The sequence below is a fragment of the Sceloporus occidentalis genome, unplaced genomic scaffold (genome assembly GCF_023333645.1).
Source record: "Sceloporus occidentalis isolate IW3139 unplaced genomic scaffold, rSceOcc1.0.p SCAF_3, whole genome shotgun sequence".
Taxonomy (NCBI): domain Eukaryota; kingdom Metazoa; phylum Chordata; class Lepidosauria; order Squamata; family Phrynosomatidae; genus Sceloporus; species Sceloporus occidentalis.
In genome coordinates this window covers 211,783,111-212,012,175 of record NW_028316983.1, presented here as the reverse complement: position 1 = coordinate 212,012,175, position 229,065 = coordinate 211,783,111, and the positions used below count along the sequence as shown (strand labels likewise).

The 229,065-nt window shown below is 41.3% G+C and overlaps 1 protein-coding gene across 3 annotated transcripts; it reads left to right on the top strand.

Annotated features, from left to right (window-relative positions):
• Positions 1 to 62,130: 62,130 nt before the first annotated feature.
• TPD52 (tumor protein D52) lies at positions 62,131 to 174,941 on the top strand. Of its 3 annotated transcripts, XM_089517517.1 has the most exons (8): positions 95,729 to 96,336; positions 99,412 to 99,527; positions 100,563 to 100,711; positions 101,816 to 101,917; positions 106,933 to 106,974; positions 107,623 to 107,671; positions 126,631 to 126,812; positions 171,308 to 174,941. In XM_089517517.1, exons 1-8 carry the CDS (start codon positions 96,177 to 96,179, stop codon positions 171,456 to 171,458), a joined length of 951 nt encoding a protein of 316 aa, XP_089373643.1. In that variant the 5' UTR covers positions 95,729 to 96,176; the 3' UTR covers positions 171,459 to 174,941. The 3 variants fall into 3 exon arrangements, with proteins under 3 accessions (XP_089373642.1, XP_089373643.1, XP_089373641.1); XM_089517516.1 differs by lacking the exons at positions 95,729 to 96,336; positions 126,631 to 126,812; positions 171,308 to 174,941 and adding exons at positions 62,131 to 62,335; positions 109,032 to 110,953; XM_089517515.1 differs by lacking the exons at positions 126,631 to 126,812; positions 171,308 to 174,941 and adding an exon at positions 109,032 to 110,953 and having other exon boundaries at positions 95,763 to 96,336.
• Positions 174,942 to 229,065: the final 54,124 nt, after the last annotated feature.

Below are 229,065 nucleotides of genomic sequence, written 5' to 3'. Positions count from 1 at the left end.
AGGTACAATGCACCTTAACACATGTAAACATATGTGTTCTTCCTCCTGGGGCAAAACATTTGGGACCAGTTCTAGGAGCCTAGGTCAGGAATCCTGCCCCCATTTTGCTATTTGCTACCCAAGGCACTGTTTACTGCACACAGTGTCTTCAAGGAGAAATACTAAACAGCCAGGAAGGGATGATTTTTAACAGGAAACTGGGTTGGGATTGTTCACCCAGTGGGTTTCGTGGCTGAGCTGGGAATTTGACCCTGGTCTCCAGAGTTGTAGTGTAGTCTAACACTCAAACCACTATGCCATACTACCTATCACATTTGTTGTTTGTTGTTAACCACCCTCAAGTTGATCTCAACCCATGGCAACCCCATCTCCAAGACTCCCTGTCCTCCACTGCTCTCCTTAGTTCCTGCAAACCTATAGCTGCGACCTCTCTAATAGAGTCCACCATCTAGCATGCGGCCATCATCTATTACTACTTCCCTCCACCTTTCCTAGCATAATTGTTTTTTCCAATGAGTCATGCTTTCTCGTTATGTGTCCAAAAAACAATAGCCTAAGTTTTGTCATCTTAGCTTCCAGGGAGATTTCTGGCTTGTTTTGCTCTAAGATCCTCAGCATTCCTCTCCAGCATCAAAATCTAATGAATGGATTTTCTTCCTGTCTTGTTTCTCGTATACATACAATAGGGAATGCAAAGTCTTGTATGATTCTAACTTTTGTGCTCACTTGTATACCTTTGCATTTTAGGATCTTTTCTTGTTCTTTCATAGCCACCCTTCCCATTCTTAATCTTCTGAATTCCTGGCTGCAGTCCCCATTCCTATTATGAAAATCCCAGATATGAGAATTCTTTTATTATTTCTATTTCCTCATTGCCTAGGTTGAATTTATGTAGATTCTCCGTGGTCATTATTTTTGTTTTCTTTATGTTCAACAGTAAGCCTGCCTTTGCACTTTCTTCCTTGATCTTCCTTAGTAGTTGTTTCAAGTCTGGGAGGTTTTCTGCTAATATTATGGTGTCGTCTGCATATCTTAAATTATTGACATTCCTTCCTCCTATTTTCACGCCTCCTCCTTCTGTGTCAAAACTTGCTTTTCTTACAATATGTTCTGCATATAAGTTGAACAGATAGGGTGACAAGTTGCAGACTTGTCTGGCCCCTTTGCCAACTGGGAACCATTCTGTTTCTCCATGTTCTGCTTTGACACTGGCATCTTATCAGTGGCTCTCACATATAATCTTGCACATTGGCTTGGGGGCCCTGATGGGTTGAATGGTGATAAAGACATGCCCTAATTAAAATAAACAAATATTTCTAAGAAATAATTTTTAAAATACTGATTTCAAGTACAGTGCACCCATGCCATGCGTGGACGCATTTTATGTGGCTTCCAGCTTATGTGGAAGCCGCTTGGGGAAGAAAACAATGGTGTGCCGCTCTGCCACACCGCCACATGCGCATGTTCCACACCGCTCCACCACATGCACATGTTCCATTATTTCCAATGGGTCTTGAGCATAGGTAGATTTTCCCTTACGTGGGGGGATCCAGAACAGATCCCCCACATAAGGAGAGAGCCCATTGTATTTGTTTGGAGGAACTATTTCTATGGTTTAATGTGTTATGACATTTTTTCATGCAGAAAAATTCTTTATCAGATGGAGAGAGGCTGCAGGTCAGTGGGTAAGCACCTCCTTTGCATGCAGAAGTGTCCAGATTCTAACTTACCCATCTTCAGATATGGCTAAGAAAGAAACCTGACTAACACTCTGACAAGCACTTGCCAGTCAGAATTGACAGTACTCAGGGGTTTACCTATGTGGGGGACAAAATGAAAGCAATGCCTACCCCAAAATAATAATTAGGCATCCCAGATGAAATTTTCCTTCAGTCCCCAAATTCCTAGCAACTTAAAACTGCAGGAGTTTTTTTTCCCAATTAAAAATGTCAGTTTATTTAGCTACTGGCTAGGGTGAGAGGCTCTGAGCATCCAGAAAAAAAGGGGCTGGCAAAGTTACCAAAGGAATAAATAAAAACAAATAAAACAACAAATTAAAAAAAAAAGCTCTAGTTGTGGACATTTTTCTTTTGTGTGCACAACTAGAAATTTGGGGACTAACAGAAATTTTCATTTGAGGGAGCAGAATTCTTATTTGGAGGGGTTACATTCTCATTTTCCGCCCCCCAACTCTACCCCTTACAATACTAAGTTAGCTACACCAATGGTCTGACTCAGCATAATATTCATGTAGTTATAAAACTAATTATCCATTTTAGTCATTACTTACTGTGCATAACAGGAAAGTTCTTATTGGTGCTGATGCTGCATAATGCCAAAAAGATCCTCATTTGGTGTAGCCCTTGGAGCATGTAGTGTTTGCCTGCCAATGCTGTTATGTCCTTGATGGCAATGGCATTGGCATGCAAGTGTAGCTTGTGCTGGGCTGCACATCTGATAAGGAGCTTTTACACATTATGCTCTTCCACTAGCTGCACATGGATTAAGTAATTTTTAAATTGGCTCTTACAGCCTGAGCCTTTTCATGCTTGCTTGCAATTAAGTCCTTCTAAACTCATTGGGGGTTATGCCCAATTAATGTTCACAGGATCACAACCTTAGTCTTTTGGGTGCAATTAATGCTTCTTTTTCCCTAGTCTAGGAGCTGTTGTTTAACCCTGTATTTTCTAAAAACAATAACGCATCTTGGGATCTGTTATGTATATTGACACATCCACTAAAGTAAAAAATGACTCCCATTTATCACAGGTTGTAATATTTAGAAATATGGCCACAATCTAGTCCACTACAGAGCAAAGCTGTGATTATTTATTTGGACTATAACTCCCAGAATTTTCCAGCCACGTGTATGCAAAAAATAACTTTCCCAGGTTCTGCCACAGATGGAGAACCTACTTGTAGAGTATTTGCATTTGGTCCCTTGCTTATAGATACTGACAAAAGCAGCACAACAAGAGATTATGGATGTGGCCTTCTTGCACCTCTCATACCCCATTCCATCCTCCTTCCCTTTCAGCTCTAAGCAAGTTACCCAGGCTTCAGCATATGAATACTCAGGCTTCAGCAAACAATGAAAAGATCTGGATGGGAAGTACCAGTGTATCATTCCTTCTACTGTCTCATAGCTGAGGGAGAAAAACTGGGCTCTAGAAAGCTATTGAGAATCCACAAGCATTACAAAATCAGATTAACAGAATAACAGAATCATGGAGTAGGATGGGTCCATGAGGGTCCAACTCTCTTCCAGGCAATGATACACAACTAAAGCATCCCAAAAGGTAGCCATCCAACCTTCAATCTTAAAAGAAGATTTCATTACCCTCCAAGGTACTCTGTTTCCATGTCAAACAATCAAAAAGTTCTTCCTAATGTTTGGTGGAATCTCTTTTCTTGTAATTCAAATACATGAGTCATGTTCTAGTCTCTAGAGCAGCAGAAAACAAGCTTGCTCCATTTACATGACATCCTTTCAAGTATTTAAATATGATTATCATACCATCTTTCAGTATTCTCTTCTCTGAGCTAAACCTATCCATCTCCCCAAGCTGTTCTTCATAAGGCTTGGTTTCCAGACCATTTGCCATATTGGTCATTCTCCAAATATGTTCCATCTTATCAATATCCTTCCAGAAGTGTAGTGCCCAGAACTGAAAACAGTATTCTGGGTGAGGACTGAGCAAAGTAGAATAGAGTGACACTATTACTTTCCGCCGTGGACGCTATACTCCTCCTGATGCAGGGTAGAATTGTGTGATTTTTATTTTATTTTGAGCATGTATGGTGGTTTTAAGTCATTTTGGAGTTGGAGGAAATGCTCCTTCCCCAAATAGGATGGTATTAGGTTTTTAGAGGGCTTTCAATGCTGCACATTGAAGGCTACACTTTCCTCAGCCCTAAGGTACTTTAATTAATTTCAGCTCAATTTATGCATTTCCTAAATCCCCATGCTCGGTTTCTAAGAAGAGAGATCAGCTGAAGTTCAAATATACTGAAATTCCATTCTGTTCCTACCAAAGCTTTCTTTTAACAGTACATATCTAGTTGTTAGCTAAGGCCCTGTACAGATGGGCCCTTTGCGGCGTGTCCATGATGTGCTAGGGTTGCCTTGGGGTGGCGTGTGCACACGTCCCCCAACCCTAGCACATCATGGACGTGCCACCGTTACGCAGCGCCTTACAGACAGCGTGCGTAACGATGACGTCGCAGCTGCGCCGCCTCCAAATGGCACTGCACAGCTGTGACGTAACCGCACCATCTCTGGCGCTTTGTGGCGCAACGAAAAGGAGCTGCTTTTTGGAGCCCCTTTTTTCCTGCGCAGCAGTGCCGCACAATTTGTATGCTGTGGTGCTTCTGTGCAGCAAAGAGAGGCGCCTCTTTTTGGTGGTCTGTACCCTGCCTTAGAGCTCTTAGCAGAGATGATGGAATGGCATTCAGCACATGTTGAGAAATACTGGCTTATATTTGTTCTACCAAAGCTGTGCACTGAGAACCTATTTCTGTCTGACCTAATGAGCCTTGGCATATCTTGATGCCAGAATTGGGAAATATGACTGTTTGGGATTATAACTCCCAGAATCGCCCATGCAGCATGGGAAGTTCTGTGAGTTGTCACTCTTCCAAAATAAGCTCTACCTACCCTCTGCCAATTGCTTAAGAAATTCCACAGAGCTCTTCTTGAATTTTAAGGAGTCCCTCTCCTCTCTGTGTGTATATACACACAGTTTAACTGAACAACACAACTATGGTCTTCATCTTGTTTTCTAACACATCAGTCTTAATTTCTCACATCCTACTGTCATAGTTTATATACTTTCACCTAGTACATCAATTGCCTGTTATTATCTTCCCAGGAGATTTTTCTTTTCCTAATTGGTATTCATTTACATTTCTAAGACCATTAACCTTGTTCTATCAGGTAACAAAAGCATTGTAAGCTAATCACTATCTTACTTTGGAAAGAGAATAATATGCATTATATTGGCAGGGCCCTCTCCCTCTCAACTGATACATAAAGGACTGCTTTTGTCTTATACTAAAAGTCACATGTACTATCCGCAGGCAAGGTTCATGAGTGTTTATGATCATATATAGTATATACCATAGTATATAGTATATCATATATAGTAATATCCTATCCAAGTACCTATTTTTATATAGACAACTTCCATCTATGAGCCCCGGTGGTGCAATGATTAAAAGTCTGTACTGCAGCCACTCACTCACAAACCACAAGGTTGTGAGTTCAGTACCGGCCGGGGCTCTGGCTCAACTCAGCCTGTCATCCTTCCATAGGTTGCTAAAAAGTGTACTCACCTTGTTGGAGGCAATTAGCTTACACTTTGTAAAATGCTTAGTATATCAGTAAGTGGTATAGAAATGTACTTGCTATTGCTATTGCTACATATACATGGAGAGTTTACCACATCTAATAATTTATTAGTCATGCTGTAAAAAGCCATTATGGGGTTGAAGAGAAACAGAGAAAGAATTTAGAGTTTCAGTTGCAGATAGAAAGATATTGACTTGGAGGTCTTTCCAGCCATACCAGGTCAATTTACTTTGTTTTATTGTATTTATTAATGTTGTGTATTTATTTATTTATTTATTTATTTATTTATTTATATGATTTCCCTCAAAACTGTAACTTGAGGCATCTTTAACCTTTTAAAAAAGAACAACACAAAATCATCTTTGGCAACAAATTATTTAGAAATGCAATTATAAAAATAAATACAGCTCAGGGGAAGACATTTTAATTTGAATAAAATTGGGCAAGCTAATAAAACAGCGGTGCTTGGGGTTTGTAACTTTGCTGAAAAAATTGATATAAAAAGGGGGAAACAGTTGCAGGTCTTGGGTTTCTGGTGGGAGGGGTTGGATCTAAATAACTGTGAGTAGAAAGATAAAATGTATTTATGCTGCTTTGTGAATTCTTGGCTTGTCCCATAAACCTTTGTTTTTCTCCTGCTTTTTGCCCACTGAAGTAACCTGACATGGATGCCACCAAGTTTGGCCAGAGCTGACAAGATAAGGACAAACCATGGATAGGGAAGGGGGAAAAACCCAAAGTAAAGAGGTAAATGCCCATTCTCTCTGAAAAACTAGTCATCTAGTGATAGATGAATCCCCATTCTGTGGTTTTGCTTGATGTGCAATTAAATGCCCAAGACAGTTTGCTGAGGCAATGCATCAAATGGTATCCACCACCACCAGAGTCAACCTAAGACAAGTTATTTTGCCACTTGAGTTGGGGGGTGTGGGTCTCACAAGCACTTCTTTCTGTTCCTGACAGCAAAATTATAATCCTAATACACTTTCATGTGTATCAACAGGCCTTCAAACTGCCTATTGACTTATGGCAACCCCATGAATTTCACAGGGTTTTCTTAGACAAGAAATACACAGTGGTGGTTTTGCCAGTTTCTTCCTCTGAAATATACCTACAGCACCTGGTGTTTGTTCACTGTCTCCCATCCAAGTACTAACCAGGGCTGACCCTGCTTAGCTTTCAGGATCAGACAGGATCTGGGACCTTTACAGTATTTAGGCAGCTGCACTTGACATATCCCAAATTTGCTGCCTGAGGAGGTTGGCTAACTCTGGCTAATGGTGCGACCAGCCTGGTTTCTAAAAAAGAAGGATCTGATCCCTAGAGGAATCCTTGAGACAGAAAGAGAAACAGAGATCTACCTACAAATCAACACCCACCTTCATTATCAGTTTAATGGAAATGCTTTGCTCAAGTACTCTTCAAAGCTTCTGTTCTTTGATATTCTTTATGATTTTTCCTAGAAAATAAGTATGATTTTTTTGTTTAAAAAATCAGATAATATCCTGACACTCTCTGTTCCAGTGAGCACATCTCTGTACAATATAACCTTACTGACATAACAAAGGGATCTCATATTAATAAACAAATAACATGAAGTTCTATGTCAGCCATGTTAAGCTTCTGAGACTTGCTTTTGTTACCAGCTCTGGAAGCTTTATATTTTGCTCACCAGCCAAGTATCTCAGTGTACAAGATAGAGATCGGAGGCTAATGATTGATGATGTCTTCACCCTCTTGCAGCTAAGGATGTAAAACACTAGGAAAGCAAACTGGTGACCTGGAAAACAAGCTCAGATTAAGAAATGTCAGGTCAGTAGGCAATAGCAAAGGATCACATATAGGTATAACAAAGATCCTTTTGTCACACTGGATTACTATGCTATGGGAGAAGAAAAGATAACTTTCAGCCCATTCTTTACTATGATTAAGGCGGGATACATACCGCCATATAGTACGTCTTCTATACGTACTAGGGTTAGGAAGGGGCGGTGCTTCCGCACCCCCCTAACCCTAGTACGTATAGAATACGTACAAGATGGCGGCGCCCCTTCCACATGGGCGCCGCCATCTTTGCGTATCGGACGCTGAGCGTCCGTACGCGTCGCGCCGCTTGTGATGTAGCGAGCGCGCCCCTGGCGCCTTGCTACGTCGCAAACGCGACGAAAAAAGAAGCTCCATTTTGCACAGGTTTTATTGTACCTCAGTATGTACCTAAGCACTTGGCAGCATATAGTTATGCTAGCAAAACAACACTGAATCTACTAGCTCTCCATAGGAGCCTGGCTGTTTTAATGAATCAATGGACTGTGTTTAAGTATTTGGACACTATGCTTCACAAGGTGAAATCACTGCACTGTTTATAGTCCGAACAAAACATCAAACAGTCCTCTGGAGGAAACAGAAAACTGGGAGAAAGAGAATTAGGCAAAATGTATTGACAAGAAACTGAAACTCTGTGTGTGTGTGTGTGTGTGTGTGTGTGCAAAATCTATCATGGGGTTTTCTAGGCAAGATCTGTTCAGAGGTTGTTTGTCATCGCCTTCCCCTGAGGCTGAGGGAATGTGACTTGCCCAAGGTCACCCAATGGATTGCACGGCGAGTTGCGAATTGAATCCTGGTCTCCAGAGTTGTAATCCAACATTCAAACGACTACACCACCTTGGCTCTCAAACAATAATTAGGAAATATAATTATTCTACAGAACTGTGAAATTGATCCCCCCCCCCAGCTGAATTTTAGTATTTCTAGGCAAAAAGGAGAAAACTCTGAAAATCCTTTACATTAAAAGGGATCACATTTTATAATCAATATGTAATGGTCAGTAATAAATAATTACATAATACCTGCATTTTAATATACAGAGTCATTCATCAATATACTTCTTCAAGGGAAGTGTTTAGCTAAATAAATAAATTTGCTTATAATCTCCCCATCTGCCCCTTCTCATATTTTGCATTGTGTGCTTCTACCTTGGAAACCCTGAAACTGGATTCAATCAATGTATAGCATTTATGGTAGATTACTGACCAGAGAGGGAGTGGGCAGCTGTAGAGGGGACAGGGACCAATTTACCTCCCTGGGCTGCCTTGCAGCAGACTACACCTTTGGGCTAATCTTCACGTTTAAAATGCTCCTCATTCCAGTCGAATAGAAAGTGCTCCACCACATGCAATTCACAGGAGTTCAGTTTTTTGTGCGCCCTCCCCCAAAAAAGACCTTTTAAAAGGCTTTGCAGTTTTTACTGGAGTGTCTTTTGAAATCCGCAGAAATGCACATTATGACATCATCACATGTTTGGCCATCCGTCTGTTTCCCATGTACAGTCAGCCTTTTGTATCCATGAATTCCTTATCCACAGATTCAACCATCCATGTGTGTGTGTGTGTGTGTGTGTGTGTATCAAAAGAAAAACCTTGATTTTGCCATTTTATATAAGGGACACCATTTTACTATGCCACTGTATATATATAACGGGACGTGAACATCCATGATTTTTGGTATCTACTGGAACCAAACCCCAGCGGATACTAAGGACCCACTATATTTGCATGGCTGCACATTTTCAGCAGAAGGAAGGTGAATACATACAATTAACCATCAATGTGAATGTGCAAAAATGTGCATCAATTTGCATAGTACATTTATGTGTAGACTAGCCCTTTATCACACAAAATCAGCTGAAAATGGGACTTAGAATGTGATCTGCAGTCACATCCTGCTTTTAAAAGTATTTTGTTTTAACTGCTCTGTTTTAATGTATACTGTAAACTGCTTTGAATCCCATTTGGAAGAAGAGAAGGATATCAATAATAAATAAATCATCTTTAGAATGTAAAGCAATGAATGGAGATTTTAAGGGAAGAGAATGTTTTGGAGTTTTGAAGTCTGTTTCTAAGAACAACAACAAAAACCCTTATGGCTGGGAAGCTGTAAAAAAGGAGGGTGGACTGTGAGTTGCAAATTCCCTTTCCCACCATATAGCAGACCAAATGGGTAGTCTTTTTTACCCCAAGGGCTGCATTTGGTTTTAGGGAAGTTCTGAGGTGCAGCTGCATTTCAGTGGTGGGTAGGGCCAATGGCAAAAGGGTGGGATGAAAATGTTTGCATAACATAGTTGAAAGGTCTTAGTGCAAGTAATTAAGCCTTTGGGGAGGCATTTCACCATTTTATAACTGGAACAAAAAGCGTATACAAAATCTGGGAACCCAACAAATAATAATAATAATAATTTGTTTTATTTATATACCGCTATTCCAAGGGTCATAGCGGTGAACAGCAAGTAAGCTAATTAGCAAGTAAATGATGGTAAATATAGCCATCTAAGAAGTTCAAGGACCCTACTAGGATCTCAAGAGGGATGGATGTCGCCAAGGGGACTAATGTTCCAAGATCATTATCATTATTACAAACCCTCCAGCATTTCACAGATGAAAACTGGAACATGTGTGGCCAAGCAACATCAAAGTGTGATCAAGATGGCAAAAAGTTATTAATGAGAAAGAATATACCAGCTAGAAAAAGCTGCAACAGTTTGCTTTTGCATGGGCTTCCTGAGAAAGGCAAGATTCTGCCTCCTCCTCTCCTCTTCTACTGCTGAGTTAAATGAGTGCAAACTACTTTTGTACTTTGAACTCAGTTTACACCAGTGGAAGTAAACTGAGGATGAGGGAGGAAAGAGGGAGAAGGAGAAACAAGCATATTAAAAGGAGCTGAAAAGTCAGAGAACAGAAGATTAATCAGGACTGTCCCTGCCAAACTTTATTACACACCTCCCCCCCACCCATTATGGAAACTGGAAGCAGACTCTCGGGGGCTGCACGCAACCTGCAAAAAACAGATTTTATCACACAGCGAATCATCCTCAAAAGGGCCCAGTTCCATCTCCCAGCGCCAAGCCATCCCCGTTCAGTGCTGAGGGTGTTAACGCCCCTCAAAACTGAACAGGGACGGCTTGGCACCACGGAATGTGGTCCTTTTGAGGACGATTCGCTGTGCAATAAAATCCATTTTTTGCAGGTTGCGAGCAGCCCTGAAGAGTCCCCTTCCAGTTCCCATAACAGGTGGGGGGGAAGGTGTACGATAAAGTTCTGGGACAGTTAGGGGGTATGTTGTGTTGTTGTTATTACTATTATTAATGTTGTTGCATACCTTCAAGTTGTTTCTGACTTATGGCGATCCTAAGACAAACCTATGATGGGGTTTTCTTGGCAAGATTTGTGAAGAGGAGGTTTGCCTTTGTGTTCCTCTGAGGCTGAGAGAGTGTGACTTGCCCAAGATCACCTAGTGGGTTTTATGGCTGAGCAGGAATTCCCTCAAAATCTACATTCTATTAGACTATAATGCTCAAACCACTACACCATACAGTCTATCACTATTATTACTATCTTGCCCTGCAGATGCAGCTAAACATGTCGCATCATGCAAACATGTCCCATCAGCAACAGAACTGAAAGCATGGCCATTACAAAGAAAACAACAAATAAGAGCTGCTGCACATTCTGAAAGCTGAGCAATTAGCCTTCAAAAGCCTGCAGAAAGGAAAAGCCTGTAGCTGCCTACAAAATGATAGGAATTACGGGCCTCATACAGACAGGCCAAAATAAAGCTGCTTCGACTCACTTTGGAGGTATGCTGTTTAAATGATGCATGCATACTAAGAGTCTGGAAGCTGCTCCAAAGCTGCACTCCAGTTCTTGGGCTTTGGCGTGGCTTCTGGACTCTGAGTGCGCATGCATTATTTAAACAGCATACCTCCAAGATGAGTCGAAGCAGTTTTATTTTGGCCTGTCTGTATGGGGCCACAATGTCTGCAACATGTAGCTGACATTTAATTATTTATATAAAATAACTTTTACATCTGAGAAGCTGTATGGACTGCCCCCAAATGGAGAAAAGTATTTTAAAAATTGTTTTGATAAAATGGATAGTTTTAATGTTAAACAATGCAGGGTCGTAAATTCCCCCCTCCCATCTTTGGGCCAGAAGTAGGGGAGTCTGGAGAGGTCAAAGGATGTAAAAACATCTGGGGAAGGGCACTAGAAGTATGTGGCCAAGAATCAGAGCTTTAAAAATTAAAGGTTTGGACATTAGCTCACAGAATGAACATGCTGGCTGTAGGATTCTGGGATCTGTAGTTCAAAAGGCTACTTTCCCAAGTTCTGGCCAAGAAAAACAATTACATGTTTTATCCAGGTTTCAATCATTGCTCATTATTTGTAGGAGACAAGTTCTGAGATGTAGGAGGAACAAATGCAAGATAGGAGATTGGAGTATAAAAAAAGAAGAGATGCCTTCTTTTTGCTGCTTCTGTCATTTAAGCTTTAGGCATTTAAGAGTTACAATCCAGCACTAAAAGAGCCTTCAGAAAGTTCTGTATGATTTCAGGGCCTCAGCTGAAATCCTAAGTAGCAGAACAGGTTTTAGAAAGGCATTTAAAGCTAAAAGACTAAGCTGATTTTTCTGGCTGTGCAATTGTTAACTCTTTGGCAATGTTTCACCTGACCTTCTGGCTCTGATAGACATCAAAGGGCTGTACTGGTGTTTTATAAAAGTAACAGCATTGCTAAGTAGCACTTCCAAATATTATCTTATTCTGATATGGCTCAAATTTATTCTAAGCATTTCAGATGGCTATATAAACACTTAACAGACTTCACAGCAAGGCAGTCTCCTTTGGATATAACATGACAGCTTTGAGTACATGTAATGGTAAACGAAGGCACAAAGATGGCATAAAATCAAACCCAGGTAATTCTGCAGGAGGAACTGTAGCCAGATATTACAGCCAGTATTTGGGATTCACAGGTATTTTCACAGTCCTTATTGTGCACCTAAAGAATGTGTTAGAAGTACCACTGATTTTCAGCATCGCAGCAGGAAGAAATTAACAGCATTTTTGTTTGTAAATAAACTACAGAACTACATTCGCTGGGGTTAGGGGTGAAGAAGTCCCATGAATGCTGAAAAAAAAACAAAAACAAAACCACACCCACTATTCTTTTTATCTGAGAAAACATCTCTCTAAGAATCTCCAAGTCCTCCAGTGCAACTCTGTGGTCAACATATGCCAGAGGTTGATAACAGAGTAATGCTGGGGGACTTACAGATGCATAGCGAAGTGTTATCTCTATTAATTTCTAGGTTCTTCAGCGCAAGTCTGTGGTCAACTTCTGGCAGATTTGCCCTGGAGGACCTAGAGATACTAAAGACAACATATTAATCAAAGCCACAAATAATCAAATCTTCAAAAGCCAAAGCAGCAAAAGTGGAGGGCTGACTGTAGAGTATTCCATTAGATACCAACCTAGCTGTGATTTGTTTACATTTTAGTTAGTGTGATACATACTAGGATGGCTTCAAATGATGGCTTCTGATCCACTTGTTGACAAACTAGAATTTAAACCAAGCATGCACAACACAGGTCCTCAAATCAGAGCACATCAGGAAACTGGCTTGTTGAAAATCCTCCACTCTCCTTTTTAAGCATATATCTCAAGAGCAGAGAGAGGTATCTGGGAAGCACCCAAAATGGAAGCTTGCAGCAGCTTGTTTATACAGGGACAGTCCAGTTTAAAAGATGGCTTCCCTTTATATCTAAACTGTCCCTGCATTGCTATTTCAGATGCATCAGAACAGTGCACAAATGACGTGCACAGATAGCCTTCATCTTAAAGATAAAGCAAAGGGGTGGGGTAAAAGAGACCCCCTAAGCCCAACATGTTTGCATCATGCACACAGGTAGGAAAGCAAATACCTCCTAGAACTCAGAGGAGTGGGCTGTCTCCCAAACAAAAAATTGGGCAGTAGGATCAGTTAAAGATTCTCTCCTTCCCCTCCCTCCTCTTTGTTCTAAATTCCCACATGTTAAAATCATGCTTCCATTTTAGCATTGGGATTCAGATATAATCATTTGGTCTTGTGGAACTCCAATGTAACTGCATACTGTTACCAAGTTTGGATTTATATAAATTTTGGGTGCCAAGCGATCAAAAATCATGACCCCTGACTGACCCCATCGCAGCCGCCATTACCCTAAAGGCGAGCTGACCACGTAGCCAGGCAGCCTTGCAAGGCATGGCTATAGCAAAAGGTAGATTTAAACCTTAAAGAAACCAGTTCTGGGAGTTGCTACAAGTTTTGCAGGCAACCTGAAAGAATGAGGACAAAGGAAGTTTACCTCTCCTATTGATGGCATTAAGTACTCAGCCATCTAGATAGTGGTCCTCTCCCAAAGAAGTGGCAGACTCCTCTTTGTGTATCCATTGTTTAACTTTAGACTTAGACAAAAGATAGCCATCAAGACCTTTGTTCATCAGATAGCTATAGCCTGAGGACACATTTTGCAGTATAAATAGGTCTGAGATTTCTGTCTTCTTTGGGCTTGTTGAGCTGAAGTTCCAAACCTCAAAACCTTGCTTGTCAAAGCTGCTGCTCCAGGCTTGAGTTCTCTGAGCCTTGGGCTCTGCTGAAATCACTTGAGCTAAGCCAATGCTCACTGTCTTTCACACACCTCTAAGTTAGCTTTGCCCGCCGGAACTCAGCTCCTAGCCACCGCGGTCGCCGCTTGCTTTCCCCATTCCCCGCGGCCGTGTTCACCATCCACCATCTCTCACATCTGTCACTTTGGAGAAGACTCCTAAGGTAATTATTTCAGCGGTGCCTCTATCCTTTCTCCTCTACTCCCAAACTCTCTCCCTCCCTTGCTTTAGCATCGAATGTGTGTGTGCATGTGTAATCCCTTTGTTGTGAGGCTTTTATAAATGTTTATATTTTAATTGCAACTCATTGGCATTGGAGTCTCTGTTTCTTGGGGTTGGACTAGATGACCTCTGGTATACACATAGGGACCCTATCTGCTGTGTGCGTTGTTAGGACACACCTCTCATAAATTTGAGCTAATTAAATTCTGTACCCTAAGTGTTGTTGTTGTTGCTATTCAAGACCATCTACAACATATTTAAAAACAATACAGAAACGTCAATAAAAGTATAAATATAAAAGTTATTTGAATGACAAAACAATTTATACAATTAAAAACATTACAATTAAAAGACCATACAACACATAAAACAGCACAACACATCATTAAAAGCCCATTCCATGGCACATCTACTCTGTAGAAATAATGCACTTTGACACCACTTTAAGTGCTGTAGCGCCATCCTATGGAATCCTGGGGTTTGTAGTTTTACACAATCTATGGCTTTATCTGCCAAAGAGTGCTGGTGCCTCACAAAACTACAAATCCCAGGCTTCTGTAGGATGGAGCCAAGGCAGTTAAAAAGGTATCAAACTGCATTATTTTTACAGCGTAGATGCACCCTAGTCAGTTCCTAAAAGCCTGGTGGTACAAGAAAAATTTCTGATCACTTTTCAAAAGCAGTACCACATAGAATGGATTACAGCAGGGGTCGGCAACCCCTGGCCCAGATCTGGCCCTGCGAGGCCTTGGGACCGGCCCGAGCCTGGTCCTGCTGCCGATTGCCGCTGGCGCGGGGCCAAAGGCCACTCGCGCAAGAGGCCAAAGGCCCCATGCCAGCGGCAATTGGCGGCAGGACTGGGCCTCTCGCGCGAGAGGTCAAAGGCCACTCGCGCGGGGCCTTTAGCCTCTCGCGTGAGCGGCCCTCAGCCGGCAGACAGGCAGGGCCAAGGAGCCTCACTTCAGCGAGGCTCCGCCCTGCCTGGTCCCCTCCAGGCAGGGAAGGAAGGGGGTGGGGGTCACCCTCCTCCTCCTTCCCTCCCTTCTCTCCTTGCGGCTGCCTGGCAGCCGCGAGGAGGGAAGGGAGGGCGGGGGTCGTCCTCCTCCTTCCCATCCTTCCCTACCCGCTGCTGCCAGACAGCCGCGAGGAGGGAAGGAAGGGGGTGGGGGAAGAGGAGGAGGAGGGAGGAAGGAAGGGAGGGGGAGGAGGGAGGGAGGAAGGAGCAGGAGGGAGGGAGGGAGGGAGGAGGAGGAAGAAGGACGAGGAGGAGGAAGAAGAAGACTCTTTCTGAAGGTGAGACAGCGTGACTTTCCAAAGTGCATTTCTGTGTATTTTCGGTGCATTTAATGCTAAAAGGTCTGATTTAACAATGATAGTGATGATGATGATGGTGATGGTGATATTGATATCAGCCAGCTTCTGAGGCCCAAATGTCCTCCATTTTGATCATGACTAAGAAACATGCATTTATATTTATATTTTTTAAAAAATCCTCAATTTTTTTCACATGTCCTCCATTTTTTTAAATGTGTCCTACATTCGAAAATGTTGTCCTATTTATTTATTTATTTATTTATTTATTTATTTATTTATTTATTGGCTTCGGCCCCCCAGTTGTCTGAGGGACAGCAACCCGGCCCCCTGCTCAAAAAGGTTGCCTGCCCCTGGATTACAGTAATCTGAATGGGATGTAACCACTTTCCCCCTCACACTACATTGTTATAGCATTATATTCAGTTTTAACTGCCATGGCAACCTTGTATGGAATCCTGGGATTTGCAAGTTGGCTGTCAATTTATGAATTGATATGAACTCAATGAATTTCATAGGGTTTACTTAAGAATACTCAGTGGTGGTTTTGGCAGTTCCTTCCTCTGAAACATAGCCGGCAGCACCTGGTATTTATTGGTAAGCTCCCATGCAAGTACTAATCAGGGCTGACCCTGCTTAGCTTCCAAGATCAGCTGAGATCTGGTGCCTTTAGGGTATTTAGGCTTGACATTTGCAGGTTTAGGAGAATTTAGAATTCTCAGCTAGGGAGCTTTTAGATCAGTGGTTCCCAAACCTTGGTGTTATGGATGTTTTGGACTTCATTGCCCAGAATTCCTGACTGTTGGCCAAGCTTGATAGGGCTTCTGGGAGTTGAAGTCCAAAACATCAAGAGAACCAAAGTTTGGGAATCACTGTTTTAGATCTTTGTTGTTTGCCTTCAGGTCATTTCAGGTCATTTCTGATTTATGAGACTCTAAGGTGAAGCTATCATGGGGCAAGATTTGTTCAGAGGAGGTTTGCCATTGTCTTCTTTTAAGGCTGAGAGAGTGTGACTTCCTCAAGGTCACCCAGTGGTTTTTATGGCCAAGCTGGGAATCAAACTCTGGCCTACAGAGTCGTAATCCAATACTCAAACCACTACCAATCTACAAACCCCAGGATTCCACAGAATGTTGCCATGGCAGTTAAAATGCAATATAGCACTAAAACAGGGGTAATGTGGGCTCCAAGGCATGTGTGACCAGATCTGACAACTCCAGGAATGGGTGCAGTTGATATACTAGCTTTCAATGTTCAAACACAGTCCTGGTCACCACCAAAACCTGGGCTTTCAGGTTCAGAGCTGAATTAAGGAGTGACTCCCAAACTGTGAACCTGTGTTTTTACGAGGACTGTATCTCCATTTAACACTGGTTATTCTCAGATCTGTCTTTCAACTGGTCAGGAGCACCTCTGTCTTCTCTGGATTAAGCTTTAATTCATTCACCCTTATCCACTTCATTACAGCTGACTGGCAGCAGTATGGCACAGAAACAGCTTCCTTGGAATAGGGTAAAAAGGAATGATGGAGTTGGGTACTATCAGCATTTCTCTCTTTCTCTCTCTCTCTGTGTTTTGTGCGCCCTCAATTTCTGTGTGCCCTGAATTTCTGACTCATGATAACCCTAAGGCTAACCTATCATGGGGTTTTCACGGCAAGATTTGTTGAGAAAAGGTTTGCCATTGTCTTTCCCTGGGGCTAAGGAAGTGTGACTTGCCAAAGGTCACCCAGTCAGATTCATGGCTGAGCTGGTCTCCAGAGTTGTAATCCAACACTCAGACCACTACGTCATGCTGGCACAAAATATATGAAGCAAGCTTTCAAAACTCCAGTGGCTTCTTTATCAGGCAAAGGTGTTTTAAAAAATTATAAAGAAGAAAAAATATATAAAATGGTGATGTTAGTCACATGCCTGCCTTTTCTAAAGGTGTTGTGTTGTTCTGTGGAGAGATATCTAGCCAAGCATGTCCCTCTTCCTTCTGGCCATGTGGCACTGAGAACAATGCTTTCCAAAGTCCAAGAGATAAAATTTGAATTCCATGAGCAATACAAAAAGTTTCTGCTTCTAACATTAAAGAGGTCTCCATCCTTTGTGAGGTCATAGCCCCTTTAAAAGGCAGAGAACATTAAATCTCTCAAAAGAAGCCTCCATACTTTTGCATTAGGAAAATATTAGGTGTTGCTTTGGTAAAACATGCCAAATGTAGTAGATGGCACCATTTTTGTGCCGTATTGTTATTTTATTTGCTTTCTTTCCTGGAAATGTGACATTAATTGGCCGCTAATTGTTTATGGATCAGCACTCCTCCATAGTCCACCTTTTAAAGTACCGTTGGCCTTCCACATTTGCTGCTTTCAATTTGGCTGATTTGATTATCGGCAGTTTTAATTAATATGTTATCTCTAGGAATCGGTAGGTCCTCCAGTATAACTCTATTGGAAGTTGACCATAGAGTTGTTCTGGAGAACTTAGAAGTTCCTAGATAAAACACTTCTCTAGGCATTTGCAGGTTATCCAGCACGCTTCTATGATTGAATTCTGGCATATGTTGACCACAGAGTTGCACTTGAGGACCTGGAGATTCCTAGAGAGATGTTCTCTAAGGTAAAAAGATTAGTGTTTTTTTAATTTGTGATTCTTCCACATTCACAGGGGGAGGGGGTCATCCATCCCTAACCCCAGCAAATGTGGAAGGACCACTATAACTATGGGTTGGACAAGCTTGGAAGTATCTTTTTGCTATAAGATTAGGATTGCATTCCCTTACTCAGTTATGTGACTAGGAATTAACAAGGCAAAAGAGGAAATAGGTACTATCATCTCACCCCTTTTCAAGCTATGTGCTTGCAATGGGTAGCCTTTTGTGGCCATGATGGTGACTGTCCTCCCCAGATCCCAAATGGAAGAAAGAAACAAGAGCAGTAGGGTGACAGCACCTCTAAAAATAACACTTAGGAATATACAGTCTGCTACAACCTTTCCTTTTGCTTTCATTCATTTCACATGCAAAAACCTAGCAGATGTCTCCATTTAAATCTAAGCAGTGTATAAAGATATAATTAGGGACAGAATCAAGGGCAAAAAAACATTTTTAGATTAAACACCTGTCTTGTTAAGGCATGATGTTCAAAGGCTTCTTTCTTAATATGCAATGAGTACAGACGGAAATAAAACATTCTGTAATCTCAGCAACAGGAGGGCCTCAGATAACAAAATGGATATCATTTTTAACAAAAAAAAGGTAAAAGGATAATAATTGGTTTTTTTTTTTTCAAAAAAGGGAGAGATAAAAAGGGAAGTCTTGCCTTGGTATCCTTTCATATGCCTTGCTTTCTGTAGTTTTTTTTTTTAACATGTTGAGGTCAAGACCTTTCCTTTTGCAAAAAGCTTCTGAATGAAATGTCCCATTTAACTGTTGTTGTAGTTATAGTTAGTTGGTTGATGTACCTGTCAAAACTATTGGCTGTGCTATAAGCAGAACTTGAAAAGGAGCCTTTAAAAACAAACAAACAAACTGCAGCTCACAGATCTGGACCTGCTAGCCGAGGGATTCTGGGAGTCATGGTCCAAATATTAATTTTCTCAAGTACTGTGTATGTATGTGCTACTTTGGCAAAAATCACTTACCTGCTTTTTTTTCCTCCCTAGTCTAAATGTCAGAACAAAAAGGGCCACCCATTCTTATGTCATGTACAGCAAGAACAAAATAGATGCGTTACATACACCACCATAAAAATTCTACCCCCCAAATGAAACTTTTCCTCCAGACACCAAATTTCTAGCACTGCAGAGTGTGAGACAATGAAAAATTTTCACACCGAGAACTTTGTTCTCTTTCCCTTGGTAATGTTGCCTGCTCCCTTATTTTGGATGCCTAAACTGTATTTCTAAAAGCTCAACTTTCTCTAAAAGCTCAGCTGTTTTAGGTTTCTGCAGTGCTAAGAATTTGGGAACTGAAATAATATTTAATTTGGAGAGCATAATTATTGTTTGAAGGGGGCTAACATCCTCTGTGGGTGATGGAGAGCAGGAGTGTTAGAAAAGCATCTGGCTATGTCCCTATAACAAAGTGACAAAGCTATCCTCAGGACCTACTAGGAACCTCCATACGTTAGAGCAGTGGTTCCCAGCCTTCCTAATGCTGCGACCCTTTAATACAGTTCCTCATGTTGTGGTGACCCCCAACCATGAAATTATTTCCGTTGCTACTTCATAACTGTAATTAAATAGGTGTTTTCTGATTGTCTTAGGCAACCCCTGTGAAAGGGTCATTCAACCCCCAAAGGGGTCCCGACTCACAGGTTAGGAACCACTGTGTTAGAGGATGATGTTCTGCTTCTCCAATACCATGTATTCTCCACCAGACATTAGGTGGCCACAGAGAGTGGCCTTCAAGGAAGAAAGGTGAGTCCTGACAGGCAGGGAGGCAAGATATGGGGCAAATACAACAACCTCCCAACACATTTGCCCCATGTAGAGCAGCCTTCTCAATACTTTTTGTAACACGCATATTTATCAAAATGTATATCTAAAGCAGCCTCTTTCTCCCCGTATCCATGGGTCAATGTGAGTACTGTACTTTAACTCTTATTAAAACAAAAGGAATCATCCCCTGGTGAAAGGCAAGAGCACAATCTGTCCTGGAAGCACTGATCCTCCTCTATTTTCTCATTCACCTTTAGGGTGAGCAAAGTTATGCCTGCAGGAATTTTGTGAGTTCTTTGGCATCGTTTTTCATTACCTCATTCTTTACAGCCTTTGTTACATGCCCCTAAGTTTTACTCTTGACTTATCCATGGGTCATATCAAAATCCATAATTTTTGTCTCAAAACATGCCCTCGATTGATACATGAAGTTGACTTATAGTTGAGTACACAAATGTTTTATTAAAACATTAATTTTAAAAATTAAGCATTTATTTAGAACAGTTAAAAATATATTTAAAGCACAGTAAGAAATAAAACAAACCCTATTAAAATTATTTCTGCCCCAAGCAGTTAAAAGCTGAGGGTCTATTTAAAGAAAAGTGTCTTTGGCGGGGATACAGATCACCCATTTGGGGCGGCCTGCACCCACCCCTTTCCCCTCCAGATCGGGGCCTGGGCATCCGCAGCAGCAGCCCCAGATGCCCCAATCCGCCGCTTCTCCAGGCCTTGGGGAAGCAGCAAAATGCTGCTTCCCCGACAGCTGCAGGGAAAGGGAGAAAGGGGCCACTTGGCCCCTTTCTCTTCTGCATCGCTGACGCGTAAAGGCTGCCGTGTAAAGGCTGCGCCAGCGATGTCTGCAGCAGAAAGGAGCTCTGCTTTGGAGCTCCTTCCTGCGACGCTGAAAGGGCGCCCCAAGTGCACTGCAGCATCGTGGGGACGTCATGCCCGCACCGTGCCATTTGGCTGCAGTGCAGCTGTGACATCATCATGGCGGCACCCGTGTATACAGGGAACCGCCAGCATCATGCTGCAGTTACGTGCTAGGGTTCTGGGGCGTCTGTAAAGGATGCCTCGAGGCAACCCTAGCATGTATCCAGGCTGGCACAAAGCGCCGGTCTGGAAAGCGCCTTTGTAACCTGAGGCCAGGAGCGGCGGAAAGGAACAATCAAGCCTCCTTTGAGAAGAAGTTCCATAGCTCAGGAGCAGCCACCAAGAAGGCTGTCTCCTGCAAACTCACCAGATGAGCCTCTGGGGATGTTGGGACTGAAAGAAAGCCCTCCCCTGAAGATCATCATATTCAGGAAAGCTCATATGGGGAGAAAGAGGCCTTCAAATAATCATAGTACATATTTGCTTTGGATATACATTTTGATAAATATGCAGATTACAAAAAGTACGGGATTCCTATTGAGAAGGCTGCTCTACATGGGGCAAGTGTGTTGGGAGGTTGTTGTATTTGCTGCTATTGCTTTGGATGTACATTTTGTTTGGGGTTTGGGGTTTATTTATTTTTTTTAAAAAAATCTAAATAACATTTCTGTTTATCTTGGACTATTTTCTGAGAATTCCCAGCACCAGCTGCAACATATTATTCCTAATGGAGTAATTTTCATTTTAATAACAATACATATTACAACAGTGTGTTTTCTCTTCTCTTCGCTGGCCTGCCTTTCTTCAAATTATAGTATCAGTGCATAGGTGAAATGGCATTTTGTACTCTAAATCAATTTTTAAAAAAAAACAGAGAAGAGAAAATTTGCCCTACAAGCCACAGGACTACCTCAGCATACCATTTCACATTAAACAACAACAATAACAACCACCTTTGGAAAAGTCCTAACGCAGATCTGAAATTTCCTTCTTAATTAGAAGAAGCTAGGAAATACTACAAACAGCTCCCCAATACAAGAGAGTGTGGATGCTGGATGCGGAAGTGACAACAACCAGGAAACCCAACAAAACACAAGAAGCTATATCATGAAAATTCACAGCTCTTTAGACAGTCTGAAAGAACCTTGCTACATGAATGCATACCTTTAAAAGGATTATATGTAGTCTAACTTGTAATAGGCACATTCCTGTTACACAGGGACTACCCCACCCACTTAATCTATATTTTATAATTTTCTGCCTAGTTTGAAGAAGCTAGTCATACTCATATCTTGCTACACATTTCCTCGCCCCATGAGAGTAACTGTCTTCAGCGGAACAAACCTTCCTGGGAGGCTCTTGGAAGCTGAGTGCCAGATGAGTACTAATAATTCCCGAGAGGGAACTGGATAGTGTTTCAGAAATAACAACAAAAACTGTCCTGTAGCATCTCATAGACTGACAAAATTCAAAGCCAGAAGGAGGAATATTACTATAGAGAGAGCCCAGGGCACCATATAATGCTCCTTTTCACTTGTTGTGTATTTAAAAAGTAACTTGTCATGATTATTTATTCAAATGATGGAATAATCATTAATCACATTACTTCTGGCACTACTTGTTACTTTTCTGTTATTTTCTGTTACTTTAGGGAAATAAAAGGAATAGCATAACGTCTGAAAAATTCCTGTCAAAATACTTTTAAAATACTGTCAAAAGAAACTTTTGAAAGAAACCAGAAACTATTACTCACTAAAGTACACCCACAAAGTAACCTTACTCATCTTATTCATCATCATACTGTACTTTTGAAATGTAATTTCATTCTGTCCTTGCTAACTGAAAAGCTACTACGTAGTTGCAACTTATTTGTGACAGGTTACTTCTCAGCTCCATTCCTTCCGGGTAAGTGGACTGTAGACCAAAGCCATTCATGCTCACATTGAGATGTGCACCTTCTCCAAATGGTCTACTATTGTTTCTATAAAATAGGCTGTGAGCAACTGTGGTATAATGGTTTGAATGGAGGACTACAACTCTGGTGACCTTGGGTAAGTCACATTTTCTCAGCACCAAAAGGCAAACTCAAACATCCCTTTGAACAAATCTTGCCAAGAAAATGTCATGATATGTTCACTTTTGTTGTTGTGTGTCTTTCAGTTGTTTCTTACTTATGTAAACCCTAAGGTGGTATTCTTGATGTTCAGAGGGGCTTTGCCATCCTCTGAGGCTGAGTGAGTGTGCCTTGTCCAAAGTCACCCAGTGAGTTTCATGGCCAAGTAGGGATTTGAACCCTGGCCTCCACAAAGCCAGTGTGGTGTCATGCTTTGAGTGTTGGACTACAACTCTGGAGGCCACAGTTCGAATCCCTGCTCAGCCATGAAACCCATTGGGTGACCTTGAGCAAGTCACACTCAGTCAGTTTCAGAAAACCCCATAATAGGGTCACTATAAGTTTGAAACTATTTGAAGGCACACAACAACAACAGATTAGCCTGCCTCACCAGCTACTCTGATAGATGAACTTGGGCAAGTCATACACTCTCAACCAGCTTCAAAAAAACTCTTTCAGCTTCAGAGAACGGCAATGGCAAACCCCCTCTGTGGAAACCTGCCAAGAAAATCCTATGACTGGTTTGCCTTAGGGTCGGAAACAACTTGAAGGCACACAACAACAACAACTCCAGAGTTGGGTATGCTTTGATTGAGATTTTCTGCATGACTGGGGGCTGGACTGGATGGCCCTTGTGGTCTCTTCCAACTCTATGATTCTGTGATTCTAGGGTGACCACATGTCCTAACTGCAAAAGAGCACAAGGCACTGCAAAATGTAAGACATTCAAGTAAAATGTAGGATGTGACCAAATGAAAGCTAAAAACACTCATATAAATATAAATTAATGCTTCTTAGTCATGCTCAAAGTGGAGAAAATTTTGGAATTACCCTTGGAATGAAAGCTGAAATGTCCTGGAAAAGAAGGATGTGTAGTCAACCTGTCCAGAGTCCTAGTCCAACACCCAAACCAGGACACCACACCGGCTCTCTATGGCTACTTCCCCACAGGAGAAATAATGTGATTTAATATCACTTTAATTACCATGGCACATTTAAAACATTCTGTAAATAAAGCGAAAAAGGTGAGTAATTGCACAAATGGTTATCACATGCAGTTGTGCAAATATTGGAAATACATTGTCACTGAAACCTCGAGAGTAAAAATATGTGTGTTAATTCTTCTTTGTGACCATTTTAATGGTGGATTTTGTGCGGCGGCGTGTTAAATCATTTTGCATTATTATGTGATCTTTCTAGGATATTTATAGGATAAATTGCTGATTTCCTTCCTGTGATAAACTTCTAAGTCAGAATGGACTTGAAAGAGCACAACAACAACAACAACAACAAAAAACCAGGCTGTCATAACAGGAGTCCAGCAGAGGGCGCCAAAGAGAACATTCTTTAGGATTAAAGAGCTTTAAGCAAACCTCTGTAGTTTAGGAAGTTGCTGGTTCTATGCTGCAGGGTTTTCTGTCCTGTTCTTTTAAGTGTTACCTTGTGTGTATGTATGTAGAAAGATGTTTGAGACTAACGGAAAGAAAGAAGTTGGCAGCATAAGCTTTCATAGACTTAAGTCTACTTCCTCAGATGCTTAAGTCTGCGAAAATTACCAACTTCTTTCTTTCAGTTAGGAAATTATCGAACTAGTGTTCATAACGATCAAATCACGTCCCAGAAACGCTCTGTAAAGTAACAATATGGGAACGTATGTTATTTCATTTGACTCATAATAGCACGATGTTAACGTGATGATGACAAATAGTGTCGCACAGCCTTTGCTGTTTTAGTGGTAATGGTGCTTAGGTCGTTCGTAACACATCCCTTTTTTGTACATGTGTACCATTGCTGTGATGTTTCTAGTGCTGCAAAAAAACAACAACAATCCCATGTTGGTATTTGAAGAAATGCCAACAAAATGTATTGGCTGTGAGAATGCATTGTTTTTTCTTGTTAACATAGTGCGATAAAAGGTAAACGTAAAGGTAGTCTCTTGGCATGAATGTCTAGTCGTAACCAACTGTAGCGGCAGTGCTCATCTCCATTTCTAAGCCGAAGAGCCAGCATTGTCTGGGGACTGCTCTGGCGGTCATGTGGCCAGCATGACTCCACCAAATGCTGTTACCTTCCCACTGAGAAGTGGTACTTATATGTCTACTTGCATTTGCATGCTTTCAAACTGCTAGGTTGGCAGAAGTTGGGACTACTGACAGGAACTCACCCCATCATGCAGCACCCAGGTCTCAAACTGCCAGCCTGCCAATCTTGCAATCAACAGAGTCAGTGTCTTAACCACTTGAGCCATTGCATCCCTTAACATAGCACGATAACGGCTATAATTTTTTAAAAAAATTAAAATAATGGGGAAAAAATAAAATTACTCATGTCACTCTCCTTGTGTTACCATCGGAAGAAGAGTAGAATTTGGGGATGTTCTAGGATGGGAGAGGAAGAGGTAGTCCCAACCAATCAGAACACAAGAATGGATTGAGTCTGGTAGGATTACCACACACACATCATCTGGAAATGGTATAAAAGTGATCATGTCAGCTATGAATGGAATTTTCCCATTTTTGACCAGGAATGGGAGAAGACCAAATTGGGTGTGGGATGAGTATTGAATGAGAATTGGGATGTGTGATAACATTCATTCCATTCAGGTTACAGCTTGTACCCTGCCCATTAGGAAAGCTCTGTACGATAATCTCCTTAGTCCCAAAGGGGCTATAAGATCTCTCTATAGATGGATTCTACAGACTAAGATGGCTATATCTTTGAAGATTATCGCACTGCGTTCTGAGACCGTTCTCATCACGTGATGAGAACGGAACACATTTGAGTATACCGCATGTATGTGTTCCAATCGGGTTCTCAGAACGTTTAAATGTGTTCCACATGTGTTCCAGGAGGGTACAGATTTGAATGTGTTCCCAGAGAGCTGAAACGTGATGAGAACGTTCCAACAGAGGTGTGTGCGGTATTCTTATCCGTTCTCAAATCCGTTCTCTCATTCCTCCGTCTCCTGATTGGCTGAAAGAATGACAGGCAGGGAGGCAGGCAGGCGAGCGACTGCAGTGAGGGAAGGGGTGTGTGTGTGTGTGTGTGTGTGTGTGTGTGTGTGTGAGGGGGGAAAGAAGGAGGGAGGGAAGGGAGGGAGGAAAGTTGGGACAAGTGAGAGAAGAGGAAAGGAGGGAAAGAGAGAGAAAGAGAGAGGGAAACGGGGGGGCCAGAGCAGAGAGCAAGAGGGAGAGAGTCTGGCTGCTTCTGCGGGGGGGGGGGGGTTCTGGTGTCATGTCCAGCGGGGCTCCTGTGCTGGCAGCCTGCAGGAAACAGGGATGGTAGGGATGCCCAGGACCTTCTCCTCCTTCCCTCCAGGAAGGAACCCACAAAAGCTCCTCTGTTTGGAGCAACACACAAAAGCAAGCAAACAACTCCCAGAATTCCATAGCAAAGAGCCAGACAAGAATTAAAGCGGGGAGGGAAGCTCACAGGCCCCACCTGGAATATTGTGTCCAGTTCTGGGCACCACAATTCAAAAAGGACATTGAGAAACTGGAGCGTGTCCAAAGGAGGGCGACTAAAATGGTGAAAGGTCTGGAAACCTTGCCCTATAAGGAACGACTCAGGGAGCTGGGGATGTTTAGCCTGGAGAAAAGAAGATTAAGAGGTGATATGACAGCCCTGTTTAAATATTTGAAGGGATGTCACATTGATGAGGGAGCAAGCTTGTTTTCTGCTGCTCCAGAGACTAGGACCCGGACCAATGGATGCAAGCTCCAGGAAAAGAGATCCCACTTCAATATTAGGAGGAACTTCCTGAGAGTAAGGGCTGTTCGACAGTGGAACACACTCTTTCCTCAGAGTGTAGTGGAGTCTCCTTCCTTAGAGGTCTTTAAGCAGAGGCCGGATGGCCATCTGTCGGGGATGCTTTGATTGTGATTTCCTGCATGGCAGAATGGGGTTGGATTGCATGGCCCTTGTGGTCTCTTCCAACTCTATGATTCTATGATTCTATGAAGGCACACATTACATGCGCACACACACAGGAGGCAAAAGGGTGACAAGCAGCCAAAATGGGGAATTGGGATGACAGCAGAGGACTCTTCTTTTCTAACCGGTTTAAAGAGCTGCTATGGCTGCCAGGGCTCTGCCATTGGCCCAGTCCCTCCCTGGCAACTTGCTTTCCTTCGGCTTGAAGAGACCTGCATGGAGCTCCTCCTTCTTCCCAGCCTTGCAAAGGAGGTTTGGGATGTAACTTGCAAGGCTCATCTCTCCCCATTTCTCTTTCTCCCTGCCTTCCTCCTGATCCCTCCTTCTTCCCTCCCTTCCCTCCCTCCTTCTTTCCCCCCTCTCTCTCTCACACACACCCCTTCCCTCACTGCAGTCGCTCGCCTGCCTGCTTCCCTGCCTGTCATTCTTTCAGCCAATCAGGAGACGGAGGCGGCCTTGGTGGAATATGTTCTCGGAACGGTTTCAGGAATCGCTGTGCGGTAAAATGCCATTCTGATCACGTTCTGATCACGTTCTAGTTTGCTAATGCAGTAATATCCGTTCCAGGAACGTTCTCATCACGTGATGATATGGAACGTTCTCAGAACGCAGTGCGATAATCTCCTTTGAATTCTACCACCTCTCTCTCTCTCTTTCTCTCTCTGTGACTTCAATTCACCTGCTGACTTATGGTTACCTCATGAATTTCATAGCCAAGGAATACTCAGAGGTGGTTTTTCCAGTTCCTTCCTCTGAAAACATTGCCTACAGTGCCTATCTAAATAAATTAGATTTCAGAGAGATTATTTTCTTGGCTCCAGCTATGCACTTTGGAGCTACTTCACTTCTTTCTTCCTCCTCAGTAACTGTGGCTGCAATTGCACTGCAAAAATAATGCAGGTTGCCACCACTTTAACTGCAATGGCTCAGTGCTATGGAACCCTGGAAATTGTAGCCTTTTAAAAGACATTTAGCCTTCTCTGTCAGAGAGCTCGGGGCCAAAACAAACTTTAATTCCCATAATTCCATATCATTGAGCCATGGTAGTTAAAGTGATGTCAAACTGCATTATTTCTGCAGTGCAGATGCAGCCTGTATTTCAAAATGTACAAGTACTGTATATACAGTTTGTGCTGGATCTGCAGAATAGTTAATGGGAGTTCCTTCATTAATATTTTATCCTGTGGATCAGGGACGTAGCTAGGATTTTAGGAAGGGGGGGTCCATACTAAGTGCCACCATTATAATGGGGCTTAGGTGCAGCTGCGCAGCAGCACACACCATTCATTTTTCAAATGGAAGGGGGGGGGTCTGGACCTAGGGTTGCCATCCCCGAGGACCTCCAAACCGGGACAAATGTAGGACAATGTTTTAAAATGTAGGACCTTTTTTTAAAAAAAAAATTCCTTGCCAGGAAATTAAAAAAAAAAGGTCCTACATTGTAAAACATTGTCCAATGCCTCGCTGGGGCCTGGGAGACAGCGTCTCACAGTCCCCAGCGAGGCCTTGGAGGACTCTGCAATTGCGGAGCCGCTTGAAGGCTTCGCCGGGGCCTTGGGAGACAGTGTCTCCCAAGCCCCCGGCGAAGCCTTCAAGCGGCTCCGCGATCGCCGGCCCAGGCTTCCTCCCAGGCCAGGAAGGAGGCGGGGGCCGGCTCCCATCACGGCGATCGCCGCGATGAGAGTGGTCTCTGCTTCCTCCCCGGCTTAGGAGGAAGCTTGGGCCTGGCTCCCAGGCCGGGAAGGAGGCAGAGGCCGCCCCTCATCGCGGCGATCGCCGCGGTGGGAAGCGGCCTCCTCCTCCTCCCGGCCTGGGAAGAAGCCTCGGTCGGCTCCCAGGCCGGGAAGGAGGCGGCGGCCGCCCCTCATCGTGGCAATCGCCGCGGTGGGAAGCGGCCTCCTCCTCCTCCTGGCCTGGGAAGAAGCCTCGGCCGGCTCCCAGGCCGGGAAGGAGGCGGCGGCCGCCCCTCATCGCGGCAATCGCCGCAGTGGGAAGCGGCCTCCTCCTCCTCCCGGCCTGGGAAAAGCCTCGGCCGGCTCCCAGGCTGGGAAGGAGGCGGCGGCCGCCCCTCATCGCGGCGATCGCCGCGAGGGGAAGCGGCCTCCTCCTCCTCCCGGCCTGGGAAGAAGCCTCGGCCGGCTCCCAGGCTGGGAAGGAGGCGGTGGCCGCCCCTCATCGCGGCGATTGCCACGAGGGGAAGCGGCCTCCTCCTCCTCCCTGGCCTCGCGGAGGCCTTGGAGGACCCCGCGGTTGGAGCTCCAACTGCGGAGAGCCTTCCCAGGCCTCAGCAAGGCCTTGGAGCTGCCGCGGGGGCTGAGGTGGCCGCGGTGGGCGGGGCCGTCCCGGTTTGGGCACCAAACCGGACCGGGACCGGGATGGCACCGCCCAAACCAGGTTTGTCCCGCCCCCCGGCGGGATATGGCAACCGTATCCGGACCCAAAGACACCACCACCACCACCCCCCCCCGGCTATGTCCCTGTGTGGATAAATGGAGATGTCAGACTACCAGGCATTTTATGTGTGTGCAGATCCACTGTTAAGGCTAATAAAGTTAAGGAGAAATCCTTTAGAAGGCATTGGCAAAATGAACTGTTAATACACTGGACCTGATCACTGTAGAATTAAATAAGGACCATAAGTACCTGGGCAGCCTAAAATGGAAAAGTTTGGGAAATAGTCTTGCTCTTTATTGGTTTCAGTAGTGTCATTGTTCTGTTTTGGTCCAAATACCCTAAACACACTAGATCCCATCTGATCTTGGAAACTGAGCCCAGGCAGCCCTGGTTAGTATGTAAATAGGAAACACCCAGCCAATATCAGGCACTGTAGACTATATTTCAGAGGAAGGAATTGACAAAACCACCTCAGAGCATTTCTTGAAAGGAATTGGCAAAACCACTTCAGAGTATTCTTTGCATAAAAAACCCTATTAAATTCATGGGGTCTCCATAAGTCAACAGGCAACTTGAAGGCACATACTGGCACATTGCTCTATATTTGTTTTCAGTGATGATTTTAATGGTTGTATTTTTAATTTGTTTTTAGTGGTGTTATCACTCGCCTTAAGTACTTTTTTTAAAGGGGGGAGGGTGTACAAAAATGCAATAGATAGACAGACAGACAGACAGACAGACAGACAGATAGATGTTCATATTTAGTTGCAGGATTATTACTAAGACGAAACCCAGTCAGATTAGGACTGGAAAAGCCTGGGCTCAAATATTCACTCACCCAGCAAAGTCAGTGGAATACTTTTAGGCCTATCACTCTTTCTCAGCCTAAGCATTGATGTTTTGTGTATTAGTGGATGCCCATATAGATGTTTCTTGTCATCAGAAAAATGATCAATCTCCCATCATCTGAATTAATAGGATCATAATAAATATGGATCAAGCTGACATGTTTCACATGGTTTGGAAAAGGGAGACAGCATGAGAATAGGTTTATGAAAAAGTAAAACTCCCATTATAAATTTGTCTGAGGGTTGCCATAAGTCAGAAACTAATTGAAAGCACACAACAACAGTCTATATAAGACTGTAAAACCATATATGATGTTTGGGTATAACTTAATCTGATATGAATAATTGAAGGAATAATGAGGAAAATGTGTATGTTAGTAATAAAATGTAACAATGTTAAAATATTTAAAATTTGATAAATTTATTATAGTATAGAAATTTATATTTATTATCAATCACTTAATTTTATTTATGGTCTTCAACCAAAATATTATATGTATTATAATTCTATATGAGGCATGGTTTATACACAGCAAGATAAAATGACTGTACTGCTGGTTTTCCCCAACTGCAAATTGAATATATCTGTATAAACTGAAAATGTATGTGCTGCATTTTCTCTTCTCATATGTTGATGCGTATTAGATTCAAAAGACTATAAGCTCAGGTGTGGCAGTAAAAACAAATTCTGGATATGTTTGCTAATTTTAAGTGTTTATAAAATCCTGTTCAGAGCCACTACAGTTGGCTGAACTCAGGGTTTTAAGTAAATAAAGCAACAAATCTGAAGGGGGCCTATCTGTGCTGCTAGGTATCGCACTCAGATAACTAGCTATGGTAAAATCTGTTGTTGTCATTGTGTGCCTACAAGTTGTTTGTGATTTATGGAAACCCCAAGGGGTTTTCTTGGCAAGATTTGTTCAGAGGAGAGTTGCCATTGCCTTCCCCTGAGGCTGAGAGCATGTGACTTGCCCAAGGTCACCCAGTAGGTTTCATGGCTGAGTTGGCAACTGAACCCTGGTCCCCAGAGTCATAGTCCAAATGCTCAAACCATTACACCACACTGGCTGCATAGCTGTATTTATTAAATAACTATTATTTAGGGAACAAAGACCTTTTTTTCTCAGTCAAGGTTTTTTAAGATTGCTGAGGAAAAGATTTTCAGTAAGTGGGTGCTGGACACCTTCTTTTAGTTCCAGTATTTAGATAGTATAGTCTGTTCTATTGTAATTTAATCTTGTCTTTTATAAAGACAGTCTTTCTGTGATCTACCCTGTGTCCCAGAGCTGGAAGAAATGTGGGATACAAATTGATGCATACACAGGAGACACGGGAATAAATCCCACGTCCAATTAAGCTGCTTAAACTTCATCAAAATAATTGAGAATGTAGAACTCAAGGCAAAATTTACAGCATCTCTGCACATTTTCAGTTGTGTGTGGAATAATTTAATATTTGTTTGGTACTGCAAGAGAACATGCTGTTTTTGGCTGAAGCCTATATTATAGCATGTTTCCCTTTTAAAACACATTAACTAACACCAGGTAGCCAGGAAACCATCTCGCATCTGGTTGCTGAGATAATGAGGGCCGGAGTGATCTTAAAGCAAATAAGAACAGATAGGCATCACTGCAGGAAGCAACCCAGATGTTACCTACAGTGTCTGAACTGCTTAGCAGAGAAAGAGGACATTCAAATTGATATTTGTCACTTGCAGATTATGATCTGATTTGTTCAGCCAAAATATATTTGTGTGTGTGTGTGTGTGTGAAGAAGCATGGTGGGCCTTAGGATATTAGGACTGTTTTGTCTGTTTGTTGGGGATGATGGGGGGAGACGAAGGAGAGGTTCAAAATGTAGTCTAATATCTTACATATCCTCCCAACATTATAACATTTATCACCATAAGATAAACTAATTGTCCATGGTCACAAATATGAGCTGCTTCCTACAGTTCATTTCCCCAGTCAAATTATTATTATTATTAATCATTATTTGTAATCCACTCTTTACCCAGAATTGGGACTCAAATCCAGAGTGTCTGTAGGGAGGAAACCATGGCAAGTCTTAAAGCAGGTTTAAGGTTGGCCATTATATTGGGTCCAATAACAGGAAGGGGTTAAAATCAGGACATGGCTAGTCAATGGGGATGATGCTAGTGACCAGAAGGAATTAGCCCATTAGACTCACTGCAGGGAGAAATCAGGGTGTTTGTGTCAGCCATGAGAAGACTAAGGAAAGTGAGCACTCAAATTAGGGGATTCTGCTTTTGCTTTTCTCTGTTGTTCTGGGTTGGGGAGTCTTAAAATGCTTGTGCTTGGTTCTGCCTAACTGAAAAGGCTTGCACTTGACATTTAGCTACTGACAGAATCAGTTTAACTTGATTTTGCCTCAGCTAAGCCCCAGGGAACAGCCCTGTGGATATATAATATGCACAACTTGTTTCGGAGACTGTGATGTTGCTAATGTTTAATATCCTTTTCTTAAAACAACAACAACAACAACCCAGCCTCTATTCACAGCCAGTTTATTCACAGACCATTTACTTCCCAGTTGAGAAGGCAAGAAACACAATTCCTGTCTCCTAGTGGATGGGGAACAGATACCTACAGTGGGAGCATTTACAGCCTGTTGGATATGAGAAGTTGAAGCACAGAGTAATGGCAACCTATCCTGGATAAGAGAGTTCTTTTTCTTTCACTGGAGATGGGAACTGATGACTGAAACGTCACATGATGCTTTGAAATGTGTCATTGGAACAGGGATGGGAAAATGTGCAGCCTTCAGGTGTTTTGGGACTTTAAGATTGGGTTAGGTTGGAACTAAGTCCCAGCAGCTCTATTCAGTAGTGGTAAGGAGTTCTGGGACATCTAGTTCAACAGTATCCCAGAGGCTGCATGATTTTCACTCCCCTGCATGAAATGTTGTTTTGGGAGACATCATTTGTGTGCTCCTCTTAAAATGTGAAGTTCTTCTGTTATTGTTTCCTTGCCCTGCTTTTAGAACAAAAGATTAATTTCAGATTAATGATACTGCTTTTAAAAATATCTGAAAAACTGGGCCATCAATATGTAAGTACAGAACCATAATTAATATCTTGGATATTTTCTACTTAATAAGTTCATTCTGATTTCACAGAATGCAAATTATCTTAGCAAACTGATGTCTTCCATCTGGTGATTCAGAGCACAGAAATGTCATTTTTGTAGACTTGAGATGCTAGAATCTCCCAGCACCAAGCTGGCAGCAGCGTATCAGGAATTGCAGTCAAACAAGTACCCTTTTCACACCCCGATAGGACTGGAATGCAGACTAGTAAAGTCAAAGGCATTACTGAATTTCACGCACCACATGACCTTCTTTGGGGTCCCCTTTCTTGGGCCTACACATTTAAGACCAATGTATAAACAACTGAATTGTTTGAGATGAAAAGCTGTTCTCACAGCAAATATCCTTTTTTATTAACAACAAGATGAGCTGCCTTTTCTGTATGTGTCTTCAGGTCATCTGCTGATGTATGGCTACCACATGAATTTCATAGGATTTTCTTAGGCAAGGTATTCTCAGAGGTGTTTTTGCCCGTTCCTGTCTCTGCAATATAGCCTGAAGCACTTAAATAAATAAATAAATAAAAATTTTATTTGTATACCGCCCTTCCAATGATCAGGGCAGTGAACAACAGGTTGATAATACAGTATAATACAATACATATTAAAATACAATACACTACACAACACTACTTAAAAACAGTATTAAACCCCATCAGCCAGCAACCCTTGCTGTCGGAGGGGGGAGGGCTAGCTGGAACTTGATTCAGGGAATGCTAATTGAAATAGGAAGGTTTTTAGCTCCTTCCTAAACTTGATATTCATTGGCAGTCTCCTATCCAACTACTAACCAGGGCTGATCCTGCTTAGCTTTGCAGATCAGATGGGATCTGATGCCTTTAGTATTTCAAAGAATCTTAGAATTGGAAAAGGCCACAAGGGCCATCCAGTCCAACCCTTTGCCATGTACAAATACACAGTCAAAGCACCCCCAACAGATGGTCATCCAGCCTCTGTTTAAAAACACCCAAGGAAAGAGACTCCACCACTTTCCGAGGGAGTGTGTTTCACTGTTGAACAGCTCTCACTATCAGGAAGTTCTTCCTAATGTTGAAGTGGAATCTCTTGCCCTGTAGTTAGGGTTGCCATAACCCGGCTGCACCTGTGAATTTCCCGGTTTTGGGGGCCCCGGGCCCCTCCTGGCACGGGTGCAGCCCAAAAACCGGGACCCCCCCCCCCCCCAGTTGCAGCTGAGTTGCTGCGGCCTGCAGGGCCTCGCTGCCCTCCTCCTCCTCCTCGGGGAGGCAGGGAGGAAGAGGAGGACAGCGAGGCCTGCCTGGGGCAGAGGAGGCGCCTCCCCGCGCGCCCGCACCACCCTCCTCCTCCACCCCCTCGCCCCCAGGCTTCGCGCCCACCCGCATAGAGGAGGCGAAGACGAACGGAGCCAGCGCCTCTTGCGCGCGGGCGCGCGGGGAGGAGGAGAAGAGGGGGCGGAGGAGGCAGGGGAAGGTGGCGCGGCCCCGCGGGGAGGCAGGGAGGGTGGTGCGCCCACGCGCAAGAGGGGCTGGCTCCGTCCGCATTTGCCTCTCCGCGCGGCCGCGCCACTCACCTCCTCCTCCTCTGCCCCCTCTTCCCCAGGGCGCGCGGCCGCGTGGAGGAGGCGAAGCTGGAGGCGGTTTGCCTCCTGCGCGCAGCCACGCGCCACCCTCCCCGCCTTGCACGCAACCACTTGCCACCCTCCTCCTCCGCCCCGTTGTAGCCAAGGGTCCGTTTAGGGGAATTTTATTATGTTGTTATTAGTCCAAATATTGCAAGAGGGGCTGGCTACAAGAGCCCACCGAGATCGCCCTCCCGATATTTATACGGAGTAGATCAGGGGATCCCAATAAATAAAGCTGAGATGGATATTAATAACTAGATGTCTAATTTATTAAAATAGGGGAAAAACACATGCGTTGCTCATACACTCACACACACACTCAGGACTCAGGAAAATTAGGGTTGGAAAATAGGAACAGATTTCAGGCGTTACTAATGGAGATGCTTACCAGAATGTAGATTCCCTCCGGGAAGCGAATGGGGTGGTGGACAGTGAGACAAGCCTGCTCCGCAACCTGGGTTTGAGCAGAAATGCCAGCTACCAAAACAGAGGTCTGACTGACGTGGAGTAAGTAGACCTTGCAAATGGCGCCCTGAGCAGCCAAAGTGGGGACTTTTTATAGGCCAAATCTGGCCTGAGGCAAAGAGGCTGGCTTGGCCGAAACAAAGGTGTTCTAAAGATTTTCTTTTCACCTGGATGTCTGCTTTAGATAGTATAAAGGGCTTATGCCTCTTGGACAATAGGTTTGAGGAGGAGGTTGATAGCTTCAGGGAAGGCAGTCCTTTTACTCTTCCCAGCCTTGAGATAATCCCTTCATGCGACTTCCCTGGACCCTCTGAGATGTTAATATGGGAACTCCCTTAGGGGAGGTGTACATGTCCTCTCGCTTTGCCAGTAATGGAGGACAGGCTTGGAGTCTGGCCAGGGGTCATCCAAGGGTTATCATTGATTCCAAAATTTATATAAAACAGCCTAGGTAACATTCTCCCCCCCCCCTCGGAAATTACACAGACTCTCAGGCGAGTGGATGGGTATTTTCCGAATTACTCTTTGCAATATAAATTTTGGGGTGTGAATGTTGGGGAGGGCGTCCTATTAGGGGAAGCATCTCGGTTGTAAGGCCTGTCTCAATGGCAGGAACTATTTGGGGCTCACACACACACATATCAATAAGCATATAAAGTCAATAACAAATGGGGAAGCATAATCAACAGGAGAAAGCCTTCAATAGGCAGAAAGCAAAGCAATAAGCAATCAATATGCACATGAAAAATCTGTAGTCACAAAGCTGTGAGTGTGACATAAGTCTCTATGGTTGGTGGTTTGTATATGGAAAGACAGAGTCCATGTTAGGTTTTGTCCAGCGGGAGCCAGATGGCTCAGTATGGGTATGAGAATGCAGGCATAAAGCATAGCTGTCCTGTAAGAAACAGTTTATTTGCAGTCAATGTCCATATGGTGAAGGATGAGCCATAGATCCTGTATGCAGGCATTTGTCATAGTGAAGTGGGCTAATGTCCATGAGACGGCAGTTTAAGTCCAGTGGCGAGTAGGTCCACATGTGGAACACTTGAATGCAGGCAATGAGCTTTTGGAAAACAGTGATGAAAGCTAACAGCGATAGGTCTGTGGAGCTTGGCATCTGGACAGACAGCAATAAGAAAGGCATCTGGATGTAGGTAGGGCCATGGAGGACCATCTGGAACAGGAGCAGGAGTGTGAGGACACCGGTTGTGTCTTGAATGAGCCTTTGGAGGATGTCCATGGCAGCAGGGGATGGAGGACATCACAGGAAGGATGCAGGCAAAAGAGTCTCAACCCTGGAGCGGGGAACATCAGGAAGACTGGAAAACAGCTTGGAGAGTCCTGTATCATGGCATCGACGGGATGACATCTGTGGGGTCTGGTCCGGCTTTTGGGAATGAATGTAGGAGGCTTACCTTCCCCATGAAGATATAGAAGAACAGAGCAAGGACAGGATAGAATTTTACATGCAGTGGGGGTGAAGGAAGATAGACTCACCCCCCCTTGCTCCCGACGGAGCGGGTCAGCTTTAAAATAGGAGTGGAAAAGAGATATGGTTTTTACTTGCCTTGGAGGATGAAGAGGACAGTCTCTTCTCCCCCCCCCCCCCCCCCCGGCCTCTCGCAGAGACCAGGCTGGCTTTGCTATAGGAGTTTTGTAAGAAAACGATAGGACCTCCAAATTATATCTATGTGCCATGGGAATTACTGAAAAAGATAGGAATTTTCCCTGGCTCCCCACTGGAGCCAATCCGAGGTGAAGAATGCGGGAGAGGTCAACATTTAAAGCAGTGGCAGAGAAGTTCAGTGAGGCCACTGTCCGGCACTTAAATAGGCAGACAGATAGTACATAGAGGCCAAGGATAGGACTGGCATACACATGCAGAGTATAGAAACACTCAACATTAATAACAGAAAACCAAATGGTTTGTAAGGCAATGCACTGAGGGCACTGCATTGTTTGGTTGTGGTCAATTTCCAGACTTGACCAAGGCTGCTGTGAGGATGTGGAAATTTAGTCCAACTTTTAGCAAAAACCACCTCCAAAATAGCCAAATTATTCATTTGCTGGATCCCAGTGCCTGGGTATACTTGCACCATTTGAACAGAGTAGTCCAGCCATGGGTGTATTTTAGAAGCATTCCTAAAAAAATGAAAATAAACTGGAGCAGCCGTGGAGGAAGTTTTAACTTTGGCAAAAATTTAACCATTGGGCTTGCTGACCAGCAAAAATGAAAAAGGCAAAAGAAAAGCAAAAACAACAACAACTGTATCATTGGAAAGTACTTTGACTGGAAAATAACTCAAAACGAAAACAAAGTCACACAGTCAGGCGATTTGACCACTAGGCCTGCTGTTACCAAAATATTGTATGGGAAGCAGCATTAAAAGACCAATCCAAAGAACAAAACTCTGCTAGCCAAAAATGTGGAATCCAAAACAAAAGTGTTGCAGTAAATGCATAGGGCTAACAACAAAAATAGAACAAAACAATAACAAAAATGAGAAGGCACAGCTAATTTTGGGCTGAGAGAGTGTGACTTTCACTCAGTCTCAAAGTCGCAGAACAAAATGAAAACAAAACAGCACACATAAAAATACGTCACAGCCTTGTATAAGAAATCGCTCAGTTCTCTGAGCATAGGCAGAGCAAAACTGGGTATATGTGCAGCATGATCCTAGTCTCTGATCATGTGCAGAGAGCAAAGTAAAACCTTTAGGAGGTGCTGTGTGGCATCATTGGCAACACTCACAGCAAAGAACAAAGAACAGAGTAACTATGAGGAAATCTATCTTTCCCAATTCCTAGGAGAAAAGAAGAGGATTCCTGAGCATGCTTAGAGTGCATAGTCTCTGAGCATGTAAAGAGAAAAGCAGAAGCAACACCGTCCGCCCCAGCCCCCAGGCGAATGGAGGAGGGGGAGGAGGAGGGGGAGGAAAAGGAGGAGGGGAAGGAGGTGGTGAGTGAGTGGCCAGAGAGGCCTCAAGGTGGGTTTTTTTTTTTTGGGGGGGGGTGCTTTTAATGCTAACAAGTCTCCCTTACTTTGACAGTGATAGTGTGGTGGTGATGATGATGATGATGAAGATATGAGTGGGTCAGCTTGAGAGGCATGCATGCACCGTTTCAGAAGCCGAGAGAGTGTGTCTTTCCAAAGTGCCTTTTCTGTGTGGTTTTGGTTCTGAGGCAAGGCCAATGTAAATTGCTGTTATTTTTACAAACTCATGCGCAGTGAAGAAAAACCAAAGCCCCTTGACACACACTTCTGAGAAGTACACTTGGTGCAAGAACAGTGAAACCATCTTGACATGTTCAATATGCATAGCTGTGTTAAACCATGCTAAGTGTTAAACCCAAGGGGTTTGGTTATGGAATAAGCCTCTGATGCAAGAGGCCATGTTCAGTAAAGCCATGTGAAATGCCCAAATGTGCTGTTGTGTGTGTTTTGGAATGGAGGTCGGGGGTGTTTTGCCAGAAAGGGAAGTCCATTTCTGCCATCTGTCTAGAAATAATGCCCAAATGTCCTCCATTTTGATCATGCCTAAGAAACAGGCAGTTAGATTAAAATTTTAAAAAAAAAAAATCAATTTTTTCGCGTGTCCTCCATTTTAACAAAATGTGTCCTACATTTGAAAATTTTTCCCTATATTTGTCCTACATTTGTCCCGGTTTGGAGGTCCTGACTTATGGCAACCCTACCTGTAGTTTGAATCCATTGTTCTGTGCCCTATTCTCTGGAGCAGCCTAAAACAAACTTGCTCCATCCTCAGTATGATAGCCCTTAAGATATGTAAGCAGGGCTATCATATTTAGGCCCCATTAAATAAGTACTTCTCATATGGTGGCAATGCATTGGTGATATCTTTATAGTTTGTACTAAGGAAAAAGAATGCGTACAAAAAGTTTATATTAAACGATAACACTGTAGCTATCCTACAGTCTACAGCACCTGACATTTATTGGCAGTCTATCATTCAGTTTCTAACCAAAGCTGATCCTGCTTAGCTTCCAAGATCAGACAGCTCTGGTGCCTTTTTTGGATGCATTAGCTTAAATGGATGAAAATAATCTCTCTGTGTGTGAGAGAGTGTGTGTATTTGTTTGCATGTGCACATATTGACAGTAGATATATGGTGACTCTATACGGTTTTCTTAGGCAAGGAATACTTAGTGGTCTTGCCAGTCCCTTCTACTGAAATATAGCTTACAGCACTTGGTATTTCTTTGCTGTATCCCATGCAAGTCCTATCCAGAGCTGACCCTGCTTAGCTTCCAAGGTCAAACGGGATAAGGTGCCTTTAGGGTATTTGGACTTCTAGGATGGGAGATACCATCATAGAAAAAGATACACCTTTCTAGGAGCTGTATTATTTTTTAAAAAAAAAACTTTCAAGACTTTTGTATTAGCTAATGCTCTGTTTAGTTACATATTTAAATTGTTTTAATTCTCATGTTTTTCCTGTTAAGGAACCCTAGGAATCATAGTACCAGAAAACTGCTGAAGATGCTTGAAAGACTATTTTCAGCAGTGTTACAGAGTTTCACATAAGGTCTGCATGAACAAACATACTAAAAACACTGCAAGGCTTAAAATTTACCTAGATCAGGGTATGTTGTGACTAGCCAGATGGCAGTCCTGTTTGGAACCAGAGTGAAATTTTGCCTGCGTAAGAAGGCCAGGAAGGAAGCCCAGCTGGGAGCAACACCTTAATAATTAATTGCATAGCAAAGCGTTCTTCTTCCCTGCATCTCTGAGAAGATCAGACTTGAAGAAATGATGAGATTAAAAGTGGCAGCTTTATTCTGTACAACAGTTTTAGTGGCTGCATGGAAAACTGTGGTCTAACACCCCCCCCCCCATTCAAAGAATCCTAGGATTTACAAAATATTCAGAACACCTGTATTTTAGGCTCCTTAAAACAATCCCACCCCAGTTACCTTCTAGACAACTATATCCATCATCAGCACAGCATCTGAATTAGTCAGGCAGCAGCAGGAAGATTCTCGCTGTGAGGTGAAGACACAGCTGGTGTCATGCCACCATGCAGAAGCAGCCTGCAGTTCTTTTATCTCCATCTATCCCTTCCTCAATGCTTTATCACTGCCTTGGCTATTCAGGATCCAGCTCAATGTATACATCATCTTTGGACTCTACATGCTGCATGTCTTCTTTTCAGGGTCACTCAAGTTACTGCTTTCACTTGCCAGGATAATCTTTTGTGGTCACAGCTATTTCACCTAAATCACTTTTGTCCAGCTTTATATTGTAACCCATAGCACACTTAAAAGGAAATAAGTTTCAATGCAATTAATTGGATTTTCTTCTTAGCAAACCTGCTTACTACTAGGCTGTTACAGCCTGATCTTATGTTTACTTAGATTTGTTCCTTTGCGTTCACTGGGACTTATTACATGAAACTGCAGTCTCAAAGACGAATGCGTAATGTTGGCTACAACTAGCAGAGATTCAAGCCATTAGAGGTAAAACAAAAAGTTCAATAAAAAGGATAGTAATGTTTATTTCTTCTGCGTATTCCCTCAGATTGCTGTCAGAGTTTTCAACTTTTTTTTCCATATTTGCTTTTTTCCACATTTGCTTTGGATGCTTCTCCTGTTCTTTCTATAGGCTTTGCTCTGCTATACTGGCAATTATTCCCCATTTAACCCCTTAATTGTCTTTAATTCAAACTTTCAGGTTGCTATTTTCGTAGCCTTGTTTGTGAGTTTTAAAGCAGAGTCCATTCTTGTATGATTACTTGAAACTGGAGTTCTATTGTGCTTAGATTGGCATAAATTGGTGTAAAAGATCTTAGCAAAAGTTGCCCACCTCTTAGAAGTCTCTATTGAGCTAATTAATTCAGCAACATTTTGAAGGAGACACCAGCATTTCTAAGCCCCCCCCCCCTTTTTGGGTAACACCTTTCACTTTGCTGATCATTATTGTCTTTCCCATTGAGTCATGTCATCTCAAGGTATGTCCAAAGTACAATAGCCTCAGTTCAGTGATCTTGGCTTGTAGGGGGAGTGCAGCCTTGATTTGCTCTAGGATCTATTTATTGGTCTTTTTGGTATCCATAGAACTTTCCTCCAGCATTACATTTCTAGTAGAGCTTACTGTAATGTAAGTGCAACTAAATAGGATTTACAGCATCCAGAAGATTACAACATAAATGACCAGAGACATTTCTTTGTCATAGGGGTGGGGTATGCATGGCTCCCCATATGTTGCTGGATGCCTGCTCAGTCCTAGCCTGCGTGGCCAATTGTCAGGCACGTTGGTGGCTGCAGTTCCTCGACATCTGGAAAGCCATTGCTTCTCCATCCCAGCTTTGTAAGATTAAAATCAATGGATTGAGAGGTCCTGGGAGATCAAGGTCAGTGAAACTCTTTGTATGATAATTTGATATTGATCGTTATTAAACCTAACATTAAAAGAAAAAAAATTGAAGCTATTGATAGACCAGAGAATTTAGTAACAAATATTAAAGTTAATACAATCACTTGCTGTGAAACAATGACCTTCCTAGCACATTATTCCTTAGTTCTATAACCAGTTATCAGTTCTGTTGATCCAACTGTGATCACTGCATTTTAAAACACACACACACATACACATATTGTTATTGTGTGCCTTCAAGTAGTTTCTGACTTATGTGGCCCTGTTATGGGATTTTCTTGGCAAGTTTCTTCAGAGGAAATTTGCCATTGACATCTTCTGGGGCTGAGGGAGTGTGACTTGCCCAAGGTCACTTGGTTGGTTTACATGGCCAAGCTGGGATTTGAACCCTATTTTCCAGAGTCATAATCCAACACTCAAACAATTACACCATGCTGACTCTCCACACACACACACACACACACATGTAATCTTAAGGAATATGGTGTCTTCTTATTTATTGCATTTGATGAAGCTGACAGTTTTAGATAAACCAATAATACAAGATGACGAATTATGAAAATCAAGATTAACACCGTGTTATTGGTTGGTGCCACACATAGCCACAAAGCTGAACAATACCAGCTACCAGTGCCCCTTTCATTCTCTTCATTTCTTCCTCCTGCCTTACCTAGGCTTAAAGAAATAAAATTCAGTCTGTAAAATTATCTTTATTAGCACCACTAATACAACACAAAAATGGTGAAAAATTTCAGAGCCAGAGGATGGGAAGGAGTCTAATAAATCTGATCAGATGTAGTTGTTATTGGGCAATTTCAGATGAGGCTTTTATCATAGCCATTCTGCTGTGGAGGCTGGTTTTTCATGCAACCTTCAGAAATTGTTGTGTTTGGCTCCTGTACAGACTGCCATTAAGTTGATTTCATTGTGTGATTTCCTTTAAAAAGAAAGGCTGTAGTTATTTTATCCTTTTAAAGTAGCCATGAATTAAAGGGTTAGAAAAAAATGCAATACCTTTGATGCACTTTGGCAGAAAAGCTTCCACATGATTTACTATTTGTGAGGGGCATGATTTTGGCCATGCTCTCTCCCCTCCCCTGTTTCTCATGGAGAGGGTGAAGGGCACAGAGGTATCAGTAGCAAGCCTTGTGTTTGTTTTACAACAAGGTAGAAAAGGGAATGGGCTGTTTATAAATCACAGTGATCAGATGTAAGCAAGTATAAAGCCTTAGTTGAAAACCCTGACCAGTGCAAGCTAAAATGAAGGGGGGAGGTAAATGCTGTAGCCCCCATCCCTGCTTTTCCAGATATATTATTTTCTTCTTTGAAATAAAACTCAAAAGTTTAGTAGAGGAGAGGAGAAAGAGGAGAGAGAATTGTGCTTTACACACACAGTAAGCATAATCTCATCCTATTCCACTGAAAGGAACAGAATATGGCGATGTATATACTAAAAGAACCAACGTGTAAAAAATCTATAATTCTCCCTGAAATTGGAAAGCCAGGATTTGATAGGTAGATCTTCACCTGAAAGAGGCCAAGGGGCAGTGCTTTGGCTAAGTGGAGGGATGTTCAAGGAAACATCCTGGCAACACTGTGTGGGAGAAGTGTGAAAGCAGCAGAGCACTTCTACTGCAATGAGTGCAACCATGTGGAATGCAAATAGGAAATGTGCTTGGATTTAGAAGTTGGCACACTGACAAATCGACAAGCGGAAAAGCTCCATTTGCAATGGGTCCAGAGCTCCCCATTGATCCTGGAGGTCTGGAGGCATGCTAACTTCCAAAATAGAGATTGCAGAAACAATGCTCTCCAACATTTCATGGTTGAAAATCAAGACACATGCACCCAAACAACATTAGTGTGATCACAATGGCAAAAGTTATTGTTTAGGAAGAACAAAACTAGGAGAGGCTGTAGCAGTTTGCTTCTGCTTTAGTTACCTAGGAAAATTCTGACCCTCTTCCCCTGCAGAGTTGAGTGCACTTTTATGGTTGTACTTTTAACTTAGTTTACAGCAAGTGAAGAAAAGTGAGGACAAGGAGGGCAAAGTGGGAGAAAGAGAGGGAAATTGGGACATTTTAAAAGTAGCTGAAAAAGTGGGACAACAGGATAAATCAGGACTGTCCCAGCCTAATGGGGATAGTTGAAGGATGTGAGAGAGGCCCACTGGAGAAAAAAGAATGTTATTAATATCATTCTATGTATTCTTCCTTGTTATTGTTTTTTTTAAAGGATTAGCTATAACTTAGCATATGTTCCTTTCTTTCTCAAGCACACTGAAATCTGAATTGGTATAGAGCAGTACCAGTAATAAGACTGGTACTGCTCTATACATAAGCAAAACTGGGGGTTAAATCAATTGAACTCAAATTGATAGTGTTACCTACTTGTTAGAAAGAAACTGACACTTCACTGAAATGTAGATTCTATTAGCCAGTGGAAACTATTCTTCTTTTGGAGACAAATGAAATCATGGTATTTCTACTAGCGAATAAGAAGCAAACATGATTGCATTTCTCCAGTGAAATATAGGGGGTATTCTCCTAAACTGAAATAGTGGTGATAAGCATCTATTAATATGTGTTTTGGTATTAATTTGTCAGCTCTGAATTAAACAGTAGCAGTGAAATCTGTCTCGTAAACTCAGACTGAGGAAGTGGCGTGTTAAGTAAGAGACAATGACTTCAAACACAAGTTGGCAACACCCTGGAAAAAGGCATTGTGGGCTGATTATTTGATAACATTAGCTTTGCTGAGCTTCAGCACACAAAGACATTAACCAATGCCTTGCACCTGACAAAGTGAATTCTAGTTCATGAAAACTTATGGGTTTTTAAGGTGCCAATAAAACTACAAAAGTGCAGTTTTTTTTGACTACAAGAGAAACCAACAGTTACTCCTTCTAGAAACTTTCCTGGGTTTATGTCTGCAGACCAATTAAGATTTTTTTTTCCTTCTGATGTAGGCCTTAACAAGCTCTGTATCTTTGGTGACTCTGTGTTCTGGCCGTTTTAAAATAACCATCTTTTATAACATCTAAAGCCTAATCAGATGAAGACATGATCTCTCACTCTGTTCCTGGACCAACAACATTGGAATCAAGATCTGTGCAGGTGGAATATTACCATTAGAGAAGCCCCCTCTGTTTCAATGTAACTTCTTTGAGCTCCATAGTTCTTGTGTGCAGGTGTGTTTGTTTGTGTGTGTTTGCATGTTGATTTCTCCCTTCAAATAAAACTCATTACATTTGGAAACTTGCCTCTGGATTTCTCCACATTTTGGGACCTCATAAAGCTGAGATAGCTCCCAAGACCAGTTGCCCTGGTCACTTTAAATCTACTTATTTGAGCTAAATGTTACATTTCCCTAAATTCAGATTAGTCATAGAGCATCCCCTGGGCATGCTAGCACTGAGGATAACACTTGCTGAGAGTGAGTGGGATAGAGGCTGTTCTTTTTCAGCCCTTCCCTTCTCTTTTGTGTAAAATGGGGAAGAGGACAGATTTATGGTTTACAAATAAACCACACTAACCAAAACACAGTTGCTGTCAGTCTCTGGACCACAAAACAGTCCACAGAGGTGCCAAAACAAAACACAAAGTTGGTTCCCTGAAAGTAAATTCTGTCCCATTTCTTAGCCTCAACATAGGTCTTTGGGGGTTACCATTTCTGAATACTAGAAATTGTCCAAGAAGCTATTTATAACCTGCCCCTTCTTAATCCATTAATTGGGTCCCTGTAATAAAAGTGAGATGTTACTGGTGTCCATAATTAAATTGTATAGGCTAATTGTTGAATTACTTAAGAAGCTAAAAGCTTTTAATCCATGCTAAGAAGATGTAACACATTCCCTTCAGGTGTATTTCCATTGAAGGGCATAAGGAGGAATACACTTCTTCAGATCACTGAAAAGGACTCTAATTTTCACTTTAACCTCGGCCTCCCAGAGATACTATTTGGGCAGCTTTGTGGGCAGCTTTATAAGCAACTGTTATTGCTTTTCTTTCTGTAACCCAAATGACATTTCACTATTACATGCTTTCCCACCCAAGTACATTCCCTTCATTTTCTGTTTTTCACCTCAATAAAATTGTTTTTTTAAAGCCGTAAAGTTTTCCAGGTGCTGTTTAGCTAGTGTGATGTGTAAGATGTGTATTCAAATTTTTTTTACCCATCCCACTTTTGCCTTTATTTTCAACCATGTCCACATTCCTCCCAGTCTTCTTTTGTTTCACCACCAATGTCTCCTTTCAAAGTATTTTGAATTTCTATGTATGAGGTAGGAATGCAAATGTTCCCTTATTTCATTTCCACAAGTAATGATGATGATGATGGTAATAATATTAATATTGTTAGCCATTTCTTCCTGGCCCTATAAAAATGAGAATTTCTGAAGAATTTTCAAGAACTATTTATGTCAAGACTTGGTTGGGGGGAATATATACAAAAATGAAAATATAAATACACAATATTTCTTGTGCAGCAGTGTTTTGTGATAAAAAGCATGTTTTCTGTTCAAGGAGCAATTTTTTTTTTGTGCACAGTTAAAATCCCTTATCCAGTATGTCCAGTGTCTGTTCTGGGAGTTGTACTGCCTACTCAGAAATGCTTTTAGATCAGGAGTGGCTAAAGTGCACCCTGTGGGCCATATGTGACCCTTGGGATTTCAAAATGCAGCACCTGAAGCCCACAGACACTTCCCAAAGCCCCCAGCACCTCCCTTTAAAAATCATGCTGGTTTTTCAGGTAACTTTTCACCTGAAAAATGTTCAAAAGCACAGTTGTCATCACACACTCCCTGAATGACTCAGACTAAGAAGAGGAGGAGGCAGCTTGCCAGGAATGTACTGCTCCTGATAATGAAGATCTCTCTGAGTCCCAGGAGCTGGAAGCAGAGTCCCCTGCTGCTGAGCAGCAGGTGGCATAGGTTGAAGATGTAGATGACACACCCATATCCTTTGATGAGTGCTGAAGAGAAAAACACCAATCCAGTGGCTGTTAAATGGGAGATGCTGATTAATTAGACTCCTGGTGTTGTTGAGGGAGCTGCCCATAAATCTCCCAGTAGCCCCCAGTGTCTTCTTTGTACATAACTATTTTTTTCTGGGTGATTGACTGTATTCTGGCATTTATGTTTCCTTGACCTTAGATTGACTTTGCTTTTATGGTTTTGTTTACTCCTTGCTGGAAGTAAGGAATCTGGACTGATGACTTGTTATAATGATTCCTGGACCAGCTGAAGCCCACACTTTTGTTTTGTCAGCGCAACTGCTGGGGTCCAACAACCACTATCAGCAACTCAAACGAGTCCTGGGGTTAAATCAGACCCTTGGAGCAGAGCTGGCAAATTTCCAGAAGCAGTGGCTCCAAAGTCCAATTTGGGATGACAGCAACTGGATGTCTTCCAGGAACTGCAGCAATGCAGGAACCTCCGGGGACACACAGCAAACCGATGCTATAGCTTCTTCTGATAAACCACCAGAGAAACTAAGTCTCCCAAAGTGCTCTTTATTCACAGTGCTATTATACAAAACTAGATCTCTAAAACTCCAAAACATACCAATCCAACTCCTTCTACTAACCCACACCACACCCTTGCAACCCCTGGGCTTATATAGTCTCCAGACCATGTGGTCTCCCAAACCCAGTGAGTTCAGGTGTGTAACCATGTCATGTGTCTTCTGTGCAATCTAGACACATGGTTTCATCATCCATGGCTACGTGCACTTGGGCATTGAAGTGTCCTTGAGCCAATGAGCTTCAGCTGTGCTGATCAACCTTGCCACTCTGCTGAACGCTCATGGCCAAACACACACACATCAAGCATTTCCCTGTGTGCTGTGTTTTAACCCTTCAAATCCCTGACATGTTTCACCCTCCATCTTGTTGGATAATCTGTGACTGACCTGGGCTAAATTGACTGCTTGACTGTTCTTGCATGATAACTCCTTGCTTCCCTGAACACCTGCTGACTAGAGCACAGAACACCAGTCATAAATGTGTTAGCCAGTGGCATCACTAGGGTTGGTGTGGTAAACTGATGTTGTCACCCCCGGGGAGGCAGCCACTCCAAGGGAGACAACATGGGGAAAGAACAGGAGGGGAGGAGGTGGTGGAAGGACAAGTGGCAGCAGCCAGGGAGGGATACTCACCATCCAGCCTCCTGTTTGAGCTTCTCCAAGGCTCTCTTTCCTGAGAGCTTAAGGCTGCAGAGAGGAATGGGTGGATGGTAGCAGCTGTGGTGAGCTTGCAACTAGCTCATCATGCCTCTTGTCTGGGGTTCTCTGTGGCTTTGGACTCTCTTGGCTGAGGTCAAGAGAACACAAGGCAGCAGAGAAGAAGAGACAGGAGATGTGGCAATCTGATGTTGTGGCTGCCCAGCTGCCAGTAGGCATGAAAGGTAGGTGATGGCAGGTGCAAGGGGAGGAGTCTGTGATGCCATGGTTTACATTGGCACCTGTTTCCTGGCCAGCCAACAGCCCTGCCAGACCTGGAAGGGGCTGTTGGGTGGCAGCATCACTGCACCCACAGCAGGTGGAGGGCTAGACTTGGTGTGATTCCCCCTCTGAGGAGTCACCTGATGTGGCCTGTAACCCCTACACCCCTCCAGTGATTCCCCTGGTATTAGCTTACGTTTTCTAGCACCAGAGATCCATCCCCTGCAAAAAAATAAAGGAAAAAAAACTGGGCTGAAAATCAGTCAAAATGGCAGGTGAAAGTGACATTACATAACAGTGCATCCCAATGGAAGATGTGTGCTTATATGAAAAATTTTTTATAGCATGGAGGACATAGGAAGAGGCACTAGCCACTGCCCACTCCACAGTTGCCCTCCTCTATTTTAGCTAATAATTAAAATAATTTCAGGCGTGGTCTACCTACTTTACTATATAACATACTGAAGTTACAAGCTAACTGAACTCTTCTTAAAGTCAATCACAAAAATTGGAGTACAAGTTTCATGAGATGAGGTTAGCATGTTCCTTCAGCAATCTTTATGGGTTCTGACAGATTCATGATGTTGACAGACAATGTTATCAAATCTAGCTTGTAAAAGAGTCTGCTGAAGATGTAGGATTATTGATCAATTGCTTCCTCACAGTCAACAAAATGAGAAAGCTATGATAAAGCATGGATACAAATCCTAATGCATAAATTGCACCTTGGTGGTTTTGATGCATTTACTTTTGTAATATAAAATCCTATGGATTCTCTAAACAAATAACTAAGTAACAAATACTGCATTTTCAAATCCTCAGAATTTTATTTTCAAACAGAGATATACAATACTTTGTTATAAATGTGATATTGAATGAACGACCAGCTACAACAGTCTAGAATATGAAAAAGCCATAATATAATATATCCTTTAGTGGCTGGAACAGCAATATTCATTTCATGCAAAATGTCACCATGTCCAACCTGCTACCTCCCCCCCCCCGCCCCCGCAGATATACATCAGAGTCTGACAATTTCCCTCTTCCTTGGCTATATTCTGCTTAAGTGAATTTCTGTCCTCTCTGGCTTTGGTGGTGGCTGTTATTAAAGTCATTTCAAGCCCAAACAACATAAAACTTGTCACAATGTTCTTTCCAAGCATCTTTTGGCATCCATCTTGACAGACAGAGGATGCTACAGGGGATGACAATGAAGAGGTCCTAAAACAAGTCCAGCTGCTTTTGTAGTTCACTCAGTGCAGATATTAAGACAGAGAAACACTTCCTTGCTTCATGGTTTCTTTGGTCCCCCCTCCCCCCCAAATTGTGCCATACTTGTGAAATACATAAGGTTACCATATGTTGTCAGGTAACTTGGAGGCACATTCACACATACACAATGCTTCCTCATACCTTGTTTTTAGTTCCAGTTTAATAAACTTATCTTAACTGGATTATTGGGCTGGATCTAGTAACGCTGAACCAGCATTAATAAATTTAAAAGTGAAGTTCTATTTCTTTTCTTTGTATTTAGAAAAGAGATACATCACCATACAAAGCATGGGGAAGGGAGAGTGGATCATTTCATGTAAAAGAACAGAAGAGCTGAAGCTAAAATGTAATCTAGCAAAGAAGAACCAAATAACACCTTCTATTCTGCAAGACCCCCAATTCCCCCCCCCCAATTCTCTAATTGTTTTTGTCTTTTTCCTCATAACTACTGTATACAGTGTGGCAGACTGTTAATATATTGCATGCCAGGAGGTGGCAGGAAGATCATTACATCATTTTTCTTTATTGTGCAGAAACAGCATCCCTTTGTCTTGGGACAAGAAATGTGATCCGAGTGTCTTATCTCCATACATTCAGCATAGAGACATTGAAAGAATCCAACTCTGTCACTTCTCTGTACTGGTATGCTGTCTTATAGCTTGGCCAAGGCCTCATTACTACATTTATCTGCATTTCCCCTTATTCCTAAATCCAGAAGTCCTAACTGAGAAAAATATGTGGCTGCACTCCCATCTGGAGAAAATCATGCTGTTTGTGAATCAAACCAAAGAGGTTTTCCGTTTCACAGGTAAAAAAAATGGTAAGGTACAATGACCATTATCCTGTCCCCCTTACAGTTAACCATTACTGTTTTTATAAAATTACTAAAGATCTTTTGGGCAGCCACAGCAAAGGTGGTAACTTTAAGAGTAGTAAGTAGAGTTGCCTGCCAGCAGATTCCTAATAATGGCATGCTGCAATCAGCTTGTTCTTTCTTTCAAAAGCTCACCCAGGACATGTCCCCTAGAATCCTCTCTATGATCTAAAATATAATGGGCTAGATCTTCCACCTTTCCCTAGCCACAGATGCAAAGCCGCTGTGTGAGCGGGATCCCTTTATGCCTTCCATCCAGGTAGGCTCCGATATTTGTGTTCCTTCCAGTTCATAGGAACAGGTCCAGATGGATCCCTCGTGAATTGGAGGGGACACTATTACTGGAAGTATTGTTCCCCTTTGAACTGGCTATACCAAGGAGAAAACGCTTGCTGTTTGCTACTGAACACATTATTGTAGAAGTCAAACTTGATTTTTTTCTCTCTGATTCTCTAGGTCAGTAAGGTTTGTAGTGCTCCTTACACAGGCATGCAAATGTTTGCTTATTTTGTTCTCACATGTTTGCTTCTTTTCATCTTGCATGCAAGAACAACAACAAAAAATCCAGACATTTCTTCCCCACTGGGTGAGACTGCATTAAATTTTGTGTGTGTGTGTGTGTGTTTGATTTTTCACATTTCAGGTTGGTCCACACTGCAGAAATATTCCAGTTTGAGATTGCTTCAACTGCCCCGGCTCAATGTTAGGGATTTCTGGGAAATGTAGTGTTGTGATACATTTGGCCTTTTCTGTGAGAGATCTCTGGTGCCACAATAAACTACAATTCTCAGGACTCCCTTGCACTGAGCCAAGGCAGTTAAAGCAGTGTGTTAGCATATTCTGCTTCCAATAATCTCAAACTGGATTATTTCTGCAGTGTATTTTGGACTATTGTGAAAGGTGTTTTTCAATATATTTATTTGTGCACTAACATTAGCTTGTGCCCAAAAAACACTTTCTTCTTTTTTGGCATAAAACCCATAGGAAGTGGGAAGGAGAGTTCAGGTCTTTTAGCTCTCATACAAGGGTGAAAAAAGGGGTCTGACAGTTTTTTTCCAATTTTCTCTTGCCTCCCTAACATACCTCTCAGGGCTGTTTTGATAAAGGAGAAGGGGAGGAAGAATTATCTCTGCTGTCCTTAGCTCTTTTGGGGAAATACAAACTATAAATATGACAATAATACAAAAACATTCCCAAAGAATCCTTCACAATTGATCCAAAACAAACAATATAAGATTATGGGATCAGAAAAACAGAAATAAGAAATAATCCTGACTGTTATCAAAGAGATTTGTGCCGGATATGCCATCACGCAACGGTGGCACCAATGATCTGACTAATTTGCCTCTCATTGCCTACACTCCCCTTTGAAAAGATGCCATGATCATCTATCAAAATCTATCTACCGTACTTTTTTCTTCCTCTAAGCTACAATTAAAACAAATTCTCCCTCTCTCTCATGCACACACATAAAATGCAAATGCTTGAAAACAAGGTAAAGTGAGTTTTAACTGAACATTTTCTCAGAAGTGTGAATACAATTAGTTTGTAGCTAACCAAACACAACAAAACAAAACCTCTTATAAGCCTATTTATTGGATGTAGAATATGCTAACTCACTTAGAATTGCAATCCTACTATCAGATAAGAATAAATTAGCTGCTGATAGTGACTGATTCACCTTAAGGACCTATTCATGTATTCTCTCTCATACTTTGTTTTGGTATATCAGACACATGTAGATTTTTAAAAAACAGGTGGGAGTCCCTTTAGGATAAGCATGGGGTACATTGCTCTGGAGGCGGCATGGATGTCCCCAGGGTTTTGTGAGCTATGTCCAAATTTCTTAACAGAATTCTTAAGACTTTTGGATTTAATTATCTCCATTGCTACAAAAGCAACAATGTGGAATGGGATCACCAGATACATATTGTATAATTGTATTAGAATCAGTAAGAACATCTTAGAACTAAGTCCGGTGAAATTTTCAGATTTATTCCTTTACAATGTGTCCTTTATGTTAAAGACAATTGCAAAGTGATGTGGTTGTAGCTATGGCAACGTATTTCCTGAATAGCCAATCAAATTAGACATACAAAGCATGAGTCTCAACCATGTGTATGTAATATTGTTTTGCATACTCTGCTAAAGATTTTAATTTCTTGAATATATTAGTGGTTAAAGTGCATAAAGCAAGAGAAATCTGGGGTTCTTGTTCACACTGAAATAGTCTGATGGATAACATATCTGATCTGATATCAAATAACCTGTTACAGACACTCACAGTCTCTCATCTTTTTACAGACACTCATCTAGAAAAAAAATGGCCATCATTTCCTGGCCTTATTTATTATTTATCTTTTACCGTTAGCTTCCACTCTCCAGGGCATAGCTATAACAAACGCTGCTTTGCTGAAGCTAAAAACTGTAGAAAATCTTTATAAAACATTATCCTCTATTGTACAGCTTTCACAGATTAGTTTATATAAATGTACTTGAAGCCACACAACAACAACAAAAATATAAAAATATTTACTGACCTAAACATGACTACACATTACACAGCAACTTCAAAAGTGCATTGATTATTTAGATCCCTAAAATAGGCTACTTATTCTATTAACCAGAACAGCTTAATGCCTTAACCTCTTATTCCTTTTAATTCTTACATAGTTTTGATACTGATGAGTAAGTATGTGTGCGTGTATGTGCCTTCAGTTTGCCTTTTGGCTTATGAAGATGCCATGAATTTCATACAGTTTTCTTAGACAAGGAATACTCAGAGGTCCTTTGTCAGTTCCTACCTCTGAAATATAGCCTACTGCACATTGATGGTCTGCCATCCAACTACTAACCAGGGCTGACCCTACTTAGCTTCCAAGACCAGATGGCATTGTATATTTAGGCCCCTATTAAGTACCTCTCATGATATCTTTATGGTATGTACTAAGGGAAAGGAATGCTTAGAAAAGTTTATATGATACATCAACATTAGCAATCCTACAATCAAGTTTACATCTAGTAACACAACTGAACATCCACATATTCCTTTCCTCACCTTTGAAAATCACGAGATTGTCACTGATCTCCACAATAAATTCACTGATACTCAGATTGTCACTGATCTCCACAATAAATTCATTGATACTCAGATTATGTATAGCCACCCCAAGTACATAAAAAATATTATCTACAGTTTGACTAACAATCAAATGTGTCTTTACACTGAAGACAATTTCTGTGAAAGAACCAACAAACTCAAGCAATGTCTTCTTCAATGTCTTCTTCCTTCTCATATAATTAATGGTAACATCAGGGGAGCAACCATCATTTTGAGAGAAAATCTTCTCCACAAAAGACAAGAGTCAAGTAACAACCAACAACGTATTCCATTTGTGGTAGATTTCCATCCAGCATCTCCTAACTGTAAGTTAGAGAAAGCTATTACTTACTAAAAGAACTCCATCTGTCATCCACTGACACTTTCTTTTTGGTTGCATATAGTGTCTTTTTGTATTCCTCCTTGACAATGTCCCTGGCTTCAGTCCAGAGTTCTTCTGGCTCCTGGTCAGTTAGGCAAATCTATATTTAAATTATCTTTAAATTCAACAGGTGTGTTCTTCAGGTGGTATTTTGGCATGACAGTTGGTTTAGTGATCTACTTTAGCTTTACTTTAATTTTTGATATTAGCAGATCATGGTCGCCACAAGCTGCTCCTGGTCTTGTTCTTGCAGAATGAACAGGGCTTCTCCAACTTCTGCTGCCTGTTATGTAGCAGATGTAGTCTGATTTCTGCATTGGTCATCAAGTGATGTCCATGTAGACATTTTCATCTCTCTTTGTTTGAAGAATGTCTTTGTGATGAACAAACTGTTGTCTTCACAAAATTCAAACAGATTCTCTCCTGCTTTATTTTTTGATCCTAGGGCAAATTTTCCTACAATCTTTGAGTCTGTTGTGAAGTCGAAGGCTTTCATGGCTGACATCTATAGTTTTTTGTGGCCATGTTCTAGAAGAGTTTCTTCCTGATGTTTCGCCAGCATCTGTGGCTGGCATCTTCAGAGAATGCTTGCCGGGAAAGGAGTTTGAGTCTGCTGTTTCCTACTTTTGCATTCCAATTGACTGTGATTAACAAGAAGTTCTGGTTTGGTGTGTGGTCAGTTTCCTCCTGGATAGAATCCTTCAATTTCTTATTTTTTTGCCATATAAATTTGGACTATGGCTATACTGACATGTTTTCCCTGAAGTTTTACTGATATTATTTGGTCAGACTTTGTGTTATATCCTTTGAGTGCTTTTGCTACATCTCTCCTCACTATTAATGCTTCTCTTGAGATATGTAACCTTAATAGCTTTCTTTCAGGTGCGGTAAAGAAGGTATATACTATACTATTTACATTACAGCTATTCCAACAAAATAATTTCCACATAAAACTATGAATGTTTTTAAATATAATATTTAAATAAAATGTGCCAAATCAGATATTAGAATACTGGCAAATTTCTAGAAAACCTACACCACTAATAACTATATTATATCATTGTTCCTAGTAACTTAATCTAATGCAGAGATTTCAGTTCCTTTTAAAATTTATTGTTAATTATTTCTGTTCTGCAGGCACTTGTTATTGAGTCATATGTTGATCTGCAGTACTGCATTTCAAAAGCCTGAAGTCACAAAAAAGTAGGACAAAACTTTCAAATGTGCACCAGACAATATTAACTGCATGGCACATCCGTAATTCACTATGCAGGAGAAACAAATTAAGTTGAAATGTGGATAAAGCATTTTTCAGGTTGCTGAATTACAGAGTTAATCCTTGGCTGGAGGCTGAGGCTTCGAAGGCAGAAAGAAACATTTGACAGGATATAGAAATCTATTACTCTGTCAAGAGGTGGGAGATGAATCTCTCTTCAGAGAGAAATAAGACCTAGAGAACATGACCTAAAGAAATAGTTTCAGAAAACAGGATTAAGAATTAAAATGATATGCAATTTTATATTCCTGGGCATGACCCAGAGAAGTTATTTGAGGTGGGGAAGCAGAATGGATTAAGGCTCAACGCTCTTAACTCATGTTACGCAAAGAAAAAGTTGTAGCTATGTTGTAGGTCCTCCTTGAGAATGTTTATATAAAGCAGTAGTTCCAAACCTTTTTTATGTCCCATATTTGGTTAATGACTCATGACTTGTCTCTCAAGGACATTAGCCATTCTTTGTTGCACCCCTGAAATTCCATCTTGCACCCCTTGGGGCATGGGCACCCCAGGTTGGGAACTTGTGATATTAACTTATTTCCTTGCACCTTTATCAGTACAAGGGGATCTGGTAATGCTCCAATGGTCATGTGTTTTCAGAAATAATAGGTTCCAGAATTCCTGTTAGCATTCACTAATCATAGATAGGAGTTAGAACGTGGACCTCAAGGTCCCAATGAAAGTGGTAGGACTCATAAGATCCCAGTAAGTGGACATTAGTACTGCTGCTATGACCCAAAACATAGGTGTGCAAGGTCTCTGTCCTCCACGATACAGAAACTTGTACCAGATTCCAGGAACAGAACAGAACCTAATACTATATTACTGCAAACACTTATTGGCGAGTTATACCCTACTGAATTCAGTGACACTTATCTCTGAGTATACACATAGGACTGTATGGTTTGTTGTAGTGGCTATAAATGCACACTAGGGAGGCAGAAATATAAGAGGTTTAAAAATAAAATTACCTAAAAAAGGACACTAATAACCAATTCTTCTGTTTTTCAGACTTTTGTTAGGGTGCGTCCTACATAAGGAGGAGATCCTGTTGCTTTGATAACATTGAGGTTCACAAGGACAGTGACCATATTTTGGAATAAAAATAAACCAGGATTGAGAATTTTGGTTTACCATTCAAGAAGACTGTGCTAGTGTACAATGCCTGATTTCCCCCACTTGATTTCTCCAGTAGGAATGGCTAAGTTATCAGAAACTAACATAGAAGCAGAATCATTATACTGTATCTGGTTTGTCGCTCTCCTAATAAACAAGTCTGAAAACTGAGGTTTAAAATTGTTTTACTGTTCCTGGTTTGTTTGAGGAACAACCAGTCAGGTTCTGGGTAAAGAAACAAGGAGAAACCTTTGCTTCCTTGTAACTTTCCGGTTAGCTTCATCACTCCCATCATTGGCATTGGTGAGATGACTTACTTTGAGTGAGGTTTTAAAGCAAAAATCTGAATAGTGAAGAATCTGGAAATGATACCCTGTACTACCTCAAGTTACCACTTTGATGTTGACCATATATCATCATTCTGTCTAAGTGGTGCCAGATTCAGACAATGATTTTCATTGCTGGTCATACTAGTTACCTTTTTTTACTGCATGCTACTGTGTGTCTGCCTACTCAGACAGTCTGCATATAACCATCTATATATAACAAGAAGTGAAGAGAGTGTATGCTTTGACTGTGACAGATTCTACAAAACTGAAACTTGGTGTGCGTACTCAGGTGAGAATAGGGCTAAAGACCTGGGTGGTAGCTAATATCAATTTTAATAATTTTAATAAATCTAAATATATCAATGTACTTGAACTTTATAATATTGTCTTCCATCATTACATGACAGACTTCTCAAACTACTGCATAGGTTTGTAGTCAATAGAGCCAGTAGTTCAAGGAAAAGAGCTCAAAGATATAGCCATGTTAGTCTGTAGAATCAGTATATAGATAGATCTTGTAGCACCTTTGAGACTAACTGAAAAAAATTGGCAGCATGAGCTTTTGTAGACTTCAGTCTACTTCCTCAGATGCATTTGAAATGCATCTAAGGAAGTTGACTGTCTACAAAAGCTTATGCCGATAATATCTTTCTTTCAGTTACTCTCAAGGGTGCTACAAGAGCTCTTTAAGGAAAAGAGCTATAGAACTTGGGAGAGCTACAGATGTGCAACCATTGCAGGGAGCATGCCCAGGTGTGCCAATGTCTATGACCTCACTCAGATGTGTGTGGCTCTGACAGCTGCATAACTTTGCTTTCATATTTTTTTGCATCAACCCATGTGAAGCCAGGTACTTTTACAAGAAATTAATATAAAACTGAATATGGGATGGGAAAAATAGAAAGGTTACCCTTAGGTTTGGAAGAAGCACATGTAAGAATTGAGTTTACAGACTATAATCAAGATACACAGATATGCAAAAGAGATGAGGCCTGATCCTATGAATGCTCACTCAGGAAGGTCAGCTGAGCTCAATGGGACATAATCCTAAGTAATTACTTGGGCTGCAGCCCCAAAATGCCCCAGGCTCTGCCTTGAGATAAGTACTTTTGCTTGCACAACCCAGTCTTTGGTCCTGATCTTTTAATTAAGCTACATAATGAGATATGTGATTAATTCTACAAGCTCTGTAGCAAAACTCTCAACAATTCTGGGAAAGATGGACCAGTGTTCTTTTTTTATTTTTTATTTATATACCGCTATTCCAAAGATCATAGCAGTGAACAGCAAGTAAGCTAATTAACAATAGCCTTTTACTAGTCCACAGACCATTAGGCAACACATTAAATACATAAACATATTAAAATACCTCTATAAAACATATGATTTAAATGTATATAACACAATTTATAAACAGATTGTTAAAAATAGCATGATAAATATTTGTATGAGTTCCCTCTCTGTCTCTAAAAGCCCATCTTTGTTATTATCACATGAATCAAAATCATGCATAATATGAAATTTAAAATATTAATTGGCCTCTATAAAAACAGGCAGGTTGTTAAAAGTTAGTATTCTGTCTTAATATTCTGATTTAGTATCAAGTGGCTTTTTATTCCTCTTTTCTTTCTTATGAAGTTTTAATTTGAAAAAAAATTAATAATTGGTTGGGGATGTTGCTCAATCCTTTTTGGACAACAGAAACCCAGCATACCTCTTTAACACTTTAGAAGATAACTCTCAATAATAAATGACGCTGACAAAGAAAAAGGAAGATGAACAAAGACATTGTAAATGCAGGGCTATAGGTCTATATACACAGTCACTGCCATGGATTAAAATTCCTATTTATCGTATTTGGGTAAAGTCTATATTTTTACTTAGCTTTGAAAATTATAACTCAGAAGATGACTGCAAGTGGGTATCCTCATGTCAGCTGTCCATATTCTATCAAGATTATATGACTCTTGCTGTTACCATGAATGTAAAATGATAAAAAATGGATTCTTTAATTTGAAGATAGTGTCCAGCGGGTACATTCCTGGAGTGGAGTCAGTTAGTCTTAGCAATAGCAAACATCTGTTGTGTGGTCTTAAATACATGACTAGATAGATATGTTGCCAAAGTCAGCTTTTGGGTTTGCCACCACACCATATGTAAATACATATTTATTCTAAATAATGCCCTATTCATTATGTGCCAGTATGTTTATATAACAGTTTATCAGATACCTATATTGATTTGTTGCAGCAAACACAAGAGAACCTTCTGCTGTTTTTTAAAGCACAATTTTTATGGCCTAAGCTCATGGACTAGAGCTCATTTCATCAACTTCACATGAGAACTTATGTCTATGAAAGCCTATGCTCCAGTAAAAAAATGTTAGGCCTCAAGGTGCCATTGAACTCTTCATTGTAATCTTGTTTACGGTTATCTCAATTATCTTGTACTACCAGGAGACAGGATAACATTGCATGAGGAAATGCACATCAGAAGCGATCCATATTAAGTTGCCTTTGGACACATAGGAACATAGGAAGTATTTTCCGTTGACACAGAAATCAGCTTGAGATGATAAACACAGTAAGACTGCAAAACAAGGTCTATGCTTAAGCATATTACATCAAAACAAAAATACTGTGAAATAAGAAAAAAATACATCATATGCAGCGTATAGCAGATTTGCTGACTGCTGCTAGTTTTTTTGGCCCAAAATTAATGCCTACAGGATTAATTTAAACTAGTATTTAGTTGGCAATTTCTAGGGAAACAAATACTGGATTTCAGAGCTATTTTAGAACATTCTCCCCTAATTCCACTCTCCTATAATCCCCAATACATGGATTCGGATTATTACTTAGCACTGAAAGCACTCTGCACATACTTCAGAGTATTTTGATTTCATTTGCTTATTTATTTTATATCCAACCTTTCTCACAGTATGGGAACTAGTATGATATTGTTGTCTTCATTTTTTAAACTGTTCAATGCCTGAGTCCCAAATTGCATTTTCCCCCTGATAGGATCAAAGATGAAGAACGAGGAGTTTTCAAGGGGACAACTAGCAGTTTCAAAACAAACCTTTGTTGCTTCCCCTGTTTCCAGAAAGCTTAGAGGCCATTTAGAGTAAAACTTACTGTTTACTTAACACTATCTCAAAGTCTGTTATCCCTTTCTCTTAAAGGGAAAAACAAACAAAAAACATGACTTTAAAATCAATTGACTCCCTCTTCCACTCTTTGTAACATCTTTGCCCAACTAAAGTTCCTCAAGGTCTTGAAACCGTTCACATATTTTATGCCTTTCTTGTTGGCCTAATAAAGGTATGATAGATGACTACAATATGGCTATTGTACAATAACATCCAAAAATTCACAAAACAGTGATACCTTTATGGGACCAACCAAAATGCACAAAATACATGTTGTAAGCTTGCAAAGTTCCACTGTCTTCTTCGTCAGGCAAAGGTTTTTAAAGAAATCATACAAGAAGAAAGGAATTTATGACAAAGTTAGTCACAAGTCTGCATTTTTCAAGACGTAGCTGTTCTCAGTTCAGATGTCGTTGGAACGACATTCATGCAGGCAGGCCCCTCTTTCTTCTGACCATGCGAGTACTCCAGGAAATCAAATTTTAAGTTCCATTAGCATTAGCAAGTCAAAAAGAGATGCTCCTTTTCAGATCCAAGTTGCATTTGTCCTTTGTGATATTGGGAATAGGACCAGTGGTGTCACTAGGGTTGGTGTCACCTGGTATGGTACCTCATGCATGGTGTCACCACCACCATTGACCTCCTCCCATTACCACACCATACAGAAGCCTTAGTAATGTTTTTCGTACTAATGTTACTATAAATCATAATTCCCATATATCACTGAATCTAATGGTAATAGTTGTGCCATAAACAACTAGCAAAATTGAAATTATACTTTTAAGTTACAATATCATACGCACAGCCTAAATATATTTATGTATGCATACCTTCATGTAGTTAAAGTGGCAAATTATTTCTTTCTTTCTTTTAATAATACATTTTAATGATGTATTAACACAAACATGTTTGAAAAAGCACAAGACACCACAACACACAACCCCAAACGTTCTCCTATACAGTTGCCCCCTCCTAACTTGTGGATCTCAGATCCGCGCCTTTGAATACCTGTGGCGGGGTGGCCTCTGCTATTTTCTATGGTGCGCGCACCCTGGCCGTGCACTTCATTCAAGCCTATGGGGCTTGAATGTGCACAAGTCTCCGTTTTCACATGGGGGTCTGGAATGGATCCCCTGTGAAAATGGAGGGCCAACTGTGTACATATATCCCCCTCTCAAAAAGAAAACACTAAACAAAACAGTAAATAAATAAAAAGATAACAAATATTGACTTCCCATTTGCCATGACAAACAGTGTATCCCTTAATCCTTTCCCCCATTCCCTTCATAGAATTTGGCAAATTTTAAAGAATTTTAATTTTTAAAAAAGAATAAAAAAATTAATTAAAAATTAAAATGTAAAAACATGTAATTTTTAAAAAACATCTGGGGCCTCTCCTTTCTCCTTTCACTCACACCATCCCTTACAGCATTTTTAACGGGAACATGCAAATCCCACTGCCTCTTTCTGTCAAAATGCAGATATCTGAGGATCAGAGGTGTTACTCGCCCCTTTGGGTGCACCCCTCCACATCCCCCTTAGTGATGCCATTGGGCAGGACTGTGTTCTGCCTGCAGAGAAGCAAAAATAAACCCATAGGAGCCCACTGACCAGCCTTGCCATTTGTCCCAGAAACCTGGGAAAATCCTGGATTGAAGGGTCTGAAAAATGTTCTGGATGGCTGGGCTGTTTGAAGCAGCAGATCCTGGGTTCCTGGAATGAGAAGATTCTTGAGTGAGAGACTCATCATCATCTGCTCTTGGTAGTACTATGCACTTGTGCCAGACTCACAGCCCAAAGACAGGAAGGGAAAGGAAAGGAGGCAAGTAGAGACTCCATGCAAAGCCAAGCTTGTGTTGTGTCCTACAAAGTGTGTGGCAACACTGTTTGAGGTGTCGTTGGGCAAGTCATGTACTCTCCCAGCCTCAGAAGGGGGTCATGGCAAAATTTCTCTCTGATGAAACTTGCCAAGAAAACTGCATGATAGGTTCTCCTTAGGGTCATGGAAGCACACTGGGTGACCTTGAGCAAGTCACAGTCTCTCAGCCTCAGAGGCCATGGCAACCCACCTCTGAAGACACATGCCAAGAAAATCCCGCGATAGGGTCACCATAAGTGGAAAATAACTTGAAGGCACCCAGCAACAACAAACAAGGACGGCAAACCAACCATTGCCAGGGGGACATACTAAACTAATGATGGTACTTGCCCATAGGGATACCATATTTGCCCATAGGGAAACACTGGGGAGTAGTTGCCCATAGGGAAACCATACCTGCCCATAGGGAAATATATGTTTCGCCGTGGACAAGTGTTCTCCTATCTTTCCCTGTGGGCAAGTATTCCCTAATGGGACAAGTATTTTCCCAAAGGCTTCCCTGATGGCCAAGTGCTGCCATTTGTTTTGGGGCGTCCCATTGCCACACTGCCAGCCAGGGACCTGCTGCCTTTCCTCTGGGCTTCTTCCCCTCCACAAGGGCACCTCAGAAGAAGAAGAAGAACAAGAAGAGGAGCCTCCCCTGCCCTTGGTGCCATCATGGCCTCCTGCCCTGGGCGCCTGAGGGAGGGAGGGAGGGAGGAAGGGGGCGCCTGAGGCGGCATGGCTGCTGCTGCTGCTGCTGCTGCTGCTGCTGCTGCTGGCGGCGGTGGTCAGGTGGCTCCCTGGGCGGCTGACGTGGAGGAGGAGGCGGAGGCCAAGGGGAAGCCGCCCTTTTGTGAGGCAGAGGAGGAGTGTGTTGTGGGGAAGAAGAAGAAGAAGAAGAAGGAGAAGGAGAAGGAGAAGGAGCCTTCCTCCCTCAGGTTTCCCGTTCCTCCGCCCGCCTGGAGCCCCCCAGAAAGCAGATGGCTGCAGAAATGGACCCATCTGGCTGCCAACAAGGTAAGGACTGGGAAACACACTGAGGGCTGTGTGGGGTTAAGTTTAGGGTGGCCACAGGCACAGGGGGTCCTCTAAACGCCGTGGAGGACAAGGGACTCCAAAATGGAGGACCTCTCCTGGAAGAAAAAGGCAGGAGGACCCAGGAAAGCCACAGAAAGAGTCCCAGGGATGTGGACATTTGAGCCAGGTTCAAAATGGAGGACGCTTTTTGGGGAAATTCCTCCTGGACACAGAAGGAGGTGGAAATGGAAATGGAGGACAGGTCCTGGAAAAGGAGGACTGGTCTGGTCACCCTGGAATGAGCCAATAAAAGCTTTAAAAACCCACTCCTAGGAATATGAATTCGTGTTTCTGTAGCCAGGCTCAAAATGGAGGACCTTTTGGAAATTCCTGCTGGACAGAAGGAGGGGAAATGGAGGACGGGTCCTGGAAAAGGAGGAGGTTGGTCTCCCTGTTTTCACCGCCAAGGAGGACAAGGCAATGCAAGATGGAGGACATTCCGGGAAAATGGAGGATGTGACCCAAGAAAAGCTAAAAGCACTCGCTTCTTAGTCAGGTTCACAATGGAGGACGCTGTGGAAATTCCTCCTGGACACAAGGAGGTTGGGATGTAGGACAGGTCCTGGAAAAGGAAGGGTGGTCTGGTCACTCTGGATATGAACCAATGCAAGCTAAAAACACTCCTAGAAATATACATTTGTGCTCAAAATGGAGGAACTTTTGGAATGCTTCCTCTACACAACGTTGAAACGTAGGACAGGTCCTAGAAAAAGAGGACTTCTGGTCAACCTGGCCTCACAGCAAAGGAGGACAAAGCACCTCAAAATGGAGGGCATTCCAAAAGAAAAGCTAAAAGCACTCGTAGAAAGATAATTTTGTGGTTCTTAGTCAGGCTCAAAATGGAGGACATTTTGGAAATTCCTCCTGGACCGAAGGAGGGGGAAATGGAGGACAGGTCCTGGACAATGAGGAGGTCACCCTGGACAACGAGAGTAAAGCATTTTTGGGGAGACTGTATTTCTTTTTTTATAATCAATGTTTTTCCTTCATGCAAACCTCCCCCTGGTTTCCCTTCCAGAGAGCGAGGAGGGAAAGGCTGCCCTTTCTTTCTTTTCCTTCTTCAAAACCTTTTTCCATTGCAACAGATTTGGGGGAAAGCCAGGAGGATGAGCAACCTGAGAAAGGCTCCCAAAAAGTGGACTTGGAAAAGGAGAGGAAGGAAGGCTGGAAGGAGAGGGAGGCGTGGCGGCACTGCTTCTTCTCCATGGCTGCGTCCACACAACAGAAATGATCTGGTTTGACGCCACGTGAACTGTCACGGCTGCAGGGTCCAAAACAGACTGCAGAAATAATCCAGTTCGAGACCGCTTTAGTTGCCCTAGGGAATTCTGTACATTTTGTGAGATACTTAAACTTTATCAGAGAGCTCTGGTTAGTACAATTCCCAGGATCTCCCAGCACTGAGCCAGGGCAGTTAAAGCCACCAAAACTGGATTATTTGTCCATTGTGTTTTGGACCCGTGGTCATGGTAATTTGCCTTGCAGGTGATGGACTGCAAGTCCTGTCATCCATTGGCTATAGAAGCTGGAGATCATGGGGCCCACTGACATCTGGGGGGCCACAAATTGGGCAGCCCTGCTCTAAAATGACCAAACTACACTGAAAAGCAAATCTCAGGCCTTTCTGCTGTTATTCCTCTTCCACTTCATGCCTGGAAACCATGCCTTATGAGGGGAGACTTAGGGAGCTGGGTATGCTGGCCCGGAGAAGAGACAGTTAAGAGGTGATATGATAGTTCTGTTTAAATATTTGAAATGGTCTCATATTCAGGATGGAGCAAGCTTGTTTGCTGCTGCTCCGGAGAATAGGACCCAGAGCAGTGGATTCAAACTACAGGAAAAGAGATTCCACTCAAACATTAGGAGGAGCTTCCTAACAATAAGAGCTGTTTGACAATGGGACTCACTCCCTCACCCCCCTAACCCTAGTACGTATACAATACGTACAAGATGGCGGCGCCCCTTCCACATGGGCGCCGCCATCTTTACGTACTGGACGCATAGCGTCCAGACGTGTCGCGGCGCCTATGACGTCGCAAATGCGCCAGCGGCGCTTCGCGACGTCATCGGTGCGCCGCAAGAAGAAGCTCCGAAATGGAGCTTCTTTTTTGCTCCGCGCGGGAGCCGCGCGGTTTGGCTGCTGCAGCTCCCGCGCAGAGCAAATGGCGCCGGCGGGGAAGCGCCGCAAAGCGGCGGTTTGTATCCCGCCCTAGATCCCTTTCACATGCTGTCTCCTTAAGCCAGGTGTCCCCCATCCTATATCTGTGCATTTCATTTTTCTGCCCTAAGTGAAGTACCTTACATTTCTCCCTCTTGAAGTTCATTTTGTTAGCTCTGGCCCAGCTTTCTAGTCTATTCAGGTCATTTTGAATTTTGATCCTGTCATCTGGAGTATTAGCTATTCCTCCTAATTTGGTGTCATCTGCAAATTTGATAAGTATTCCCCCAATTTTTTCCTCCAAGTCATTGAAAAAGATGTTGAACAGTACTGGGCCCAGGACAGAGCCCTGTGGGACCCCACTGGTCACTTCTCTCCAGGATGAAAAGGTGCCATTGTTGAGCACCCTTTGGGTTCAGCCGGTCAACCAGTTACAAATCCACGTAACAGTTGCCTTGTCTAGCCCACATTTTACAAGCTTGTTTGCAAGAATGTCATGTCAAAGGCCTTACTGAAATCAAGATATACTATATCCACAGCATTCCCTTCATCTACCAAGCTAGTAATTTTATCAAAGAAAGAGATCAGATTTGTCTGGCATGATTTGTTTCTCTGAAACCCATGTTGACTTTTTGTGATTATGGAATTGCTTTCTAGATGTTCACAGACTCTCTGTTTAATTATCTGCTCTAGAATCTTTCCTAGTACTGATGTCAGACTAACTGGACGATAATTGTTGGGATCCTCTTTTTTCCCCTTTTTGAAGATGGGGACAACGTTTGCCCTCCTCCAGTCTGCTTGGACTTCTCCTGTTCTCCAGGAGTTTTCAAAGATTGTTGCCAATGGCTCTGATATTACATCTGCCAGTTCTTTTAAAACCCTTGGATGTAGTTCATCTGGTCCTGGAGACTTAAATTCATTTAGATTAACAAGGAATTCCTGTACTATCTCTTTACTTATTTTGTGCTGAAATTCCCCTATTCTGTCCTCTGCTCCTTTATCCTCATTTCTTGCTATTTATTGCCTGTTTATTTCCGGAATAATGGCTCTTTAATCATGATGTGTGTGAAAACATTAATCGCGATTGCAAATTTTCATGCAATTTTCACTGTTTAAACCCCCATTTTTCCCCATGTGATAAAGTCCTAAGATTCTGTTGTATGATTCCAGACCTTTTCCTAACCTGCTTCTAGTTTGTTTGTTTGCTTTTATTTATTATTTTATTTATTTCATTTGTATGCCACTTTTCTCCCAGAGTGGGACTCTGGACTGCTACCAGACAGTCACTTAAAAAACCTTAGGAATAAAACACTTAATTTTAACACTCATCGCACTTCCTTTTTAACTAGTGTTGAGTATTTCTTCATTTTCAGATGTGGTAACCTAGTCATGCTGTGTTTGGGACATGTGTTTTGTGTATGAGCACTTGTTTTTTTCCTACTGACTGGGCTCCTGGCCTTCTGCTCCAGAGTCTTGTATTGAGCGGATCACTTGTATGTGTTTTCTCCTGCCTATATGTGGCCAAGAGCCCTCAATACATAATTTATGGTGTATTCTGCACCATAAGGATACTGAAGCCTTATTGTGTGTGTATGCAAGACTGAATAACGGGGAGAAATTAGAGGAGGTTTTAGTAGAACTGGATTGGGGAACATATGGCCCTACAGATGCTGAAATGCACTCCCATCAGGCTTAGTTGGCATAGACAGGGGTGATGGTAGTTACAGGATCCCATGTTCTCTTGGAATAGAATAGGGTTTGGAAAACAAAACAAAATGAATTGCAAAACAATTCAAAAACTGTCCCTTTACTCAGCTATGATCAGATCAACTAGATCATACCAACTGTAGCCTTTGCTATGATTCCAGTACAACTCCTGTGTTATATTCTAAAAATGCCCTTACTCTTGCTTCATTTCTGGTTTCGTAATTTCCAAACGCCTATGGCTAGACTACTGGTTACCAAACTTTGGCCCTCCAGATGCCACAGGCTTCTGGATGGTGAAGTCCAAAACACCTGAAGGACCAAAGTTTGGGCTGGAGGGTGTGACTAGAAAAGAGACAAAAGCCTGAAAGAGGCTTCTTCGGACCTTAAATTGTTTCAGGTGCCTTGAATAGGGAACATGGATGACGCTAAAGCATATGAAATGTTTATAGCAGTTGTCAGATGTTGGCTACACACACAAACACACATGCATGTACGTATATGTCTCCATGTAACCAGTAGCAGCCTCAGATATTTTGGTGACCATGTATTTTATTTGCCTAACATAAAAGAATAATTCTCAGTGAATTTTCAGACATTAGAGAAGCAGGCAGAGTTTCAGGTATGGGAGAGAGACTTTGCCCCTTTCATTTCTCTGGCTCATGCAGAGAACTTGGAGAAGGATGTATTTGTCACTTCATGACAGTCTTTATAAGGATTCTCAGAAAGATTCTTGCTGGTCGTTACAACAAAAACAGGAGTGTAGTAACTCCATAAAGACTAGCAAATTTATTGTAGCATGAGCCTTTTTGAGGTGTAGTCCATGAAAGCTCATGCTGTTTAAAAAAAGTTTGCTTTTATCAAGTTGCAGGTCTTTGGAGTTTATCAAACAGGAGGAATTTCTCTTAAATTTGAATGAAAAGAAAGTGGGGCCGGAACGCATTCACTTAAAGTCGCTAGTTTTGCGCAATTATGCGAATACGCATTGCATTCGAACTGGCTCCCCATCGCCAGAAAATAGCATGCCATTGCCTGAAATTGTGTGTGACAGTCTATCACACAGTAACGTTAGACCCCATGATTGCGTTCAGATTGCCATCGGATTATACTTCCAATTCCCCTTGTCTGATAAACTCCTTTGTTTTTTTTGCCACTGCTTCAAGGGCATATCTGAAATGCTGTCCGAAGCTAGACTGACCTGTTTCCTTCTTTGATAACTATGAGAGGTACCCCATATTTGAGGACCTCCTCTCTTTCTAATGGCTTCATTCAGTGAGACTACACTACAGCTGTTGTTCACAATCTTACAGGCCTCTTCCCTGCTTCATTGGTTTTAGTAAGGGCATGTCAGATGCTTTTACAATTTGCTTTGAGATGATTAGTAGCCTGTGTTTTGTGTGAAGGCCACCTTATCCCAAAATATGACACCCCAACACCATAAGTTGCTCCTGTTTTATATTACCTATTGTTGTGTGCCTTCAAGTTTTTTCAGACATATGGCAACCCTATCATGGGGTTTTCCTCTGCAGGATTTGTTCAGAGGGGGGTTGCTATTGCCTTCCCCTGAGACTGAGAGAGTGTGACTTGCCCAAGGTCACCCAGTGGGTTTCCATGACTTGAGTGGGGAATTGAACCCTGGTCTTCAGAGATGTAGTTCAAAAGCCCAACACTACACCATGGTGGCTCATTAATGTCAAGCTGCCCTGATATTTTTAGGAAGATGTTTAGAAATAAATAATACATTAAATTATTCAGGCTGTAGCTTTTCTCTTAATGAGTTTGGTGGCAAAACTCCCATTTTGTAAGGATCAGGATGTCTTTCTTTGGTTTTTCAGTGAATCTTGCTAAGCATTGATTGCACATCTCTTTTATGTGGGTTGCATTTGGCAAAGCTGAGCAATTAGACACCAAGGATAATATTAAAAGCATCGATGAAGTGGCCATGTGTCTCTAGGCTGCTTGCCTTTACCTTTCCAAACAGAAATGGTTGTGTTTGTCCTAAATAGCCTTTATGGCCTGTCTGGGGACATAGTCCATCAAAGTGGGCAGTCATGACTGTGGCAAACTGTTCTCACAGCTGTCCCATACTTCTGTGCACTTCAAAACAAACATATTAAGAACTGTTCCACATTTATTTTCCATTATAGGATGAATATTAATGGCATGACTAAAATGTCTGCTTCCCTATTTTATAGAAAACTATGTTTTAAAAGAGAATTCTGTATTTATGATCTCCCTCCTCCCCCTCCCCAAAATTAGTAGTGGCTGGAGGCAGGCAGGGCAAAATTGGATTGGCTCCATGGCATAAGTAAATGTTCTGTCTTTAGTATTTTCCTGATGGCAATCCTCTACCCCTCCCCACTATTTGCCTATTCAGGCAAAATCTGCAGTTATTATAGAGTGTTGGGTTGTTTTATTTTTGTCTTTTGCCTTGTGCAAGAATAATTTTGGGGAATCACTTTAAACTGAGGAGAATGAGAAAGGAAGAGTTTCACTCTGTCTCCTCCATTGTCATCATCCCAGTACAAGATACCCCAGAATATACTATTTGTCCTATATGACATTGCAAAATTTTCAGGATATCCTAATCTCCACCCTGCATCTTGTTGGGTTGCATTTCAGTTGAGTGCTTCATTATGCCATTAAAGTAAACTTTTTGCTAGAAACTGTTGTGTTTTTATAAAATGGAACTATTCCCCTCAAATATGGGGTAAGTGGCTAAGCAGCAGTATGAATACACAGCAGGTGTCAGCAGTGTTCCTCTGCCCTTTTGATGCTATTTCTGAGTATTTCTGAGTATCCTGTGCCAGCTGAACTGGTTATTGCTTCTGTCTCACTTCTGTAGACTAGCAGGAGGGAGTACAGGTTTTGTTTTCTCTTCAGCTAGGATTCTGGCAGAACAGTTGGTAAGAGAATCGGGTAGTAAAATAAACAAACCGAAGTGCATGGGAATGTTGTATACCAGAGACAAAGTGCTTTGTTGACCAGTGATGTGTGGTGAAGAACCTTCCATGGAACAATAGAGCAATGGAAAGATTTCCATTTCAGAAAGCTTTTCCACTAATGTATTTTGTGGGGTAGTGGGGAAAATATTTATCCCCATAAAATGAGTTAAACAAGGAGTGGAGAAAGTATTATCTATTGGTTGCAGGTGCCCTCAATCCTCCTTTTCTGTCTTCCAATCCCTCTCAAACACCCAGATATTGTGGCTTCTTTATTTTCTTTAGTTTTTTAAAAAAATTCAGAACCTGGAAAGGGTCAGTTACTGTTCCTTTAGGCCACCAGAAGTGCCATATTTGTTAACTCTTTCCTCCCAAACACAGCAACAAACCCAGAAGTGACTTCTGTTGGTGCTTTTCAGTCAAAAATATGGTAGTGAGGTACTGTGGTTGTGCAGAGTGATAATTGGTTTCTTCCCACTCTGATTTAAACTGTACTGAGTGTGCTCTTTTGATTTTCTTTCTCTTTTTTTCCTGGATTATATTTCAATAAAAATACTTTTGGACATTATTATTATTATTATTATTATTATTATTTTAATTTATTTCCATTATTATATTTATTTCTATCCCACTTTTTCCATAATTTGGGGCTCAAGGCGGCTTTCAAAAGTTAAAGCAAACTTAGATAAATTTCACAGCATACAAAAGTTAAAAAGCAATTAAGCTATCATAAAATTAAAACCACAAAACAAATTAAAAACAACACCAAATAAAAAGTCAAGCACGTTATACAAGCCTGTTTCTTTGATAAATCAATTCTCAGAGGCCTGCCAGAATAAAAAGCTTTTTATTTGCTGGTGGAAAGATAGTGTGCCAGTTTAACCTCTTTGAAAAAGTAATTCCACAGCCTGGGGACAGCCACTCAGTTTCCCCTGTTTCCAACAAATGTAACTGAGAATGATGGGACAGAGCACTGCAAAAATCTTTTGAGATATTTACGCAGCATATCAAATGGCATGCTCTACAGGGAAATATATATGAGGTAAAATTTCATGCTATATTGTAGTAGAAATTGTGGCACACGAGGACAGTTCTTCCACACCCTAAAACAATTCTGCAAAGAGTTAAGGACTCTTCACTCTATTAAAATTGTTAGTGACCAATTTAAGTGTATTTGCTATTGCTTTATATTATGGCCATCTAAAGTTAAGGGTGCCATAATATATACAGGCTTTTAATAACAAGGCATGAAAATGTTGATTAACAGTGCCAGGCCATTAGCTGGTATGCTACTGATATTCAGTAAGTTCCAGGCTGATGACATGTCCCTAAAACCAATAAACATCATACCATCCTGGCTGGTGTATTTTGATTGCAAGATATTGCCTCCTAGTTTCCGTAGTGATTAACTTAAAAGCATATCTAAAGCCATACTGCAAAATATTTTCCTAGCACTGAGCAGCATACCTTAAGGCAGCGGTGGGCAGAATGCTGTCCTTCGGACTCCTCAGCATAACTTTAGAAGCTGTCGAAAACTCTCAAACCACCTCAAATCTTTTAAAATATTTTCAGGCTAATTTTCAGCAGGGTTCCCCCCTCCCCCCCCAAAAAAACCTGTCCCAAAGCCACCAAAATTGTTTGAAAATGTGGTTTGCTTCTAACCACCCAGATCACCCTGAGACGAAAATAAAACACAGCTAAAATCAGCCAAATGGTGATGAGAAGTGAGGTTGCATCACTTTGGGCACAATGAAATGCACTGGTGTGTGGGGGAGAAATGCTCACCATCCCCTGCACAGTTGTCATCCCTGTCTTAAGGGCATGTTAATGCAGATGACTTTTAGTTGTAAAGTATTTGTGTACACTGTTCAGTAATATCTAAAATATCCCAAAAAAGAAAGGCACAGCTGTATAGTAAGTCAGGCAACCTAGTCCTATGTATGTGGTTTAGTCCTTTCATATACATAGCATTGCACCCCAGTCTGTTTTTATTTTAATGCTATGAAAGGATAATGCAGTGCTGTTTTCTCAGTGTTGCTGTTTTTTGGCAGTGGTATAACTATCCTGCTAAATGGACTTTTGCTGTATAAGCATCCTTTTTCTGTATTAGCCTGAACTTGAATAACTTTCTGAATGCATGCAGAAAACAAAAGAAGTTCCTAATTTTAATTTACAATTTAAAATAAAACTGTTATCTTCTTGATTGCTTATACATTCAGTGAGTGGGTTTACCCATTTGATTGGGTCTCTTCCCTTTGAGTAAGCAACTAGCTTGGGAATATCTGTTAAATTTTTTTTGGATTCCAGGCTTAGTGTGATTTTCTGAGTGTGTAAGCATTTGTATAGTATTGTTAATGAATTAGGCCTATTCATACTAATCAAGACAGCCTATCACTATGGTTTCGCTGAAAAGTGCTGATTGTTCAAGGGTCAATAGCTTGTCAAAAGAATCTTATTGTTCTTTACTGGCTCAGGTCTGGGGAATTTATATCAGAAACTTGGGGGAAGTTCTGAGTGGTGGAAGCAATTTAGTGTTGGCTTGAGACAAAGTTTGGGGATAGCAGGAGATAAAGCACCTTGAGGTAAGAGAAGCTTGCTGACTATTTCATTCATGGTTGGCACGTCTGGTGCCTACTCTTCAGAATCTGATCCTAGTAGGCTATAACTGCAGTTGTTTTCAAATGTTAAGACACTAAAGACTTATTGAGAAATCCTCCTCTACCCATTGAGTGTAAATGCATGGAAGAGGGTGGGGAGTGTGATTCTTAGGTCCCTCTTCAAACCTGATGTCCACTGCATTGGGGATTTATTTGTACACTGCTGAATGCTTATAGGTGGCCCACCTGATTTATCATGGGGTATGCTTGGGGGTCCCAGTTGTTGGTTGCACACACTCACATTCAGCTGAAGGTCTGTATGTGGTCTTTTACAAGCTTCCATTTTCAAAGATGGTCATCACGAGGTTAGGGCAGATGGTATAGTCCCAGCACTGTGTACATGTTTATCCATAGGAGTGGTGGATCTCTAAATGAGGTTTAAATCTCTAGTTCCTTAGCCAAATGAAAAATCCAACCCTACAGCGTTATCCCTTAGACTTGGGCTTTATTTGAAGTAGCAAATATGTAACAGATTACTTTGGCCACTGCAAAATACACTGTTACTTCTTTTTCTAAAATAAATGCATCTAATATTTACATTAAGAGGAGGACAGTAGCTTTCTCTATAATATGCTGCTGCTACTGATTCTTAAAAAACAAAAACAGTAGAACAAGGTTCCCTCTTGTAGTAACAAATCCAAAGAAAACTTGTGAACTTGTCTCTTGTATTTGCATTTGTATTTACTTTCATCGGTATGGAACAATATTGAATGTTCTAACCACCTTATTTTCTGACGTATAAGATGACATGATGTATAAGACGACCCCCAACTTTTTAACTTAAAATATAGTTTGGGATATACTCACTATATAAGACTACCTCTTTCTTCCATGATAAGTCAGAAAGGAGCTGAAGGCACACAACAATAACAACATCAGTAGCAGCAGCAGAGGAGGAAGAGGGGGGAGGAGAAAAAAGGAAAAGGAGAAAGAAGAGAAGGAGGAGAAAGAAGAATAAGAATAGGAAAATGAAGATAAAAAGAAGAGGAGGAGGAGGAAGAGGGGAAGAAGAAGCAGAGGAGAAAGAAGAAGAGGAGGAGGAGGGGGAAAAAGAGGAGAAGGAGGAGAAAGAAGAAAAGTAAAAGAGGAGAAGAGGAAAAAGGAAAGGGGAAGAAAAGGAGGAGAAAGAAGAAGGGCCCAGCTAACCAGCTGCCTTTTCCAGAGGCAGAGGAGCCGCGCGCCGCGGCCTCTGCCTCTGGAGAAGGCCTTGCCGCCGCGGCCTCTCTCCTCAGGGTCCAGCTAGCTGGCAAGGCCTTCTCCGAGGTGGAGGGCGCACTGTGCAGCTCCTCCCTCTCTGAAGAAGGCCTTGCCAGCCAGTTGGGCCCTAAAGAGAGAGGCTGCGGCGGCAAGGCCTTCTCCAGAGGCGGAGGAGGTGCTGCGCGGCTCCTCTGCCTCGGGAGAAGGCCTTGCCCCCACAGCCTCTTCTTGGTGCCCAACTGCCTGGCAAGGCCTTTTTTCCTCGCCGTATAAGACAACCCCCGACTTTGGAGAAGATTTTCCTGGGTTAAAAAGTCGTCATACACCAGAAAATACGGTAGTTTGAAAAAGTAAAGATTTTTCCTAAATTAGATTCTGATTCTGATTTGGTGCACATAGACCGAAAGGAAAACAGTCATGTTTAAAAGCACAAAAATATAAAACTGCACTATAGATATTTTGCAGTTCCCATCAGGCCTAGCCAGCACAGCCAGAGGTGTGGGTTGCTGGGAGCTGCAGTCCAACAACATGTGGAGAGGTGGAGCACACATTTCCCTTCTCTAGCATAAAGTGTTGGTAGGATTATAATTACAGTAAAAGCTCAACAGGGCTTAGGGTTCCAACATGTTCTCTCATCTGGCACAGGCTGCAATTCTGGTATGTATAATCCTTGCTAGATTCCTTGTGTTGGTCAGCTAATTTAAAGAGGATAAGTACCAAAAATACAATAAAATTAGCAGATGTGATAAATTAATTTATAAAATAGTAAACTTGTAAAATACAGTAAAACAACTGTGACAAAAATGCACCTGGGAAATAAAACTGAGGTTTCATACTAGAATTAGAACAGATCTCATTGCTTTAGATGGTAAACATATTTATCCAGAAGAGGATCTATTCCCAAGAAACGTCTGAAGAAATTCTGTTGGAGAAATGAGTATTTAGACCCACCTTCCCCAACCTGCTATCCTCCATATGCTTTGGAGTAAAGTTTTTATAATGCCCGACAATGGGTTTTAATGGTTTATGTGATTTTTTAACTCAGAACATCTGGATAACATCTAGTTGAGGAAGACAAATTTAAATTTTGCTGCTTTTTTTGGGGGGGGGGCTGCTTTTTTCCATTCCAGATTGTGGTGACCATGAGGTCAGCCTACCATGGGGGTTTTGCTGTCACCTTCCTCTGAGGCTGAGTGAGTGTGCATTACCCAAGTTCACCCAGTAGGTTTCTTTGGCTGAGTGGGGATTGCAACCCTGGTCTCCAGAATCTTTAGTCCACCATTAAACCACTACACCCTAATGTTATTTGGACTTGCTTTATTGTAAAAGCCAATATAGTGTAGTCATAAGAGGGAGAAGACTTCAGAGATTCAGGGTCAGCCACCACTGAACTACAAAAGTCACTAGGTGACTTTGGAACAATCTCACAGGACTGTGAGGATAATGCGGGAATGAAGAGAACCATAGTGCTTAAAGCTCATTGGAAGAAAGGCAGGATGTAAATGTTGACAAGTAATCATTATATTAGTGTTACACTTCTGCATAATTATGTCACTGGAAAAATGAGTTAATGCATCTGCAAACCCCCATCTCCCACAGAGACAGCCACTCATTCAAAACAGTGCAGTGAATCATCAGACTTGGGGCCCACTGAGACTGTACAATAATCATTCTATGATTTCATTTTAACTGACTTAGTTCAATGCTGTTGAATCCTGGGATTTGTTGTTTGGTGAGGCATTGGAGAATGTTCTAGCTGAGAACTCTAAATGCCCCCCTCTCTACATTCCTATGTAGCATAGTGGTTTGAGTGTTGGACTATGACTCTGGAGACCAGGGTTTCATTCACCACTGAATGACTTTGTGCAAGTCACATTCTCAGCTTCAGGAGAAGGCAATGACAAACCTCCTCTGAACAAATATTGCCAAGAAAATCCCATGATAGGTTCCGCCTTAGAGTCAACATAATTTGGAGATGATTTGAAGGCACACAACAACAACAACAACAACAACAACCATATCAACCATATCAACCTTAGGTATCCATAACCTGAAACCATGACAGTTGAAGTGGAGTCATAGTGACATAACTGTATAGTGTGAATAGATTTCCTTACAATGAATCATTGATAAATTGCCAGCTAGGATGTAGAGGTCTAGGTTTGCCTTAGGGTCACCATAAGCTGGAAATGACTTGAAGGCAAACAACAACAACAACAACAAATCTTGAACTCTTTTTAACAAGCATAAGTGAGTGGACAGGGCCATGTTAACCTTTCTGTATAGTACTCAGTGACTCAGATGAATATGCTTATATGATGTGATGAATTATATAATTCAAATATGACAGAATACCTAGCATCAGAGCATGCTGAAAGTATACTTTCCTTCCTAAGGAAGATAAGCACAGAGTTTTCTCAATATAGTAAAGATCCCAGTAAAATACTTTCTCATCTAGCAAAGTAGGTAGGAGCTAGCATCTGCATGTGCTATCACAGTGTGACATACAGTCTCTCATGGAATGATTCAAGCAGGAATGAGTCACATAGCAACTGAAAAATGTTGTCAAATGGTGGTATACCACACCTGTATGATGGGGGAACAACAGGGTTCCCACCCCCATTGTGCCAACCTCTGGCACCATACTTGTGCTTGCTGATTAGAACCATTTCTTTTTTCCTGAAAATTTGCTGTGACCAACACCAGTCCAGAGACCACCAATTTAAGTAGCACTGATGTATAAAATGACTTTGGGGGCGGGGGGATTGCACCTTTAATGTATTCTTTATAAAAGCTTTGCTTTCTTGTCACAATATCAAATAATTTGTTACTGCATATTTCCAGTTTACACTCATCTATTTTGTACTGGTAGTAGGCAGAACAGGAAGCCACAAAATCTGTTCTACTTTCCTTTTTGTGTGTGTATGAGGAGAGGGAGATGGATCACACAACACCCTTGCTGCAACAGCTCCACCGGCTGCTGTTCTGTTTAAAAGGGTTTGGTTGTGGCCTATAAAGCCCTACATGTCTCAGATCCAGGTTAGCTAAAGGATCTGAACCTGCAGTCTTCTGGGGATGCCCTTCTCTATGTCCCACCAACTTCACAGGTACATGTGGCGGCAGCACAGGAGAGCTTTTTCAGTGGCTGCTCCCAGGGTCCAAAACTTCCTTCCTAGAGGGGTTAGATTGGTGCCTTCTTTTCTGTCCTTTCATAAAAGTTACTTATCCTGCTATTAATCAATAAAAACTGCTCAGATTAATAATAACAAAATAATCTCTGATCTCAGATTTACAGTCTAAAAGACACAACAACAAAAAAAGGAAAACAATGGAGAGGGAAAAAGGGAGAAGAAGCAAACTTGGGCACCAGTTGTAAGTTGTGTTGTGTGCCTTCAAGTTGTTTATGGCAACCCTAAGGCAAATCTTTTACAGGGCATGTTTCTTCAGAGGGGCTTTGCCTTTGCCTTTCTCTTAGGTGAGAGAATGTGACTTGTCCGAGGTCACCCAGTGGGTTTCTGTGGCCGAGGGGATTTGAAGGCTGCTGTGCAGAGTCATAGTCCAACACTCAAACCACTACACCATTCTCCATACACACATGTGTATACAAAGTTCTTGTATAACCAGCAGGAATGGAGATTGGTTCCAAGGAGAGGAGAAGCAAGTGGTTGCTGAAGTCTCAGATAAGCTGATGAAATGCCCCTGATTGTCTTCTGTTTCTCCCTTTACTGTAGCTTCATGGTATGGCTGCTATTGCTGTTATATGACAACCTGTAAAGGGAGGCGGTTGGCTGTGCAGCAGACCTGTTGCTGGCCATGTGTCCCCTTTCTTCATTCTTTCTTTTAACTTGATTTCATTCTAGTTGCAGGAAGCTTCTGTTCAGACAACTCATATTTCGTATAGATGTTTAGGCAACTAATTATGAATTAATACACTTCAGGCAATGATTGAAACTTAGCCTGGGGGGTGGGTGGGACTGAACTGTAGCAGCACAGAGACACTGCTTGTACTGAGATTTTCCAGTGTTTAACAGAAATTCAGGCTTGAAGATAACTGCTTTATTAGGAGTCCTGGTTTTGATGTCTTCCATTGCCAAGCAAAGCAAGCTGGTGAAAGAGGGACAGATTGTTCTCTTCCCTCATTTGTCAGGCTGCTCACTTGCCTGGAAAGATTCTGCATGGAATTCCTGGCTTTTCAGTGGTGGTTAAATTTAAGATTGTATTACCATATATACTTGACTATATGCCGAGGACAGGTTTTGTGCCCAGAATTATGGATTTTGATATAACCTGTGGAAGTAAAACTTAAGGGCATTTAAGAAAGGATGTAAAGGTTGAAACAAAGGAAAACAAAGAACCTACACAATTCTGGCAAGTATAACTGTTTGTGCTCACCCTAAAGGCTGGATGAAGAGGAACTACCACTGCTGTTTTCCCATTCAGGCATTCAGAAAGGCCAGAAGCAGCATCATAGTGGAGAGCAAAGGGGTTGCTTTTAGTTTCTCCTGGGATGGACTAACCTCTCACCTTTTATCACTTGACTCAGAGAAGATGGTTCCTTTTTAAATAAGAGTTAAAGTACAGTACTTATATTGACTCATAGATGAGTTGACTCAGGCTTTTTTACTAAAATTTCTAGACATAGACATGAATATATACAGTAGCTATTTTCGTTATCTGTGGCTGAATGGAAGACAACAATGTTGTTTTTCAAAACAAGATGCATCCACGGAAGGCTCTTAAGTATCTTCTTTCATAGCCTTAGTTGTGAATACTGCATATAGTCATGTATAGGTCTAGAAATTTAGGTCAAAAATTGACCCCAAAAGCCTGAGTCGACTTGTCCATTGGTCAATGTAGGTACTGTACTTTAACTCTCATTTTAAAAAAGGGAACCATCACCTGGTGAAAAGCAAGAGTGTAATTTATCTTGGAAGCACTGAACCCCTCTATTCTCTCATCCATCCAGCCTTTAAAGTGAGCACAAAGTTATGTCTTCTGGAATTTGGAAAGTTCTTTGGCATTGTTTCCCTTTGCTTCATCATATAGATCCGTACTTACTTGCCCTGAAGTTTTACTCTTCACTTACTCATGGGTCATATAAAAATCCATAATTTTGGTTGCAAAACTTGCCCTTGACTTATACATGAAATCGACTTACAGTCGAGTACATATAGTATATGGTCATGTGTTAATTTGTCTTGCAAACTTATTTAAGGCTGACAATAGTAACATGCAATTTTATCTGGATAAAAGCACCAAAACAAGCATAACATGCATAACATAACATATCAAAGTGCCATGAATTACCACCATTAGTACACCTTGAGGACACTATTTGCAAGCATAACATGCAAATAGTGTCCTCAAGGTGCATAAATAGTGGTAATTCATGGCACGGATATAAATTAGGGGCAAAAAAAGACCGCCCCAAAGGAATGGCTTTGTGCTGCCCCTTCAGCGCTTGATTGGAGCCACGGCAACTGCACGCTGTGGCCCCTATCTAACGTTTTGCTGGCTCTAAAAGAAATGGCAATATGCGGCTCCTTTTAGAGCCGGCAAAAAGGTGCCCTTGCCATAGCGGCTGCACTTTTCGGCGCTCTTTTTGGTGTGTGTTGTATAAACAATGTGCTGTGATGTCGCCTGCTGGGTGGTCGGTTGGGCAGCATGGGGATGGTGTCAGGGTGTGTGTCGTCCAAACATCACGCCCCCATGCTGCCCGCACACCAGTGCTTCAAGCTGGTGTGTACAGCCCCAAAGTGAGGAGAGTTGATCTGTTTCCTTTTGGTATACAAGAGAATAAACTGTCATCACTAGGTACCAAAAGGATATTTGCATTGCAGGGTTCACAAGGCAGTTAGTGATTCTAAGACCTGTGATGATTCTGGGAATCTAGAATTGTTTATTTGGCAGTAACATCAAAAGCCTCAGTCTCTGGAGTAGTTGGGAACTATTGCCTCTGTGATTCAATGGTACTTGTATCTGCCACGATGGTGCAATTTCATAGTGCTCACCTTCCAACTTTCTAGAGTCAACGTGGCAAAGGTAGAGTTGTCCAGTACAGATCTGACATCTTTAAACATGTTTTAAAAGGCTTACTATAAAGTCAAAATAATTTTGGATGTCTTCCCAGCACTAATGCTTCCTCTAAAACAAGCAAAATCAAGGCCCTTATAGGTGCTCTCATAGCTCTTACAAAAGTGAATCAATATTATATGCAGCAACTTCCTCTTGTGGTTTCGGTTACCTAACATCTACCCTTCACTGTAGGTGAAGTGAAGCAGAACCATGAAAAAATGTTCATAGTTGGCTAACCAGCAGGGCTGCTAGTTTGAGACTGCTTTAACTGCCCTGGCTCAATGCTAGAGAATTCTTGGAACTGTAGTTTTGTGACACACTTATCCTTCTCTGTCAGAGAGCTGTGGTGCCACAATAAACTACAATTCATAGTATTCCCTATTATTGAGCCAGGGCACTTAAAGTGGTCTCAAACTGGATTATTTCTGCAGTGTATTTTGGACCAAAGATAGTCTTCGTTATTGTTAACCACCCTTGAGTTGATCTTGACTCATGGTGACTCTGTGGATGAGACATCTCCAAGGGGCTGTGCAGACAGCTCCGAAAGGGCGGCCTCCAGCCACCCCTTTTACAGCCAGATCAAGGCTGCGGCCCCGATTTGGCCATTCCGCAGCACAAAAAGGAGCAACAAAAAGGGGCTCCTTTTTACACCCTGGAAAGGGCGTGATAGCTGCAGCACCATGGCTTTATGGCACTCCTTCGGTGCTGCATCATGTGGACACAGTGCAGGGGAACGCTGTGACACTGCACATCATGCGGTGCGGCGTATAGCATCATGCCACCCTGGGGGCAGAGCCGGGGCATGCGTCATATGGATGCTATGCCCTGACCCCACCCCCAAACTGGCCTTTAAGGGCGGTCTGCACAGGGCGCAAGACTTCCTATCCTCCAGTATTCTTCTAAGTTCTTGCAGATTCCTGTGACCTCCTTAACTGAGTCGATCCATCTAGCATGTGATCTTCTTTTGTTTCTACTTCCCTCCACCTTTCCTAACATTATTGTCTTTTCTAATGATTTATACATTCTAATGATGTGGCCCAAGTATGACAGCCTCAGTTTAGTCATCTTTGGTGGGTTACACACCGCCAAAATGTATGTGCTCGGCACGTACTAGGGTTAGGAAGGGGCGTCCTTTCCGGACGCCCTGTAAGGATATTTGCTCAAATTTTGAGGAATATTAATTAGCTAACACACCAAAATGGGGCTCCTTACAAATACCCTTTTCAGATTGAATCCCAGCAGTGTTTACCAAGGGACCAGAACTTCCAGGAACTGACGCAAAGGCAAAGTCTTTGAATTTTAATCTAGTTTATTGATGCACAGGGGGACACACTCACACCCATACATTCACTCATGCACTCACTCAAGGCTAATATAAAAAAAGGGAGGAAAAATGGAGAGAGAACACAAGGCCTGCTAATGGAAATACTTGCCTGAGATGGTTTCCCTAGGAATCAAGGTAGATGCAGCAACACTGAAGGAAAATGAGGAAAGGGGTGCGTGGAACCACGCCAGGAGAAGCAGACTGACAGAGTGCCTGCCTGTCACCAACATGGAACATTGAACAAAGGAGAAACTGGACTTTAAATAGGTTCCTAGTCACGTACTCAGTGGAGGCTGTTGTCCTACATCAAAGCAAAACCAAATTTACACATCACTTGATCCATAGGCATCCTCTGCCATGGGAAAACGATTGAAACTCCTAACTAAGGCTGGCTGCCTACGTGGTCTCTCCGCTTTCAGATCATGGCAGCCAAGGGGGCAGCTCCCATAATGCCTTTCCATTAGGGTCATAAGGAGACATACTTCACCCTATAGATGCAGGACTTGCTTAGAGGCCTCTATGATCAAGTGATGCAAGGAAGAGGGGCCACCTGATTACCTCCACAGATGCATTTTGGGATAGGGATTTTGAGGGTATTTTTATAAAATTCCAAACTTGATAACAGCCCCTAACCCTAGTATGTGCTGAGCACGTACAAAATGACGGCACCCATTCTATATGGGCGCCGCCATTTTGACGTAGTGGACGCTTAGCATCCGCATGTCATGGCGCGGAAATGACGCCGCAAGTGCACCATTGGCACCTTGTGGCGTCATTTCCATGCCGCAAAAAGAACCTGCTTTTTGCAGAGCTGGGGAACTGCGCAGTTTGTCCGCTGCAGTTCCCTGGCGCAGCAAACACGGGCGCTAGCAGAGCGCCCTTTTTGGGGGCTCTGTAAAGCGCCTTTGCCTTCAGGAAGATTTCAGGCTTAATCTGTTCTAGCACCCATTTATTTGTTATTTTTGCTTTCTACAGTATCCTCAGCACTCTTCTCCTACACCACATCTCAAATGACTTTATTCTCTTTTTATCCAACTCTCGCATTCAGACATGGTAATTTGGAATTCAATTGCTTGTACGATTCTAATGTTTGTGCTTAGATGTATATCTTTGCTCCTTAGGAGCTTTTCTAATTGTTTCATAGCTGCTCTCCCCATTCTTAGTCTTCTTCTGGTTTCTTGATTGCAGTCCCTGCTCTGATCAATGTTTGATCCAAGGTATAGGAACTCTTTTACTATTTTTATATCCTCATTGTCTAGGTTGAACTTGTGAAGATCTTCCATGGTCATTATTTTTATTTTCGTTGTGTTCAACAGTATTCCTGCCTTTTCACATTCTTCCTCAGTAGTTACTCTAGGTCTTCAATGTTTTCTTCTAATAGTATGGTGTCATCTGCATATCTTAGATCCTTCCTCCTATTTTCATTCCTCCTGCTTCTGCATCCAGGCCTGCTTTTCTTCTTATATTTTTTTGTGTACAAGTTGAAAAGATAGGGTGAAAGTATGCAGCCTTGTCTGACCCCTTTGCCAATTGGGAGCCATTTGCTTTCTCCGTGTTCTGTTCTAACAGTAGCTTCTTGTCCTAGGTATAGATTCCTCATCAGCACGATCAGATGTGTTGGCAGTGGCACTCCCATGTCTTTAAGGGCGTTCCATAACCTTTCATGATCTATGCAGTTAAAAGCTATACTGTAGTCTATAAAGGACATGCTGATTTTCTTTTGGAATTCCTTGGTGTGGGCTCCATTAACCATCATACATTTGAAGTGTAGAGACAGACTAATCCTCCTTAAATACTTGCCAAATTGCTGCTAAGTGGCAGTCTCATTTGCCAATGGATATAGCCCTATAAATAGTTTGGGATCCACAATCCCACAGTCAAATGGGACGTTAATAATTTGTAGACCCAAGCATATAAAAGAGGAACAACTTTCCTCATTTTAGTCCATTTTGTTTATTTGACTGCTATAGTTTGTAGTTCATTGCTAACTTTATATGCAGCCTTATTGATACAAGTCAGATAAATATTTTTAAAAAAAAAATTGGATAAATGGTAATGGGAGCATAGACACTAGAGATGACTAGTAGGCAAAGGACCTTAAATGATTTTACAGCACTGTATATTTTGAAATTCTAGAACAAATTGCTTCATAAAGTTCTAATTCACTTTAGTCTTTAACTTTAGACTTGTGACAGCTGTTCAGTGAAACAAAACAAGCTTTTAGTAGCATTGATTAATATCTTATGACTGCCTTGCTTGATTTCACTGAGCAGTCTTATTTTGCATTAAGGATATTTGTTTTCAGAATATAAATGGCAAGATGGAGAACATTGGTACTTTCAGCCAGGATTAAATTGTTTTGGTTTAGGCCATATTACATCTTGTAATATTCTATTCATGACCAGAGAATAACTTTATATCTACTAGACTATAAATAGAGGTCCCTTTCTTTGGGAAGCTGGCGTTTCAGTGGTATTCTGTTGTTTTTATGTGCCTTCAAGTTGATTCCAACTTTTGACTCCAACTTGCAGTGACCCTGTCATACGGTTTTCTAGGCAAGTCTTATTTGCAGGAGGCTTGCTTTTGATCCTTCTTAGACTGAATAAATTCATGTTACATGGGGTCTCACTGAATTTCTAAATCACCTTTTCTGATCAAGACCACCCAACTTAGTTAATAAAATGAAAATACAAAAATCAAATAATAACCTCTAAAATTTATAGTACAGAAAGCCAACAATACATGAAATAGAATTCAGCTAGAATAAAAGACCCATGTAATCACTTCACAGACACTGTGTGTGTGTGTGTGTGTGTGTGTGTGTAAAGTTAGTTATTCCCGCTTACTGTGCATGCTGCCTGAGAAGCCATCATGATCCTGGATAATGAGGAATAAGAAGTCAGAGACATAGCTGTGGTGGTCTGGATCAGTACACAAAGGGATCTTGTAGCACCTTTGAGGCTAACTGAGAGAAAGAAATTGGTAACATGAGTTTTCACAGATTAAGATCTACTTCATCAGATGGTAAACTAAGAAGTAGACTTAGAGGCCATTCAGACTACCTTTTGTACTGAATTGTAACCCGGATTAAAAATCGGAGGTTCCCATTGGCACCAGTTTAAACACATCAGAATTAGGGTCTTTCACACCCAATCCAGGGCAAATCCCCCATAGAGCGGTTTTTCCAAAAGTGGATTACGTATTTCCCGTGTCTTTTAGGAAAACCCATTTCTTCCCTGCTGCCGGCAAATCCAGGGGAGGGATTTAGGTCAGAGGGAAGGCAGAGCGCAGAACATGCCTCCCCTTTCGCAGGCAGCTTTTTCTCTCTCTCCTTTTTTTGTAATTTTATTTTTGACAGATTATGCGAATGCTTGTTCTACAGGTTGATACATATTGATAGAATGTGTCTGCTTGTGCTACATTTCCCTTTTGTTTGCTTGCTGACGGCACAGCACCTCACTTTGCAAGTGGCATATTTTAAAAAAAATGTGTGTGTGTGTGTGTGAGACAATATGTGAATGATTGTGTTTCCTTTTAAATTTGGCAAATTGATACAATGTGTGAATGCTTTTGCTACATATGTGTATGTATATGTAAGGCATTCTGGGGTGGTAATCGGAAGGAAAGCAAAGAAAGAGGATGCAGAGATGGCATTCTGAGGTAGGTATGATTATTATTATTATTGTGACAGATTATGCACATGCTTTGGGCTGGAAGGGAAGGGAAGAGGCTGGCATGGGGGGGATGCAAGGGCTTTGGAAGTGGCATTGGGCTTGAAGGGAAGGGAAGGGAAGAGGTTCCAAAGAGGAGGAAATGGTGGGCTGGAAGCGAAGGGGAAGCTAGAGGCTGGCATTCAGAGGGAAGTCTGTGGAAACCCATGACTTTGGGGGAGTCACACTCTCTCAGCCTCAGGGGAAAGGCAATGACAAATCTCCTCGGAACCAATCTTGCCAAGAAAACCCCAGGATGGGATCGTTTTAGGGTAATACACAAAACACACACGTGGAGGTTTTTTATTTTGACAAGTTGACAGAATATGTGCACACTGCTGCTAGTTTTTTTTTTTTTTAAAGGAGGGGGGAAGAACCAATTCCATTGGCCAATGATTGTAGGATATGTCACCTTTGATGAAAGCGGAAGTGATTTTGATTGACAACAAAGGAGGCTCTATTTTAAAGCGGTACTGCAGATGTGAACTTCAGAGGGGCAAATTGCATCGATCGAGGTAAAGGGCCTTTACCCAGGCAGATTCGGTATGTGGGCAACCGGATCTGCCCAGTTCTGTCCAGAGCAAATGGGCTAGTGAGAATGGGGCCATAAGATGTATCTTGAGTCCCAATTCTGGGCAAAGAGTGGGATACAAATAAATAAAAGATAAAGCAATTTGACATCAGTTTAACCACTATGAATCTATCCTACAGAATGCTGGGATTTGTAGTTTGGTGCAGCACCAGAGTTCTGACAGACCAAGCTGAATACCTGACCAAACTATGAATCATAGGATTCCACATGATAGAGCCATGACAGTTAAAGTGGTGATTTATTTCTGCAGTGTGGAAGAGCTATTTGTCTACAAAAGCTTATATAGTCTACCAACTTCTTTCTCCCAGTTAAAGGTGCAGTGTGATCCAACTGCATAATGAGGAGTAATGTTACGGTAGTTATTTCATTTCTAGAGAATAGAAATTCTTCAACTTTGCCTGTGTTAACAAAGGCAAAAACTAAATGTGACACAATTAAGTGCCTCTTTCCATAATGCTGTTTTTTCTTTATATTGAAAGCCAGCTTTGAAGGTTACCATTTTGAGAAATCTATCCACCTGTTCCTATATAGCTTTTTGTCCCTGTTCAAAATTATAACCTACTTTCCTCCTTCAGGTTCTCGTAAACATAGTAAATACCACATCTGTATTTAGTGTGAGCCAGACTTATGTTGATCACACGTTATTCCTAAAAACAAAATACAGTGGGCCCTTGGTATACGCGGGGATCTGTTCCGGACCCCCCCCCCGTGTATGCCAAAATCCGTGTATGCTCAAATCCCTTTTGTCCCCAATGGCGGCGCGTGTGCACGCACACCGCCATTGGGGACAAAAGTCCCTCCCTCCCTCCCTCCTACCTATCTATCTACCTACCTTCCCTCCCTCCCTCCCCCTCCCTGCTTACCTGCTCCTTCGCTGTGCTGCCACCTCCTCGTCGCCGCCGCCTCCTCCGTTGCCGCGGGAAAGGCCGGGTGCTGCTCATGGAAGTCAAGAGGCCTCCAGGCTGGCCCCGGCCCTTCTTCCGCAGCGGGGCGAGGAGGACGAGGCCTGGCTTCGTCCTCCTTGCTCCCGCCGCTGGTCTTAAAGGGCCAGGGGCAACTTGGGGGCCAGGAGGCCTCCAGGCTGCCCCTGACCCTTCTTCCGAGGCGGCGGTGGCGAGGAGGACGAGGGAAAGCTTCGTCCTCTTCGCCACCGCCATGGAAGAAGGGCCGGGGGCAGCCTGGAGGCCTCTTGGCCTCCATGAGCAGCACCCGGCCTTTCCCGTGGCGACAGAGGAGGCGGCGGCGAGGAGGAGGCGGCGTGGCGATGGAGCAGGTAAGCAGGGAGGGGAAGGTGGAGGGAGGGAGGGAAGGTAGGTAGATAGATAGGTAGGTAGATAGGTAGGAGGGAGGGAGGGAGGGAGGGAGGGAGGGAGGGACTTTTGTCCCCAATGGCGGCACGGATACACGCGTGCCACCATTGGGGACAATTTCCCCAGATTTGCCATGCACGTATGCTCAAATCCGCACATGGCAAATCTGCGTATAAGGAGGGCCGACTGTATTTGTGCTTGCCCATACCCCCATTTGTTTTTATTTCCATCTTGAAGAATGCTGAAAATTAGTATTTGGGAGCAAAAGAATTATCTCAAGCCATGACTGTGCCATAGTGGCCCAAGGTGCATAAATCTGGTGAATATGCTGTAGCGATCCAAGCAAAACTGGAATGCATTTCACATTAAGAATGCAAAAGCAGGAACTCATCTTGCACGTACTGCTTGAAATCTCTTTAATGTGTTAAAACTTTTAAATTAGGGTGTGTGGGCACATCTAAAGTCTGTGTGCTGCATAAATTGATGGGCACTGTATTTGCTATATCTGCTGTGTAGTTTGCAGGATGACTCACAAGGAGCACAGTTGTATTTAATTTTTTTCTTTGAACTTTATCTTTCAGTCTTATCATTTCAAAATAAATGAATGTGCTGAAAATGATGCCTCTGGCTTTATATTTAAAAATGCAGATGTTTATGAATCAGAAAGTACCGTATATACTTGTGTATAACTTAACTCATGTATAAGTCGTGGGCAGGTTTTGGGGCCAAAATTATGAATTTTGCTATGATTTGTGGATAAGTGACAGTAAAATTTAGGGAAATGTAATAAATCTTTTCCTCTGCTTTAAAAATTGCATAGAGGGAACATACTTAGGAAGAGCTAAAGAGATGGAGAAGAAGTGTTTATTTAAGGGGTTACAGATTGGAGGTATAAATGGCATTGGTAATCTTAAAATGTTTACAGATAGGGAAAGGAATCTAAATGAGGAAAAAAAATAAGAATGTGGCTTGAAAAAAATGTGGGGAAAAAACAAACTGCCTCTATTAGGGACCCAGCACAAAGGCAGAGGCAAGAGGCAGAGGCAAGACACTCTTGGCATGGAAGCAGCCCTCAGTCTTTCCTCACCTACTTTTTTGGCCCGAGCAGTGTTCAGCAACAAAATGGGGGAACATGAAGAGATATGGCAGCAGCCACTTTTAATAGGGACATAGTATATAAGCCTGTCTGCAGAGCGACTGCAATGGCCATTTTTAATTGAGGCATAGTGTGTAAGCCTCTCATCAGAGATTGCCAAGCCTCATGAGGCTTATATAGTATGCCCCTATTAAAAGTGATCACCACAGTCTCTCTTTTGGTTTCTCAAGTCCAAAATGTAGGTGAGGAAGGAGGGAAGGCGGCTTTTCTTTCTCCAATTTGGGCAAGGGAGGGGTAATAGGATGAGATTGCTGCTTCTACCCCAAGAGAGTCTTCTTGCCTCTCCCTCTTGTCACTGACTTTGTGCTAGGTCCTTATTCCAGCACTGACCCATGCATACATTGACCCAGGTTTTTTGGATGGATTTTTATTTTGTCAACATTTTTTCAACTTGTATATGGTATGCTGCTGAATGCCATTCCGAAGGCAGAAGACAGCTGCTCTTTTAATACCCTGTTTGAGGGCATCTGGTATGCATCATGATGGCCACTATAGGAAGTATCTTGGCTAGACTGAACCAAACTGTCATAGATAGGGTCACTTTGAATCATTCTTCATTTCATAGACATGCCCTGATATGCACATTACATTGTGAACCAATGCTAAATAGTCCAGGTATGGAAAACAAATCTTGCATGCATTTGATGGACTGTAGTCCACAAAGGCTTATGTGAAACAAAATATTTAAAGTGCCAGAAGCAGTGGTTATGTCTGTTCAAGTGGCTTGTTGCATTATGGTGACCTCATGAATTTGATAGGGTTTTCTTAGGCAAGGAGTACCATTTCCTTCCTCTGAAGTATAGTTTACAGCACCTGGATTCATTGGCAGACTCCTAGCCAAATACTTACCAGGACTGACTCTGCTTGGCTTCCAAGATCAGATGGAATCTGGTGACTTTAGGTATTTAGGCCTCAAGAATTGGGTACTAAGAATTATAAACATCATGAAGAAAGCCAGAAGTCAGTGTAAATATTTGCTTCTTTGTTTATTTTCCTTTCTCCATTTTCTTTACCTTTTGTTCTTTCCATTCTTTTTTGTTCTATTTCTTGGTGTTAATGGTTTTGTTTGTTTGTTTTTAATGTAGTTAAACTTCTTTAATAAAAAGTATTTAAAAAGTATTTAAAATACAAACAAACAAGGCAGTTACCGTGAAGTAATTTTGCTTCATTCATAGAATTTGGCAGTGGGGTCCAAAGAATGTTATTTACAGCTTGTAATCAGCTGGTGCTTTCCCAGCACTATCACTGTCTCTGTCTTTGGTCCAAAACACACTGCAGAAATAATTCAGTTTGAGACCGCTTTAACTGCCCTGGTTCAGTGCTAGAGGATTCTGGGAACTGTAGTTTTGTGAGACATTTGGCCTTCTCTGTCAAAGAGCTCTGGTGCCACAACAAATTCCTAGGATTCTCTAGCACTGAGCGAGGGCAGTTAAAGCGGTCTCAAACTGGATTATTTCTGCACTGTGTTTTGGACCTTTGTCTCTGTCTCATCACCCAAAGCTTTTTTGTTTTGTTTTTTGAACTGTTTACCAAAAACAAAGCAAACTGCATACCACTGAAGAGGTAGGGAGAAACTGAAGGGGATTTGTTGTTCAGTGTCTCTTGACTCACAGTGCTGGCAGTCCTCTATATTGAAACATTCTTCGCCTTAAATCTGCACTTCAGAAATAATAGTTTGATCCCTCTTCAGCTCCCATGGCTCAATGCTGTGGAATTCTGGCAACTCTAGTTTTGTGAGACATTTAGCCTTCTCTGTCAGAGTTCTGGCACCACAACAAACTACAATTCCCAGTGTTCTCCTAACACTGCGCCAGGACAGTTAAAGTGGTTTCAGACTGAATTATTTCTGCAGTGCAGATGCAGCCTTATTCTCAAGTGGAATAGACCTATTTAATTAATTGATCTCTCATAAGCATTTACTTACTACATTCTTATGATTGGAGGGGGGTTTCTGGTCTTCTAAATATTTTTAGACTGCAACTCCCATTATTTCTCACTACCATGTATGCAAGCTGATTTACTTCAGCAGTATCAGGAGGGCTTTTTGTTGCCCCAGATTTAGGCTGTTGAAATCAGTGTAGCTTTGCACATGTCACTGAGCTCTGGTCCCTAGCTTCTTGCATGCTTTTATGTTGTCCCTATAAACATCACCTAAACTTTGTCTTTCCTTTCCTTTTTTTTAGCAAACAGGCACAAAGGAACATAGAATGAAGGCAACCCAGTAGGGGGAGCTCTGTTACTTTTATTTATACCCTGCATAGTGTAGGCATGTGTCTGTGTGACATTTAAAGACTTTCTAGGTCCAATCCATATGAGTACCTTCTAGTGAAATGGGGATCTTCATAAATATTTGAACTGATTGTTTATTTCTTGCCCTGTCTGGTGGGTAAGACAGCTCAGTAGGTCTGCTTGTTTGGAAAGGTAATTGATTCTTATGTCTTGTTCTAGAGTTTCTCTGATGGACCGTGAAAGGGAGACTTGGCTGTATTGTAGGAGAAACTATAAAACATGGAATAATCTGCAGGAATTCTGCAGATCTTATATTTCTTCTTCCCTGAATAAAAGTGCTCTGTGGCTTAGACAATTTGCGCATTTCCCCCCTTCTTTTGGTATGCATAATGGTTGCAAGCCTTGTTTGCGATCAGGTGAAATTTTAGTAGTTTATTTTCATGCCTATATGTGGAGAACTGACAAGTGTTTACACTGTTGTGTGCAAATTATTCATGGTGTAACCAGAGGTGGGACTTCCCTCAAGGGCTGTTAAAAGCACATGGAGGCTTACACAACAGGATGGTCAGGTGGGTGTTTCCTTGTTTCATCAACAAATGTCTCCTCTCTCTGTGGCTTTCCTTTGTGAACGAAGATTCAGGAAGGGCCCATCCCGCACTTTCTACAAGTGCGTTGATAAAAAGACCAATCCGAAATAAACAAGTCTGGTTGCAGAAAGCACAGCAGAAAGTCTCCTTGGGTGATGTTTCCGGGTTGTGGTTCTTTCTGCGTTGTCATTTCTCTTCGAGACTCGTTCGGCGTGAGTTTTCAAAAAAGGCTGCAGCATCGTGGATAGTGCATCTCCATGCCTCCCGATGCAAGGCCAGAGTGGACCATTGTTGGTGATCAGTTTGGCCGAGCCTGAGATGTTGTTTCAGGGAGTCCTTGTATCTCTTCTTTGGAGCACCCCTCTTACGCTGACCCGTGGCGAGTTCACCGTAGAATTATATTTTTGTGGAGCGATGGTCCTTCATCCTAGAAACGTGAAATGTCTGCTAATAGCATGTTTTATGCTTATGTGCAAGCACAGACATTTAACCAGGTAAGAGATCCTTCTCTTCCCCACCCCCAAAAGTTATTTTCCGTTTTGGGAGTGACTAAGGCTGCATCCACACTACAGAAATAATCTATCTTGACACTGCTTTAACTGCTGGGGTCCATCCTGTAGAATCCTGGGATTTGTAGTTTGTTGTGGCACCAGAGCTCTCTTGATAGAGAAGGCTAAATAACTCATAAACTACAAATCCCAGAATTCCATAGCATGGGTCCAGGGCAGTTAAAAAAGTGTCAAACTGGATTATTTTTGCAAAACGGATGCAACCTAAATTAGTAAGGATGCAAATATATAGGATGACCCATTGGAGCATAGAATAATGTTACTGTATTTCCCCCCCAGATTACACTTTGCTTCAGTTATTCATGCAATGTATAGCAGCCACAATATTAGTGCAACTGTTTTTGGACAGGAGGCTATGGTGGAAGATGAAAGGATAGCCTTAAATCTTCACGTAGTTCTGAGAGAGACTCTGGCCTTGAAATTTTTGAGAGCTGTCACCAGTTAGATTAGACTAGTGCTAGGAACCTTTTTAAGCCCACAGACCAACTGTGAGAAAGGTATTGGGCTACACATTGTGATCCCACTCAAAATCAGTTTAAGTTTCTCTTAAAACATAATTTGGTGTGTGTTTACTCAGAGCAATTCCTTTTGTCTATGTTTTACTCAGAAAATCATTTTCTCAAAGTATACAGTCTTCAACTATTTGAAAGCAACATTGCAAAATCAAACTTGGTAGCTTGTTTTAGCAGAAAATCCTCTACTAGATAAAATCCTCTTAAATTTTTATCTAAATATATCCTATTGTATAGGCCACTATCCCAGCTCTGCTGCTCTCTCACTTCTTCAGTCTGAAATTGGAACAGAGACGCCAGTGGTATAAAGTTTATATAAGGTTGCTCATAGATTAATGACTGGCTGCCAGATGAACACTCAGGGCTTTCCTGGGGGCACAAAATACTTTTTATTTCTCTGAGCTACAGGCTAAATGTTTATACTTCTGCCTCTTTGAATGGCAGTCCTACAGAATGCAGAAATCTTCAACATGTAACAGTCCTCATAGCACACCTTCCAAAAGTTGTTGACCAGTTCAGCTATGTCACACCTTGATTTTGACCTGCATTATTGCTGTATGCTATGGAAGTATCATCATAAACTTCCTAAAGGTAGAGAATGTGAGAGATTGGGAGAGTGAAAATGAATTTGTAACTCTCTAGATGTGGTTGGATCCCCTATAGCCAATGCTGAAGGAAGATAGAATTGAAGTTCAGCAACATCTGAAGACCCATCTCATTGCATTGAATGTGGGCTCTCCAAGGCTGAGTGTTGCATTTCAAATGAGAGGAGGTGCCCAAGCCCCTGCTCAAAATTGATTGGAATGTCAGTTTAACACAAGGAAGTCCTAAAAATGAATATTTTTATCAGTCCCAAGTGGGAAATGCCAATAACAGAACTCCTTTATAATATTGCATAAAGTTGCTTCTCCTCCTTTCTCTTGAGAAATATCTACACTTTTTCCCCCTTGTGGCTAGAAATCTCTAAAGATAGACATAAAAGCCATTTCCAGACAGAAATATGACTCCTTCTTGTCCAGTGATAGTGATTGTGGTGACGAAAGTCCCCCACTGTTTTTACTTCATTGCTTTAGCATAGTTGAAAACAACACCTATGAGTCTAGAAGCTAGTGAGAACTTCAAAACTAAAATAACATTTCAGATATTTAAGACTGTTGTTATAGTTAATATTTAAATACAACTTAAATAGAACTCTATAGAGATGAGGATTGTACTAGTGGTGGAAGTCAAAAGGAAATGGGCTGTTGGTAGAGATTTTTTTTTTACTGATTGTCTTTCATACTATTTTGGGCAATCATCTTAAAATAATATTGAATTAAAGATACTTACATGAATTTCTCACATTTGCATTCTTTTTAGTATAACATTCATCACAACTGATGAGAAAAGATAAGCCTTTGTTTTGTTAATACCAGAATCTAGCTTATTAACTGTGTCATTGACTTGTATCTGTTGTTTGCACTTAACTTGGGTTTGGATCTCACAATAGACTATAGCTAATCTAAAAAAAAAAATTCTGAGTTCCTTGTGGCTGCTGAAGGAGGGATTCTGCAGATCTCATTACAATCATCTGCAGCTGAACTTCATCATACAGCTTGCATACAAAAAAACAGTGAAAAGGAAAATAAACAAAGTATTGAAGAGAAATGAAGATGGCATACTTTGGTGCCGAAAACAAAAACAGTTTAATAGGACAGTAACTCTGCAAACCTCAAGAAGGATGTTGACAAGCTGGAGCATATCCAGAGGAGGGCAACCAAAATGGTGAAAGGTCTGGAAACCATGCCTTCTGAGGAATGACTTAGGGAGCTGGGCATGTCTAACCTGGAGAAGAGAAGGTTAAGGGGTAACATAATAGCCCTGTTTAAATATTTGAAGGGATGTCATATTGAGGATGGGAGCAAGCTTTTTCTGCTGCTCCAGAGACTAGGAGCAATCTATTCAAGCTGCAGAAAAAGAGATTCCATCTAAACATTAGGAAGAGCTTCCTGGCACTAAGAGCTGTTAGACAGTGGAATGCATTGCCTCAGGGAGTTGTTGAGTCAGTGCAGACACATCTTCTGAAACTTTCTGAGATTGCCATGTTTCGCTCTTGACACTAGTTTCTCAGCTTTTGCATGGATTATAAATGGTAGAAATGTCTCTCCTAAAGCTTACTTAGTGACATCAAGAGTTTTATCCTAAAATATTTTGATATTTTTCAACTTTCACTACACTTATCAATAGAACAGGGCCATTGAAATTTTCTCTGAAACTGAATATGTTTCTCAGGTTGAAAAAGGCTCTTTGGCTTAGCAAGCTGGTTGGAGGATGGATGTACTTTTTAGAAGTAATTGTGTGATAGCCTGTTTTCAACAGCATTTATTTATTGCACGTATACCCCACCTTTCTCCCAAAATGGGATCCAAGGTAGCTTTTGGAAGTTTATTCCAATGTAGCCATTTTGGAAATATACTTTGGAAATATTTGCTATATCAATGTTGTTGCAAGTGATGTAGCAACCATTCCCATATAGAGGGTTCTACTCAGCTGGATTCTACTAAGCATTATGTTCATTGATCCTGTCCTGGACGGGTTCGCAGCCTGTGCTCCATGGAGCCCTTAGGGCTCTGCAAGTCAAAAAGCTTGGGAACCTAATTATTAGCACATGCAACAGTCTAGGTGACTAGTTGGTATTTGTCCCTCGACAACTACTACAGGATTATTAACAATGCAACCATGTTCCAGCAGATAAAATTACAATCCAATTACTTGACAATGGCAAGGAAGAAGCTTGATAATGCTTGGCTGAGCCTGAACAAGCCACTTTACATTGCAACTCACTCAGGTTAACTCCACTATAATTGGCTCAAGTGCCTTGGTCACAAGCAATCCACTTTGCTGTCTAATCAACACCTTTGTAATAAAATTAAAGCTTCTGGTGTGATATTAAGGAAATGTGATGGATTCACTGGCAGTACTACTGTAAGCTTGTAAAAAGTGGTAAAATGTGCCTGTTTTGAATGTTCTCTTTACCTTCTAAACATATACTTGGATCTAGAGAAGAGGGAACACAAGAATCAGTTGGGTGGAACTCAATATTGAAGAGGTGAATACAGAATCTTCCTACTGCCTCCTGTGCAGCTTTTACATTTTTGTCCTGGCCAGGAAGGAGAGGAGAGTGTATTTGTAGAAGAAGAATCTACAAGTGTAGAGGAACACAGTATTGTCCTATCTTGCCTAGTCTTGTTATTTCAGAACTGTGGAATCTTGACCTTCCACTTCCTGTCACCAGCCTAGTCAGTGATGGGACATCATAGAAGTAGTAGGCTTGAAGGTTCTCTTCCTATACTTTCTTGTTGGTTTGGGAATGCATTTTCCAATACAGATTCTAGGAAAGGAAGATGCTATTTGCAAAATCTGAGGAAATACCAGATGGTGAGCTGCGTATGATATTCCATTTCTGTTGTCACACGAGGCTGCTGAAACTCACTCTGCTTTCAGAGATGATTGAAGTGTGTTTGTTTATTTGAAGTCTTGCTCTGGGCCCCTGGAGAGATGAATATATTATTATTATTGTGCTTTATTTATATAGCGCTGTAGATTTGCATATATTTATGGAAAATGTGGCGAGTGCAGGTACATTATTGTAAGTGAGCTTAGTCTTCTTCTCCTTCATCACGAACATACTGTCACCACAATCACAGCTTTGTTATCAACTAAACAAGGCAATGTCTTGCTTTAGAATTCTCCACTGTCATTCTGTTCAAATCTGCTTAGTTCAGCTACTGTCTGCCCGCGATTCTCTACTCACATGATTCCTGACCCTTTCCCTTCCAATGTCTCTTAATTGTGGCAGTCTAAACACTTGCTTAGGTTCTTCTCTAAGCATCACTGCTTGCCTTCCCATTTCCTTCTTGCTGACCTATTTCTGGAATGAACTGTAATTCCTTTATGTTTGTGGCTTTTCCACTTCCCTGACTAATAAGGAGCCACATGTTCTCTAGCCTTCACTGTAGCAGAACCAGACAAGGATATAGTACTTGTGTAAGCTACTTCATGTGAACTAAAGTTCTGTTTTTAAAATTTTATTTGATGGTTTAGCAGGCACACAGCTTCTTGTTAGTTAGTTGCAGGAGTGCCAACTGTGTAAATAAGAAAAAGAAAGGGATTGTTGTAGTCTGACTCAACTAAATTTCAACACACTGTAAGTTGCAACAACATAATGTGACAGCAACACATACAGTTTCTCCCATGTTTTTATGCAGATACTAGGAAAAGTTATACTGAAAATTTCCTAAACTCACAAACCACAAGGTTGTGAGTTCAACATCAGCCAAGGGCTCAAGCTTGATTTAGGCTTGCATCCTTCCAAGGTTGCTAAAATGAGTACCCAGCTTGTTGGGGGCATTTAGCTTACACATTGTAAATTGCTTAGGGAGTGCTTAAGTGCACTGATAAGCGGTATAGAAATGTACTTGCTATTGTTACCACGCAGTAGTAAACACATGTTGCCACTACACATGTAACTGCGCTGAGAAACAAACAGGGATGGAAACTACATTTTGGAGAAGAAAAATCTATTCCATTAATCAGGCATAAAGTCCTACACAGATGGCTTATAGGATAGATTATAGCTAGTAATCCTTTTGTGTCCTAGAAGATTAAGAATATCCTGGTGCAACTGCTGTCAGATGACACTTTAAAAAATGACAGGGAACTCTTGGTATAATCCTGCACAGGGCAATGCTTTCCAGAATGCTAGGCATTCAGTGTACTATGTATGGGTTTTTTTTTAATGCAGAGAGGTCTCTTGTTATATGGAGAAGATATGGACTTGACTATGCATTGCATGAAGAACTGCAGTTAAGAAATACTTAGCAGCCATTTTATTACATGGGTTTCCTTGAAATCCTAACGTTTACATTACATACAATCACAGAAACTTGTGGTATTCTTGAGTGGAAATAATGGCACAATGTGAGAGTCTAGCATTTGAAGCCTGATGGTTTGGAATTTAGCAAAGTGTTCTGTGGAAAGGATGGATGCTTTGTCAGGCGCAGGACAGCAATGAGCGGTCATGCATTCTGAGATCTCTGTGGCAGACTGGCTAGAAACGGACCTGTATGAAGATTATAAATCTCCTTTCAATTTTGATACTGGAGTTAATAGGAACTATCTCTACCTATCACCCAGCATGACTTTCTCCCCACCTGATTCTCCAATACTAAAGAATTCAGGTAATGCTCTTAATGTGTTTTTATATCTACAGCTTGTTTTCTGTAAGCTAGTTCTTAATGTGTTTTCATATGTACAGTACTCTTTAAGAAAAATAGTAGTGTCAGGATAGATCATAGTTCACCTTGCTTTATGGAAACTAGCTTCTGATGTGTAGTAATGTGCACTGAGATGAGCCATTGTAACTGGAACAGTCAAAATGAGGCATTTGAAGAATAGAAACATCTTCTATACTAATGGTTGAGAAAAGAGGGAAACTACTGTTACCAAAGAAGCAGCTGAAACTTAGTTTATAATATTAAATGGTACTCATATTTATATTTGTATTTGATTTGTTATAGAATGTGTATATACACACTCCTGGGGACAGTGCTGTTCAATTGTTTTATTGAACTTGCACACACTCATATACTGACAAACACACACACGGAGTTAAATAAAGCAAGTTAATAGCACTGATTTTAAGTAGAACTGGGAACCTGGAAGGTTACCTACCATAGCATTGACAAAATACAGGTTAATATACCTTATCCTTAATTCTGTAATCTAAAATACTCCGAAATTGTCCATACGAGTGGCAGAGATAGTGACACTGCTTTCTACAGTACACAGATTTTGCTTCATGGACAAAATTATTAAAAAATGTTATGTATATAATTACTTTAAGGCTATGTGTATATGGTGTATATGAAACATAAATGAATTTCATATTTAGGCTTTGGTCCCATGTCCAAACTATATCATTATTGTTTATGCAAACATTCCAAAAATCCTAAACACTTCTGGTCTCAAGCATTTGGGATAAGGGAGACTCAACCCATATGTAATATAATCAGCACAGGTGGCTATATAAATACCATCAGATGTTTTGGTGTCCTCTTTGTTGATGTCAATTGGAATGAGTGATTCCTGGTCTGCTGGCTTTTACAGAATTTGAAGCATCTAAATCAGTGATTCCCAAAATCTGGTCCTCTAGATATTTTGGACTTCTGTTCCCTGAATTCCTGATTGTTGTTTAGGTTGGCAGAGGCTTCTTTTACTTGAAATTGAAAACACCTGGGGCATCAAAGTTTGGGAACCGCAACTGATCTAAATAATGGAAGTTAAGGGATGGTGATTCAGGCAAAAATGCTGTTGTCCTCTAAATTAGGGTGCTATTTTATCAAGTAATTGAGCATGTAGATCCAGATGTTCTCTCTTTTTTTCTAACATATCAGATCATGAAGCTTCTGTGCTGAAAATATGGCCCTGTTGGAAGGGCTTTTTCTGTCCAAAATTAAAATGTGTGAAGATTGATGGTGGTTCCCCCCACCAACATATTTCATGTTGTACTTGGAGTACTGACATTTAGTCTCATATATAACACTGGAGGAATTGCAGGTTATGGTTTGTTTACTGTAATACTGGTAGGTTTTTACCAGTGCTTCTGCTTTTAAGTATAAAGAAGGGTGTGTGGGTCTGGCTAGTGACAGAAACAGGTAGAGGTGCCATCTTGAATCTTACATTTTTTTTAGACTAATAGGTAGTATTCTGAATATACAAGATCTTTTGGTTCTTAAAAGAAAAATGAAAAACAAAATGAAACATGGCAGGTTGTGTTGGAGACATGTGTTCAGAAAATTTGAATAGTTTTGTATAGTTCTACCGAATCTTGATCCAAAGCTTGCTTAAACTTGTTTTCAATTTCTCATGCCCAGATTTAAGGTGAAATATTTTCCCCAAAGTGTTCACAGATTTTTCATGTGACCTAACTGATTTCTGCTTTGGTCGTGGAATCCTGGTGGCCAAACATGTCTAGAGCTGGTATTATGCAGTGGCTAAGATTAAGCTGTGAACTTGATTGTTTCAGGTTTTACTTTCACTTTTGGCATGATCTGAGTAGCTAACCTTGGATAGCCTTCCCTTCCTAGTCTGCAACATGGGAGCCATAATGGGAATTTAATGACTGCAAAAAGATAATGTGAATTGTGCTTTGGGCACACTATAGACATTGAGATAGTGGATAACTTTATTTGGTATAGGTTGAGTCCCCCTTATCCAAAATGCTTGGGATAATAAGTGTTTTTGGCAACACTTTAACTGCCATGGCTCAGTGCTGTGGAATTCTGGGATTGGTAGTTTAGTGGGGCACCAGAGCTCTCTGACAGAGAAGGTTGAATATATCATAAAACTACATATACCAAGATTCCATAGCATTGAGCAAAGGCAGTTAAAGTCGTGTCAGACTGCATTATTTCTGCAGTGCAGATCCAGTCTTAGAGATGGTACTCAATTCTAAACATTAAATTCATTTATATTTTGTACTGTGGTGTAGTGTTTTGAGCATTGGTCTATGACTCTGCCATGTACACTCACTAGACGACCCTGGGCAAGTCACACTGCCTCAGCCTCAGAGGATGGCAGTGGCAAATCCCCTCTGAAACAACTTGCCAAGAAAAGCCCATTATAGGTTTGCCTTAGGGTCACCATAAATCAGAAATGACTTGAAGACACAACAACAAATTAATTGCATTTTCTGGAAAATGTATGGATCAGAGTACAGTCATGCACAGTTTGTTTCTCCCGTTCATGTTTTGTGATGGGCGTTATTACCCAATGATGTGTCCATTACTGTTTACGTACAGGACATGAATGGGAGAAGGCTGTAGGGGTGTGATGATCTTCCCCCAGATTGCGCTATTAACACAATTTAATTATGATTTAATGACACTTGCCTCCTCTGGGTGAAAGAGCCCCCTGACTGTGGAATTCCCTGCCAAAGAACATTAGGCTAGTTCCACTTCTTTGGAGCTGCTGGTAAGTAGATCTGGAGGTACTCTTCCACATGGCTTTTGGCCCTTGAAATTTCTCTGGCTGTTTTCTCTCCCAAGTCTTAAAATATTTTTTAAGAAGTATTTTCATTTATGAATTGTAATTTTTTAATGTTCATATCCATTGTACAATGGCCTGAGTGGGCTGAAAAGCAACACATAAATGCCTTAAATAAAACCTAGGATTTTCCTTATTGAAGGCTAATACTGTTACAGAGTTGCCTTAAATAATTCAGTTTACTTACAACTTAGAGTTACTTTTCAAAGGTTTGCTGAAAAATGAAGCTATTCCAGAAGTTGGAGAAGATGCTGCTGCTACAGTGAATGTTACAGATGCTCTATCAGAAGAAGAACAGGATGAGCTAAGAAGAGAGCTTGCTAAGGTGAACTTTAATTTGAAACAGGAAAGTTTTCTGTGTGCTTCACGGGGCTTCTTCTGTTGTGGTCCCACATCATAAGTACATATTCTGGTTGCAATAGATGTTGACTTCAGTTGTATATCTGTGCAGACAACTAGCTGTCCCTCAGAACCCCAAATACCTCTGGTTTGCTCTGCAGCCACTCTCTTCTAGTCACTACAGTCAGCCCTCCATATCCACAGACTCGTTATCCACAGATTTAACCTTCCACTGCTTGAAAATAGTCAGAAAAATAAAAATTACCAAAAGCCAACCTTGATTTTGTCATTTGATATAAGGGACATCATTTTACTACCCCATTGTATTTAATGGGATTTGAGCATCCACAGGGGCTTCTGGAACCAAACCCCAGCAGATACCAGATGTCCACTGTATTTTGGGGAGGGAGTGCAGAGGAAAATGGAGGCATTTGGGCTTGCTGTGTTTGAGGAGTGCATCATGGAAGAACTGGCTTCTCAGGCCAAGTTCCTATTTCTCTACACTGTATTTATGCACAAGATGGAGGAGGAGGTAGTGGCAAGGAAATGAAAATAGCTGCCAGCAACAGGAAAAAGCTGTCTTTGAGCTGCCTATTTTGTGCCTGCCAAGGGTCCAGTGTCTTTGGAGTCAAAATACTCTCAAAGTTTCTCGAAATAGCCTGTACTGCTTTGATGCTGCATCTGTAAGTGTGAACAGTATCACCCTACATGTATAACAAACCCTTCAATTAGCCATTTGTTACTGTATGATCACAGCATCAATATCTTAGGTCCAAAACACACTGCAGAAATAATCCATCTTGAGACCGCTTTAATTGCCCTGGCTCAGTGCAAGGGAATATTTGGAATTGTAGTTTATTGTGGCACCAGAGCTCTCTGACAGAGAGGGCTAAATGTCTTGCAAAACTACAGTTCTCAGAATTCCCTAGCATTGAGCCAGGTCCCAAACTGGATTATTTCTGCAGTGTGTTTTGGGCCATAGATTTCTTTAATTGTTTTCTTCATGTGTTCTGTCTTGTAGGTAGAAGAAGAAATTCAAACTTTGTCACAGGTGCTAGCTGCTAAAGAGAAGCATCTAGCAGAAATAAAGAGGAAATTGGGAATCAGTTCATTGCAGGAGCTGAAGCAGAACCTATCCAAAGGGTGGCAAGATGTAACATCAACAAATGCGTATGTTTTTTTTAACTTCTTCATAGCACCAAATTGCATGTGGCAAAGGCTAGTGGGATACATCTCACCCCTTGTGACCCTTAGCTCTGCTCATTATCACTACCTCAACAACAAAAAATTCCAAAAAGGTTTTTTCTTTTTTTTTATTTGGTTTTTGTGTATGTGTATGTTTTTTGTCACCAAAATGTTCCCCAACACTTCAGAAGGCTTGGTGGATAATTTAACTCCAAGCTGGTTTTGGTCCAGGAGAGGGTTTATTTTTTGGTGTTTTTTTTTTAGCAAAAAGTCAGTGTAAGCTTGATTTCCAGATTAATTCCTGTTAGGATAAAGAGGCCTTTCCTGAATGTAAAAAAGCATTTGCCCTTAAGCCCCCCTCCCCCCTTCCCATGAAATTGCCCCCATGTCTCCTAGAGGGCATTTGGGGACATTTTAATGCTGAAATGATTTTCCAAAATACTGTTTTCAAAAAATCGGCAGGGGGCACTGTGAGGACGTAGGGCCTACAATGTCTTAGTGGGGGGATATATGCACCCTAGGTCCACACTTTCCCTACTCTTGATTTACAGTGAGATGAGTTTCTTGGATATTCTTCAGGGAAGCTTACCTTTGGGGATTAAAGAAGGATGTTTGAATGGAATATCTTTGTGCAGATGGTTGCGTAAAATTAGCATAAATTTGATTTGCATAGAAAACAGCTTTCTCTGCATGGAAAATAATATTTCAACACAGATCTGATCTATTACATTCTATTTTACTTCCACAACTGTGCAATAATGCCTTATAACATTATCACTATACTGCAGCTGAAGAAGTGGGTTGATAGCCACAAAAGCTCATGCTAAAATAAAAACCATGTAGTCTTAAAAGTGGTGCCACATTCCTTTCTTTCTCTCCCACCTTTCATACTTTTTATGCTGCAAGAGACTAACATGGGTGCTTCTTTAAAAATTAATCACATTCACTAGTTACTTTAGAAAAATAGTTGATGAGTTTCTGTTAATGTATTTAACTTAGAATGCATCTTTACTTTCAAGGGAACTGGAAGTAAAATAAAAGTCTGATTTGTATCACAGTAACTGATGTTTTCCCTCCCCTAAAACATAGGTATAAGAAGACATCGGAAACATTGTCTCAGGCTGGGCAGAAAGCTTCTGCTGCTTTCTCAACCGTTGGTTCTGTAATAACAAAGAAACTGGAAGATGTGAAGTATGACTTTAATTTTTCCCTACTTCTTTGCACTAACTGTGAAACATAAAATAATTAACACATCACTATGTAAAGTCATTGTGGATTATTGCTAGGATTTACATGTTGATTTATTAAAAAGGAACTTCTTTTGAGTACTATCATCTCTGGCCATCAGGTTCTTGGCACTGATATATGAAATATAGATAGTGGGAGGTAAATGGGCATGTAAATTATGTCTAGCCTGTAAGAAGTCCTTTTAATCAGAATTTTACCTCACGAAGAGGTTGTACAAGGTGAATGGTTTCTGTTAATAACACTTTCTTCGGGGTGGGCTGTGTCATTTACTCCAAGTTAGACCCCAGTCTACTGTCTGGACTAGCAATGATCATGATGAGATTTGCATCATTCTGATGTGACTTGAAAACAGTATGCATACTCTGATTCACTGCACTTAAAGACACTTACGTGCCTGAAGCAAAAAATACAAATGGCACCTCTTTTCGGGTTAATTGTTTTTGTCTATCTTTTTAACTGTCTATATATTGATCTTTCTCTTGCTCTCTAAAAGCAAAACATCACTTCATTCTCCCTCATAATCAGCAGGGATTGCTTTAAATTGACTTCCAGAAGAGCATATTAATCTGAAAACACCTGCATAATGTAATCAGGGAGTAAGAAATACTTTCCCCATAAGTTTTGCCATAACAACCCACATGTACATGAACTCTTGCTTCTTGTTCAAAGAGAAACTATCTAATACTGTGAGCTGTATGAATTCCTAGACTTAGAGAAGTGAGGAAATCTTTGAGCACCTACATTTTGTGAAAATTGGCTCCCTTTTAGGAATGTTTCTTGAGTAGCTTGAAAACAGATGATTGGACTAGTATAGAATTAGGATCTTCCCAAGCTCTTGTGGTGATTATATTGCTAGTGATGCTTTTCTGCGGGGGAAATAAACCCCAACAATTATGTGAGCATCTTGGCTAGTGATGCCCCTATGCATATGAGTTGTCTGTTCTTACTACACCTTGGTGTTTCTACTGGAACTTTATTTTTATTTTAAAATGCTTACTTGGTATCCTACAGGGTGCAGGCCTTTACACATTCCTTTAGGTAAGACAGTTAAAAGTTGGTGTGGAGCATGCAAGTAGTGTTTCTCTCTTAACTGATAGATCCTAACCAACCATAACATGTATTTGTCTTTTAGAAAGCTAAACTGGCCCTTTCATTTTTGCTCTGGGCACCTAAATGGTTCAGTTAAAATGTATTTTTTGCTTCAACAATATTAGATAGAGAGATGTTGTGAGTAGGCTGTGATCTGAAAGTTCTACACTCCTGCCTATGTAATTTTTTTACTAGTGACTTGACAGAATAGTGGCTTTTTACTTTATTATCTCTACAGTAACAATTCAGTAATGTTAGTGCTGTGGCACTTGACCCTGAAATTCAGTAAGTTTCATAACTGGGTAGACAGAACTGACAAATTCATTTTGTTCATTTGCCTGCCCTGTGAGTATCTTGAGATAATGTGATAAGCTGGAGTAATTAGTTAAACCTTTAACAAGGCTCCCTCTGGATTGAGTAATTAAACTGACTTAATAGGCTATTTCTAGGGAATTTCAGCTGTAATCAAGTAATAGACTTTGAGGTAAACATGGAGGTCATCTAATCAAACCCTTTGTCTATACAAGAAATCCAGTACCACAGTCTCCGATGGGTTACACGGGAATATTAAGATCCTGCAGTTCTTTTCATTGGCTTTTCAGCATCATTTTTATGACCTTTCAACATATTTTCTGCATACAAGTTGAACAAGAAGGTAATAGGATGCAGCCTAGCCTGATCCCCTCTTCTAATTGGGAATCATTCTGTTCCAGCAGTTGCCTTTTATTCTAAGTATATATTTCTCATCAGAGCTATCAAAGTAGTACCCCCATGTCTTTAAGAGCGCTCCATAGCTTTTTGTGATCAATGCAGTCAAAGGCCATAAGTTACAAGTTAATAAAATATTTTGTTGGTTAAATAGTCATACCAAAGTTACATTTCAAAAAGTTTATGGAACAGTACTATGGGGGGGGGGGGGGGGCTATAATGATTAATGTTTTCTACTTGGCATAAAAGTTATTTTTAAGAGACTTTTTGAGCAGAATTTTTCAGTTTTTTGCCATGTTTTATGTATTCTAAGTTTCTTCTATATCTCCGAAAAAAAAGATTAAAAAGTAATGAGTAAGGTCACCAAAATTCTTCCATAATATTAACAATAACATATTAGTTTTGGAGTTTTTGTATGGTGCTACACATCTAGTTACTTTTTAACTCTTTCCAGCCTCTAGTTGCAGAGCTTGGTTCAGTTTGTAACCTAGCCTTCCTGGCATTCCAGATTGGCGTGTTCTTTTCCAAGCTCTGTAGCTAATGTGTACAGAAGCACGGTAAACATTGAAGAACCATAGCTTATCTGTAAAAGTGTTAATACAAATCCCAGTTCAATACAGGTGGAAAATGTTTAACATTCTGTCTGATCTTGCTGCCACTGTCTTGAAGTATGTTTATGCATTGCTTTTGAAACGAATTGGCTCAGTAGCAGTATAAATTAAGGGAATGCCGAGATTGCAGGAGATCTAGGTTTGCTACTTTACTGCTCTGAGATTGTGTTGTCACCAAAGAGCAGAGTAACTGGTAAGCTTTAAGGAGTAAATTGAAAAAACTTACATGTTTGTACAAGGAATGGCTAAAAAGAAACGGCAAGAAATACCAAATTGGGGGAGGGGGAAGCTGAAGTCAATTGACTGAACTAATTATGCAAAACAAACAAACAAACAAACAAAAAACCCAATGCAAAACCCCCAAAACAATTCAAAAAACACTTTTTCTTTGATGTGGAAAGCTTTTATAAGAATGACAGTTTTCCCTTACAATGAGTGGATAGCTTAAGAAAAGAAAGCTTGCTGGTCATACCTGGAACAATATCTGATTGGTTAATAATTATCTCACTAGATCTGCATCAGATCTGAGCAGCATCTATTAGCACATAAAATCCACAGCCCATTAACATAGCATGGTGCTTAGTGAACTCTATTGCATCAGCTACTTTCTGTTATTGAGAACATGCATTAATATCTTGGAAATCTGTGTGATTCCAGTTTACAGCTTGACACTGCATGTCTACTTCTCCCGAGGGCATCTTTCTCTCCCACCCTGCTTTTATACTTAACATAGCAAATAAGTGATGTGCCAGCCAGGAGTGTCATGAGGGGTGGGTGTGCGGGGAATGTGGGTTGTGCCAGGTGACACCCTAAGGGACGAATACCACTTCTTCCCAGACACCTGCCTTTTGGAAGAAATGAGTTGTGGCATTCACTTGCGCATCATTATAATGTTGAGGAGATGGTGTGAGTAGGGCAAAGCTTAGTAGGAGGAGAAAGGAAAGGTCCCAGGGTTTTTTTAATTCTAATTTTTAATTTTAAAAATTAAATTTTAAAAATGTTTAAATTTTTTTTACTATTTTTCATTCTTTTTACTTAAAAAAAAAACACATCTAACCAAGTTTCCACTTTAACCACATGAAACTATATGTACATGTAAATTTAGGCTGTGCATATGATACTGTAATTTAAAGGTATACATTTAATTTTGATAGTTGTTTATGTCACAACTATTACCATTATATTCATTTATATACAGGATTTATGATTTATGAGTAACCTTAGTACAAAAAAAAATTATTAAGGATTCTGTATGGTGTACTAGAGAAGGAGGTCAATGGTGGGGTGGCCCCATATTAGGTGACACTAACTGACGCCCCTGGTACCTGTCAAGATACTTGAGAGCATTACCATACAGAATCTGTATTGTATTGGTGTATTGATCTAAAAGAAGAGGAGCACGTGATGTAGAGATGTGGAGGTCTGGGGAAAAAAACCTGGAAGAATTCCAGTCTTCCCCACCTCTGCTTGGCTGCCTCCTCCTCTTCCTCCTCCTCCTTCTTCTATGAGGTCTTTTTTCCAGGAAAAATTGGGTAAAATAGTGTATGGATTTTTTTATGATGAATGAAATGTTTTTAATACAAAATATTCATATATTTACTCACCCAAAATTATTTCTAAAAGCTACATAACAGAAAGACTTTTATGTAAGACAATATTATAAGATCACTGCAATTCCTGGTTTTGGTTTCCTTTTCATAGTTCTTATTGTGGGGTTTTCAAAATGTTCATGGTTCCTTCTGTTTTTGTTTTTTTGCCTGATCTTAATATATTGGCAAAACCAAAGAGTTAAAAGTTACAAGACCAATTGTTCCATCTGTAATTTTCAAAAGCAAATTCAATTTATAATTATAGTCTGAATAAATTGTTCTTTTAATATACCAAAATAATAATTTCATGCCAAACAAAACTTACATAGATTAAATTAAAGATTAAAGGTACCTTTAATCTGTAAGGCTTGCTAATGTCACATTTTTTTCATTTTTTCCCCAAAAATTTCAACCCCCACTTTCTCCTCCCCCCCAAAAAAGTCTGAAAAAACATTTTTCCCACTAGCAATTTTACATCTCTGATATGAAACAAGCTCATGATTGACCAGCACACTGGTCCATATATTACTTGAAGATGGGAGTGGGCAAAGTGCAGCCATTTAGATGTTGTTGGACTGCAGCTCCCAACATCCTTTGTCACTGGTGGTTTTACTGGCTAGTACTGATGGGAGTTGCAGACCAAAATTTGATGGATCACATGTTGTCTGCCCCTTCTGTAGCTGGAAGTTGTAAATGTGGATGTATATATTCATTTTGTTTAAATAATGCATAACCTGTGCCATTAAATCTGATCTGTTGAACAGAAACTGCAGACTGTGATTCTTAAAACTACCCAGATATACTGTTGTTACTCTCCTTTTGGTTGCATGATGATTAATGCACATGATGCCTTGCATGCATTGGAAAAGTGTTCTGATGTGTTGGTGTACAGACTTAGCAGGGACATGTTCTCCACTGTTTTATAATCTGATTCTCCTTTCTTTTAATGCTGCCATTTTAGTATACGTTGTCTACAGCATTCAATTAGCATGCCTGCTATGAGGTAATGTATGTATAGTTTACTAGTACACCAAAATTATCCTGATGTAAACAAGACTGGATAATTGTCATTGGTGCGATTACACCAGGTTTAAAACAGATAAGGATGTATAAGATTTACCTGAACTGATCAGGTCATTCAACTTCAGTTTTCTGTGTTTGAGACAACTACATACCCTGAATGTGTCATCACTGATCCAGTGAAAGGGATCAGCCTGGAGTGTGGAGGGACTTTATCTACAATGGTAGAACTTTGGAGGATTAGTACTTGGATACAGTGGGTTGTATCCAATGACAGGATAACAGAAAACTTACAATAAGCGCTGGTGCTCCACTGCAGAATATGTAAATGCTATTAGAACAGCTACCACAAACATCCCCTAGGCTAATGAAGTCATAATGAGCTGTAAATATCATATGCAGGTAAAATCTTGATTTGACACTTGGCTGAGAATGAAAGTAAAAGCTTTACTGAGATGACACAATTGAATACAAACCAGTAGCACTATGTATAATTAAGATATTTAGGATGTGGTACTAAAGTTTTGGAGGATCATAAGGTAGTATTTTATAAAGTACTTTTCTTTCTTTAATTGTTCTGTTGTTACAAATACATTTCTAACTTGAAAACTATTATCTCTTTCTCCACTAGAAATTCACCAACATTTAAGTCATTTGAAGAAAAAGTTGAAAACTTAAAGGTAAAGCTTAATTACAAAATTTCTTTCTTAAAAAAACACCTCAAGGAGGCTAGCTGAAAATTCCTAAAACACTTTAATTCCTGTTGTATTCATGGGCAATATCATAAACAGGGGCAACACAATGTAACTTATGTTTAGCCATGTTGATTTGCTAAGGAAAACAGTTCTAAGGGAGAGACAAATGAAACTGGTTCAATAGAAGAGGCCAGAGAAATGCATTGGTAATAGGATGGTGCCTTCATTCCAGTTTCTGAAGATGTGTGTTACTTAGCACTGTTTGGATTGTTTCGTACATAATGTCTTAAGTATTCATGAGATTATGTGCTGCTTCCCTTGATTTCCTCTTGCCCAAAAATGGAAATTTGAACCCTGGTCACCAGAGTCGAAGTGCAGTACTCAAACCACTATACCATGCTGACATGTTTTAGCTACCTATTAAGGCTCTAAGATACGTTCTAATGTAGTAATTGCTGCCTTAAGTGCTACAGCCCCCAATTTCTTTTCTACTTTGTAATACAAAGTATTATTTTCTGTTGTATCAGTTAAACATAATTCTAAAATGTATTCTAAGATGCTCAAGGATGTATCTCATTTAGTGTTATCAATTTGCTTACCAAAGGCTGAGCCTTCCAAGCTGTTTATATTCCTGTGAGAATTACCAATTGTAACTAAGGACCTAAAATGTATGGATAATGGCCAGGAGAGGAAATGTTATAGTTCTCTCCCATTAAGGCTTATAGTTTGGGAGAAAGAGGTTCCATATTTGTGAGGAGGTTAAGACTGTGGTGGCGAACCTATTTTCAGGGCACATGGAGGGCGGGGAAGAGAAAGAGCAGGTGTACACCTGTTCCTCCTCTTCCTGGCTGTCCTGGGCCTTCAAGTGCCTCCAGAGAGACAACTGAAGGCAAGAGAGGGTGTGGGGGGAGGAAGAGGAACAGGCACACATCTGCTCCTCCTCTTCCCAGCCGTTCCGGGCCTTCAGCTGTTTCTCCTCTTTCCCCCTTGCCCCCCTGGTCCTTCAGCTGTCTTGCCGAAAGCCTGTGAGGGCGGGGGGAAGAAGTCCTGCCCCAGAAGATGGAAGTCCCACCCCAGAAGTCTCCCCCCCCCCCCCTTTGCTGAAAGCCTGTGAGGGCGGGGGGAAGAAATCCTGCCCTCGGTGCCAGAAAGCCTTTTAGTTTTGGCACTTGGTCCCTAAAACGTTTGCCATCACTGGGCTAAGATAATTTTTTCTATAATCTTTTGTTTCCTGAATTAGTTACATAGTCAATATGATATGAGACAAAAATTCTTAGGTTACAATAAAATATTTGCAGTTTAACTTTTTCTGAGGCTAATTTGAAGTTTCTGAACTTCTCTTTAGTATAAGGTTGGGGGAAACAAGCCTGCTGGAGGTGACTTTGGAGAAGTCTTGAACTCTGCTGCCAATGCCAGTGCCACAGAAGCTACTACAAAGCAGATGGAAGAGGAGACTCAATGATTCTCCTGCCTTCTTTGTGCTACCCACTGCCAGATGCTACAGGCAAATGCTGAAGCACAACACCTCTGCTGTTGACTCTTCCAAGATGCCCTTCTACTTAGCACTTAGCTTTATGAGCTAATTAATAGAATATGTTTCTGTAGGTTCAGAATATTTTTTGAATCCACTCTTGCCTATGTTCTCTGTGGGGTGGGAATTTTTATGTATTTTGAGTATTTATAAGATTTATTTCTGGTATGAAAGTAATCACTAAGGTGTTGCATTGGAAATGTTTCAGTGACAGGTTGAACACTATACATGTTGGATGCTTCGATAAATAGTAATTGCTTTGTGTTGTGTCTTTCCTTCCTACTTACTTCTCTGTCAAAACTTCATTCAATCATTAACAGCTGTAGTTGACCTTCTTGAAAGAAAGTTCACTGGCAGAATAAGTTGGCCTTGATTAAAATATGAACACATGTGTATTGTGGTATGTAGACACTGAAATCTTCATTTTCATAAACAGTCATTGTTATTTTATTGAAGTTCCCCAGAAAGTTTCCTCCTGACAGAAGTGTCTCTTAGTTCCAACTACAAAGAAATGCAGTTTTCTCTTGCATATTATGACAGGGATTTTTGTATTGTGTATTGGATTTTGCAGGAATAAAATGGTACATCAAGATATGAAGCAGCTAATTAATATAAGATATTTGGCTAAAAGTGTTAATACAGCAAATAGGAGATTAGAAACATCACACGGATTTAAAAAATTGATCAAATCTTTGAATCCCCCTCTTTTCTGGTGATGAAAGGAGTAGTCATAGACCATGCCATTTCAATAGCATGATCCCCTTTAAAATAATTTGAAGTACATGGTATTAACAATGCTGCTGCTTTTGTGCAAAACAGTAAGATCCCTTTAAGATGCTAACCGCACACTGAAGCCTGAAAAGTCACCTACATATTTTGTTCATAGGTCAGCTTTCTATTTCAGAATGTTTTTTAAATTAAAACCTGTTGCTAATCCTGTAAAAAAGACTTGATTTTCTAGAAGCTGAATGCACTCTTCCTTTATGTGCCGGCATTAAATAACTTCCTGGCACATTCAAATAATATATTTAGCAGACATTTATGCCATTTTAGTTACCAAAATGGAATTAATTAATTTCATTCTTAAAATGTAACTTACGCTTCATTTTTCTAGCTGCACCAAAATTGCCACAAATAATGTCTGTGAAGCAATGTATGCTGTATTTGACAGCTATCTATAGCATTTCAGATTTAGTCTAAATACTTGATAACATAAAAATAAAAGCATTGTATTCTCAAATATAAATGTCCAGTTGGAGTTGTATGTTCAAACATGGTTAATATTCAAACAAAGGTCACAGGTTTTTTTAATGCAGCTATGTCTTAAATATTTTTGGTTGAGAAATCAGTGGATCTAGGTAAGTGGGCATGACTTTGACCTTAACATTTGTTGGTCTTTGGATTTTGTTTGAATTGGAGTTAATATGACTACTGTAGAAACAGAAGTAGTCTTTCTTTATTGTTGCCACAGATACAGTGCCTGTCCATGGATCCCTAAAAATATTCATAACTGAACAAAGCATGTGTATTGTACACTAAAGTGAAATAATCGAATAGTTACTGTGAAATGTTTAGGAACACTGTAAAGAACTGAATTGCCACAAAGTTCACCTATTGCTCCAAAGCAATAGTTAGCTCATCTTGCAACTGGTGAGAAAAGGGTACTTCTTGATGACCAAAGTGTTGGATCAGCTTCTTCATACTTTAAGAATTAAATAAAAATTCAGTCTGAACTATATCCAGTTTGAAGCCTCTGTTATATAACTTTATAATGGTCAGTGGGCAAAGCTCAGAAGCTACACTTTGAGAGAAGTGAGTCTGAGAGAGAGTAACTGTCTCAAGGTCACCCACTGAATTTCATGTCTCAGTGGAGTAGAACCTGGATTTCACAAGTTCATAGTTACATCACACTGACTCTTGTAGCCAAACATCTGAAGGGTGATACACTTCCCATCTCTGCGCTCTGAAATCTTTTGATAACATTATCCTGCATCTTCTTCAGTTTCTCTTTTGCTGTCTTTGCTGGCACTGTTATCCTATTACTCAGCTCAAAGAGTGAGGTGTGATACTAAGAATTTCTGTCATTTCTCTAACTGCTATTTCTGGATCCTCTATAAATTACACAGTTGTGTAGAAAGCTCAAGGGCTGGGGAGAGGTGTGCGTCTGCTAAGGAATGCAGTTCGGTTCCAAAGGAACCTTTCAAATCTCTGCAGGGTACTGACCTATAACATGCCAAAAGAGAAAGGCAAGGTTATCCTCCGGCTCAGAAACATGTCAGCACTTTGGAGTTCTTCATCAGAAATAGGAGGGGAACAGGAGAGATTACTTTGCCAATATTGTCAAAGGAATTTACTCCCTGTCCAAAAACACAGTAGAATCTTTTCAGACCCCTGAAGGTGTTCTAGTTTGAAGAACAAAATATCTGAGGAAAAAGATCCCTTGGAATGAACTAAGGGAAGGAAAGGAATGCATGGTCTTGCTGATGTTGGAATGCAACACACATCCATTTTAGCTACTATATCCAGTGATGCAGGATGCAGGGGAAAGATTGTTAATTCAGGCCAAAGTAACAGAAGAACAGCATTAGCTCCATTGAGGGGGAATTCCAATTTGATTGAAGAGAATCCAAAACTAGTAAAGCTGAGATTAAAAGTGCTCTGTCTTCTGGTTTTTACAGATCCTCAGTGACCAGGTAAGTGACAGCTTGGCAGATGATTCACTTCCTGTAGAAAAACTCCCTCTGGTCATATGTAGAAATGGCTTTTATTCTATTTATAAATTTTAAGGAGCTATTGTGCACTCTGTAGTGCCTTGCACAAGTGAAATGAATTTAATTGGCATTATTATAGCTTTTTATCACGTGTGGTACTACTGTTAAGGTATCGTATTATTTTTGTGGCAGAAAAAATAAGATTTTTTTTTTTAAAAAACTGGCAATTGTTGATACAAGGCATTGTAATTATGAGTTAGGAATTGTGACAGAATACAGTATTTTCACACACTTCAGATGATGGTTTTTCCTGGCATTTGTTCTTCAGTATTATAAAGACAGGCATCATAATATCTAGTTATGCATCTGAAAGAATTTTTTTTTTTTTTTTTTGGTACAGATGGAGCAGAATGATGGTATCTTGAAATCTTGATGTTGTGTTGGATGAAGAAGTACTAAAAAGCTTGAAGGCTTTCACAGCTGGCATCCATAATTTTTTGTGGGTTTTTCGGGCTATGAGGCTGTGTTGTAGAAGAGTTTATTCCTGACATTTCACCAGCAGTTATGGCTGGCATCTTCAGAATTCTCTGAAGATGCCAGTCACAGCTGCTGGTGAAATGTCAGGAATAAACTCTTCTACAACACAGCCTCAGCCCGAAAAACCCACAAAAAACTACTAAAAAGTTGATGGTTGTTATTATTATTATTTAGAAAATCCTACTTGTATAGGAAGCCATATTTTGCGTTCAGGAGCCCAGCATGGTAAAATAATACTTAGAGTCAAATAATCATACAGTTGGAAGAGACCACATGGGCATCCAGTACAACTCCCTGCCATGCAGGAATCAAAACACTCCTGATAGATGGCCAACCAGTCTGTTTAAAATCCTCCAGAGAAGGAGACTTCACCACACTCTGAGGCAGCTTGTTCCGTTGTTGGAACAGCTCTTACCATCAGGAAGTTCTTCCTAATCTTTAGGTGGTTTTTCTCTCTCTGTGTAGTTGGAATCCATTGCTCCGCATCCTAGACTCTGGAGCAGAGGAAAACAAGATTGCTCCATTCCCAATATGACTATGTTAATCCAAAACCTGATTTAGAAATTAAAAGAGAGAAAATGGAGTGTTCATTAGTTTTGTAAATTTCTGGCTGTTGTTGAATACCAGTACTGATGGGCCCCATATCCCAAGAACAAATAACTTACTCAATCACTTGTGAAACTTGACTCATATCTAAATCAGCTAGCTCACCACAGCCGCTAGGTGGAAGCAGTTGAATAGGCAATTCTAAATTACGATTTGGAGCACACTCTATATATTTATAACAGCAGACGGCGTTTATTTTTTAAACCTTTGTAAAGATCCACATTGTATTAGAAAAAATTACATTTGGTCACTGAAACAAAGTGTCTCCTTAGTATTCTGAGCAGACAAAAGTGACATATGTCCCACATTTGCTGTTTTAACTTCTCATTTTGACCCTCCATAAAACCTAACTTAGAACTATATTTCCATTTGCTAACACCACTTGGTCTCACTTCCCTTGCAATTTATCATGGTCAGTAGCAAAGATCCATGCAGTTTGGCAATAGATAAGTCATGTGTGTGCATGTAGGCACGCATGCTCTTTCAATATAATCTTTTCAATTCCATGATGATGTGGAATTCGAGTCTTCAAGGAATAAAACAGGCCTCAACAATTTAAAAAGATTTCCAAGCTGCTAAAAGGATGAAATAATTCACCTGCCCATAATTCCAGTTTTGCTAATCTAATTATCAAAAATTACAAAAGCAGGGTTATAATTGTTGTGTCTTTCTGACTTATGACAACCCAAAGGGGAACCTATAATGGGGTTTACTTGTCAAGATTTGTTCAAAGGAGGTTTGCCATTGCCTTTCCTTGAGGCTGAGAGCTTACGACTTGCCTAAGGTCATCCAAGGCTGAGCTGGGAATTGTACATCAGAGTACAAGGTCAAAATATAGACAAAGATAATAAAGGCCTTCTGGATGACTAGTGTCATGTCTCTCCTTCACCTTCACTTGCTACAACTGCATGGAAATGCATAAAAAACGGTGGTAGAACATTTTAGTCTCCCTGGGCATTCTGTCTCAGACCTCAGAACAGCAGTCATTGAACAAAAGAACTACAAAGGGAGATTGGAAAGAGAAACAACAGAATTGGAATTCATCCATAAACTACGGTCCCTCTGCAATGGATTGAGCAGGGATAATGGCTTCCTTACTCACTACACACATCTCAGCACTATCTGACCCCATCCTCAGGGGGGCATCTTACTCTCATCTGTTCTCTTCACCACAAGCCAGTTCCAATGCCCAAACTGTTCTTGCCACTTCATTTCCACACACAGTTGGTATTATCCCTTATTGATCATCCCGATTCCACTGATATAATAATAATAATAATAATAATAATAATAATAATGTTTATTTATATACCACTTTTCCAAATTAGATCAAAGCGCTGTACAACAAGAAGTACAATACAAAGTCAAAATAAAACATAACAGGCATCTCTCCCCCTCAAGATGGTGGTCGGAAGGAGGGCTTTTTCTTCTTTCAGGCAGGCAGTTGGAGCTAGCCTGCCTCTCTCCCCCCAAGATGGTGGCTGAAGGGAGGGCTTTTCTTCTTAGATTGTCCTATAACTGCCCCAGGATGTCTCGCACAATTATGTCTTTGAAAAATAATTTTAGTCTGTATTTTATAATGTTGTTGTTTAGTTTTAAGGTGGGGGGACGGAATAAGGGGATTATGGAATTTTATTATGTATGTACTTTTTGAGTTCAAATTGACATTATCCCACACATAGGGCATATATAGGTCTATCTGTCCCTGGTTTTTGTTGTTAACTGACTTCGAGTCAATCTCAATTCATGGCAATCCTATGGATGAGACATCTCCAAGACCCTCTGTCCTCCACGGCTCTGCTTAATACCTGTAACCCCATAAAACCCGTGACCTCCTTAATAGAGTCCATCCATCTGGCATGTCACCTTCCTCTCTTCCCTCCACCTTTCCCAACATTATTGTCTTTTCCAATGAGTCCTTCCTTCTCATGATGTACGAAGTACAACAGCCTCCGTTTGGTCATCTTGGGCGCGTTACAGACCGCCCCTTTGGGGCAGCCTGTAGGCGCACCTTTCCCCGCCGGATCGGGGCCTCAGCGGCCAGAACGGCAGCCGCTGAAGCCCCGATCCGCCGCTTTCTGGGCAAAAGGCTGCTTCCCCGCAGCCTGGAAAGGGGTGTCCTTGGGGCTTGGCCCCTTTCTCCTTTGGTCCGCTGGGCGCAGCCGTCTGAAGGCTGTGCCCAGTGGACCAAACCAGGAAGCTCCTTCCGGGGTCGTGGAAAGGGCGCCCTAGGCGCCCTGCCGCGACCCCAATATGTCACAACCGCGCCGCCTCATTGACGAGGGTTAGGGGGGTGCGGAAGCACCACCCCGTCCTAACCCTAGTATGCGCTCTGCGCGTACTTTTTAGCCCATCTGTAATGGGCCATGGTTTCCAGAGAGGTTTCCGGCTTGATCTGCTCTGGGACCGATTTGTTTGTCCTTTTGGCTGTCCATGGGATCCTCAGCACTCTTCTTCAGCCCCGCATCTCAAATGAATGCATATCCTCCCTATCTTCTTTCTTCACTGTCCAGCTCTCACATCCATACATGGTAACAGGGAATACAATAGTTTGTATGATTCTAACTTTTGCACTCAGTTGTATATCTTTGCATTTTAGAATCTTTACTAGTTCTTTCAGAGCCGCCCTCCCCATCCTTAATCTTAATCTGATTTTCTGACTGCAGTCCCCATTTCTATCAGTGTTGGATCCCAGGTATGGGAATTCTTTTCTATTTCTTCTATTTCAATTTCTTCATTGTCTGGGTTGAATATATGTAGATTCTCCATGATCATTATTTCTTTATGTTCAACATTAATCCTGCCTTTGCACTTTCTTGTTTGGTCTTCCAAGTCTGGGAGGTTTTTGGCTAGTACTATGGTGTCATGTGTATCTTAGATTGTTGACATTCCTTCCTCCTGTTTTTGCTCCTCCTCCTCCTCCTCCTCCTCCTGTGTCTAAGCCTGCTTTTCATACAATATGCTCTGCATACAGGTTGAACAAGTAGGATGAAAAGATGCAGCCTTGTCTGACCCCTTTGCCAATTGGGAACCATTCTGTTTCTCTTTGTTCTGTTCTGACAGTAGTCTCTTGTCCTGAGTACAGATTCCTCATCAGGACTATCAGAAGTGTTGGCAGTCCCATGTCTTTAAGGGCATTCCATAGCCCTTCATGATCTATGCTGGGCTTCCTCTTTCTCACCTCCGTCCTTTAATTTCTGTCCAGCATTCAGCTGCACGCATTATCACATCTGACCACTGCTCTGACCACATCTCTCCTGTGTTGGCATCCCTTCACTGGCTCCCCCTCCCTTTCTGTATTCAGTACAAGCTCCTGCTGTCGACATTTAAAGCCCTCCATGGGCTGGCCCCTCCTTACTTATCAGACCGTCTTTCTCCTCACCTTCCCACTCAGACCCTCCACTCCGGTAGTCAAGGTCTGCTATCCCAGCCCATGATTTTCTCTGCCCCATCTCAGATTTTCCCCTTTTCACTTGCTGCCCCTCACTCCTGGAACCTTCTTCCCCCACCAGCAAAGGCCATTACTTCTTTAACCAGCTTCAAAACAGAGTTGAAGACCATCCTGTTCAAAGAAGCGTTCCCAGGCATTGCATGATTATCATTTGCTATTTGATGTTCTTTTTTGTTGCCTGTTTTATTGAACCATTTCCTGTATTGCTATGTATTTTATGTGTATTATCCTGTTATTTCTTAGATTGTATGCCATAGGCAGGTTTACTCTTACATATTTATTGTTTTTATGTACAGCTCTGTGCAAATCTACAGCGATATATAAATGAATAATAATAATATGCAGTCTCAGATTCATCTGAGGAATTAGACTTAAGTCTACAGAAGCTCATGCTGCCAACTCCTTTCTTTCAGTGAGTCTCAAAGGTGCCACAAGATCTCTCTGCATCTCTGATTCTACAGACTCACACAGCCATATATACATCTTTGATTCAAGCGGAACGAAAGTGAAGCGAGCCCTGTTCCGCCCGAGCCTTCTAAACTGCAACACCCGGACTTCATACCATAGAGAGGAGACGCTCTCTCTCCTCCAAGGCCTAGAAAGCCCATAGCGCTGCGTTGTGTCTCTATGGTCTTTGTGGGCGGGCGCCAAAGGCCACCATTTCCGGTGTAGGCGGAATTGCTAGAGCGGCCTCTTGTCATGGCAGCGGCTGCTCTCTCAGCGGCGGCGCGTTGTTCGCTCCGGAGTTTCTCCTCGGGAGGGAAGCGCGCCCTGTGCGAGGCCCCCCGGACGACGCTCGCTTGGCACCGGCGGCGGGGCTCTTCCGGACAAGGCGAGGGAGGCGACGGCGGAAGCGAGGTGCGGCGGCGGCGGCGGTGCATCCCTTCTTCCCCTCCCCTCCGCTTCCTTCCAGAGCTTTGCTTCTCGGTGGGATGCCGCTCCTTTCTGGTGGACCACAACTCCCAGAATCCCCTCGACCTGCCTGGCTAGGAACGCTGGGAGTTGTAGTCCTAGGAAAGCAGGCCTTTCCAAGCTGGGATTTTGTTTCTATGTATACATATACATATGTCATTATTAAACTGTGGTCGTTGTGTCCCTTCAAGCCATTTCTGGTTTGTGCAGAATCTATCACAAGATTTGTTATTATCCTATTATTATTATTCGTTATTATCCTGTTATTTCTTGCGTCCCTTTAAGCCATTTCTGACTTACGGCAAACCTGTCACGGGGTTTTCTTGGCAGAGGAGGCTTGCCATTGTCATCTTCTTGAGGCTGAGAGAGTGTGACTTCCCTGGTGGGTTTAAACGGCCAAGCTGGGATTCAAACCCAGGTCTCCAGAGTCATAGCCCAATGCTCAAACCACTAGGCCACGTTGGCAGGTATGAAAAGCTGGGAGAGAGAAAACAGAAATGAGAAAGGTGTGTGTGTGTGTGTGTGTGTGTGTGTGTATACACACATATACACACACATCCCACCGACACACACACACAGAGGCCTCATTTTTCAGTTCTCTTTCTCATATATATATATTTATATAATCCCCCTCTGCATTTACAAACAGAAATACACACACATATATAAACATGCACACAAAAGTAATAATAACGCAGACATATATGTTGTTGTGTGCCTTCAAGTCATTTCCAAATTAAGGTACCCCTCTCCTGGGGTTTTCTTGGCATGATTTCTTCAGAGGGGCTTTTGCCTTTACTGAGGCTGAGAGAGTATGACTTGTCCCAGGTCATCCAGTGGGTTTTGTGGCAGACCTGAGAATCAAACCTTGGTCTACAATACACAAAACACACACACACAAGTTCTGCCTTTTCCAGCTTTCTGCTTGCTTTTGACCTTCACAACTCAGCCATGGAAACCCACTGGGAGATCTTGGGCAAGTCACACACTCTCAGGCAATAACACCCCCCCCTAAAGAAACTTGCCAAGAATACCCCATGAAAGGCTCGGGGTTACAATGACAACAGAGAATGTTGACAAATTCAACCTAGATACGGTAGAAAAAGAAGTGGCAAAAGAGTTCTCATACCTGGGATCAAACATTGATAGAAATGGGGACTGCAGTCAGGGAATCAGAAGATTAAGAATGGGGAGGATGGCTGCAAAAGAACTGGAAAAGATTCTAAAATGCAAAGATATACAACTAAACACAAAAGTGAGAATCGCACGAGCCACTGCATTCCCTACTACCATGTATGGATGTGAGAGTTGGACAGTTAAGAAAGAAGATAGAAAGAAAATCAATCCATTTGAGATGTGGTGCTGGAGAAGAGTGCTGAGGATCCCATGGACAGCCAAAAAGATAAACAAATCGTTCCTGGAGCAGATTAAGCCAGAAACCTCATTGGAAGCCAAGATGACCAAACTGAGGCTGTTATACTTCGGACACATCATGAGAAGGAAGGACTCATTGGAAAAGACAAAGCTGCTGGGAAAGGTTGATAGGAAGAGAGGAAGGACTCTGTTAAGGAGGTCATGGGTTTTATGGGGCTGCAGGAATTAAGCAGAGCAGTGGAGGACAGGGAGAGTTGGAGATGTCTCATCCACAGGGTTGCCATGGGTCAAGATGGCAGTTAAGAACAATAACAACAACAAAAGGGTCTCCATAAATCAGAAATGACTTGAAGGCACACAACAACAGCAACATAAGTTAATACAGTAATCACATTTTTTTATTTTTAATAGTAATTAATATTTGTGATGTTATAGGGCTGAGTATCAAGACATTTTGTTTTTAAATGGACAGCCTGATCCAGTGCATATTTTCTTGGAAGTTAGTCCCACAGAATTCAAAGTGGCAGTGATTACTTCTGAGAGATGATCGCAACATTGCAGCCTCAGCTCGCTTCTTGGCATCAGCAGGTCTTATTTTCCCAGGATGATAGTCTCGAAACTATGCGTGTTTATTTGGAAATACATCACATAATGTAGGGTGTTTTCTCCCCTTAGTAAACATATGCAAAATTATAGCTTTAGCTGGTAATATTATTCCCATTTGACTAGGGCAAGATTCTTTTGTCTTGACTTATCTGTGGGATTCAGAGAGAATTTTCCACTCTTCCATTACATTTAGGGTTTAGTTCTTGAAACTGGGGTTACAAACAATAGGCTGAATGTCATCACATTGGTTGTGGGTTCCATCATTGGTGCAAAATGCTTTGGTCATTGAGAGAGTAATATTTTTGGTAAACATGCATAACATGTCTTTGCTGTTGCTAAAGGGATCCTTAGCCACAAGCAATTTTCTTGAAAAAAAGTCATTGTCAGCAATTCCATGGCAGTGCTATGCAAGATGCTTCCATTCTCACCGTCTCATAAGAGGGAGAACTCTCCCAGTTATCTGGAAAGATGCAGTACTACATCTGCTTTCCAGAGATTTCTGTTATGTTTATAAACAGTTTCTTACAAGAAAATTGACCCTTTTTTATTTTTAACCACCCTCGTCTAGGTCTCGACCCATTCTGATCCTGCTGATGAGACATCTCCAAGATCTCCTGTCCTCCACTGCTCTGTCCAGCTCCTGCAAACTCATAGTCGTGATCTCTTTAATACAGTCCATCCATCTCACATGCTGCCATCCTTTCTTTCTGCTTCCCTCTACCTTTCCTAGCTTTATTGTTTTTTCCATTAAGTCATGCCTTTTTATGATGTGGCCAAAGTACAACAACCTCATGCTTGTCGTCTTGGCTTCCAGGGAGGTTTCTGGCTTGATCTGCTCTAGGACCCATTTTTGGCTGTCCATGGGATCCTCAGCATTCTTCTCCAGCACCATTTCTCAAATGAGTTGATTTTCTTCCTATCTTACTTCTTAACTGTCCAGCTCTCACATCCATACATGGTAATAGGGAATACTGTGTCTTGTATGATTCTTACTTTTGTGCTGAGCTGTGTATCTTTACATTTTAGAATCTTTTCTGGTTCTTTCATAGCTGCGCTCCCCATACTTAATCTTCTGATTTCCTGGCTGCAGTCCTTGTTCCTATCATCCCTTGTTCCTATTTGATCCCAGGCATGAGAATTCTTTTTTTATTTCTATTTCTTCATTATCTGGGTTGAATTTGTGTGGATTTCCGTAGTCATTATTTTTGTTTTCTTTATGTTCAACAGTAAGCCTGCCTTTGTGTTTTTTTCCCTTTATCTTCTTTAGTAGTAGTTCCAGGTCTGGGAGGTTTTATGCTAGTAGTGTATTATGGTGTCACCTGTGTATCTTAGATTGTTGATAGTCCTTCCTCCTGTTTTCACTCATTCTATGCCCATGCCTGCTTTTCTTACAATACATTCTTCCTAGGCTGATCATTTACTCCCTTCCTGCCTTGGCCAGCACAAGCTAATGTAGGGCAGGTGAATGTGTGACCCTTCAGATGTTGCTGGACTTGTGTTCTCTGTACCAAAAGCTATACTGATTACTGTTTATTTATTTATAGATGGGATTTATACCCCTCTCTTCAGCCTCAAAGGCTCCCAGATCAGGCTATAGATTGTTAATTTGACAGTTCCCTGACTTCAGCCTTATAATCTAAATAGACATGATACAAATGGAGAAGGGGATCAAGTCCAACAGATACTGGTGGTACTTCTCTCCTTCCAAGAATTTCAGAGAAACTATCAGTGCAGTAATAATGTGATACAAATATGGTACTTGTCCCTGGTACATTGTGGGGAAGGGAGAGGACGTGCTGGTCTCGCATATCAAATAGCTTGAGAAGCACTGATTTAGGCCAAATTTGTTCTACAAAACACAGGGTAATGTAGTCCAAAAAAGTAAAGAATAAACTTCAAAGGCTAATCGTAGTTTCCAGGTGGGTTTATATAAATGTAGACTGCAGTACTTATATTTCACCCAGAAACTGGTACAGAATATGGCAGTTAAGGTGCAGAGTTGAGTGTTAACCTATGCACATATTACATTGATGCTGAAGCAATTGTGCTGGTTACCTGCTATCTGATGGCCAGATTCAAGTCATACTGTTGCCATAAATTTGTAAACTTACATAAATCTATAAACTCTATTAGCTTACAGTTGTAAACCGCTTGTATATTGCTAGTTCAGTATGAAGTGGTATATAAATGAAGCTGGTTTTTTTATCTGATGTGTTCCAGATCAGTTTCATTGATATGTATGTGTGTGTGTGTGTGTGTTCATGCTCACCTTTAAGTCACCTTTCATAGGGTTTACGTAGGCAAAGAATACTCAGGTTGTTTTGCTACTTCCTGCCTCTGTAATAGACTTGAAATTTGTTGCTGGTCTCTCTTCCAGGTACTGACCAGGGCTGACCCTGTTTAGCTTCCAAGATCAGATAAGATGTGGTGCCTTAGATTATAGCTAACTAAGGTCAATGGAGAAGACCTGGCTGGTTGCTTCATAACCTGCAGGTAGCAGCCAATAAGTTGTCCTCCTCCATTTCTGTACCACTTTTCAGTGAACTAGCACTCCCTAAGCAGTTTACAATGTGTAAGCCAATTGCCCCTAATAAGCTGCTTACTCATTTTACTGACCTACGAAAGAATGGAAGGCTGAGTAGACCTTGGAGCTCTCCTCTAGGATCGAACTTACAACGTTGTGGCTGCAGTACCAGCATTTAACCACTATGCCACCTTGAATGCCTGTTAACACCCTGTCTCTTGACCCATGTCTTTCTGTACTGTTTATGCTTCCCAGTGTGATTAACTCTGATTTTAAATACTTTGATTTTTGAATAATTTAACTGGTAATGGTTTTAATTGGTTTTTTGATCCATGTTTGCTTTCCAATATGTTTTTAATGTTAATTTGTAATGATTTTATTTCTATCTTACTTTATTTCTAGTTCGTTAGAACATGAGCTGGAATGTGCACCATTGATTTTTGTCCTTTTTTGGGGTCACAGGGCTTAATAACATTACTTTTTTAGAAAGAGCACAAGAACTGGTAATGTCATTACATTTTAGTGTAATGTATACCGTTTGTTACTTTTGATTTTGGAGGGCAGTCAGTTACAAAAGATATTTTTGGAAAAAAAATAAACAGAAAGATAACACATTATACATTTACTAACGATACTCTTAAAGTAACTAGTTATGGCTAACATGTTGCTTCAAGAAATAAATAACATGTCCTTCTCAATATCTTACATTTTAAAATTGACTTTTCAAGTGCTCTTTACGTGAATAGTTCATAATATAGGCAAGAATAGCTAGAGGGTAGGTGAATTATTGGCCGGAAACAGTTTATCAACCTATATGGCTTTTGTTTATTTTTCTGTCAGCATTTCTAAGTGTTGAGGACACTATTTCTTAAACAATCCTAACAAGGATTAAGAGTGGTTTTGGGTTGTGCTGTATTTTTTGTCTAGTGTTTCAGCAACAGGTTTCACGCTTCAACAGATGCTCAGAGTGTTTTGTATTTGTTCTCCAAAAGCCAGGATGTATTTGTATTCTCATTACCTCCTGTTCTCACCTTATTAACTTTGTTTGCTCTCCTTAAATACATATATTTGTGCACTCTCATATCTTCAGAGATAAACCAACTAGTTTCTAGGATAAAAACCAATTTCTGCTTTTGGTCATGAGTTAACTTGAGGTGTTTCCAATCCTAGTTCACTGACCATGCTTATGTTTAAGATGAAAGAGATTATATGTTCATTAATATGAAGCAGGATGGTGTTGATACTTGTTTTCTCTTGACTTGTTGCTTGTCCTTGTAATTTAAATTTTGGTCACTTTAAATGTATATATTCATTAATCCTGGGTATACTACTGTGTGAACAACTGTGTGTACTATTTAACATGCTGACTAGATATTTGTTCCAATTATGTATATATTCTTATGCAAGGTGCTAGGACGTGTCACCATTAGAAAAAAAAATCCTGAACTATGTAATAAGTGTACTCCATTGTACCTTTTCTTGTGGACTTCTTTGGTGTCTGACCTGTGGCATTTTAACCTGGGAAATAATCACTCAGAAGCAGTTACTTGGCTCCTCTTTGTTGTTGTTGACTGTTGTTGTGTGCCTTAAGGTCACTTATGAGTTATGGTAACTCTAAGATGAACTTATCACAGGGTTTCTTGGCAAGATTTGTTCAGAGCAGGTTTACTCTTTCCTTCCTCTGAGGCTGAGAGCATGTGACTTGCCCAAGTTCATTGAGTAGCTTCTCATGGCCAAGGAGGGATTCGAACCCTAGTCTCCTAGTGTCCTTTTCCATGCTCAAACCATTACATATACTGGGATTCTCCTTTTGTTAGCCCCAGTGAATCCATGGCACTGAAAAATCTTTCTACAGAATTGTGATTCCTTTCTTTTCTTCCAACGGCCTTGTTGACTACAAAGATATTTCAGAATGGGGTCTTTTAGGGCACTGCCTCTATTATGCCCCTTTTTGCTAACATTGCTTTACAAGAATCGTTGTGTGCTCTCTCCCATTGCGTTAGTGGCACAGTAAATACCACTGCTGATATATCAGCACTTACTAGGAGCTGTTTGCTTGAAGATAGCTGCTGATGAAAAACTATGTATTGCATGAAGTCAACTGACCATCTTTAGTTGGAAGGGCATGATATTTAAGAACAAGAGGAATGCAAAAGAGGAAGGCGAGCTGATACTTTCCTGGTCTGGAATATAAACTTAATTTCCTAGCTTAAATATTGCATGATAAAACATGTCATTTAAACTCCCTCTTTTTGCTGCTAGTTTCCTGTGGATCAAATGATTAGTGAAGCAGCTGTGTTATCTGAAAAACAGAAATAAATCAACATACTCCCTTAACAGTGAGTGAAAATTGAATGTCCCAGGCATGCATATTTTCCTTGCTCCATGTATATCTTTCACACCACTTGGTTCCTTCTGGTTCTCTCTTGGGAGAAAATTTTCCTTTTACCCTCCTCTCAGATTCCTTTCCTGAAGCTGTTTACCCAAGAATTTGGAGCAAAAATGTTCTGGAAATCCCATCAGCATATATTCACCTAAAGCTTATCATGTAGAATTTTTCAGTATGGTAAAGAATATATTTACAGATTTTGTGTACTTAAAATGATCAGCGTCATTATCTGACTGCCAGAGAGAGCCTCCTCTTATAACTATCATTTGTTTTAAGTCCAGCTGTCCTGTCTATTGTGCATTAAATATAACATGTTAGACTGTACAACATTTATTCTCCTGTGTTACTTAAAAATATTCTGAATTGAAACTTTATTCCTGAATCTGAAGTTGAAGGAGAGATTCACATAACTAATTCTTTCATTATGAAGTGCCTTTGGCAGTAATGGCAGCTGCTTTTATATTTTGACCTTGTTGAAATTCTCTCATCTCAGAGTTTGAACCTTTCCATATCTGGGTTGATGTTTGATCTAAACAGGTTAGATCTTTAACAAGACTGATAGGTATTTGAATTTTGCTCATAAATATTCTTTAAGAAACCATTTCTCATCGAAAAAGCCAACAGAGGGAATTCATCCTTCATGTTTGCTAGAAATATTTTTGTTGGTTCTTCTGTTGTAGGTTATTCATAGACCAAGTTTAATTTCCAGAACCTCCCAGTTGATGTCTTTACTTCACATGTGAGCTGGGAGTTTCTGGGAGGTGCAGTAAAAACAGTAATGAAAAAGTAACTTTCCCAAGCTCTAGTTATCAGTGGTTCAATGCCATTTTCTGTTTCAAAATAAATATTATTTTAGAATGGTTATTTCATTCTAAGAAATATATGCATGGCAAAATAGAGATGCATGCATTTGCTGCACATGACAACATATACAGTACATTTGCTTTTTTCATAATTGAAAGCGATACCAGTATTTTATCAGTAGGACATAGAAAATAAAGCAAACATTTACATTTGTGAGAGGGAAATGTTTGTTTATTTAGTTAAGATCCTGCCTTTCTGCTGAATACAACCCAGAAAAGTCCTCCAGATACTGGAGTAGAGTCCCAGGCAGGTTTTGTGGAGAAAAAAAACGTTTGAAGGATTTATTTTGCAATGATTAGCCCAGCTGACCCATTTGTTTGTCTTTTTGGCTGTCCAGTATCCTCAGCACTCTTCTCTAGCACCATATCTCAAATGAGTTGATTTTCTGCTTATTTGCCTTCTTTACTATCCAGTTCTCACATCCATAGATGGTGATGGGGATTAAAATGGTTTGGATGATTCTGACTTTAGTGCTTAGTTATACAGTATATCTTTACACTTTAGGATCCTATCCAGTTTTTTCATAGATGCCCTTCCCATTCTTTGTCTTCTTCTTATTTCTTGGTTGCAGTCTCTGTTCTCATCAATGTTTGATCTAAGATTATGGAAAATCTTTAACTACTTTGATTTTCTCATTGTCTAGATTGAACTTACATAAATCCTATGTGGTTATTTTGTTTTGTTTTGTTTTCTTTATGTTCAGCAACAAACCTGCCTTTGCATTTCCTTCTTTGACCTTCCTTAATAGTTGTTCCAAGTCTATGATGTTTTCCACTAGTAAAAAGATAGGATCAAGTCTGTACTCTCCCTGGAGGCCAATATGATCAAACTGAGGCTGTTGCTGCATCATGAGAAGGCACGAGTCATTAGAAAAGACAATAATGCTGGGAAAAGTTGAAGGTATTATAAAGAGAGGAAAACCATACACCAGATGAATAGATTCAGTCAGGGTGGCCAAAGGTTCTGGATCTGCAGGACCTAAGCAGAGGAGTGAAAGATAGGAAGGCTTGGAGATACTACGAGTCAGGGCCAATTCAAGGGAAGTTAACAACAAAAACCTTGACTGAAGCATGTTACCTTGATGTGAGTTTCTGATTGACTTTTGTGGAACTTGCCCTTAGCACTGCAGAGGACTGATGCCAGTTTTGACTGTCTCAGTCAGCCATTTTGTGGATGTTTAAGGACTCAATCCATGTCTTTTTTAGCTCCCATAGTAGGTCAAAAGAAAGCACCAGCTGATTATTTGAATATACAAGAAATACCAGATCTTGCTACAGCCTATAACCTTTAGTTTAGGGGCACAAGTGGCATAAGAAAAGATATACCAAGTAAGCGAAATTCTAAATCTGTTCTTCTGTATGTGAAAAATATGCAGTGTCTCATTAAAAGGGTACTAGCATTTTAATCTTCTTTCTTTCTTTCTTTCTTTCTGTTTTTAGATACATTCCAAGGATGTAGAAACTTTTGCATCCATGTTGAGGCGCTCTCCTTTAATACAGATGGGACCTGCCAAAGATAAAATTGTCCTTGGACAAATTTTCCACATCGTAGAGGATGATCTCTACATTGATTTTGGTGCCAAATTTCACTGTGTTTGCAAGCGACCAGAGGTAGATGGCAAGTAAGTAGTACACCTGTAGTGATACTCTACCATGTTCATATTTTGATATTTGAAGATCAAAACACTTTCTTTGTTCTAGATTAACCACAACATTTTAAATAATTCTTTCTCCTTCCAGCTGTTAACGACAATAAACAATTTAATATTTGTAAATTTCATGTTAGAAATAGATGCATAACAACACCAAGAAGCAGAAAGATGAATTGACCATTTCACACTGTTACCTAATAGGGCAACCTATCTGTAGAACTTCCTCTTTGTTATTACTGATGTTCAGAGGAAGAGGAATCCAAAATAACACCATTGCATAGTGTTCTTTTTTAGTACTTCTTTATGGTTCCTGTGCCCTGGCAGAGGAGGCCTCCTCCTGCCACACGACCTTCCAATTCCTAGAAGGAAGGAAATGGCATGAGATAACAGAACACAGTGAAACAGCCCAAGGACAGAGAAATGGGTGATGACAGAATAGGAAAGATTGGGGGTGCATATACACTGTAGAAATAATGTAGTTTGACACCACTTTAAATGCTGTAGCTTCATCCTATTGTGGCCAAGGGTCTGGTCAGGGGAATTTATTATTATTGTTATTAGCTCAATAACGCAAGAGGGGGCTTGCTATGATAGCCCTGCAAGGTCGTCTCCTGTTATGTATAAGGAGAAGACCAGAGAATTCCAGAAATGGAGCAGAGACAAACTTCTATATCTAATATCCAATTTATTAATAATCAAAACCACACACAATTTACTAACACACACACATTCATACAAGGTTCGGGAAAATAAGGGATTAGCGGGGAAAAAGAGTTCAGGCTTCACTAGGGCTATACTCACCAAAGTGTAGATTCGCCTGCGGAAATCGAATGGAAGAATGGCTATGGGACAAGTCTGTTCCGCAACATGGGTCTGAATGGAAAAGTCGGTGTCCAAGTCAAAGTTCTGACTGCCGTGAAGTGTGTAGACCTCTTGGATGGCACACAGACTTGTGATGGTCTGGGGTTTTTATAGGGGCAGAAAACCCCTCTGGCAAAGGTATTTACTGTATTTTCCGGCGTATAAGACGACTGGGCTTATAAGACGACCCCCAACTTTTCCAGTTAAAATATAGAGTTTGGGATATACTCGCCATATAAGATTACTCCTCTTCCAACGCACACCAAATAAAAATTTTAAAAAATCAGATTTGATTTCAATATGGTAATTTTAATTCAAATGCTTATGACATGCAGGTACTTAGCAGGAAAACTTATTGTATACAAAGCCTGCTTGGATTGGTAAGCTCTCCCTGCCTGCCCAGCCCTCCCTGGCTCCAAGACTATCAGAGCGGTATTGCAAACACGGCTCTTTTTTCCATACCTCGGGCATCCCGGACGCCTGCAGCTTGCTCCGCCCTTCAGTTACATATGCGGCGACTGCAGATTCTCCTGTCTGGCTCGGAAGTTTCAGCACCTGCCCTATAAGACGACACCCGGTGTATAAGATGACCCCTGACTTTTGAGAAGATTTTCCTGGATTAAAAAGTAGTCTTATACGCCAGAAAATACAGTAATTATTTGCTTTTCACCTGGATGACTAAGTCTGATTGTCTTGGTGGTCTTAATCTGCTTGGACAACAGACTTGGGGAGGGGGTAAGCGCCTCTGGGAAGACAAACATTGCTCCTCTTAGGCAAAATGGTAATCCCATCTGCGACTTCCTAGACTATCTAGAATAACAATGTTTATGCTTTTAGGTGTGGTGTGTACATGTCCTCTTGCTTGGCTCTTAATGGCGGTCAGGCAACCAGAGTTCATCTAGGGGTCATGTGGGCTATCATTTATGCCAAAATTTTATACATATAGAAAGCAGCATCGGTAACACTATGGAATCCTGGGATTTATAGTTTTACAAAGACTTTAGTCTTTGCCAAAGATGCTGGTGCCTCACAAACCTAGAAATCCCAGTAGTCTGTAGGTGTGCTCAGTATTCTGCTCCTGCCATCACTGGATGGAATACCTAGGTTTTGTAAAGTATGATGAAGCTGTGTGTTGGCTTGTTTTTTGGAGGTACAAAAATTCTTCTCTTTTTAACTATTTATAATGAAGCCTATCTTGTTGTGGTGGTTTTGTTTAATATATTTTATGCAGCCATCTGAAAACATATTACATCCTTGGACTTTATTGTAATGGTGCTTGTGTTTTAATCCTTTTAGGAGTTTTAAGTATTAGCTGATTGTAATATTTCAAAATGTTCTCTCATGTTTTCATTTGTGCTACCTTAAGCACACAGATTAAAAGGGTATTAAATAAATAAATAAACCACTTTTATTGAACCAACCATATTAATTCCATTCACGGTATCTGTTTAAGAAACTTCTTGTATATACTGTATTTTAATAGAGAAGAATGTTATGTAAATTTATATTTATTGGTTATGGATACATTATGTCTTTTAGGTATGGCTGTGATAATGTCTGTTTTGCTGAATGAAGAGACATGGTACCTTCTTTCCAAAGCCATCTGATTAGGAATGTCACTGTGTTGGCTGCTTGCTGCAGTTATTATGCACTTTTAGCTTCTTTTCCAATAGGATTTGAAGGAGTCACACACTTGTGTATCTCAGCTTCCCAAGATAACCTACTCTATTGCTAGTTTTACAGAGCATATATTCATTGACAAGTTAGTGATGATTAATGATGGTGACCTAGGTCAAACAACAAAGCTTACTAAACCACTGTATGCACAAGCTCTGTACATCCGCATGAATCCTTTGCTCAGGTTTGCTCATCTGTTTGCAGGAGTGAGCAAAGAAACCAGGAATGTACTTATTTAATTATTATTTTTTTGCTATTTGTTGGTTGCATTCTGTAAATGACATGAAAAATCAAATATAAAATAAAATAAAATTAATTTTTTTGAACACAAGTGATTGATAGTCAGGTCCAAAGCAAAATGAAAAGATAAAACAAATGCTAGCACTAGATATGAAATCATAGTTTAATTTCTGAATCTGGCTTTTTTGGAAGCTGTTAACCATAGTCTGTGGTTGGAGGGAACAGGAAGTTACGGTTAAATGAGGGTTCCTTCTTTGCTCACACAGAAACAGGAATGAAATTCAACAAAAGGTCTGTCTTTGGGAATACAGAACTGATACATGTCTTACTTCATTAAACTGGATTTTGATCATCCAGATTATTTAGTGTGTGTGTGTGTGTGTGTGTGTGTGTGTTTCATTACCAGTGTGTTATTGTTTCATATGTATTGTGCATGGTAGTTTATCTTGTCTTATAACTAGCAGGGGAATTTGCTGAATTAACTGAGGAAAATATATTTTTCACATTTTAAAAAAGTCTCTCTTTATCCTGTAAAAATGTTATCGCTTCAGTAACTTAAGATGTTCACTTCATGCTTCATTTGAGAAATCAAATGTGTCATCTTTCTAGCCACCAACTACTGAAAAGCCAGAATGCAATCTTTGGCAAGACTCTTCTTCTGGAACCATTTCCACATTTAAAGGCACGTCTATTTATATTTGAAGGAGGTTAAATTCAAGGAGGCAGCATTTTTAAAGTTGCTTTTACACAGTACTGTTCACCATAGTTCTTAGTCCAAACAATGCATGTGGTGCCAGTGTGTCTGCTGTCAAACAGTAGACAGTTTTTTGGGTGTTTTTTAGCACAAACACAGATAGTAGCTATGTGATTGCAGGCAGAATCTATACATTTTTTCCAGCAAATACCTCACAGCTTTATTTATAGAAATATATACTTTGAAAATTATAACTCTGCCTTTTGTGGACATCATATTATTCTTTTAGATGCTTGCAGTGTACTTTCTGTTTGCCACCCACTGTGTTGCACAGAAGTTATTTTCATCCACTAATTCAGGAGATGCTACTTTTTGTGGTTCACTGATCCACAAAAGCTGTATCAGCAAAATTGGTAAGAGCATAAATTAGTAAACATTTTTGTGGTATGTCTTTATTTAATGCTGTGGACAATTCAATCTTTGTGCACAAGATTGTCTTGTGCTGTATCGGTGTATTTGTACCCTGCCTTTCCCCCCCAAAACTGGACTCAAGGTGGCTCTTGGAGTAAAAGTATAAATCAGATCCATCAGAATATTCAGTATCTTTGATGGACAATGTAGTTACAACCAAGTATTCCAATTGTATATGCTGGTACACATACAGGATGTGTTGTTGTTATGTTCCTTCAAGTTGTTTCCAGTGTATGGTGCTCCTAAGGTGAACCTATCACAAGGTTTTCTTGGCAAAAGTTATTCAGAGGACGTTTACCATTGCTTTCTCCTGAGGATGAGAGTGTGTGACTTGCATGAGGCCACCTAGTGAGTTTTCATAGCTGAGCAGGGATTTGGCCCCTTATCCCCCAGAGTCTTAGGGGCTATACAGACGGGCGGCTACATGCCGCCCCTGCTTGCCCCAGATGGAGGCTGCAGCAACCACATGCTGCAGACTCCACAGGGTCTGGAAGTTGCGCCATGATGACACCCCTTCCGTGCAGCACCATTTAGATGCTGCACTCGACGTGTGTCATCATAACGCGTACCATGTAGATGGGCACACGCCAAGATGGTGCCTGGGTGGTGTGGTGAGGGCTCGATGCATCCAGATGCTCAGCCCTCACAAAGTGCCGGCCTATACAGCTCCTTAGTCTAACACTCAAACCACTATACAAAATTGACTCCCCACCACCCTGGTTCTCTCCCTCAATGTGAGTCTAGCACAATTGTCTTGACACATAGGCACTGTTGAATTGAACCAAATGTGGACCAGAACATGAAAGAGAGCTTGAGTGTGTAATTAAATTTTGAGAAGGCTAATGGGTTTTAAATTCTAATTAACATTTATTCTATCATAATCTGTGTGTGTGATCAAAAAAGCCAACAGTACTTCTCCCATGTTTGTCCTTGATCCCAAAAGAATGCACATAATTTAAAGATGCATATATTTACTGAAGCAATTAATAAGCAGAACTAAAAAAATAAGCAAAATGTAATAGAAAGCAGTAGCTAAAATGTTTTGCTTATTTTATATTTTTCAGTTGTTTGTCAATCACTTCAGTAAATATTTAAGTTTGTATGTGTGTTCTTCAAATGTATTTTACATAGTTTTGATTTGATAGTCTGCCACCTATTTCAAATAAAATGTGATAAAATATATTAAATTGTGCTTGGATTCAAATGCCTTGTTGAGGAACTTGTTCTTTTTGAGCTCTGTTTATAATTTCAAATTTATGGTGATTCTTGTATTACAGGAACCCAATTTGACCAAATTTAAGTGTGCCTTAATTTGAAATTTCTCTGAGGAAATTTCAGAGTTTTAATGAGATAGTATGCAGCATAGTATTTTAACATGTTTCTTTGAAAGGGTGTTGTTGTTGTAAGTTGCCCTTAAGTCAACCTCAGTGCATGGCAACCCCATGGATGAGACATCTCCAAGACTCCCTAGAAAATATGAATTTGGCTGAATTCTAAAACTTGCCTTATCAACATTAGTCCACACCATTATCCTCAGATGCAGGTGTGGACAACTTTCGGGCCTTGACTGGATTTCATGTTCTATTTACATTGTGGAGCCACTAATTTGCAATGTAAATTGCAAGAGCATGTAGCAAAGGGAAGGGAAAGTCCAGATTAGGCCCACAGTAGGCAAGAGCAAAGGGTAAAAAAGCAAAAACAAAACACTTACTTACTAGGATTCTGGTCTGTATCTGCCTATCAGCACTTACTATAGTGTAGAGCAAAAGATTAAAATGTAATAAGCAGGGGATATACTGCAATATTGTATGTCAGCTCTTACGATGAGCATATGGAAGTGAAATCTAAGTTTGCTTCAGAAATGAGAAGATGATCTCTCAGGTTTCAGGGGGAAAACAAGCTGAATAATAATAATAATAATAATAACAACAACAACAGTAATGTATTTTAATCCCTGCCTTGAGCTTTGGGGAGAGATGGGTAAGAAAGAAAACGACTACTCTTACTTCCACTACTACTACTACTATTACTTCTAATAAAGCACTTCTCATGCAGGCCTACAGAAGTGGCAAAGCACCATTTTTTGTTTAAAATCTATTTTGGCTCTGGGGTCATTGGGGAAAACAGAAATAAGCCTTGAGCCAGTGGGTCACAGTTTACCCATCACTGGACTAGATAGGCATTTAGTATGATTCGGCATGACTCTTATATTCTGTGGCCCTTTTGCATTACACAGTTATGTCACAATGATTCCACTTTAATTAGCATGGCTGCATCCTGTGGAATCCTAGGACCTGTAGTTTACTAAACTAAAATTCTCACTAGCTGAGAATTCTGAATACACCATACAGGACTTATTTCAGAATTCTAGACCTAAAACTACAGAAAGCATTTTAAATGTGTTGTTGCCCCTTAGACCCTCTTGGCTCCATAGTCAGCAAATTACCTCATTTGTGTCCCAACTAGTATGGTCAGGAGAAACTCCTAGATCATTGACCATACTTGAACAAATGTGTACAGTCCCAGGTCCACCAGTGAAAGGAGGGCCAGCTGTATTGTATAACCGGATGGTTGAAAACTCCTACTGGAGGGGTACTTTTTATAAATCAGGGTGGGAGTTGGATGTACAGTTGGTTATTTCAGATGCAGAATGGCATCATATATGGTCATGTCCTCTTTATAAGTCTAAGTCATCTGCCCTACGCGAAAACACATTGAAAGTGGTATACAGATGGTACCTGACCCCTCTCCAGCTAGCACGAATGACAAGGAAGACATCTCCCTTGTGTTGGAGGGTTTGTGGGGCAAGAGGTACATACCTACAAATGTAGTTGGACTGCCCAAAAGCTCAACAATTCTGGGCACAGATTGTCCAATTAATGTCAGACATTACTAAGTAAAAGGTTCAACTCACCCCAGAGTTGCTTCTCTTGTCAATATTTCAATTCGATAATAAATTTCTCCATCATAAAGAAATTATATCCTTTTCAGTTGCTATAGCTAGATTAATAATTGTCAGAAACTGGAAAACAGGTCATCTGTCCTTGGATCAATGGTGGACGAATTTCTGGGAAGTATGGTTAATGGGGAAGCTTACAGACAATGTCAGGAGAACCTCTGGGGCAAGGAGCTGTAATCAGTTCAAGGAAAAGTGGTTACCTCTATAAACTCCAATTCTCATGCTTATGTTCCACCACAGCACCGCAGGAGATTTTGGTTTGGAGTTTTGAATGAAACCTCAGTTTTGTAAATCTGTATTTTAGCTTGTGTTTTTAAAGTAGAATGATTATGTAATTGTGTTTTACCTTTTGTATACAATTAAAAAAAAAGAATTCTGAATACCTCATATCTCAGGAGTCCACAGCATGCTGCTGTGGCAGTTAAAGTGAAATCATAGCACCATAATTGTCTAATGTGAAAGGACCCCTGTTCTTACAGTATGTTCTTGCAAAAATAACGGGAGTTTCTATATTCTGTACCTTTCTCTTCTGGAAGGATGTACTGAGATTCAAGGAAAGGTATATGGAGCTGTTTTTTAAAAATCCACTTAAATCTCTCATTTGCTTAGTGAGTATTGGACTAGTTGGTGTTTGTGATTAATGATTCCCTGTTCAAAGTTTTAAAGTAATATTTACCAGTTGCTCACTACAACGATTGTGTATATTTTGATTTTTGTATATTCAGTAACACCTCTTCCCAATAAGTAACTCCATTTGAATGTGAGTCACTAGAACCAGCCTGCTTTGTTGAGCACCTAGGTTCAAAGATCCTTTTCATGTATGTATGGGAGAGTATATATGTGTGTCTGCAGAGTACAGATGGTAACATAGCTGCACACTTTATGATGAACTATCAATTTGTAGATTATAAATCAAAATTCTAATCAAGAACATAAGCATACTTAGATTGATTTCAGTATTTTTTATTTTTATGGGGAGTGAGAAATTTTAAAGTTTTAGCATAACATCTGACTTTTGTTTATGATCCTTGAGAATGTAAGGATTCCTTTGCTAGATCAGTTCATCTAAGTCTAGTAACCACAACCACCACTATATGCTTGGGAAGCTTTCTCAAAAAGATGGCTTCTTTACCTGAAATCTGGTAATCTGAGAAGTAAACTGCTTTGGAAGATGCATCTGAGGAAGTAGGCTCCAGTCTACAAAAGCTCATACTACCAACTTCTCTCTTTCAGTTAGTCTCAAAGGTTAGTCTCAATGGTACTACATGATCCCTTTGCATACTGCTTGGAAATAGTATGTTATGTTCTTAGCTATTACAGCTGATAGACATTGATAGGTGTGAATCTTTTAAGGACCATGCTTAGGACCATTCTTTACATGGCACATTTTCTATAGATTGCTTATGCCATTCTTCTACTCCTTCTCTATTGGCTTTTTGCTCTTCTAACATGGACTTGAAGTTTCTGCACACTTTGATGCTTTTAGAAGTTGCAGTTCTCAAATAACTAACTATGCAGTGGTGCACTAAGGTGCCAGGAGTAACAGGAACCCCCCCCTCCCAAACAATTTTGGGTCAAAATGGATCTGAAGCTCATTGCCTATTGTTCCAAATCCCTACAGCTGGAGCTTCAATAGAAAAACAGAGGTGCTGTGGGAGTAATTAAGGTGGGAGAGAGTCAACTGGTGACTTTAGGCTTCTCATTTGACCTTGTCATGTGCACATAGATATTCTGTTGGCTGCAGGAGAGAGTGCAGAGCCATTCTTCCTTCTTCACTTCCTAGGCTCTTTAGCCCCCATTGAGCCAGGAACAGTGGCTGAAGACAAAAGCTGTATACACTGTACAAACAGAGCACCAAAGCAGCAGTACACTGACTCATTCTTCGCTCTGTGTGAGAACTGAGGGGGACTCTATTCACTTCCTTTGTGCTGGTGTCTGTCAACAGCGCTGTTTGAGGCAAGGCCTATTGTGCTGGCCAATGTTTCTTATTGACCCAAGTCTGTGCCTGCAATGTTCCCAGGGTCGAAGTTGCCAGTGAGAGAATGTTTGAAAAGGGGTAATCATAGGGTAAATGCATTTTGCTGCATTGTCATCCAACCTATTAAATCTAAACTGTGGTCTGTGTTAATGCAAACAGGTAATTATGTAGTCACAGCTGAAGCTATTGACATCTGGTTACCGCCCTTAGGGGGAAAATATGTGATTTTCTCTACTGTGTCTAGGCCCTTGAAAGCTTGACTTTAATAATATTAAGTGGAAGTAGAGGATGGATTAGTGAGACTGACAGGTCAACAAGGTAGATACTTTTATACATGTAAGGGTAAATAGCTGTGGCCACTGATGTAAACTCAGTCTTACCTTTTCCAGCACTTTCCCATTGCTCTGGGTATGACTGTTTTGTATTTCTACACTGAGTCTATTATAAGAGTATTATGAATTTGGAGAGAACATTTTCTTTCTGCCTTCCTATCTCTTTTCATATTTTAATACCATTGTCACTTTTCTTTCTCATAACTGGCGAACTGCTGTGGCATACATGCATGTTATACTGTCCCTCTATATTAAGTTCATAGGAGTGCAGTGTTTAAAGTATTATTATGTGTAGGCTTAAATCCTTAAGCGGCAAGTGTGCTGGGGTGGTAATAACATTCCTGGCTATAAATTATTTTTATGGTAACTGCCTGCCTTTTAGTGTAATATAAGATTGGCACATATTCTACCAGCTGAAAATCCTTCTGTACTGAAAAAAAATATCCCATTTTGAGTATGTTTTTAGGAAAGCTAAAAGCAGATGTTTTAAAAGACCATTTCCTTCCGGCCACTAAAAAGCTTGACGCTGAAAGGAACTTGCATTTGAAAAAAATGGGAGCAGACATTCAAGATAAGCTAAAAATGTTTCAAATGATGGAAGTCAAACTTTTTTTATAAATCAATCACCTTGATAGATGATGACTTCCCTCTCAGGTTGTCTCCTTTTAGGCAAGACAGTGGGAATGATAAGAGTCTAAACTATCACTGTGGCCCATATCAGTCCCACCTATTGACAAATTGAGATATTAATAAAATTCAGCATGGATGAGTAAGCTTCCCAACATAAAAATATTGGAAAGACACATGAATCAGGAATTTATATTTTGAGATATTTATTCTCTTGGTATATATGCTACTTGTACATTTTCACAAGAATTTTTTTCTCCTTCCGTTTGGAAGCTAGGGTTCTCGAATTATCCTTATTCAATATTAGATCATTTTAATTGTTTATTATTTTTAAATGAAAATACTTTTACCCAGTTTTTCCATCCTAAAAGAATCCCATGGCAACTAAGACATTAGAACTGCAGTAGAACAATTGAATCACTATTAAAATTACTAAATAAAGACAGTTGGTGACTCTTTTTAGTAATAAATTTTAATAGCAATCAGTCTCTGTGGCCATCCCCATGTTTAATTGCAACTCTCATAATCAACCTCCATTTGCTATGATACTGGTGATGGTAAGAGTTGGAATATATTACACTATATAAAAGACTCACTCCTTGTCTCGCCCAAAAACCTTCCAGAACAGACATCACTGCTAGTTTCTGAAAGAAGACTAGATTTTTAAAACAAGGGCCCTACAACTGCCTCCTTCAGGCAGGTTGGGACCATGCCTTGGTGGAGTGAGGTACATACTGTGCTTGGTCTTCTTGTCCAAGATTTTTTTTAAAAAAGATATGAAGCTTCTTCATATGCTGCCTCAGTGGCATCACTAGTGGGTGGGGACCACACCACTGCTCCTCAGACATCTGTATTTTGGCAGAAACAGGCTGTATGCCCTAGGTTTTTTTAAAATTTCAAATTTCAAAATTTAATTTTTACATTAAATTAAATTTTTATTTTTTAAAAAAAGTCTTTAAAAAATCACATTTTACCAAATTTCACTTTAATCACATGAAACTATGTATATATAGACACATTTATTCTGTGCATATGATACTGTAATTTAAAGATACATTTAATTTTGCTAGTTGCTTATGTCACAACTATTACCATTAGATTCAGTAATATATGATAATTATGATTTATGAGTAAATCAGTACAAAAAACATTACTAAGGATTCCGAATGATGTGGGAGGTCAATTGAGGGGGATGACATCAGGGGTTACTGCACCGGGTGACACCAACCCTAGTGATGCCACCGTGTTACTTGCCTTTAAAAATAATTATTAAAACCTATTTTAAAGGAAACATAATATCAAAATGAAAAGGAAAAGTCCCTGTAAGCAAAAAAGAGAATAAAATGCTAATTTGCCTGAACTCCTTTTATTGGAGGGTGAACGATGTACTTGTGACTCATATAACTTGTCTACTGCTCGCCTGAACACCAGCCTTAGCAGTGGAGTGAAACCACTACCACATATTCATAGCCTAAGCCATTTTCCTTTTGGAAAAGAATACTTTTTAGTACTATCAATTTTTTGGAATTACAAGGCATATACTGTGCCATCCTATCAATACTGTATTAGTACATAGTTTTTTGTGGGTTTTTCTGGCTATGTGGCCATGTTCTAGCAGAGTTTCTTTCTGACGTTTCGCCAGCATCTGTGGCTGGCACAGATGCTGGCAAAACGTCACAAAGAAACTCTGCTAGAACATGGCCACACAGCCCGAAAAACCCACAAAAAGCTATGGATGCCGGCCATGAAAGCCTTCGACTTTACTTTGTATTAGTACAGATTGAGTCTCCCTTACCTGGAATTCCAAAATCTGAAATAATTAAGAAACCAAGGCTTTTTTCATGGGTAGCTGAGATAATAACACCATTGCTTTCTGATGCTTCACTACTTTGTTTCATACACAAAATTATTAAAAACATGAATAAAAATGTCTTCAGGTATATAAGGTGTATATGAAACATACGTGAATTTTGTGTTTAGATTTGAGTCCATTCTCCAAAATAACTCATTAAGTATAAAGAAATATTTCAAAATCTGAAAAAATCCCAAACACTTCTGATTCCAAGCATTTTGAATAAGAGAGACTCAACTTGTATATGAAGCAGCAAAATCACTTGAAATGCAGAAAAACAGAAGGAAAATAATGCAATAACAGCAGAACTGACAATAAACACCTATTTTATTAAATAGCTTTAACTGCTATTAGTTCCAGTGCAGTCCGATGTGTTTATATATTTATTGACATTATGTATTCTACATATAAAGATTGAGCAAAGTAATATTCTACATACCGGGAGTTAATTGAGATGAAACACTTTAACAAATACTGGTTTGTTTTACTTTCTGTCTGCCTTGCAAGGATTTTATGTCAGCTGAATAGGACTGAGAATTTAGAAAAATGCCATGTTATATTTGTTGGGTTTTTAAAAATTATATATATTTTTGACCTTGGAAAAATCTATGTAACCCCAGATCTTCTTGAAATCTTTATTACCATAGTTTTCTTCATCTTCTGCTTTGTTTCATGTAACAAAATCACTAGCAGATTCATTGAAGTAAGCCAAAACTTTGGCATGCTACAGCATGAAACTATTTTTGTCTTGGATACTATGTCTAAAGAACACTGTGTTGTTTGCAATATTAGTAATGCCCAATGAGCTAAATATAGTCCAAAGTGTCTTAATGAAGCATTGGTAGAAAGCTATGGCCAGTAAAATGGGATTTTCCTAAGACAATAGTAAAAACTTGTAGTTTTCATTTTTGTTAGGTTTTTCTCTACTTGTACCTACTTGTTGAGAGAAAAGTAGATGGTTGTTTTTCCTCTTGTGAGTTCTAAAAATGTTGAATAAATATTTGGGTGTGTGAAGGTAAGTATGTCTTTCACTACTTTGATCAGTATCTGAAATTTGACTCCACTTGACCTGCTTAGTCCATGTAATCAACTATGAAAGCATGCTGAGTTGAGAAAACAAATGGTCTGATAAGACGATAGGTTGATATAATCCTCTGATAATATAGTGCAGACAGAAGATCCATAAGAACTTAAGAAGGCTCAGGTTGGATCAGATGAAAGGCATATCCAGTCCACCAGTCTAGTTACACAGTGGCCAACCAGTTACCCATGACAGGCTACCAGCAGGACATGAGTGCAATGGCACTTTCCAGCTCACATTCTCCAGTAACGGATAGGCAAACCCTCTATTGTTATTATTATTATTATTATTATTAATATTATTATTATTTTATATAGCGCTGTAGATTTGCACAGAGCTGTACATAAAAACAATAAATATATAAGAGTAAACCTGCCTATGGCGTACAATCTAAGAAATAACAGGATAATACACATAAAATACATAGCAATACAGGAAATGGTTCAATAAAACAGGCAACAAAAAAGAACATCAAATAGCAAATGATAATCACGCAATGCCTGGGAACGCTTCTTTGAACAGGATGGTCTTCAACTCTGTTTTGAAGCTGGTTAAAGAAGTAATGGCCTTTGCTGGTGGGGGAAGAAGGTTCCAGGAGTGAGGGGCAGCAAGTGAAAAGGGGCAAATCTGAGATGGGGCAGAGAAAATCATGGGCTGGGATAGCAGACCTTGACTACCAGAGTGGAGGGTCTGAGTGGGAAGGTGAGGAGAAAGAAGGTCTGATAAGTAAGGAGGGGCCAGCCCATGGAGGGCTTTAAATGTCGACAGCAGGAGCTTGTACTGAATACAGAAAGGGAGGGGGAGCCAGTGAAGGGATGCCAACACAGGAGAGATGTGGTCAGAGCGGTGGTCAGATGTGATAATGCGTGCAGCTGAATGCTGGACAGAAATTAAAGGACGGAGGTGAGAAAGAGGAAGCCCAGCCAGGAGCATGTTACAGAAATCAAGTCGTGAGACCACTAGGGCTAATGGAAGAAGTGATAAATAGGCATCCTAACTATAGTAGTAGCTATTGATGGCCTCAACAAAGCCATTTAGCTGGCAGCCATCATTGCATCTTCTGGCAGTGTATTCACAGTTTAACTGTGTACTGTATGAAGAAACAGTGTGGTGTAGTGGTTTGAATGTTGGATTATAAATCTGAGAGACCACAATTCAGATCCCTGCTCAGTCATGGAAACCCACTGGGTGACCTTGTGCAAGTTGCACTCTCACAGCCTTAGAGGAAGACAATGGCAAACTTCTGGAACAAATCTTGCAGGAAAATACAATTTATTGATGGTAATCGCTGTCAAGTTGACTTCTAAGGCACTCTTATTAATAGCCCAGAGGACTGTGGCTTCCTTAATTGAGTATCTGCCTGTAATGTGGTCTTTCTATTTACCTACTCTATTCAACTTTTCTCAGCATTATTGTCTTTTCCAGTGAGTCATGTCATTTCATGGTACAGTGCACCCACATCATACGTGGGTGCATCATACACGGCTTCTAGCATACTCTGCAAACCGTGCCAGAAAAAAGGCTCGCATGCCCTGGAAGAAGTAATGGGGCGCGCAGCCATGGGGCGTGCATGGCGTGCATGAGCCCCATTACTTCTAATGGGGCTCCAACTTACATGCTTTTTCTTTTACATGGGGGGGGGGGGGTCCGGAACAGATCCCCCACATAAAAGAAGGGCCCACTGTATGTCCAAAATACAATAGCACCCATTTTGTTATTTTTGCTTCTAGTGAGAGGTGAGGCTTAATTTTCTATCAGATCCATTGATTTGTCTTTTTACTGTCCATGGTAACTCCTGCAGCACTACATTTCAAGTGAATTGCTTATCTTCCTGTCAGCTTTCTTCAATGTCCAGTTTTCACAGCCATACATAGAAATTGGAAATACTGTGTCATGGATGAACCTGTCTTAGGTATTCAGTGACATAACTTTGCACTTGTTCCTCTATAGCTGATCTTCCTGGTCTTCTGATTTCTTTATCATAGTCTCCATTTAGATGTATGATCAGTCAAGGTATAGAAAATATTTTAACTGTTCTGATATCTTCATTGTCCACTCTAAAGTTGTATAAATAACTTGTGGTCATTATTTTTGTGTTCTTATTATTCAATTATAACCTTTCTTTAGCATTTTCTTCTTTGACTGTCCTCAATAATCGTTCTAATACTTTTATTTTCAGCTGCTAACATGGTGTCAAAACCCTATGATGGGGTAAGAGCATCTTATAGATTGTTAATTTGACAGTTCCCTGCCTTCACTCTTATAATCTAAAAAACATGACACAAAAAGAGAAGAGAATGGCAGTGAGGAAGGGAATCAAGTCCAGGAGATACTGCCTGTTCTTCTTTCCCTCAAAGGCAAGAGCAGTGACAGTTGGAATGGAGGGAGGGCCTTTCATCTGCCTCGGGCTAGTCATGGTGGAGCTGTGCCTGCCTCTTCTCTCCCTCCAAGGCCAGGGTGGTAGCAATTAACATGCAAGAACATTCTTTCTTATGTTTAGGTAGAATTTCTTTTCCTGTAGCTTAAATCCATTGCTCTATGTCCTAGTCCCTGGAGCAGCAGAAAACAAGCTTGCTTCTTCCTCAAAATGACATATTTTCAAATATTTAAACATGACTATAATTTCACCACTTAACCTTATCTTCCCCAGGCTAAACATACTCAGCTCCCTAAGCATCTCTTCATAGGGCATAGTTTCCAGACCTTTCATCATTTTGGTTGCCCACCTCTGGAAATGATCCAGCTTGTCCACATCCTTCTTGAATTGTGGTGCCCAGAATTGGACACAGCATTCCAAATGAGGTCAGACCAAATCAAAATAGAGTGGTATTGTTACTTCACTCTGTCTAGACACTGTAATCTTATTGGTATAGATTATTTAATTAATGATTTCGTGTGTTGTTTCATACCATCTTTCCAGCTCAGTTTAGATGTGTTCATGGAAGTTTTGATGTAAACATTTTTTTAAAACAGTAACATAAATCAAAGCTAATCATGGCAGGAGGAGGCAAAGCCAGTGAAATCCAGTTGAATATCTACTTATAAGTTTGGTCCATCTCTTAAAACCACTCTACTTGTTTAAAAAAAGCTAGCGCAACATGGAAAATGCTCATGTGGAATGTATAACATTTGAAAATGATTCTTTAGATAGTAATGAATATAATTTATCTATATTGTAAATTAAATGGTATGGCAATGTAGGGGCAAAAAGTCTCCTCATTCTGGAATTTACTGTTATTACTCTGGAATTTCATAATTTTTTAATTTTGTATTTGACTTCTGTCTTCCACCTTAAATGGTGTGTTAGCCCCAGAAGGATAGGAAATATATTTCCCTATAAACATAAATAAAATTGATTCTGAAGTGTTTGATGTCTCCTACTACTCAGTAGGAGATGCACTGTCTGTTCAGAGCAACATTAAATAGAAAACAACCCACTGCTGCAATTTGCCTAACTTGTGCAGCTGTTGCTTGATGTCTTGTGGTGTGAGAGTACCTTTTTGATAGGTTCTCATGCTCTGCTCTAAGGTCAGGGCAGGATTAGAACAGGAACTCATTTTGCCCATACCAACAGCTGCACTGTTCAGTCTATGTGGTCTCTGACATCATCTCTGTGATTTGGATTTGGGTACAATCAGAAATGTTTCTGCCTAGCTGAAAGGAAGACTACTTAAAAGTCAGATGAGATAGATACAATTTTGATTTTGGGTAGCAATGGCGCTTTCCAGACCGCCCAAAAGGGCAGTCTGTAAAGCGCCCTCATTTGCTGCATGGAGAAGCCTCAGCGGCCAAACCGTGCAACTCCTCCACGGTAATGACTTGTGGCGTCATTACCGTGCTGCGACATGCGGACACTAAACATCCACTACATCAAGATGGCGGCGCCCATGTAGAATGGGCGCCACCATTTTGTACATGCTCAGCACGTACTAGGGTTGGGGGCGGCCTGAAAGGACATCCCTTTCTAACCCTAGTACGTACTGCGCACGTACTTTTGGCCCTTGTGGAACGGGCCAATGTAAGTCTGTTGCAGCAAAAACAGTTTTGTGTAACCTCAAAGACTGATATGTTTTATTTGGCATAAGCGTTTGAGGAATGTAGCCCACTTGAACAGTTGCATGGAACATAGCCTCAGCTAATGGATACTTAAATACATGCTAGTGTTGCAGAGAATGTGGAGGAATGGATGTGCAAGTTATTTCTTAACAATGGTCTTGTAACAGGCATTGAGAGGTCATGACATCCTAGTATAATAAGAATATTAACACATGCATGGTATAGTCCAATCTAAGTAGATTTCAGCCTTGAGGTCAGGGATGGGCAGAGTGCATCCCTGTGAGTCAGGTGTGGCACAAAAGATTATTTTAATGGCTCATGAGGCTGTGAACTACATGATTCCTGCTATGAAAAAGAAATTGGCAAAAATGTTATTTCTGGTCATAGAAGCTAATGTGGTTAGTGGTGGATCCTGGGAATGGAACAGTGGTCCTCTGCAGCTTGCCCACTTGTATTCTAGGTGAACTGTAGTGGGTGAAAGAATAAAAATACAGTATGAGTAGAATCCCCAAACACATGGGTTCTTGTCAATATTGCGCACTGGCAACTTGGGAAGGGTGAAGCCTGGAAGTGCCTCCTTCCTACAAAGCACAAAATAGCTCAGTAGGGCATGATGGGAATGGTTATGGGGCAAAAGAATTTGGTTAGTATAATTTTAGTTCTTTATTGATGGTTGCAAACAGTCTTGGGACTCCTGGCCAGAATCCTCTTGGTGTTACATTGCTGTAACTAGGAATTACTGTATATACTCATGTATAAGTCTAGAAATTTTAGTCAAAAATTGACCCAAAAAACCTGGGTCAACTTATCCATGGGTCAATGTAATTACTGTACTTTAACTCATATATATGGAGCCATCCCCTTTCTCTGAATAGAGTGGTAAAAGGCGAGAGCTTAGTCCATCCTGGGAGCACCAAAAAGAAGCATGGATTCCCTCTACTCTCTCATCCATCCAGCCTTTAGTATGAGCACAAACAGTTATGCCTGGCAGAATTTTCTAAGTTCTTTGGCATCATTTTCCTTTGTATCATCCTTTACATCCTTTGTTACATGCCCCTAAATTTTACCCTCGACTTATCCATGGGTCATATCAAAATCCATAATTTTGGCCCCAAAAACCTGCCCTCGACTTATACATGAGGTCAACTTATAGTTGAGTATATAAAGTTTAAGATGTGGGGTTTTTTTGGAACTGCAAATGAAGTAGTATCTTCTTGTGCAATGTCTTTTCCTTGCCTATGCAATGGCAGCTGGATGGCACCAGGGGACACCTTCGTGGCCAATCAGTGTCCAGAGCAGGGGTAGGCAACCTTTTTGAGCCGGGGGCCGGGTTGCTGTCCCTCAGACAACTGGGGGGCCGAAGCCAAAAAATTAAAAATTAAAAAATTAAAAAAAAATTAAATATATAAATAAACGAGGACAAATGTAGGACAAAATTTTCAAATGAAAGACACTTTTTTTTAAAAAATGGAGGACACGCGAAAAAATTGCTGATTTTTAATTTTTTTTTTAATATAAATGCATGTTTCTGAGGCTTCTATAGACAATTGCCCCCCAAAGGCCCCGGCGGCAATCGGCGGCAGGACTGGGCTGGGGCCGGTCCCAAGGCCTTGCCGGGTCGCATCCGGCCCGCGGGCCGCAGGTTGCCTACCCCTGGTCCAGAGGATGGAGCTGTACTCTGATTCCATCTGGTTGCTGTTGTTCAGCTGGGAAGTGTAGCCATTAACCTCCAAACCTCCAACAGAAATATTTTGGCAGAGGTTTATATTCTATCAGTGTCAAATGTGATCTTGGCTCATGATTGAAAGATATGAATACTTTAAGTAAATAAAATTTTATCCCAAGATTACCAGTTGACCATTACTAGATGTAAACAGTATCAGGGCAGGTCACACAAGCGGAACTCATGTTTCTGGGAAGAGAGTCTTTGACCTGTTAATGATCTGACACAGTTGGCATGGTGAGGTGGATGGCACTTCTCAAATTTCTTTGGTGATATTGGGTACAAGATTGCAGGATAGAAACTATAAAGTTAAGGTTACAATGTTAAATTTCTTGGACTTTGAGAATCTCCCAGTTGCCAAGTGGTTGGAAGGAGGAGGTGCCAGCCTGCAAAATATGCCCCTCCCTACCATAACTTAACTAAGAAGAGGAGCAGCAAAATGCAGGCCTATGATTAACATCTTCCTTTTCCCCCCTCCTCTTTGGTTTGTAACACTTTGCCTGATGAAGAAGCCAATGAAGTTTCGAAAGCTTGCAACATGTATATTGTGTATTTTGATTGGCCAATAAAGGTATCACCGTTTGGTAGATTTTTTATTGGATTTGCTATATGGCCAGCCCAGCTACCCCTGGATGTTTTCAAAAAAGTCCCCTGATTGGTTGATCTTAGGGTCGCCATAAGTCAGAAATGACTTGAAGGCACACAACAACAACTTCCTACTTGCTTGTAGGATGTCTTTGCAGGAAGTAAAAAAAAAAAAAAAAGTAAATGCAATTAGGATTTAAGATTAACCCCTGACTTCCTGCAAACATGATTAAAAACAGTTTTATATGTCTGCTGGTATGTTTTTTCTTTCTTCTCAGTATTTGATTTTACCATTCAGTTTCTGTGTTATATTGAAAAGCCTATACTGATGAAATATAATAACAATTGGAGCCTGAGGATGGATTGGTACAGGAGGTTTTGCAATTATGAACAGGATGAACCACATTTTTGATAGTGTATGACTGCTCCTTGTCCTCATCATGTACATGTGGGAGTCCTTACCACAGTGGGTCCATGGATTTGAAGGATGAAGCTCATTGAGCTTGAAAGCTGTGAATCTGTTTGCTTGTTTGCTTAGCCTTTGTTGGATGAAAGCTTCATTCTGGTATGTTTGGGCTGGTCATCAGCTACCACTGTGTGGAAGGCCTTGTCCATAGGCTTCCTGTCTGACTTCCTGTCAGATTCTCAAATAACATAAGGTTTGAATTGAAAAAGAAAGAGGATTAATGAAAAGCTTTAAAATGCTATGTGTAACAAAGCCATGCTGTCAACAGTAAATGACTAAAGCCTACTATTAAGCTACTTCAAACTTTGTTACTTTATTCAGCATTTTCTTCAAAATACTGTAGAAAACACCAGGATTTTCCTTTAAAACAGAGAATACAGAGACAGGCCAAGAACACAACTGGATATTTAATATCCTGTTGTACACGTCTTTTCCATGAGAAAATACTAGCCATTGTTCATATGGGCTTCACTGACACAGTGCATTATTACACTTTTGAGCCTCGTGTACATTGTAATACAAATCTTCTGGAGTTAAGAGTGTTTGCAAAGTAAACAGTAAAGCATAAGAGGATCTTGGTATTGAGCAAAATAATCCTTTCTTATGGAGGAGGAAGTCCTACACTTCATAAAACTTCTTCCCTAATACCTTAAATAGTCACTTAAAAACAATGTGATAGCTGTTTCTTTTACACAAACAGAAAGGACTGGACTATACATTAGAGGATTTCTGTTCTTCTTGGTCTTAATTTTAATGCTTACTTGAACTATGAAAAAATCCTGTTATGTTTTTTAAAACTGCTTACTTTCTCTCCAGTGGTTATTGTTAAAAATTAACTGCTAAAATTGCTTGATTTCTTAAAAGGCATTCTTCACTGGGTTTTTTGATCCATTATAATACTTCTATTAGATTAGTTCCTGTTAATCTAATTAGCGAGTTAAACATAACACTTGCATTTGGTGGCTTGCACTTTTTATTCAAATTCCCCTTAAACCCTAACATACTAAGAAAAATCTGTTGGTGTGGGAATGAAATGATGTAGGGGCTGCTTATCAAAATTTCAGTGGCACAAAGGTAGAAGGTAATAATAATAACAACAACAACAACAACAACAATAATAATAAGTTTTTTTTATATCCTGCCTCTCCAAAAGGATCTAGGCAAGCTATAATAAAAATACATAAATAAAACACACAATACATGCATAACTAAAAACTTCATAATCCCATTATCCCCCTACCTTGAAACTAGAATAATAACATTCTAAAATACAGGTTAAAATTAATTAAAATAAACTCATAGAGTTGGAAGATACCGCAAGGGCCATCCAGTCCAAACCCCTGCCATGCAGGAAATCTAAATCAATGCATCCCTGACAGATGTCCATCCAGCCTCTGTTTAAAGACCTCAAAGGAAGGAGACTCCACCACTCTCTGAGGGAGTGTGTTCCACTGTCAGACAGCTCTTACTGTCAGGAAGTTCCTCTGAATGTGGAGGTGGAATCTCTTTTCCTTAGCTTGCATCCATTGCTCCAGGTCCTAGTTTCTGGAGCAGCAGAAAACAAGCTTTCTCCTTCCTCACTATGACATCCTTTCAAATATTTAAACAGGACTATCATATCACCTCTTAACCTTCTCTTCTCCAGGCTAAACATCCCCAGCTCCTTAAGTTGTTCCTCATAGGACATGGTTTCCAGACCTTTCACCATTTTAGTCACCCTCCTTTGGACACGCTCCAGTTTCTCAACATCTTTTATGAATTGTGGTGCCCAGAACTGGACACAGTATTCCAGGTGGGGCCTGACCAAAGCAGAATAGAGTGGCACTATTGATCTAGACACTATACTTTTATTGATGCAACCTAAAATCGCGTTGGCCTTTTTAGCTGCAGCATCGTACTGTTGACTCATGTTCAAAAAAAATCAAGATAGGAAGGAACAGTACGCTGAAACTAACAGAGAAAGAGAAAAAAATCAGGGGCATGACTATAAGATATGGGGTTGGGAGAGACCTCATTTAGCAGCAGTGTGTGCAAAACAGACCTAGCTATCTTATTCATTCACAAACTAACTGTGTAATATGACAGTTAAGAAAGCTATTGGATCTTTGGGCCACATGCACAGAAGCAGGCCTATCCAAGTCTCATGTATTAATACTTCCACTCTATTCTGCATTAATCACCACTGCATTTGGAGTATTTTGTCCAGTTCTAAGCATCTAAACTGAAGAAGGAAATACCAGTCCTAAAGGTAAAATGGATATGCTGCACAGTAATATAAAAATAACAAAAGACGACAAACAGATAATGCCGTCTTTTCGTTCTATCAGTATAACTGTGTTAATAGATTAGAGAAACATTATAAATATGTTTTTGCATGTTTATTTGTTTTGTATGTATGACTCTTCTTTTGTCATTGTTTGTCATTGTTCATTTTGTATGTTAAGTCATTAATAATTTTTTTTTAAAAAACTGAAGAAGGAAAGTGACAAGTTATAACATGCTAGAGAACAGTCACCAAGACAGTGAAGTGTCTGGAAACCAAGTCTTATGAGATGTTGAAATATATATTGTATGCTCTATATGTTTAGGTTCCCAAAGGGAAAATTAAGCTCACAAAGAGAAGATTAAAGGGAGACATAATAACAAAATTCAAACATCCAAACGATTGCAATGGAGAAGATGGAGCAGATGTGTCTGTTACACCAGAAAGCAAGACTAGAAACAGTGGTGGAAATTGTAGGGACACAGATTTTGGCTAAACTTTAATATAAATTTCCTAAAAATGACAACTATTTCATGCTGGAGCAAGCTTTCCTAGGAGGTGGTGCATTTTCTTTTGCTGGAAGTATTTAAAGAAAAGCTGGATGGCTATCTGTTGCAGATAACTGTAACTGTAGAGTTATGAGGTTAGAATGGATTATCTCCAAGATCCCTTCCAACTCTTATTCTGTTCAGTTTAGCTTCCTAGCTTCCACCAACCTAGTAAGTCTTTGTGGATATATTAAAATGAAAGTGTTGGCAAATGTGATCCCACATATGGAGCTGGTGTGCATATAAACCTGACAAACAGAAAGTTAAGCAGTTATTTCCTGTGGTAGCCAGTGGAAGAAGCTAAGATGTATATTTCTGATCAAGATTATGATTTTGGACCTGAATAAAATTGGATGGCTTCTGCTTTGGTCCAAGTTAAATTATACTCCTCTCTGAATTGTTGAATCAAGAATCCAAATTGAGTGTTGTGGTTGATGTGCACCTAGGAATTTAGACCTGTAGCTTGCTAGGTAATCTGAACTGGATAAAGTGTTGTTAACTGTACCTTCAGTTTGTTTAAAATTAGTCAGTTTTAGATAATAAATTATGAAGCTGACTGGTGTAAACAAACCACCATTAACATTAACATTGATTTAGAGCAAGACTGGAAAACATGACTTTCAAGTTGCCGGTGAACTTCAGTGCCTATCAGCCATAGCCAACAAAGCCAGTGGTTAGGAGTTGCTGGGAGCTACGTTTTCTCAGCCTTAGAGGAAGGCCAAGGCAAACTCTCTCTGAATTCATCTTGCTAAGAAGACCCCATGATAGGTTTGTTTTAGGATTGACATGTCGGAAATGAATTGAAGGCAAGGTAGAACCACCAAATCATATCACAAAATCATCTCACACTGTGATGTCCAGCCATAGAATCCACTGAAGCACTAAAATATTAGAATATAATTGATTCCTTACTTGTTTAACTCAAGTTATTTACATATTTTCAAAAGATGACACCTTTCAGAAGTAGACAGCCTTCTAGGAAAAGAGTTTTATAGCAGGAGTAGGCAACCTTTTTGACCCGGGGGCCGGGTTGCTGTCCCTCAGACAACTTGGGTGGCCGAAGACAAAAAAAAATTAAATAATTTTTTAAAAAATTAAATAAATAAACCGGGCTAAATGTAGGACAAACATTTAAAATGGAGGACACTTTTTAATTAAAAAATGGAGGACACGCAAAAAAATCTGCTGATTTTTTTAAAAATGTTAATATAAATGCATGTTTCTGAGGCTTCTATAGACAATTGCCCCCCTTGCTCCCCCTTGTTCCCACTTGCCCCCCCTTGCCCCCCTTGCTCCTCCTTGCCCCCTTGCCTGCTGCTTGCCCTGCGCCAGAGGCCTTCGCGCGCCTGCACTGGAGGCCGGAGGCCCCCGCACACCTGCGCCGGAGGCCAGAGGGCCCAGTGGCAATCTGCGGCAGGGCCGGGCTGGGGCTGCTTGCTAGGCCTTGGCAGGCCACATGCGGCCCGCGGGCCATAGGTTGCCAACCCCTGGTTCTATAGCTTTTGTCCAGTGACCCAAGAGCAGTGCTTTTCATACCTCATCAGTGCATACTCAGTCCACTGAGGTTCAGTCAAGATGGTTTATTTTGCTAACTTTTATTCATCTAAAATGGCTTTTGATAAGTGGGGCTCAAGCCACTTAGGTCTTTACATGCCAATACCATCACCACAAATGAGCTAAATTGGTGAATAAAACAACATGATTGAAACACTGGAAAGGGAGCTATATTTCTACTATCTTAAATATGTTGAGGTGAAAGAATTATGCAAAATTTGAAATGCATGCAAGCCTTTTTATTTGCTGGGTTATTATTAGAGAACCAATTAAAGGGACTTGAACTAGTTGGTGACATATGGGCATAATGTGATCATGACACATTACATACAGATACCTTTGTGAACTTTGCATTTGCGTGCTAACTAATGCAAAGAAAATTTGGCTGAAATAGAATTGGAAACCATTAAGTATTAGTGATTACCAGAACTCTTTTCACTATGTATTGGAAGGTAAATAAAAGAAAGGAGAACATTTAAACAGTATGTTAAAACTGATCGAATTGAAAAAATTACTAATGAAATACAGAATGGTTTCATATCATGGAAACTAGTCTTTGAATACTTAGGACTATTTTCATGTCTAGCCTAGAGTAGGCATTGTTAGATGTTAACATTTCCTTATGCCCTTTGTATGTCTGTTGGTATATAATTTCTGTTTGTGCAGAGTTATAAAATAAATGTTTAAATCAATTAAACGCTATCCAAATTGTGTCCCTAATTCAGAGAATGTATTTAAAAGCCTGGAAAACACATCCTCAGTAGGTAATACCCATGTTCTTTGGATTTCCAAATCAGACGTCATCTGTATCAGGGAGCCATTGTTAGCATCGTTTAGATGTCCAGAAGTGTTAATAAGAGATTGGAAGGCTCAAATACATTAGTGGACAAAATCACTTTATTTTCACTCCTTTCCTTCTTTTGTTCAAGTGTGAGAAAACTTTCTGAATAATTCTTTACCCCAAGGGTATTTCTAGATTACTGGTACTGCCAATAAATACGTCCTTCAACCTTTTGTTGAATTGTAAAACCTTTCTATTCGTTTTATTGAGAAGTGTGCTAGAATTTCACCTGCCACTTAAATGTAGATAAAGTGCTTTTGTTTAGAAAAGTTTGTTTGAAAAAGCAGTCAAAAGTGAAATGAATTGTCTCTTAGGTGTTTGGTATGAACACACACATGTATGTGTGTGCGTGCACACACACACATGCAAAACTTGATATTGTGGGAAAGCAGCAAACACCTGAGGTGGCAGAAAAGACACTAAGGCGCAATCTTGCTCACACTTGGGTATAGAATTTTCCTGTTGTGTAGTATGCCTTAATGGGCTCAACTGTAAAATGGTTGATAACCTTAGCTATTGGACACACACACACACACACACACACCCTTCACAGTATGGTTATCACTCACAGAAGTTGGATCAATAAAAGTTATAGTATCACCTTTTGGAGAGAGACCAGCTGCTTGAAAAAGACAGGACTTAATTGTATTTTTAATTCATGAAAATGCCTCTTCCCCTTTCCTTAGAAGGAACTGATATCAGCCTAGTTTGGTCTTTAATAGGACATAATGATTAGGGTCTAGATGGTAAACCCCCCTCTCTCTATCTGGACTGTATTAATAAATATAAAAATAAAACACATGACTCAATGGGTTAGAAAGTTCCTCCATACATTAAATGTAAACAAGTAGGTGACACAAATGTACTTAAATTATTTTTGCTTGACATCTGGTTTTCTACTTGGGTTGAATCTGCACTGCAGAAATAATACAGTGTGACATCGCTTTACCTGTCTTGGATACCTGCTGTGGAACCTTGAGATTTGTAGTTTTGTAGTTTATTGTGATACCAGAGCTCTCTGATAGAGAAGGCTAAATATCTACAAATCCTAGAACTCCATACCATTGTGCCATGTCAGTTAAAGTGATGTCAAACTGCATTATTTCTGCAGTGCAGACTCAACTTTGGATTGATTTCGTATTTGAGAATGTCAGTAATGTTAGCAGAGTCAGTAAAATCAGATGCTGGTTTATCAAGTCAGTGAGAATTTAGTTCTTGATCACACTAGCATCTCCAGATGCTGACTGTCCCATTTATATAGTTGCTTTATGTCCTGCAAGAAAACAGACTATCTGGCAGATCTCTGGAAGAATAAAGAATGGGGTTTTTGCTATCAAATAACTCCAGGCCATATCTTCCATGGTTATGGTGCTGTTTTTGTTAATGGCATATGAACATTTTTATCTGTGATAATAGAATTAATAGAAGACTTGCCTATTATTTGGTTATTTCCACTCTGTGTTTTTCTCATTTCATGAATGTGTCTGTTGAAATCTGAAGTTTAGAAGTAATTGTTTGGTATAAGGTTACCTTGAACTCATGAAGTTTAAATATACAGTGGAGTCGCGCCTTACATGGGGGATCCATTCCAGACCCCCCACGTAAGGCGAATTCTGCCTATACTCAAGCCCCATTAAAGTGAACGGGGCTCGTGCTTGCAATGGTGTGATGTGTGTGTGCTGTGAGTGCGCACGTCATTGAATTAATAGCAGTGTGGCTTCCATGTAAACCAGAAGCTGTGTATGGCACGCCTGCATATGGAGTGGGAGTGCTGTACATACTTATTTACTAACATAACTTTACCCAGCCTTTCAGTTGGAAAAGCCCATCCAGTCAGCTAACAATAGTGATTAAAACAGTATAAGACACAACATAACATAAAACAAGGAAAAGCCTACATAAAACGAAGCGCAGAACCATTATGCTTGAATTCTTCATCTTTAGACCCTAGACATAATAATAGAGCCTTATAGTTTATACTGCTATTCTATAATAATAATAAAAAAATCTTCTGGACCTCGTATTCATACCACGCGGAAGGATGTATGCTTGATAACCACTTTATATTTGACTATTAGGATTCAGAGTGCTGTCCTCATATCAATTTTATACTGTGATTAAACCATAACCTGAAACTGCAGTTCTTCGGTGATAGGTTTTGCTTCATCTCTACTGTCGGTGGTCAGAATAATCATGATTAATGCTGGTAGTGAAAGATAAACTGAATGAAACTTGCTAAATGTAAAGAAATGTTACCATATGTGTCACTTGCTGTGTGTTAAATTTTTAAAATGCATTTAAGAATAAGGAAAAGGAATGAAATAAAAAATTTCTTACTAAGCAATCACATGAGCCATTGTGTATGAGAAAGCTTTTAAAAATATTTTGAAAGCTAGGGTTGTACAGTTCTGAGCACACAGATGTTCCTCTTGGCATGCATACACTACTAAAGTGTACAGGAATTTTTGCAAACACAGTATGGGAGTGTCTTTGTTGAAGACAAAAGTGTTGCCTATGGTGGGAACTGTTGCAGTGATGGGAATGTAGTGTAATGTATTGTTTTCATTTTTCTAGTCCACCCCCCTGCCCCAAGACAGTACATTTAAAGTAGCTTTGTGGGCAGTGGATTGTTTCACCAAGCCTGGCTAATAACATACTTGCCTTGTAGAAAGCCTTATGAGATATCCTTCGCATAGTTTGGGTAGTCGTGTGGTTTGTTTAGGTTTTCGGTATCAAAGCTGCTTCTGTTAAGTTCAAGATTTAACAACTTGAATTAAAGGAACTGTGACTGTAAAGATGGAATCGAATTTCTTTTTTAAAAAGGAAAGAAAAACAACACTATAAATCCCTATCTATTTATACAAGATAGGGCGCCTTTCCCCAGGGGACTGCAGTAATCGTTCTGAAAGTTGAAAAACAAATTTATTTATTTATTTTCATTGTGTTGAAATGTTTGTGTATTCCTGCATGGCAGGAGTTTGGGCTGGATGGCCCTTGTTGTCCTTTCCAACTCTATGATCCTGTGATTTATCCACTGCCCACTCAGCACAGTCTTCTGTGCAGCTTACAAAATTTAAAATCATTGAATTTGGACAAAACCTGTCCATCCAGTAGAATAAAAACCATACCTTGGAGGTAAACTTAATAAAGCAAAAGCAACACTTGGGTTTTCACAATCTGAAATAAGAAAGAGACATACTTTAGTTCCATTTCAAAAACCCCAGAGAATGGGGACCAGTATTAGCTCTGAATGGAAAGCTTTCCATCAAATGGGAGTAAGTAGTAGAGGCTGGTAGCTGTGATGTCAGCAGGGCAATGGTTGTGCTGTAGATTTTAGTCCAAACTTTAAAGGGAATATCAGAGGTGCTGAACCAAGTTGTAGGGGTAGGGCTCAGAATCTACTCCTTTAAAGATTAGAGTAAAATCCAGAGTGGATTCCTTGCTTCACAGACATTGGAGCCACCATCCTTTACAGGGAGCAGTGGAGGAGAAAGCTGTTTTAATTTCCTAGCTGTGGGTCAGCCATCAAGAATCCCTGTCTCTGAAAAGAGGCATAATGTAGTCTTACACATTTGAACCTCAGCAATTTCAGGCGGTATGCCTCAAAAGCAGCTGGTTGGTTTAAACCTGGAAGACAACAGAAAGCCATTTGAAAGTCTGGAATACAGTTGTTGTGTGCTCCTGGTAGCATAGTTTACTGTTATCTGGAAAACTGCTGGGTCTCTGTTGCAACCTGAGCCTCTGGGAGCAAGTGGAGCACCAACATGTCTCTGAGTTTGCATGACCAAAGGAAGCTGAGCGATATCATTGATGGGAGCCCCTATCATCACTGAGCTCCCTTGTGTGAGACCTGGTTCAGTTGAAATTCAAGCACCAGGGATGCTTAGGAACAAATCCATTCATTCACTGAAATTTCAGCTTTACAGCAGCCTTGAAGTACATTGCAGAATACAGACTCCTCTTGTCAGTTCTGTTCCTCAAACAATGTGGCATTCTTTTTCTTTTCAAGGTGTGAACCACTTCAATATTTTTGAGGTTTTAAAGTTCTCTCAAAACAAGTCTTTGATTAACAAACAAGGCATGAAATGGGCTAATAGAAGAGTCTTCAAAAATGACCATAGAAGGTGCCCTCCTACTAATCACTGCAAGCTTTCTGCAATGCAAAAACTCATAGTGATAAATAGATGAATTTTTCCCATGATGTAAAAAAGGAGGAAGGGAGAAGGAGTAGAAAAAAGGAATGTGGCAGCACCTTTTAGACTATATTGTTGTTTTTTGCATGAGCTTTTGTGGATATAAACCCACTTCTTTGGATGCAATAATATTATTAAATAGATATTGCCCAATAATGAGAGGAAATGAATGCTATTGGACAGGGTATCCTGCAGCTCTTCCTGTGTCAGAGTTCCGTTCCCATCATCCCTGACCATTGATCATGCTGGCTGGGGCTGGAAGGAAATGAAGTCCAACAGCATATGGAGATAAACAGGTTTACCACCCTACTCACGTATATACTAAAATATTTTCTGGTTTTACAGTAGTTAAATTCATAGAATTTTATGAGCCTGTTAGATAGAACTCTAAGATCCTCTGGAGATGCCTTTCTTTCTGTCCCACCACCTTCTCAAGTTGGTTTGCTGGGAACAAGGATGCAGGACTTCTTGGTGACTGCTCCCAGAATTTGAAGGGAGGCCAGGATGATCTTGTCCTTACTCTCTTCTGTCAGCAGGTTAAAAAATTCTTACTCTGTCATGCTTTTAGAAACTGACTGGGATGGCTTTTAATGGTGTATAGTGCAGTTCTATGGTGTGCATATAGTATTTTTAATTAATTTTAATGTTTTTAATTTCATAAATTGTTTAATTATTTTCAAATAACCTTTATATTTATACTTCTATTGAAGTTTTTGTATGTCTGGTCATATTCTTTTTAGAGATGTTGTAAGCTGGCCTGAGTCCCATTATTGGGCGAAAGACACAGTATAAATGAATAAAATAATAAAACAATAAAAATAATTAATGCATTGACATAGTACATTACTACTGTCTATCTGTTTCATGGTGCACATTACTATTGTCTATCTGTTTCATGGTGGTTCATGAATGGTTCATCCTGTCATTTGCCCTCCAGAACCAGTACCTGGTCCAGATTACAAAAGGAAGTACAGATATTAGCTACCTACTAGGCACCTCAGTGCTCCTAGTCTTTGTGCTTATGTGCTGCTTTCCCTGTGATTTTCAAGTCCTTTGGCTTAACAGAGATACCTAAGAAGTATAGGAAAACATGGAACTGGAAAATTATTACTATGTCTGCAGGTAAAAATTGTTTAGATGTTTTGAATAGACATGTTTGTTCTCAAGACAATCTGGAGGAAATAACTGGTATCTCCTGTCACTGTCCTTTTGAAATGACGTTTTATTTCAAATTAGGTGATAAATCCTATACTACTGCCTTGAAAGGTGTCTGGCCAAGGCTGTTATATTATGACATAATCGTATGTGATACAAGTTTCTTGATGACAGGAGTTACCTTTTCTGAATTTCGATTGTCAAATTCTCTAGCATTGTGCCATAATGAAAAGGTTACAGATTTCATCTTTGATGTGAAAGGAAATGTATATATGTCACAAAGGGATATGTCTCAAAAAGAAACAGAAAATAAGGAGAGTTACTTTAAAAACCCACCAACATACCCCCTGGATGGATCATTCTACAGCACACAAGGTTTTCTTTAGGCAGCAGCAGCACTATTAGCTCCTTAAATGCTTATTTTATATATATTGATTAGGAGATATTGTTACAAGTTCAAGCAATAAGCATGATTTTACTATAGTAGTTTGTGTAGATTGTCTAGCCTGTTATACCAATATGCTCCAGAAAGAGAAGGAAGGAAGGAAGGGAAGCAAGCAAGCTTTGATGGATTTGATTCATCAGTTTATCTCAGCTTCATTGATGAGAGGAGGAAGATATAGGTTCATATACTTGGCTATTTTTAAGTTGTCTTTGGCTGTGGTGCTTTGGTCTTATCTAGAACTAAATAAAATATTAAAGATGTTATTTCCTTCAATAAGTGATTTGGTTTTTTTGAACTGTTAATTATCATATAAATCAGTGTATCAAAAGTAATCCATATTGATACTTCAATAGTACTCTCCTTGTCACATTGCAGTCAGTTATTCCATTTAATGTTCTTTAAGTGAGAGCCCAAATAAAAAGAGAGGATATAAGGTAGCATAGTTATTACTGTGCCACAAACTACTAGTTTCAGCTGCTATAAATATTGACGCTTCCCTTTTGAAGGAAGAATCCTTGCAATATATTTGAAATCTGTACATAAAATGAGCTTATTATTTAAAATAAAGACCATTATTTAGAAAGGCTTTGTGCAAGACATGCTGATTTTCCTTCAGTTTACATGTGTTCTTCAGTAGATTTAATTATTTTAGCTGTAATGCTTTGCAGCAGTATACCTTTTATAGCAGTTAGACTAATAAGTTTAATTTTCAGAATCCCATGTGGGTCTTCTTTTTTAAAAACAGTACTGGATCAGACTATCTTCCTGTCACTTTATCAGTTGTTTGGCTATAGTGATATCTTGTATACTGTTATATGAAATGTACATATGTTAAATAAAATAGCCCAAACTTCACCATACCAACTGAACATCTTTTCTCAGGCCTGCTGATAACTTCATACTGAAGTGTGGCCTGTTGCATGTTTGACAGTCTGAGTGGACCTGCCGAGACCAAAATATCTTCTCATACTGTTAAATCACCCACCAGGATTTCTAGGTTGAATTGTATTGAGTCATGAAACTCGTTTACTGTTGCCATTTGTCCTCTAAGGAGATATTTCACATTTGGAAGGGAAAGTCACTTTTGAATTTCAAGGGTTTTACCCAGGTTGGGAAGTTTGGGTATGAAGTGGAAAACAAACATTCATGTAGCATGTCTGAGACAATGATGTAAATAAGTCTAACATGAACAAACCATATCATCTTTGTATAGAAAAAAACATTGCATGCAAAGCCTGAACTATGGAAAATCTCAGCATCTTACTCCCAAACATGTGAGACAGATTAGGGGTAGAAATTATGCAGGTTTCCAAATGTTGTTGGAACTATAATTTCTAACAGCCCTAGACAGTATAGCCACCAGTGAGGAATGCTGGGAGTTGCAGGTCAGCAACATTTAGAGGCCCACGTGATTTCTAGCCTTAGCAACAGAGTCCATTGTGCAGTAGAACTGGCCTGTTTGGGCTCTGAATTTGAAGAAGCATGCATTTGGCTTTATAAATGAGTTAAATCATACTGTATAAACAGCATTTTGAGTCCTGCTAATGGTAGAATAATCAAAATCTTTCAAATGATATGACCCATAAAAGCTATGCATTTGGGAAGAGAGGGCTGCATTTTGCTTGGAGATACTGTGTGTGTGCGTGTGCGTGTGCGTGTGCGTGTGTGTGTGTGCTTTCATGTTACCTGTCAAATTATGACGACTCCATGAATTTCATAGGGTTTTCTTAGGCAAGATACAGAGAGGACAGCCTAAAGTGCGGCTCCATCACCATGAAGAAAAGAAATGAAACTAAATTAGCAACATGAAGGAAATTTTTGTGGAAAATTATTTCCTTATAACCACATGGCTGTTGTCCAGATGTTGTGAGATTTTCTGGAGCCAGTCAGATGAAATATTAGAGCAAAACAGAATTCCAAAAGGGAATTGTTGGGAGTTGCTGATCCAAGCATGGAAAGAACATGCATTTTTAGAGACAAAGCTTTAATAATCTCTTCCCGGTAGGGTTGCCATATTCTGTCATCTCAAATCTGTGTATCTAATCTTAATATTATGCAAATCATTGTAATTATATATTATTAATTTGTATTCAAATTAAGCAAATTTAACATTAATCATTGCTTCCCCCTAACACCACCACTGTATTTCAGTCTTGGTATGCCTTAAGGTCGTCACAAGTTGGAAACAACTTGAAGGCACAAAACAACCATTTTTATAGTACAGTAACTGTTCTTCTGAGAGAATAGAGTAATGTTGATGGTACTGGCCTTGGAAGATCCAAGTTTTGATCTAGTTTGGTTATAGAATATACCATATGACCTTGGACTATCACTTACTTTCAGTGAAGCTACCTTACAGGATTTTTATGAGCATTAAAAGCATGACAGGAACCATCTAAAGTGGTTATATTTATTCCTCCTTTGTTCAATAGCAGGCAGTCGTTTTTTTCTCATGCACTTCTATTCCTACTGTATTCCTGATGTTGTGAGCCTTCAAGTCATTTCTGATTTATGGAGACCCTAAGGCAATCCTCTCATAGGGTCTTCTTGGCAAGATTTGTTCAGACGAGGTTTGCTATTGCCTTCCCCGAGACTGAAAGCATGCCCAAGGTCACCAACTAGGGTTCTCATTAGATTACTATAATATTTTTTGTTATCAATTTCTGATACAGAATATTGCTGCCATCTAATCAGGGAAACAGGGAAAATGATGAGGAAAAAAATACTTCCCTCCCTCAACAGCTAACATTTTCTTACTTCTGTGGCTTACTTAACACCTACACTATATTCCTATTCCATACTTTTTGCAGTCCACTGTTTGCATCTCCCATCCTCCCTTCCCTCTTTGCCTTACCTTGGGCCACCACTAGTGGCTCTCTTGTATCTTCTATTACCATATGTCTATCTCTCTCTCTCTCTGGCTTTTCTTCGTGAATGGAGATTCAGGAAGGACTCATCCCGTGCTTTCTACAAGCGCGTTGATGACTAAAAAGGCCAATCCGAGATAAACAAGTCCGGTTGCAGAAAGCACAGCAGAAAGTCTCCTTGGGTGATGTTTCCGGTTGTGGTTCTTTCTGCGTTGTCGTTTCTCTTTGAGACTCGTTCGGCGTGAGTTTTCAAAAAACGCTGCAGCATCATGGATAGTGCGTCTTCATGCCTCCCGATGCGAGGCCAGGGCAGACCATTCTTGGTGATCAATTTGGCCGAGTCTGAGATATTGTTTCAGGGAGTCCTTGTATCTCTTCTTTGGAGCACCCCGCTTACGCTGACCCATGGTGAGTTCACCGTAGAATACTATTTTTGGAAGGCGATGGCCCTTCATCCTAGAAACGTGTCCTGCCCAGCACAGCTGCGTACTCAGTAGCATGGCCTCAATACTAGTGATCCCTGCTTGCTCAAAGAGAGCAACATTTGTCACATAGTCAGTCCAGTGTATATTTAGAATTGTGCGTAAACAGCGCTGATGAAAGCGTTCGAGGAGTTGTAGGTGTTGGCGAAAGGTGACCCATGTTTCAGACCCATAAGGGAGAATAGACAGTACAATGGCTCTATACACACTGATTTTTGTGTTTCGCCTCAGGTGTTTGTTACTCCAGACTCTTTTATGAAGCCTTCCGAATGCACTATATGCCTTTGCTAGTCTGTGATCGATGCCTATCTATATTGCTGCTTACACTCTCTCCCTTCCCATCTTACAGCTCCCTTGCTTCATTTCACTCCATTACCATGTCTCCCAGCATTGCTTCCTGCAGATCTCACCTTCTTTTCCCTCCTTCCTTTCTCATCTCATCCTGACATACATCTCTTCTCTTGCACCTACTTGCTGAATCCTGTACCTTTTCTGCCCCCCCCCCCGTCATGCTTCCTTCTATTGCTGCCTCTCTAACCCTCTCTTCACCTGCCTTGCTTCACTTTATGCTGCTGCCTGCCCACATGCAGCTGCTGCACAAAATTGCCTGCTATGTTAAAATAGGCAGATAAAGACAGCTCTTTGTTTCAAGACAAAAGAACAAGAGCAGAGGAAAATAAAGCAAAATAAGATGAGTTGGCAGCAGGAATGGAGGAAGGTAGCTGGTTGAGATGGAGGGAACCTAACATTCATGGAGATGGCTCTGGGAGTGTGTAAAAGGATGAATGGAATGGGCTGGGCACTTTTGAGCGGGGTTGGTGCCAAAAGTGTTAGGAGGTGTTGGGCATTCTTGAGAACAATATTCTAGAACTGAAACATTTCAAACACGATGCTTTTATTAAATCACCTAAATGTTTTAAAGCCATCTGGAACAAAAGAAAAGGTCACAGAACACCAATATCTAAGGAGGCCATGCCAACCAAATACATTAGTGGCACAAGAATGGATAGGATGATTTCCCAGCAGAGAAGGAGGCCGAGCATCCTGATCTTGGGTAGCTCCTCCTGCAAAGGCTCCTATAGGCAGGAAATTTAAAAACAAAGGCCAGGGGCCTAACCCCGCCTCATGGGCGGAGTGACCCCGGTAACCTCAGTCTTCTTCCTGCCTTAGCTCCTGGTAGGACGCTTTCTCCTGGATTCCTTCCATTGGTTTACCTTGGCTCCCCAGACTTGCCTGGCTTGACCTTTCTTTGTTCCTTCCCTTCTTTTAGGGGGAAAAAAACTCTTTTTGCTTCCTTTCCCTTCTCTTTCCCTTCTCTCTTCTCCTCCCCCCCCCCCCATCCATGGCGGGCGAGGAAGAGGCCAGGCCAGCAGGTGAGCTCGCTTCCACTCGGCTCGGGTAAGCCCTGGCTTTGCCGGATGCGCGCCCTGAGGCCCACACTCCAGACAACCACGGAGTGGAAGCGCGGCCGCAGCGGGAGGAGGGAGCCCCCTCTCAGCCCGCTGCAGGGGCCAGGGCCTCCCACCCGACCCGGTCAGGGTTGGAGCCAGGAGAGCCTACATCGCCAGCGCGAGAAGGCAACAGTGGGGAGGAGGTAAGTCACCCCCCCACCGGAGATGGCACCCTGGTTCTACCCAGCCCTGGGCCTGGAGGCTCCAGCTGCCACCAGGGCTCCCCAGAGGGAGGGCGATCCCGCCGGACGGTGGCCTCTAGGGCCCAGCGGAACAGCTTGGGGGCCAGGGCCATTCGCCCCTTCGTTCCTCCCCCCCTTCCTGGGCTGGTCGGGGCCTTTCTCCCAGGCTCCCTCCCGCCCCTCGGGTCCACCGCCCGGCTTCACCGGCGAGCGCGAGGGGTTCTTTTCGCCCTAATGGGGGTTCCCTTGGGCCCCAGTCCCAGGCGGGTGGTTCATCCAGGGGGGCGCCGACTTTTACTTGGCCCGCGACGGCGGCCCCTCCGGCCACGTGGGCGCCCATGGGGGCGGCCATCTTGCCCACAGAGATGGCGGTGGCCATCTTGGCCGCATGGGTCGACCTGGGGGTGGCCACCTTGACTGCATGGACTGAGACGGCGGTGGCCATTTTGAAGTTGACCCAGAAGCAGGGTCAGAGAGCAGCCAATGGTGGCCGCCATGTTGGGGTGACAGTGCGGGGGGCAGCGACTGCCCCAGGCCGATCAAACACTCTAGGGGAAGAGGGTCCCCCTCGCGATCCTCCACCAGTGACCCACCCTGCGACTGCTTGCAGGAGGCAGGTTCCTCAGGGAGCCTCAATGACTCCTCGGGGGGCGTCTGGCCTCTCAACCCCTAGACCGCCCCGCCATCAGACCCAATGATAATGAGGAACTTGGCTCCCAGTCAGATTATGACTCTGACTCCGAGCGATCTTACCAGCCTCCTCCTAAGAGAATCAGGTATACCAGGGCCTCCAATAAGCGTAAATGTCCCCCATTGACTCAGTCCTCTGAGGATGAGGGATCCCCTGCCAGTTCAGATTCTGCCGCGTCAGAATCTGAGGAGGGTGAGCTTTCCCAGGATGAGGGGGACGCCGCCAAGAACATCCCCATGTCTTCTCGACTCCTTAAGCCAGAGGACTACCCTGCCCTGATAAGAAAGACCACCAAAATGCTAGACATCACTCTGCCTGCCAACAACTCTACTGCCCTAGATTCCGACCTGCCCAGGGTCGGTGAAGATCTTTTCCCTATCACTGCTCCCGCAGTCCAAGAGCTCCCATGCCCCTACAACATCATGCAGATAGTTAGGGACAAATGGAAAACTCCAGCAGCATCTAGGTCCAACCACAGTGTTACTTGTAAACACTACGTACTCCAACAGGGAGTCATGGACAGCCTCAGGATCCCCCTAGTGGACGCTCCCATGTCCGCTCTCGTTTCGTCCTCAGTATTCACCAGGGATGGCGAGGACACCCTTAGAAACCCTGAGGACAGGAGGGCCGAGGGTGCACTCAAGAAGGTTCACAAAGCCCCCTCCATAGCCATCAGGGCCGCTACCACTGTTTCCTTGGTGATGCACGCCTCCCTACAGTGGTCCAAGGAACTCCTTGAGTCCCTACCCGATGCAGACACCAAGGTCAGACAGACCATCAATAAGATTACCAAAGCGCTGGCCCTGGGGGCCGATGGCACCCTTGACTCAGTCCAGCAGTACGCTAGGGCGCAAGCTGCAGCAATAGCAGTCAGACGCCAATTCTGGCTCAAGAATTGGCAGGTAGACTCTAGGTCCAAGCAAAACCTGGCCTTTACCCCTTTCCTGGGCACTAAGCTCTTTGGAGAGTCCCTTGACTCTGTCCTGATAGAGGGCAGGGTCAAGAAGAAGGCCTTGCCTTCAACAAAAAAGAGAGACGACAAGAGGCAGTTTAGAAACCGCTCCTCCTTTCGACTCCCCCGATCCTTTTTTCCTTCCAACTCTAACTTCTTTCAAGCCAGGGAGTCCAGACCCAACAAGTCTCATTGGGGAGATTCCAAGTTCAACAAACAGAACCGATCCTCCTTCCCCTCCAAGAACGGAGGAGGCTCCAAATCATCCCAAAAGTCTCATCAATCATGACGGGGTCCCTCCAGTAGGAGGCTGGCTCCAGGGATTCGCACAGACTTGGGAAAGATCCACGACAGACAAATGGGTCCTTGACACCATTCGCCAGGGATACAAGATAGAGTTTCACCGCACCCCTCGCGACATGTTCATACCCTCTCCCAAGTCCAGCGACCCCCAAAAAACACTGCTTCCTGCTGGAAGCCATCAATCGCCTGATCACCATACAAGCCATCGAGCCAGTGCCAGATGACCAAAGAGGACGGGGTTGCTACTCCACCTTCTTCCTGGTACCAAAGAAAAACGGAACTTGGAGGGCCATCCTGAACCTGCGGGCAGTCAACCGATTCGTTCACAAGAAGAAGTTCAGGATGGAGACTCTAAAGACCATCCTAGACAGCCTTCAACCCAACGACCTTCTCTCTTCTCTAGACCTGCAAGATGCTTATTTGCATATTTTGATACACCCATCTTCCCGACGTTTCCTCTGATTCTGATATGGCAACCACCATTTCCAATACAGGGCCCTCCCTTTTGGTCTCTTTTTGGCCCCCAGGATATTCACCAAGGTCATGGTGGCCCTGGTAGCCCACTGGAGGACTCAGCGCCTCCACGTCCACCCCTATCTTGACGACCTCCTGATCAGGGCTCCATCGAGACACCAAGCCACTCGTGATACCACCACGATTCTCAGATCGTTGGAGGAACACGGATTCCTAATCAACCTAGAAAAGAGCACCATCCACCCCAACCAACAGATCCGACACCTGGGAGCCCAGATAGATACATGATCGGGGACAGTCTGCCTTCCTCAAGATCGGATTGCGACCATCCAAAGGGCAGTATTCAAAGTGCTGAAGTCGCCTCGGGCCAGTTTGCAACTGCTCTCCCATCTACAAGGCCTGATGATCGTGTCAATCGAGTGCCTGCCTTGGGCGAGGTTCCACGCCAGGCCCCTCCAGTGGCTACTCCTTCCCCACCAACGGGCCATTGCTCTGAAGAGACACCGCAAGATACAGGTTCCAGACAAGGTGTGACAATCTCTCAGGTGGTGGACTTCCCCGTCGCTCTCGAAGGGGCGTCCCATTTGGATGATGGAAAAGATCCAGATCACCACGGATGCCAGCCTCAGAGGCTGGGGAGCCCACTGTGGATCCCACCTGGCACAGGGGCGGTGGAACCTGGCAGAACAGGATCGCAGCATCAACTGGCTGGAACTCCGAGCAATCCACCTAGCTCTCCGAGCCTTCCAAAAGCTGATCTCACACACACGGACAACATCACTGCAAAAGCACACATCAACTGTCAAGGCAGAACAAGATCATGCTCCCTCATGAAAGAAGCCCAGTCTCTCCTGACATGGGCAGAACACAACCTGCTGTCTCTAGAGGCTGAACATCTACAGGGCCAGCTAAATTCCAAGGCTGACTGGCTAAGCCGGACCGACATAGACCAGGTAGAATGGAGCCTACACCCGCAGGTGTTCCAAACCCTAACGGCGTCATTGGGCCATCCGATCCTGGATCTGTTTGCCTCCCCCAACAACGCCAAGACCCCCAGATTCTTCTCCAGATTCAAGACTCAGGGGGCAGAAGACTTCGACGCCCTAAACTGTCACTGGCCAGGGGGGCTCCTATACGCCTTTCCGCCAGTTCCGCTACTCTCAAAACTGCTGTCCAAGATACGAAAGACCAAGTCAGAGGTGATTCTCATAGCTCCAGCATGGCTCAGGTGCCCCTGGTTCTCAGAGATACTCGACCTGTCCGTCCAGAGCCTTTCTCTTCCGGCCAGGCCAGATCTGTTGTCTCAGGGATAGATCCACCATCCAGACCCGACCTGGCTACAGCTTCACGCCTGGAAATTGAAAGGGACATGTTAGCCGGTTGCGGCTACTCCCCCGAAGTGATTGACTCCATACTGGCATCAAGGCGCCCGTCCACCATCAAAATCTATGACTATACCTTCAAGGCCTTCAAGAGGTGGTGCAGGCGCAAGAGAAGAGACTTCATTCAGATCACTGTCCCTGCACTTCTCCAGTTCCTCCAAGACGGTTTCGGCCAAGGCCTACGGCCTAACACAGTAAAGAGACAGGTGGCAGCCATCACCTCCATACTACCACACGATCAAGCCGCTCAGATCTCTCACCATCCTCACATCAGAAGACTGCTCAAAGGAGTCTCCAATAAGGCGCCTCCAACAAGACACCGTTTCCCGTCATTGAACCTACACAAAATTCTAAAGGCATTGATGATTCACTCCTTCGAACCGCTAAGGGAAACATCCCTCAAGTTTCTGACCTTCAAGACGCTCATCCTTACAGCATTAACATCAGCACGCAGGGTTTCTGAGATCGGGGCCCTGTCGGTAAAAAAAGAACTCTGCATCATCAGGCCGGACTCTATCCTGCTGAGACCAGACCCGACTTTCACCCCCAAGGTGAACTCGGTTTTTCATTCTTCTCAGGACATCGTCTTGCCCTCCTTCTGTCCTCGGCCGTCATGAGAGTTTGATAGGATATGGCATACCTTAGACGTACGCAGAGCCATAAAGATCTACCTCAAGAGAACGGCGACATTCAGGAAGTCAGAGGCTCTCTTCATCTCCTTCCAAACGAGATCCAAGGGCAAGAAGGTTTCGCTATCAACCCTCTCCGGGTGTATCAGACAATGTATCTCCACCTGCTACGAGACCTTGGGCTTAACCCCTCCAGAGGGCATCATGGCTCATTCCACCAGAAGCGCAGCCACCTCGGCCGCTTTTTCCACTAACACACCCCTGGCTGAGATCTGCAGAGCAGCCACTTGGAAGTCTCCTTCCACCTTTGTCAGGCACTACAAGCTCGACATGTTTCAGTCAGCTGAGGCGGCCTTCGGCCGTAGGATGCTCCAACAAATAGTCCCAGACTCGCCCCAGGCGCCAGCAGGCCCACCCTGAATTGGGTCCGCACTTTTGTAAATCCCAAGATCAGGATGCTTGGCCTCCTTCTCTGCTGGGAAATGGAATGTTAGTACTTACCTGAGATACGTTCCTTTCCAGCAGAGAAGGTCCGAGCATCCTCCCCACCCTCTCTGCCTGTGGGCCCAGGGGACAGGGTCAAAAAAGGGGAGATATCTACCCAGGTCACTTACCCTTTTTCTCTAAGCCATATTATGACCTCCAAAGGTTGCCAAGTCCGGTTACCAAGAATGATAATAGGGGTGGCCAGTTTCTCTTGGCTGGTCATTAACTGAGGTTATCGGGGGTTGCTCCGCCCATGAGGCGGGGTTAGGCCCCTGGCCTTTGTTTTTAAATTTCCTGCTTATAGGAGCCTTTGCAGGCGGAGCTACCCAAGATCAGGATGCTCGGAACTTCTCTGCTGGAAAGGGACGTATCTCAGGTAAGTACTAACGTTCCATTCTTTAAGCCACAAAAAGGTCACAGGGACCACACACTGTACCTGTTCTGGCCAAAACATCTGCATTGCCCCCCCCCCAAAAAAAGGAGGGGGCAGAAAGCCAGTTGTCCAGATAGCCACACTATCAGATTCCCCAGTTGCATGTGACTAAATGTATATAATGTAAGAAGCCACAAAAATCCTCGCAAAACCCTCTATTTTTTGGCACACATTCCTGGCCAAATTTTTAAAAAGAAAAGAAACAGACTGGGACTCCAATTTTCTGGATAGCCATGAATTCACACATATAATATTGGATGATATCGGTGCAATAAGTAAAAGATTCTACAGAAACCACCTTCTTGCACTTGTTATGGTCAAAACATATTTTAAAAAGAAAATTGCTATATGAAACTAATAATGAAAAGCAATAGCCCCCATGGGACTTTAAATGCTAATAATTATTTTCTGTATCATTGCAACTCTTCTGCCCCACTCCAGTTATTCCATTGCTTTCTGTGCCAGGGAACTATGGGAACTAGGTGGCATGCCTAATATGAATACCTCTGCTAGCGCCATCTGAAAAGGTACAAAGTGCATCAAATATTGCTGGACATTTCTTCAGCATATTAGCAAATAGCAAAAAGGAAAGGAATATTTGGAGGCTTTGTAGAAATATTGAAAATAGAATTTTAGCATTAAAGTAAACCATTTTTTTTAGGTCAGATAAACTGTATCTCCACGTATGAGATTGCCTGAGCTCCAAGATCCATAGGAGAGGCCCGTCTTTCAGTCCTGTCACTTTCATAGACATGGTTGGTGCAGAGATTTGATAGGGCCTTTTCAGTGACAGATGATGTGGTAGTTGTGGTGGTGAGATGATGATGATGACGATAAGTGTAAATAAAATGATGGTGATGATCATAATGACAGTGGCAATTCATCACATTGAATGCATGAGCAGGGATTCTGGTGTGTGTGTGTGCAGTCCATGCTGCCGCTGTTGTTGTGTGTCTTGAAGTCATTTCTGATTTCTTGTGATCCTGAGGGGAAGCTATCATGTGGGGTTTCTTGGTAAGATTTGTTCAGAGGGAGTTTGTCCTTGCCTTTCTCTGAGGATGAGAGAGTGTAACTTGCACAAGGTCACCCAGTGAGTTTCCATGGTTGAGTGGGAACTTGAACCTTAATCCCCAGAGTCACAGTCCAACACTCAAGCCACTACACTAGTCTTGGCTACAAGACTGGTAGCAAAATGATACTTTGGCCCTTTGTTTGCTACAGTAATTAAAAAAAATTATTAGGCTATCTAATAGGATCTGTTGCATTCCCAATTTTAATGTCACATCACATGTTCTGGTGAGTACACACTACAGGGTACTCTGGCCATTCCAAAGCTTTTACTTGTAGTGTGAACCTATACCCAAATATATGAAAGATTTCCTGCCTTCAATGTGTTTTGTATTTATCATGACAAAGATTTACCAGAGTGAATTCTTTCTTTCTCCATAAGGTTAAGTGCATTTATTAGTGTGAACTGGCACACACTAAGGAATGTCTTACAGAGCAAATGTCAAAAAATCTCTCCAAAGGAAATGCTTTTAAATCGCCTCCTCATGCAGAAATGCAAAATCAGGTTTAATTGCTCTCTTCCTCTCCTGTTGAGACAAGCAGGCTCCTTTGGTACATAGTGAAAGATAGTCGCAGTGGTAAGAACTAAGACTTGTTTGGCTCACACAATCACAAAGATTACTCCAAAGAAAACGTACTATGAAAGGGGAAGTAGGCAAAGAACAAAACATTTAACATTCTGTGTATGCTTCCTATATCCTATCTGCTAAATCAAATTTTGTGAAACCAAATGTTACCTTTTTGTATATATGGAAAAATCTGAGGTTGTAGTTGTGGGAATAATGAATCTGAGGTTTCTAATATAAAAAATGTTTCCTGATATAGTGTATGTTGACTTTGTTTGACATTAGGTCCTCTGTTAGATAGCTCTGTGTTCCTGGTACATGTTGCATGTTGGTTTACTTTCTCTCCTTTCTGCTGGTTCAGGACCAGACACTCAGACAGCTGAGATTACACCTTGCTAACAAACTTTCTTTCTTATGGCCTCTGTTATTGTAGCCAAATACTTCTTCATTATTTACTGTACATACCACCCATCACACTTTTAGGCATCTTGAGTTCTTGAGAATCTTCTGTGTATATCTGAGAAGGTCCACTCAGTGTCAGCAATGCAGACATTTCTCCTGGGTCCGTTCAGTTCAGTTCAGTTGCAACAATTGAAGCCATTATTACTAGTGCATCTTTTTATTTGGATATCAGAAAGTAGATACTTTCTATTTGAGTCTTTTTGAGACCAAACAATTCATGTGAAGATAGCAAAATTATGTAGGATTTTCCGTGGATGCAATTTACCATGCATACTTGTCTATAAGTTAAAAAAAAAAGGGGGGGGAATGACCCCCATAACCTGGACTAACTTATTTATGGGTCAATACTTTTAAATTACTAAAAAAAAATGGCAGCAGTGGCAGTTTTTCAGGATTTTTCTGCCAATAACCACCACTACGCTGTCCATTACAGCAGGGAAATCCAAAAGAGGTACTGCAGTGGGGAGATGGAGGGAGTGCCAGCACTTCTTCTACAGGAGGTTCTCCCCAGATTGATTACAGAAGAGTAGGGAAATTCCCAAAATCCCAAGTATTCAAAAAGGCCTGTTGCCACTCTACTCAGAGAAATACCTTAAGTTTTATCAAAATAGAATAGAAAAGAAAAAAAAATTAGAAAAGTGGTGAAGATCTCCTCCTCCCTCCGTCCCTCCCTGCACTGAATTCCCAGGTGGCCTTATGATGGCAAATAACTTGTCAGTCTCCCGCCAGACCCAAGATTGGGAAAGGTCTGGCAGGGCCCCCTTCTTCCACTGCCAGTCCTCTCACCCCCTCACCTCCATGGCATTCCTGCCTGAAGCCACCACCACAAAGAGGGCATGCTGCTGTGGGGCTCCAAACACTTGTTCACTCGCTCACTCTACAGGCCACCAGAGGGCCCCTCCCTCCCTCCCAGCACAGGCGGGGGGGGGGTCCTCTTTCAGCTTACCACAAAGTTGCTGCATGAGCAGGGTTCTTAGTCGGGGGGGGGGAGGGAAGCACACAGCTGGAGAGCTGTGCTTTGCATTGCTTGGTATCATGGTAATATTTTGTATGTGTGTGTGTGTGAGAGAGGTTATATAGCTGCTTTTTCTTGATCATTTCCTAGGGGAAAGAAAAAAATCAGTGGGTCTCCCAGTGGACTTTCATGGCTGAATAGGGAACCAAACACTGATCTCCGGAGTTGCAGTCCAGTGCTCAAACCAGTACACCACACTAGCTCTCTAGAAAGTTCAGTATTATCATATGTCTGCAGACCAACCTAAACGTATGTGCAGTGTGAAAATTGACTTCTTACTCAAAATGGCATATTGAAAATCACAGAAGAAATCCTATGGTTAGGAGAATGCTACATAGATTGCCAACAGCCCAATTTACAATGCCATGTCCAAGAACACAGAGGTGTGTACATCTTAACATTTTGTTTTCTTTTTCACCAGGAAATATCAGAAGGGATCCAAAGTGCGCCTGAGACTTGCTGACCTTGAACTCTCCTCGAGATTCTTGGGAGCAAAAACAGACACAACTTTACTGGAAGCCGATGCAGTACTCTTGGGACTTGTGGAAGGCAAAGAAAATAGACAAAAATAGTAAATCCATGTATAATTACAAAAATGCAGTCCTGTATATGTTCACGTCCTCTTAACAGTCTAGGTAGTTTATTTGATTTGTATAACATATTCACTTTAAATTAAAAAGGTGTTCTTGTTCTTTTACAAGATAAGATGACAGTTTATCTTTGCAAATTGGTTCTGTAATCTCTATTGTTGCACTGTTCTATAAATGGTTTTTGTTATTTTGATTCTGCATTCAAAAGTTCAAGACATTTTCCCAAATGTGATAAACAGTAATACGCATATTAAAGGAATGTGAAACAGTAGCATCACCAGGCTTGGTGACACCTGGTGTGACGGGCAGGCTGTTGAGGGAGTGGGGCAGCATGCCCTGCCCTGCCCTACCCTATCCTACCCTCCCTGCTGGTCACCCTTTGCGACTTGGTTGGCAGTCTGGCTCCCTCCTCGGGGAAAGAGCCAGGCCAGGATCGAAGCCACAAGGGGCACGATTGCTCCTCCACCGCCCTCACTGCCATGTCAGATCCCTCTCCAGGGAGGGAGCTGAGTGGCACTGAAGCCACAAGAGACATGCTTGTCCCTCTACAGCCCTCACTGGCACCTTAGATCCCTCCCCAGGGAGGGATCCAGGCAGTGGTAAAGCCACATGGTAAAGCCACAGTTGCAGCTCTGTTGCAGCAGGACAAAGACCTCACCAGGGTGTCATTCCTCCTGTGGTGTGGCACCTGGTGTGGTCCACACCCCCTGCATCTGTGAAATGATGCCACTGATATGAAATATTGATAGTATATACTGACCAGTAGTATTCAGAGAAAGGTGTGACAGTGTGAATGTTTTAACCACTTGAACTTTCATAGTGGTATCTGAAAATACAGAAGCTATGTACCAACTCTCAAAGTATACATTATGTTATTCACACTACTAAAATCACATGTGCTATATATACTGGCCACATTTGTTTTGAAAAGCAGCCCTAAAGTACTTAATCCAGAACAAAGTTTGCAGGACTGTCCACCAGTTTTCCATTGAAAACCATCCCCATATTGGCTGTTATAAATACCTACCTAGAGGGGTGATTTCCAGCCAGCATCTGTTGTGGGGATTTGGGAGTTGTAGTTCCAAAAGATGACATTCCCAAAGTTTCACCTGGAGCATGTTCTAGATTTGGGCCTACAGGTTACTTCAAAATAAAAAGGAGTCAGTATAACCCTGCTTTCTTAAAAGTGTAAATAACACAACACAAGAATTATTCCTCTGGTAAGACCTTTTGTGCATGTTGTTTTTAAAGGAATTGTGCCAGCACACAGCCATTCATTCCAGTGAGAAGTACACTGGTTATATTCATGCTGGATCTTATCCTGTATGAACATAATCATGTTGAATCGTGTTATATTTATCCTTTGATAAACTATAAGTCACTGCTCAAAGCATAGCAGAGTCTATACATCACCTTTTCCATCTGAAAAACTAGATCTCTGAAAAGTCCTGTGATGCTACCCTCAAATCTTCATTAGACATACATTATGAATAAGAGGAATTCAAACTAGATTTCAATGAAGTTATATTCATGTAAGGCCAGCCAGTTTTCAAGAATGATTCTGACCCTAAATTTTTTTACAGCTCTAAAATATTTCTCCCAGCATGTTCTGTGTAATGAGATGCTTTTAAAAATAATATGCTTGGAATGAAGACACGTTTTAGCATACTCTGCATGCCAACCAATAATGAGAGGGTTTTTTCCCTCTGATCGGAAATGCTTCAAGCCAAAGACCAAGAAAGAAAAGATAGAGGTAGGGCCATGGAGCTTGTCTGCCTGCTTTAAACTGAGCTCTCATCTCAGTGTTATTTATTAGAAGAGTTCAAACATGAATTTTTCAGAATGATAGCCTGTGGAAAGAATCCTGTACAACCACTTAAATAGGTACAGAGTTTTGAGAAACCAGTAAATATTATAAATAGAAATAAAAACATACGGTACATCCTGAAGTAGTATTAAAGACTTTATTTTTCTCTCTCTTGATATTCCATACAAAGCATAACTGTGCTTATGTGGTTGAAACATTTGATATTGCTGGAAGTTAATTTCAGTATTGGCTGTACTCTGGATTTCTTTGTGAAACACAGAATGCTGATATTGCAAAATGTCAGCTGATTTCAGTTGTAGACTGGATTAAAATTAATTATTTCAGGTATTTCATTGCCTCATTACTGAATGAATTTGGATATACCTGATAAAAAATAGGGTGCATTTTTAAAATCAAACAAAATAAGCTCTTTTTTTAATAGTATGGTTTGTTGTTTTGCCTTACACTCCCAGTTATAGCAAACTCTTACATATCAGAGTGCATTTGGTATAGACTCTGTAGTGTAGTGTATGCCATATATATGTCTGTGTGTTGCTGTGTGCCTTCAAGTCATTTCCAACTTATGGCAATCATAAGGCGAGCCTATCGATGTTTTCTTGGTAAGCTTTATTCAGAGATTGTTTTCCTTTGCCTTCCTAGCCATCTCTCGGAGGTGCTTTGATTGTGAGTTCCTGCATGGTAGGGGGTTGGACTGGATGGCCCTTGTGATTTCTGCCAACTCTATGATTCTGTGATTCCTCTGAGGCTGAGGACTGTGACATACCCAAGGTCACCCAGAAGGTTTCTATGGCTGGTGTTTGAACCCATGTCTGCAGAGTCATAGTCCAGTGCTCAAATCTCTACACCACTATGGCTCTCTAGACATTTGCAATCTAGGGAGTGGGATTTAGAAATTTTAGCCAGAGATCTCTAGTGCCTCTGGCCAAACTACAAGCACCAGGATTCCATGGCAGTTGAAGCAGAATCATAGTACTATAATTGTACAATATGATAGGCCCTTGAAATGCCTTTGGACATATTTCAAATTTTACTGAGAGGTTTAGCTTTTGTACAAAAGGATGTAGGGTTAAAGTATTGCTTCCAAGAGAGTGTTTCCTAAAAGAATACAATGTTAAACTCTTAACCTAGCTGTCAACTGGTATGGTTCCAAGCAAAATAATAAAATGCTGGCATAGTAAGCTAAAGATAAGAGTTTGTTATGATTTATTCTTATTTCCAGCTGTTTATGAGCCTGCTCCATGGTGCAATATTAAACATGTTATTTGCTTAAACAAGTCAATATTCAAAGTGATCAAAGCTCAACACTATATTTTGCCCTCTCATTAATAAGCAACAGTAGCAGAAACTTTGAAGCAACTGTATCAAAACTGCACATTTGTTATGTTTCTGCTCTGCCTTGTATTTTATCAGCAAATAAGAGAAGACCTATTTCAAACGGAATTTCAAGCTTATCCTTTGTTTCGTTTATCTTCAACTTTATGTGATTACAACCTCATTATTTCTCAAACTCAGTCTTGATCCTAGCTTTCAGTTTGGCTTGCACTGTATGTTTTTCATTGTCTCAGTGTGTTTACAGAAAAACCAGCAGATATGGATGATACTGGAGCTGACATACAAATTAAATTTATATGTTCTAATTTCCTCATGTTTGTTGTTGTGTCTTCAAATATAAAAAAGTATACTTATGACGACCCTAAGGTGAACCTATCACAGAGTTTTCTTGGCAAGATTTGTTCAGAGGAGGTTTACCATTGCCTTCCTCTGAGGCTGAGACGGTATGTGGGTTTCCATGGCCAAGCAGGGATTCAAACCCTGGTCTCCAGAGTCATAGTCCACTACTTAAACCACTATTCCATGCTGGTTCCCTTCTTCATGTGAACATTGTTTAATCTGTTTTCTGGGGATGGAATTATCAAGGGAGGAGCTTCCTAGTTTGGGGTTCATAGCTTGGGTCATAGGAAGAATGTTCTAAGGAGAAGACAACCAGCTGCAGTCGCTATCTTGTGTCCTTTCTGTGGAAAAAAATGAGATACTCACTGCACAGTTCTGTAGATTTCTAGGAGCCACATCATTCTTGCAATATGTGGGGACACTATCAAGTTCAATATAGTTTTTCTGCCAGCGATAGCCAGTTTATAAAATATCATGAGAATCAGTGGTCCAGTGTACCTATCTGGCATTTCCCCAGCTCCCCATGACAGTTCTGAAGATCTTGAGTTATTAAACAGTATATAGTACTCAGTTACTCATAAGTTTGAAAAAGGGATATTGTAGTGCTTGAAAGGCTTATTAGATTTGTAAGATGTTTTTCAAACCAAGTATAGTTTCATATAGTGAGCTATGGAGGAAAAATATGATTTTTTTTCTTTGAGAGACAAAACCATTGGTTCTGGTAGCAGCTAACATTGCACATAAAAGGCACCTGGTTTAATCCCCAGCATTTCCATTGGAAAACTTCTAGCAGCAGATGATGCAAAATCTCACCCTAAGAGCTGGAACAGCCACTACCAAAGTGATCAGACACCGCTAGGTTAGGCAGAGAGATAATTAACCTTATGAAAAAGAAATTCCTTATCTTTGATTTGAGCAATTGAAGAGTGAGTCACTTCAGCAGGAAGGGCTTGATGAAGAATGCATACTTTTCCAATGTCAGTATGTGTCTCCCCCTTCTCTCCCCCCAAAAAAATTTCATAGATATATGAAAGGAAGCGCATAGGATTTAGTCACAAGTCATCTTTAAATCAGAAGGTCTTCATTATGTGTTGCTGCTTTTTATGCGTTGCTTTTATTGGCATCTGTGGTTAATTGCTTTAGCTGGACTGAGCTAGTCAGCCAGGAGTTCCTTGGATGTCTATGTATTGGCCTGTAGCCTGCTTCTGTTTGGTATATATATTCGAGGGCATTTTAGTTGGTGAAATTTCTCCTCTATTTTTCTAGTGCCTATGTGATACTCAACATGGGGTATAATGCTTTGAATTCAGCATATCACAGAATGCAAAAATGCAGCAAAATATAGTGAAGTACAATAAAAACTCTACACAGACACTGATGAAATCTGAACAGGCTGTGGCTTATTATGAAAGAGATTTTGGAGTTGTAGTAGGTGTGTGTGTGTGTGTGTGTGTGTGTGTGTGTGTGTGTTGACTTGGCAGCCCCATGAATTTCACAGGGCTTTCTTAGATAAGCCGTACTCGGAGGTAGTTTTGGTAATTCCTTCATAGCCTACAGCACCTGGTATTCTATGGTGTTCTTCTGTCCAAGTACTAACCAGGGCTGTTCCTGCTTAGCTTCCAAGATCAGACGGAATCTGGTGCCTTCAGTGTATTTAGGCAGCTCAATGCAAATATTGACCTAATGTGCTGTTCAAGAATTCTACATTGGGTGTAATTACATAGAGAATAAAAAAAACAGAACAAAATAAAAACTGCCAAGGTAATACTGTCCTTATACAGTTGGCCCTCTATATCCACAGATTACTTATCCATGGATTCAACCATGTATGGAATTATGCTCTTGGTGAGGGTTACTTTACTCTAACCTTTCAGTCTAGCATTGTACCCATAAAAGTCCTATCTTGTCATTACATATTCTGTGGCTCCTGTTTCAAAATTGGGCTATTGGTTATGTTTGATAACCTTGAGTGAATTGATCTTATATTCTAGAAGCTTAGAAATTTAATATTTTGGAAGTTATTTTCCTTTATATTTTAGTTCAAAAGGTAGGATCTAATATCTAATCTTTGAAAATTCCTCTGTAGGGTCTAATCCAGGGGTAGGCAACCTTTTTGAACCGGGGGCCGGGTTGCTGTCCCTCAGACAACTCGGGGGGCCGAAGCCAAAAACAATAATTAAATAATTTTAAAAATAAATAAATAAATAAACCGGGACAAATGTAGGACAAAAATTTTAAATGGAGGACACTTTTAAAAATGGAGGACACGCAAAAAAAATTGCTGATTTTTTAAAAAATGTTAATATAAATGCATGTTTCTGAGGCTTCTATAGACAATTGCTGCCCTTGTTCCCCCTTGCCTGCCGCTTGCCCCCACTTGCTCCTCCTTGCCCCCTTGCCAGCTGCTTGCCCCCACTTGCTCCTCCTTGCCCCCCTTGCCAGCTGCTTGCCCCCACTTGCTCCTCCTTGCCCCCCTTGCCAGCTGCTTGCCCCGCGCGCAAAGCCCCTGCACGCTTGCGCTGGAGGCCAAAGGCCCCGCGCGCTTGCGCTGGAGGCCAAAGGCCCCGGCGGCAATCTGCGGCAGGGCCAGGCTGGGCCTGGTCCCTAGGCCTCGGCGGGCCGCATGCGGCCCACGGGCCGTAGGTTGCTGACCCCTGGTCTAATCACTCAAGCAAGGGAACTTCAAATTCTGGGAGCAACCATCAAGAAAGACCTCACCTGTTTTCTCACCAGATGCATATGGGCAGGTGGTGGGACAAAGGGAAGGTCCCCTAGCAGATCTCAAAACATGGGCGTGCTCATATGGGAGAATAAGTTTCTTCAGATAATCTGGACGTGAGCTGTAAATAGATAATAACAATATTTATTTTGATGACAGAGTTTACTGATAGAATTATATCACCACACCAACATGACTAAAACTGCTTTTGTGTAATTTTGCAAGCTAACCAGGGTTGGACCTGGTTAATGCTTGAATGGGAAACCACCAGGGAATGCCAGGGATCTCCAGGCTGGACTAGGAACTAATCCTACTGGAGACAGTACTGGGCTAAATGAACCACTGGCTCAATGGGACAGCTTCCTATGTTCCTGTGTACCCATAACAATAATGTTGGGAGAGATTAAAATCTATACTAACAGTAACTCAACAAGAGGCTGAAAAATTACTTTTAAAAAATATTTCATTTTCTGTTACTCATGAGAGCAGTTAAAAGATACCCTTTTGTGCTACCTGTTGCAGTGTTCAAAAAGCAACTTGTTGCATTGCTCATGGCCTTCCATTGTGGGAAGGGGCTTTAGGATAGAGAAGGCTTTGAAAACTCCTGTGTAAAGACATTTTAAAATGCTATTTCGAACACTCGCTTAAAAAAACAAATCACTAGTAAAGGTTGTCAGTTGGACCAATAAAGTTACTGTACTTTATTCCTGTGTCATATGTTTGTTTGTATTTTAAATGTGGCTTCATTGTGCCCTTGTGGCCAAAAAAGTAACTAGTTACAGGTAATGGCATTACTTGTGATTCATGGCTTGTAAATTCATTATGAGGCAAGTGTTGGGGGGAGGGCTTATAGGCTACTTGTGCCTGATGCCCCCCCCCCCAATACTGTGGGATGGGAAGAGCACTAGAAGATCAAGTTCAGTGTGTCCCCCATTTCAGCCAAACAAAGCCAGCATGAGCTTTGGGGCAAAGCAAGTGTGAGCTGTGAAAGAGCAGCGGCTGCCTGGGATCTCCTTTTGCTGCGGCCTTTGCCCTTTGGGGCTGCAGCTTCCTTGCACACGCTGGAGCACAGGGGAGCCAAAGTTTCATTTACTGACTGAGCGACTCTGAAAAAAACAGGCCCTGTTCCCAATTAGTGTTGCAAGTTGTCCAGATCAATGGTGGGTTAAACTGAGCTGCCCACTCGAGTGGGGGACATAGCCTTCAATAAAAGGAGAGGAACGAGTGGGTGTATGTGTATGTGTGAGTGGAAGGAGGGGGAGGCTTGCATCTCTTTCAAAGGACTGAATTCTTTCAAGCGAGCTAGATTCTTGTGTGAAAAACAACTGCCACAATACTTAAGTTGTAACCTTCTCACCCCTGACGGCATGGGAAAGTGTACTCCTCAGCTGTTAGTGAGGAGAGAGGCCGCTGTAGCCATGAGAAATTTTGATTTAAAAAAATGCAGCTCCAAGCTTGCCCTCCTCTTTTGCACATGACATCTTGCCTATCAAACGGCTTAATTGGAAAATTAGTCGTGCTTTTCATTTAGAGCCCTGAAAGTTCAAGTGCCAATAATTTCTCAGGGGCCTTTTATTTTTATTTTTTTCGTGGGGACGGTTTTGTTTTATTTGCATAGGGCATATTCGTTGCGGGATGCAGGAGAGACTCTGCTACAAGAAGACCAAAACTGTAGAGCTTTCACTTCTGATTCATTCTGTTTATGACTGTGCAGATAATAAACCTGCCTTTGTTTTCACCAACTGATTTCTGTGTCCTTTTTGTTTTCATCAGGATAGCTTCAAATACAGTACTTCCAAGCCGATGATATTCGCAAGGGTGGCAGGGCAGACATAATCTAATACAGTAATGTTTGTTTAAAAAATGATCAGTGGAATTATTTATTTCATAGAATAGTGATATTGGGAAATAACAGCTGATTTTAAAATGAGTTATCTTGGATCCATTTTTAATCACACTTTAAAAAACCTTAATCCTTACCCCCCCCCTTTTTTTTTTTTCCTTGTGCACCTGTAAAAATAAACTTGGAAGGACTGTGGGATTTTTGAGGCTTGTTGACTGAAAATACATTTTTGAAATGCTGTATATAAGCACACTGGAGACCTTTCTCAGAAAAGCAATGCCTAAAATTATCACTAGGTCATCAAGTTTTTAATAGCTGATGCATCTCACAATGAGTATAAGGGTAATGTGTGGGTGTATGCTGGGGAGAGAGGTTCTACAGTCTGTGAACCCATCACCATCCCACACATTGAAAAACCTTTATGAAGGCCCTGGCAAAGGCCCCTGGGCTTAACCTCACACCTGTTTTCAGTTCATTACTCTTAGGCCTTCTCTAGATCAAGGATCCACAGCTGTTGCTAGCACACTGAGATGTCCTCTTCCCTGCTGCTCCCACAGCCTCATAGTGGAAGGTCATGGAACTTTAGACTAATGAAAAGAACTTCTGTTGCCACCATCTTAGGGCCTATTTCCCACATGAACTCAGAAACTTGAGGATTATTTTCAATGTTATGCATAGCACCAGGAAATGAATGGAAGAAGAAAATGTATGTACTGTACTATATGTGTGATAGGTTGAATCTTCTCAGCGCTTTCATCTCAAGCCAACCTGAATATGGCTATGGGAGCTGAGCATCACAAGACCCAAACTACTTCTCTGAAACACTAAATGCACAACCATCATAACTGGTGAATACCTGCAACGGCTGGAGGCTTCCATCTCAATGGGCTGGAAAATTCATTCCAAGTATTAGTATAAAGTTTAAAGGAGCAATCCAAGATACTGGATTTATTTTGGGGATACGAGAATTCAAGTTTAAACTAAAACCTGTAGTAGATGGGCTGTCCCACATGGAAGCCATCAATTCACTACTTACAAGCTGTATAAATGCCACTTGGACATATCCATGGATTCCTTATCCACAGATTCAACCATCTACAGCTTGAAAATATTCCAAAAAGATATAAATTTTTAAAAGCAAGCCTTGATTTTTCTATTTTATATAAGGGACATCTTTTTACTGCATCACTGTATTTAATGGGACTTCAGCATCCATGGATTTTGGCATCCACATGTAGTGGTGGGGAGGGTACCAAACCCCAGCAGATACCAAGGGCCCAAGTTAGTAAACAGTACAACCTCCAGTTTGGAACTTGAACCAAAACTAATAATAAGTAATTTAGAGATTAGTTTCCATAATAACAGTCTGCATAAAAACAAAAGGCACTTTTTAGAGTAATACAGCCTGTGTGGTGTAGTGGTTTGTGTGTTAGCCTAGTGCTCCAGGAGACCAGGGTTTGGATTCCGTTTTAGCCATGGACACCTACTGGGTAACCTTGGGCAAGTCACACTCTGTCATTCCTAGAGGAAGGCAATGACAAACCTCTGAATAAATCTTGCTAAGAAACAAGAGTCCAGCCATGATTTCTTAAACATATGAAGGCCTAAACACTCATTACTGTGTATGTGCTTTTAAAGTCACTGTGCAAGAATGCATCCAGTGCCTCATAGGAGATTACCACATGGAGAAGGCAAGCATCCTTCTCCTGTTGTGGGACTGGAATGGCCATGACATACACACAGTTGATGTGAAGTATTTGACTGTCAGATGTTTTCCCTGTTCCCACATGGCTTGACAGTGTGGTGGTGAAAATGAAATAACAAAAGCTAAGTCTTAACACAGGATTAGCATTTCTTGTTTATTTGTCATATTTGTATCCTGCCTTTATTTCAGTGAGCTCAAAATGGCTTACATGCTTATCCTCTTTCCCATTTAGCCTCAGAACAACTCTAGAGGTAAGTAAAAAAAAAGTGACTGGTCCAAGATCATCCTCTGTATTTCTTTCTTCCTTTGATATATTCTGTGATTCTGTACTGTCACAAATGGCCTTTCCTTGGATGACTGTTGTGTGTGCCTGATCATATTGTGAGAAACATGTTGACATAAATCTTGTTGGTGGTATCCAAATTGCAACTTGTGTTTTTGGAAGAGTTTGACCCACTCCAAGCTTGGAAAATAAATGTATACCAAGATTAGAATCAGCCACAGATGTAAAAGGAGATTTTCTTGAATAGTAAAAGGCAACTCTGCTCTGGATTTTAGTCTGAACTGTAACAGGAGTTCAAACTCTATCTCCACAAACAAACTCTACCTTTACAAACAACTTCAGCACCTTGGACAGCTCCTTTCAAAACTAACCGTGGATTTAATGCCCTGCTAAAAATGGGAGCCATTACTGGCCGTAAGAGCCTAAAACAAACTAAAAATCCATTCTTGGAAACCAAGGGTGGCTGTCAGTGACAACTTGAAGTTCTACTACGTTGTGTGGGAAGCCATTTATTGGGAATGATGGTTTTGTGTGGGAAGTTTATATTAAATTAGAGTGGCTAAACCATCCAACTGGCATGAATGAGCTCTGGTGGTGCACTGGGTTGTGAGTTCAATACCAGCCAGGGGCTCTGTGTTGACTCAGCCTGGCATCTTTCCATAGCTTGCTAAAATGAGTACCCAGCTTGTTGGGGGCAAATAGCTTATACTTTGTAAACTGCTTAGTACAGTGGACCCTTGTTATATGCTGGGGTTTGGTTCCAAGATCCCCCGTGTATAACAAAAACCGTGGATGCTCAAGTCCTATTAAATATAATGACATAGCAAAATGGTGTTCCTTATTAAAAAATGGAAAATCAAGGTTTGATATTTGAAATTTATACTTTTTTGGAACGTTTTCAAACCGTGGATACATGAAACTGTGTATAAAAAATCTGTGTATAAGAAGGGCCGACTGTACATCGGTAAGTAGTATAGAAATGTACAGTGCACCCATGTGATACGCGAGTGTGACATACGCGGCTTTCAGCATATCCTAAAAGCCGTGATGGAAAAAGCCCTGGCGTGCCCAGGAAGAAGTAATGGGGTGTGTGCTGCGCCGCAGGCATGAGCCTCCTTATTTCTAATGGGACTCCAGCATACATGGAATTTCCTTTACTCGGAAGATCCGGAATGGATCGCCACATAAGGAAAGGGCCCACTGTACTTGGTATTGCTATTGCATGTTGACACCATTGTGAATGGATGCAGCAGGTGTTTTGTAACAGAGGAAAACTCACCCTTCCATCTTCTGCCAGAGGAGACTCCAAATCATGGTAGAATGGCCTCTAGGATGGATGTGGACACTTATGTGAACAGGCATCCCCGTGATAACCTACATGTTCCTTCTTTTGCTGTTTCAGGACTGTTCCTACCCCAGAAAAGAAAAGAAGCCTAGAGAAGCAGCTACAGCAAAATCCACTACCCCTCTCTTTCAGATTTCAGCAGGAGGGGGGTGGGTGGGCAAAGTCCCATGGTTTCTATTGCAATGTATGAAGTTAATTAGTTTTTGCCTCTTCTTACCCCTTGGCATATCATGCTACCAAGATGGTGCCCTGGCTATCTTATCTGTACCGATAGAAATCTTTCAGACCTACTACAAGCTGAATCACAGACTGTCTGCATATAATCTACTGCATATAATTTCACCAAGATTTTATGACAGTATAAGTCCTAGTGACACTGGTGGTTGTACTGTCCTACCAGCATTAGATGGCTATGTATCAAATAGCCCTATACAAAGAAGGGCCACTGAGAATTGACATTAAGTCTGAGGCAAGATGCATTTCTGGCTCTTCTCCCTAAATCTGTCACCAAACATTACTACGTAGGTAGTCTCCAGTGTACTAGATAGCAAAATTTATCTTGTCATGTATGCTTTGTTTTTCTAAAACTGTCCACAACCTTTTTCACACTACACAATGATAGTGCTATGATCCCACTAACTGCCATGCCAATGCCTGATGGACTCCTGGGTTTATTTTGTGGTTTGATGAAGCACTGGAGATCTCTGGTTAAGAATTCTAAATGCCCTTCTCTAAACCAAATCCCAGGAACCCATAGGATGTTGCCATGGCAGTTCAAGTGGAATTGTAGTGCATAATTGTATTGTGTGAAAGGCCCTCATAGGCCCAGGGCTATTAGAGATCCAGGATCTGGGGATTCATCCCCCCCTTCCCACAGCCCTCCAAAGAGAGACACTATTAGAGTGTTCAGTGGGTGCGGACTACAGTGAGTGACATCTTAGAGGAGAGGTGACACCTGGTTGGGCCCTCCTCCCACTGCAGCATGGTTGTGTGTAGTTCTGCTGCTAGCACCCACCCCTTCTTCTCTGCTGCTAAAGCTTTCTTGGCCATGGGAGCCAAAGCAGTGGACAAGGAGGGCAGAACAGGGCCCTTCTCATTTCTCGGCTGCCCTGAATCTTTTGGCTGAGGTAGCCAAGGTACCAGAGAAGGAGGGGTGAGCACATGCCCCTCCTGGCTTCTCCACTACCTTGGCTATCTATACCAAGAGAGCCAAGGCACCAGAGAAGGAGGGGTGAATGTGTGCCCCTTCCATCCCCTTTAACACATAGGAAAGCATACTATCTGCCTCAAACACACCCGAAGTCAATATGCTAGGTTGGGAGATGCAAGTCAGGCAGTGTGGCACAGTGGTTCCTAAACTTATGTCCTAACTCCCAGAAGCCTGAGACAGCTTGCCCAACAGTCAGGAATGTGGGAAGCTGAAGGTGAATGCATCTGGAGGACCAAAATCTGAAAACCACTGAGCACCTTTCCTTAGCACTTGCCACCCAAGACAACCTCATCTTGCCTAATAGTTGGGCCAGCATTGGCTGCAGCATAGCCAATTGCCCTCTTGTGTTAAATGTTCACTGGAATCCTATATCACATTTTATCTGTTAGTGAATTCTGAATATGTGTATTGGGATATTGGCATGAGTGCCCAATGCACACCGGATTCAGTGTGGAAGTGTGTGTTTTGTGTATCAGTGTGCAATGCACACTGGGGTGTGATGTGCATTAGTTCATAATGTGCATTGACACACAATGTGCAGTGGACACTTTGCTGACTCTATTACATAGTAGTGTAACAGCAGCGCTCTATTGGATGTGGATGTTATGAGACAGCCCTATTCTAATTTCTGAATAAGCAAGTTCACTTACAGAGATGCAACTTTGACACAGGATTTCAGTCATTGTTCCTGTGTGAATCAAGTGAGGTTATTGGGCCCTTTAGCCAGATTTCCTGGTTTGACTCCCCACCCCGTCAGCTTACTTGGTCACATTGTTGTTGTTGTTCTCAGTCTCCTTGCTCACATGTGCTTGTGCCACTGTGTCCTTCAAAGTGTTTGGCTTACATACCCTCCAACATTTCACATATGAAAGCCAGGACATGTGTGACCAAACAACATCAGAGGGTGGTCAACATAGCAAAAATTATTAATGAAGAAGAAGGCACAAATTTGGAAAGGCTGAGGCAGTTTGCTTTTGCTTGAACCTATTGGGAGGATTCAACACACACACACACTTCCTCTCCCCCTGCAGAGTTGCCTGAGTGCAAACTGCTTTTGGACTTTGAACTCAGTTTGCAGCAATTGAAGCAAGCTAAGGACAAAGGGGGGAAGTGTGAGGAGGAGGAGGAGAGAGAACCTGGAACATTTTAAAAACAGCTGAAAAGTGGGATGGCAGAGGGATTTCCTCTGCCAGAATGGAATACCTGGGTGGTATGAGTTTAGGAAGCACGTTAGTGTTTAGTGCCTGTGTACAGATGTGTGTGCACACATCTCCAATTCCTTGCTGTGCCATTGCCTTGGCTTGCACTTCCAGGCAGGTAGCCCCCTAGGTATTCATCTTCTCTTGGGATGAAATGAATGGTGTAAATAATTTCTTATTAACTACACCTGCCCAGGCAGAGCATGATGATTCAGGGCTTCAGTGCATAAATTCTTTTGGACTATGATTCCCAGAATCCTCTAGCCAGCACAGTCCATGCTGACTGGGGGAATCTGAGAGTTATATTCCAAGTAAGTAATGTTTCCAAGCACTGTGATAATCTTCATTGTCATCAACTGCAGATTTACAGCCTTCTCTTTGGATTCATTGCTTGCTTAATACTGGATTGCTGAAAATTTGAAGCCATTGTGACAAATATATAAACTTTTCTTATTTCATACCAACAGCAACACTCATGGAGCATTCTGCAGGGTGCAGATAATTTATTTATTTAAAAATCAGTATCTTTTCTGTACAATATTCTCCCCCCCCCCCCCGCTCCTTTCTCCCCCCTGAGATGGACGGTGGATATGTACATTGATATGAACATGTGTCTGCAAAGCCATAATTCTCTGCACAAATTATATGGAATTGTGGTGCAGATGGGGGAACTGTCTGAACCCAATATAGAATTAATTTAAACAGGGCAAGGGTCTGGTGGACACATCTCAAATTAGCCATGTGGCCAGCGTTTAACCACAGACGTACCAATTCCCATCTGAACATCTGACAGGCCTGAATAATTTATTGCATGCAAATAAGAAGACCTGCCTTTGACAGGAGGACCAGGATCCAATTGCTACAGGATAGTTTCCCCGTAATTGCTAGTTTGTGCTGTCAAGAGAAGCACAGACAGTCCTGCAGCAAGCAATTAGGAAGCTGTGGGGAGTGTCTGTTCCCCCCTTCCCCCCTTCCAAGGATGTTCTTTCTTTGTACCTTTTCTTTAATTGAAAAAGGACCAACCAGGAAGCTCCCATATGGCCCATCCAATGCAGCCTATCTTGAGAATATAAGAACAATTAATTTTGTTGGGCCTAAACTGGCAAAAGACCCCCTCCCCCAAATATGGTAGAAATGCCCCAATGCCCCTAGCAAGTATATTGGAGAAAAACATTGATCCCTGGAGAGTCCAAGTGCCCCCAGATATGGTTGAAATGCCCTCCACAATCCATAGAGACTTTTGATGCAATGTGCGTGTGTGTGTTTTAAACCGAATCCTTGGGAAATGACTTTGAGGACAGCTATAGTTCATTGGCTGCACTTTGCCCACTGGTGCTTTAGATGAGGGAGCAGGTAAAGTCTATTATCTGAAGCCAAATCAGGTTGTTTTACCTGGTGCTTGATAGGTTAAACCCTGAGAAAAACAGTTCATAGCATATGATGATATAGATTCCACTTCTTCAAGCATAAGATTCCATTGTTTGTGGCTTAATTATATGGTTGGCTCAATAAAAGTGGCCCAATGCAAATGGGCCAAAAGTGATGGTTTTGGGCTGCATTGGGAGTGTAGCACTTAGATAATGCATGCCCAGAAGCCATATAGAGAGCGTGCCTGACTGGAAAAAGCCAATTGCAAAAGGAGTAGGAAAATTTCACTCTTTGCTGGTGTCTTGTTTGAGACAGCAGTAGCGACCTGGATTGAGCCCAGGCCCATGTGGACACCATGGTCCTGTGCTAATCAGAGTGGGAGCGGTGTTTGGCCATTCCTTTATCACAACAGATTTGGGAAGATGATGAAGATGATGATGATGATGATGATGATGATGATGATGATGATGATGATGGTTTTGAATTAGTTTGTTTTCAATACATGTTACTGTGTTTGAAACTCCCAGAGCAGAGCACAAGTTAGGAAATTATTTCTAGAAGTAGTTTGTTCTAATTATAGCCATCCTGAATCCCATTTTGGGAGAAAGGTGGGCTATAAATTCAATAAATAAATAAATAAATTACACAATATTCTGTTTGAAAAATTGCTTTTAGGCATCACAGTGTCGGAACAGTTACGGTACTTGTGAGGGTTCTTCACCTCAGTTTGATGCATCTCTAGTGACATTCACAGTAAGTGCAATCACTGCATTTGGAATCAGGATGAATTGTACCCTCTGATGTAGGTATTTAACATCCATGGCACTACCTTTCTGCACGGATGGGATTGTTTGTTCCTGTAGGGCAAGAGGCTAATGCTAATAGCAGTAGTGGTGCTGGTAGGGTCACTCATATCAGATAGGCTTTTGCTGAGGAGCCAGAATAAATCATAGAATCATAGAGTTGGAAGAGACCACAAGAGCCATCCAGTCCAACCCCCTGCCATGCAGGAACTCTCCATCAAAACATCCCCGACAGATGGCTATCCAGCCTCTGTTTAAAGACCTCTAAGGAAGGAGACTCCACTAAAAAACACAGAAGCCCGGTGACATAAAAAGCAGGCTGCCTTAGTCTTTCCTAATGAAACAATGTTTATTTGTGCAACCAGCAGAGTAAGATTCCACTACACTCTGGGGGAGTGTGTTCCACTGTCGAACAGCCCTTACTGTCAGGAAGTTCCTCTTAATGTTGAGGTGGAATCTCTTTTCCTGTATCTTGCATCCATTGTTCCGGGTCCTGTTCTATTGGAGCAGCAGAAAACAAGCTAGCTCCCTCCTCAATATGACATCCCTTCAAGTATTTAAACAGGGCTATCGTATCACCTCTTAACCTTCTCTTCTCCAGGCTAAACATACCCAGCTCCCTAAGTCGTTCCTCATAGGACATGGTTTCCAGACCCTTCACCATTTTAGTCACCCTCCTTTGGACACACTCCAGTTTCTCAATGTCCTTTTTGAATTGTAGTGCCCAGAACTGGACACAATATTCCAGGTGGGGTCTGGCCAAAGCAGAATAGAGTGGCACTATTACTTCACTTGATCTAGACACTATACTTTTATTGATGCAGCCTAAAATTGCATTGGCTTTTTAAGCTGCTGCATAGCAGTGTTGACTCATGTTCAACTTGTGGTCTACTTGGACTCCTAGATCCCTTTCACATGTTGTCTCCTTAAGCCAGGTGTCCCCCATCCTATATCTATGCATTTCATTTTTCTGCTCTAAGTGCAGTACCTTACAATTCTCTGTGTTGAATTTCATTTTGTTAGCTTTGGTCCAGCTTTCTAGTGTATTGAAGTCATTTTGAATTTTGATCCTGTCATCTGGAGTATTAGCTATTCCTTCTAATTTGGTGTCATCTGCAAATGTGCTAAGTATGCCCCCAATTCTGTCATCCACATCATTGATAAAGATGTTGAATAGCACTGGGCCCAGGACAGAACTCTGTGGGACCCCATCGGTCACTTCTCTCCAGGATGAAAAGGAGCCATTGTTGAGCACCCTTTGGGTTCGGCTGGTCAACCAGTTACAAATCCATGTAACAGTTACCTTGTCTAATCCACATTTTACAAACTTGTTTGCAAGAATGTCATAGGGAACTTTCTCAAAGGCCTTACTGAAATCAAGATATACTATATCCACAGCATTCCCTTCATCTACCAAGCTGGTAATTTTATAAAAAAAAGAGATCAGGTTTGTCTGGCATGACTTTGTTTCTCTGAAACCCATGCTGACTTTTCTTGATTATAGAATTGCCTTCTAGATGTTCTAGAATCTTTCCTGGTATAGATGTCAGACTAACTGGACGATAATTGTTTCCCCCTCTTTTTGAAGATGGGGACAACGTTTGCCCTCCTCCAGTCTGCTGGGACTTCTGTTCTCCAGGAGTTTTCAAAGATTATTGCCAATGGTTCCGATATTACATTTGCAGCTCTTTTAATACTCTTGGATGTAGTTCATCAGGTCCTGGAGACTTATATTTGTTTAGATTAACCAGGTATTCATGTACTATCTCTTTACTTATTCTGTGCTGAATTTTCCCTATTCTGTCCCCTCCTCCTTTATCCTCACGTTGAGCACCCTTTGCCTTTTCTGAGAAGATTGAAGCAAAGAAGGTGTTGAGTAATTCTGCCTTTTCTCTATCTGCTGTTAGCATTTTGCCATCTTCTCCATGCAGTGACCCTACCATTTCCTTCTTCTTCCTTTTGCTGCAGACATATCCAAAACAGCCCTTTTTATTGTTCTTAACCTCTCTAGCAAGCCTGAGTTCATTCTGCACTTTAGCTTGTCTGACTTTATCCCTACACGTGCTAGCTATTTGTTTGAATTCCTCTTCAATGATTTCCCCATTTTTCCATTTCTTATACATGTTCTGTTTAAAACTTAGCTCAGTTGAAAGTTCCTTAGTCATCCATCCTGGTTTTTTGAGACATCTCCCATTTTTCTTCCCCATTGGAACTGTTTGAAATTGTGCCTTCAGTATCTCCCTTTTGGGAAACTCCCATCCGTCTTGAACCCCCTTCTCTTTTAGTATTCCTGACCATGGGATCACCTCCAGTATTTCTCTAAGTTTATTGAAATCAGCTCTCCTAAAGTCTAGAATGTGTGTCTGACTATGCCTGGCTTCTCCTTTTCATTGTATAGCAAACTCTAGGAGAACATGGTCACTCCTACTTAAAGATCCCACCTCTTGCACCCCATTAACTAGGTTTTCCCTGTTGGTTAGGATCAGATCCAAAATAGCTGACCCCCTTGTTGCCTCTTCCACCTTTTGGACAATGAAATTGTCTCCAAGGCAAGTGAGGAATTTGCTAGACCTTGAGGATTTGGCTGAGTTTGAATTCCAGCAAATATCAGGATAGTTGAAGTCACACATCACTACTACATCTCTCCTTTCTGAGTGTGTGGTCATCTGTTCTACAAAGGCATCATCCAATTCCTCCATCTGACTGGGGGGGTCTGTAGTAGACTCCCACAATAACATCCTTGTTGTTTCCCTGCCCTTTAATTTTTATCCAGATGCTCTCCATCTGGCTTCATTGGTGTAAATAGGCTATTCCTCCTCCTTACCTGTTTGGCCTGTTTCTCTTAAAAAGGTTATACCCCTCTATATTTCTACATTCCAATCATGAGACATCCCACCAGGTTTCAGTAATGCCTATTATATCATATTTGCTTTGTTGTGCTAGGAGTTTGAGTTCATCTTGCTTATTTCCCATGTTCTGTGCATTAGTGTAGAGACATCGAAGACCAAGTGTCCCCTGTGCCAAATAGCTGCAAAGAATTCTTCTCAAAGGAAGAAAGAATGAATTGTAGCAATTTTCTTCCTGTTCCAAAGAAGTCTTCAAAAACTTCACATTATCCAAAGTTTATGCACAATTAGAGGCTTATTGTGTGCAAAACTGACAGATATTTTGCACTGCAAAAAAAAAAAAAAAAAAAAAATTTCTGCAGAGAAAGTGCTGATTCAGAAAATTGGAAAAATTCCGAAAATGCAATTTTCTATTCATGTACCCATGTGCAAATTTTGTGCATAATAAGCCCCACATTACAACCTTTTCTTTACAGGAAATGGCTTTTTCTGTATAGAACATAATATTTCTGTATAGAAATATCATTTTCTGTATGGAAATTTATGTTTTCTGCACAAAACAAACATGTGCAAATTTTGTACAGAGTAATTTCCAAACTGTAAAGAGTCTTGTCGGTCCAGAATTCTTTTTGTCATGGCTTCTCAACACACAAACAAAAACTTTTTTTTTTTTACAATTTGGGGATATATTTTTAGCCCCCCCCCCCCCCCATCTCTATAAAGTAGTAGAACCATTGGATAAAGTGAGTTTGCAGAGGTGTTGACTTACCTTTGCTTTAATGGGAATTGTGCAACTCTCCAGAAGGTGGAGTGAAAGGTCCCTCAGCCCTAGCCAGTGGAGGGAATATTGGGAGCTGAGTTTGGAGGACTGCATGGTTCCTACTCCTGCCTTAATCATTAAAATACAGTTGGTCCTTCTTATACATGGATTTTTTATACACGGATTCAAGCATACACGGTTTGAAAATGTTCAAAAAAAGTATAAATTTCAAATATCAAACCTTGATTTTCCATTTATTTATAAGGGACACCACTTTGTTTTGTCATTATAGTGAATGGGACTTGAGCATACACAAATTTTGTTATACACAGGGGATCTTGGAACCAAACCCCAGCATATAACAAGGGTCCACTGTATAGCAAAGTCAGCTCAAAGCTTCAGCTTACCTTTGCAGTTTGGTTTTTTAGGTTTAAAGCCAGCATTTTGACCTGCTGTCCAAAAGGCAGGGGAAAAAAAACCCACACTACATTCTTTGAAGATGCCAGCCACAGATACTGGCGAAACGGCAGGAAGAAAATCTTCTAGAACATGGCCACATAGCCCGAAAAACCCACAAAAAACCAACACTACATACAATTAAATAGAATGCCATTGAATTTATTTTACTACTGATTTCTCTCTTTTCTTCAAATCAAGATCTCTTTACAGCTTACTTGTTTGAAGAAATCAGTGCCCCCTCCTCCCCATAAAACAAGCAAATACTCAATTGGAGTTGCTGCTGTTGATTTGTTCTTGTTGTGTCTTCACTTGTTCATTGCCAGCTTGTGGCATATTATGGTACAAATGATGGGGAGGGGAAAAAATAAACCTTGCCTTAGTGCATTTTAGCATTTCTCCCCCAGGACCGTCCTGCCCTGGATTCCATCATGCTGGAATTTTATGAAAGAGAGAGCAAACAGAATTTAAAGTGGCCTTTGTGGGGAGGAAAGGAGTGTCACTTTGATTTACTATTTTGCATAATCTTTCACCACAACAGGTTTTCAATGCCTTGGTACAGCTTGTCCTTTGAGCAACTGGAATACGTTATCTGAAAAGGCCTAGATGGGGAGATAACAATTTAATACCAACCAGGAGATAACCATTGCTGTGGAATACAATGCACAATGTTTGTTCCACTTCCATTCACCCCCTCCTCCCTTAAAGATGTCTGTGATATATTTACATGATGCATCATGAGCTTCCATCCTGTGTTTGATTGTTTTTCAGAGGGCATGCTAATGCGCCTTTCTCCAGTTAAAGAATAAAATGTATTCCTGTCCATAATTTAAAAATAAATAAATAAAGTGTGGAAATAAACTTTATAAGATGTCAGAATAGTGGGTTGTCTTTTCCCATTTAGGCCAAGCTTTTCAAAATGTTAGGTGCACTTCTCCTTTCAGTGCTATGGCTCCATCCTGCTGAATCATGGGATTTGTAGTTTTATAAGACATTTTTCCTTATTTATTATGCAAGGCTTAGCTGGTCAAGTTGTTTTATTTCACACGTTCATATGGTTAGTTCTGAATAAAAAGTTTGCTGCAGAAAGAAATGTTAGGTGCACTACTCATCTCCATTCAATCACTTTCTCCTGCTTTTGCTAATATAATGCTTATTTAGAATTTCTGGAATCTTTTGCCTTGTTCTTGGCTGGGAACAGGTCTTGGTAAAGTTCCTTTTTTTGGACTACAGCCCCCAGAATCCCTGAGCCAGCATGACTATGCTGTTTGGGAGATATAGAGGAGTTGTAAAAGGACAGAACTATGTTTTATGTGTTCATCTGATTTGTACTCCTGTCTTTTCCAGATAGACTTGCAATTGGTGAACCAGTCAAATGTGGTAAAAGGTAACTTGTGTGTGTGTACTTGCCTTCAAATCGTTTGTTGACTTATGGCAACCCCAAAAATTTCATAAGGTTTCTTAGGTAAGGAATACTTAGAGGTGTTTTTTGCCAGCTCCTTCTTCTGAAATATAGCTTATAGCACCTAGTATTTGTTGGCTGTCTCCCATCCAAGTACTAAGCAGGGTTGACCCTTTTTAGCTTCCACGATCAGGCAGGATCTGCTTCTTTTAGGGTATTTAAGTATCTATTAAGAAAAACATGTCTAAGGGGATCTTCATAGTCAATGCACCTTTCTTCAAGGGGAGTGAGGAACCTCACTGGCTGGCAAAAGACTCAGTCAACACTGTATTCCTACAATGTATGAAATCATGCATGGGATAAATCCTATGACTTATATTGAAATAACCATAATTTCAATATAAATTAACTTTTTAATTAAGCTTTTTAATGTCAAAACAATTTAATGGCACTTTCCTGATTTTCCTCTCTGTGGTTTTCCATACAAGGATTAATCAATATAGTCTGAACCTGCTTAGCTTCCAAAGTCAGATGAGATCAAATGTGTTCACAATTGTTTGATATATGTGATATTACAAAGCAAATGAACCTTAATTGCCTCTTTAAGATAAAGTCACCTCCAAAATACTTTATCTTGCAAAAGAGATAAAACAAAACAATATTTTGTTGCTGTGAAGATTTGCCATCCAACATAAGCTACTGTAATTACTGAAGCAAAGCTATTTGAGGAGGGTGAGAGATGTCATAATCTTGACTGTTAATTATATTGTCCTGGGCCTTCAAGTCAGTAAGCCCTGGCCCAAGTACAACACAAAATGGTTTCTTCCTCTAGCCATCAATCCCAACAGCAGGAAGTAGGGAAGTGAATACACAGGGCTCCTGGTTCAAGGTACTTAACTCACAAGTCTCCTGGGAAGCATGATACTAACAAAGTATCACAGTCTTTGGTGACTATGCCCCAAGGTGCAATGTCTGTTGATATCTGAAAACCAAAAACTGGACAGCAAAGTGATCATATACATATCAATAGTACAGTCAACCCTCTACATTTGCGGCTTTGAGTTTTGCAGGTTTGATTATTTGCAGATTTGATTAATATGTTAACTCTAGGAAACTGTAGGTCCTCCAGAGAAATTCTGTAGGAAGCTGACCACAGAGTTACATGGGAGGACCTAGAGATTCCTAAAGAAAACACTTGCCTACAGGAATTTGTAGGTCCTCCAGCATGATTCTACAGTCAAATCCTGGCAGTTGTTGACCATAGAGTTGCACTGGAGGACTTGGAGATTCCTGGAGAGGTGTTCTCGTCGGTAAAAAGAATTATGTTTTTTTATTTGGGGTTTTTCCACATTCACAGTGGTCCTTCATCCGTAACCTCAGTGAACGTGGAGGGACCACTCTATGTATACACATGTACACACATGTTTCCTCAGCAAACCTCTGACAGCAGTGGTAACATTTTATGGAACACAAATCTGATTTTGCGGGAGGGGAATTCAGTATGGTATTTCCTCAGTCATATGGTCTATTAAGTATGGATTTTACATGTCAGGAAGTAAAATCCCCATCCATTTCCCTCCACCTGCAGAGTTTCCAAAGAGAGCATAATAACTTAAGAGATACACTGGATCAGACCAAAAGCTGTCCAGCAATTCCGTTTACAGTGGGCAAACAGTTGCCAACAGGAATGCTATAGGTAGGACCTGAATACAACAGCTCCCTCTATCTCATGTTCCCCAGCAATTGATATGAACCTGTACTACCTCTGATGCTGAAGGTGATATATAGGTATCCTGAATAATAGCCATTGATATAATTATCCCCTATGAATATCTTAAATCCCCCTTTAAAGCTCTTGAAGTTGGCAGGTAAGGCTATATCTAGTAGCTGTGAATTCTTCAGTTTAAATATGTCAGCTCTTATGTCCAAGCTGAATATTAGGGGGGAAAAGTACCCACACAATCAGTCTATGAGTGAAGAAACTTTGGCCTGAATCCTACTCATACTCTCAACTAAAGTAGACGCAATCAATCAGGGACCCCAGATTCTCTCTCTCTCTCCCTCTCTCTCTCTATAGATAGATAGATAGATAGATAGATAGATAGATAGATATAGATATAGATATATTTGGGGCACAACATTGGCAAGCAGATTGTTATTAATTTTACCTATTTGCCAATACTTGCATTGGGAGTGCAAATTACTTTTCTGATCTGTTATCATTTGAATATCCTTAAATATTAACACCAGAACCCTATAGGATCTGCTGTTATGTAATTTTATGTATATTGAGCTACATAACAGAGGCGCTAAGAAACCTGTTTACTGAATTGCAAAGGTGCACAACAGGAGATTGGCAACAGTGCTTGATGTGTATCAGGAGCAATGCAACACACACTGGGAGTGATGTATTGCACATTGGGACCAATGCGACATGCATTGGAAGTGATGTGATGCATATCTTCTTTTGCACTTGTCTCATTGCACATCAGTAACTTTGCCAGCTAGATAGCAATGCAACAACAGCTCTCTACTGGATTCAGATGTTATAAAACTGCTCAGGTCTAATTTCTGCAGATTTAAATCCACTTACATCACACACCTGTACTTTGGGGTATTTGCTGTCTCTCTGACTTTTCTTCGCGAATGAAGATGCAGGAAGGACTCATCCCACGCTTTCTACAAGTGCTAAAAAGGCCAATCCGAGATGAACAAGTCCAGTTGAAGAAAGCACAGCAGAAAGTCTCCTTCGGTGATGTTTCCAGGTTGTGGTTCTTTCTGCGTTGTCGTTTCTCTTCGAGACTCATTTGGCATGAGCTTTCAAAACAGGCTGCAGCATCGTGGATAGTGCGTCTCCATGCCTCCCGATGTGACGCCAGGGCAGACCATTCTTGGTGATCAATTTGGCTGAGCCTGAGATGTTGTTTCAGGGAGTCCTTGTATCTCTTCTTTGAAGCACCCCTCTTACGCTGACCTGTGGCGAGTTCACCGTAGAATACTATTTTTGGGAGGCGATGGTCCTTCATCCTAGAAATGTGTATATTTGTGATACCTGGTGGTGTAACATCCTACTCCAATATCCCTAGCAATGGCCGAAAAATCATTGGGTTGCAACTCTCACACTGTATCCCTGTATCATCTGTGACATCACAAAAGACTATACAATGTCCTGGAGTGAAACTTTGGGGTCATATATTGCTACCCTAAGCATCCCACCAAAATATTCCTACATCCCAGTTTAGAATTTCTTGTGCAGCTGAGTCAGATATTACTTTATTTAAATATTTCTATCTTGATCTATATCTGAAGATTTCTGGTTGGGGTACAGTGCAGCTTGAAACAAATTTAAATGCTTTGAAATGGTGGTGGACAACAACAAAGAGGGGAGGCCATTTCCCCTACACAACCCTTTCTCCATTGGTTACAGCATCACACTCAGCATGGCCAGTTCTGGTTTTTGATTTTAAAAAAAATGGCTGATTTCCCAGGTTTTATGGTAGGGGGGTTGTGGAAGAAGCAAAGGAACCCAAATCACCATGTTTTGGGGGCAGTTAGGGTGATCCCGGGATGAAATAATAAGTAAAATGGAATTTGTGGGGATTTCAGAGGCCTTCTGGGGCACTGCAAAAGCAGGGTCTCTGATTTGGACCACTTTCCTGGATGACCAGATATCATAACTGCAAAGGAGGATAAGTCACCACAAAATGCAGTACATTCAAGAAAAAAATAGAACTTTACAAAATAAAAGCTAAAAACACTAATATAACTGTAAATTCATGCTTCTTAGACATTTTGAAATCCCTCCTGGACAGAAGGTTGAAATGTAGGGCATGTCCTGCACTTTCCCCACCCCTGCTTTATGAAGAAGTTGTCCCTTTCGTGTTTACTGATGTTCTTCCACCTGCTGCCACCTCGTCGTACTGTACAGATTTGTGAAAAGCACTGGATAACCCAAAGCACTGGATAACCCAATGCAAGTAGCTTTGTCCTGTGCTCTTGGAATTGAGCAGTCTTTAGAGCAGGTATTCCTTTTGCTGGCTCCTTAAGGTAAATGCCCCAGAGCTGTGTTGGGTTGACAACTCTGGCTGTCTGTGGCAAATACATTTCCTGCTTTGAGGGAAGCCAAAGAGGGGGGGAGAAAGAGAGCGGGGAGGTGGTGATTTTGGTTGTGGGAAGAATACCCTTTGATAAATAACCTTTCCATATTAAATGCACATCAATCTGACATAAACAATTAGCTGTCAGGTGCTTGGCTTTGCAAGCAGAGGCCAATTTTCAGATTAGTGCTAATTGCAGGGAGGGCTGACACATCAACCGGGGAGAGCCAGGAGCTCACAGCACTGGTAGGAGCCAACTTCAATAGTGAGAGCAAGGGAGGGCTGCAAAGGCCTGTCTCCAGATTGCTGGCAGTTTGACTGTAGACTAAAGTAATGGAGCTGGCAGGGTGGAATCAATTACTGGCCAATGAAGATTTTCCCACAGGTCGGGGCTTGGGAAAAAAAGGACGTTCCTGCTGCCTAGACAGCTGGCATGGACTGTCCAGTGGGAAAGGAGCCGGCAGAATGAGAAAGAGAGGGACAGTTCTCTGTGATAAAACCAGTGACAGACTATAAATTATGAAAAGGGGACTTGGCAGAGGATTTAGAGCCCAGTACCTCTGTTTTCACTCCCGCTGCACCCAGAACTATTCAGAGTTACTCACCGGCTTCTGCAGGGAAATAAAATGTGTCAGAAGAGAAACCCTACATTTATCTTGGGCAGTTCTGTTTAATAGGGTACATGTGTGCAGACTGTTTTTACAGACCCTTTAAGGCAACATTTTCTCTTGCAAGGCTGCCTTTACAGTTTGGTTCACTTGACAGGGCTCTAATCATGTTGCATGTAGCTCTTCTGCAGAGTCTGTGCTGTATTTATTCTTAAAGATACCAAAACATTATTTTAAAAAGAAAAACACCTTCCCAAAACATTTGGCCTGCAGACTTGCACTCATTCATGGGTACTAAGCACATGCACGTCTCAAAATAGGAGTTGATGTGATTGTTTAACTGTTAGCAGTAATATCCAAGTAATTATAATGGAAAACAAATTGGATTGATCCAGAGTTGCAACTTTCTTTCCCCACTTGGTGGGAACTGGGAGGTGTGATGTGCATTTATTTTTACTACGCTTTAAATTTACCATTCTAAACATTGCTTGCTTGCTAAGTATGCATTAATAGGTTTTATCTGTACTTGGCTTTAATTTGTTTGGAATCTACCTTGGGTCCTGTGATGAAGAAAGGCATATCTCCAGCATTTCACGGATGAACGTGGGACATGTGTGGCCAAGCAACATCAGAGGGTGGACAAGATAATAAACGTTATTAATAAGAAAGAACACACAAGCTAGCAAAAACTACAGCAGTTTGCTTTTGCCTGAATCTATTCTTAAGGACAAGATTTTCTCCCTACCTTTCCCCCTGTTGCGTTAATGAAGTGCAAACTACTTTTGCAGTTTGAACTCAGTTTGCAGTGACTGAAATAAGCTTGGGGCAAAGGGAGAAACTGGGAGGAGGAGACAGAATCTGGGATATTTTAAAAAGAAGCTGTAAAAGTGTGACAACAGATGATTAATCAGGACAGTTCCTGGCAAATCAGGAACAGTTGGGGTATGGAAAGGTGGGATATAAATTAAATAAATGAACAAAACAAATCAACATTTGGATACAGTAGAAAAGAAGGGCCACTTGAGGGAAGGGATTTTAGGGTTATGGCCACCTATTTTCTCTGTTCTCCATGTATCTGAACAGCTGTCTTAAAAGTCCTGGAGACATAAATTCACATAGATGTTTGATCTGAAAGATGCTGAGAAATTATTATTTTGCTTTAGAAAATATCTGTGTTTTCAAGTGGTGCTTTAAAAATATAAATATTTTTGGCACCCTCTGTAGGAACTCTGTTCTCAGAACAATTTTTACCTGGTGCTCTTTTTTAAGCACTTAGGCACCAGACTGGGAGTGCTGACAGGCCTGAAGGCTGAATAATTTGTTTGCCAAGAAATGCAAGTCTGGTTGTGCTACACATAAACTGCAACCACAGGAAACTTCTTGGAATCAACTGAACTTATTTCCTCTCACTGGACTCTCCACTACACATCATCATCTGAGAAAATAATTCTCAGAGCTTATTTTAAAGTGAGATTGACAGATCTGAGCAATGTTTTACATAGATGTATTTGTAAGCGGTGGAAGCATGATGCTTATCTTTCTAATATAGAATTGTGGCAACAACCACCAGTGCTGGGATAATCAGGGCATTTAATAGACAAATAATGTACCATCAAAGTGAAATAAAAAGGAATGCAGTGGCAATTTGGGTGAAACTTTCTTTCAGACAATAGTATGAAGCTCTAGTGTATACAACATGGTGGGCAACTGTGGCCCTTCAGATAGCAATAGCAAGTAGATTTCTGTACTGCTTACCAGTGCACTTTAGCATTCCCTAAATAGATTACAATGTGTAAGCCAATTGCCCCCAACAAGCTGGATACTCATTTTACTGACCTACAAAAGGATGGAAGGCTGAGTTGACCTTGGAACCTTGCCTGGGATGAAACTCACAACCTTGTGGCTGTGAGTGGTTGCAGTACTGCCATTTTACCATTGCACCACCAGGGCGCCAGCTGTTTTGGCCAAGCATCCCATTCAGCCATAGCTATCAGAGGCCTAAAATTCTCTTTCACTCCTGATTAGGGTAGATCCATTGAATCCATTAGATTTGTCTATGTCAGTGGTTCCCAACTTGTGGGTCGGGACCCCTTTGGGGGTCGAATGACCCTTTCATGGGGGTCGCTAAAACCATTGGAAAACACCTATTTAATTACAGTTATGAAGTAGCAACAGAAATAATTTCATGGTTTTGGGTCACCACAACATGAGGAACTATATTAAAGGGTCGCAGCATTAGGAAGGTTGGGAACCACTGGTCTATGTCTTGACTCACCATTCAACAATTGACAGAATGTGTCTACATTAGGTGGGACTAACCAAGAGGATGCACCCATAGACAATGACAAGGGATTATGGGAACTGCAGTCCAGTAACATCTGGGCAGGTCATGGTTGCCCATCCCTGTTCTAGATGCTCTTCATTGAAGAGATGAATATATCATCATCATCATCATCATCATCATCATCATCATCATCATCATCATCTTTATTATACCCTTTATTTATACTCTTTTTCTCAAGAGTGACACTCAAGATGGCTTACATATTGAAAAGACTACAATTAAAAACATACCCCCCATGAACATTAAAACTGAATTAAACTATTAACCATATTAAAAACATACACTTTAAAAAGATTTAAAAAGTTGAAACTGTACAAATTAAAGCAAAAGAGCTCTTACATCCCTTTCCCTGAAAGCTCTCAGTTCTAAAGGTTTGTCTGAATCAACAAGTATTTGCCTACGATGGATGGACAGCAAGGAGTGCTCAGTTCTAGTCTCCCTAGCGATGGCCTGAGAAGACCCTATTTTGTGTTCCCATCAACCATACCCACGAAGGTGGTGTGACTCTCATGTGGATCTCAGGATCCAGTCAAGCTCATCTGGGGAGATACAGTGGCATCACTAAGGCTGTGGGGTGTGTGGCCTGCACTGGGTAACAATTCAGAAGAGGGGTGACACCCAGTCAAGCCCTGTTCCCACTACAGGGTGACAAGAGGCGAGTATGCCCCTCCTGGTTTCATGGCAAAGGCAGCTCCCTCCAGGTGACACCAGGCATAGGGACACCACTGGGGAGATATGATTAGTCAGATACAAAGCAATATTCCTAAAGTATGGAAGTGACAAGATACAAGGGAAAGAATTACACGTAAGAAATTAATTTGAGGAGGGTAATATAGGTATAATGAAGATACATTTTTAAATAGCATAATATGTGGGAGCAACATTGTAACACACTTTAAAAATTAAAGTGTAAAACCATTTCCCAGGTAAACGTAAAGGTACATTTAATGGTTAATTTTTAAAGGGTGTTATTAGTGGTATTTTTAGCAGAACTGGGTCTTAATGTTTTGTAATAAGGGAGCAAATAATGCAACGCGTCACTATGGTTTGGCTATGTGGGTGTAAATGGCAAAGAGTTCTGTTCTGGGATTTTGTACTGTCAAATTACAGGATGAGTTACTTTTAAAACGTAACTTTTGAAAGTACCATATCTGTCTTATTGTGATCCTCCTCCACTCACCTATTACCTTCTTACAATAGATGAAGAAATCAAAGTTTTCTGTGTCATTGTACCTTCTCTGATACTCCACAAGACATGGCCTGGCCAGTCCATGGATGAGAGATTGTTGGGCATCTCTGGTTATGGCAGCTACCAAGAAGGATGAAAGAAAGGTGTAACAAATAAATATAATGGGTTTATAGCTATTGCTTTCCATGGGAAGGGTGAGTGACCTTGATTAGCTAAAGCTTCTGTACATTGTTTGCCATCTATAAATTTTCATGGGAAAAAGCCACTGTGGACCTTGATAAATTTTGACTTGAATTAAAACAATGAATTGGAGAAAGCTAGTAGTTGGTGTGGGACAAAGATTTGGGAGGTGATACCCAATTGTGTTCTTTCAGTCTGCTCAGTTGTGTTCTTTCAGTCTGATCTGTGAAAATAAAGTAAAAAGTAAAGTAAAACTTGGAAAATAAAGTCCAAATTTTCTCAGACATTAGAAATCTTGGCAAGTCTCACATCACACACACACACACACACACACACACACACACACACACACCTCTTCTTTTTCTCTTGAGCAGATTCAAGCATCAGAAGCAATCCTACCATTGTGGTTTCTGTGACTCCAGCAAATCTGATACGGGGAGGGGTTGGATGAGACAACAACATCAACAATAGAGTGGCTTAAAAGGACATGTTTTCTCAAGGGCACAAATTATTCCAGGATAATGCTTAGGAAACAATGGGGTGAGTTTGCTGGCAGAGGGAAAACAATTCTGAGAATGAGAAATTGTACAACGTAAACGTGAACTTCCTGATCAGCTGCTGAAAGGTACTTTGCTGAGAAAGAGCCACCCTCTATATACAGTTGGGAATTCCTTTCAAAACTATCCCCATTGTTGTCAGCAGCACTGCTGTTGTTTCACATTGGCAACAATGGCCACACTAGTACATGCTGGTCAAAGCTCTGTTAATATTTGTTGTATCAGCTGAGGAGGAAGGAGTCCTATAAACCACAGATCAAAATATTGAAGTTATCTTCTGAGGTACATTTATAAAATATCTGTTTGGTAACTGGAGACCAGGGTTCAATTCCCAGGTCAACCATGAATCCTACTGAGTGACTTGGGCAAGTCACATCTCTCAACCTCACAGGAAGGAAATGGCAAACCTCTTCTGAACAAATCGTCATGAAAACCCCATGATAGGATTTCCTTAGAGTAGCCATAAGTTGAAAATTATTTGGAGGCACACAATAGCAAAACAGTTCCTTCCAGCCTGGGAAGCTGTTGCATAGAAATGAACTTCACTTTGCCACCCACAAACCAGTTGTATGGAACTGAGCTGTGCTTTGCAGCCCACAGAGTTGTTACATGAAACTGAGCTGTGCTTTGCAGCCTACAAAACAGTTGTAATGGGGCTTATTCATAGGCTGATCCACCTAGCATGAACCAATGATTTGTATGCTTGGTGGACAAATGGATAAGAATTACATCTGGCCCAGGCACCTTCCTTTGGACCCACGCTATTAGTCCCATCACTTACCACCTGTGAGATCCATCCAAAATTGATGTTCAACCTTAGGATGGAAAAGACCACACCACCTCTCTAGGCTTTTGATTCTATTGCAGAACCACTCACACTGTCAAGATGTTTCTTCTAATGTTCAATCAAAATCTACTGTCCTGTAATTTCAGACCATTAAACCTGGTCCTACTATCTGGGGCAGAGAACAAACTTGCTCTCTCTTGATAGCCCTTGAGGTATTTAAAGAGTGCAATTATTCTCGTCACCAAACTGAACAAGTCTAGCTCCTTCAAACTTTCCTCATATGTTCAGTTTTCTCTTCACCAGACTGAACAAGCCCAGCTCCTTCAAACTTTCCTCATATGTTCTGTTCTCCATATCTTTTATAATCTTTGTTGCCCTTCTGTGAACCTGCTCCAACTTAATTATATCCTTCTTAAAAAGAGACATCAGGAACCGAATGCAATACTCCAATTGAGGCCTGACCAAGGCAGAATACAATGGGACTATTACTCCCTTCAGCTTGGAAACTATGCTTCTATTAATGCAGGCTAAAATAGCATTCAATTTTCTGATGCATGCTCAGCTTATGATCAACAATAACTCCAAGGTTCTTTTTGCATGTAGTACTACTGAGCCATGTATCCCCTGTCCTATAAATATGCATTTGGCTTTTGTGGCCTAAATGCAGAATTCTGAATTTGTCTCTATTTTATTTTCATTTTATTGATATCTGCCCAATTTTCTAGCTTATCTAGGTTCTTTTGAATTCACTTCCTACCTTGCAATATGTTAGTCATCCCTCCTAGTTTTGTGTCATTTGCAAACTTGATAAGGATTCACTCCTTATCAATAATAGCACTAGAATAGACCCCCACTTTAGAGCTCTTCCCAGTTTGAAGCACAGCCATTGATGATGACTCCTTTAACATGGTTTTTCAACCAGTTATGGATCTATCTGACAGTGTTCTAGGAGTTATGGTAAAAAACAACAACATACAATGCTGTGCTCGTACTGTATTATATCTTAAAAGTGAACAACAAGGACTCATCAGTGATGTACTTGTATAGGCTAGGGGCTGAAGTGAGAAAGGCATTTCGATAGTGAATATATATTCAGCAATCTTCCCTTTGTATGATGATAATTCAGCTGCCTTGGCTGTATAGTCTGGTTCCTGAGCTCCCCCCTCCCTTTGTCCACCTGTGCCTATGAAGGAGGAGTAGCTTCAGAACAGCTGTTGTCCCCATGCAATGCAATACCCAATATGACTCATCCCATGCAAAGGGCTGGATCACCATATGTCCCTTGCTTCCCATGCTACACAGAGTTCATTCAAAACTGGATCTTGCAATTAAGCTGTTCATCCTTGGCATTAACAATAGCTTTACCTCCTCCATTGTTATCCATGCTGGTCAAATTGTTCAAAAAGCTTGTCTTCCAGTGCTCCCCAACTGGTGGATTTTTGCAGACCAGGGCTGAGATCCTACTCAGTGCCATCAATTGTGCCAGCATTCTTACACAAGTTCCAAGTGATTATCTGGCAGCCATTTAGGGCATTTTGTGTAGCTGTTCTGATGGCTATTCTAGGTTTATTTTGGGTGTTGGGGGGGGGTAGAACTGTGCCCACATGCCAGATAGGTTTTTAAGATGGCCCACTGAACTGTGGGTGAATGAGGACCTTCTTGTGTAAAATGAGACTCTTGTGGAGACCTCATTACATAAGTATATTAGAGGAACGCTTGGTTTCAGAATCTGGCACCTTTTCTCCAGAGGCAAGGAGGAAAAGAATCTCAGAGCAAGAGCACTACCTTGAAAAGTTACGTCTGTGTATGTATTATGTTTGACTTGGTTAGACTTGTGAATACACTCTGTAAAGTTGTAGTTGATACTTTTTGTGGTTGAGAATATGGTTAATGATATTGCCAGGTTTGGAAAATCACTGGCCCTGATGCCTGTGATATCACGCGGGGTTAGCTCTAGGGCTAGTGTTCAAGTTTTCACCCCTAACTCTCAATGCCTGAGATCATCTTGACCTGGCAACACTAACTGTGTTATATGTGTTAACTACATACAAGACTGGCTTTCCCCCCTTTCTTTCTTGGGGAATCCCTGAAAAGCATGATCACTTTCTTGAGTGATTGCACTATCCAGTCCCAAATGCTACCATCTCAGTCTACCTTCTCAGTCTGTAATACTGTGTACAATTTAGATACACAGTAGGGAACATGTGACCCTTCAGGTGCATTGGATAGCCATTCCCATCAGTCCTATCCAGTGTAGCCGATCATCAATAATGGGAGTTGTAGTCTAACATCACCAGGAAGCCCACATGTTCTTGACTCCTGATTGACATTGTAATTTATACAAGGAATCATTTCAGACTTGTCTTCTGACATAACTGAAGAGCGTATATAAAAAAATAAAATTATGGAATGACTCAAATTAAAAACGTCTGGACTAACAACAGCTACCACCAGTATCATCTGTCTGTCTGTCTGTCTGTCTGTCTGTCTGTCTGTCTATCTGTCTGTCTGTCTGACTGACTGAATGACTTTATTTTTAAACAAAGATTTGCTCTCCCCAGATTAGCCATGTACAGGCCTGACACCACCCTCTCTGCTTAGAGGAGCAGTCACTTTGAAGTCACTTCAAAGGAGGGGCCAAGGCTGCAGGTTCTTTCAGTGCAGCATGACCATCTCATTGTTTCATGCTTTAAAACATGATTACTTGTGGCCAAATAAAAAAGGGACTGGGTTTTCCCTTTTTTGCATTGTTGACACTGATCCTTTAGCTTAGCAATGGCACTTGAGCAGTACTTTGTGGATCAGCTTATCTGCCCAGAGGCATCTGCTGCACTTCCCTTACTATTATGAGCGGAAGTCAAAGCTATTCACATAATCTCCAAACAACTTCATTCCTTCTCTATGACCCTTCAAAGACCCAAGATCGCTTAAACATTGATTGAAAAGGGCTGGAGGAGACATTTCACCAAGGAAGAAAAAGGCTCCTCTTAATGAGTGTCACATATCTTTTGAAAAATTGTGGCCCTCCTGGGGTTTAAATCTTTTTCTGTGACTTTAAATAAAAAGTCTTGGCATTTTATTTCATGGTTGAAGACAGGACAACCATGCACTGTTAATATGCATGATCCAAAGTATTTTTATTTGTTTCTTAAATGTATATGAATATATTAGTTACATTAAAGGTAAAGGTAAAGGTAGTCCCTTGACATGAATGTCTAGTCATAACCAACTGTAGTGCTCATTTCTGTTACTAAGTCAAGCAGCCAGTTGTTGTCCAAGGACTACTCCGGTGGTCATGTGCCAGCATGACTATACCAAATGCTGTTACATTAGTTACATTGGTATCCTACATTTCCTGTAATGAGTTCAAGGCAGAATACATGACTCTCCCCACCCCCCAATTCATAATCTCACAGAAAGATAGGCTAGGTGGAGAAAGGAAGTGACAAGCAAAGGTCACACACCCACCACTACATCTTGGACTGCTAGAATCAGATGGGATTTGTAAAACTTGCACCTGAATCTGCACACAAAGGGAAAGAGAGAGAGAGAGAGAGAGAGAGAGAGAGAGAGAGAGAGAGAGAGAATTTCAGCATCAAGAGCAACATAAGAAGAAATTGCAGGGGTGTAATTATGGGGTGATTGTGAGGTTATTGCCTCCAATAAGAATTCTCCCCCCAATGTTCTTTAGTTCTCAGATTTCTAGCACTGCAATGACTAAGAACACCAGCTGCACCTTTAGAAATAACAGTTTTGGCATCCAAAGAAATGGGGGGCAAAGTTACCAGGAAGAATGCAAACCAAGCAAATATTAGAAATTTGCTAGAAATCTGAGGACTGAAGGAAAATTTCATATTTGTTGTTAATTGCCCCTGAGTCAATCTCAAGTCGACTCATGGCAACCCTGTGGATGAGACATCTGCAAGACTCCCTAACCTCCACTGCTTAGTTCCTGCAAATTCATACCCGTGATCGCCTTAATAGAGTCCATCCATCTAGCACGTGGTCTTCCTCTCTTTTTACTCCCCTTCACCTTTCCCAGAATTATTGGTTTGTTCCCCAATAAATTGTGACTTCCCATGATGTGGCCTAAGTGCATATATCAAATTTTCATAAATGGGGGCAGAATTCATACTTGTTGGGTGATGGTGTCATTGTGCTCCTTCTGTAGAAGCATCCAGTGAAGAACTGGGATGATGAGGGTCTCAATGCATTTTCCACCTACAGGAGAGCTGACCTGAGGTGTGAAGAAATAAAATGGGTTGGATCAGGTTAGGCCACCTCAAGATATAGTGTTTTCTGAGGCAAAGGTCAAGAGGGGACCCTCTCTTTCCTTCCATGTAGAGAAGTAAACTGGATTGGTGGCTTAATTCTTCAACACAGACTTCAGGTACAATGTCTTCCAAGGCACCTGGTGATAGCAAGTGAAATGAGAGGACAGACCATGTGGCACCCACAGCTCTGTCCAAGAGAGGATGGCAGCTGGGAGATTCTGGAGGAATAGTGGGGTAGGGGCACAGACTGGCTACTTGATGCTTTTACTTTGCTCTTCCTAATCAATAAGAGGTGTGTTAGCTATGGCTAACTTGTCCTATGTATTTCAAATGGACTAATCCAGCAGTTCCCAACCTGTGCTCCGAGGAGCCCTTAGGGCTCCGTGTGCAGTTCCCAGGTGTTCCGTGGCCACTCCAGGAAAATGAAAGAAATAAAAATCAAATGAAATTGAAGAATGATAAGAAGAAAAAACAAAAAGTAGAATCAAAATAAGAAAACTAGAAATTACATTCTGAATGGAAATTTACCAAGTTGAATTTGCCAAGTAGAAAAGGGCTCCTACACACACACACACACACACACACACACACACACACACACGGACATGGACACGGACACACTCTAAGCATGCCTAAACAGGGCTGGCTCCACAATGAATTGTGCCCTGGGTGAAGAGCACCTTCAGCATCTCTCCTCCCACCATCATCCCCATTAGTTAGCATTACAGGAACATCCAGAGAGTTTATGGGATCTGGGGAAGATGTGATGTTGGGAGACCTGGTGCCCCTTCCAAAGACCCACAGATGCATGTGCAAAGTTAAGCTTTATTGCATGATAATCAATAATATGTGAGAATTCTCACCTGCAGCCCCTCTTTGCTCTGAGATCAAGCTTCATTCCACTCTCACCCCCCACCAGGAAAAAGAGAATAGGGATTGGATTGTGTGTCTCTTGAGTACCTACTCTAAATTCCACACCTTTTCTGGCAAACCTCCCCACCCCCCCACCCCCCCACCCCCATTTCCTGCAGCTAAGGCTGATCCACACTGCAGAAATAATGCAGTTTAACTGCCATGGCTCCAGCCTATGGAATCCTGGGATTTGTAGTCTTTGTGGCACTGGAGCTCTAACAGAGAGCTAAATGTCTCACAAAACTACCGTTTCCAGAATTCCATAGCATTGAAGCAATGGCAATTAAAGTGGTGTCAACGTGTATCATTTCTGCACTGCAGATGCAGCCTCATGGATTTTCTGGATGTGGCTTGGTGCGCTGGCCTTTTAACTGCTCAATAAGGAAGGCTCCATTGCTTTCTCCCTTAAGGCCTGGATTCATGTCCTTTTCCCAACTTTCCCAGTGATATCTGCTATCGAAATTTCCCTCTAGTGACATTTTGCCTGGAAATGTTAAGTAGCACTCATTCAGTATTTGAGCCCTTAACTGGTAGGCTTTGATTTCTTTTTGTGATGAGAATAAACTGCCTGTTCTGCCACAGAATCTCTTTCCAAAGCTTTTTTGGTTCATTCTCTCCTCACAACAAACTCTGTAGGCAGAGCTCTTTGGCCCCGGAAATACAAACCTGGCAGACCAATATTATTTCTACTGTTGTCCTGATAATCAGTAATAGTTTTGCCCTACCATGAACAGTTTAAATTTGAGATTTGGAGTACAGGACAAACTAAAGTGCAGACTCATTCCTTCTAGCCTCTCAAGGATATGTTTTAAGCCAGCTTCAGTTTGACTAAAGGAGCAAAAATAATACACTTAACTGGTTCTTTACTCTATTGAGAGGTTGTTTAAACCAATGGTTTAAACAATCACTTAAACCTCAAATTAGCATCTGTTCTACTTCGCACACACCTATGTAAATATTTACTTCATCATGGCAGTGAAGAGGTCCTATTATGTCCCACTGAATCTCAGTGTGTCATCTGAAGTCTCAGAAATTGCTGTTCTTCTGCAGGAAGGAAGGCAAAAGTTTGATTTTTTAAAAATATGAGATGGCTTTAAATCCTGGTCACTTATTTTGACCCACTGCCCACTGGTATGAGGGTGCTTTGGTTTAATGCAAAGGTTACCTTCTAACCATCCTGATTTGGAAGGAAGAGCCCTGATTAATCTACTTTTTCAGTTGCTTTTAAAATGTCCCAGTTCCCCCCCCACCTCCTCCCACTTTTCCCCTTGATCTCAGACATACAGTATGTTCATTGGTACAAACTGAGTTTAAACTGCGAAAGTATTTCTCACTCAGTTAACCCAGCAGGGAGAAGGGAATGAGGAGAAGAAAGGGTGGAATGTTGCCCTTCCCAGTAGGCTTGGGCATAATCAAACCACTGCAGCCTCTTCTAGCTTGTGTATTCTTCCTTATCGGCTTGACCATACTCTTATGTTGCTTGGCCACATGGGCCCCGGTATTTATCTGTGAAATGCAGAACAGTATACAGAGGTGCTTGTGCAACATCAATATATCAAAATCCACCAGTGTCACTTTGGTTTTATTTACTAATTTTTTGTGCCACAATAAATCCTTTTGGGAATGTGTTGTGTACATCACGTGACATTTAAATCAATCTTGGGTCCAAAATGCAACAGAACAAAATGTGGAAAAGTCAAAGGCTGTGTTGTCTCTCTGTGTGAATAATTCTCCAAGGGCTTGTATTATATTATTAATAATTTTCAGAAGCATACTTAAACTGTCCACTTCTCTTTTGAAGTGGAAGGAGAACTAGTGTAGGTCTCTTACCTGGAACATGGTCCAGAACTGGATCAGGGATCCATATAGGTTTCCTCACATCTGTCCCCCACCCCACCCACAAATATTTGCATTTGGGGAGTGATAACATCAAGTGCAAAGACAGATCTGCTTTCCAAATGTTTAAGTCATGGTTTGAGGGTAAGATTTCCACTATTCTTTTGAGGATCATTGGAACTTCTGGAACTTCTGAAAGAATTGGTTTCCCATTACTGTGGACTCAAAAGATACTTGCATTGAGGAATTATATGGACAATTCTGTTTTGGGAACCATTAGCTGTCCTCTTCCATTGTAATTCTGCATTAGTCATACAAAAGTCAGCTGATTCATACTCAGCCAGATTTAGATTAACAAGGACATTTCCAGACAGAAGACTCTTCATGCTATCAGTTGGAAGGCACTGTGCAGCTATTGTGTCCTTTCTCCATAAAATATGTTCCTCAGAAAGCAAAAACGCAAAACCAACATACACACATACATCACCCAGATTTTCCACAGTAAGCAAACAACAAGAAAAACAGAAATAGCGATGGAAAAATAACGGTTTCTTATGCAGGAGGATAATGTTAGATGCCCCCATAAAATTATTCACTAGGCAGGTAACAGTATGAGTCTTATCTCTAGAATAATAATAGAAGTCCACAAGTCAAAAAGCAGTTCTGAGATAGCACAGGGAATGCCATGTAAAGCCTCAAGACTGAAATGCAAGGTAAAAAGTGATAGCATGCATTGCTTTAAATTCTTGCATGAGCAGTCAAAGCACACAACAAGAAGTAATATATTCAGTGGCTCCTGCTTCAAAATGGAGCCAGAGTAAAGCTTGCATACAGAACCACTGCAAGAATCTCTGTTCATTGGTGTTTGATAACTTTGAGTAAAGTGATCTTATTTTCTAGAAGCTTTCACTTCATCTCAAGGATGCTACAAGGTCCTTTCAGCCTTTTCTGGTAGTGTCTTTTTTTTTTTTAGTGAGTTATCACAAATGCCACAAAACACCCTTTTGCAAGCTGCTGAGTGCCAGGTATTGGGTATCTGGGGACTAAGGGGCTGTACAAACAGCCCCGAAGGGGCAGCTCTAGCCGCCCATTCTTCAGCTAGATCTGGGCTGTGGCAACCACACACTGCGGCCCTGATCCAGCCTTTCCAGGGCATGAAAAGGTGAAGCAAAAAGTGACTTTTTGTGCCCTGGAAAGGGCTCCATAGTTGCAGTGGCGCAGCTATACGGTTCTCCTTTGGTGCTGTGTTGTATGGACACAGCACTGGAGGAGCACTGTGATGCCGTGTGCCACATGGAGAGGCACACAGTGTCATGGTGCCCTGGGGGCAGAGATGGGTTGTGTGTCATGGAGACGCTATGCCCTGACTCCGCCCCCGCAAACCAGCCCAAAGTGCCAGTCTGTACAGGGCCTATAACTCTGGAAACCAGGGCTCAATTCCCTGCTTGGCCATGAAACCCACTGGGTGACCTTGGGCAAGTCACACACTCTCAGCTTCACGGAAGGGCAATGGCAAACCTCCTCTGAACCAATCTTGTTAAGAAAACCCCATGATGGATTCATCATGAGTTGGAAATGACTTGAAGCCTTTCAAGTTACATATTCAGTAGCTCCTGATTCCAAATGGAGCTGGAGCAAAGCCTGGGTAGAGAACCACTCTGTAAGAACCTCTCTGTTTGTTGTGTTTGATAACCGATAACCTTGAGTAAACTGATCTTATTTTCTAGAAGCTAGGAAACAGAGGTTAGAAGTGGGATGTCGGGGAAGGGGGGAGCGAGGAAAAAGGCGAGAAAGAGAAGAAGGGTCTTCTGTGGAAGAGTTATTGCTGCAGACAGGCCCCCCTCTCCAGCCCTGCCTGAGTGAGGCTGGACAGCTTATACAGAGAGGTTGTTTGAGGGGAGTCTGTCAGATTGACAGTGCAAATGTGTAACACACACAGCCTGTGAGAGAGGAGTCTGCCGGCGGGTGGGAGAGCGCTGGCTGAGTGTTGGTCACACGGAGATTGAATTACAGTTGAATTAGATCAGAGCTGTGGGAAACAGCACCTCCTAAACACACACGGTCTGGGGAGGGAGGCTGAGCAGGGAAGAGGAGGAGGAGGAGGAGGAGGAGGAAGGCAGCTGGGCAGAAGGGCCGGGAGAGCTCACCCAAGCCAGGGAGCCAACTCCACTGCCAGGCCCCTCACCCTCCTTCCCTCCCTCTCTTTCTCCACCAGGCATGCCAGAGACCCTTGGAGGTTTCCCCCTTTGAGCTGGAGCAAAGGCTGGGCGGTGGCAGGCCAAAGGCAGGCCAAGCAAGGCCTTTGTCTGGCAGAGGGAGAGAAAAAGGGACCAGGGAGGGAAAGAAAGAAAGAGGGAGTCTGGCCAGGAGTGAAAAACATCCTGAGGAGGAAACAGGATGGGAAAGAGCTCCTGGGGGGCTTGCAGCTGCAAAGGTCAGGCTCCAAAGGGGAGCTGAGTGCCTTGGAGGGCTACCTTTGCAGATGTGCTGTGTTTGGCACAGCCTGCATCTGCACTGCAGAAGTAACCCAGTTTGACACCACTTTAACTGCCATGGCTCATTGCTATGGAATTCTGGGAACTATAGTTAAAGCGGTGTCAAACCGGATTATTTCTGCAGTGCAGATGCAACCTCAAATACGTAGCTGCAAGGAAAGGGCTTCCTACCCAAATCCTTTCTCCTCCTCCAGGTTGAGAACTGCTCTCCTTAATCCACTTGGGTTTTTCCTGTTTGGCTCTCCAGACTCCCCTCTGCTATTCCTGGCTCCTTCCACACTGCAGAAATAATCCAGTTTGATACCATTTTAACAGCCATGGCTCAATGCTATGGAGTTCTGAGAACTGTAGTAGTTTTGGGAAACATTTAGCCTTCTCTGATAGAGAGCTCTGGTGCCACAACAAATTACCAATCCCAGAATTCTATAGCATTGAGCCATGTCAGTTAAAGCGGGATCAACCTAGATTATTTCTCCAGTGAGGATGCAGCCTTTAACTGTCATGGGCTCACTGCTATGGAATTCTGGGAATTGTAATAGGTTTTAGAGACATTTGGTCTTCTCTGGCCGGGATTTCTAGTGTCTCACAACAAACTACAGATCCCAGAATGCCATAGCATTGAGCCATGTCAGTTAAAGTGGCGTCAAACTGAATTATTTCTGCATGTGGATGCACAACCCATGGCGAACCGGGATTATGACACCTTGGTGGTTGGGATCCCACTGTATAGGGAGTGGGGCAGGGGGAGGTAGGAAGTGGAGAGGGGCAGAAGAAAGCTGGAACTTGTTAAGCTCCATTAAGAGAGGGCAAAAAGTCAGCTGGCGTTGAAATGAACTTGCTCAGCAGGGACGAGAACGGGATTTCCAGGAGACAGCGGGGCAGCATTTGTTTCCTCGGCTGGCAAAGAAACGCTGGCTTGGGATGAAGCACACAATGCATGGCATTCTCTGGAGCAATTGCACCTCGGCGCCTTAAAAATGAGCTTCTCTTTCAGTGTCATTTTGCAAGGATCTGGGGGTGGGGAAGAGAGAATGCACCCTTTCCCCCTCCCTTTAATCTCCTGGGTTTGCACATGTCTTTGTGGGCAGGGATGAGAACCTGACCTCTAAACCCTTGTTAACAGCATATTGGGTTTGTTTTTATTATGCAACCCACTTTCAGGACAATCCTCCTTTATTTGACTTCCAGTTGCCTTAGTTTGGCAAGAATGCATTTGTTCTCCCCCCACTTAAAGATTACTTGTGCAGAAGGCTGAGCCACTGTTGTCAGGTGTGACTTAACTGACTGTTTTGACAAAACTAAACCTAAATGTGGTCAAATCTTTAACAAGGTTTTTTTTAGTCTAGGTCCAGCCTTGCTTGGTAGTTAGCACCTTTGTTGTTGTTGTTGTTGTTGTTGTTAATGCTCTGAGCCCTGAACTTTGCTGGTGATGATTGGTCAGTGGTGAAGAAAAGGAAAATCTGCATTTGCTCATAGGCACTGCCTATTGACATTGCCTTGATTCAGCTGTAGTATCTCACTTCTGGTAAATCACAATCCTTGAATACTACTATTTACCAGGATTGCCAATCCTTACTTTAGTTGGGCTTCTCTGTTTTCGGTAATCCAGGAAGACATTTGACAGGTCTGTAGGTGAGAATTCTAAGCATTTCACAAAACTACAAATCCCCGGATTCCATAAGACAGAGCAATGAAAACTGAAGTAATATAAAACTGATATAGGGCAGCAGAGATGTATCAACGGTCTGCTTTGGGAATAGGCAAAAGGCACCCTGAGATTGAGATCTTCTAGTAGAATACTTGGTGAGTTGCAGTAGATCTCCAATGGTTTCTGTCTCCCAGTTGCTTAAAATGTAGCCTGAAATGAAGAAAAGCTGATGAAATGAAGCTTGCTTGGGTAGAAATCAAAAACTGTGAGTGTAGTTCTGGCATGGAAAACAATTTTCTGAGCTGAACATTTGCTCGGAGGCACCCTGTTCCTTAATGCTAAGTGTGCACCTGACCCCTATGTTGCTATTTTTTATTTGGGTCTTGTCAGTAGATCTTGGGATTCAAGCAAAAACCAACTAACCAAACAAATGAACAAACAAACAATAAAAACAAAAACCTGGTCTAGATTCTGAAAACTTGAAATCTGTCCAGCCCTGTCTTTAACTTTACAAACATACCCATGGTTCTGATTTGTACTGAAACAGTCCACCTACTTAGTACAGGATTGTTTTCTCAGAGTGGCAAAACTGTAGCATACCATCTCCCTTCATAAGGTCCTCCACAGGCTTTAGATTGCAACTCCCATCAAAAGAAACAGGCTATGATGACCAAATCATCCACAGGGAGCTAGACTGCCATGGAAATTGTCAGACAGAAGTCTTGGAGGGCTTTTTGGACTAAAGCTCTCAGAATCCCCCCAGCCAGCATAGCCACTGGACATACTAGTTGGAGATTCTATGGGAGTTGTAATCCAAAAAGGACAATTTTCAAGTTCTGAGTTCTTTATCCTAGTTCAGGGGTAGGCAACCTTTTTGAGCCGGGGGCCGGGTTGCTGTTCCTCAGAAAAACTGGGGGGCCGAAGCCAATAAATAAATAAATTAAAAATTAAAAAATTAAATAAATAAACCGGGACAAAGGTAGGGCAAAAATTTCAAATGGAGGACATTTTTTAAAAAATGGAGGATGTGCGAAAAAATTTGCTGATTTTTTAAAAAATCTTAATATAAATGCATGTTTCTGGGGCTTCTATAGACAATTGCCCCCCTTGCCCGCCTCCTCCTGATAGGACAAAGGCCCCATGCCCTCACGCGAGAGGCCAAAGGCTCCGGCGGCAATCAGCAGCAGGACTGGGGTGGGGCCGGTCCCAAGGCCTTGCCGGGCCGCATCCGGCCTGCGGGCCGTAGGTTGCCTACCCCTGTCCTAGTTAGTAGAGCTCCCCTGAGGCTGAGAGCATGTGACTTGCCCAAGGTCACCCAGTGGGTTTCATGGTTGAGCTGGAAATTGAACCCTGGTCTACAGAGTCGTAGTCCAGCACTGAAACTGCTACACTATGCTGGCTCAATATACTGTCATCAAACCATACCATAATCAAATTGTTAACAATAAAATTAAGAACAGTTAAAAGCATAACCATTACAAAGAAGAACAAATATGAAGGACGTAACACAGGAAAGGCCCTTTCCCCTTGAGTAGTCAGCCCTCAAAGCCCTGCTGAAACAAAAAGGTCTTAACTTGCCCACAAAAAGATAGCAAGGAGGGTGCTGAGTTTCAGAGCCTGGTAGCCACCAGAAAGAAGGCTCTTCTCACCAGATGGGCCTCTCCTGAAGATCTCAAGACATCCCCTCAGAGATGGTAAGCATGCAGCCTTCCAGAAGTTATTGGACTGCATATTCCCAGCAGCCCCAGTTAAGCACAGCTAGTGATTAAGTATGCAGGGAACTAACAACATTTGTAGGGCCTCGTGGTTTTCATCCCTGTCTTTCTGCATGTACTATACACAGGAGCTAGGGTCTTCTGTTTGCAAAGGCTTGTATTATATCATTGAGCCATGGCTCCTTGTTGTCCAATGAGTCAGACTTGCCCTTCCATTGTGGCCTAAGTTTGCATTTTTGTCTTGAATGGTAACCCTTTTTGTTGACAAGCACTGCATGTGACTCCTGCTAAGGCAGTCATGAAATGCAGGACTTGTGGCCAAATGGGGCACAAGAACATTTTACAGAAAAGTATGACTAAACTAATTTTCACATTTACGTAGGCATTGGTGTGTGGGTGTGTATGGGGTCGGAGGGATAGGGTGGCCCACAGCTCAGTTGATTTAAAACCGAGCCATGTCTAAGTCAAGAGATGGAATTCAGGCCTTCGATGTGATCAAGGACTGAAACACTGAAATGGAGCGTGTGAGAGGAGATTATCTACCCCATATTATAATGCTGCAAAGTCCGTCACTTGTTTCCTTTGCAAGCAGAAAAGGATACTCCTGGAAGCATGTTTAGTTCATAACACACAGGAGTTTATGCATACTTGTCCTTCGAAGCTGGCGGCCTGATGACATCAGGAAAATATGAGCGTCTTCCAGCTGCTTGGCATGCTCCAGATCATATATCTCATTTAGAAAACCCAGACCAGGTGTCTGTCCCCCTCCCTAAAAAAAAAAGAAAGTCAGAATAGAGAGTCTGTGCTGGTAACCCTGTTGGAATGGCTGCCTTCTGAAAGCACCAACAGGACTGTATGTAAACACAATCTGGGTCTATGTTGAGATTCTGGATGGAAACCGGTGTGAAGAGTCCAATAATAACTGTAAAGACATCCTCTGCAGAATCCAGGGTAATAGGACTTTTTGTTTCTATCAGGCCAGAATCCTGTTAGTGACATAATCCCTATACAGCTTGAATCCAGGCTATTTGACAGACAGAAGTCCAAAACACACTGCCAAAATAATCCAGTTTGCTTTACCTGCCCTGGCTCAATTCTAGGGACTCCTGAGAATTGTAGTTTTGTGAAACTGTTAGCCTTCTCTGTCAAAGAGCTCTGGTGCCACAATAAGCTGCAGTTCCCATGATTCCGTAGCACTGAGCCAAAGCAGAAAGCAGTCTCAAACTGGATTATTTCTGCAGTGTGTTTTGGACCTATAGCTTTCAATGTGAGCCTGCCAGAACCCTGAGATCTACACAAGAGGCCTTTCTCTCAGCCCTATCACCTTCACAGCTACAGATGGTGAGAATATGAGAGAGGGTCTTCTTAGTGGCTGCCCCTACGCTTTGGAACTACCCCTTGTCATTCATCTGTTGGCGGTTGAAAATGTTTTTATTCAGACAGTCTTTTAGAACTGAAGGTGTTTAACAAAGGGCTGTATTGTTTTAAATTTCATTTATTGGTTCTAAACTCTTTTTAGAGTGTATGCTTTAAATATAGTTTATTGTTTCATTTGCTTTTCATGTTGCTTTTGATATGTGTTTAATTGTAATCTTTTAAAAGTGTAAGCCACTTTGAGTTCTGCGTAGAAAGTGGGGTATAGATGATGATGATGAGTTCGTGTAAATGTGGTGTGTGTGTGTGTGTTTCTTTTTGGATGGAGCACAAGGTACTATTCTGTAGCTTTTTGCACAATATCTGAACCCTGCAGTTATGAGCAGTTGTCAAGCCCTGGGACATGCTGCTGCCTCTGCTCTCACAGTGGAGAGGGAACACAATTGAATGGAATATATCTGAAGGGGAGAGATAGGAGGGTGCACTCCATTTGTCAGTGCATGCTCATTTCCTTCCTTTCCAAGCCAAGATGAGCTAGTTGTCTACTTCTGAATTATCTCCTCTCTCTCTCTCCCCCACCACACCCCACCAGTAAGCAGGAGCAGTGGTGCCTGACCTGGGGCTTGACAGCCATGTGTGTGTGTGTGTGTGTTTGTTGTTGTTGTGTGCTTCCAAGTCATTTTTGGCTTATGACAACCCTAAGGTGAACCCATCACAGGGTTTCCTCGGCAAGTTTCCTCAGAGGGGGCTTGCCATTGCCATCTTCTAAGGGTGACTGTGTCTTGCCCAAGGTCACTCAACAGTGTTTTTTTAATGCTCGAGCAAGGAATTGAACTCTGTTCTCCAGAGTAGTAGTCAAACACTCAGACCACTACACCATGCTAGGTGTGTGGTGGTGGTGGTGGGGGGGGGGGGGAGAGAATTTGGATGGGGTGCAAAGGGATAGAAAATAGCTCATGTTGCCTCATTCAGAAAAGGCATATGTGGGAGGTGGGCACAGAACTGTGCAAAGCATTATCCTCCACCTGCCTGATGTAGATCTCAGCCTAAGTAACATTACAGGGTAGAACAAGAGGGGTGGAATGAAACAGTTTTCAGCAGTTAGACAGAAGGGCGAGTGTGTCTACTGTTACAGTTGTCACTATTCCTACTAGCACTTTGATGGACAACTAGTAGGAGTCTGAGGCCAATTTTCTGTCCCATGAGGTTCTGACAGCTGTGCAGAATGCAAAAGAAAAGGAAAACTGGAGGTGGCCAGAGGTTCATTTCTCATTTTGAGAAAACTGGTATCTTTTGCATGCCAAATAGCATATGGAACCTATTTAAAAGGTAAATGGTCTCTCCTGGAGGCTTCCAGAACAGGAAATGCAACTCCTTTTTGTTTAGAAAAAGGTGGCCAGAAGAATCTGGAGGGCCTGAGGGCTGCAACAGCCATAGGTCACATTTTACTGTTGTTCCTCTGCTCTCCATTAGGATATGCATCATGTGTAGGCCTCACCTACAGCACACATGACCTGTGTGGAATTTTTCTAGGCTCTGCTTTACTCCTAGGACTTTACAAAAGACTCACTGTCAGCCCCTGGGGAGATAAACTCTTCTCAAGCCCTGCAATGTGGCTGCCAGGATTTGTAAAGAAGCAAGCTCATTATGGTCCTCCATTCCCTGCATTGTTCCAAATGGCACTTTGGGCCCAGGAGAGCATATCCATATAGCCCATCCTGATCCCCTCTTTTTTCTTCTCACTTCTGGGAAAACCAACATTACACAATTACAACACGTTAACTGAAGTCTTCCCATTGAGCCCTCGCGCAAACTGGAAATGGGTAGAGATGGGTGCCTGGACTCCAAAGCAGAGATGGATAGCCCTCCAGATATTGTTGGACTGCTATTCTCAATATTCCTCACCATTGGCTTTGCCATCTAGGGCTGCTGGCATAGTATGGTTCCCTTTCCCTCCTTTAAAAGCCATTACACACACAGAAACCCACACTTCTACCTCTTCATTCTCTGCTGCTGTCCCAAAGAGTTGTCTGTCTGTATGGAGACCTGTAAAAGGAGTGCCCTGAAAATTCAGCCAGTGCCCAGATATCTGGTAATGCTATGTCTTTTGCACTATGAGAAAAGATAGAAGAGTCCTGTCTTCTTTTCCATCGGGCTACCTTCAGTTCAGATAATCCTAGGTTTCTGCAGTATACAATACATGTTGTTGTGTTTTTATGTACCTTCAAGCTAAGTTTGATTTATGAAAATCCTACTATGGGGGTTTCTTGCCAAGATTTATCCAGATGGGTTGCCATTGTCTTCCTCTAAAAGAGTGTGACTTGCCCACTAAATTTCCATGGCTGAGCTGTGATTTGAACCCTGGGCTCCAGATGTCCAAGTCAAACAGTCAGACTGTGCTTGGTCTTAACTTATATTGCTATAAAATGGTTTTCTTGAAGGAACAAAAGATGAAAAATATTGTCCTAAATCATTTAATTAATTTATGTCCTGAATTTCTTCTCCAAATATTTCTAACACTCTCTATTCCTCCCCTGCATACTGCATATGCATATGGTGATATTTTATTGAATGAATGAGCATTTAAAAGTGGCTTATATTGGGTGTGTGTCTGTGCATGTGTGTGTGTGTGATATTAAATTTTCAAAGCAATATGATGAAGGGAGGGAAATCCTTCTCAGATGAGAAACAAAATTCAACCTCTTTCGGCAGCAGGTTGCTAGAGAACAAATGGTGACAGCTGTTGGAAGGAGATCAGAAGTCTGGAATGTTAGAAGCTGATCCAGCTGGAGAGGATTAGTGAAATGTGTGGAGGTGAGGCAGTCAAAGGTGAGCCATAAATTAATTTTATTACATGCACAATGGCATGACAACTTACTGTACTCTCCTTATGTGGAAAACAAAGGCAGTGGAGAGACCAAGACTGAAATCCCATTGCTAGCCCCAACTGGAGTTGATGGACTGAATCTGTTCCATTGACATAATTTTTGACTTATCATTCATAAAATGAGTCAGGGAAGAGTCTAATCTAGTTGGGACTAATGTAGGAAAGAGCCCAAGAACTCTTCATCCCTATATGTTTGACCAAAGGATAAACATCTTTCCTTTCCTCTGGGCAGCTTCCTGTATATTGAATTTCTCTGAAGCTCTGACAGAAAATCATCAGAGGAAGTTTTCCCCATGACATCTGTATGCTAGGAAAAGTTTTGGCTGATGAATTGCTGTGAAGATGTTAAAAAACACAGAAGCCCGGTGACATAAAAAGCAGGCTGCCTTAGTCTTTCCTAATGAAACAATGTTTATTTGTGCAACCAGCAGAGTAAGATTCCACTACACTCTGGGGGAGTGTGTTCCACTGTCGAACAGCCCTTACTGTCAGGAAGTTCCTCCTAATGTTGAGGTGGAATCTCGTTTCCTGCAGTTTGCATCCATTGTTCCGTGTTCTAGTCTCTGGAGCAGCAGAAAACAAGCTTGCTCCCTCCTCAATATGACATGCCTTCAAATATTTAAACAAGGCTATCATATCACCTCTTAACCTTCTCTTCTCCAGGCTAAACATCCCCAGCTCCCTAAGTCGTTCCTTGTAGGGCATGGTTTCCAGACCTTTCACCATTTTAGTTACTCTCCTTTGGACACGCTCCAGTTTCACAATGTCCTTTTTTGTGGTGCCCAGAATTGGACACAATATTCCAGGTGGGGCCTGACCAGAGCAGAATATAGTGGCACTATGACTTCCCTTGATCTAGACACTATACTTCTATTGATGCAGCCTAAAATCACATTGGCCTTGTTAGCTGCCGCGTTGCATTGTTGACTCATGTTCAACTTATGGTCTACTTGGACTCCTAGATCCCTTTCACACGTAGTTTCATTCAGCCAGGTGTCCACCATCCTATATCTGTGCTTTTCGTTTTTTCGCCCTAAGTGCAGTACCTTACATTTCTCCATGTTGAATTTCATTTTGTTAGCTATGGCCCAGTTTTCTAGTCTGTTCAGGTCATTTTGAATCTTGATCCTGTCCTCTGGGGTATTAGCTACTCCCCCTAATTTGGTGTCATCTGCAAATTTGATAAGTATGCCCCCAATTTTGTCCTCCAAGTCATTGATAAAGATTTTGAATAGCACTGGGCCCAGGACAGAGCCCTATGGGACCCCACTGGTCACTTCTCTCCAGGACGAAAAGGAGCCATTGTTGAGCACTCTTTGGCTTCGGCCAGTCAACCAATTACAAATCCATGTAACAGTTGCCTTGTCTAGCCCACATTTTACAAGCTTGTTTTCAAGAATATCATGGGGAACTTTGTCAAAGGCCTTACTGAAATACTATATCCCTTCATCTAACAAGCTGGTAATTAGTCTCCTTCCTTGGAGGTCTTCAAGCAGAGGCTAGATGGCCATCTGTTGGGGATGCTTTGACTGTGATTTCCTGCATGGCAGGGGGGTTGGACTGGATGGCCCTTGTGGTCTCTTCCAGCTCTACGATTCTGTGATTCTGTGATTCTTTGGCAGTTAAGGAATTAAGAAAATGTCTGCCTGTTTGATGTAATTATATTTTTTGCAAACCTTAAAAGTTGTAGTTGTTCTTCGATGAGGTGCTAGTGCTGTGTTACAGAGAACTCTGAATGTTCCTGCCTAAGCTGCAAATCCCAGGATTCCAAAGGATGGAATCATGGCAGCTGAAGTTGAATCCTAGTGCTGTCATAACTGTGTACTGTGAAAGGATTGCAACAAGACCAGAGGGTACAGTCTAAGCTAGCCTTTCCCTATTTGGCATTCTACAAGATATATTAGGTGAGGTGGCTGCTGGCTTGCAAGCCAGTTGAGTGGTGAATGCATCCCAAATTTTCAGTAGATTTATAGATGTTACCCAGTGTACCAAATCTTTTTAGAAATAGGTCTCAGCACTTTGGAAATTGGATGTAGGAAATTTCATGGAGGAAAACCTGGATTCATGGCTCCACTAACAAGGAAGCCATGAACTGTCATTGAAGCCGAAGCAATTGCTCTAGGCAATGGATGCTTGGGGCAGGGAACAGGTGTGAAATTTTGAACAGAGTACTTGGCCTGCAAAACTAGCTGGGCACATTTGTAAATATGAATGATTGGACTGATCTGAAAGGAAAAAATACTATTCTGAACCAGAAATACAAATGCAGCAGGTTCATGGTATTCTACCTGTAAGTGACCATACCACTATGAACGCTCCTGAATGTCTGATTTTGGACACTATGCAGGGTCAGTCCTGTTTATTGTTTGGATAGAAGACCACCAGGGATCTCCAGGGGTAGCTGAAAAAAGAATCCTGCCTGAAACCCTGGGCAGCTGGTGGCAATACTGGCTTAGATGGACCAACACTGGGCTAGATGGAGCAATGGTCTGGCTCACTATAAAACAGATTTCTGTGTACCTGTGGCAGCAGTAGTTGTTCCTGATGAAAAGGAAAACATTCCAGCTGCTACTGGTTTTAGCCTGGGACAAATGTTGTGTTTAAGAGCCAGCATGATTAATGTTGGACTAGGACTCTGCAAGGCTTGGGTTCAAATGGAAATCCAGCAGGTGATCTTAGGTAAATCACACTCAGCCTTAGAAGAAGGCAGTGGCAAACTTCCTCTGAATAATTCTTTCTGAGAAACCTCTGTGATATATTTTCCTTAAGGCAATCATATGTCAAAAACAATGTGAAGATAGAAAACAACAAATGCTTTGTTTAATTCCTTGTAGAGTAGTACAACTAGCATATTTCCACATGCAGACATGTATGCACCTTTCTGTGTACATGTGCATGTGTATATTTCTTCAGACTTATTTCTTCCATTTAAATAAGTTTAGGACTACTTATTGTTGTTCTCTGCCATCAAGTTGTTTCTGACTTATGGAGACCCTTAGGTGATCCTATCACAGGTTTTTCTTGGCAAGATTTGTTCAGTGAAGTTTTGCCTTTGCTCTCCTTTGAGGCTGAGAGAGTGTGATTTGTACCTTGCTCTCCAGAGTTGTAGTCCAGCACTCAAAGCACTGCACCACACTGCCTCCAAGACTACTTAGTAGACCACACAAATTACAATTATGTTTCAAATAGCCAGATTTTTAACAAGCCTAATAGGAAAAATGCCCATTATTGCAGATGGACAGAAGTCTGCATAACCCCCCAAAAACCATGCAGTCAAAGGAAATACAATGGATTGTATTTCATCTTGTCAGGAACAAGATGAAACAACAACTGAGAGAATTCCATAAAAAAAAAAAATCCACTCATCAGTCTGTTTGGCTATTCTGTCAGAGAAAAGCAGCAAGATAAGAGAAAGGTTTCCTTTCATTTTCTCATTTATGATTTGATAAACTATCAAATTTCAGTCCCACAGACTATTTTCTACTAAGATAGAATGGGTAGTCCAGTTTTAACATGCTTTCCCTGACTTGGCTCCAACCCTTTGCATTAAAAGAGTACAAGCCTTTTGTGTCCAGGAATCAGCATAACTTCATGTCAGTTCAGATCCTTGTTTTTGTTAAATAGGTATCTTTACTGTAATTTGCTTGGCATGTGATTTTTTTTCTTTTCCAGTAAATACCACATATTCTGTGTGTAGTCTCTACTTAATACTATATTCTGTTCCAGTTTGTGGCTATTTTTCCTTTTAAGTACTAAAATTACTACCTTTCAAAAGTGCCAATAACCTTAGCCATGGTCATTTGGACAAACTTTCATTTCCTTTCATCCTGGCCTTTGTTCCATCTTTTCTTCATCATTAGGGTTTATTCTTTACAAAATGTGTTTTAACCTGCTTTTGGATATACCAGCCTGTTTACCAGATTACCAGCAACTGACGCCTCTTTTAAACTTGTTCCCATTGAGTTGGATAGATTTGCCTCCTGTTTTGGAATCTAGGGCATCCTTCTAGGGTTTTTTTCTTCAGCCCAGAAAATTTAGGTCCTCCAAACATCTACATCTATAGTGTAAAAAACAACAACACAGGAGGATTTTGTATAAATCTGCTGTAAACAGTTTATAATTTACAATGTATTGGTGACTGGTGGCCTTTTTTTTGTCAGTGAATTGCCCTGAATTTCAGTCTGAACTTTAAAGCACTTATCCAAGGTACTGAACCTTCAAAATAGGTCAATATCTTGAATAGTTCATTTAAAGTAAGGATTAAAGCCTGGTGCTCCACTGACATGGAAGTCATAAGATGCCACTAGTAGAAAACTGATAGGTACATTTAGGAAATTAACAGAGTAATCTTATACAGTTTTATTGAGAAGCACATTCCACTGGTTTCAATGGGAATTATTCCCATGTGAGGAAGTATAGGATTGCCACCTATAGCTGCTATTCTAAACATACATCCTAGGGAGTAAGTCCTACTGAAGACAGTGACATTTCATTACAACTTAACATGCACAGAACTGCATTGTAAATGTTAAAAGTCTCACTGGATATTCGCAGTGGCCAATTCAAATGTCCCCTTTAGGCGCAAAGGTCATTCATAAATTCTGAAAGGAAAGAAGAAAAGAAAGGTTGGACACAGAGAAAACCTTTCTAGCATATCTCAATAAAGTAGAGATGAGCAGCTTGTGGCCTTTCCATTCATGTAATCATCCCAGACCACTTCCATGTTAAGACTGCTTTCCCTGTGGTACTTTATCCTTAAGGATGTAAATCCCCAATTCTTTTATCCTTGCAGGAGATAAATAATTGAAGTAATTTTCTCCTCGTGGGAGAAAGCAAATATTCCTGTGTGGCATTCTCCCCATATCTGACCTTCCTGAAGTGTTGTGCATGAATTATTCTGCAGAGAAAATCGTATATATATATATATATATATATATATGAAATAAATCAATCTGAAAATAAAACAGGTATTCTATACAGGGAATAGTTTTCTATGCAGCAACTCCCCTCTCCTTTCTGCATAGGCAACAAAAGGTTTTGCACAAAAAAAAAAAAAAACACATTTGTTTTTCTCAGTAGAATAATTTCTCTGCAGCACTTTAGGAAAGTGACTACCAGGAGAATATTATTCTTCCAAATGGGGGTTTTGGATTGTTGGGAAACCAGTTTTTCAGATGGGGACAAGTAATTGCAAAGATTCCTCCCATTCCTAATTATCACTGATCAAAAAAAGAGTTTGGAATCAATTCTGTAGCTCCAAACTCAGCATGTTTTCCCTGATAATTCTGTTTCTGTATGTGCCACATTCTTCCCAATATATTCTTCCTGTGTTTGTGAACTGTCCTCTTTTGTAGAGGTAAACCCTTCCAGATCAGAGAATCTGTTGTCCAAAAAACCCCCATCATCCTGAAGTCCTGATATAACAGCAAGACAACCAGATTCCATTTGTTACAGATATAGTTCTCCCCATGCTGATATAGTATGTGCCACGTGGCCTCTGTTCCCTGAGATGCCCTCAAACGTTTTGGGAAATATTGTCTTATTGCCAGTACTCCAGGAAGGTTTGTACACTGGTTTGATTGGCTTCTGCGTGTGAAATAATGATTGTAGTGGCAGCAGCATCATGTTCTTTGCCTCAAGCAGCAAAATGTCTTGGGCCTCTGCAGCAATTAATCAGAGGAGTTAAAACGACAGCTGAATGGACATGGTCTGAGTCATATTTAATCTACACAAATGGCAGATCACATGTAAAACTGGATCTGGACAGCGTGGCTTCAGACTATAGGCTGGGGTTGTAGACTACAGAAACTTCCCACTGTACTGCGATCCCAAAACATTCAAAACCAGTGCATCAATTGATAAGTAAACTCCACTTTGGCCAATCTTTCTCTTGGGTTACTTCCTGTGACTTGAACTAGGTTCAGCGTTAACAGGAGACAGAGTTGCTGTTACTGTTGTTGCTCCTATTCTTTTTTACAAGCAAAGTATGAGGCTTTCATCTTGAGCACTATAGAGAGCGGAAGTCTTTGAAAAACGCTCCTTGCTAAAATAAACTGAGAGTGGGTGGAGAAGTATATATACATCTGAATCTTAAATTGTTATCACAAGGAAGGACGCTTCTCTCTTTTGGCTTCTAGGATTTGCCTGCCAATACCAGTCAACAAATTGGTGTTAGGAGATGGGGAAGGGAGGGGAAAAGTAGGGGGATTGCTCTGCTTTCCTAGAGCCCGCCAGGAAGTGATCCCTCTGTTTTTGCATCAGTCCCTTGCCTCCCAGCAAGCCAGTGGCTCCAGCTAATTAGTGCACATGATGGGAATAGGAAACAAAGGCCCAAACAATGGTAGCGTGGGAATACTGCATAAATGGCAATTACACCCCTCCTCAGATAAATGAACAAATGAATGAATGCATAAAGAAAGCCTACAAAAGGCTGCAACCTGCAAGTCAGTCATTTGGCAATTATCTCATAGGCTTTGACTAGGTTATTGCTTTAGCACAGGCAGCAAGGAAGTCAGGCCCTCCAGATATTGCTCAGCTACAACTCCCATCATCCCTAGCCAGCATAGTCAGTGCTGAAGGCAATAGGAGTTGCAATCCAATGCTATCTGGAGGGCCTTACATTTCTTTGCTCTAGCCTCTCACCTGGTTTACTGCTTGCACCCTTCTAGCTAGCTAGGCTAGTAGTCCACAAAGAGCTTGTGGATGATTTTTTAGATTATAATTGACATTCCCCAGCCGAGCCATAGAGATTTCTAGACACTGTAGCCCACAAAAGTCTATTTCTAAAATGTGTTCCTGAAGTGGGATGGACACAGCTGTCTGCCATAGCAAGGTGTTCTTTGGCTAAGCAATTATTTCCATCCTAGGCTTTCAGATAGGCAAACTCTATGCAGAGCCGAGATGCATATGCATGTTCTTTTTAGTACTTGCCACTTTTATTGGGAAGAAAGTAACAGATGAAAGCCAGCACACTTCCATTCTTATTCAGGCAACTGAAAGTTCATAGAGGCAGACATCATCCAACTAATAAACTTGAGCCAACTGTTGTGTGTGTTCTGTATACAAGATACTGCCTTTTCCCTGTAGCTCATAGTTTCATGCAATCTCTCAGAGGAAACCCTTGGCAGATTAAACACATTGGCTATGGTGGAGCTGCTGTGTGATGCATAACAGCCTCTGTTAGCCCCCAGGGAAGTATTATTCATAATAACAATCTACGGCATTTCTGCAAAAGTCATTATGGTCGTGTCTGAGCACACTGGATTTATAGTTTCATATCTGTGCAATTCTACATGAGTTCTTAGGCAAGTAAAAGCAGAGCATGTTCAGGGTTTCTTCCTTTTTGCTTTTCCTTTTTTGAGATGGAGATCTTCCAGCTGTTTGTTTACCTTAATATATATATATATATGTGCTGCCCTTTGGTAGACAATTCCCAAGGTGGTTCACATAAAAGGAAAATCTGCATGATACATTTTAGACTGTCTCTTGTAATAATTCTCCACTACCCCCTTTCCTCCAGGTCATTTTAAGTACAGTACTATTCTGAGGTGTATAAGGCAAGTCGAACATTGCAAAATTGCAGTAGCAGAATACCTTGAGGGAAGCCAACACTGTTAAACCAGTTTAAAACTTTTTTTTATAAAGTTCTGTGCAAATTTAGCCTTGCTTTAGCTCCCTCTCCCACAACTGTTGTTCCCTGGAGATAAAACTGGGAGTTGTCTTTCTTGACAAAATACATGCCTACTCATTTCTTTTAAACATTTTAGTGTCAAAACAACTTTACAATTTCTATTTGTCACAGTTTTTCAAAGGACTTTGATAGCAACTATTCCAAGTGCTATGGGATAGATCTAGAGGTTTGCACACTACTTGCTCTGCAGTTTAAAGCATACCGCTGAATAAGAAAGACTCTTTCACATATGTTTCTTGATTACTTGATGACTGGATGAACCTATGAACACCCCTGTTATGTTGATAGGGCCAGAATAGCATAGTGCTTTGAGCACTATGGAGACCAGGGTTGAGTTCTCAGATGATCCATGAAACCCACTGGGTGACCCTGGGCAAGTCACACTCTCTCAGCCTCAGGCAAACCCCTTCTGAACAAACCTTGCCAAGAAAATCCCATGATAGGTTCACCTGAGGGTTGCCATAGGTCGGAAATGACTTGAAGGCATACAACACACACACACAAAATATGTTGATAAGGGAAGAGTGGGATCATGCCCCAAAGCCATGCCGCTTACCTCTGCCCATCTCCTCTGTCATCTGCATGTGTAGCCATGGGCTGCCAATCATTATCTACACCGTGCATGGTGTGTGTGTGTGTGCCTCTGTGTGGAGGGCCACTATTACATGTTGGCCAAACATGCTCTCAGTGAACATGGGTACTGCTCCTCATTTCATCAGCATATAAACAGTATTCATCTACTGCAGTGTCCAGTGAGTGATGGATTTCATTTTTCAATAGTTTGTCACGAATTGAATTTTCATATTACCACAATCTGTTAAATCTAATTGTAATGTAAGGATGGCTGGCATACTATTTGTGACTTTATACAAGTATAACTTCAGCTTAGGCCACTGAACATTTTTCTTCTTTTTTTTTAGAGGCAACATGATGTAGTGCAGTGGTACCCAAACTTAGCTGCTAGCCAGTGCCATGAAGACGAAAGCAGATCAAAGTAGAACTGGAAGAAGTCCAGGGGTCACAACTGCCCCCACTTCATCTTTTTGGATCTCTGTGGGCCCCCCTTTTCCTAGGGAAAACATCTTCCAGTTACTTCCAACTTTGGAAAGAAAGAGAGATTTCAGGCCCCCAAAGATGGTGTGTGATTATATGTGTATATCTATGTGGAACAGTGTTAAAATGGACCATCATGCCCTTTAAGGTAGCTTCCTCTGTCCTTGTGATTACCTAAATAAAGGTTCCAGGTAATTCTTCCATTCAGTATCCCCTTGAATTCATCTGCAAGTACTTAAACAGGCATGCCTACATGTTAGTTGTCCTAATAAATTCCTTTTGAACTGCCTAGAAAGAGTCTGAAAGAATCTCAAAGGTCTCTTAAGGTCAACTAGAGCGCAAAGCACAGAAACCAGATGTGTACATTTCAATTGGTAATTTCAGTTCCTAGGGTTTGGGAATCTATAAGTTTCCAGATTTAAAGAAACTACTACTCCCATGATCCCTGACACTCCATGGCTGGAGCTGTTTGGGCTTGTGATCTGAAATCTGGACATTTTGGCTG

Bases quoted from the DNA above. Each gene is read 5' to 3' on its own strand.
- TPD52 (XM_089517517.1), top strand. From the start codon at position 96,177: ATGCATTCTGAGATCTCTGTGGCAGACTGGCTAGAAACGGACCTGTAT. The intron at 96,337-99,411 runs GTAATGCTCTTA...TACTTTTCAAAG, and splicing joins TCCAATACTAAAGAATTCAG to GTTTGCTGAAAAATGAAGCT. The intron at 106,975-107,622 runs GTAATGTATGTA...TTTCTCCACTAG, and splicing joins ATTAGCATGCCTGCTATGAG to AAATTCACCAACATTTAAGT.